Source organism: Cervus elaphus, chromosome X (genome assembly GCF_910594005.1).
Source record: "Cervus elaphus chromosome X, mCerEla1.1, whole genome shotgun sequence".
Lineage (NCBI taxonomy): Eukaryota > Metazoa > Chordata > Mammalia > Artiodactyla > Cervidae > Cervus > Cervus elaphus.
In genome coordinates this window covers 117065804-117288976 of record NC_057848.1, presented here as the reverse complement: position 1 = coordinate 117288976, position 223173 = coordinate 117065804, and the positions used below count along the sequence as shown (strand labels likewise).

General features: G+C 39.5%; 3 protein-coding genes, 3 non-coding genes and 2 pseudogenes across 10 annotated transcripts; 1 reads left to right on the top strand and 7 right to left on the bottom strand.

The window, feature by feature from the left end:
• The first annotated feature begins 11889 nt into the window (after positions 1 to 11889).
• On the top strand, positions 11890 to 12448 carry LOC122689884 (ubiquitin-40S ribosomal protein S27a). The gene has a single exon (XM_043896681.1). The coding sequence runs from the start codon at positions 11931 to 11933 to the stop codon at positions 12399 to 12401; it is 471 nt and encodes a 156-aa protein (XP_043752616.1). The 5' UTR covers positions 11890 to 11930; the 3' UTR covers positions 12402 to 12448.
• A 9029-nt stretch (positions 12449 to 21477) lies between these two features.
• TRNAE-UUC lies at positions 21478 to 21550 on the bottom strand. The gene has a single exon. It is a non-coding gene; the product is annotated as a tRNA-Glu (tRNA).
• Positions 21551 to 32559: 11009 nt separating this feature from the next.
• RGN (regucalcin) lies at positions 32560 to 48353 on the bottom strand. 4 transcript variants are annotated; one of them, XM_043897140.1, is made up of 8 exons: positions 48202 to 48353; positions 46614 to 46636; positions 46216 to 46393; positions 43302 to 43484; positions 36120 to 36335; positions 34408 to 34539; positions 33894 to 34048; positions 32560 to 32979 (listed from the first exon to the last, which is right to left on the bottom strand). In XM_043897140.1, exons 3-8 carry the CDS (start codon positions 46382 to 46384, stop codon positions 32929 to 32931), a joined length of 906 nt encoding a protein of 301 aa, XP_043753075.1. In that variant the 5' UTR covers positions 46385 to 46393; positions 46614 to 46636; positions 48202 to 48353; the 3' UTR covers positions 32560 to 32928. The 4 variants fall into 4 exon arrangements, with proteins under 4 accessions (XP_043753075.1, XP_043753074.1, XP_043753073.1 ...); XM_043897139.1 differs by having other exon boundaries at positions 46216 to 46396; positions 48202 to 48352; XM_043897138.1 differs by lacking the exon at positions 46614 to 46636 and having other exon boundaries at positions 48202 to 48352.
• Positions 48354 to 53550: 5197 nt separating this feature from the next.
• On the bottom strand, positions 53551 to 54498 carry LOC122690138 (annotated as a pseudogene).
• Positions 54499 to 75618: 21120 nt separating this feature from the next.
• Positions 75619 to 215373, bottom strand: JADE3 (jade family PHD finger 3). 2 transcript variants are annotated; one of them, XM_043896152.1, is made up of 11 exons: positions 215284 to 215373; positions 143504 to 143560; positions 142660 to 142739; positions 124752 to 124909; positions 108358 to 108548; positions 104954 to 105165; positions 100083 to 100250; positions 97714 to 97830; positions 84770 to 85240; positions 82916 to 83033; positions 75619 to 78690 (listed from the first exon to the last, which is right to left on the bottom strand). In XM_043896152.1, the coding sequence occupies exons 2-11, from the start codon at positions 143547 to 143549 to the stop codon at positions 77780 to 77782; spliced, it is 2472 nt and encodes an 823-aa protein (XP_043752087.1). In that variant the 5' UTR covers positions 143550 to 143560; positions 215284 to 215373; the 3' UTR covers positions 75619 to 77779. The 2 variants fall into 2 exon arrangements, with proteins under 2 accessions (XP_043752087.1, XP_043752085.1); XM_043896150.1 differs by lacking the exon at positions 215284 to 215373 and adding an exon at positions 214822 to 214962.
• Positions 125402 to 125508, bottom strand: LOC122690964. The gene has a single exon (XR_006340216.1). It is a non-coding gene; the product is annotated as a U6 spliceosomal RNA (small nuclear RNA).
• Positions 153159 to 153230, bottom strand: TRNAD-GUC. The gene has a single exon. It is a non-coding gene; the product is annotated as a tRNA-Asp (tRNA).
• Positions 215374 to 218670: 3297 nt separating the features above from the next.
• On the bottom strand, positions 218671 to 221254 carry LOC122690453 (annotated as a pseudogene).
• Positions 221255 to 223173: the final 1919 nt, after the last annotated feature.

Here is a 223173-nt window from a genome sequence, read left to right as displayed (position 1 = left end):
TTCTTTCTTTCCATGTTTGGTACTTGAGTCTTCTATGTGGCTTTTCTCTCCAGCAGAATAGCCTGGGTTTTTGGTACGGTGGCTCAGGCCTCTGCATCAAGGTGTAGCACATGGGAAGAAATGGATAGCAGCCATCTTTAGAAAAAAAACTACCACACTGGGACTGCATATGTTGGAAGAAGGGCCAGGGTGACCAGGGATTGAGGGTGGTGGCTCAGAGCTGGGCTTTTCTATTGCTGAGGATGAGTGTTTGTCTCACTCTCTACCTTCTTCTCTGTTTTTCTCAGTGCTGGAGTTTTCACCTCTGCCTTGTGTCTTGGTGAATCTGGATGCCTCTCTCTTCCCCTGTGTCCCAGTCTGAGTGGTCTCTGACTCAGGATGCACTTCTCTCTTGTCTGTGCATGTGTGTCTATTTCTCTCCCTGCCCCCTTATCTGTCTCTGTCTTTCTCTGTCTCTCTTTTGAGCAGGAAGTCTCTCCCCACCGCCTTTCCCCCAAACATTCTTTTTTTCTGGGAGTAGGCCATCTGCTTGCATCAGGGACTCATTCTCAGACTCTCTCTGTCTCTGGATCTGGAAGATGGAGTTGGACACTTGCTCTGTCTCTTTATTTCTTTCTGGGAAATATCTCCTAAGATCCCTGTTAACTCGGCATCTGGTCTCCCCTTCATGCTCCTGGTATCTCTGCCCTCTTCTCCGTGGCCCCCTTCCACAGCTCCAGCTTGCAGATTCCCACATCATGCACTCATTGCTCCCATCTCTGTGAGTGTCCCTGCCTGGGACATCGGAAAGTGCAAGAGCCCCTAGTCACTGGCTATTGGAAGAACATCTGGCCTAATGAGCCCTCCACTACAGGTGATGCGTATCCCTAACTTTTGAGTCGGGAGGAGTCTTAGTTCACTTGTATGTGGATAAGGTGAGAGCAATGTCCATTTGAACCTTCCTGGAACTGAGCAGTGTCATTCCCTGAGTGTTCCCCTGTGGGGCCAGTCTCCCAACTTGAGGGCAGCTCCAGAGCAGACAGTACTAGTGTGTAAAGGGAGCACTCCCACTACTGGACATATACTCTGAGAAAACCACAGTTCAAAAAGACGTATGTATCCCAATGTTCATAGCAGCATTATTTACAATAGCCTAGACATGGAAGCAACTTAGATGTCCATTGACAGATGAATGAATAAAGATAATATCTCACTCACACACACACACACACACACACAATGGAATATTATTCAGCCATAAAAAGGAACAAATTTAAGTCAGTTGTAGTGAGGTGGATGAACCTAGAGCCTGTTATACAGAATGAAGTAAATCAGAAAGAGAAAAACAAATACCATATATTAACACATATATATGGAATCTAGAAAAATGGTACTGATGAACCTATTTGCAGGGAAGGAATGGAGATGCAGAAGTACAGGAAGGTCTTATGGACACAGTAGGGGAAGGAGAGGGTAGGACAAATTGAGAAAGTGACATTGACATATATACACGATCAAGTATAAAATAGATAACTAGTGGGAAGCTGCTATATAACACATGGAGCCCAGTCTGGCACCCTGTGATGACCTAAAGGGGTGAGATGGGAGATATATATATATATATATACATACACACACACACACACACACTTATGACTGATCCTTACTGGTGTATGGCAGAAACCAACACACGATTGTAAAGCAAAGATCCTCCAGTTAAAAATAATAAAAAGAGAATGTGAAACAAATGCCAAAAGCTCCCTTCAGGTCCAATCTTCCACCCCAAGGGTAATCACTTTCTGGACTTCTAACAACTTTTGATCTTAACGATGTTTGCACGATGGGTCCACGTTGTTATGGAACTTGTAGTTTGCCCATGTTCACTGCTGTATTCTCTTCCATTGCTATGAGTAGATCACACTTCATCTATTATGTTATTGATGGGCATTTGGGTAATTTTCTATTTGAGGCTATTAAGAATAATTCTTCTGTGAACATTCTTGTGTATATCTTCTGATGGATATATGCAGTCATTTCTCTTGGGCATATACCCAAGAATGCAGTTGTTCAATCATGGGAGTAGACATATGATCAACTGTGTAAATCATGCCAGTTCTCCAATCTATGCTTCCCCAGTGGTGAATGCCACGTCCTTAACATCACATGGCACTCCCCACCTGTTTCATCGTAGCCATGCTGATTACTGACTGACCTTTTATGGACCACATTGGGATGAAGGGCTGGGAGTTGAATGCCTACTGTGTGCCAAGCCCTGACAGGGCACCAGGAATGACAGATACCAGGATCCCTGTCCTCGGGAATTTCACAGGGTTGGGGTGGAGGCCAGTGTGAGTAGTCAGAGACTTAAAGTCAATGTTTTCATCCTGCTGTTTGGCCCCAAGGATATGTGAACCTTGGTATTTGGGGTCCAGCTTTGCTCCAGCAACATAACAGGTAACAAGCACCTTCATCCTTCAATCTAGGGGAGCATTTATTATGGGCAAGGCCCAGTGAACAGGATGGTCACTATTGTGACACTATTGTGTCTGTGGCAGACACTGTCAGTTCCCTGCTCATAACCCTGTGACCTCACTGCTTCAGCGTGTGCTGGCCAACTGGCAACTGCCTGGGTTTGCATCTCTCGGCTAGAGGGCTTCCTCTCAAACTGCAGAAGGCTGTTCTGCCTCTGGGTCTGGCAGGTTGGAAGGGGCCAGGAAATGAAGACCTCCTGGCGGCAACCCTCAGCCAGTGACTGACAAGAGCTGGCAGATAAATACCTGTTCCCCCTTGCCCCTCAGATGGGACATGCCTGAGGTCTATGTTCTCCATCAGTCCTTAGAACTCCACAGTGGGAACAAGCCCCAGTGCTAAGTCGCTTAGTAACACTCTTCATTGACTGCCCTTCCTTTGTCTCACTTCCTTACTCCCCACTGCCCAACAGGTGCTTCCTGACTTCAATCTTTGTCTCAGGGTCAGCTTCCAGAGGGACACAAACGAAGACAGTCTCTGTCCTCATGGACTTTACCTCAAGGTCGTGGGTAAGACTGAAGTAAACAAGCATGGAAACCAACAGAGGAGATAAATTCCACCAGAAGGCCAGTGTGGCTGGAATATTGTGCTTACTAGAGTCACTGGAATCTTCCTGCAGAAGAATAGTTACAGATGGAAAAAAAAATAGTTACAGATGAGATTATAGAGGTGGTGACAGTCTATCCTCTGTCATCCCTCCAATATTTTGGCCACCTGATGCGAAGAACTGACTCATTAGAAAAGACCCTGATGCTAGGAAAGATTGAAGGTAGGAGGAGAATGGGACGACAGAGGATAAGATATATATGTATATGTATATGGCTGGGAAAGATTGAAGACAAAAGAAGTTGGCAGCAGAGGATGAGGTGGTTAGATGGCATTACCAACTCAATGGAAATGAGTTTGAGGTAACTCCAGGAGATAGTGAAGGACAGGGAAGCCTGGCATGCTGCAGGCCATGGGGCCGCAAAGAGTCAGATGCAACTTAGTGATTGAACAACAATGTGTATATAATTGAATCACTTTATACTTGAAACATTGCAAGTCAACTATATCACAATTAAAAAGATAAATAATTTTAAAATAAAGGCAGTAAGGGGGATTAGGAGTACAGGATGGGAGAAGATTGTATTTGAACAGAGTAGTCTGCTTAGGCCTTGTTGAAAGATGATTTTTTTTTGAGGAAAAAAAATTATGAAGAAAGACTACAGATGCAAGAACATTTCTGGCAGATGGAACAACCAGTACAGTTCCTGAAGCAAGAATGTGCTCGAGATGTTCAAGGAGCAGCCTGAGGTTAAGGAGATATCTGGGGCAAAGCTATTATTGCTGAAATATGACACAGATAAGAATGTGTGGATCTAATCATCACTGTAAAGATTAACCCGAAAATGAGTCATCCCAGTGAAAATAATTTCAGAAAGTGAAAATGGCCAAAATTGGCTTTGGGTTAACTTCATCACTGTATGGCATTGAATGAGGAATTACATTGGCTGAAAATTCACTCCAGGGCAAACCTTCTCAATAGAAATTCATCCAAATTGGTGTAATTCTGATTTTAAACGTTAATATTTGTAAACAGAGCCAATATATCTGCAGTAAATAGCATGGGAGTTCGAAGGGTGAATCCAGGGCCAGCCAGGGTCCAGGCAAGGCAGCCTGAAATCAGCCATTATTGGAAGGGTTCAATCACTCACTTATTCATTCCACAAAGGAAGGGTTCATTCATTCATTACACAAATATTTGCCAAGTGCCTACTGTGTGACAGGGGACACAGCAACAAATAAAACAGGTGAAAATTCTTGCCCTCTTGCAGCTGACTTCTAGTGCAGGAGACATATTAAATGTAAAGAACAAATAATAATTTGTGATAATAATTGCTAGATAAATCAATGAACTGTATAATATAGTGATAAATGTTGACAAAAATTACTCAAGAAAGGACATAGTGAGGGAGTGTGTGTGTGTGTGTGTAAATTTTAGCTAGAATGGCCATGGAAAAGGCCTCACTGAGAGGACATTTAAGAAAGACCTAAGGAAAGTGTCTATTTGAAGAAAGAACTTTGAAACTAGAGCCATGATTGCAAGACAGTCGTAGGGGTTAAGGGTATGGATTCTGAGTCAGACGGGGTTCAAATCACCAGCCCTCTCCATATCCAGTGTGTGACCTTCTATTCCCATCTTCCTCCTCTATCAACTGGGGCTAACAACATTAATTACCTATGTGTGTGTAAAGTGGTAAAGAATCTGCCTACCAATGCAGGGGACGCAGGTTCCATCCCTGGATCAGGAAGACCCACTGGAGGAGGAAATGGCAACCCACTCCAGTATTCTTGTTTGAAAAATTCCATGGATAGAGTAACCTGGCAGACTATAGTCCATGGAGTTGCAAAGTCAGACACAACTGAGCAACTGAACAACTGAGCACACAAGGATCTTGAGAGGATTAATCTGAGAATACTTACAACACTGCCTGCCACAGATTGGGTGTTTGTAAATGTTGGTTGAGTGAATGAATCCTCATTAACGTTAACGTAGTGGCCATGGACATGCCCTATAAAATGAACTTGTGGTAGTCATGGTTTTGGGGATGTTCAGGTCGTGGAGTTGGTATGGACGGTGGTTTGGAACCGTGACAGTCAATACTGAGAGGTTTAGGGTCTGGTATTGAAAGCTGTGGTTCCAGGAGGCAAGGTTTGAAAAATTACTTAAGCCAGTCTGTTTAGTTACTTTAAGTAGTAGCTATTGGAAAAGCTGCATGATTCTTGGAGTCAATTGTCTCAAAGGTATAGAGGGTCTGGCGAACTCTACCAGGGTCGGAATGAGGATCTGGGGTCTCAGCTGAAGTTTAGGAAGAGAGCAACCATCAGTGAATGCCACGAGGTGTCAATACCTCTGAGGGCCCTGCAATGCTCTGGCCTTATCTTTTTATTCTTTTTCCAACTCCTTCACCTCCTTCAATTCTATGCTAAATATCAGCTTCTCAAAGAGGACTCCCCTTATTTAAAAGAATAATCCCCCCTTACTATTCATTCTGGGTTTTTTTTTAGTTCTTTTTCCCCTTCACAGCACACACAAACTGCGTTATGTGTGTTGTCCTTGTAATTGAGGTCATGTTACCAGTAATTAAACAAAAATAAACTAGATTGTTATTTTAATGAGGGAGAGAGAGAGAAAAGGAGAGAGAAAGGAGGAGGAGAAAGAAGAGAGAGGAAGGGGGAATGAATTTTCAAAAACCCTAAACCCATCAAGGTAAGGTAGGAATGGTGCTTTGGGTCCAAATCATACTGGACTCTGAATGTCACACCAATGCTTGGCGCACGCACGTATGTGTGTGTGTGTGTGTGTGTGTTTCAACAAATTCCATCTAAGTGAAAAACATCCTCTGCACAGTTTCCAAACTCTGCTTCTGCCAAGATTCTAAGACATAACGACCTCTGGGCCACTATCTTTTCTCACCTGGAATCCACTTTCTCCAGATAATTTTTCAGAAAATTCCACTCGCCCTACAAACCTGGCCTCTTTGGGGGGAAGAGCTCACTTTGAAAAAAAAAGCTCAGAGGGGTCATTTGGGATCTGACCTTGAAAAAAACTTTTGATTAATGAAATTTACTATTTTTAATTTAAAGTCTATTTTGTCTGATAATGTAACTACACTTGTCTTTTTTTTTAGCAATCATTTGCTTGAAATACATTTTTCTATCCCTTTGCTTCCAGTCTATATGTATCTTTAAGACTAAAATGAGTCTCTTAACAGGCAGCATATGGTTGGGACTTGTATTTTTTATCTGTTTTACCTACGTGCTTTGATTAGAGCATTTACTCTATTTACATTTAAGGTAATTGTTGATAGGTAAGGATTTACTATGAGTTTGAGCAAACTCTGGGAGATAGTGATGGACAGGGAAGCCTGGCATGCTGCAGTCCATCAGGTCGCCAAGTTGGACATGACTTAGCAACTGAACAACAAGGATTTACTATTGCCATTTTGCCCATTATTCTCTGGCTGTCTTGTAAGTCCTTGTTCCTTATTTCTTATCCTGCTGTCTTTGTGTGTGTGTGTTTTTCTGTGTGTGTGTGTTTGTGTGTGTGTGTGTGTGTGTGTGTGTGTGTGTGAGATGTCTTTCCGTATCAGTATGTTTGGACTTTTTTTCATGTTCTTTTGTGCAATTACTGCAGGTTTTCCCCTTATGGTTACCATGAGGCTCAATTAAAGTATATTAAAATTATAATACCCTATTTTAAGGTGATAACTTCAATAAAATTTTACACTTTTCCTTGCAATTCAGGTTTTTGATGTTACAGTTTATATATATATTTATATTGTGTAATCAATAAGAGTATTGTAGTTATGGTTATTTTTACTACGTTTGTTTTCCAGCTCAAGTTGTAAGTGAATTATGCACTGCCATTTCCATATTACAGAATCTTAAGAAAACACAATTACAGAAAGTTTAAATATATTTTGAAAAAATCAGACATGCACACACGCAGGTAAAATTTCCCAAGCAGTCTGAAGGAAAGCCAATACCTAAGCACCAGGTGAGAACACCAAAGCAGCTCAGCAGCTCGCTGAGTTAATCTTTGAAAGTGTTCTGGACCCACCCCCAGGTTTTTGTTTTTCCAGAATGTGGCTGCGCGGAGACTCTGTCCCTCTGAGCTCTTTCAGTCTGGGAAGCCAACACTGCCCCCAAAGTATCCCTTCCCTGGTCGAGACGGGGCTCCAAACTGGACATCTTAAAACGACCAGCAGAAGGAAGCTGGGATGGACGCAGAGCCTGTTTGTGCGCCCGTGTCTTCGTGTCAATAGATGTCTGGAAAGAGGCAGAGCCAATCGTGACAGATCTGTGCGCTAGTGACAGCCCTTGGGATAATCAGCTGTTCATCACAGCAGCTTTGCCTCCTTTGGCGGGGTGGGTTCTCCATTTGAAAGGGCAGCAGGCGGCCAATCAAAAGCTCTGGCTCCTGGGGGCTCTGGGTGTGCTGAGCCAGAAGGTGGAAGACTGATTCAGCAGCCACCCTGTCTGTGAGTACAGGGTCTCGACCCACTCCTCTTCTGCGAGCAGGGGGCGGGAGAGGGACTTGATTGATAGCCTTCTAACCAGTGAGAATGCCTGATTCACGGGGCATGTGTCTATTGGCAGTAGAGGGTAGGGTCTTGCTTTGACTGACACATTTATCATCCAGTAAGCATGTCTGCTTGAGTTGGGGGGCGGGACGGCTGGTGGCAGAAAAGGCAGGGTCTTGTCCTTGACTGACCCTTGTTTTGTTTAATGTGGAAACTGAGATCTCACAAGTAGCCCCCGCCCTTTTCTGTTTTTAAAAAGGCTATGATACTTTACAAAGTTGGAAAATTACAGCTTTAGAGCAATTTAGCTTTCTCATGCTGGACAGAAACAGCAGCCTCACTGAACCTGTGAAAAACAGCAGCGCCTAGGAAAGCTGATCTTAGGGGTGGAGACTGGAACTGGAAGTGGTTCTCAGAAGCAGCTGAACAGCAGTTGGCATAGAGTTGGGACTTGATTTGAATTTTAGGGCTTGAGAGACTGTGATGGAGGAGCGGTCTAATACAGGGTCTCTGGTGAGAGTAATGGGGGTTTCTGAGGACAGTGGCAGGAAGTCTGTAATGGATGGTGAATGGTTGAAGTCAGTCTGGGTGACCCGTGTTGACGCTGATAGTTCAGGTTTGTTCTTTGATGAGACCAACTGGAATCAAGCAATGGATGGAGGCTGCACTGTCCAGATCACTGATGCTGCACCCTGGACATGGCAACATATCCACCACCAGAGACTGGGTACAAAGTAAAAATCTCTGTGTTGCTAATGCAGACTACAGTCTGACAGTGGAGCACCCAACGATGCTTCCTGCTATCAGCAGATATCTGATATTGTTGAACATTGTGTGTTGTGTTTACTCAATTGTGTCTGACTCTTTGTGACCCCATGGACTGTAGCCTGCCAGGCTCCTCTGTCCTTGGCGATTCTCCAGGCAAGAATACTGGAGTAGGTAGCCATGCCCTCCTCCAGGGGATCTTCCCAACCCAGGGACTGAATCCAGGTCTCCTGCATTGCAGGCAGATTCTTTACCATCTGAGCCACCAGGGAAGCCCTGAACATTGAACAGCCTCCTAAGAAATGGACTGAAGGATTTCAGATGCTAACTCTCTCACCTCTTCCTAGTCCACACACTTAAGTAAGTCAATTTGCTCATTGAATGTGACTGTCACCTGAAAGTGATCATTGCCTATTGGGTACCTTCTGGGTAATGGTTAAGGCAACAGGGGTGACAACTCAGCCCAAAATGGGTCTAGGGGATTTGAACTTCATTCTGGTTCAGTCACCTGGATTTTCTTGTTGAATGGACATGGTTGTAGATCATAAGCATGATGACCACTTAATTGGAGACACTGTTCACTGAATTCCCTTCCAGTGGCCCACAGGGGCCAAGATAGATGACATTTAAATAATCTCTGTAAATTTTACAAAAATGCCTTTTATCCTCTTGCATCTGACCCAGCATCTGGATGAAAGGTCTGTGTGCAAACAGGAGATGATTGAATAAAAGTGAAGTCATAGGCGCTAGGATGGGGCACACCAATTTCATGGCTATGGAAGGAATGCACTTGGGGAAGGAAAATTTTAGACCCTGAGAGGTGTGAGATGGGAGCCAGTTAGTATTCTTTGTCTCCTACATTGAGCACTACAACCTGGCAAAGCAATCGAATGGTTTCCCAGAGTCAGGCAGACAGCTGGCAATCTGACCTGCTACCAGCTTTGTCATCCCTTCTTTGGGATGGCAAAAACAGAAAATCTCACTTGAATATGGCTGGTCTTAAACTATTCTGCTGTGCCAGAGGCCATCAATGTCACCTCCTGAACACAGACTCCCTCATCACTGTACAAACACAGGGGCCAGCGTGACTTTGTTTAGATCGGACTGATACAAATTCATCTTCTCCTGATACCTGAGAGGTCTTGGATTATGCCACATTTAGCGATTGATGTTACCAAGCGTGGGACTTAACCAAATCCATGTTGTGGTGTTCCCAATCAGATCTAACAACAAATTCTGAACTGAGTTGAACCATGTCCCTTTGGGTTATGTGTTTGTATATGGAGGAAAGACGGGGGTGCAGATCACCTCTCCACTGGGATTGGGGTTTGATTTTGGACTCTGTCATTACTGCCAGTGACACCAAACATGCAAAAGTCAGTCTAAACTCCTTTGTGTGGGTTGCAGTGTAATAGCCTGGCTTTAGACTACTTCATGGTTGTCGAAGAGTGGGCTCTGACCACTTACTACCTTAGCCATTTCTCAGGGCTATGTTGACAGTGAGGAATCTTGAGGGATGAGGTAATGTCTCCCTCTGGGACAAAGAGCTGGCTGGATTCCCAAGTTCAGCTTTTCATGGCTGTGATGTAAACCCACTGTGTGTGCTACATCCACCAGGGTCACTCTGTGTCACCTCTGTGGGACTTAGAGGACATGGGGGGCTGATATGATGTGAGTGCCGCACCCACGGTGAGTAGTAAACTTCCTTTGTCTCTACCTCAGAAATCTCATGTCTTCTGTCAGCATCTCTAAAATTTGCTATCCTATAAGAGAGTAAAGTCTCAGACCCTTTACAGAAGAATCTTGACCCTGACTGGGTCAGTCCCTCCAGGACTGAGGGATGGTTCTGTATATTCTGATAGTCCCTGTGATTTGGCTATTGGCAGTTTTGGAAAGTCAGTAATCAGCTGCCGGAGGTGTCAGGAATGCGATTCCAAAATTTTGAGTCCTGAGGTAATTAGTGATTGGAGACCTGCAGGGCTGCTGGCATGTGACTGTCAATCACTGGGAGGAGGGCTGTGCTGATAGAGTTTATGAGGCGGGGGCAGTGACGAGTAACACTCTGATGGGGGTTTGTTGTCTCCTTTGTTGGATTCTTTGAGGGTCAGTGTTTGGGGCTGTATCATGGGTGTTTGGGGATTTTGGAGGATCCTGTGGGAAATAGAGCTGTCTTCAGAAAGATATGGAATCTTCAGGGAGATATTGGATAGAATTTTTCTTAGATAATAGTTACCCTTTAGATTAAGACCCACCTGCATTTGGTACTTAGCTCTTTAAAGTGGAAGAAAGTGAAAGTGAAAGCCGCTCAGTCATGTCCGACTCTTTGCAACCCCATGGACTATACAATCCATGGAAGTCTCCAGGCCAGAATACTGGAGTGTGTAGCCTTTCCCTTCCCCAGGGGATCTTCCCAACCCAGGGATCAAACCCAGGTCTCCTGCATTGTAGGTGGATTCTTTACCAGCTGAGCCACAAGGGAAGTCCACTTAGCTCTTAACCACTTACCAACTGTGTAGAAAAATCATCCAGCCCTCTCGCTTCTGTATAGGAAAAATAAAATCCTACTCTCTCCCTTCCCTCTCCGTCCCTTACTAACACTTGACTTCTGGCACGCTGGTCACCAAATGTGAGCAGGTTTTTCCCACATCAAGCAAAATTCTCTGCAACACCAGCTGGTATCCTACAATTTAACTCAATTCTAACACTACCTGGAGAGTGCATCAGATCCAAGAGGCTACGGGCTCAATCCCACAAAATTTTCCCACACACCACTACAGATGCCAATTACAAGTAGTAGGTCCCTAGGTTACCCACAAATTCTGTCTGATTTGGTTGCAAATTGGAGGTTCCCATGACGCCCTCTTCAAGTTAGATTAGTTTGCTAGAGCAGCTCACAGAACTCAAGGAAATACTTATGTTTACCAGTTTATTAAAGGACATGATAAAGGATACAGATGACCAGTCAGATAAACACATACATAGTGTGAGATCTGGGAGGGTACCAAGTGCAGGAGCTTCTGTCCCTGTGGTGTTGGGGTACATCACCCTGTTATGTGGATGGTCCACCCACCCTGAAGCTCTTGGACTCCACACCATTGGGATTTTATGGAGGCTTCCTCACGTAGGCATGATCAATTATTAACTTCATTTCCAGCCCTCTCCCCTTTCTGGAGGATGGGGAGGCGGGTCTGAAAATTTCAAGCTTCTAACTATATAGTGTGGTCTTTCTGGTGACCAACCCCCATCCAGGAGCCATCCAGACCCACTTCAGTGGAATAAAAGATGCTGCTGGTGCTCTTATCACATAGGAAATTACAAGAGTTTTAAGAGCTCTGTGCCAGGAACCGGGGGCAGAGACCAACTTATTTATTTTCTGTTATCTCACACCAACATAGTTTTACCTTGGTCAAATTCCTTATTCCTTCTGAGCCTCAGTTTCCTGATCTGTAAAATGGAGACACTATGTAGTACAAATAGTATGTAAAATGTATAATATCTTAGATTATTGTGGAAAATGCTCAGCATGTCCATAGTATAAGACTATACACAGCTTTCGGATCCGCCATCTGCGGTGGAACCGCCGCCAAGATGCAGATTTTCGTGAAGACCCTGACGGGGAAGACCATCACTCTCGAGGTCGAACCCTCGGATACAATAGAAAATGTAAAGGCCAAGATCCAAGATAAGGAAGGAATTCCTCCTGACCAGCAAAGACTGATCTTTGCTGGCAAGCAACTGGAAGATGGACGTACTTTGTCTGACTACAACATTCAAAAGGAGTCCACTCTTCATCTAGTGTTGAGACTTCGTGGTGGTGCTAAGAAAAGGAAGAAGAAGTCTTACACCACTCCCAAGAAGAACAAGCATAAGAGAAAGAAGGTTAAATTGGCTGTTCTGAAATACTATAAGGTGGATGAGAATGGCAAAATCAGTCGCCTTCGCCGGGAGTGTCCCTCAGATGAATGTGGTGCTGGAGTTTTTATGGCCAGTCACTTTGACAGACATTACTGTGGCAAATGTTGTCTGACCTATTGTTTCAACAAACCAGAAGACAAGTAATTGTATATTGGTTAATAAAGATATGAGCTAACATTTAAAAAAAAAAAGACTATACACAATTTGGGGGAATAAGGACAGTAATACACTGGGGTAACTCCTATGGATTCAGGACTTGCAGGATGGAGGGACAGTGTGGATAGGGAGTGACTTACTTTACACTGTAAGATACATTTATTTTTGTTTTAAATTTTAGCAGTTACTTTTTAGACATCTATTAATTATTACATGTTATTTTCTTGTTTAACTTGATAGTATATTAAAAATTTTCTGATATTGATCCGTGGGTTTATTTTAAATATATTTTATTATAGCATAGTTGATTTACAATGTTCTGCTAATTTCTGCTGTACTGCAAACTGATTCAGTTTTATATATATATACATTTTTTCATATTCTTTTCCATTGTTATTTATCATGCATATAGTTCCCTGTGCTCTACAATAGGGCCTTGTTTATTCATTCTATGTATATTAATTTGCATCTGCTAACTGTAAACTCTCAATCCACACCTCCCTTACTTCCCCTTGGCAACCACAAGTCTATTCTCTATGTCTCTTGAGTCTGTTTCTGCTTTGTATATAAGTTCATTTGTGTCATATTTTAGATTTCACATATAACTGGTATCATATGGTATTTGTCTTTGTCTGATTTGCTTCACTTAGTATGATAATCTCTAAGTCCATCCATGTTGCTGCAAAAGGCATCATTTCATTCTTGGCTGAATAGTATCCATTGTATATATAAATTTATATATATATGTGTGTGTGTGTGTGTGTAAGAGTCCCTGAAATCTACCCTTTTATTAATAGCAAATTTCTAGTATATAATACTCTATTATTAACTATAATCATGCAGTACATTAGATCTCTAGAACCTATCCTACAAAACTGCAACTTTCTCCACTTTGACCAGCATCTTCCTATTTCCCCAACCTCATGACCATGGTTAACCACTGTATTTTTCTTTTTTCAAGATTGTTTTTGACAATTCAAATTTTAGAATTGTTTTTTCTATTTCTGTGAAAAATGTCATTGAAATTTTGATAGGGATTGTATTGAATCTGAATCTGTATAGCACAATATTGATTCTTCCAGTCGATGAACACAGGATAGCTTTCCATTTATTTGTGGCTTCTTTAGTTTATTTCATCAATGTTTTATACTTTTCAGTGTACAACTCTTTTACCTCCTTGGTTAAACTTATTTCTAAGTATTCTATTCTTTTTGTTGCTATCATAGATGAGATTGTTTCCTTGATATCCTTTTCAAATAGATCATTGTTGGTGTAAAGAAACACTACTGGTGTTTTTTGTTTGTTTTTCCATGCCGAGAGGCATGTGGGATCCTAGTTCCCTGACCAGGGATTGAACCTAGGCCCCCTGCATTGGGAGCTCAGAGTCTTAGCCACTGGACCACCAGGGAAGTCTTCCTCTTTCATTTCTGACTTTATTTTAGTCTTCTCTTTTCCCTAGTCAGTCTAGTTAAGGGTTTGTTGGTATTCCACCCCCACAAAGGCACTTAGTTTTTTTTTAATTTTTCTACTGTTTTTCTATTCTCTATTTGATATATCTCTACTCTGATCTTTATTATTGTCTTCCTTCTGCTAACTTTGAGTTTAGTTTCTTTTTTCCCTAGTTTCTTGAGATATAAAGTTAGGTCACTTAGTTGAGATCTTGTTTTTAATGTAGGCATTTATACCATAAACGTCCCTCTTAGTCTGATGTTGAGTCCCTCTACTGAATTTTTCAATTCAGTTATTGTATTCTTTAGCCCTATAACTTCTGTCTGGTATTTTAAACAATATTTTCTCTTTATTGAAATTCCTACTTTGTTCATGCATTCCTCTCCTGACCTCAGTGAGAATCTTTATGACTGTTATTTTGAATTCCCTGCCAGGGGAGTCACTTATCTTCATTTCATTAAGGGGCAGTTCCTGGAGATATATCTTCCTCTTTTGTTTGGAACTAATACATCTCTGTTTCTTCATTTTCCTTGACTCCCTCTGTTGACTTCTGTGCATTAGATAAAGCAGCTGCTTCTCGCACTCTTAACAGATTTGCCTTGTATAGAGATGAACCTCACCCAACTACCCAGCCAAAGATTCAGAGTGCCTCTCAAGCCTTTGTGCTTGTCCAAACCACCATCTTTGTTCTTAGTGGGGCCCCAGAAGAATAGGGTGTACCTAGTCCTTTCAGTGCTGCAGAAGTAAGGCAGATCCTCACATGCCTGTTCAGTCTCCTGAAAGACTACTACTTGCCTGCCCTTTCAGCTCCCAGTGGCAAGCTAATTTGTTTGTTTGGTTTCTTGTCTGTTTGCTGCACTGAGTCTTGTTTGCTGTGTGTGGGCTCTAGCGTGCAGGCTCAGTAATTGTGGCACATGGGCTTAGTTCCCCCATGGCATGTGAAATCTTCCCCAACCAGGAATCAAACCTGTGTCCCCTGCAATCGCAGGTGGATTCTTAACCACTGGACCACCAGGGAAGTTCAAGCAGGTTAATTTGAAGCTTGACATTATATTTACTACTGTGGGCAAGAATCCTTTAGAAGAAATGGAGTAACCCTCATAGTCAGCGAAAGAGTCTGAAATGCAGTACTTGGATGCAATCTCAAAAATGACAGAATGATCTCTGTTTGTTTCCAAGGCAAACCATTCAATATAAGTCTATGCCCCAACCAGTAAAGCTGAAGAAGCTGAATTTGAACGGTTCTATGAAGACCTACAAGACCTTCTAGAACTAACACCCAAAACAGATGTCTTTTTCATTATAAGGGACTGAAATGCAAGAGTAGGAAGTCAAGAGTTACCTGGAGTAACAGGCAAATTTGACCTTGGAGTACAAAACGAAGCAGGGCAAAGGCTAACAGAGTTTTGTCAAGAGAATGCACTGGTCATAGCAAACACTCTCTTCCAACAACACAAGAGAAGACTCTACACATGGACATCAACAGATAGTCAATACTGAAATCAGATTGATTATATTCTTTGCAGCCACAGATGCAGTCAGCAAAAACAAAACCAGGAGCTGACTATGGCTCAGATCATGAACTCCTTATTGCCAAATTCAGACTTAAATTGAAGAAAGTAGGGAAAACCACTAGACCATTCAGGTATGACCTAAATGAAATCCATTACGATTATACAGTGGAAGTGACAAATAGATTCAAGGGATTAGATCTGATAGACAGAGTGCCTGAAGAACTATGTATGGAGGTTCATGGCATTGGACAGGAGGCAGTGATCAAACCATCCTCAAGAAAAAGAAATGCAAAAAGACAAACTGGTTGTCTGAGAAGGCCTTACAAAGGTTGTCTGAGGAGGCTGAGAAAAGAAGAGAAGTGAAAGGCAAAGGAGAAAAGGAAAGATATGCCCATTTGAATGCAGAGTTCCAAAGAATAGCACGGAGAGATAAGAAAGCCTTCCTCTGTGATTAATGCAAAAAATAGAGGAAAGCAATAGAATGGGAAAGACTAGAGATCTCTTCAAGAAAATTAGAGATACCAAGGGAACATTTCATGCAAAGATGGGCACAAAAAGGACAGAAGTGGTATGGACCTAATAGAAGCAGAAGAGATTAAGAAGAAGTGGCAAGAATACACAGAAGAGCTATACAAAACAGATCTTAATGACCCACATAACCACGATGGTGTGATCACTCACCTAGAGCCAGACATCCTGGAATGCAAAGTCAAGTGGGCCTTAGGAAGCATCACTACGAACAAAGCTAGTGGAGATGATGAAATTCCAGTTGAGCTATTTCAAATCTTAAAGGATGATGCTGTGAAAGTGCTGCACTCAATATGCCAGCAAACTTGGAAAACTCAGCAGTGGCCACGGGACTAGAAAAGGTCAGTTTTCATTCCAATCCCCAAAAAGGGCAATGTCAAAGAATGTTCAAACTACCGCACAATTGCGCTCATCTCACATACTAGCCAAGTAATGCTCAAAATTCTCCAGGCCAGGCTTCAACAGTATGTGAAACGTAGACTTCCAGATGTTTAAGCTGGAATTAGAAAAGGCAGAGGAACCAGAGATCAAATTGCCAACGTCTGTTGGCTCATAGAAAAAGCAAGAGAGTTCCTGAAAAGCATTTACTTCTGTTTTATTGACTACACCAAAGCCTTTGACTGTGCGCATCACAACAAACTGTGGAAAATTCTTCACGAGATAGGAACCCCAGACCTCCTTACCTGCCTCCTGAGAAATTTGTGTGCAGGTCAAAAAGCAACAGTTAGAAAAAGAATGGGGAAAATGGACTGGTTCCAAATTGGGAAAGGAGTATCAAGGCTGTATGTTGTCACTCTGCTTATTTAACTTATATGCAGAGTTCATCATGCGAAATGCTGGGCTGGATGAAGCATAAGCTGGAATCAAGATTGCCAGGAGAAATATCAATAACCTCAGATGTGCAGATGATACCACCCTTATGACAGAAAGCAAGAAAGAACTAAAGAGCCTCTTGATGAAGTGAGAGAGGTGAGTGAAAAAGTTGGCTTAAAACTCAACATTCAGAAAACTAAGATCATGGCATCTGGTTCCATCACTTCATGGCAAATAGATGCGGAAACAATGGAAACAGTGAGAGACTATTTTTGGGGGGCTGCAAAATCAGTGCAGATGGTGACTGCAGCAATGAGAGTAAAAGACACTTGCACCTTGGAAGAAAAGCTATGACCAACCTAGACAGCATATTAAAGTAGAGACATTACTTTGCCAACAAAGGTCCATCTAGTGAAAGTTATGGTTTTTCCAGTGGTCATGTATGGATGTGAGAGTTGGACTATAAAGAAAGCTGAGGACCGAAGAATTGATGCTTTTGAACTGTGGTGTTGGAGAAGACTCTTGAGAGTCCCTTGGACTGCAAGGAGATCCAACCAGTCCATCCTTAAGGAAATCAGTCCTGAATATTCACTGGAAGGACTGATGCTGAAGCTGAAATTCCAATATTTTGGCCACCTGATGCCAAGGACTGACTCATTGGAAAAGACCCTGATGCTGGGAAAGATTGAAGGCAGGAGGAGAAGGGGATGACAGAAGATGACATGGTTGGATGACATCACCAACTCAATGGACATGAGTTTGAGCAAACTCCAGGAGTTGGTGATGGACAGGGAAGTCTAATGTGCTGCAGTCCATGAGGTTGTAGAGTTGGACATGACTGAGCGACTGAACTGAACTGAACTGATCTTTGGGCAGCAGGTGGGAAAGTCAGGTCATTAGATTTGCAGTCTATCCCCTTTCAGAGAGGAACTACAATCTGGGTGTTTTTGCCTTTTTCTCTGTACTGAACCAGGGGGAGTAGCCATCAGTAGTAGTTGTGCACCCATTTAAAAAGAATTCTTTGTCTTCTGTGGTCATGGGAGACTTACAAATACTGAGTCCTGTTTGCTCTCAAAACTAGATTTAACCCTCAATTTTGAAGCTTTTTTTTTTTTTGCCAGGTTTAGAATTCTAGACTATCTTTTTTTTTTTTTTTTCCCCAATTCATTACTTTAAAGATGTAGCTCCAGTGGGTCATTTTTATATTTTCCATGTCTCTCATTGAGTTTTTGAACTTGCAGAATACCATTATAGTAACTTTTAATGTCTTTCTCTGCTAATTTTAATATCTGTGTCAAATCTGGGTTGGTTTTGATTGATTATTGTTTTTATATTTTCCTGCCTTTTCTGATAAGCTTTTATTGGATGTCAGATACTGTGAGTTTCATCTTGTTGGGTGCTGGATACTTTTGTATCACTATAAATGTTCTTGAACTTTGTTTTGGAATGTAGTTAAGTTTCTTAGAAATATTTCTATCCTTTCTAGCCTTGCCCTTAGGATTTGTTAGATGGGGGCCTAACCAATGCTCAGTCTAGGATTGATTATTCTCCTGAGACAGTTATTCTGAGGCAAGACCTTTCTGAGGACTTTACCCAATGTTTGATGAATTAGGTGTTTTTCCCAGTATGACTGGTGGGAGTAGGACCTATTCTTGTTCCTGTGTGAGTCCCAGGCACTGTTCCGTCTAATCATTTCAGATGGTTCTTTCTGTGGCCTCAGGTGTTCTTTTCACATGCATGCACTGATTAGTACTCTTCTGAATACTCAGGGGTATTCTCTTCAGTTCTCCAGGGTTCTCTGTATTAGTCAGCATTCACCCAGAGAAACAGAACCAGCAGGAATATTCTAAAACAATAGGAAACAGTCTAGGATAATGTTTGACCACACCTCTGGATACTGTGACCTACTCAAGTGGACACATAAAAAATTAACTGTCACATTTTCTGTACATTTTTTTCACTCTTTGGTACTTTGTTCTTTCATCTCTAGTTGATTCAATCTCCCAGGAGACTCAGCTCCAAATCCTAAACTCAGGTAGTCAGTTGGGCTCTGCCTCACTTCCTCCACCCTGTGCCATGGCGTGAACACTTTTTCAAGGTAATCTGGGGGAATGCTAAGTACTCACCTCATTTGTTTCCCATCTCTCAGTCCTTGGTTGCTTGCTGTTCAGTGCTTAAAACCTGCTGCTTCAGGAATTCCCTGGGGACACAGTGGATAAGAATCCACCTGCCAATTCAGGGGGCATGGATTCGATCCCTGGTCTGGAAAGATTCCACATGCTGTGGAGCAACTAAGCCCATGCACCACAACTGTTGAGCCTGTGCTCTAGGACTCGAGAGCCACAACTTATGAGCCTCTGTGCCACAATTACTGAAGTCCACACACTCTAGAACCAGCTAGTCACAACTACTGACCCTGTGTGTGGCTCCTGAAGCCTGTGTGCCTAGAGCCTGTGCTCAGCAATGAAAGAAGCCACCACAGTGGAGAAGCCCATGCACCACAACTAGAGCATATCCCCCTCTCTCTGAAACTAGAGAAAACCTGCATGCAGCAATGAAGACCCAGTTCAGTTCAGTTCAGTTGCTCAGTCATGTCTAACTCTTTGCGACCCCATGGACTGCAGCATGCCAGGCTTCCCTGTCCATCACCAACTCCCAGAGTTTGCTCAAACTCATGTCCATCGAGCTGGTGATGCCATACAACCATCTCATCCTCTGTCGTCCCCTTCTCCTCCTGCCTTCAATCTTTCCCAGCATCAGGGTCTTTTCCAGTGAGTCAGTCCTTGGCATCGGGTGGCCAAAATATTGGAGTTTCACCTTCAGCATCAGTCATTCCAGTGAATATTCAGGACTGATTTCCTTAAGGATGGACTGGTTGGATCTCCTTGCAGTCCAAGGGACTCTCAAGAGTCTTCTCAAACACCACAGTTCAAAAGCATCAATTCTTTGGCCCTCAGCTTTCTTTATAGTCCAACTCTCACATCCATACATGACTACTGGAAAAACATTATCTTTGACTAGATGGACTTTTGTCGGCAAAATAATGTCTCTGCTTTTTAATATGCTGTCTAGGTTGGTCATAGCTTTTCTTCCAAGGTGCAAGTGTCTTTTAATCTCATTGCTGCAGTCACCATCTGCACTGATTTTGCAGCCCCCCAAAATAAAGTCTCTGTTTCCATTGTTTCCCCATCTATTTGCCATGAAGTGATGGGGCCAGATGCCATGATCTTAGTTTTTTGACTGTTGAATTTTAAGCCAACTTTTTCACTCTCTTCTCTCACTTTCATCAAGAGGCTCTTTAGTTCTTCTTCGCTTTCTGTCATAAGGGTGGTGTCATCTGCATATCTGAGGTTATTGATATTTCTCCTGGCAATCTTGATTCCAGCTTGTGCTTCATCCAGCCTGGCATTTTGCATGATGTACCCTGCATATAAGTTAAATAAGCAGGGTGACAGTATACAGCCTTGATACTCCTTTCCCAATTTGGAACCAGTCCATTTTTCCCAGTCTTTTTCTAACTGTTGCTTTTTGACCTGCATTCAGATTTCTCAAGAGGCAGGTCAGGTGGTCTGGTATTCCCATCTCGTGAAGAATTTTCCACAGTTTGTTGTGACCCACACAGTCAAAGGCTTTGATGTAATCAATAAAACAGAAGTAGATGTTTTTCTAGCATTCTCTTGCTTTTTCTATGAGCCAACAGATGTTGGCAATTTGATCTCTGGTTCCTCTGCCTTTTCTAAATCCAGCTTGAACATCTGGAAATTCATGGTTCACGTCCTTTTGAAGCCTGGCCTGGAGAATTTTGAGCGTTACTTGGCTAGTGTGTGAGATGAGTGCAATTGTGCAGTAGTTTGAACATTCCTTGGCATTGCCCTTTTTGGGGATTGGAATGAAAACTGACCTTTTCCAGTCCTGTGGCCCAGCATAGCCAAAAATAAATAAATAAATAAGCAATGAATATAGCAGTGTGTACATGTCAAAGAAGCCCCCTATTGTTTCATTCATTCTGTCAGGTTCCTTTGATTGTTTCGTGTGGGAGTACAAATCTGGTCCCTGTCTATATTTGATGGAAGTGGAACCAGAATCATACATTATTCTCCGATATAACTGCTCAATATGACTTAGAAGAAATCTAGACAAAACCAAATAATTTACTTTCAGATAACTTGGGCCCTTCAAAAAAGTCTTAATTGGGTTTCAATATATCTAAGTGAAAGTAAGTACTTACATGAAAACAAGCTCAGGGACTTCCCTGGTGGTCCAGTGGTTAAGAATCCTCCTTCCAATGCATGGGACTTGAGTTCAGTCCCTGGTTAGAGAACTAAGATCCCACATGCTGTGGGGCAACTAAACCCTTGTGCCACAGCCACTGAGGCTGCACTCTAAAGCCTACTTGTCACAACTAGAGAGAAGCCCAGGAACCGCAACCAAGAGCCCCCAGCAAAGACCCTATGTGCCCCGACCAAGACTCAACACAGCCAAACAAATAAATAAATAAATATTTTAAAGAAGATCAGCCTCTAAAAAAAGAAAAGAAAGAAAGAAAGCTCAGAATCTGCATTCTTGTTCAAAGTAACTTCTCAATACCAGTTAGAATGAAATCTAATGAAACTAGCAGTTTATATGTAAATAGTTTAAAATCACATATTTCCTGTAAATAAACTCTTTACAGTGAGTTAAAGTAAATCTAAGTGAAACTAAGGGCTTCATTTTATTTTATTATTTACTTATGGCCATGCCACCTGGCTTGTCGTATCTAGTTCCCTGACCAGGGATTGAACCTGGGCCCTCAGCAGTGAAAGTGCAGAGTCCTAACCACTGGACCTCCAGGGAACTCCCAAGAGCTTTATTTCAAAACATATTCAGAATCAGAAATTTTTCTTAAAAGTACTATTTTTATGGATAGATTAAATGAAGATGAAACTAAGCTGTATATGTTTAAATAAGCACAGAATCACACATAAATCTAAAAAAATTATGCATGTAGTGACTTAGTGCAACTTAAATGGAATTAAGCAATATAAATGAAAACAAGCTTAGAATCACACATTCTTATTAGAAGTAAATCCCCAGTGCAAACTAGGGCAAACTTAGACCAAAAGAAGCAGTATGTTTTAAAACAAGCTCAGAATCTCACTTTCTTTGCCAAGGAAACCAATTCTTGAAAGTTAGAGTAAATTTAGATTAATCTAAGTAGTATAAGAGCTTCCCTTGTAGCTCAGTCAGTAAAGAATCTGCCTGCAGTGCAGGAGACCCAGGTTCAAATCCTGGGTTGGGAAGATCCCCTGGAGAAGGAAATGGCAATCCACTCCAGTATCCTTGCCTGGAAAATCTCATGGAAAGTGGAGCCTGGTGGGCTGCAGTTCATGGGGTTGCAAAGAGTTGGGCACGACTGAGCGACTAATACTTACTAAGTAGTATAAGTAAAAATGTGCCCAGAATCACACATTCTTCTCCAAAGTAGCTACTTACTGTGATTTAGAGTAAACTTCGATGAAACTTAGCAGTATTTGTGAGGACAATGTCAGTGAAAACAACATTAAAATAATACATTTTTCTTAAAAGTAACTTCTTACGACTAATTAGAGACAATCTTTTTATTATTAACAGTATATGTAAAAACAATATCAGAATAACATATTTTCTTACAAAATAAGCATAGGATCAGGTTTAGAGATAATGTTAGTATCAACGTTATGGCTAGGTTTAGGATCAGGGTAAGGTACAGGATCAGGGAAACAGTTAATTTCATGATTAGTGTCAGGTTCATGGTCAGAGTTAGAGTGAGTGTCAGTTTCAGAATCACTATCAGAATGAATCAAGCTCATTGTCAGGGTCAGAATTAGGGTTTAGTATTAACTTCAGGGTCAAGATTAGAGTTAGATGTAAAGTTACATCAGGTTCTCAGTAAGGGTTAGTGTTCTGGTTAGGTTTCAGTCAGGGTCAGGTTCATGATTAGGGAGAGGGTTAGGGTAAAAATCAAGTTTAGGATTAGGTTAAGGGTTAGTTAGAGTCAGGGTCATGATCAGGTAATGTTTAGGATCTAGTTTATGGTTAGTTTTAGGGCTTATAGTCAAGTTTAAAACTAGGTTTTGTTGTTGTTCAGTTGCTCAGTTGTGTCCGACTCTTTGAGATCCCATGGACTCTAGTCCACCAGGCTTCCCTGTCCTTCACCATCTCCTAAAGCTTGCTCAAACTCACGTCCATTGAGACAGTGATGCCATCCAACCATCTTGCCCTCTGTCATCATCTTCTCCTCCTGCCCTCAATCTTTCCCAGCATCAGGGCCTTTTCTAATGAGTCAGCTCTTTGGTTACCCAGCATCAGGTAACCAAAGCACTGGAGCTTCAGCTTTGGCATCAGTCCTTCCAATGACTAGTCAGGATTGATTTCTTTAGGATTGACTGGTTTGATCTCCTTGCAGTCCAAGGGATGCTCAAGAGTCTTCTCCAACACCACAGTTCAAAAGCATCAATTCTTTGGCGCTCAACCTTCTTTATGGTCCAAATCTCACATCCATAGGTGACTACTGGGAAAACCATAGCTTTGACTTTAAGCTTATGATTAATGTGAAGGTAGAGTTCGTGGTCTGAATCAGTGTTTGGGAGTAAGTTTAGGTTGAGGTCAATATTTAATTGTTCAATTTCGGGGTCAGGATTAGGTATGGCTGAGAAAGAGGGCCAAGAAACTCCTTACTTGAAGTTTTTAGATAGCTGGCTACAACTGGGATTGGGCAAGCACATCTCAGGGGAGGGGGCTAGAGCCTGGGTCCCACTAGGTTGAATTTCTGGGTCTAGGGGTCTTGGAGAGAGGAGAGTCACTCTGGAAGCTTGGGATCACCTGAAATTCTAGATTTGCTCCTCAAAGTCCTTAGACAAGCCACCTTGGTCCCTGGAGCTCCTCCGATATTTCACCACTCTCTGATCTACCTTGAATGACGTGCCTCCTCAGCCATTCCACTGCTGTCACTATTTGGAAGTGAATGGGTTAAGAGGTGAGCCAGCTGAATTGAGGGAAGGAGAAGGTGCCCTATTTTGTGCTTCAGATCATCCCTGGTCTCCTGATGGTCTACAATAAAGCTTTCCATACCCTTCTTGGAGTGCTGGGAGTCTCCTTACCCCAGCCTGGTTGCTCTCTGAACTCTCTTGAGAAATGGAGGTAGAACAGGACCAAGCAGAGATCAGACAACTAGAGGACTGCAGTGAAGCCTGGGGCAGAAGGCTGGCTGAGGCTTCAGATCCACCATGCTTGCAGGAGATCTCCAATGAAAAGGCCTTTGCAGATTGAGCTTGAGTCCAGGTATTCATAAACAACTTTATGGAGTTGCTTTCCCCAGCAACTGACCTGCAGCATGGGTTGGATCTTGATTAAAGATCCAAAGACTTCAAGAACTGAGCTAATGCTGTACCTCTTCCCTGGTCCCAGACTCACCACTGGGGAGTACACACATGAGGCAGACCTGAATAACACTGAAAAGCTTGTGAACACTGAGCTGACACTGGAACTACACTTGCAGAAGATAGGATGGAACCTGTGGACCGAGCTTAACCATGTAGATTGTTAAAACAAATGTATCAACATTCTTCTGGCTTCCCTGGTGGCTCAATGGTAAAAATTCTGCCTGTCAATGCAGGAGATGCAGGTTTGATTCCTGGGTTGGGAAGATACTCTGGAGAAGGAAATGGCAACCCAATCCAGTCTTCTTGCCTGGGAAATCCCATGACAGAGGAGCCTGGTAGGCTACAGTCCATGGTGTCACAAAGTGTTGGACACAACTTAGTGACTAAAACAACAACAGCAGTCAACAGTCTTTATAGGATTTAAACAAGACCTAGAGTCTTATAATGTAATATTCAAAATGTCCAGGATACAATCCAAAATTACTCAGCATATAAAGAACAATGAAATATTTGATTCAAGTGGGGAATGACAATCAACAGGTTCCTAGAATGAGATAATGCAGATGTTGGAATTATCTGCCAAGCACTTTATAAAAATGATTGATTGAGCAATTATGAAAATTCTCAAAACAAATATGAAAATGGAAAGCATTGGAATATAAAAAAGACATAAAATTAACCACTTTCATTTGTTTCTATGCATTTTTTAATTTCTTCTGTTATTTATTGGTTATTCAGAAGCATGTTGTTTAGCCTCCATATGTTTGTACCTATGGGATTCAGTAAAAGCAGTGCTAAGAGGAAGGTTCATAGCAATACAAGTTTACCTCAAGAAACAAGAGAAAAATCAAATAAATAATCTAACTTTACACCTGAAGCAACTAGGAAAAGAAGAAATAAAGAACCCGAGGGTTAATAGAAGGAAAGATATCACAAAAATTAGGGCAGAAATAAATTAAAAAGAAACAAAGGAAACTATAGCAAAAATCAACAAAACTAAAAGCTGGTTCTCTGAGAAGATAAATATAATAGACAAACCATTAGCCAGATTCATTGAGAAAAAAAGGGAGAATCGAATCAACAAAATTAGAAATGAAAATGGAGAAATCACAACAGACAACACAGAAATACAAAGGATCATAAGAGACTACTATCAGCAACTACATGCCAATAAAATGGACAACTTGGAAGAAATGGACAAATTCTTAGAAAAGTATAACTTTCAAAACTGAACCAGGAAGAAATAGAAAATCTTAACAGATCCATCAAAAGCACGGAAATCAAAACTGTAATCAGAAATCTTCCGACAAAAAAAGCCTAGGACCAGACGGTTTCACAGCTGAATTCTACCAAAAATTTAGAGAAGAGCTAACACCATCCTACTCAAACCCATCCAGAAAATTGCAGAAGAAGGTAAACTTCCAAATTCATTCTATGAGGCCACCATCACCCTAATACCAAAACCAGACAAAGATGCCACACACAAAAAAACTACAGGCCAATATCATTGATGATCATAGATGCAAAAATCTTCAACAAAATTCTAGCAAACAGAATCCAACAACATATTAAAAAGGTCATACATCATGACCAAGTGTGCTTTATCCCAGGGATGCAAAGATTCTTCAATATTTGCAAATCAATCAATGTGATACACCACATTAACAAATTGAAAGATAAAAACCATATGATTTTCTCAATAGATGCAGAGAAAGCCTTTGAAAAAATTCAATATCCATTTATGATAAAAAAAAAATCCTCCAGAAAGCAGGCATAAAAGGAACCCTTAATATAATTAAAGCCATATATGATAAACCCACAATAAACATTATCCTCAATGGTGAAAAATGGAAAGCATTTCCCCTAAAGTCAGGAACAAGACAAGGGTGCCCACTCTCACCACTACTATTCAACATAGTTTTCAGAGTTTTAGCCACAGCAATCAGAAGAAAAAGAAATAAAAGGAATCCATATTGGAAAAGAAGTAAAACTCTCACTGTTTGCAGATGACATGATCCTCTACATAGAAAACCCTAAGGACACCACCAGAAAATTGCTAGAGCTAATCCATGAATATAGTAAAGTTGCGGGATATAAAATTAATACACAGAAATGCCTTGCCTTCTTATACACTAACAATGAGAAAACAGTAAGATAAATTAAGGAAACAAGTCCTTTCACCATTGTGATGAAAAGAATAAAATACTTAGGAATAAATCTACCTAAAGAAACAAAAAAAACTATATCTAGAAAACTATAAAACACTGATGACAGAAATCAAAGATGACACAAATAGATGGAGAAATATACCATATCCATAGTTCAGAAGAATCAATACAGTGAAAATGAGTATATTACCCAAAGCAATCTATAGATTCAATGCAATCCCTATCAAGCTACCAATGGCATTTTTCAGAGAACTGAACAAATAATTTCACAATTTGTATGGCAATACAGAATACCTCGAATAGCCAAAGCAATCTTGAGAAAGAAGAATGGAACTCGAGGAATCAACCTGCCTGACTTCAGACTACACTACAAAGCTACAGTCGTCAAGACTGTATGGTACATGCACAAAAACAGACATATACACCACTGGAACAAGATAGAAAGCCCAGAGATAAATCCACGCATCTGTGGACACCTTATCTTTGACAAAAGAGGCAAGAATATACAATGGAGAAAAGACAATCTCTTTAACAAGTGGTGCTGGGAAAACTGGTCAACCACTTGTAAAAGAATGAAACTAGAACACTTTCTAATACCATACACAAAAATAAACTCAAAATGGATTAAAGATCTAAATGTAAGACCAGAAACTATAAAACTTATAGAAGAAAACATAGGCAAAACACTCTGACATAAATTACAGCAGGATCCTCATGACCCACCTCCAGTAATGGAAATAAAAGCAAAAATAAACAAATGGGACCTAATTAATCTTAAAAGCTTTTGCACAACGAAGGAAACTATAAACAAGGTGAAAAGACAGCCTTCAGAATTTGAGAAAATAATAGCAAATGAAGCAACTGACAAAGAATTAATCTTAAAAATATATAAGCAGCTCCTGCAGCTCAATTCCAAAAAAATAAATGACCCAATCAAAAAATGGGCCAAAGAGCTAAAAAGACATTGCTTCAAAGAAGACATACAGATGGCTAACAAACACATGAAAAGATGCTCAACATCACTCGTTATCAGAGAAATGCAAATCAAAACCACAGTGAGGTACCACCTCACGCCTGTCAGAATGGATATCAAAAAGTCTACAAGCAATAAATGCTGGAGAGGGTGTGGAGAAAAGGGAACCCTCTTACACTGTTGGTGGGAATGCAAACTAATACAGTCACTATGGGGAACAGTGTGGAGATTCCTTAAAAAACTGGAAATAGAACTGCCATACCACCCAGCAACCCCACTGCTGGGCATACACAGTGAGGAAACCAGAATTGAAAGAGACACGTGTACCCCAGTGTTCATCACAGCACTGTTTACAATAGCTAGGACATGGAAGCAACCTAGATGTCCTTCAGCAGATGAATGGATAAGAAAGCTGTGGTACATATTACCCAATGGAATATTACTCAACTATTAGAAAGAATGCATTTGAATCAGTTCTAATGAGGTGGATGAAACTGGAGCCTATTATATAGAGTGAAATAAGTCAGAATGAAAAACACCAATACAGTATATTAATACATATATACGAAATTTAGAAAGATGGTAATGATGACCCTGTATGTGAGACAGCAAAAGAGACACAGATATAAAGAACAGATTTTTGGACTCTGTGGGAGAAGGTGAGGGTGGGATGATCTGAGAGAATAGCATTGAAACATGTATATTACCATATGTGAAACAGATCACCAGTCCAAGTTTGATGCTGGAAATAGGGCACTAAAAGCTGGTGCAGTGGGAGAACCCTGAGGGATGGAACGGGGAGGGAGGTGGGAGTGGGGTTCAGGATGGTGGACACATGTACACCCATGGCTGGTTCATGTCAATGTATGGCAAAAACCACCACAATATTGTAAAGTAATTAGCCTCCAATTAAAAGAAATAAGTTAATTTTAAAACTTAACCAAATGGATATTTTAGAACTGAAAAATAAAACAATAGCAAGAACAAAAAAATCACTGGATGGACTCAACAGCAGAATAGAGATAACAGGGGGGAAAAGCTAGTTAATTTGAAGCTAGATCAGTAAAAACTATCCAACCTGAACAAGAAAGAAAAAATATTGAAAAAATTAACTGAACTTTGGGAACTTGTGGTAAAACAACAAAAAGTCTAATATTCAGGTAACTGAAATCCCAGAAAGAGGAATATGAGGCAGATAAAAAATATTTTAAGAAACAATGGATCCCCCAAACTTCTCAAGTTAGGTAAAAGACATAAACCTACAGATTTAAGATGCTGAGCAAACCTTAAACAGGATAAACCCAAAGAATTCATCTTCAGACACATTATAATCAAATTGCTCAAAACTAGAGACAGAAGGAATAATATTGAAATCAGTGAGAGAAAAATGACTCTTTGCCTGTAGTGGAACAATGATTTCAACAACTGCAGATTTCTCATCAGAAACCATGAAAACCAGAAGGAGATGGCACATTTTTAAACTGCTAGAAGGCTGAAAGAAAAGAATTATCAACCATGGAGTCCATATCTAGTGCAAATGGCCTTCAGCAGTGAGGGTGAAATAAAGACATTCTCCTACAAAGAAAAATTAAGAGAATTCATAGCCAGCATATCTACTGTAAAAGAATTGCTAAAGGAAGTTCTTCAGACAATAAAAATAATACAGGAAGGAAACTTGGAATATCAGAAATGAAGAACAACAAAAATGATAAGTATCTTGGCAAATATAGCATTCTTCTCTTGAGGTCTTTCAAACATGCTTGAGAGTTCCCTGGTAGCCCAGTGGTTAGGATTCTGGGCTTTCACCACTGTGGCCTGAGTTCAGTTCTTGATTGGGGAACTGTGATCTCACAAGCCACACGGCATGGCCAAAATAAAAGAATAGAATATGCTTGATAGTTGAAAGCAAAAAATTTAACACTGATGATATAAATATGGTATGTAGATATAGTATGTATACAGATATAGTATACAATACACTTATAACATGAAGGAAGAAGGGTAAAGGGACGTCTATGGTGGTAAAGTTTATACATTCCTATTAAAGTGACAAAACATTGATTCTAAATAGATAATGAAGAATTAACTATGTATTTTATAATCCCCAAAGCAGTCATAAAATTAACGTAAATAGATATAGTCAAAATAATGATAGACACAAGAATAAGTTCAAATAACCCAAAAGAAGGCAGGGAGGAGCAAACAGAGGAACATTAAACAGGAAAAAAGAGAGAGAGAAAGCACATAATAAAATGACAGACTAAATTCAAACATATCAGAAACTATACCAAGTGTAGATAGTTTAAATACATCAATTAAAATATGAGATTATTAGAAGATTTTAAAAAATGACTCAACTTACACCTGAAACTAACACAATATTGTAAATCAATTATTCTTCATTTTTTAAAATAATTATATACTATCTAGGAGAAACTCATTTCAAATATGATATAGGTACTTGAAAAATAAAAGTTTGGAAAAAGATATACCATGCAAATATGAACCAAAAGAAACTGACAAAGTAGACTTTGGAGCCAAGAAAATTACCAGGGATAAAGAAAGACCTTACATATTGAAGAAGAGTCAATTCACCAAGAAGACATACAATTCTAAAGGTATATGCACCTAACAACAGAGTTCCAAAATACACAAGCCCAAATCTGTCAGAACTGAATAGAAAAACAAATCCAAAATCATAGTTGGAGATTTCAACACTCCTTTCACATTAACAGAATTAGAAGATAGAAGCTCAGGAAGGATGTAAAACTGAAAAACACCATCAACTGAATCTAACTGACATCTGTAGAACACTCCACTCACAACAACAGAATATACATTTTCCTCAATGCACATATAATACTTAGCAAGATAGCAATACTTACCTAGGTCCCAAATCAAACTTCAATGAATTTCAAGACCTGAAATTATAAAATGTATGCTCTCTGACCATAATGAAATTAAACCTGACATCACTGCCAAAAAGATAATAATAAAACTCTCCAATCATTTGGAAATTAAGCAGCACTCTTTAAAGAAAGTCTCCAAGGAAATTAGAAAATATTTGAACTTAATATTTGAGCTTAACAAAATGGAAATACAACATTTGTGGGCTGCAGAAAAAGCAGTGCTGAGGGAAAAATTATAGCATTAAATGCTTATTTTAGAAAAGAAGAAATGTCTCAAGTTCATAATCTAAAATTCCAATTTAAGAAGCTAGAAAAAGAAATAAACATATACAGAAATAAACATAAATAGAAATAAAGCAGAAAGAATAAAAAAATGAAGACAGTATAAACCAATGAAATAAAAAATTGGTTCTTTTAAAAGATTAATACATGAATAAACGTCTGGAAAGACAAAGAATAAAGAGAAGACACAAATAATCAGTACCAGAGGAAAAGGGGGATGTTATTACAAACCTGATAGACATTATTAAAAAATATGGAAACACCATGAACAACACACAAAAATTTGACAATTTATATGAAAATGAACAGTTCCTTGAAAGTCAGAAACTAGCAAACCTCACCAAGGTTAAATAGATAACCTGAGTAGCCTTATAATTACTTAGGAAAGTTTGAAAAACCTTCTGAAAAAGAAATCTCCAGGTCCAAATGGATTCACTGGTGCATTTTGCTAAGTATTTATAGAATAAATCGCCATAGATAAACACCATCTTTTCCAGAGAATAGAAGAGGAGGGACTACTTTCTAACTTATTTTCTGTGGCTAGTATTATCTTGATATCAACACCAGACAAAGACAGTAGAAATAAAGAAAACTAGAGACAAATATTCCTGATGAACACAGATGCAAAAATCCTCAACAAAATTTTAGAAGGTTGAATTCAGTAATACATAAAAAGATTAATACACCACCATCCAGGGCAGGGTTTATCCCAGGAATAAAAATCTATCATAGCAATGTCTAAAAAAGAAAAGCCACATGATCATATCAACAAATGCAGAAAAAATTGATAAAAATCCACCCATAATAATAATAATAACTCTCAGCAAACTAAGCTAGTACAGAAATTCCTCAACCTGAGAAAGGCCATCTACAAAAATTACTACAGCTAACATCATATTAAATGAACAAAGATTCCATGCTTTTTTCCTAAGATTGGGAATAAGGCAATGATATCCACCCTTACTATTCTTATTCAAAATAATACCAGCAGCTGTAGTCAGTGCAATAAGGCAAGACAAAGAAGTTAATGTACATATTATAAAGGACAAAATAAGACTGCCTACTCACAGAAGACATGATTATATATTCAAAGAACCTCAGAAAACCTATAGAGATACTCAAGGAACTAATAAAGAACTAATAAGTGAGTTTAGTAAAGTCATCAGATGCAGGGTCTACCTAGAAACACCAATCATAATTCCATAAGTGAGCAATGAACAACTGGAAACAGAAAATTTAAATAATAATGATACTTATGATAGCTCCAGAAAATGAAATACTTGGATATAAATCTAACAAAACATGTGTAAGATTTGTATGCTGTAAACTACAAAATGCTGATGAAAGAAGTCAGACAAGATTAAATAATTGGAAAGACATGCCATGTTCATGGATTGGAAGAATCAAAATAGTAAAAATGCCATTTCTCTTCAAATTGTTCTACAGATTTAAAGCAATTTCAATTAAAATTGCTCCAGGATTTTTCTGTAGATATAGTCAAGCTGATTCTAAAATTTATATAGAAGGCCAAAGGAACTAAAAGAGCTAAAGCAATTTTGAAAAAAAAAGGAAGTTGAGAGATCACAGTATTCAATTTTAAGGCTAATTTATAGTGACAGAAATCAGATCAGTGGTTTCCTGGGGCTGGGGGCAGGCATACAGAAGGACCAAAGGAAAGACACAAAGGGACACAGGGAAGCTCTTGGGGTAGTGGATAGATTCATTATCTTACTTGAGGTGTTGGTTCCATGAATATATATATATATATATATATATATAAAATACACACACACACACATGTCAAACTTATCGAACTGTACACTTTAAATATGTAATATGTGTAGGTCAATTATAACTCACTAAAGCTAATTTTTTTTAAAGTGTTCTTTCCAAAGTGATACATTACTTTTACATCTACATCTAGGTGGCAGTTGGAACCATGCATTTTGCCAAAATGTTTGATTCTTATCCTCTAGCAATGTTTTAGTTTGTAAAATAACATATAGGAAGAGTAATATGAAGATAGGCTGGCTTTGCAGCATTTAAAACATTTTTTGCAGCATTTTTATATGATTATGATGAAAATAAAAAGGAACATAATCACAATAAGTCATTGCCAGACTACTATTTATTAGTGTTTTGAAGCTTTAGGTATAGTAAGTATGGAATGCAGAGTAAAGAACAGATACAGTCTCTTCCCTCTCCCCCAACTTTACCAGCAATTTGCAAAGAATCAGGAGGCTTCGTTGATAGTTAAACACATCTATATTTCTATAGTACCTTTGCAGAAGGCCTTATATTAGGTTATCAAGACCACCTGTCACCCCTTGTTAGAAATACTCTACCTTTTAAAAATTGTAAATAAAAATTTAATCCTGTTAATGTCATTGCTTCATGTTTTTGGTAACTAGATGGAAATTTCAGCTCCAGAATTTTCTAATTGTCTTCTACGTCTCCTCCACTAGGAAGAGGATGTCACTCATCCTGTGTAAGGATAGGGAGGGATTCCTTTGACTCCTAGGCCAGTTATCTGTTAAAAAAAGAAAAGAGAGAAACTCTGATACAAGGTAATTCACAAGTATTTTCCAAAAGCATTTTTATGATTCATGATAGTATATTTAGCCAACTATTATCCTTGTTTTATTTCCTATAATAAAAAAGAATTATTTGATTAAGTATTTTTGGTCCAACTAATTATTCACATGAGAGTAATTCAACTAGCAACCATTTACAACTAGGATTGAAAACTGAATTTATTACTATCTTCTTCCCATCTGTTTAGCAAGGGATTTCTACATTTCTTTTCAACTCAAGAGGTCTATAATTTTTACCAGTGTTTATTTCACTGCCAAAAAGTTAAGAACCTGAAAATATTCTTGTAACATCAAAGCAATCAACTAATCTTATCAGCGTGTTTTAAACACTGATTTTCCAAGCCTATTCTACTGGTTTATAGAATTTAGACAACACTACTGAAGCAAAAAATATTTTAAAGTACTGTCCAAAGTAAGCTAAACACATTGTCCTGGACTTCAGATAACTTAAGGTATGTGGTGGTGGTGATTTAGTCTCTAAGTTGTGTCCGATTCTGTTGACCCCATGGACTGTAGCCCGCCAGACTCCTCTGTCCGTGGGATTTCCTAGGCAAGAATACTGGAATAGGTTGCCATTTCCTTCTCCAGGGGATCTTCCCGACTCAGGGATCTAACAGGAATCTTGAACCCACGTCTCTTGCATTTCAGGCAGATTCTTTACCACTGAGCCACCAGAAAAGCCTAACTTAAGGTCTAGAAAATCTAAATAAAATGATTTTAAGTCTAGCACGATGAGCTTAAAATGCCAAGTAGAATTGTGTTTGGAAAGTATGAAAAAGCACTAATCACTGAGTTACTTAACTGAAGATCTCCCACCTCACCCTGAAAATATAAGAGATAGCCAGATCACCTTGAAAATTCCACCAGCCTCAGGTTGCTGCAGAAGACCCTTGGAGTCCAACCCATCCCGGGCACAGGTCACGTACATTTCAGAGTAATCCTTCCCTCCAAAGCAGCATGAGGTTGTTTTATCAACAGGCAACTTCACAGTTTGGAGTCTTTTCCCTAGATCACCAAATATTTCATTCAAAGTCTAGCTCTAGTAAATCTCCAACTACACAACCTTTTGGGACCCCTTGTGGAGCAATAGGAAAGTTCAAAGAAGATTTGAAGGTCAATTCTCCCAGGAGTTTCAGCTACCTTCCTTGACAATTTCTTTTGAGAAAAAAGATTTACCTTTACAGGTAAAGGAGTTCTGAACATAACATTTTGGGCTTTATCTTTGGCCTTTATTTCCAAAATCATCCAACTGAGACCTTTGAATATATTTCTCTATAACTTCATTAGTAAGGAAGCTTCTCTGGCCCCTAGTGTCTGGTGTTTTCTAGACATGGTGGGAATTTATCATTTTGCTGTGGGCCTACCTGTCTCAGGATCCAAACGGATCACTCTTCCTCCATTGTAACAGGCCACCCAGAGCTTCCCCTCAACATCAATACACATTCCATCTGGGATTTGTTCTTCTTTCTCCAGCTTGTAAACACTTCTGCGGTTGGCTATGGTGAAAAAGAAAACAAACCAAAACAACACCAAACCATACTCACACGTGTACACACACACACACACACACAAAACCACAGGTCACTCACTAGTGAGCATCAAACAATGAGCAATCAAGTTGATTATAAATACTGATTACTTCTGCTTATCCAGGGTCTGACAAGTGGGTGCCCCAGGCAGGATGATTCAGGAGGATTTCTAACTGTAAAAAAGTTTAGAAACATGAGTGGGCACCCCTCAATGAAGGATTTTTTACTGCAGGATTTGGGGTGGATTTGCTCCCTTCAGTCTGCATACAGACACAGATCTCTTAAGCTTTCAGAGGAGGAGAGAAAAAGGAAAACAGAATTCTTAATAAAATACCAAAAGACCTTTTTGAGGCTGACCTGAACTGAAGCCCTGCTCGTCCACCTCAGATACACTTCAGTCTATGGTTAAACCTTTGCCGTTTTACTTCCAAAATTGCCTGCTTTGTGGAATTTCCTGGCGGTCCAGTGGTTAGGACTCCATGCTCTCACTGCCAAGGGCCTGGGTCTGATTTGTGAATAGTTCTTGCACAAAAACTGGCAAGATGTATAGGATTTGTTTCTGCCCGATTAAATGCTCCAAAATCACCTTATTGAAACTAAATATTAGAAGGGTTCGTTTCTGAAAAGAGGGGGTATTTTGAAACCAGGTGGCTGGCCTTAAAGAAAACCATAATATATAAAATAAAACAAACATCAAAATTCATAGGAACTTTACACTATACAATCCAAGTCATTACAGTAATCAGATTGAGGTATAATGGAAGGAATGTTGAAACCATGTGTAAGTAAAATGGGTAAAAACAGTCATGAAATAGGGCACTACATATTTCAAAGCAAAACATTTATGCTGGAAATTTTCTGATTAAATCTGCATGAGACTCTTAGGATATTTTTCAAGTCATTTTTATGATTGGTTTTGCTCTTGTGGTCTGGCACCTTTCATGAAAGTTTCAAGCATGCCCTTTTAAATTCCTCCCTATAATTCCTTCCCTCCCAGCTTCCAACTATGGCTCATTTAGAGCCCAGTGGTAGAGTTGAACAATCTGTAACTACCTTTTTTATTTTTCCATTTTGAATGGTTGTTAATTTGTCTTTGAGTATTTGCCTTTAGTTAACTAAAGTACAAATAAGAAATATCAACCTCAAACTCTGATTTTCTGTTCTTTTGTCCCATTCGGCTGTATATTATTTGACTTTAAACACTGGCCGGCAGAACAGGATCCGTTTTACAGTGAGCCTCTTTCTAGTGATGGTTGCAAGAAAGAAGATTGAGGACCGAGCCATCTTATGCTAACTGTGGCCATACTGAGTTGAGAGCTAAAGCCATGAGAACCATGGCTGAGACCCAGGGATTGAACCCAGGTCTCCTGCTGACAGCCATGGCTTGACTGGCAGCATAGTCAAGTCTGTGTAATCATTACTATATTGGAATTATAACATTGGGCAGTTCTCTGAAAAGTAAGGACCTTTTCAAATGGATTAAGGGAGCAGCAGCAGTCATATGCATATGAAAAAGATACCATGAAAAATAATGAAAAGGCACATACAGATCTTTCCCGTCTGCAGGTCATAGTCAAAGGCATCCACGGAGTAGGACAGGCTATCTATGTAATAGAAGATTTTGTGGTCCAGAGACCAATCCAAACCATTGGAGATGTCCACCTGGTCAAAGTACTTTTCCACATGGTGATCGGGAAAGAGGGAGTACAAGGACCCTTGGCGGCGCTCCAAAACTGCCGGAGCTGTTTCCTCAGCCATGGTACCTACAAAACCCAAAGAGCATGGAGCTCAGCCACACAGCATCCTGCCTGTGCACAGTGTCATCTTCTCTCACCAGGGCTCCTTCCCCATGATGAAATCAAGGAAATGATACAGTCCCAATCTGGGTCCTATGCTTTTTTTTTTTTTTAATGGCAACTACCTTGCTTGCCATGCTAATTAAAACTACCTGGAGAGGTTCTAGTTCAAGACATCTGCACCAACTTCATTTTCTCCCACTGAGCAAACTCTAGTGTTAGTTGCTCAGTCATGTCCGACTCTTTGCGAACCCACGGACTGTAGCCCACCAGGCTCCTCCATCCATGGGATCTTCCAGGCAAGAATACTGGAGTGGGTTTCCATTTCCTCCTCTAGGGAATCTTCCCAACCCAGAGTCGAACCTGGGTCTCCTGCACTGTGGACAGACTCTTTACCATCTGAGCCACCAGGAAAGCCTTAAGCAAATTCTAAGACCTGGACAAAACACAAAGCGTAGCTTTTTGAGAACTCTGTGATGTGAGTCGGCTTAGAGAAGAACACAGAATTTGAAGTAGCACCTAACCAGTGGCGACTTCTCAAGTTCTCCATTTTATCCTCCAGTGAGCGACTAAACACAGCACAGCACATGTCCCAGCCTGAACCCAACCCAGCCTGAAATGTGGAAGTGAGCACTGTGGTGCAGGCAGAACGAGGTCCAAGAGAAACCTCCGAATCTGGCACAAGGAGCAGAAAACACCCCTGCGGCTCAGAGAGAGAGTGGAAGAAATCCCCTGCTTATATTCCACTCCCTTTTTTCCATTTTCTCATGCACCAGCCCCCAGGCAATTTTGCAGCTAGGGTAGCAAAGGCAGAGAGCCGTCAGCAACAGGAAACTACAGGAATCAAAGGTGCCATTCCTCTCCATTTAGTGAAGCTTCAGGGACAAAAGGGAAGCTCAAATGCTGTTGCTTTCATGTTCTCCTCTCTCTCTGCCTGCCACTTGGCCCTGGAGGCAGAATAATCATAGAAGTGGGTGGTTTCTGGCTGGAGGAATGAAAAGGAGAGCTCCAGGAAGCTGGAAAGTACTAGAAGCTAGTGAAGAGGGATGATGCTCAGGAATGCAATCTCATAAAGTTGTTTGTGATCTGCTTGTCCATGCATGTATCTGATTCTAATTAGCATACTAAAAGACTTGGAGAATGGAGCTAATGGATAGAACTCTAATTCTCAGACTGACCACTGAGTGGCACACTTAATGCCACCTAATAGAAAGCAGATTGGAACTGGTGGGTGCATGTGTGCTCAGTCACTTCAGTTGTGTCTGACTCATTGCAATCCTATGGACTGTAGCCCGCCAGGCTCCTCTGTCCATGGGATTCTCCAGGCAAGAATACCAGAGTGGGTTGCCATGCTTTCCTCCAAGGGGTTTGATTGATTTTCTCCTCCAAGGAATTGATGCTTTTGAACTGTGGTGCTGGAGAAGACTCTTGAGAGTCCCTTGGACTGCAGGGAGATCAAACCAGTCCATCCTAAAGGAAATCAGTCCTGAATATTCATTGGAAGGGCTGATGCTGAAGCTGAAACTCCAATACTTTGGCCACCTGATGTGAAGAATTGATTCATTGGAAAAGACCCTGATGCTGGGAAAGATTGAAGGCAGGAGGAGAAGGGGATGACAGAGGACAAGGTGGTTGGATGGCATGACTGACTCAATGGACATGAGTTTGAGCAAGCTCCGGGAGATGATGAAGGACAGGGAAGCCTGGAGTGCTGCAGTCCATGGGGTTGCAAAGAGTTGGACACAACTGAGTGACTGAACTATGAACTACCTCCAAGGGATCTTCCGAACCCAGGGATCAAACCCATGTCTCTTATGTCTCCTGCATTGGCAGGAGGGTTCTTTACCACTTGTGCCAACCTGGGAAGCCCTTTGAGAAGCTGAGTAAACCTCAACAAGATCAGTCCAAAGAAACTTATACTTAGATGCATCATAATCAAATTTCCAAAAACTTAGGTTAAATAGAAATCCTTAAGATTAATAAAAGAAAAAATGACATACTATATATAGGAGAATAATGATTTCAATGACTGTTGATTTTTCATGAGAAACTGGAGGTCAGAAGGAAGTGATTCATATTTAATTTGTCAACCTAGGTAGGATTCTATATCAAGTGAAAATACCCTTGAAGAATAGAGGAGAAATAAAGACATTCTCATGTGAAGTAAAACTAAGAGAACTCATAGCCAGCAGACTTGCTCTAAAAGAATCACTAAAGGAAGTTCTTCAGATAGAAAGGAAATATTGAAAGAAAAAATACCAAAAAGAATATCAGAAATGAAGAAAGAGCTATAGAAATAGTAAATGTATGAGTAAATATAATATAAAGCAAAAATTACATTTTCTGATGGGATTTTTAATTTATGTATATAAAGACAACTATAACATAAATGGGTGATTATCAACTGAAGTGGTAAAATATTGGTTCTAGATAGACTGAAAAATTAACTATATATTTGCAACCCCTTCGGGAGCCCTTAAAAAATTACAGAGAAAGATATGATGAAAATCACAATAAATAAATTGAATTCTATAAAATACTCAAATAACCCAAAAGAAGGCAGGAAAAGGGAAACAGAATAACAAAGAAATACAGCAGGAAAGAAGAGAAAATAATAAAATGGTAGCTCTAAGTCAAAGCATGTGCTTGTGTACTTAGTCGCTCAGCCGTGTCTGACTCTTTTGTGACCCCATGGACTGTAGCCTGGCAGGCTCCTCTGTCCATGGGATTCTCCAGGCAAGAATACTGGAGTGGGTTGCCATTTCCAACTCCAGGGGATTTCCCCACCCAGGGATCAAACCTGCATCTCTTGCATCTCCAGCATCGGCAGGTGGGTTCTTTACCACTAGTGACACTTGGGAAGCCCAAGATATATACTATGCAAATATTAATTTCAAAAACTGCAGAGGCTATGTTAATATCAGATAAGATATACTTAGAGCAAACGAAGTTACCAGGGATAAATAGGAGTACTATATATTGTAAAAATGGTCACTTTACTAAGCCGACATAATAATCCTAAATGTTCACGTGCTTAACAACAGAGCTTTAAAATACACAAAAGAAAAGCCAGAACTGAAGGGAGAAACAGACAAATCCATAAATCTGGCTGGAGATGTCAGCATCCCTTTCTCAATAATAGATCCATATAGATAGAAAATCAGCAAAGAAATAGAAGAACTGAACACCATCATCCAACTGGACCTAAGTGACATTTATAGAGAACACTCCATTAACTCAAGTGCCCATGGACAATTCACTTAGATTTGAGTGTGATCTCAGGGGACAGAGTAGAATTTCACATAATGTAGAAATTGGAAAGCTCATTTATTGTGACATACTCCATCTGAAAGAAGAGTGACTTAGAGCAAAATGGACTGGAACTGGGAAGCCTGAATAGGAAGCTGGACAGGGTAGATCCTTCCTCCCTATTTTCTTGCTATAAGACGGTTGGGCTTGTTTCATTACTATTCCACTGTGCCCCCTCCCCAACTCATCTCTTTCCCCCACTACCTGCCTCACAGAAAGAAATGTCTGGGACATGAAAGTGAATCCCCCACTGCTTGGAAAGGGCTTTTCTTTAGTGAGGAAGAACAACCTGGAGCCCTGGTTTATGCATCACTGTCTAGTAGTGAGCCCCGACAGGTGAGAACATGGGTGTTGGGAAACCTTCAGGGTACTACCCACCACTAAGAGACCCCATCCAGATTATCAGACAATCTCACCCTTTTCTGGGCCAGGGACAGCTCTCAACACCTGCCGAAAGCTATGAAAACTCTGTAGTAAAAGTTTCTCTGATGTTACTGACAGATGCACATGACCAGTGTATATACTCACACTGATGCCTACAAATTTATGGGGTCTCCAGAGGGCAAAGGTTAAGAACTGGGCACTGGGGACTTCAGGCTAAGAAATCAGGCCTCTGAGGACATTATAATTTTGTCTCACCAAGTGCCACAGAGCTGTACACTTCTAGCCAAGAGGGAGAGAGAAAATCAATTTCAACAGGAGGCAGGGTATCTGATCATATTTCTTCATCCCACAGAAATTACTGGCAGAAGGGCTTCCAGTGGATTCTCAGCTTTAATCTTTCAACCTGTCTTGGACTAAATCTGTGGTTGTATAAAGTCCAGGTGGATGGGAAACTATTCACACCACCTGCTCAGATCTTACCTACCTTCAATGTTGAAAGTGAATGGAGCCAGGATAGCATGGCTGATGATGTGAGGGGCTGAGTGGGGAGTGGAAACAGCAGGCATTTGGCCAATTAGCCAATTAGCAATTAGCCAATCAACTTTGGCTAATTATTGGGCTTCCCTAGTAGCTTAGACATAAAGAATCTGCCTGCAATGCAGGAGACCTGGGTTCAATCCCTAGGTTGGGAAGATCTCCTGGAAGAGGAAATAGCTACCCACTCTAGTATTCTTTCCTGGAGAATCCCATGGATGGAGGAGCCTAGTGGGCTACAGTTCATGGGTTCGCAAGGAGTCGGACACAATTGAGCACCTAACACTTGGCTAACTATAGGGTTGTTATGCTGGGATGAAAATGAGAACTAAATATGAAATGCATTATTAATTTCAACATAGACTTAAAATTCATTTTAAGCTGTGTATAAGTCATTCTGCAGCCATCCTCTTAAAGATGGCTTCAAGCAAAAATCATCAAATAATGTAAAACCTAAGGGAGAAATTTTGATGAGGACCAGGATATTTGCTTGGACTTAAAGTGTCTGCTCATGTTGTAGCCAGTCTCTAGGATGGCCCTTAATGATCCCTGCCTCCAAGTATTCACACCCTTGTCTAGTCCCCTCCATAATTATGTGGCCAATGGTACCTGGCAGAAGTGATGCTATGTTATTTATATATGAGATTGCTTATAATAGGACTGTAGCTTCCATCTTGGGTGTTTTCTCTCTTTCTCTCTCTCCCTCCCTCCCTCCCTCTCATCACCGGATCTAGGGAAGCCAGGTCCTGGGCATTCCTATGGAGATGCCCATGTAGTAAGAAGCTGAAACCTCTTGCCAACTGCCATGTGAGTGAGCTTTGAAGCAGATCCTCCAGACCCCTTCAGAGACTCTAGCCTCCTCCAAGGCTACAGCCCCAAACAACAACTTGACTGCAATTTCATGACATAGCCTTGAACCATTCAGCTAAGCCAGACTCAGGTTTTGACCTTCAGAAGATAATAGATGTTTGTTATTTTAATTACTAAATTTCAGGGTAATTTGTTACACAGTAATATATCACTAACAAACCCCACAAGCTGCTTATAATTCTCAATTAAACATAGTAACTATGCAGTAGAGAAATCTAATACCTCAACTGGGTGATCAAAACTAATATCACTGATGGGGGACAGATGGTACCCAGATGGGAACCCTGAGAAGGACAGAACTGTGCAATGATTCTAGCCATGAATGTATATATAGCATCAATCTAATCACAAGGAAGTATTAAACAAATGCAACAATACGAGGAATGTTCTATCAAAAAGAGGAGAGTTGGGTAGGACTGTAGTCTTCAAAAATGGCAATGTCATAAAAAACAAAGAAAGGCTATGTTCTGTTCTAGATGAAAAAAGATGATAGAGAAATGACAACTAAATGCAGTACATAATCCTAGACTGGATTCTGTACTAGAAGGAAAAATACTACTATTAAAAACATTTTTATATAAAATGTTTATATAAACTATATAAATAGATTATATATTTAAATATATAAAATATATAAATTTAATGATATAGTATACATTTTATATAATATATTATATATTTAATAATAAAACTATATTATATTTAAATAATATATATGTAAAAAGGCTGGTGAATTGACAGAACTGGAATGTAGGCAGTGCATCAGATAAAATTGTTGTATAATGTTAAACTTCTTTTTTTTAAAACTTCTTTGAATTGATTACTGTATTGTGGTTATGTAAGAATATGTCATTTTTTCTTGGGAAATTCACAGGGAAGTATTTTAGCAGTAAAGATACATGATATATACAACTTACTTTCAAATGATCCTGGAGAAAAATGTTTATATGTACTAAGAACAGACAGAACAAAATGCTGATAATAGGTGAGTCTAGGTAAAGGCTATGGGAGAAGGCAATGGCACCCCACTGCAGTACTCTTGCCTGGAAAATCCCATGTACGGAGGAGCCTGGTAGGCTGCAGTCCACGGGGTTGCTAAGAGTCGGAGACAACCAAGCGACTTCACTTTCACTTTTCACTTGCATGCATTGGAGAAGGAAATGGCAACCCACTCCAGCGGTCTTGCCTTGAGAATCCCAGGGAAGGGGGAGCCTGGTGGGCTGCTGCCTATGGGGTCGCACACAGTCGGACCCGACTGAAGTGACTTAGCTGCAGCAGCAGCAGGTAAAGGCTATACGGGTGTTGTTTGTACTGTTCTTACTTTTTTTCCCTATAAGTTTGAAATTATTTCCAATTTAAAAAGCAATCACAATATAACCTTGTCTTAAAACTTATTTAAACTACAAAAATACCATACAAATTTTAGTCTGCCTCAGGCAGCAATTGAAAGGAGTATCTATGAAGTTTTTCTCATGGGATTTTTTTTTTTTGGATACAAGTGACTGAAGTAATAAGAAAAGAAAAACCCAAGACCCATTATGGATACTTCTTTTACCACTGCAGCTGTGAGACTTTTATAAGTCATATTCTTCTGTTTTTTTTTTAAATCACTCAGTCGTCTGACTCTTTGCTACCCCATGGACTGTAACCCACCAGTCTCTTTTGTCCCAGGCAAGAATACTGGAGTGGGTTGCCACGCCCTCCTCCAGGAGATCTTCTCAACCCAGGGATCGAACCTTCATCTCTTGCATCTCCTGCTTTGGCGAGGGTTTTTTACTACTGAGCCACCTGGGAAGCTCCAAATCTCAGTAAGCAGGTGCTAAAAATAAACCATACCGGCAAAGTATCTCCCAGCGGGATCCACCTTCCCGTCATTGAATCGATTGTTTTTCTTCTCTTTATCTACTGTGGCCAAGACAACTGTTGACTGATCTTCCCAGTTCAAAGCACAGAACTTTGTTCCAACTGTGGCAACATAGCCTCCCAACTGGCGAAGGGCCACAGAGCTGACAGGGGCATCTGCAGAGGCAAAAGCAGCAGTCAGAAGGTAGCCAGCAGTCACACTGCAGCCATCACGCTACCCAGAAAATCTAGGTGTGTGCAGCTCTTTGACAACAGGAGTGCTCCCTCCTTTCTGTTGAACAGTGCAGGCTACATAACAGAGTATATTCATTGAGCTTGAACTCTGTGTGCTGTTCTGGGCAACAGGGATGGAAAGATGGATGAAACCCAGCTAGTGGGCGAAGCAGAGAAGTCAAACCACAGCAGTCACCATACACTGGGGCAGGCACCAAAGCAAGTTCAGAGGAGAGGTTTCTAAGGATGTGTGTGTGTGTGTGTGTGTGTGTGTGTGTGTGTGTATGTGTGTACCAGGACAGTTGACACAGAAGAAGTGATACTCAATTTGTCTGATCTTCAGGAAATTCAGAGACAAAAATTGTGTTTTGTTCTAGCAACAGGGTTTTGTGCCATCTCTCTCTCCAAAAAAGGGCTTGTCTTGTTTTTCTTTTTAATTAGGACTTATCTTTTTTTTAAGGGACATATTTTGTATACTTTTAATTGAAAAAATTTTTTTCAAATCCTTTTTGGTAATATGCATAGTGAAAAAGAAAAGAAAAGTAGATGCAGTGATTTAAAAGTCACATTGTCCTTATAGTACTCTATTTTGTATATTTAAATTTTAGGTTTCCTGGGTTTAATATTTTTCCATTGAAAAATTTTTTAAGTGGATAGATTGACTACTGTGGTGACTGCTCAAGGGAAACAAATTGACAGAATTTATGGTATAAACATTTCACAAGCAGCTATTCTGTACAAGACAATGCTTGGGAGCAGCTGGGTGTTTGGGAACGGCTCTTAGCTAAAAGCCCGGCAAAGAAGTGGATTCCAGCCGTGAATTGTCCCAGGGAATGTGTGTGCGTGTGCTCAGTGATGTTTGACTCTTTGTGACCCCATGGACTGTAGCCTGCCAGGCTCCTCTGTGCACGGGATTCTCCAGGAAAGAATACTGGACTGGTTTGCCATTTCCTCCGCCAGGGGATCTTCCCAACCCAGGGATCGAACCTGTGCCTCTTACATCTTCTGCATTGGCAGGCGGATTCTTTACCACCTGGTGGCGCTAGCTGATTCTTTACCATCTGGTGGTGCTAGCGGATTCTTTACCACCTGGTGGCGCTAGTGGTAAAGAATCTGCCTGCTAAAGCAGGAGATGCAAGAGACTCGGGTTTGGTCCGTATGTTGGGAAGATCCCCTGGAAGAGGAAATGGCAAGTCACTCCAGTATTCTTGCCTGGAGAATCCCATGGTCAGAGGAACCAGGCGGGCTACAGTCCATGGGGTCACCAAGAGTCGGGCACGACTGAGCACTCGCACACACATTCCACCTGGGAACACTCCCAGGGAATGTGCAGAACACAATTAGGAGTGTCACATCCTCATCAGGGATCCCAACCTGTGGCCTGTGCTGTATTCTGTGCTTAGTCGCTCAGTCTGCTCCGTCCCAACCCAGGAATCGAACCGGGGTCTCCCGCATTGCAGGCAGATTCTTTTATCAGTTGAGCTACCCGGTTAGCTTTTCAGCCCTTTGGAGGGTTTGGGTTTTTGTCTTTGTTTTGCAGATTAGGGGTAGGAATATATCCCTGGGCTTCTCTGATAGCTCAGTTGTTAAAAAACAACCCGCCTGCAATGCAGGAGACCTTGGTTCAATTCGTGGGTCGGGAAGATCCGCTGGAGAAGGGATAGGCTACCCACTCCAGGATTCTTGGGCTTCCCTGTGGCTCAGTTGGTAAAGAATCCACCTGTAATGCAGGAGACCTGGGTTTGATCCCTGGGTTGGGGAGATCCCTGGAGAAGGGAAAGGCTACCCTCTCAAATATTCTGGCCTGGAGAATTCATGGGTTTGCAAAGAGTCAGATAGGACTGAGTGACTTTCACAATTCACGTATATCCCTAATATGTGCACCCTAGGAAAGGGAGACTAGAGAAGGTCGTGGGTCCCTCCTCCCACTCTGATCATAGCAGGTCATAGTCATTTTTGCCTTTAGCCACAGTCATGTCCCTGAGTGTATTAAAAGCTGTTCCCTCTCATTAAAAAGAAAAAGTCCCCAGTTCTGAATTGAGAGAGTGTCCTAAGGTCACAGGACCCTGGTATCTCTTTCCCACCAGCACAATAAGGAAAAGAAACTTCTTTATCACTACTGAAGCCCATACCCTTGGGCCATAGAAGGTGATAAATCCCTCCTTGGGAAATCACAGGGCCATTAACAGGCACTTGAAACTCTCTTGTGAATCCCATTTAGAACAACAAACAGAAAGTCCCGGTTTATGCTTTCTAAGTCCAAAAGCTCTTCTTTGCACATTCAAAGAGAGGATAAATCTGTTGTTTATTTGTTTGCAAACTAAGGCTTTGGACTGACCCAAGGTAGATAACCTTTGCTGTGCCACAAACTGGGTCTCCAACTTTTAATGCAGGTGTCTGAAGGTATTAAGGAAAGATCCTACTTTCTTGGCCTGGTGACTCACTATCCCAAACAAGATAGGGAATGTGGCACAGCACCCGCAGGGGAAGAAGAAAGTATTGACTATCCAGATTTTACTCTTGGGTCAAAGTGGGGGATCCAAAAAGGAAGAAAATACAATAGTTTTAAAGCATAAGCTTTAACAATCAAGTCCCGGAGGAAAACCAGGTGACCGCCCCTCCCCAGGGAAGAAATGGCTGTCTTGGCAGATCCAGGACCATCCTTCATCCTTACCCACGGTCACTCGCTGCACTTGCTTGCTGAGAGAATCCCACCGGCAAACCTTTTTGGCAGGAATATCTACGAAGAGCAGAGAGTTGGACGCCTCCTCCCATACTGGAGACTCACCGCAGTGGCAGTTCTCCCGCAAAACACACTCAATCTTAATGGAAGACATTGTCATGGGGGAGACCTACTGAAGGCAACAGAGATATGTCATCGCATAGAGCAAATTCAGCAAAACACCTGACTTAAGACCCTGGTAAGATCCCGATAGAGGCTGTTTTTAAAATCGGAGCTGGAAAGGCTGGACACACTTTCTCCAGGTAAGAACAAAATACGCAATGCGGCAGGAGGAGATGCATAAAAAAGAAAAAAGAAGCCATAACACAGGACATCTTCAATCAACTTACCAGTGTTTTTTTCTTCAAGGTTTCTGTAAAAAAAGAAAACAAAAACAACACTCCAACATCCACACCTTGGCTCTAGCTGACCCCCAGAGAGAGCTGGCTGGTTGGACAAGGCAAGGCTGCTTTTATGCCAGCACCCAAGCCTCCAAAGCTGGTCAGGGGGCGGACAGTTCCCTCATTGGGCGTCTGCAGGTCACCTTCTTCTCTGCCCTTCAGATCCGCCCATGGTGTTGATTGCCTTCTCTCACTGCCCAAAGGCCAATCTTCCTTCTCTGCATTTTTAGAAATGCGCTAAATACACTAAATTAGAACTAACATCCATTTTCTTTTTTAAAATTGAAGTATAGTTGACTTACAATGTTGTGTTAATTACTGCTGTACATAAAAGTGATTCAGTTATACATATATATGTACATTCTTTTTTTAATATATTATTTTCCATTATGGTTAATCTTAGGATATTGAATACAGTTCTCTGTGCTGTACAGTAGGGCCTTGTCTATCTATTCTATATATAAAAACTTACATCTGCTAACCCCAATGTCCCACTTCATCCCTCCCCCAAACCCTCGGTAACCACCAGTCTTTTCTCTATAACATTCATTTTCAAATTCAGACACCGGGAAAGGGGGAGAAAAGGACCTCTCTAGGGTACCCTTGTAGGAAATGACAGGTCCTCAGCTATTCCTTGCTACCTAGGAAGGCACCCTGCCAGTTTGGCAAGGATTCTTGAACTCCACAGGCAGGAACATTCTATGCTGGGACTTTTAGGCCAGAGGCTGTGACTGGTGAACTGGTAGAAGAAAAAGAAAAATTACCAGAAAAGAAAAAAATCCTTACTTAAGCAACTCATGTGGGAGAGGAAAGACAGACAAATTTCCAGAGACTTCTCTCTTTCCCAAACTCTGTTCTAATGATAATCAAAATTGCCTGCATCTTTATCCTTTTTCCTGACAGCTATCTGATTTGAAGTCAGTGGTTCCACACACAGATGGGCAAATTAATGACAGGGGAGAAAAAAGAAAAGTAATCTTTGGTTTAATATTTCCTTCGATAAACAGTTTTTTTTTTTTAAAAAAAGAAATATACAGCTCAAATCATCCTCACATACAGCCTGCCAGCACTGTAGCATCTCACTGGTTGTTCAAAATTGGCAGAGGTTCCAAAGGCCTTCCTGCTATCAATTTGAGATAAGGCCCAAGATCAGACGCGGGAATTTTGCAATTGCAACTTTGAGCCCCACGCTCCGTGACGCAAGCTGGGTGAAGGTTCTGCCAATGACCCCTTTCCGCGCGGGCTTCGGAGAGCAGGGCGTGAGAGGAGGCCATGGCCGTGAATGGGTGGCCCGCCCGGCGGGGACACGACGTCATATGGCCGCGTCCTCGCGTGACCGCGGGACGCTGAAGGTCGTGCCTGCCTAGTCCCCAGCCCCCGTTGGCCCCATGGGGCGCGCGCGGGGCGCGGGTCCCCGGGGTGGCAGAGGCGATCGGTCTTCTTCCGGCCGCGCGGGTTTGTGGGTGGGGGTGGCTGTCGCCAGATGGCCCCGCTCCAGGGAGGGGACCGGGAGGCCGGCCCGACTCGGAGAACTCACCAGGCTGATGACTAGCAGGAGGCTGGAGGTCAGGTGGACAGCCGCCCGGACGGAGCTGCGGGTGGGGGTGGGGATCGGCTCCCTCCACGCCGTCCTCTACTCTTCCGCTGCAAGAATCTGGCAGAGCCACCCGGGGCAGGGAGGTGGGGCAGAGGCTTGGGGCCCAGTGAACCCAAGCTTTGGAGTTTGGACGGATAGCTAAAGGTTATCTGACTTAACAGAGAAAAGTTATTGAAATGCCTCGATGAGAGATTGGGTCGAGGGTCTGATTAAACACAAACAGGTTCAAAAGGAAAGTTCAAAGCGGTTAAACAAATCTTCAGTTTTCCTAGGGGAAAAGAGTTGGCAGGCTGGAGGCCAACTCTTGCAAAACGTTTTTTTTTTTTTTTTTTTTTTTTTTTTTTATGGTTGAGGAAGAGGAGAGGCTTTAGTTGATGTGAAGTGAAATAAGCCAGACAGAGAAAGACAGATACTGTGGGATCTCACTTATAGATGGAATCTAAAAAATACAACAAACTAGAAACGAAGCAGACTTAGATATAGAGAACAAGCTAGTGGTTATCAGTGAGGAGAGGGAAGGGGAATGGGGTAAGAGACAGGGGTAGGGGATAAAGAGGCATAAACTATTATACTATATATATGTATAATATACTATGTATAAAATAAATAAGATACAAAAATATTGTACAGCACAGAATATAGCCAATATTTTATAATAGCTATAAGTGGAATATAACCTTTTAAAAATTGTGAATCATTGTGCTGTACACCTCTCCAGATGTTGAGGTTCTCTTGTGTCTTCTTCCTATCCAGCGTCTTCCTCTAACTCCTCACTGCTGATGACTCCCCCAAATATATCTCAGCTCAGATGCCTCCCCTAAACTACAGTCCTGTATCTCAAACCCTCTACTTAACAGCACCATTGAGCTGTCCAAAATCAAGCCCTTCCTCTGCACAAACTTCCTGGGAACTCTCTCTTGGTGACTGGGACCATGGTCCAATCAATGGTCTGTCTAAGAAACTCGGACACCTCACTAGACCTTGCTTGTTCCCTACCTCAAGTCCAGTTAGTCACCAGGTCATAAATATTGTCCCTTCCGTGTCCTTCTAATTATGTTGGCACTGCCCTAGTTCATTCAGGCCTTCCCCACTTTTTGCCCAAATTGTTATCTTCTTGGAGATCCCGTCTCACACCTTTGGATCTGCTGCCAAGATGGCCTGCTAGACTGTGAGTCCAGTAGGGTATGGGAGCATCTTATTCACTCTCACCTCCCCAGTTCCCACCACAGTGCTGACACATAGAACTTTTCAACTACATGCTTTTATTTTTTTTGGTAAGGAAGGGGTAACTGTATTTTGACAAGTTGCAGTCTTACAAAATAGTTGCCGAAATAATATAAGGAATTCATGACTATCCTTCACCTAGATTCCCCAAATATTAACAGTTTACCACATTTGTTTTATGCTTCTCTCATTTACATATATATATATTTTTATTTTTTTTTCTGAGAAGTTTTCTAAACAGTTTGAGAGTTAGTTATGGACATGATTTTCCTTTACCTAAATGTGATGCACATTTCCAGAAGACAAAGACATTCTCTTATATAACCGCAGTACAACTATCAAGATCAGGTGATTTTTTCTGGGGGGAGGGGAGGATTGCCACATGGATCCTGGGAATCTTGACCAGGGATTGAATTTGAGCCCTCAGCAGCAGTGACAATGCAGAGTCCTAACCACTGGAACACCAGGGAATTCCCAAGATCAGGCAATTAACATGGACATAGTATTATTTAGCTGAGTTACACCAGTTGTCCCGCTGACATCCTCTCTAGCAAAAGAAAAAAAGTATTTCATTCCCAAATCCAGTCCAGGGCAAAGCATGGTGTTTAGTCATGTTTAGTTTCCTTGAACCTGGAACAGCTCCTCAGCCTTATTTTGTTTCATGACATTGATATTTTTGGAGTTCAAAATGTAGAATATTCCTTAATTTGTGATCATTTAATTTTTCCTCAAGGTTAATTCAATTTATGCCTTTTTTGCAATACAACAAAAGTGATGCTGTATCCATCTTAACATCTGGAGGTAAATGATTTTTTTAACTTTGATCACAGTATGTGGTTATTGAATCTTCATAAAATACAATCTGATCCTACCACCCTTCAGTGGACCTAAAAGCATATAAGGCCCAGAAGACTTGTTGGTAGTCCCTTCTTCACCTCAGTCATGGTCTAGTTATATACTCTCTCTGCTTCTTGCCTTTGAACTTACTACTCTCTCTGACTAAAACATTATTTTCCTCCCACTAAATCCAACCCCTGCCTCTGTACTGGGCTAACTTCTACCTAAGGTTCACCCTAGTTTCCCCTCTCCCAGGAAGCCTTCAATGACACCCCTGGCTTTGACATATCACTTGTACAGCATCCTGTCTTTATGTTTCATTATGATATTCATCACACTGACTGAGAACTGTTTCTTTGTCTCTCCTGCTACATCATGAGCTCTTAGGGGGTAAGTCCTGGATCTTTTATTATGATGTAAGTCCTTTTATTCATTAATTTGTTCATCCAGCCATGCAAATCTGAGTTCATTGATTCCTTGTCATGAGGGAGAACATACACACCACGGGATGTCTCAATAAGAAGGTGTTAGATTCTTTTATGGGATGCGGCCTCATATAAGGCGATTTGTGGGGGAGATTCCAAGGATTGGAGGTTGTTAGAAAGTGAGAATGATTCTATGATTGGGTATATTAATTCTTATCTAGAAAGGTGAGGCAAAGGGAGTGATTAACAAAGAAGCAGCACCCATTTATAGGAGCTAGGAGAGGGTGATGTTTAGTCATTTTGGGAATTTGGACAATGTTTATTAGTCTAGTTTTTGTCTTGATCCATTAGTCACAGAGTAGCCTTGTCTGATGTTGGGAATCTGTGAAACTGGGCATGTTCAACAGGAGAGCACCAAGGCTTTGCTGTGAGTGCCAGGCCAGCTCCTGAATGTCAGGGGCTGCATGTCTTTCTTGCTCCTCCCTTTCATCCAAGGGCAGATGAGGTCAGGCCACAGGACATGAATCTATGTATTCTAATCATCACTGTTACTGAGATTTTGCTGATCTGGAGGTAACACTGAGAAAGCTGTCTGCAGAAGGACTTGGGCAAGTCTCTCTTTCTCCTTTTATTTCAGGATGAGGTGCTGAATCTTGTGATGTGACAAGGGCTGCTCAGTGGCATTTAAGACTCTGGACAGGCTCTGCCCCAAAGCACCACAGGCAGTTACCAGAAACAAAATGATGATCATTCATCCTTGTAATAGACCCTGACATAGGAGCCTAGGTGACCTAACCCAGGCCATGGAAACATGTGCTATGGTTCAGCTGGTCTCTTGTAGACAGCCTGATGCCTTTTTCTTTTAGTCTCATCAGAAATTGTTCTATTGACCTGTAGTATTTATGTAAGCACATCAAGAGGTGTTTGCTAAAGGAGAACCCTTTCCTCTGCTAGCCAAGGAAATAAAGGGCTATAAGACTGCTAGTGACAATCTGGCTAATTAATTTAGACATTTTTGGGGTGGGGTGGGGTGGAGGAGTCTTCTGGAGTAGAAGTTGTGTCATTTATGGCATCTGTTAAGATCAGAGACAGGTTTGGGGCCACCTTTTCACCACTGTGGGAACCGCAGCTCACAGAGAATGCGTGAAGAGTCAGTTACCTTTCTGGGAGCTGTCCAGATTCTGCTGTTTCCCTCTACTTTTCATGAGAATTTGATCCATTGGAAGAGAGGTTTTAAGAAGTTTTAAATATCTGAAAATCTCTAACAATTACCTCAAACATATTGGATAAGTTAGTGTGTGGCGGGTGGGCATAAGTCTGATGTCCACATAAGAAATGGTATCCTAATGGAGCACAGACCTTTTTGGAAGTATAAGTATCATTTTGCATGAGCTAATTACATGTCCCTTAAAATGGGCAGATAATGTGAGTGGAAGTAAACAGTTCCCCAAAGAATGTCTCTGAAAAGAACAAGTATTTGTACCAGGGACTTCCCTGGTGGTCCAATGGTTAGAACTCCGTGCTTCCACTGCAGGGGGACTGGGTTTGATCCCTGGTTGGGGAACTAAGGTCCTGCAAGCCCTGTGGCAAGGTTAAAAAAAAGGGAAGCCTGGTGTGCTACAGTCCATGGGGTCACAAAGAGTTGGACATGACTGAGCAACTGAACAACAAGCCTCAGTAGAAGTGTTTTGTTGATGTGAGGTCCGTTTTTTTTTTTAGTGGCCTTGATTCTTATTTTTCTTTATCTAGAATTCTACAGATTCTAAAATTTATCAATTGATGCATCTTTTAAATAAACAACACCAGTCTTGCCCATTGATCAATTAAAATTGACTTTCTCAGTTCTTAGTTCACAAGTTTATTATGAAAAAACACTGCAGTGCTCTTGTGCAGTAACATCATTTTATAGGAGGGAGGAAAAAAAAAACTCTGTTCAAAACAACTCACCAGGTTCTGACAGTAACAAAGAACAATTTGAGGCCAAGATTTTAGAAATGAAGATAAATCAAGCGCAGACAAATCATATGATTAAATTAAATGGTATCCCTAAAAATAAACAAAATGATTTCAAAACTCACAAGTGGAGGGGAGGCTTTGGTACTTATTTTTAAAAATGTTCATTAAGCTCCAATGATTGCTGCTATTCCTATCTACAGTCATAATGACTAAAGCTATAGCTAAATGGAAGTTAAATTGTGTTCACAAGGTGTTAATGTTTACATCTTACTATCTGCAGTTTCTCAGAGAAAGCAAAGTAACTACAAACAGCCATAGGCCAGAAACTGGTTTCTTGACCAACAATGTCGCTTCAGCATGGAATGAATTGGTTCATTCTAAAGTGGTCATGGCTGTTGATGACAAGTTCAGTTCAGCTTCTCAGTCGTGTCCAACTCTTTGTGACCCCATGGGCTGCAACACACAAGGCTTCCCTGTCCTTCATCTCCTGGAGCTTGCTCAAAACTTATGTCCATTGAATCAGTGATACCATCCAACCATCTCTTCCTCTGTTGTCCCTTTCTTCTCCTGCCTTCAATCTTTCCCAGCATCATGGCCTTTTCCAATGAATTGGTTCTTCGCATCAGGTGGCCAAAGTATTGGAGCTTCAGCTTTAGCATCAGTCCTTCAGCTGAGTCCTTCATCAGTCCTTCCAAGAGGCTTTGTATTTTTATATGGCACATCTTTTTGGTCCATGTGAAAACAAGTTTTTTTGAGTGTTAACTGTTCTCTGACACTTGTGGAGTTGCTCTTCCCATATCCATTATATGGCATGGGAAGAGCAAAACTGTACAAGTTTAAAATTTCATTACAGGAAGCAGTCTAGGGTACCATGAGTAACATGTGGCTCACTTCTGCAAGGTGCTGGGAGTATCTTCAAACTGAAAGAAAGAGTATTTTAGAATATCAAGTTCCATGATTGCAGCTTGGTTACCACAAGGATAACAACAGTTTGGAGCACTGAAAATCATTACTTCATTTGGGTCATGGTACCAGTTATATTCCTCCATCACCAGCTGATGAGCTCTAGACACCAACGTGAGGCCATTTACATGATTAAATGTCTCAGAAATATCTTGCCCCAAGGTGTAACCAGCTCCTTGAGGAGATATAACCCAACCTCCACCGTTCATCTGGATCTGACCACAGCAAGTCATACACTGGACCCTAATGGAGAACTTCTTGTAGACGATCAAGTGCTCTGATGTAATCCAGTGTTATCTATGGCTGCTGAGTGGCCACCATGTAGACAGATCTGCCCATTCAGTAATAGGAAGTGATATTCTATCCAGTGATAGGAAGATAGTCAAAAAGATCTGTAAAATATTTCTAAACATTTGCATTTCTGTAGTTTGTTAAACACTCATCATAGAAACCATGTACTTGTGTGATCTGTCTGCTTTCATGATTACCCTGAAGAAAGGTGATACATTCAGAATAATGAACCTTAAGAGCTACAAGCAGAGTAACTGTTTTCACTGAATGATATCCTCTGTCAAAATAATCGCCTATAAACAAGTAATTTGTATCTGGTGATGTGCCACCAATTCTAAACAATTCCATGAGATCGTGAAATTTCCCATGCACATCTCTACTGACAGTGACTAGACATCAAACGACTTGCACACTGGATTCTTTTGTCAGGATTTCTTTAGCCTTCTCGCAGAGGCTCTTGACCTGGGACTCGGACAGCTGCTTGCACTTGTTCAGCTGCTCGATCCACGGTCAACTCTTTGGTGAGCACCTTCTCGTCCATGATGCCACCCGCCCGAACTGCGCTCCTTCCGCACTGCCACCCGCACACGGGCCACAAGCACACGCTGTCGCGGGTTCCCGGGGTACTTGTGCAGGTACTGGCAGTTGCTCGGCACTAGCACTGGCCCTCTAGCTCGCCCTTCTGTGCTTGGCCACCAGCTGTTGTCCTCCTCCACTTGCTCTAGCCCCAGAGCTCTGCTCTCTGTAACGGCGGCTGCGGGTGTGGTGACGTCACGCGCAGCGTCAGGAGGTGGTGGGATGCGGAGGAGTAGAAGGACCAGAACCGGAGCTGCAGAACTGGAGGTCAGTTATTATATGATCAAAGTTTGGGATTAATGATGTAAGGGAAACTTAAGAACCAGACAAGTGTGTTAGTGCCTCAGTCGTGTCCGACTCTTTGTGACCCCATGGACTGTAGCCCACCAGGCTCCTCTGTCCATGGGATTCTCCAGGCAAGAATACTGGAGTGGGTAGCCATTTCCTTCTCCAGGGGATCTTCCCAACCCAGGGATCAAACCCAGGTCTCCTGCATTGCAGGCAAATTTTTTACTGTCTGAGCCACCAGGGAATCCCAGAAGAACCAGAATGGGCCTTAATAGGAAATGTATCTTCTCAAGTGTTTAAAAGAAAAATGATTAAATTTTTGTCAGCAAACAGTTAAGTTCAGAGTGGTAGTTGTGGTTTGAGAAAGACCTGTCAGGACATTTTATTTTTTAAGTGGCAGAAGGTCATATAGGGTCAAAAGTCACAGGATGAAGGTAAGGGAGAACATATTGAGAAGACTTACTGGGGAGTGTAAAGTACAATAACAGGCATGATGAGTGGTAAAGGGAAAGAAACAGGCCACTGAAGAATGAGATTAACCTTGGGCAGAAGCTGTCCACTTCTGCAGTCAGCAGTTCCTGGAGGGATCCTAAGAATAGTGTTAAATTGTGCCAATGGAATGGCCATCCAGTATTCAGGATGAAGTCATATGTGTCTTTTAAGTCGGAAAACATAAACGTCAGTACTTTGGAGTTTGGTTGGGTCAGTTGCTAACAGTACCTGAAAATCTCTTTTCCACTGAGGCTCAAGGGCAGTTTTTCTCTAATGCCTCTTCAGGCAGCCAAGCCTTCAGGCTTGGGATCATGCAGAGGCTGCTTAGGTGGGTGTTTTGGAAAACAAAACAAAAACAAACAAACAAAAAAAACAGCTGTACTTGTTGGTGATAAAACTGGAGGTATGAGTCCCCTGCTGTAATTAGTGACATCAGCATGTCATAGAGTAGAGTCTAAGATGGAGAGTACTTTCCAAATCCATGGGGCAACCCATTATTTACTCAGAAGGAGGTAACTTGTGGGTCCTAGAGGAGACAGATCTTACTGCTGTTAAGGATAATGGCAAGACTTTAGGCCATGGACATTCAAGAAGTTTCCGAGAGCTTTAAATTTTTTGGTTTTGAAATCTCATTAGTTCTCTTCACTTTTCCTGAATTTATGGAAGATAAGGACAGTGCCATTCCGGGAGATAAGAATAAAAAATTGTGTTCAATGACCAGGGTTTTGTATCTGTTTCTTACATAGAAACTGTCCAGATAGCCAAGGATTATTTATTAATTAACTTAACCTTTTAACTAAGGCCTTAAAGGTAGTCAGGATGTGGAAATTTCAGTTTTAGCTAATATGTTAAATTTTTGTGATTTGTAGCAACTTAAGAATTTCATAAAATTAAACTCTTTAAAAAGACATTTGTTAAGATGGCGGAGGAGTAGGACGGGGAGACCACTTTCTCTCCTACAAATTCATCAAAAGAATAACTGAACGCAGAGCAAACTTCGCAAAACAACTTCTGATCGCTAGTTGAGGTCATCAGGCGCCCAGAAAAGCAGCCCATTGTCTTCGAAAGGAGGTAGGACAAAATATAAAAGATAAAAAGTGAGACAAAAGAGCTAAGGACGGAGATCCGTCCGGGAAGGGAGTCTTAGGCGGCATTGCTTGGGGTAGGGTCCGGGCCTGAGTGCCCTGAGGACAATTGGAGGGAGCTTCTGTGAGTTGCCAACTTGAGCTGTGGGAGACCAAAAGAGAGAGAGAAAATTAACCGGCCCGAACACACTGCCGGCCGTTCGCAGAACAAAGAGACCGAGAAAGTCCAGAGAAGAGCTCGCAGGCTGCGGACCGTCCCAGCCCCGCCTGAGGCAGGAGTCAGGGGGGAGGGGAAGGTCGCGGAGAGACACAGGGCGCAGGCACCTGACCGGCGCGGGTGGGGACTGGGGCTGGGGACGCGGAGGGCAGAAGGCGCACGCACCCGACTGGCGCCAGAGGAAACTGAAACTGGGACCGTGGAAGGGAGTGGGCGCGCCACACCTGGGGAGAGTGCGCCCACCAAGCCCCTGGCGGCCTGGACCGCTCTGACGGGGAGGGCACAGAGAGCAGGCGCAGCTTTTCGTTCCGCGCTTTTGTGGAACACCCGAGGGCTGGAACCTCGCGCAACGCGGGGCGCGCTCCATATAGAACAGCCGGGAGCCTGAGCAGCGCAGACGGAGAAAGCAGCATCAGCCCCTCCCGGCAGCGCCAGCCCCTCCCCGCAGGGCCAGCCCCTCCCCGCAGCGTCAGCCCCGCCCCGCAGCGCCAGCCCCGCCCCGCAGCGCCAGCCCCTCCCCGCAGCGCCAGCCCCTCCCCGCAGCGTCAGCCCCGCCCCGCAGCGCCAGCCCCTCCCCGCAGCGCCAGCCCGTCCCCACAGCGCCAGCCCCTCCCCGCAGCGCCAGCCCCTCCCTGCAGCGCCAGCCCCTCCCCGCAGAGCGACGGAACTAGCTACCTGAATAAGAGTCCACCTCCGCCCGCCTGTGTCAGGGCGCAAATGAGGCTCTGAAGAGACCGGCAAACAGAAGCCAAATAAACAAAGGGAACCGCTTCAGAAGGGACTGGTGCAACAGATTAAAATCCCTCTAGGAAACACCGACTACACCGGAAGGGGCCTGTAGATATCGAGAAGTGTAAGCTGGAACGAGGAGCTATCTGAAACTGAGCCGAACCCACACTGACCGCAACAGCTCCAGAGGAACTCCTAGATATAATTTTACTTTTTTCTTTTTTTTTCTTTTCATTTTTTTAATTTTTTCTCTTTTATTTTCCTTTAAAATTCCCTATTACTCCCTCATTACTCTTTAACTTTCATTTCCATAGATTTTTATGATTTTTTTAATTAGGGAAAAAAAATTTTCTTTCTTTTCTTTCTTTTTCTTTTTTTTTCTTTTTTCTTCTTTTTTTTTCTTTCCCTTTTCTCTTCTATTTTCTATTTTTCTTTTTCTCTTATTTCTTTTAAAGTCCTCTAGTACTCCTCTACTACTCCTTAATTTTCATTTTCAATACACTATAACCTTACAAAAAAGAAAAAGAAGAGAAGCCCTATTTTTAAACCAAAGATTATTCTCTCCCAATCTTGACTCTCTGTTTTCTACCTCAGAACACCTCTATTTCCTCCTCTCCCCTTCTCTTCCCAATCCAATTCTGTGAATCTTTGTAGGTGACTGGGCTACGGGGAACACTCTGGGAACAGACAGCTGCGTAGATCTGTCTCTCTCCTCTTGAGTCCCCCTTTTTCTCCTCCTGCTCATCTCTATCTCCCTCCTCTCTCTCCTCTTCTTCATGTAACTCTGTGAACCTCTCTGGGTGTCCCTAACAGGGGAGAATCTTTTCGCCATTAACCTAGAAGTTTTCTTATCAGTGCTGTATAGCTGGAGAAGTCCTGAGACTACAGGAATAATAAAACTGAAATCCAGAGGCAGGAGACTTAAGCCCAAAACCTGAGAACACCAGAAAACTCCTGACTACATGGAACTTTAAGTAATAAGTGACCGTCCAAAAGCCTCCATACCTACACTGAAACCAACCACTACCCAAGAGCCAATAAGTTTTAGAGCAAGACATACCACGCAAATTCTCCAGCAACGCAGGAACATAGCCCTGAACATCAACATACAGGCCGCCCAAGGTCACACCTAACACATAGACCCATCTCAAAACTCATTACTGGGCACTCCATTGCTCTCCAAAGAGAAGAAATCAAGTTCCACGCACCAGAACACTGACACAAGCTTCCCTAACCAGGAAACCTTGACAAGCCAATCGTCTAACCCCACCCACTGGGTAAATCCTCCACAATAAAAAGGAACCACAGACCTCCAGAATACAGAAAGCCCACTCCAGACACAGCAATCTAAACAAGATGAAAAGGCAAAGAAATACCCAACAGGTAAAGGAACATGAAAAATGCCCACCAAGTCAAACAAAAGAGGAGGAGATAGGGAATCTACCTGAAAAAGAATTTAGAATAATGATAATAAAAATGATCCAAAATCTTGAAAACAAAATGGAGTTACAGATAAATAGCCCGGAGACAAAGATTGAAAAGATACAAGAACTGTTTAATAAAGACCTAGAAGAAATAAAAAAGACTCAATTAAAAATGAATAATGCAATGAATGAGATCAAAAACACTTTGGAGGGAACCGAGAGTAGAATAACGGAGGCAGAAGATAGGATAAGTGAGGTAGAAGATAAAATGGTGGAAATAAATGAAGCAGAGAGGAAAAAAGAAAAAAGGATCAAAAGAAATGAGGACAACATCAGGGACCTCTGGGACAATGTGAAACGCCCCAACATTCGAATCATAGGAGTTCCAGAAGAAGAAGAGAAAAAGAAAGGCCATGAGAAAATACTCGAGGAGATAATAGCTGAAAACTTCCCTAAAATGGGGAAGGAAATAGCCACCCAAGTCCAAGAAACCCAGAGAGTCCCAAACAGGATAAACCCAAGGCGAAACACCCCAAGACACATATTAATCAAATTAACAAAGATCAAACACAAAGAACAAATATTAAAAGCAGCAAGGGAGAAACAACAAATAACACACAAAGGGATTCCCATAAGGATAACAGCTGATCTATCAATAGAAACCCTCCAGGCCAGAAGGGAATGGCAGGACGTACTGAAAGTAATGAAAGAGAATAACCTACAACCTAGATTACTGTATCCAGCAAGGATCTCATTCAGATATGAAGGAGAATTCAAAAGCTTTACAGATAAGCAAAAGCTGAGAGAATTCAGCACCACCAAACCAGCTCTTCAACAAATGCTAAAGGATCTTCTCTAGACAGGAAATGCAGAAAGGTTGTATAAACGTGAACCCAAAACAACAAAGTAAATGGCAACGGGACCACACATATCAATAATTACCCTAAATGTAAATGGGTTGAATGCCCCAACCAAAAGACAAAGATTGGCTGAATGGATACAAAAACAAGACCCCTATATATGCTGTCTACAAGAGACCCACCTCAAAACAAGAGACACATACAGACTAAAAGTGAAGGGCTGGAAAAAAATATTTCATGCAAACGGAGACCAAAAGAAAGCAGGAGTCGCAATACTCATATCAGATAAAATAGACTTTAAAATAAAGGATGTGAAAAGAGACAAAGAAGGACACTACATAATGATCAAAGGATCAATCCAAGAAGAAGATATAACAGTTATAAATATATATGCACCCAACATAGGAGCACCGCAATATGTACGGCAAACACTAACGAGTATGAAAGAGGAAATTAATAGTAACACAATAATAGTGGGAGACTTTAATACCCCACTCACAACTATGGATAGATCAACTAAACAGAAAATTAACAAGGAAACACAAACCTTAAATGACACAATGGACCAGCTAGACCTAATTGATATCTATAGGACATTTCACCCCAAAACAATCAACTTCACCTTTTTCTCAAGTGCACACGGAACCTTCTCCAGAATAGATCACATCCTGGGCCATAAATCTGGTCTTGGAAAATTCAAAAAAATTGAAATCATTCCAGTCATCTTTTCTGACCACAGTGCAGTAAGATTAGATCTCAATTACAGGAAAAAAATTGTTAAAAATTCAAACATATGGAGGCTAAATAATACGCTTCTGAATAACCAACAAATCATAGAAGAAATCAAAAAAGAAATCAAAATATGTATAGAAATGAATGAAAATGAAAACACAACAACCCAAAACCTATGGGACACTGTAAAAGCAGTGCTAAGGGGAAGGTTCATAGCATTACAGGCTTACATCAAGAAACAAGAAAAAAACCAAATAAATAACCTAACTCTACACCTAAAGCGATTAGAGAAGGAAGAAATGAAGAACCCCAGGGTTAGCAGAAGGAAAGAAATCTTAAATATCAGGGCAGAAATAAATGCAAAAGAAACTAAAGAGACCATAGCAAAAATCAACAAAGCTAAAAGCTGGTTTTTTGAAAAAATAAACAAAATTGACAAACCATTAGCAAGACTCATTAAGAAACAAAGAGAGAAGAACCAAATTAACAAAATTAGAAATGAAAATGGAGAGATAACAACAGACAACACTGAAATACAAAGGATCATAAGAGACTACTACCAGCAGCTCTATGCCAATAAAATGGACAACTTGGATGAAATGGACAAATTCTTAGAAAAGTATAACTTTCCAAAACTGAACCAGGAAGAAATAGAAGATCTTAACAGACCCATCACAAGCAAGGAAATCGAAACTGTAATCAGAAATCTTCCAGCAAACAAAAGCCCAGGACCAGATGGCTTCACAGCTGAATTCTACCAAAAATTTAGAGAAGAGCTAACACCTATCTTACTCAAACTCTTCCAGAAAATTGTAGATGAAGGTAAGCTTCCAAACTCATTCTATGAGGCCACCATCACCCTAATTCCAAAACCAGACAAAGATGCCACAAAAAAAGAAAACTACAGGCCAATATCACTGATGAACATAGATGCAAAAATCCTTAACAAAATTCTAGCAAACAGAATCCAACAACATATTAAAAAAATCATACACCATGACCAAGTGGGCTTTATCCCAGGAATGCAAGGATTCTTTAATATCCACAAATCAATCAATGTAATACACCACATTAACAAATTGAAAGATAAAAACCATATGATTATCTCAATAGATGCAGAGAAAGCCTTTGACAAAATTCAACACTCATTTATGATTAAAACTCTCCAAAAAGCAGGAATAGAAGGAACATACCTCAACATAATAAAAGCTATATATGACAAACCCACAGCAAGCATCACCCTCAATGGTGAAAAATTGAAAGCATTTCCCCTGAAATCAGGAACAAGACAAGGGTGCCCACTCTCACCACTACTATTCAACATAGTTTTGGAAGTTTTGGCCACAGCAATCAGAGCAGAAAAAGAAGTAAAATGAATCCAGATAGGAAAAGAAGAAGTGAAACTCTCACTGTTTGCAGATGACATGATCCTCTACATAGAAAACCCTAAAGACTCTACCAGAAAATTACTAGAGCTAATCAATGAATATAGTAAAGATGCAGGATATAAAATTAACACACAGAAATCCCTTGCATTCCTATATACTAACAATGAAAATACAGAAATAGAAATTAAGGAAACAATACCATTCACCATTGCAACAAAAAGAATAAAATACTTAGGAGTATATCTACCTAAAGAAACAAAAGACCTATACATAGAAAACTATAAAACACTGATGAAAGAAATCAAAGAGGACACAAACAGATGGAGAAACATACCGTGTTCATGGATTGGAAGAATCAATATTGTCAAAATGGCTATTCTACCGAAAGCAATCTATAGATTCAATGCAATCCCTATCAAGCTACCAACGGTATTTTTCACAGAACTAGACCAAAGAATTTCACAATTTGTATGGAAATACAAAAAACCTCGAATAGCCAAAGTAATCTTGAGAAAGAAGAATGGAACTGGAGGAATCAACCTGCCTGACTTCAGACTCTACTACAAAGCCACAGTCATCAAGACAGTATGGTACTGGCACAAAGACAGAAATATAGACCAATGGAACAGAATAGAAAGCCCAGAGATAAATCCACGAACCTATGGACACCTTATCTTTGACAAAGGAGGCAAGGATATACAATGGAAAAAAGACAACCTCTTTAACAAGTGGTGCTGGGAAAGCTGGTCAACCACTTGTAAAAGAATGAAGCTAGAACACTTTCTAACACCATACACAAAAATAAACTCAAAATGGATTAAAGATCTAAATGTAAGACCAGAAACTATAAAACTCCTAGAGGAGAACATAGGCAAAACACTCTCCGACATAAATCACAGCAAGATCCTCTATGACCCACCTCCCAGAATATTGGAAATAAAAGCAAAACTAAACAAATGGGATCTAATGAAACTTAAAAGCTTTTGCACTACAAAGGAAACTATAAGTAAGGTGAAAAGACAGCCCTCAGATTGGGAGAAAATAATAGCAAATGAAGAAACAGACAAAGGATTAATCTCAGAAATATACAAGCAACTCCTGCAGCTCAATTCCAGAAAAATAAATGACCCAATCAAAAAATGGGCCAAAGAACTAAACAGACATTTCTCCAAAGAAGACATACAGATGGCTAACAAACACATGAAAAGATGCTCAACATCACTCATTATTAGAGAAATGCAAATCAAAACCACAATGAGGTACCATTACACGCCAGTCAGGATGGCTGCTATCCAAAAGTCTACAAGCAATAAATGCTGGAGAGGGTGTGGAGAAAAGGGAACCCTCTTACACTGTTGGTGGGAATGCAAACTAGTACAGCCACTATGGAAAACAGTGTGGAGATTTCTTAAAAAACTGGAAATAGAACTGCCATGTGACCCAGCAATCCCACTTCTGGGCATACACACTGAGGAAACCAGATCTGAAAGAGACACGTGCACCCCAATGTTCATCGCAGCACTGTTTATAATAGCCAGGACATGGAAGCAACCTAGATGCCCATCAGCAGATGAATGGATAAGGAAGCTGTGGTACATATACACCATGGAATATTACTCAGCCGTTAAAAAGAATTCATTTGAATCAGTCCTAATGAGATGGATGAAACTGGAGCCCCTTATACAGAGTGAAGTAAGCCAGAAAGATAAAGAACATTACAGCATACTAACACATATATATGGAATTTAGAAAGATGGTAACGATAACCCTATATGCAAAACAGAAAAAGACACACAGAAATACAGAACAGACTTTTGAACTCTGTGGGAGAATGTGAGGGTGGGATATTTCAAAAGAACAGCATGTATACTATCTATGGTGAAACAGATCACCAGCCCAGGTGGGACACATGAGACAAGTGCTCAGGCCTGGTGCACTGGGAAGACCCAGAGGAATCGGGTGGAGAGGGAGGTGGGAGGGGGGATCGGGATGGGGAATACGTGTAAATCTATGGCTGATTCATATCAATGTATGACAAAACCCACTGAAATGTTGTGAAGTAATTAGCCTCCAACTAAAAAAAATAAAAATAAAAATAAAAAGACATTTGTTATTGTCATTTAATTGTTTGTATATATATTTTCTCATAAAATTATGGAGACAATGGTAACTTAGTTAACTCATAAAACCAGTGTAAGAAATTTAGAAAGTTTAAATAATTTAACCCTGGTTTTGTACAAACCAAAATATTGTGGTAACATTATTTTTAAATGGTAAACTAATTTATAAAGACTCTAGTTGTATAAAAAACTCTCCTTCATCTTGGAATTAAGTTCTTTTCTCATAATTAGAATAACAAAGGCTATTATGTAAGTACACTTTTCAGTGTTGACAAAAAGAAGCATCATTAATAACAGTTTCTTTTCTTGTTTTTAGACATTTTGATGGCTTAATTTGGACTGAAAAAGTGTACATACACATAACAACTGAATGGTTTTTGATCAGTTAATCTTTAAAAGTTTCCTAAAGAGGTAAAACAGAGAAAGAGGGACAAAAAAAATTAAGGAGGACCCAGCTTCAGACAAGGTTTCCCAGGTGGTGCATTGGTAAAGAATCCGCCTGTCAGTGCAGGAGACGCAAGAGATTCAAGTACAATCCCTGGGTCAGGAAGATCCTCTGCAGTAGGAAATGGCAACCCACTCCAGTATTCTTACCCTGAAAATTCCATGGACAGAGGAGACTGGTGGGCTACAGCCCCTGGGGTTGCAAAGTGTTGGACACGACTGAGTGACAGCACACACAGCTTCAGACACATGTGAAATTTTACTTTTTAAAAGCTATTTATGTTGCTTTTTGAAGGAGAAGGAAGAATGTATTGATACAGAAACCACATTTTTTTTTTTATGATTTTGTTTTTTTTCCCAATTATTTTTATTAGTTGGAGGCTAACTACTTTACAATATTGTAGTGGTTTTTGCCATACATTGACATGAATCAGCCATGGATTTACTTGTGTTCCCCATCCTGAACCCCCCTCCCACCTCCCTCCCCATCCCATCCCTCTGGGTCATCCCAGTGTACCAGCAGAAACCACATTTTGACAAACACAAGAAAGAGAAAGAGATAAATAGATATTGAGGTTACAGCTGGTTGGACAATAACTCAGGCCACTGACAATTTTACCAATCTAAATAAATCTAAAGCTACCATTCATTAATCCTTGAAGTATAGAAACAAAGTTAGTATAGTCTCTTATGTTAAAAATATTCTCTTTTTAAACAATTTCCTCATGAGAGTTTCTTCCCTTTTTGTTCTAACGTACTTTTTTTTTTTTTTTTTTTTTTGGCCATGCCACAAAGCTTGTGGGATCTTAGTTCCCTGACCAGGGATTGGACCTGGGGCCCTCTTAAGTGAACAGTCTTGTTCATGTCAAAAATTCCCCAATGTGGCCATGGTAATTTCAAATTGACCCTAGAGAAATTATGCCAGGTAGAGAGCATGCTAGTAGGAAAATACGAAGGAGCGGGTGTGTAGTATGGAAGAGTTGCAGTTTTAGACTCAGAAGACCCCCATGAGAACTTCATGAGCCGTCAGGTCAGTGCTTGTGCAATCTTGTGTCTTTAGAACCTGGCTGAAGCCCAGCCATTACCCATCAGAAGCTAAATAAAACTTCCTGATTCCAGGCCAATGAAACAAATTTCTTAGGGGCACAGAGACATAATTTAAGAAGTCTTTTTTTTTTTAAAGAAGTCTTTCTAAGGTTTTATTTTAATAGCTTTATTGATGTATAAGAGACATACAATAAACTGACATATACAAAGAGTATAATTTGGTTAGTTTCAACATATGCCTGAAGCCATTACCACCATCAAGATAATGAATATATACATCACTCTGCAGTTTCTCCTTGTCCCTTTATTATCTCTCTGTCCTGCCTCTCTGTGCTCCTAACTCCCAGGCTACCACTGATCCACTGTTACTCTAGATCAGCTTTCATTTTCTAGGTTTATATATATATATATGGAATTATACAGTATGTTTTCTGTTTTGTCTGGCTTCTTTTACTCAGTATAATTATTTTGAGGATCAAAATATCCACCCTGCTGTGTGTGTAGTTCATTTCATTTTGTTACTAAGAGGTATTTCATTGTATGTAAATACTACAATTGTTTATCCATTTAAGTGTTGATGGACATTTGTGTTGTTTCTAGTTTGGGCAATCATAAACAAAGCTACTATGAACATTTGTGTACTAATTTTTATATGAACATTTGCTTTCATTTCTCTTGAGTAAATATTTACGAGCAGAATGGCTGAATCTTATGGTAGGTGTATGTTTAACTTTGTAAGAAGCTTCCAAACTGTTTTCCAAAGTGGCTGTGCCATTTTACATTCCCTTCTCCCATTGTATGAGCGTTTTAGTTCACGGGATATGGTGAGTCTTTTCAATTTTAGCCATTCTATTAGATGTGTAATGGTATCTCATTGTGGTTTTAATTTTCATTTCCCTAATGACTAATGAGGTTGAGCATCTTATCATGTGAGCATTTGCCATTTATTGTCTTCACTAAAGTGCCTGTTGAGATGGCTTGCTCATTTTTTAAAATTTATTTTTAGTTGAGGGATAATTGCTTTACAATATTGTGTTAGTTTCTGCCATACATCAACATGAATCAGCCATAGGTATACATATATCCCCGCCCTCTTGAACCTCCCTCCAACATACCACCCTATTGCACCCCTTTAGGTTGTCACTGAGCACTGGGTTTGAGTTCCCTACATCATATAGCAAATTTCTGTTTGTTTTTTAAATTTTTTGTAAGTCTTTATTGAATTTGTTACAGTATTGTTTCTGTTGTTTTCTATGTTCTGGTTTTATGGCCACAAGGCATGTGGGGTTTAGCTCTCTGACCAGTGATCAAACACACACACCCTGCATTGGAAAGGCAAAATCTTAACCACTGGACTGCCAGGGAAGTCCCCTTGCTCATTTTTTAATTAGGTTATTTTCTTTTCCTTTTTTGGCTGTTCCAGGTCTTCATTGCTTTGTGAGGGCATTCTCTAATTGTGGCAAGTGGGCGCTACTCTTCATTGCAGTGCACAGGTTTCACATTGTGGTGGCTTCTCTTGTTGTGGAGCACAAGCTCTAGGAGCTTGGGCTTCAGTAGTTGTAGCATGTGGTCTCAGTAGTTGCAGTGGAGGAGCATAGTTGTTCTGTGGCATGTGGAATCTTCTCAGACCAGGGATCAAACCTGTGTCCCCTGCATTGGCAGGAGGATTCTTACCCACTGCACCACCAGGGAAGTCCACAGTTAGGTTATTTTCTTGTTATTAAGTTGTAAGGATTCTTGACACATTCTAGATACCACTCCTTTATCATATAAATGATTTGCAAACCTTTTTTTCCCCAGTCTGACTTCATTTTTCATCCTTATAACAGTGTTTTTCAAAAAGTAGTTTTAATTTTGATGAAGTGTAATATAAGTATGTTCTTTTAAGGAAAGCACTTTTGGTGTCATATCTAAGACATTTTTACCTAACCAAGATCCTAAAGGTTTTCTTCTTTATTTTTGTCTAGAAGTTTTATAATTTTAGATCTGGCTGCTTGGCTCATTCTGAAATTAATTTTATGTATGGTGTGAGGTATTCATAAGAGCTGTTTTACTTTTTATATATGGATATCTAATTTTTCCAGCACGATTTTTTTCTGTATGTGTGGCTGTACTGGGTCTTCATTGCTGCACTTGGGATTTTTCCAATTGTGGCGGCAAGGGCTACTATCTAGTTGTGACACTCAGACTCCAGAGTGTCTAGCACACTTTTGGAGAAGAGGATTGTTGAAGACACTCCTCTTTTCACTAAATTGCTCCACATCTTTGTTGAAAATCAATTGCCCACATATATGAGTCTACTTATAAATTTATTCTGTTTCACTGAGCTATATGTCTATTTTACCCCAATCCCACATTGTTTTGATTTGTTGTTGTTCAGTTGCTCAGTCATGTCTGACTCTTTGCAACCCCATGGACTGCAGCACGCCAGGCTTCCCTGTCCTTCACCATATTGTAGCTTTATAATTAAGACTTGAAATCAGGTTGTGTCAGTCCTCTAACTTCATTCTTTTTGTTCTAAGTAGTTTTGCCTATCCTAGGTCACTCGCAATTTCATGTAAATTTTAAAACGAGTTTATCAATTCTCCCCTCCCTCCAAAATCCTGGTGTTTTAAAATTTTATTTATTTTAAATGGAGGATAGTTACTTTACAAAATTGTAGTGGTTTTTGCCATACATCGACATGAATCAACCATGGGTGCACATGTGTCCCCCCATCCTGAACCCCTTCCCACCTCCCTCCTCACCCCATCCCTCTGGGTTGTCCCAGAGCACCAGTTTTGAGTGCCCTGCTTCATGCATAGAACTTACACTCGTTATCTATTTTACATATGGTAATATATATGTTTCAGTGCTATTCTCTCAAACCATACCACCCTTGCCTTCTCCCACATAGTCCAAAAGTCTCTTCTTTACATCTGTGTGTCTTTTGCTGCATTGCATATATGACTGTTGTTACTGTCTTTCTAAATTCCATATATATGTGTTAATATACTATATTGGTGTTTCTCTTTTTGACTTACTTCACTCTGTATAATAGGCTCCAGTTTCATCCACCTCATTAGAACTGACTCAAATGCGTTCATTTTTATAGCTGAGTAATGTTCCATTGTGTATATATACCACAACTTCCTTATCCTTTCATCTGCCGATGGATATCTAGGTTGCTTCCATGTCCTAGCTATTGTAAACAGTGCTGCAATGAACATTGGGGTACATATGTCTCTTTCAATTCTGGTTTCCTTGGAGTGTATGCCTAGCAGTGGGATTGCTGGGCCGTATGGCAGTTCTATTTCCAGTTTTTAAGGAATCTTCATATTGGTCTCCATAGTGGCTGTACTAGTTTGCATTCCCACCAACAGTGTAAGAAGATTCCCTTTTCTCCACACCCTTTCCAGCATTTATTGTTTGTGGACTTTTTAATGGCAGCCATTCTGACTGGTGTGAGATGATACCTCATTGTGGTTTTGATTTGCATTTCTCTAATAATGAGTGATTTTGAGCATCTTTTGCATGTGTTTATTAGCCATCTGTATGTCTTCTTTGGAGAGATGTCTGTTTAGTATTTTGGCCAACTTTTTGATTAAGTTGTTCATTTTTCTGGAATTGAGCTGCAGGAACTGCTTGTGTATTTTTGAGATTAATTGTCAGTTGTTTCATTTGCTGTTATTTTCTCCCATTCTGAAGGCTGTCTGTTCACCTTGCTTTTATAGTTTCCTTCATTGTGCAAAAGCTTTTAAGTTTAATTAGGTCCCATTTGTTTATTTTTGTTTTTATTTCCATTTCTCTGGGAGGTGGGTCATGAGGATCTTGCTGTGATTTGTCAGAGAGTGTTCTGCCTATGTTTTCCTCCAAGAGTTTTATAGTTTCTGGTCTTACATTTAGATCTTTAATCCATTTTGAGTTTATTTTTGTGTGTGGTGTTAGAAAGTGTTCTAGTTTCATTCTTTTCCATGTGGTTGACCAGTTTTCCCAGCACCACTTGTTAAAGAGATTGTCTTTTCTCCATTGTATATTCTTGCCTCCTTTGTCAAAGATATAAGTTGTGTTAGTTTCTGCTGTACAACAACGTGAATCTGTTGTATGTATACACATATCCCCTCCCTCTTGAGCCTCCTTCCCACCCTCCCATTCCACCCATCTAGGTCATGACAGAGCACCGAGCTGAGTTCCCTGTACTATACAGCAGCTTCCCACTAGCTATCTATTTTACACATGGTAGTGTTTTTATATCAATTCATCCCCCTTTTCATCCCCCACTGTGTCCACAATCTGTTCACTATGTCTGTGCCTCTATTCCTGCCCTGCAAATAGGTTCATTGGTACCATTTTTTCATGTGTGTGTGTGTGTGTTCAGTTGCTCAGTCATGTCTGACTCTTTGCGACCCCATGTACTGTACCCACCAGGCTCCTCTGTCCATAGAATTTTCCAGGTAAGAATACTAGAGTGGATTGCCATTTCCTCCTCCAGGGGATATTCCTGACCCAGGGATTGAACCCACGTCTAGATTCTATACATGTGCTGTGCTGTGCTTAATCTCTCAGTCATGTCTGACTCTTTCTGACCCCATGGACTGTAGCCTGGCTCCTCTGTCCATGGTGATTCTCCAGGCAAGAGTACTGGAGTGGGTTGCCGTGTCCTCCTCCAGAGGATCTTCCCAACCCAGGAATCAAACTGGGGTCTCCTGAACTGCAGGCATATTCTTTACCAGCTGAGTTACCAGGGAAGTCCAGATCCATACATATGTGTTAATATATGATATTTGTTTTTCTCTTTCATAAATGGTATTATTTTTAAAATTTCAACTTCTGATTATTCATTGTTAATATAGAATAGATTTTTGTATATTGACCTTTTATCCTGCAGCCTTGCTAGACTCACTTACTAGTTTTGGTAGCTTTTTTGTGTGTGTGTGTGAATTCCATCTGATTTTCTACATAGAAAATCATGTCATCTGAGAATAAAGTAACAGTTCTTCCTTTATAATAAGGATGCCTTTTATTTCTTTTTCTTGCCTTAATTCACTGACTAGAAATTCCAGTATAGTGTTGAATTCTTACTGTCTGTAGTGAGTATAGATACTCTTGTCTTATTCCTGATCATAGAGGTTAAACATAAAGTCTTTCACTATTAAATATGATGTTAGCTGTAGGTTTTTCATACATGTCCTTTATCAGGTCCAGAAAGTTCCCTTCTTTCCTTAGTTTGCTAAGCATTATCAGGAGTGAATATTGAAGTTTGTCAAATGCTTTTTATGTATCTTTGTGATACAGAAATTATGTTATTTTTTGAATGTTGACTCAATCTTGCACTTCTGAAATAAATCTCACTCGGCCATTGTTTGCTTGACATTGACTGAAGTGTTTGTGTGCCCCCAAATTCATTTGTTGAAGCCTTAGCCCACAATGATTTGGTATTTGGAGGTGAAGTCTTTGGGAGAAAACTAAGTTTAGATTAGGCCAGAAGGGTGGGAGCCTCATGAGGGGATTAGTGCCCTTATAAGAGAAAGAGATTTCTTTCTCCATGAGTAGGCGCCAAGGAAAGGCCATGTGAGCACACAGTGAGAAAGCAGTTGTCTACAAGCCAGGAAATGGGCCCTCACCAGACATGAATCTGATGGCAACTTGATCATAAACTTTTCAGCTTCCAGACTGTGAGAAATAAATTCCTGTTTAAGCCACCCAGTCTATAGTCTATAGGTTATTTTGTTATAGTAGCCCAAGTGGACCAAGATAGTCATGATATGTTATCCTTTCGACATATTGTCGGAATTCAATTTGCTAATGTTTTAAGAACTTTTTTGCATCTACTTTAAATAAAGGATGTTGACCTGCATTATTTTGTTTTGTGTTGTTTTGGCCATGCCACACTATTTGTGGGATCTTAGCTCCCTGGCCAGTGATTGAACCGGGGACCATGGCAGTAAGAGTGCTGAGTCCTAACTACTGGACTGCCAGGGAACTCCTGATCTGTAGTTTTCTTATGTCTTTGTTTTCTGTATTAGGTTACTGCTGGCTCATAGAATGAGTTGAGAACTATTCTCTTGTATTAATTTTTTTTTTGAAGAGTTGTGTAGAATTGATATTATTTGTTCCTTAAATGTTTGTTAGAATTTACCAGTAAAGTCTTTTGGGCCTGGAGTTTTCCTCATAAGCAACTTTTTAACTGCAAATTCAATTTACTTAATAATAAAGGGCTTTTTAGGTTATCTATTTCTTCTTGAATATGCTTTAGTAGTTTGTGTCTTTTGTCTTTGTTGCTGAGTTTACTGGCATCAGGTTGTTCATAATACTCCTTTATTAGTCTTTTAATATCTGTAGAATCTGTATCAATGTCATTTCTCTCAATTCTAATATTGATAATTTGCCTTTTATTTTTTTCTCATCAGTTTCACTAGAGGTTTATCACTTTATCTTGTCAAAGATTGAGCTTTTGATTTCAATAATTTTCTCTATTCATTTTCTTTCCTATTTCACCGATTTCAGCTCTGATCTTTATTATTTCGTCTACTTTGGATTTAAGTTCCTCTTCTTTTTAGAATTTCTTAAGGTGGAAGGTGAGGTCACTGGTTTGAGATGCTCCTTTTCTAATATAGGCATTTGGTACTATATATAGAACTTCTCCAAGGCATTGCTTTAGCACCATCCAACAAATTGTATGTTTTCTTTTTCATTCAGTTCAAAATATTTTCTAATTTCCTTTTTCAGTTCTTCTTTGACTCATGTGTTATTCAGAGGTGTGTTTAGTTTCCAATACTTAGATTTTCCAGAGATGTTTCCATTATTGATTTTTAACTTTATTCCACTGTGGTCAGAGAAAACATACTTTGTTTTTGAATCCTTTTAAATTTATTAAGACTTGTTTAATGGCCCAGAAGATGGTCCATCTTGGTGAATGTTCCACTTGCATTTGAAAAAAAAAATGTATATTTTCCTACTGTGGGGTGGAGTGGTGTCAATTAAACCTAGGTAGTTGATAGTTTTGTTCAAATCTTTTGTATCCTGTTTTTGTGTACTTATTCTATTAATTAGACATAAACTGTAATTGCAGGTTTGTCCACTTTTTCCTGAAGTTCGAATCACTTTTCCTTAATGTATTCTGAAGTTGTTATTAGGTGCATAAATATTTAACGTTTTTATGTCCTCTTGATGAATTTGCCCTCATGTGATACTAATATAACCACTCCAGCTTTCTATTGGTTAGTGTGAACATGGTATCCTTTTCCATCTTCTTACTTTCAACTTATTCATGTCTTTATACTTAAAAGTGTTTCTTGTGGGCGGTATAGAGTTGCATTCTTTAATCCTCAAACTCTGCTCAGGTCCCTGGGACCTTCAAGAACTCTCTTAATTCTCTAGGTTACCCATTTCCTTATAGGAGGCTGTGATAATTAGAGCATTGTTCCTCATAATAAGAGCCCCACCTGCCTTCTATCACCTCCCCCCCCCCCCGAGGAATAGCAGTGAATTGTTTCCACTTCCCCAGGACAATTTTTCAGACAACATGGACATCCAAACCTATGGCAAGTCCTTAGGCAGTGCCAGATCCAGCCACACTGGATCAAGCAGACCCATGGAAGATTACCCAAGGCTACTTAAGAAGTACCAAAGGCTACCTTGGAAAAAGCAAGTGTGGGGGAGAAGGAAATAGAAAACTAATTTCTAAGAGGAAGGATTTTACTGACTGGGAAAAAAACACATGCATTTTTTACATTTCCAGAAAGTGTTTCAACTAAGATTGAAAAAACAAGACCAACCTAGAGTGGTCAGCTGCAGGCCAGGCGGGCCTTTTGGTGAGGAGGAATGTGCTCCTGAAGGATAAGAAGCACTTGCTCTCTGCCTGGTGTATTAGTTTCCTATTTCTGTTGTTAATAAATTACCACAAATTTAGCAGTTTAAAACAGCACAAATTTATTCTCTTATAGTTCTGGAAGTCAGAAGTCTAAAATCATGGTGTAGACAGGGCTGGGTGCCTTTTGGAGACTTCAGGGGAGAATTTATTTCCTTTCCTTCTTCAGTTTGTAGAGGTCACCTGCATTCCTTGGCTCATGGCCCTTCTTAGCATCACTCTAACCTCTTGCTTCCATTATCACACTCCTCCTTCTACTAATGCTAATCCACTTTGCCTCCCTCTTAAAAGTACCCTTATAATTATACTGGTTGGGTTCACCTGGACAACCAAGGATAATTTCCACATCTCAGGTCCTTAACCTTAATCACAGCAGCAAAATCCTTTCCGGCTTCCTAGGTAGCACTAGTGGTAAAGAACCTGCCTGCCAATGCAGGAGACTTGTAAGAGATGTGGGTTCGATCCCCGGGTCAGGAAGATCGCCTGTAAGAGGGCATGGCAACCCACTCCAGTATTCTTGCCTGAAGAATCCCACGGACAGAGGAGCCTGGTGAGCTATAGTCCATAGAGTTGCAAAGAGTCAGACACGACTGAAGTGACTTAGCATGCATGCGGAGTACTTTTTATCATGCAGGGTAACACATTCACAGATTCCAGGGATTAGAAGGTGGACATCTTTAGGGGGCCATTATTTAGCCAATTACAGGTTAGACTAGCTATGGAGAAGTCAAGTTCACCAGGTCATAGCTCTGCCACAAGGCCTGTCAAGTCCAGATTTGTGTGAATTATCTTGTTCTTTGAATGTGAGCCTCTGAACTGTTTGCCTTTGTGTTAGATGAGTAGTCCAATCATCTGTCCATATGGCAAGAATCGAGTGGTACAGAATTCATGAAGTTAACCCCCTCTCAGGTTGCTTTTTTCAAGGAGAAGCTGAGTAGAAACTTGCTATAGTAAGTACAGCTTAATCAGCCCAACTCCATGTTTTTAGTTAGTATATAAACCTGACAGTCGGTTAAAATAAAATGAAACTGAGAAGGTAGGGTGGGAAGAATAGTTAGGGGAAGAGAAATTAATGCTTGGGGGTTTCCAGGACTTGAGGTTGGAATGCTCACACCCAAACTCACTTGAACAAGATGAAAAATGATGGATGTTCTGTTTATTAAGATAATGTATTCAGGAAGTATCAAGGCAAAGAACTTATCAGTGACTGGACAAGGCAGAAGGTACAGGTCTGGGGTGTGACCACCCCCTTCATATTGGCTCACTTCAAGAATAACTATCCTCATGGTAGGTCGTGCAATTCGTTCCAATCCATGAAGTAAAATTAATTGAATTCACAGACGCCTCCCTCAACAGTGGTGAACTGAGTATTACAGAGCTCCATGTGTAGGAGGGACAGTCTCAGGGTAGGCCTTTATTAAAAGTTATTTAAAAAAACCGATATGTAATTGATGCTTTTCATAAAACTTGAAAAATGTGAATTAAGGTTGTCAAAATCTAAAGAATATTTGTTATAAATAAGACACATTTTTGAAAATATTGCATGAAAATTATTCAGTGGTGAATTAGGTTTTAATCCTATCATGTATTTTTCTTCCATTCTTAAGGGTCAGCAAGCATACTGAGGACTGTAAAGTCCTGGAGGGGAAAAGCCCCAGGACTGTATATCCTCTAGTTTATTCTGTGAATTTGAGTTTCTTCAATGTAATAAACAAAGGTTCATCTCTTATTAGAAATACAGGCATCAGCATAAACCCAAAGCTTTTGTTGGCTAAAGGAGTGGTATTCGTAGTTTTGGTACTGCAACATTTTACCTAGTTTACTGAATCAAAAGAGTTATCTATGAATGTGGTGCTGGGGAGAATGCAGGGGGAGAGGGGGAGAAGGAGGGGAAATGAGAAGGGGGAGAGAAACTATAAAAGATAGTTATCTTTTAACTATCTTCACTAATGATTTACCCAGTGACCTTTACCAAATACATTTTGCAAATATAATGAAAATGTTTATAATGCCCTCAAAAATCCCCAGGACACTACATAACCTTTATTACATTAATATACTCACATGACTCCAAATAGAATGAATATTGTAAAGAATGTATATTTAAAAGTGAGGCTTGATCTAAGCCCTCTGAGCTTTGTGACTTTAGATAGGATCCATTTCCCTAGTGATTTCTGTTAATCCTATGGTTCCATCTTATCAGCCCAATGAAATTGTGATTTCCAGGTAGAGTCCAATTCCCACAAATCATAAATTTGTGCTTCTAAACACTCAATTGCTCCTTCTTCTTCCTTTCCCCTTACCATCTGTTTTTTTAATGAATAAGATTTTTTTAATATAAAAGGCACATATGTAAGTTTTTCTAAAACTCAGATGCCCAAATAAAAAATTACCACACTGACAGCAGTTAGCAGTTTTCATAATTTAATGAAAAAGTATTGGTAAAAAGGTGACATTTGAAAAAAGACAGTTTGTCTTTGAAAACTGGACTATATAAGACAAAATGAAAAAGATTTAACAAGAAGGTTAAGAGGTAATACTTCAAACAACAGCAAAATGTAGCAAATACATTTTGGGGCAGTTGAAATGTATACAGCTGAAGGCTCCTTCATTTACTTAGGAAAATTCTGTAAAAATATTACAACTATATTTCCCTGACTGAAATTATTTTTGTCAATACTATCCCAATGGCATTACATATATGGAATTTGGCTGAAGCACTTTTTTCAATGTTTGCTTTTCTTCCCACTCACTCAGAATTGAAAGGCATGAAAGGACACAGGTTACTGTACTGGCCTTTAACAGAGGAGTTTATAACATAGCTCCACTAGAATGTCATTACCATGAAGGTGTCAAATTATTATCTAACCCAGGAAATGCAAAGAAAAGGTACAGAAATCTAGTGCATAAATTGGAGAAATTCTCTTCCTCATTTGGATAATCCATAGCCTTTTCCTTTGTATTCAAACGAAATACAGGACACTGATCACACATGCTATGGCATGTTCACACATGCACACAGGCACAAAATAAACATTTTGAAGGTATAGCCAAAGGAGAGGCAAAATACAGAAGTTTCCAGAAAAGGAGGAAGAAATAAAACCAAAGAAGGCTATAGAAACAAAAGTGGGAAAGAGGAAAACTACTGAGTTTCCCATATTTATGGAGAGAAGAAGGGCCCCTGCCTTTACTGCAGCTGGGATGTTTCACCAGGAAGCAACTTTACAAATCTAAAATGGCCTCATTGTCTGAAAAGTCTCACTACGTGTTCCCAAAATAGAAGAGAACATTAATTTAAGGCTAAGAAAAGTGAGCAGAGAATTATATATAGTTGGCTTCACATTTTAAAAACTGTAACATTTTCCTCTTCTTTAAATGGGAAGCAGGTATGTTTTATCCTCCACAAACGTAGCTATTCTCTTCCTCCCCAGAATTAATCAAGGCTGATAGTTTGGGAACAGAGTACGAGCAACTTCTGAAAAACAGCTCCAGCCTTTTTGTTTTGGAAATTGCCTTGGATTCATAGTTGGTACAAAGCTAAATTATATCCATGTGTTAAAACACATGCTTTCAAATTCTGTTTGACAATAAAAATCTGTTTCAAAATTAAAGCAGATAAGAATATTTAACCTCTTTGCACTTTATTATCTTTTAATTATACCTCAATAAAAATTTTATAAACATTAAAGCAGGTATACAAAAACTGTCAGCCAAACTTACTTAAGTCAAACTTATTTGAAAACAGTTAACACAAAAACCCTGACCTGATACAAATCCCTCAGAAATGTTCTCACTTTGGGAAAGGCTCTGGGATCCTTCACAAGCGCCTAAACTGAGAGAATCAGAGCATTTTCCTTGGAAGTAGTACTTTTGTAAACACTATCCACAAGTTAGCCTTTTATGCTTGTTAGCTGGGTGAAATAGTTACGAGTGCGTCCCCAACAAGCAAGTCTAGGAACAGGCACTGAACACTTATAAGCATTAGGTGTATTGACTTGTTAAGTTAAGATACTGTGAAAGGAACTCAACCTTGTGCAGAGCAAAGGAAGAGGGTAGTGAGTTTGACAGTATCTGAAATATTGGTCCCTGATCTCCCCCTGAAGAGTGTTTCCAGGTACCAGTGGAGTTAGAAACTTCCTACAGACACCAGGTCTGGGAGTCACATGCTGTAGCTTCGAAAGATAAGTAGTTTTAGTGTCTGATAATCATGGTCTCTTGCAAATCCATTAACAGTGCATGAACTCTTAATATGTATGTGTATCAATGTGTTCATATAATTGGAATGCTGCCCCAAAGTATTTACTGAGCAAATTACTCTGGTCCCAGCTGTTCTCACTAGCCTCTGGCAAAAAAAACACAACCACCCAAACTTTTGGACAATATGTAATCCCTATAATGTGCTTGTAAAAACTAGACTTGACACCAGTTCAAAAACTGCAAGCCAATTTAGAGTGGAAAAATTTAATCCATTTTACAATTCCTTCCAACATATACTAGAGTCATTTTGGTGTATGAGTTTTCCCCAATATATGAGGCAAAGGCAAAGATGGAGGTTTTCTTGGGACTTCTAATCACCTCTGCATTGAACTGTGGGAAAGAGGATATGTCTTGCTTTTACCATGGCAATCCCGTTTGGAATCATGGGGAGGACCTTCCCTGTCTGAACTCTCTCTCTTTACCCTGACTTTTTCTTCATTCCCATCACTTTCTGCTTCTGAATCACTCAGCTCCACATCTGGGCAATACCCATCATTCTCCTGATATGGAGCTCTCCCTGCAGACCGCCTGACAAGCTGCTTGCCCCAAAGCTGCTCTTTGGGGTTAATATTCTTGGTTGCCTTCACATAGCACTGGAGGTTCTCTGTGGTCTTCACCCACTTACTGGTGACCTCCCTAAAGGACCTGCTGAGGTGCTCCACAGTAGATTTTCGAAGGCTGCCCTGACTACCCAAGTGGGAGCTGAGCATGGGCTCCTGGTCAGAGAACATCTCACCTGAGCTGTCTTTTTGGGTGACATCCCCAGACCAGGTGCCCTCTAGGCCATTGGATTTGGCAAACTTGGGATTAGGTTGATTTTTCCCATTCCCAATGGAAGACTGTCCATGCAGGGCAGCCTGAAGGACAAGAGGCTTTCCCAGAGACTGCCCATGATAGAACTCAGGAGATGGCAGTTTGCAAGCAGGACTGGGATCCTCTGCTTCACTTCTATCATCGCTGGGACTGGTCGGTAAACAGTCAGTCTGGCTCTCTTGTGGATGCTTTGGGTATGACTTCATTCTCATTTCCAGTGAATCTTGAGCCACTTGCATGCTCCTCATATCACAAACAGGGGAGCTGTCATCAGGAGAGAGAGGTCCATGATCAGGTTCTGTGGAGCTGTTACTGCCATCTTCTGTGGCTGATTTGGGCATTTTTAACTTTAAGGTAATTCTTGGTGGTGGGTAAAACAATGAATTTTCTAGTGCATTTGTCACAGGAAGTCCTGAGATTAAAAAAAGAAAGATTCATTTTAACAACCAATCTAAATAACAGCATCTGTTTTCATGCAAATAGAAATAACAAGAAAGTGGGGGCAGCAATACTCATAATTAGACAAAGTACACTTTAAAACAAAGTCTATAACAAAGACAAAGAAAGGTATTAAATAATGATAAAGGGAGGAATACAAGAGGAAGGTATTATACTTGTTACCACATATACCCAAGTAGAGGAACAACAAATATAAACAGCAAATACTAACAGAGGTGAAAGAGAAATTGACAATAATACAGTAATAGTAGGAGACTTTAACACCCCACTTACATTAATGGACAGATCACCCAGAAGAGCATTAACAGGTAATGGTGATCTTAAATGACAATAGACAAGTTGGACTTAATAGATATCTATAGGATATTACATCCCAAAACAGCAGAATATACATTCTTTTCAAGTGCACATGGGATGTTTTCCAGGATATATCATATGTGAAGCCATAAAACAAGTCTTGGATTATAAGAATTAACATTGTTAAAATGGCCATACATTTTTTACAGAACTACAATAAATAACCCTAAAATTCATATGGAACCACAAAAGACCCTGAACTGCCAAAGCAATCTTGAAATAAAAGAACAAAGCTGGAGGTATCATGTGCCCAGACCTCAGATTATACTATAAAGCTACAGTAATCAAAACAGCATGGTACTGGTGCAAAAACAGCCACATAGATTGATGGAACAGACTAGAGAGCTCAGAAATAAACACACACACCTGTGGTCAGTTACACTTGCCTACAACAAAGGAGGCAAGAATATAAAATGGAGAAAAGATGGTCTCTTTAACAAGTGGTGCTGGGAAAACTGGACAGCTTCATGTAAAACAGTGAGATTAGAACATTTCCTCACACCATTTATGAAAATAAACTCAAAATGGACTGAAGACCTAAAATGTTATACCTGAAACCATAAAATTCCTAGAAGAAAATAGAACACTTTTTGACATAAATCACAGCAGTTTTTTTTTTTTTATCTGTCTCCTAAGACCAAAGAAATAAAAGCAAAAATAAACAAATGGGACCCAATTAAACCTAAAAGCTTTTGCATGCAAAGGAAACCACTGACAAAATGAAAAGACAACCTACAGAATGGGAGAAAACTTTTGCAAATGGTACAACCAATGATGGGTTAATATCCAAAATACATAAAAACAGTTCATACAACTTGATATTATAAAAATAAGCAACCCAATTAAAAAATGGGCAGAAGACCTGAACATTTTTTGGAAGACATATAGATGGCCAACAGGCACATGTAAAGTTGCTCAACACTGATAACTATTAGAGAAATGCAAATCAAAGCCAGAATGAGATATCACCTCACACCTGTCAAAATGGCTATCATCAAAAAGTTTGCAAATAATAAATGTTGGAGAGGATGTGGAGAAAAAGGAACACTTGTACACTGTTGGTGGGAGTGTAAATTGCTGCAGCCACTATGGAAAACAGTAGGGAGGTTCCTCAAAAAGCTAAAATTAGAACTACCATAGGACCCAGCAATTCCACTTCTGGGTATATACCTGGAAAAAAACAAAAACACTATTTTGAAAAGGTATGTGCACCCTAATTTTCACAGCAGCACTATTTATAATAGCCAACATATGGAAGCAACTGAAGTGCCCATGAACAGAAGAATGGATGAAGAAGAGGTGATACACACACACACACACACACAATAGAATATTACTCAACCATAAAAAGAATGAAATTCTACCATGTGCAGCAACATGGATTAACCTAGAGAATATGCTAAGTGAAATAAGTCAGCAGCAAAAGACAAATACTTTATGACATCACTTATATGTAGAATCTAAAAAATAATAAAAAATAATACAAATGAATATATATGCAGAACAAATAGACTCACAGATATAGAAAACAAGCAAGTGGTTAGCAAAGGAGAGAGGGAAAGGGGGAGGGAAAAATTAGGGTATGGGATTGAGAGATACAAACTAGTATGTATAAAATAAACAACAAGGATGTATTGTCTAGCACAGGGAATTATAGCCATTATCTTGTAGTAACTTTTAATGGAGTACAATCTGCAAAAATACTGAATTACTATGCTGTACACCTGAAACTAATATAATTTTGTAAAGCAACTATATTTCAAAAAAAAAAACAAATAAAGGCATACATTTTTACAGCAGAGTTCACATCCCCACTCTTCCAAATACTGAGCAAGTACCTGTGTTTGATATGTGCATATAGCAGCTGAAGTTAGCTGAACTAGAGGGAGGGTGGGGATTGCTACAGAAAACTTAGCACTGCCACTTTTTGCTGTGTGACTCCCAACCTCTTCACCTCTGCTCTCCTAGTCTGTAAAAATAATCACAAAGACTAGTGCGATGCCTCATATATCCTTTCTGCTCCCTCTATTTCTGAAAAGAATGTCACTAGTAATGGTTTAGAATAGGGTCTTCCTATTTGTGTGTCTGTACATGTGCATGAGTGGGTACCGCATAGCATTCAGAACTTGCCTTAAACACAGTCAGGCTTCCCTGGTGGCTCAGGTGATAAAGAATCTGCCTGCAATGTGCTAGACCCAGGTTCGATCCCTGGGTCAGGAAGATCCCCTGGAGAAGGGAATGGCAACCCACTCTGGTATTACTGCCTGGGAAATCCCACGGATGGAGGAGCCTGGCAGGCTACATGCAGTCCATTGGGTCACAAAGAGTCAGACGCAACTGAGCAACCAACACTTTCCCTTTCTTTCACTTTGAACATAGACATTTCAGATCACACCCTCCAGTCTTCCTAAAGTAAGTAAAATACAAACTTACAAGAATGTAGTACAGGTTTTTGTGGTTCCCATATATTTTATGTCCTTAACTTAAAATAATTTCTTCACGATGAATGACCACCATGGAAGTGTGGGGCAGGTTTTGTAGTGGCAAGGCCTCCAGAAAAGAATCATATTTCTGCCAATCATGATATTTCTGCTGTTATGGGCTTGGCCTTGGGAGTACTGGCAATCAATTACCTGGTTATATCAACCCTATAATCATATTTAGGACAAGTCTTCCTCTCTCTATTATTCTGAGTGTTCTGAAATCAAAAGGGCACTTTTGTATCAAACAATTTATTTTTGTATAAGGACTTGACCTTTGCCCATTACCTTCTCACTGTAGCTTCACAAAGATGACATACAGAGAAGACAACTATTAGGTGCCCCAATGGACATCTGTTCCCTAAGGGTCCAAACTGAACACTCAGTCCCCACTTCTACCAGGGCCTGCCATCTGTTGCTGCCACAAGCAGTTATAGGGTTGGGTCCCACTAATCAGAAGCCACATGGTCTAGGGACCAATCTCCTTGGCACCATGGAGGCTCTTTCTGCTGTCCTTTGGTTCTCCTTGTCTTGTCTATCATGGTACTCTTATGGCTGAGCAGCCCTGCTGTCTCCTCCTCCACCATTATGCCATGGCCTGTGATCCTCACAACTTTCCATAAGACTTTGACACCTACCTGACACCTTATTTCTGGGTTGTCTCTCTTGCTCTATAGCTGGCCCTTGGCAGAAGCTGGATTCTGCACACATTGCCCAGTAACCCCTAGTTGCCTAGGCTCTGCCACTGACCTCTATGTTAAATGAGGCACAGGGAGGTTACAAATATCTCTGAATATGACTGTCATCATTCCAGCCAAGCTCCTATGCTTAGAGTACTGTAATTATGCTCACTTGTTTCTCTCACCAAGTGGGCAGAGTTCTCTTAAGGAAGGAATTCTGTCTTGCTTGCTGCTGTCTTCTAGCTCAGCTCTTAGTTCATAGGAGGTGCTCAGCAAACATCAGTGAATAAGTGAAAAGATAAGAACCCAGATCTCCTACTAAATTCTGGCTTAGGATTTGTCATTAATGTAACAGATTGTTAGGATGAGTAACCCTGGAATTAAATGTTTTCTGGAAACTAGGATTAGATCGTATCCTACTGATTTCTAAATGAATCCAATAATTTTAGAATCATTTCATGGCTCCAACTAACAGCCTCTAATATCTGTCTGGGACGTAAGTTATCTGTCCTAGACCTGCAACTCCACCAACCCTACCTTTGGATTTCTTGCCTCATGAGTCAACAGTGAAATGGGCCATGTTGCATCATGGTTAGACTAGAACAAATGAATTTAAAAGATTTTTAAGTGAAACAATTGATATAAAATTTGTACAGCTTACCTGCAGCAATTTCCTCATTAGCAAGCTTGACTTGCAAACCAAAGATCTGTTCTTGTAATTTGTTGTATGACAGTTTCAGCTTTTCTCGTCTGCTTATCATGTAGCACAGGTTTCGGACCTGTAAGCCCAACCCCCAACAAATAAGAGAGTTTTGTCATGTTACACAAACCTGACAACTGAACATTGTTTAGCTAAAATTAAGACAACTTAATTTTAAGTCACATGGGGTGGGGGGCTGAGGAGAGAAGACAGAACCTAAAAGCTGCATAAAGAGAGCCACTACATTGGTATTCACATGGCATGGTCAATGGTGGGATCATGGTTCCCGTATCAATCAGCAGCACAAGCAAAATCTCCAAAGATACCTTCTCAAGTCTACTCTCCCTGTGGTGTCATGGGCTTGATATTTATCTGTGCAGCCAGGCTGGGAGAACTGAATGATGACTTAACAGTTTAGCTTTCCCTTTAGATCCCTGAGTAAATGGTGGCAATGCTGGATCCAGAATTCTAATGAGTGCTGGACCAGCAGGATAAAAGTCTGCTGGGAAGACTGGAAGTAGCTTTTTTTTGCTCACACTTTCAGCTCAGCCAAGTTTCCATAGTCACAAGGGTGAAATCCTCACTCTCTCATGTTCTCCCCTCTGGACAAGTTACTCAAACTTTCTGTGTCCCAGTTTATTCATCTGAAAATAGGGATAACTGTACCTTCTTCATATGCATGTCAGGATTATGAATTAATATTTACAAAATGCTTAGAAGAGTGGTACCACATAGTAAGTGCTATATTATGTGTGAGTTAAATTTTAAAAAGTGAGTAAAATCAACCCTGCATATTCACTGGAAGAACTGAAGCTGAAGCTCCTGATGTGAAGAGCCAACTCCTGGAAAAGACCCTGATGCTGGGAAAGATTGAGGGCAAAAGGAGAAGGGGATGGCAGAGGACAAGATGTTCGGATGGTATCACTGACTCAAAGGACATGAGTTTGAGCAAACTCTGGGAGATGGTGAAGGACTGGGAAGCCTGGTGTGCTGCAGTCCATGGGGTCGCAAAGAGTCGGACATGACTGAATGACTGAACAACAAAAAATCTATTAGTTCCTCTCCAAATTCTGGTAGCAGAGAAAAAAACAAGCCACCATTACACTTGATTATAAGATTCTCTAGGGTAAACATAGGACCTAACTTATCTTTAAATCCCTACAGTACCTAATTTAGTGTGAATGTGTGTGTGTGTGTATGTATCTCATGAGTTACACTGAATTATCTGGCGCAGAGACTCTCAACCAGGATTAATTTTTCACCCCTAGAGGGCATCTGGTAATTTGAGAACATTTTTGGTTATCACAACTGGGCATGTGGGGGGTTTGCTACTAGCATCTAGGAGGTAGAGGCCAGGGATGCTGCTAAACATTTTACAGTGTCCCTCACAACAAAGAACCATCCAGTCCCAAATGTCAATAGTGCCAAGTTTAAGAAACTCTGATCTGGCACTTTCCTAAGCAAAAATCATTCTTTCTTCAGCCTGCAGTCTTATAAGTGTGTCAGTAAAATATAGCTGAGCCAACTTAGGTTCAACAGTGGAAAAAAAGTAAACCAAATGAAAAATTTATTTCATATTTAAGGTTCATAAAGCATCTAAGTGAGGATAGACTCTTCTATTCTCTGATGTGTCTAGCAGAATTTCAACTAAGCCCAACATTTGGGGCCACAATGAAATCAGAAGATAAGTAAGGGCACAGACGCTTGTACTACAAATATAAATGGGTTGTGTTTTTTTTTTTAAAATCTGGAAGTGTGGCCTCCATTCTTATGCAGACCAAGACCTATACCCTAGGTCATAGCTGGTCACCTTACCCTCTCTAGGTCTTGCCGTAGGTGCATAAACATTCTCATGCGAGTGTGAATACTCTCTTCCCTTGGCTGTACCAGGACATTTTCTTCTTCCTCTTTTGGAGGAAATAATGGCTTATTGAAGTTACTCTTCCGCTTCAGCTTCCAGTAGTTATAGATGAAGTCCACAATTAGCATGGGCAGCCCCAGCTCTGTGGCTACATCTTCCACATTGACCATGGAATAGAACTCCTCCTCCAGCTCCCGAAGCTTCTGTGCCCGCAGGCTGGTCTTCTCACTCTTGGCCTGGCTCTGCTCTGAAGCCCTGTGTAGGGGGTACTCAGACTCCCTGAGCTTTTGCCTGCTTTGGCTGTGCTTGAGGCAGTATGACTTGAACTTTACTTCATCCCCCTTATCTAGGATGGTCTTCATTTCTAGGCTGTGCTCAAAGGCACAGGTGACATGGAAGGCAGTGATGCAAGTTTTTATTGAACACTGTGGAGAGAAAAGATGTGTTAAGGTAGCAGGGCTGTGTGGGGAAAGAGGAAGCTCTATAAGCCTGGGCCTAAATTGAGAGCTCATAGGAAGCAAAGGAAAGACAGGGAGAAAGTTGGTCTTAAACTGACTATGACGGACACCTTTCAAGTAAGCCCGGAAATCTGCTCTTTTACAAAACAATAAAAACAGAGGCAAAACAATTTTTTTTCAAACTCTTCTTTAAATTTTAGCTCAAGCATTAAGTTTTTCTGAGAATTCTTCTTTGGCCCCTATATAAAGAGTCATGCGGTATCTTTTCTGTGACCCCAATATCACCTTATTATATGCTTCTATAATGGTCCTTTTAAACTATACTTAGAGCATAATAAATGTAAAATTCCTGGCCATGACTCTTAAAGACAGAAGCTATGTCATTCATCTTTGCATTGTCATCAACTGTTGAACTAGCAAGTGCTCAAGAAATGCTTCTGAACAAATGAAAGAAAAATAGAATCAATATTACTGCCAGAACAGCTACTGGTTCTAAAAAAGTCACAGGAACTCCAATATTCAAGTAACCTAACTTCTTGAAATTGGTCTTATAGAGCTGTGCTGTCCAACATGGTAGCTAAGGTAGCCAAGTGGTTATCTTAAATTACATATAAAATAAAATTAAAATTACATACAATTAAAAATTCAATTCCTTAGTCACACTAGCCACATTTCAACCATACTGGACAGCACAAATTTCCATCACATCATAGAAAGTTCTACTGAACAGTATGGTTACAGACAATCTGGAATTAAGTTTACAATATTCTTCCATTCATAGATGTAACACATTTCTTAGGCATCACTATGGGGCATGCACTGAGGATTCACAGGGAGGCAAAGAGAACCTAGCCCATGACTGCTAGACTCTTGTGCTGCAGTTAGTTTCAATTACGATTTGTTATGGCTATGTTACAGTTTTCCTTCCAAAGATTTAACATGCACATGTGTTTATATTTTTATGCAAATAAAAGAAGGATAGCAATGGAGGATTTGTTTCAAAAGATATAGTGGGAATTCCCATGATTAAAGCCAAGTCTCAAATCTTTTGGAAGCATGCATCTGGAGGGCAGACTGCTCAATTATCTGTATGTTGGGTTTTTGATAACAAAACATAGAGAATGACCTTGGATACGAATAAAGACTAAAAAAATGCAAAACCTGGCAGGCCTCCTTAAAGACTGAGAAATTCAACACTTAAGAGAATACTGTCAACACATGAAAATATATTCAACATCACTCATTATTAGAGAAATGCAAACCAAAATAATAGTGAGTTATCACCTCATGCTGGTCAGAATGGCCATCATCAAAAAAATTTACAAACTATAAATGCTGGAGAGGATGCAGAGAAAAGGGAACTCTCTTGCACTGCTGATGAGAATGTAAATTGATAAAACCACTAAGGAGAACAGTATGGAGATTTCTTTAAAAACTAGGGATAAAGTTACCATATAACTCAGTAACATATAACTCAGTAATCCCATTACTGGGCATATACCCTGAAAAACTGTATCCCCAATATTCATTGCAGCACTATTTATAATAGCTAGGACATGGAAGCAACCTAGATGACCATCAACAGATGAATGGATAAAGAAGTTGTGGTACATATATACAATGGAATATCAGCCATAAAAATGAACGAATTTGAGTCAGTTGAAATAAGGTGGATGAACCTATAGCCTGTTATACAGAGTGAAGTCAGTCAGAAAGAGAAAAACAAATATTGTGTGTTAATGCATATATATGGAATCTAGAAAAATGATTCCATACTGATGAATCTATCTGCAGGGAAGGACACAGACATATAGGACTGTCTTGTGGTAACAGTGAGGGAAGGAGAAGGTGCGAGGAATTGAGAGAGTAGCACTGACATATATACACTACCATGTGTAAAATAGATAGTTAATAAAAAGCTGCTATATAACACAGGAAGCCCAGCCCAGCACTCTGTGACGACCTAGAGGGGTAGGATGGGGGGGTCTGGGAGGGAGGCTCAAGAGTGAAGGGATATATATATATATGTGTGTGTGTGTGTGTATATATGTGTGTGTATACACACATACACTTATGGTTGATTTGTGTTGTTGTATAGCAGAAACCAACACAACATAGTAAAGCAATTATCCTCCAATTAAAAAAAAAAAGAATACTGGCAACCACCGAAGCTTTAATGGGAGCAGATTCCACTTAATCTAATTTCACAGGATAAAGAATTCCAGGGATGGACAACAATTCAGAGATCATCTTATACAACCTCACACATGTTATTACTTGTGAAAAGTAGTGAAAGTGTTAGTTGCTTAGTCGTGTCTGACTCTTTGCAACCCCATGCTCTGTAGCCCACTGGGCTCCTCTGTCCATGGAATTCTCCAGGCAAGAATATTGGAGTGTGTTGCCATTTCCTTCTCCAGGGGATATTTCCGACTAAGGGATTGAACCTGCGTCTCCTGCATTGCAGGTGAATTCTTTATTGTCTGAGCAACCAGGGAAGCCCATTAGTAGTTGTACTTCCTGTAAAGTACCTGATTTTCTACCTAAACTGCCCCCTACCCTCAACTCCTACTTTTCAGTTAAGTGGTACTCTAGCCACTTACTGCATTCCTAAAACAGCCCACCCCAACTTAGCTCAACTGGGAGAGTTTGTTCTGTTACATTGAAATTTGTATCCTTAAAAATTTTATGATTTGAAAAGTCTCATGAAAACAAGGATGATGAAAAGCCCAAACTATAGTTTTATTTGGATTCCTTCTGTTATCCCTTGACTAAGAAACTAGCTGGCCGTTTAAAAAACAAGTAGCAAAAGGCATTCCATAGGAAAAGGTTAAAAATGTTGGGCATAGTGCTCTTCTGCTGTTTAATAGACAAAAATATGGGAAGAGAAAGCAAAAGGAATGTTTTCTGTTCAGGAGATGAGCGTGTGACATAAAACTACTACTAATGGGAAGCTAAAAACAGATCATCTCTCTTAGATCAAATTTATAAAATGTAGAGACATAAATATAAATTACTCAAAATAAAAGACAATAACATGAACAAGAATTGGGTACTTAGATGAAAAATGAAATGTCCCTAGGAAACTGCCATAAAATCCATCTAGTTTCAAAAAAGGTCATATTCTAGGTCATACTCAAAGTTGGAAGTCCACAATATGTATCTCGGTGATAAAGGAGAAATGCTAACCAATCAAATAACTTTTTACTTTTTCCCCAAAATATATATTTGGCACATTCTATTAAACAAAATGCTTTTGTATATATCTCATTTCTACTGTAATCACTTAAGGTGACAGGGGTGGTGGTATTTTAATGCCCATTTAAAAAGAACAGCTTTACTGAGATATAATTTACATACCACAAAACTCATCAATTTTAAGTATACATTTCAATGTTTTTAATATATTTCCAGAGTTGTACAACCATCACCACTCTGTAATTCCAGTACATTTTCATCATCCCCAAAAGAAATCTCATTTCTATTTGCCACTCCCTGTTCCCAATCCCAGCCCTGAGCAACCACTAGTCTACTTTGTGTCTCTATAGAAATGCCTAGCCTGGGCATTTCATGTGAGTGGAATCATAGGTGGCAGTTTATATCTGGTTTCTTTCTTAGCATGTTTTCAATGTTGCAGCAGGTATTAGAATTTCATCCTTTTTAAAATATGGTCAAATAATATTCCATTATATTGGATATACCACATTTGTTTATCCATTCTTCAGTTGATGGACATTTAGACTATTTTTACCTTTTAGCTATTATGAAATAATGCTGCTATGAAGATTTGTGTCCAGTTTTTGTGTGGATGTATGTTTTCACTTCTCTTTGGTAATGTGCAATAAAGGATTAACTTTGCCAAAGAAAACTTTGGCCCTTTGCCTCTAGCTCCTGAGAGGTAACCTCTTAACCTTCAGAATGTCCTGTCTGATAAGAGTGTCTTTATTTACCTGGAGGCCTTGGGCCATGTCAGAGTCTCTGCTAACAATGTGATTTATGGTGGAAGCTCTGAGTTATGTGGTATCAGCCTGACCTTTGGAGGGACTGGAGAGACTAGAGACTAAGTCCAGCTATGCAGGTGGTCAGTCATGTCTACGTGACCAACTCCTAATAAAATCTCTGAACACCAAGGCTTGGGTGGTTTTGCTGGTTGGCAATACTCTGTGTGTATTATCATACACCAATCTGAGAAAAATAAGCACTGTCCACAAGATTCCACTTAGGAAACTGGAAGCTCTGTGCCTGGTCTCTTCTGGACCCTGCCCTATGTACCTCTTCCTTTTGCTGATTTTAATCTGTATTCTTTCACTGTAATAAACTATGACCATGAGTATAAATGTTTTTGAGTTCTGTGAGTACTTCTAATGAATTATTGAATTTGAGGGTGGTCTTGGGGACCTCTAACTTGTAGGTATATATACTTAGAAGTGGAATTACCAAGACATACAGTAACTCTATGTCTAACTTTTTGAAGAATCGCCAAACTGTTTTCCACAGTAGTTATGCATTTTACATTCCCATCAGCAACACATGAGTTCTAATTTCTCCACCTTCTTGCCAATAATTGTTATTGTCTGCTTTTTTTTATTATTACCACCCTAATGAGTATGAAGTAATATCTCACTGTGGTTTACTTTTAAAGGGGTTAAAAAGAAATAATTTTCTACTTATTTTTCAGAAATTATAGAAGAGAAATGAGTTTTTGAAATACTTTCATTAGAGGGAAAATGCTATCCTTACATGTTCACATTTGTAAGGGGAGTTGGAGTTTCTTGTGGGATGAGAATTGAATCAGATAGGGTGGTTAGAATAAAAATCTTTGAAAAAGAACACCAGAGACTGATTTAGGAATTAAATTGTTTCTTGCCTCTTTAAATAAATATTTTATTACTCGCCCTAAAAGAAAACAGTGTGTACTCCTCAAAAGCAGATAACATCTGCGCTGAACACCATGGGCCTGGTGCATTTGTCCTCAGCAATTCTTATCCTGCTGCAGGGCAGTGTCCATTTGGTTACCCTTAATACCCAATGATCTGTGAACAGACAAATGGGTGATATCAGAGCAATTTTCTCAAAGTCTGGTCACTGACACCATGTCATAAATGGTTCAAAGTCAGCCTACAAAACTTATTTAGCTGTTATGTACTTAAACTCTAGCACCAACAGTGGCCACCAGTCCTTCTGATCTCTTATCCCTAAGGGTCTGCAAGGTCTGATGGGTGATATCACTTGAGTGTTACTTAACTTTCCTCATGTTTGTATCTGGTCTCCCTTAATAGACTATACATGCCTGAAGGCAAGGACCAGAAATATCTTAGTACAGGAACAATCTGTATTCACAAATAAAATTTGGAATAGATGAAAAAAATATTAAGATGCTTTCCCTCTTATTTTTTTGGTGCCCTTTAATCTTAATATTTAATTTCCTTCTCTACCAGTACCACCTTTAATAGTCACTGAGTAGACATACTTGCATTTCCCCACTTGTCAAAGATTTTCACTTGTTTTTAAAAAGTTCACTTCCCTCATAGTCAAAAGCTATTTACTATTAGCCTAACAGTAAACTCCTGGTTGCCCACCAATTTATTCTGACTTCAATATACACGCATGTAACTCCAGACATGCCCACATTCCTCTACTGTCAAAAGGGGCACCTACACCAGCACCAAATGTTTAATGATTCTATTCAGTTTGGCTGGATGAATGCCAGGACTTTACATCAACAAAGTCAGATTGATGCCAGGAAATAATATTAGTATGAACAATAATAACAAGTACAACTACTAGTACCACACATATTTACTGAGTATTCAGTATCTGTTAGGCACTGTGTTAAGTTCTTCACCACCTCCTTAAGTAGGTACTATTTTATCATCTCCATTTATAGATGTGGAAACTGAGGAACAGATCTGGTAGGTAACTTCTTCAAGACTACATAACAAACAAGAGATGGAATCAGGATTTGGACCCCGGGAATCTGGCTTCAAATATCATATTTTTAACAACTGTTCTTTCTTTGTTTTTTCCTCAGGGAAGGCCTAAAACATCTAGATTTAGGCTGAATGGGGCTTGAAGATAAGATACATAAGGACCCTAAAGGAATTCTGGAAAGGTGGCAGATGGACTGTATGTCCATGGTCTAGGCAAAATTCGGAGCTGTCTGGGGCATCTGTTTCGAACCCAGTCTTTAGGATCTGTCCCAGAAATCCAGAAATTTTCATCCTCAGAAGAAATGTTCTAGCTCCCAGATATAGAGGCTGTAGATAGTGGCTAGTCTAGATCCCAAAACCACCAGTGTGAGATTCTATCCTTGCCAAATGAATGTTTCCAAATCCAAAGAAGGGGAGAGATGTGGGTATTCCCTACTGCTGGAAGGTAGGAAGAATAAATACAATTCACAGGTAAGAAATCTCCATAGAGAGTTTATAAAGCAGAGTACTTGAAATGTGTGTGACTAATCACAAATACCCTTAAATAAACCTCTGAAAAACAATGATGCTAATAAAACTTGACCCCCACCCATATTCTGCTTATACTAACAGAGTGGGCTTTGTTTTCCATAGCTGACATCTAGTTTTACTGTGGGGAAAGGGACCAAAACCCCTTTTCCCTTTTAAGCCACCATTAAGTTAATTCCAAACTGGTAAGTAATTTAGAATCTTGTTTCCTGTATGGGAATCAAAAGCAGTAAACAAATACAGTATATTGGTATAAGCAGAACATAGGTGGAGAAAAACACAACCACACTTCACAAGGTCACCTGAATTTCACTCTCCCTCACCTGGGGGGAAGATCTTTAATGCAGCCTGGCACTTAAACTGCACTTTCCCAAACCAAAACACTATTTCACACCTCTTCTCTCCCCAGATTGGAGACTTCACCCACATCCTAACTCTCAGCTGATGATTCTGTTTCCTGCCTCACTGAGGAAATTATAACAATCAAAAGAGCACTATGCAGATTCCCGGCAGCATACCTACTTAATACTGTGCCTATACACTCTGCGTTTGAGTCTGTTACCCGGGAAGAACAATCTGTGCTCTTACCTGAAGCCACCCCTCTCTTACCTACAGAAAAGCCTCTATCCAACAGTTTTTCCTCTCCACTGGGTCACTCTCTTTGCATGCATACTGTTATGTTCTATATGTTAACAAGCAAACATACAGTAGTTTTTCAGTATCCACGGGGAACTGGTTCTAGACTTCCTGTGGGTACCAAAATCCACGGATGCGTAATCCCTTATATATTGATAAAATGGCGTAGTATTTACATGTAACCTATGCACATCCTCCCATACTTTAAATCATTATAAAACTAGTACAATGCAAATGCTATGTAATAGTTGTCTGTGCAAGGCAAATTCAAATTTCCTTTTTGTAACTTCCTGGAATTTTTTCTGAATATTTTCAGTTTGCCATTGGTTGAACCTGTGGATGTGGAACCTGTGGAAACAGAGGGCTGACTGTATATACTTGTTATTTCTTCCATCTTAAAGAGTGAACTTCTTTTCCCCACTTTTCCAGACTTCCTACTCTATTTCTTTGCCCTGACCTTTGGCAATGTAGCTTTTGCCATCACCACTCCAGCTAAATTGCTCATCCAGATTACTAATAATCACATTGCTAAATTCAGGGATCAATGTGTAGTCCTCATCTTACTTCAGCAGTATTTTTACATCACTGATCATTTCCTTCTCCTGGAAATGCTTTCTTTCCTTGGTTTCTAGGCTACTACACTGTCTTGGTTTCCTCCTGTCTCCCTGATGACTTCTTAGTCTCCTCTGCTCTCTCTCCTTATTCCCCTGACTACTGGAATGCTTCAAGGTCTAGTGCTTGGTACTGTTCTCCTCTCTATCTACACACACTCACTCAGTGATCTTACCCAGTTCACGCTAAAGATATCTACACAATGACTCCCAAATTTATGTCTTCAGTCCAAAACTTCCTCACAAACTCCCACAGACAACCATCAGTTTGATATTTCCACTCGGCTATCTGATAGACATCTCAAACTTAAATATCTAAAACTGAACTCATGTTGATCTTTCCCTCCACATCTCTTCTAACTGGAGAGTATTCCATTCAGTTTATGGAAACTTTACCCTTCTCCCTGTTTGGGCCAAAATCTGGAAGCATCCCCAACTCCTATCTTTCTCGCTCACCTCGCATCCTATTCATAGCTAATCCTGTTGGCTCTATTTTCAACATTCATCCAGAACCAATCACTTTTCACCACCTCCACAGGGCTATCACTCCAGACAAAGCCACCCCAGCCATCTCTCAAGGATTACTATAAAAGCTTCCGAATTGCTTTTCTTGTTCCTAACCTTCCCTCCTCGCAGTCTACTCCAAATAAGCAGCCAGAGTGCCTATTTTTGTTTCTAACATTTTACTATGGAAAAATCTACATAACAGCATAAAGAACACTCATTATATACTCATTATCCAGCTTCGATAATTAATGTATAACCTGTCTTGTTTCATTTTTAACCTCTGTAGTACCCTGCCCTCCAGACTGTTTTGAAGCAAATCTTAGACATCATTCCATAGTGATCTGTTAAAAATATAAATCAAATATGTCACTCATCTGCTCAAAACCTGCCAAGGCTCCCCCTTTAAATGCTGAGCAAAAACAAAAGATCTTTTCTTTTTTTTAATCTTTTGGCAGCACTGTGTGGCATGTGGCATCTTAGTTCTCTCAAAAAGGGACCAAACCCATGCCCTTTGCCTTGGAAGCTTGGAGTCTTAACCACTGGACAGCCAGGAAAGTCCTCAAATAAAAGACCTTATAAGGGCCCTGGGAACCCTTCACCATGGGTTTGCACACCATGGCCCACAGACTAAATGCAGCCGACTGCCTGTTGTAATGTGGCCCAAGAAATATGAATAGGAGCTAAAGATGGTTTTTATGTTTTTAAATAGTGGAAAACAATCAAAAGAATAAGAATATTTTATGATTTAAAGTGACTTTTAAATTTTAGAGTCCATAAATAAAGTTTTATTGGTATACAGCCATCCTCATTTGCTTAAGTACTGTCTATGGCTGCCTTTGTGTTATAAAGACAGAGATGACTAATTGTGACACAGAGTATATGGCCTGAAAAGCTTAAATATTTACTATCTGGCCCTATACAGAAAAAAGTTGCCAACCCTTGCCCTAACCAATCAGATCCCTGTGTAATCTCTCTGATCTTCTCTTCCCACACACTCCATTACAGTCTCACGGGCCTCTTTCCTATCACTCAGACAGGCCAAACACACTCCTGTCTCGGGGCCTTTGCACTGGCTGATCCCTCTGCTGGGAACATTTTTACCCCAAATATATGCAGTGTCTTCTCTCACCTTCAAGTCTTTGCTCAAATGTCACAACTATGGTGAGTCTTACTCTGACCATTTTATTTAAACTTGCAGTGTATGCTCCCTACCCAACAATCCCCATCTTCTTTCTATACTTCATATTTTGGCACATTTTTCCTTTCCATAGCACATACTGTCTTATAATGTGCTATTTAATATGTATTGCTTATCACTGATTTCTCTCAAATCAAAATGTAAGTACCCTGGTGCAAAGTTCTTTTTTGGTCCATTGATAAATCCAAAGTGCCTAGAACAATGCCTGGCACACAATTAGGCACTCAAATATTTGTTGAATACGTGAAATTCCTAATAATCAAAATTTTAAGAGACTTTTGTGACTACCACAGCAGCATACATCTCTACTTCACTGATCCATGTATCAACACAATGATAATTGAAGCATGGCAGGTACCTCACAGAAGAAATTCTCCACCTGATACTGACCACAGCGAGGTAACAAGAAAGTCAACACTGTTTACACCAAAGAGTTGCTGAAATCTCTTACCCAAGCCACTGCTGCCAGTTGTTGGCACAGCTAAGAATGTATGATAACTGTAATGGAGAGGCTGGCAAATAGTTACCTAACAATCAAAGGACATTACTGAAAGTATACATTCAGTGGATCCTAAACCAAGGAAGAAGAAAAGTTGAGCTATGCATCCTATGTAGCTGGTATTTCTCCAGTGGCTTTGGATGCTGACCAGCATCTGGGAGACAGTTGAGGTGGTATAGCAAAGGTCCAAATAAGACATTAGACAGAAAGAAATACATGGGGTGTGGAGTCTGGGATCAAGGCATGACAAGATAATGATGGCTGAATTCCCAAGGAGGGTCATTATATGGAAAATGGAGACAGTCTCACACACACACACACAAATTTCTAGTTTGGGCCATTCAGAGAAGTCCACCAGAACAAAGCAACTGGAGTGATGAAAAGTGTTATTGAATCTTCTCACTGCTTAACACTACTTTCTGGAAACACCAGAGTCAGAATTTTGAAGCCAGATTATCGCTTGCTTAGAACTTAATGCTGGTTCATGAAACTACATGCAACAGAGGAACTGGATGGGGAATGTTGAAACAAGTAAAAATGATGGATGTATTTTCTTTTATTACCTCAACAAGAAAGCTGAGAATTAGCTATTATATATCTGTATTTTAACAACCATATTTTAAGCCACTACTTTCATTTAGTAAATTCATAGTATACTAAGCAGAGATATTACAAAAGTAAAGGTAGTATATAGATGCATTACAAATTATCTGTTATAAAAAGGTGTTGGATCTGTTAAGATTGAGAAAAACTAAGACTTCATTGGAACTTCATTAAATCTCTAATTTACTCAGTAAAAAAAAATTAAGTCTTAATTTGGAAATACCTTTACAAAATGCAGAATCTAAACTCAAATGAAAAACCCACTCCAGAATGTTTTTTTCCATCCATCTATTCACTCATCATTCACCTATCAATCTAATATTTATTGTCAATCTGCCATGTCAGGGGTTTGGAGGATCTAAGGATGAAACAGTTCGAGCTTGCAGCCTCCTAGGGAAGCTAAGGCTTGTAGGTAAGTAACTACAATAGAGGGCAGAATGTGGTAATATGGTGCATTTTTTCTCTCATCACAGTCATGCTGCCAATTACTAACTGCTGTAAAAAATCACCCTTTAAAGCAGTAAATATGGGGGAAAATGCAGGGAGAACAATAAGGACAGTAAGTAAATTAATGGATGTAAATCCAATGTGCTATTATAAAATGACTATATGGTAATTATGAAAACATGGAAAATATTTTTTTTACTGGGGAGAATGCATATTACATTTAATCTATGATACAATTAAATACAGTTATAGTTATTCAATAGGCTGACACTGGGCAGGCATTCTCCTTTGTGCTAGGGAAACAATGATGCATAACCATGGCCCTCAAGAAGCTCACATGTGGGGAGCAATCAGGAGGGAACTTAGGAAAGCCTAAAAAGGCAATGTGTTAATGCAGTAGACCCCATGGGAATAGTTTTCCTTAAACAATTTCCTCCTTATACTTGCTAAAGTGCTATAGTTAAATAAAATCAGCGAAAAAAAATTTTTTTTAAAAAGCAAGACAAAGTATGCAGTCCTGTCAAATGTAAAAATGAGTTTAAAAACTAAAAGGGCTTTTGGGGTCCAGGTTTAAAGCAAGACATCTACAAGATGAATCAGATAGCAAGAAACCTCATGAAACACCTAGAGACACTGTCCCTAAGCTATGACATCATATGGCCCCCTTTCTGTGAAGAAGGTGAACATGCAAACCTAACTGGAACCAGCCTGTAGCTCCGATGCAAGTGGCCTGGGGAGTGGAAGGTCAGCCCTTACTCCCTTCTTGCCAGGAAAGCCACCTTACTACATTTGGAATAAAAGGTGAGATGACATTCTGGAAAACTAGATTATGAAGGATCAATATTTCTGCCTTTTCTGGGTGTAACTGGCCTCTCCCAGCCCATTCTCCACCTCCCCCCCAAATGCTGCTTTTGGGTGTGCCAGCTACAACTTCTACTTCAAGAAGCTAAATTTCTATGCCTCAGATGTCTCAGAAAACTCTACTTGCACTATCATATGCAACAATTGTGCCTTTGAGAATGACTTTCAAGTCTATCAAACCAGAATTTATCCATTTAGATACATCTTTCCTATCAAGTGAGTTGCACTTAGTCCAACAACAGAATTATCTGTCAAACTGCCCTGGAACTCAAGTCGTCCATCCTCCATGGGTGAGCCACACAAGAACACGGGCCTGGTTGTTTAGAAGTTATGGCTTGTTTCCACCCAGGATCATCTAGCTTCAGAACTCACCTAATTCATCAGATCTGACAGCAAAGGATGGGAATTAACCACCACTATGGCTACTAAGAAGAATAAGCTGAAGGGTCCAGAGGCAACATCAAAAAAACAGTTCCAGAAATGGTCTGCATAAGTAGCAGAGCTCCAGAAGTGAGTGGAAGGTGGCTTCCTGAGTACCTTTCAGTTAGCAGGATGCTCTCACTGGGAGGGTGAGTTTGGCTAATTTGGTGTTAACCCACTCCACCACTTCTCATTGGACTTACCTGAATACAAGCACCTGTCTTCAACTTGCACAAGCTGCAGACTAAGGCCCACCGACTGGGCGGAATGTGGGAGATCTTTGTGATTGGTTCCATTCTCTCAGGACAAGCAATGCTGACCTACAAATAAAACACCACCATAAGGCAGAAGGCACCAAGGCATTCCAGAAGTACCTTTCACAAACCCTGAGTGGTATTACTCGCAGCTCAGAACATTGAAACAATGAGGTAAGCCATGTCTCTTAAGGTTATTATGGAACTAAGAATAAATGAAACCTGTCTCTAGCCACTGCTCAGGCCTTCAATCATTTCCAGTAATATATACAATTCATATATAGGAGGAGAGGGCAGAAGTAGAGACTAAGCATGGTTACCTTAATGAATCAAAGATATCTACACTTTACTTAGGAACCAAAGAAAGCTACTGAGGAAAGGAATTAAGATTCACAAAATCTAGCATCTCTTACATGTTTGAGATGGTGCCACACGCCTTGTTTTTTTCATTTAACCAATGAACGATGAAAAACAGAGGCAGTGACATAATATTATTGGAAAGTAGTAGCAATCTGCAGCACATAAGTAGAAAAGATGAGGATGCTAACATTTTAAAGCCAATCTTTAAAATCATGTAACTACTACCAGCTTAGTCCATTCCCCCAGCCAAAGTAGCTTGCTTGCTTTATTTATTTTTCATTTTTTTGGGCCATGCCACATGTACAGGATCTTAGTTTCCTGATCAGGGATTGAACCATGCCTCCTGCAGTAGAAGCAGAGTCCTAACGATGTACTCAAAGTAGCTTTAAAGTGAAACGAGTCTTTGAGAGAGTGCTGAAAGAAATGCTTTTTAAAAAAAGATGGAAATTTGTGTGTGTGTGTGTGTGTGTGTGTGTGTGTGTGTATGAAAATAAGGGGTCAAGCAACTTCTGATAAGAAGTGTTTTCTTTTTTCTTTAAAAATATATAATGTGTTTTTAAGAAACAACTTTAAAAAGTGAAGGACCATTGAACAAGGACAGTTAAACAAGTACAAGTTCCACCCACATCAAGAAAGCAACAGTAGCAAGATCAGGGACATCTTGAACAGGCCCAAAGGTACTAGAAATCAGGTACTAGAAACCTTAAGAGAAGGTCAATGGTGAGAAAGCTTCTTTTAAAAAAAACTCTTCCTGAGTCATATTCCAGACTTCTAACATTTTTTTTTCAGACTTTTAATATTTTGAAAGAATCTGCTTTATTAGCTAGGGAATTTGCTACTGGAAATTACTGATTCTCCGGCTAGAAACCTCAGAATTCATTTCACACGTCTATTAGCTGGATGTTCTTAGTAAGAAAAATAAAACCACTACTCAAATTAAAAAAAAAAATTGACTTCTGTATCCATAAGAGGGCTTCCCAGGTGGCGTAGTAGTAAAGAATCCGCCTGCCAGTGCAGGTTCGGTCTCTAGGTCAGGAAGTAGTAGCCATTTCCTGGAGTAGGAAATGGCAACCAGCTCCAGTATTCTTGCCTGGGAAATCCCATGGACAGAGGAGCCTGGCGGGCTACAGTCCATGGGGTCGAAAAAAGTCAGACTCAGCACACATATCCATAAGAATACTGTAGTATGTACCTAGGATTTTCAGTTCAGAAGTTGCAGCTTGCAGGCTCTAGAGGATGCGGGTTCAGTAGTTGTGGTGCATGGGCCTAGTTGCCCGTGCATGTGGAATCTTCCTGGACCAGGGATTGAACCCATGTCCTCTGATTGAACCCAAGGCAGGCAGACTCTTAATCACTGGATCATCAGGGAAATCCAACATATGGTACTTTTAAGGTAGGTTTTGCCTTAAAAAAATCTGCTGCTTATCCCCTTTTCTCTCATCCAAATTTATCCAATACCACTGGCAAAAGTGAAACATGAAAGTGTTAGTCACTCAGTTGTGTCTGACTCTTGGTGACCCCATGGACTATAGCCTGCCAGGCTCCTATGTTCATGAAATTCTCCAAGCAAGAATACTGGAGTGGGTAGCCATTCTCTTTCGCCACGGGATCTTTCTGACCCAGGGAATCAAACCCCAGTCTTGTGCATTGCAGGCATATTCTTTACCACCTGAGGCACCAGGGAATGGCCCTGGTGGTATTTAAGGTAGGTTTTACCTTTAAAAAAATCTGCTGCTCATACCCTCTTCTCTCATCTAAATTTATCCAATACCACTGGTAGTACCACCTATAAATTAATTAGCATGGGCTCACATGCATCCAAGAAGGATGTGACAGAGGTCAAGGAGAACCATCATCAACTCAGAATCATGGGCAGGCAAGAAGCATCTCTATGAAGCCTCAGTCAGTTTGAATGTTGTGGGAGAACAAATGGCTCACAGACCTGGATGAATTCTTACCTCTGGAATCCATAGGGCACAGCTGACATGAGCCCATTTAGTCCCTGTTTTGGTGGTCTTCATGGCTCCACCTTTCTTTGGACATAACAGACATTGTGGATGAATGCCCAGGACACAGGAGCGACACAGCCAGCTGCCTTCTGGGACCTTGAGGATGCCGTAGCAGGCCTGGAGGCATGGGAAGGAGAGCGAGGAATGGTTAGCATCTACTTACTGGGTCAATGTCTGCTCTGGTACACAGTCACAGAGTACCCTCCACTTTTAGGAGAAAAGGTCAAACAAGCCCATATCCAGGATTTAGTAATTTTAAAACACTCAAAATAAAAAAGCAACTTCTAGCATCTGTTCTAAGATAAGCATGTCTCTCTATGAGAATTTACTTTAAGGGCAACAGAGTAAGACTAGAAGGATATACACGCAAAGGTTAGCTCAACTGTCATGAGTTTTGTGATTGCATATTTTTTTCTTTTTTGCCTCCATTTTCTAAAGCTTTCTCAATGCTTATGTATTATAATTAGTCAGTCATATACTTACTGAACAATGTCTGTATGTCATGCACTGTTGTGATCAAGGAAAAAGTGTTAGGAAATAAGTAGAGTGACACTTCTGAAGAGCAAATGAGCTAATATTAAAGAGCCTGATAGTGCCTGGTGCATAAAAAAGCACTCTCAACAAACTGTACCAATTACTTGCTTCGGCTGAAGAAAAAGGGACTTAATGGATCCTAAACTGAACACAATATTAGACTAATCACAATACTCCATAATGAGTTCGTGAAGCCACTTCAAATTCCTTACAGAATAATGATGGATAAATAAATAAATAAACTACTATGGGGGAGGGAGATTAGACTGGGTAATATTTTAGACTTCCTTTTCACTACCTCTAATCTCACCCATCCTTCCCCCTTACTGCTCAATCCTCATCATTAGAGACTATAGCTGAGGGCCACTTGGCTCCCCAGATGACCTAGCATACCTTTACCAATGACTGATTCACCACTGCAGATTCAAAGTCTGTGCCTGCCCCAGCGAGTTCACCCACAGCTCAGATTCAAGTTCCAACAGTCATTATCATGTTAGCCCCCAACTAGCCTAGCCCCCTTTCCAAACTCTCTCCATCCATATCACCACCATACTTTGCATCTTCCAGATCCAAATTCCTGGATCTCTATTATCCACTTTCCTTCATCTATTGTCCCCTGGGCTTGCTAATACTCCCTTCAGAGTGGTCACTAGACTCTGACCTTCTTCTCCATCTCCACCACAGCTACTCCATCCAAGTCCTTATTCAGATCATGCCTGGACTGATTTATTTCTAAATTCTCTTCTTTTTCCTTCATACCTTCAATCCTTCTTCTGTTTGGCTGCTATAGTCTTCATACCAATGCACAGCAATAAAGCCTCTAAAATCTCCTTCTGCTCCCACCCCCAACTCCATCTAAAACCAGGGGGTTGGCAAACTACTTAAGGCCCATTTCATAAGGCCAACAAGCTAAGTAAGAATGGTTTCCATATTCTTAAAGGAATGTTAAAAAAATAATAATATGTAACAGGGACTATACATGGTCTTTAAAGTATTTACTATCTGGCCCTTCAATGAAAAAGCCCGCTGTTCTTCACCTCAATTCTCAGATCACTATAACCCCTGTGTCTGCTCCACTTCCTGACTCCCAACCCCCACTCAACATGTTTTCCCTCATCAGGTACTTGGTCAATATCATGTATTCTTCTCTACTTTAACTGTTACGTTTCATCTCCTCAGTGATACTGTAAGGTCACTGGGGTAGGTTCTTTATCATCAATTTATCTGGATGGCTCTCTATGCCGAGCTTGAGTAGGTGGTTTGGTACAACAAATACATTTCACTTAAGAACTGAAGCTGGATTCTAACTATGCTGCTCTCACAATAGCAGGACATCATTTTATAAGGTCCCTAACCTTCAAAGCTTTTTCCTTTTCTGAAATTCAGAAAGTCTGCAAACAAATGAAAGCAAGCTTCCTCCCTAAAATAGAGCCTTTTTCAAACCAGCAAAAGAAAAACCAGTAGCTGGTTCTAGGAATACCCTTTATTACAGGGCCATTTTATTGGGTAGAAAATCATTTACTGAGCTCTTATGTAGATTTATTCCTAGTCATAAGATCACAGAAGCTTGTAATTCACTGTAGTGGCTCTCAACTTTTCCTAGACCACAAAATGATGAAGGCTGGACTCTTAAAACTGCCCACATGCACGAACATATGTTTCACATATTACTTCAGGGGGTTAATGAATTTAGTGCCAAACATTATATATATGACAGGTATAAAAACTACGAGCATGTACCTTCAGGTAAATTAATTTAGGCCTCAGTTTGAGTGTTCAATATTTGGGCTAAGAAGTAGAAAATGGAACACATTAAGGGACTTGGAATGGTCCCAATTTTCACACTTTTTAATGAAAAAAATTTAAGTTCTTTTTAAAATCCAAAATCTACTGATGTAAAATAAAACTCTTCTAAAGCACTGACCATAAGTGTATTGTAGTCACAAAGAAACAAATATTGATATAATATGGTGGCAGTAAAGAAGAAAAATTATATTTAATAAAAACAATTGTCAACATGTCCCCAATTCTATTAAGTAAACCAAATCTTCCAAATCACTTAAAGTCACTTTTCAGTCAACAGAGGGAGCTCTAACCTAAGTATCTCTTTAGAATTCAAGTGAACATACTCACTTCAGAAGAATTCTCTTATACGAAACTTTGTGTGGCACCAACATTCAGCTTTAATACATACCAGCTTATATTCTGCAAGGCCTGGTCACGTGTTATTGTCATTTCTTTCTACGTGAGGAAAGGGACCATTTATAGTCATTACTGGGTATGTTTTCAAAGCAAAATACCTTTAAGGAGAATTATTATGCTGCATTTTGTTAGCCAAAGAACCTGGAAATAATTTATTAATATTTTGTCCTAACTGTGAAGGAAAAATACACAAAATGTATACAGATGATCTTGGTACTATTACCTTCAAATCTACTAAAGATCCACAATCATTTATCTGAAAACTCTAGGGTAAGAAACATCAGGAAATTTAGAACTGTGCATATCTCAGGAAAGTAATACAGTATATACATGGCATATTATATAACCCCCTAATGCGACCAGGGCAGTACCATATAATCAAATACAATACATTAATAGTTCTCTAATAAAATATGAGTATTTTCACAAAATGCACTAAAGACTACAAAAAGCCTCACACCAGGTAAGTCCTGCATCTTCCTTCAAATCATTTGGTGCCAAACTTATAGTTTTCACCGCTTTAAAATTCTGGAAATGCAGAGAAGGGGCTGTGGACCTGTGCTGTCAGATATTTATATATTTAAGTTCATACTTAATTGATAAAGATTTTCTCTGTCACTAAAGGTGGGACATAAATGCTAGTAACTGGTAGAGTGAAGATAAATTTTCAAAATTCACTCCAAAAGGATGCAAGTAAAAGGAAGAAAGAGACCCAACTGATTACAGAATAATTCTGAATACCTTTTAATACAAAGGGTTAGGTTAGGTGGCCCAGAGAATTAAAGTCTTAAATCCTGGTTTCTCTCTCCTGTATTATTTAGTCATTTTAGTAATTTTGTAGCCAGAATGACATTTCTGAATTACAAATCATATCCTTCAGGTTTGACAGGACAAAACTGAAGCTCCTTAGTTTATCAGGGAAGGCCTTTCACATGTTCCATGTATCCCTCTCTAGTCTCACTCTCCATGCCTTCCCTACTTGACCCCATCACTCTCCACAGTTCTGAACTGCTCAGAGTTGCCTCCGACATACTTTGCCTACCCTTACTACCCCACCTGAACATGTCCTCCTCTCTGCCTGAACACATGCTGCTGGTTTTTTTCTGGCATTTCCCTTTAGCTGTTAAGATTCAGCTTGGGTTCCACCTCCTGGAAGTTATCCCCAACCTCTATCCGTCCCATGCACTTCTACAGCAGCATGGACTTCTATCTACAAAAATGCTTGGCATACTATGCTCAGTGGGCAGTTTCCTCATAGAGCCTACACCAGACTCTGATTTCCCTGGGGGCAAAGACCATGTCTGCCTCTTCATCACTGTGTCTTCAGCATGCAGCAGAGTCCTGGTACGTGGATGGTGTTGCATACCTATTTGCTAGATAAATTAATGAAATGAATGAAACACACATGTTCAAAAGGGTGAACAATTACTTAGGGTAAGGGACTTCAAGAAAGGACTTGAACTAGATCTTGAAAGATACGTAAAGTTTTGTTAGCCAGAAGTGGGAGAAGGCTGTAGGTTGGGTAAAGTCACTTCATCTCTCTTGGTGCTATCTGTAAAATTAAGGAGTGGGTCAGTTTTTTACAATCCTAAAATTCTACTGTTTAAAAGTAGAGTGGACCAAGTTTCCTGGGAGTGGTATATTTGGGAGATGGAGGAGAGCTTTGGGTGCCAGGATGAGAAGTTCGCACTTCCAGATACAGGAAGTGTAAACTTACCAAGGTTACTGACCATGGGTGTAACCTGATGATATAAAAGGGACTCCAAGGCAGAGAAGAGACTCCCAGGCAGGTAGCAAGGAGACTCCCCAGGGGACTGTAAAAGTATTGAACAAGGTGATCTCAATGGCTTGGGCATGATGATACACAATAAAGACCTGGGTTTAGCCCCCTGGATTAAAGTTAATAAGTCAACTTGGGGATGATAAGAAGTATTATTTCTAAAGGAATTACTGGAGAACAGCCAGGCCAAGTTGTTATTTTCACCCTTAAATGCAAGTTGCAACCCAGATATGGGTGCTGGAGATCATCACTGAGCTTCAGAAAGGCTGACCGTGGGGAGGTGGCGGTCTCCACTCTCACTAACCTGATGCACACAGATGTTACACTTATCACAGAATACCATATCATTCCCTTCTTCACTGTCTGGAGACCGGCACACATCACAGATCACATCTTCATCATACTCTATGCCTAGCCCTTCCTCTGTCTCAATAGCATGGTTCATATTTTCATGGCAATGGCGTTCCAGGACTTCTACTGTCTTTTCCATAAGATTCTCATCAACTGGCCCATAACCTGCACAGAAATACAAACAATCAATCAACCCATCAGTCAGCTGTCATTCCCAAATCACCTACTGTGAGCCCGGTGCAAGGGTGTGGGGATTCTAAAGGATAAAATCATCTCTTCCCTGATTTTAAAACCAGATTTTAAAGAATCTTTTACTAGAGCTGTTCTAAAATTAGTGTTTGACACATGAAAGGAGAAATACATTTCACCATATTCCTTATAAGCTGTATACACTGACCCTTTCAATTTTCTGTCCAAATCCTAGCCAGTCTCCTCCTAAAATTTGTTTTCTCTCTTTTTTTTTTTGGCTGCACCACGCAACTTGCAGGATCTCAGTTCCCCAACCAGGGACTGAACTTGGGCAATGTCAGTAAAAGCCTGGAATCCTAACCACTAGACCACCAGGGAACTCCCCTGAATTTGTTTTCTCTTAATCCCACTGAGGGAGGACTTTCACTGAACTTTGTAATTTTGAACACTTTAGTTTATAGTATAATAATTAGAATCATATAACTATTTGGATATAAATAACATGCAATGCAATGCAATGAATTGCATTCTCAGCAAACTAGTTCCAATGAGCACATTTAATGGAAATTTTCATACAAAAAGGTACCAAGTCATAAAACAAAATTCTAGGTACTGTATATATGACTATACATATGAAATACTTGTTTTTCAAACCTGATTTTTAGAAAATCCAATAATATTTTTAATGACAAACTATAATATAAAATAAACTTATTAGCATTCACAAATCTAATTGGAAATTCTGAAATGCCTTTTTTTGCCTCTTGATTCCTTTTCCTTCTATACTTTTAATTTTTCTCAGTCTTCTATACATAATAACCCAACTAAAAGATTCATAAGATGGCTATTGGTAACAACTAACATTTTTCATTTTAGGGGGACTGATGATTTTGTGAGAGCACACATGTATTTACCCTAACAGCCTATAAACTTCAGGAATAATTCTCAAAATGATCCAAAACAAATTTACCCAAATATTTCACTTAATTTGTAATATAAGACCCTAAGGAACTTTAGAATTTCACATAAACTACCTTTTCAATGCTGTAGCTACTTATGAAACCAAAAACTACTCAGGTAGTATGTTTAATTTTTCCAGACAAGACAAATTGCACATTTTTTCCCATGAAGTGAAGGACTATAGTGTCTGGTTAAAAAAACACTTGGATTCAAATTCCCACTTGACCTCATATTGGTTACATAAGCTTTGCAGTCCATGGGGTCACAAAGAGTCGGACATGACTGAGTGACTGAACTGAACTGAAGCTTTGACAAGTTATTTGCCCTCTTTAGGACTTAGCTTCCTTATCTATAAAAATAAGGATAATAATACCAAACTCTTGATCTCTTATGAGGCAGAGATGAGATCATGTTCGTACATTGCTTAGTACAGTGCAAAGTATAGTATAGTATACAGTAAGCTCTCAATTTTTAGAATTCCTTAATCTGAATAAAAAACATGCTGAAGTTAATATTATTTTTAAAACTTTAAGTTCTTAAAACCTTACTACAATATCACTCTAAAGGAAGGCTTGAGATAAAGTTATCCTCTTTTAAAAACTCATCCAAGCCTAAATGCAATGTGATATCATGGATGGGATCCTCCAACAGAAAAAGGTCATTAGTGGAAAAACTGGTGAAAATCCAATGAAATCTAGAATTTAGGTAATAGCACTGTACCTGCACTGGTTTCTTAGCTCTGACAAATGTACCATAGTAAAGTGAGATGCTAACCTGAAGGGAAACAAACTGCATGAGGGGTATGTATACTGTATTAAATCTGCAGCTTTTCTTCAGACTTAAAACTGTTTCAAAAATCTTTTTAAGAAAACTCACCCAAAGAGAATTAATGTGAGATACCAAAGGGACTTTGTTATAAGGCAGTGTCATGTTGAAGGCAGCACTGTAATGTCTTCAGTGTATATGAATGCTATATGGTTCATAAATACAATCGCACATTGAGCCATCGATCCATTTGATTATACCCTCATACCCTCATTTCCCCTTTCTGTCAGTTTTTTATTTCCTTTTCTTTGGGGTTCTCACCCTAAATTTTTTTTGACTCCCCTCTTTCCTCTTAGAAGGTAGAACAAGAGAAGACACTAAACAAAAAGTTTTAAAAAGCAAGAAGTAAGTATTGGTTACTGGCAGAATAACTATCATGCCAAACTGAATTTAATATAATTTTAATTTTTCATTCACATGCATTCAGATACCAACCTCAAAAGAAAGAAAAAAAGAGGGAAGAAAAGGAAAACCACTGATCCCTGTACTAACAAGGAACAAATGTGATTCAAACAAAAGCAAATGTATCCTTCACTGTATCTCATACAGAGAGTTAAGAACCACCCAGTTTCACAGGACCGCTTGGACCTAAACACTGTTTAGATGGAAGACTGGTCAAAAACAACTGTGTGTAAGTGTAAGGTGAGCTTCCTTTCAGCCCAGAATTTCCAAACATTGCTGGTATGGTACTGTATGGCATACATTTACTTTAAAATTACTACTATGTTTACTTCCAAGTTTTTTTGTTTGCTTGTTTTTGCTTCATTTTATTCTATTTTTTGAGAGTTGCATGACAACTTTAGAACTCACTGGAGGTAGCTAAGAACTGCTTTGGGGATGTTTTGCCTTAGGCCTGCCATTCTTCTTCCAGGCAGCAAAATTCTAAGTCCTTCATTAAGGCATCCTTGGTCATATCAACCTGTCAGTTGCAGTGGTGCTGCCCAATGCTAAAGTTGGAGCTTCTTGCCATTAGGTGGCAATGTTAGAGGTGCCACTACCCTTGGCCCTGCTCACTGATCACAGTACTTTCCAGGGCTGAGTGAAGAACCAGGCTCAGAATCCTTCTCAACCAGAAGTCCAATCAGCCAGGACCATTCTCATACTCAGAACTGGGAAACAGCCTCATGAAACCTACATGCTATCCCTGATCCGTGATATTTACCATAAACAAGGAAAGAAAAGGTCAGATTTAAATACCACTGCTCTACTTCAATATGTTTATGCACTTCAGGAAATGCCTCATTAAGATTCAAGAGGAAAATAAATGAAGAGCCCGGAAAAGAAAGGAAGCCACAGAATGAAAGCAAGTTAAATGGTCTTGACAACTTAAAAAAAATAACAAATCCAGTCAAGGAACAAGTTTCATGCGAGAAAACAACTTACCCATTGCAGTGAGGTCTTCATTGAGTTCCTGGAGCCAGAAGATGTCCATGTCGTCTAGGTCATAGCGGCACACAGATGCCGCCAGCTCCATGATGTTGATGTAGCCAGGCTCTGAGGTCTCTGGGTTGGAGCACTGGATGTATTTCCGGGGCCGGACAAATAGGACCTCCTTTTTCTTGTCGGCCATAACCCTAGAAAAACAAAAAAAGACACTGATAACAATCAACAAATGACAGATTCCATGCACTGACTGGATGGCTCAATAGCACTCAGGCCATACAGTGGAGCTAAATGTTCTCCCTCCCCACCCTGGGGAAATCCCCTGCTCTGCCAACTGAAATGCATGATAAGACCCCTTTCTAGAAGGCAAATGGTTCTACAAATCCAGTTTTGTCATTTGCTGTGAATACTCTGACTTTTAATGAAATGCTTCATTTACCCTGTGGCTCCTAAGTCCCTACTACCACTCATTCTAATAAAATGTTGTTGCATTGTGAGTTCTTGGTGCAATGGCCACCACATTTATTTAGAAGGGGAAGTAGCAGAAGGAGTGATACCTGTACAAAAGCACAGCCAGATTCCACACCAAAGGTAAGTTTTAGCTAAACTCATGATTTTCTATCATAGAGGCCATACTGGATGGTAGTAAAGAGTATAGGCTATAGACTCACACAATCTGTTTTTTACTTCCACTCATTTGCATGGTGGTCTTGGGCAATGACTTAATTTCTATAAAGTCCAGTTTTCTTAGCTAAAATATAAGGATGATAATCATAAATTATAACAGTATCAAACTTATACAGTTATTATGATGATTATATGAAATAAAATAATCAAGTGCTTAGCACAGTGTACAGTAAAAACTGGATGATTAATAATGCCATTGTTACTTTTATATCTCCTATTTTCACTATTTTTACAGATGAGTTAAAGCCAAGAAGCTAAAGATTTATACAAACATAAGGCATTTCTCAACCATAAATGATAGTGACTGTAAGTCTGGGCCAGGATAAGACAATGGGATGAAAGATTCCCATTCTTCCATCAAATTATCTAGCAGGCCTAAGTCAACCCATATTTCCCCTAACCTCTCCTGACACTTAAGATCCTAAGGCAAGGAAACCAAATAAGGAAAGAAACAGAAATTCTCACACCAATGACTGACTCCATAATCAATGTTTTAGATGCTACATGAAGTATCAGAACACATAACCAAGAGGGAATCTGAATAATTATTCCCTGAAAATTTTAAAGAACAGGGTAAGCCATCTAAAAAATAAAGAAATAGATATACAAAGAGCAGGGTAAGCCATCTAAAAAAGAGAGAAAGAAATATATATACATATATAAAATAGTGAAAACTGTTTCTCTGGAAGGCTTCTGGAGCCAGTTTCCCTACTTTAGAGTTACTATGTATGTAGAATGATTCATAAACATAAGTGTATTCATATGCATACACATAACTATATTAGGTTGGTGCAAAGGTAACTGTGCTTTTGCATTGTTGAATTTTGCCATTTGATATTAGAATACATCCTTAAATAAACATGGCTATGTTGCACATCATTTTAATGCACATTTCTTGCTTTATGTTTTTTGCTAATGACTTATTACTTGCTGTTTATTTATATTTATTTTAAACTACAGAAATGATGTTAGACAAAAAGTAAATTCGAACAATTTTTTTATTCAAGTTCAAAATGAGTTGTAAAGCAGGGGAGATAACTCACAACATCAACAATGCATTTGGCTCAGCAACTGCTGACGAACATACAGTGCAGTGGTGGTTCAAGAAGTTTTGCAAAGGAGACAAGACCGTTGAAGATGAGAAGGAGACAAGACCGTTGAAGACGAGGAGTGTAGTGGCTGGCCATCGGAAGTAACAACCACCAATTGAGAGCATCATTGAAACTGGTCCTCTTACAACTATATGAGAAGTTGCTGAAGAACTCAGTATCGACCATTCTACGGTCGTTCAACATTTGAAGCAAATTGGAAAGGTTAAAAAACTCATTAAGTGTGTGCCTCATGAGCTTAGTGAAAAAAAAAAATGGTCGTTTTGAGGTGTCATCTTCTTTTATTCTACACAACAACAACAAACCATTTCTTGATCAGATTGTGATGTGTGATGAAAAGTGGATTTTATATGACAGCCAGCGATGACCAGCTCAGTGGCTGGACTGAGAAGAAGTGCCAAAGCACTTCCCAAAGCCAAACTTGCACCAAAAAAAGATCACGGTCAGTGTTTGGTGGTCTGCTGCTGGTCTGATTGACTACAGCTTTCTGAATCCCAGCAAAACTATTACATCTGAAAAATATGCTTAGCAAGGTGATGAGATCACCGAAAATTGCAACACCTGCAGCTGGTATTGATCAATAGAAAGGGCCCAATTCTTCTCCATGACAATGTCAGCCCAACTGCACATCACACCACCAATGCTTCAAAAGTTGAACAAATTGGGCTATCAAGTTTTGCCTCATCTGCCTGATTCTCCTGACCTCTTGCCAACCGACTACCACTTCTTAAAGCATCTTGACAACTTTTCTCAGGGAAAACACTTCCACAACCAGCAGAAGGCAGAAAATGCTTTCCAAGAGCTCATCGAATCCTGAAGCATGGAGTTTTGCACTACAGGAATAAACAAACTTATTTCTCGTTAGCAAAAATGTGTTGATTGTAATGGTTCCTATTTTGATTACTAAAGATGTGTTTGAGCCTAGTTATAATGATTTAAAATTCATGGTCTGAAAATGCATTCACTTTTGTACCAACCTAATATGCAGAGGTACAGTCCACTCTGTAAATATAGAGTGAATATTTCCTAAGCATTCTTCTAGAAACTTATGATTCCAAATAATGCATGTTGAATAAAATAACTACATGCATTCACATATTTTAATTTTTAAAAAACCATACGGAGCTTTTAAAGCCAAAGGCAATAAAATATTTGAGGAAGAAGTAGAACTCTAAAATAATTAATGGAAGCTAAAAATTTGGGAAATGCTATCAGAGGCCTGCTTCCCACTGAAATGAACCCAACTAAAAAGGCCAAGACATGCGTATGAATTCTCCACAGTCTATGAGATTAAATATGCTGTGCTGTTTGGTGCATGTTTTATGAGGTAATTATAGAATATTTATTTTTTTCAAGATTCATCTTTTTCTAAAAGGAAGAATATTTTGCTTATCTATTCATCTTAATTGCCTCAAATTCCCTGTGGAACAAGGTAGACCTAGAGATGTTCTTGATTTAAACTAATACATTTATTAAGCTTCTGGAAGAAAATAAAAAGGAATATCTTTATGACCTTGGGACAGACAAAGATATTTTAAGTAAGACATAAAGTCATTAACCATAAAGGAAGAGACTGGAAATACTGTTTATCAACAGTGTATAATAAACTTTTACAAATCAATTAGAAAATGACAGATAAGTCAGTTAAAAACTGGGCAAAAAAATCTGAATATACACTTCACAAATAAGGCTATCCAGATGGCAAAAATCTCAAAAGTTTCTCAACTTCATCAGTTAATACAGCAATGCAGACTGAAATCATAATCACCATTACCTACCAGAATGGCTAAACTTGAAAAGATCGACCAAAAATTGAAGATACTAAGTGCTTGTAAGGAAATGGAGCAAACAGACCACCGCTGCTGGGAATGTGAACTAGTACGATCATTGTGGCAAACTGTCTGGCAGCAGATATTATGGCTGAACATATGTATACCCTATGACCAGCAAACCCACTCCTATGAATATACTTTAAAAAGTACACATACATATATATATATATACACACACACTAAAAGATGAACAAAAATGTCCATATTAGCATTTTTCATAATAGCTGAAAACTGAGAGCAAACCAAATATCTATCAAAAGCAGAATGCATAAATAAAGTGTGGTATATTCATAAAATGCAATATTACACAGAAGTGAAACTTAATGAAATGCTACATGCAACAGCATGGATGAATCTCACAACCATAATGATGAACAAAATAATCCAGTCTCAGTATGAAGGTTAAAAACTGTCAAAACTGCCACCTATGGTGAATGAAGTCAGTGGGGAGGAGGAGGAGGGCTTCTTGGGTGTTGATAATGCTCTATTTCTTGATCTGGGTGGAGGTTAAACAAGGGTATCATGAAAACTGAGTTATACGGTTATGCATTAGTTATCTTTCCGGGTGTGTATTTCAATGCAAAATTTATAACACGATGATGATATTATCTCATTCATCTTTTCATATGTCTGAATCTAAGGACTAAGCCTATGACAATAAAAAAAAAATATAGGCTCAAACAGTAATGACAAAGGATACCCACAAGGAGAAATTCTTATGATAGAGGGAAGGTCTATGACAATAAATGAAAAAATACTACTTTGGGTTTTGTAAAATGCAGTTTTAAGATCTTCAAGTACACATTATATTGCTATAGCTGGTGGAAATCCCAGGATCATCCCTTGGTAATTTTCTTCTCTGGCCACTATACACTAGGTAGAGGGGCATTCTCTGAATGGTCATCAGATCATTGAACAAAATAGCAAAGGCACACAAGCCTAGAGGTATGAGCAAGTCTGTTAGGGTGATGTAGTAAGTGCAGTTTTAAATTTGGATGTTTGAATGTAAATGAATGTGTAATAACTTCCTGGATGACCAATTTTGGTGAAAGGACCCACAACCACACCTACTTAGCCTCATAGAAAGAAGGCCTCTCCACCTGCTCCTCAGAGTAGGTCAGCTAACCTCTGGCCCATGTGAACACTGCTGTGACACTAAGGAGGCATTAAAAGGAAGCTGGAACCACTCTAAGCTGACCTATAGCCTCTTCCAGTGTTTTATGCACACTGAGTCCTCAGTGAGTCTTCAGTTGATCTAAATATTTAACAGGGAGAGACTATTATTAGAGAGACTTCATTTCCTAACGAGTGGATCAGAATCATTTGTGAATAGCACAAAAATTGCACAAATTCCATAACATCATGGACTTTTAAAGGCTTGAGTAAATGTCTTAAAAGCTAACTAAATAGAAGCCCCTTATAATAATATCCCTAGGAATAGTTTCCCAAGATGCCCCTTGTTAATTTTGCCACTCTTGCTTCTCTGCAAGACTCCATGTCTCATCTATGAAACAAAGGACAATTATAACCTCTATGACAGATGGTATTTTAAAAATTCCACATGCTCTTCTACAATGTGACTCTGCCCCTCCCCCATCAAGTGGCGAAGTCTATTTCCCCTCCTCTTGAATCAGGGAGGGCATGTGACTCTTTTCACCAATGAAATACAGCAGACGTGATGCTATCAGAATTGCAAGGCTGCATCATAAAAGGGAAAACAGCTTTCACCCTCTTTGCTGGAACACATACATATGGACCCCTGTGCCTAAGGCCTGTAGAGTCTGCCTACACAGAGGTTGTCATGCTATGAGGAAACCAAATCAAACAGAGAGGCCACATGCAATATTTACATCATCCCAGCCCAGGGAGCAGACATGTTAGTGAAAAAACCTTTAGATGATTCCAGCCCCCAGCCGCTGAGTCACCCCAAACTTCAAGTCTTCCTCATTGAGGCCCTCGGCATCATAGAGCAGAGACTAACCATCCCAACTGTGCCCTGTCTGAATTTCTGACCCACAGAACCAGTAACTATAAAAACATGGTTGCCTGACAATAAGTTGTGGAGCAACAGTAACTGAAAAAACAATTTATACAGCAATAGTAACTGGAAAAACCACCAAAAGACTGCTTTAAACTTTAAATAAGATAGATGTGTATATAAAAGTGCTCTTTATTAATTCTCATAACTGAAAGCAAAATGGTAGACTGCTGCTACCTAAAACGGAAAGGAAAAAGAGCTGAAGAGTGGGGCAAGGAGAGTAGTGGGAGGTGAGAGAAGCATGATGGTGAAATACAGCAGTGGAGTGGGAGGCAGGCTTGTGCTCCCATATATCACTAGGGGCCACTCTTCCTTTGACTTATATATATGAAATCTGATATATCTTGAAAGTAGAACCAAGGATCTCCTTTGATATTGAATACAGGGTATGAGGCAATGAAGAATCTAAGATGATTCTATGAATTTTGGTCTGAAAGACTGAACAGGGAGAATGAATCTGCTATCAGTCAAATGTATAAAATTACAGGTGGAACTAGTCTGGGAAGAATATCAGTAATTCAGTTTGGGACACTTTAAGTCTGAGATGTCTATTGGACATCCAAGTGGAAATGCTGCATTGGTGTTTTTATCTATTTGAGTCTAGAGTTTAGTGAAGAAAGTACTGCTGTCTGTAACCTAGTTAATCAAACATTTATATTCCAAGGAGAAATAGGGGCCTCTCTGGATATCTAATCATCCTCTCTTTCAGTATCACTAATGACTCAGAAGTATATTTGTTAAGTGAAAAAAGCAAGTTACAGAATGTTCCCATGTACATACATATGTACATGTTGTCAGAGAAGACAATGGCAACCCACTCCAGTACTCTTGCCTGGAAAATCCCATGGATGGAGGAGCCTGGTAGGCTGCAGTCCATGGGGTCACGAAGAGTTGGACACAACTGAGGGACTTCACTTTCACTTTTCACTTTCATGCACTGGAGAAGGAAATGGCACCCCACTCCAGTGTTCTTGCCTGGAGAATCCCAGGGATGGCGGAGACTAGTGAGCTGCCACCTCTGGGGTCGCACAGAGTCGGACACGACTGAAGCAACTTAGCAGCAGCACATACATGTTGTATAAGCACACATATACAGTTCATATTTGTGTCCTGATGTTTTTGTTTTTACAGTAAGTCAATTTATAATTCATCTAAGGCTTCCCAGGTGGTGCTAGTGGTGAAGAATCTGCCTGCCAATGAAGGAGCCACAAGTGATGAGGGTTTCATCCCTGGGTTGGGAAGATCCCCTGGAGGAGGAAATGGCATCCAACTCCAGTAATCTTGCCTGGAAAATTCCAAGAGCAGAGGAGCCTGGTAGCTACAGTCCATGGGGCCACAAACAGTCAGACATGACTGAGCGAGTGAGCATGGGCACACAAGCACACACATACAACATTAACCATTTATGTGTAATATAACTTATAATGCATGCTTCCTTTCAAACAAACATGAAGCATTGTTTTCCCTCCATTGGACCCTTACTGTGAAAGAAACTAATTTAAATAAACAAATGAAAACAAAACAAAAGCTTATCACTGATGAGCATCAAAATCATCCAGTCTACCTAAAAAACATGCAATGGTGTTACTATCATTTTTATTTGTTGACCTTAACTTCAAAAAATTCCTGTGGTAATGAACAGGCTTATCTAAACAGCTGAAACTTGCAGTGCAAGATGACTCTGTTTCATAATTCTCTGCAGCCCTCACCTCAATCACCACATATACATACTACACTACCCTAAAGGACAAGAGAATTGCAGAAACGACAATAGAACAGAGAGGAAAACCTTACCTGAAAGTCAGAACAAAAATTCTAAAAGGATTTGCTCCACCTAATCTGCTCTATCTTTTTCCATCCCTTTTCAGTTACTACAGCAATGAATAAGAGTAATTCTAGGACCCAAGAAACATGTCAATTCATATACATCCAAAATTTCTTCTGTAAGTCCATTAGAAAACACAATTCTGAAGTATTTTGACAATATTGTGACTTAGATAATAAATAAAAAGCATGTTTAGTTTTATTAGTATTTAAGTTTCTCTAGCTGATTGACTTATTCTGGCTGTAGGCAATAAGACAAGTAACTCAAATACAAACATTACAAACATTACTATTGTGATGGAATGAAGAAAGTCACAAATCCTTTGATAGTCCTGTCAAGAGGTGGGATCTATTTCCCTCCTCTTCAGTCTGAGACTGCTCTAATAAAACATGGTAGAAGTAGTACTGTGTCATTTTCTGAGCCTAGGCCTTGAGAATGGCACCTTCTACTTCTTATCTCTAAGAATACTCACTCTTGGAGCCCAGAGCTGCCATGTAAGAAGTCAGGCTATTCTGATCATGTGGACAGGTCCTAATACTAAATGGGAATCTGGGCAGTACACATCACAGCATCAACTACAGGGTTACAATGGTGAATAAAATCAGTAAGTTTCCTGTGCTCATGTAGCTTTGAGTTTGTAATGCCACTGGCCAAAGTGTAAGAGAGAAATGCTAATATGTTAGCCAAACCTAGATGGCACATAGCAAGGCTGCATTCCCCAGTACCCTTTGCAGTTAGGTGGGCCATATGAATGAGTTCTGGTTAATGGCATATGTGCGGATCATCTACTTCAAAGTCTAGACCCCCTCCAAATCTACCTGCATCACCCTCCATGTTGTCTTTTCTTTTCCTGCAAACTGAATTTAAAAGTTTGGGGGTGGAAAAGAGTGGGAAAAGACCTAGCAGATAGAGGAGCCACTCCAAAAAAGAGCCTGAGTCTCTGAATGACTATGAGGGGCAGATATGATTCACATCTCAAATCCACACTGGATGGAGACATGTGCAAAAAATAAAACCTTCATTGTGTTGAGATGCTGAGATTCTTGGAGATGTTTGTTATAGCATTTGGCCTATCATGACTAATACGTACATAATGGTAAAAAGTTTTTTCCCAGTATTTTCATGTTTGTTTCCACTTAAGTAACTACTGCATTACATTAGATTCATTCTTATATTTCTCTAACACATTTATATTTTGGGATAGTCTCTCTAGAGATATCCATCAGTAGAAAATAACCAACCAACAAGGTTTAAATTTTACTAAAACTAACATGGAGGGGTCAACTCAAAATAATATATTAAAAGATTTTAATTTTTACATTCTGATACTTTTTATATGTTATTGTGAACTGCTGCAACATTCTTTATTAAAAGCATTTAGCACAAAATCAAGGAATGTCCTCATGCTTTTAAAGCACACAGATTAATTTTTTAAGTTTGGGAGGCAGGAAGAATTTTTACAATTAAATAATTATTAGTGAACATTTCTTTTTATTTTTTTTAAATGTAACAATATTAATGTAATAATGTTTGGTCAAAACTAAAATCACTATTCCAAAGATGAATCTAGCACTGATTCTTGAGGTGCAGGTTTTGAGTTTTATGTGCATAAACCACCCTGTGAATATTTCTTTGTATATGAAAGTAATACATAATTGTTGAAATTATTAGTTTTAAATTTAAAAGCAATCATAGCAAGGGTTTGTTATAGAACATTTACATTTGTTTAGATTTGGCAGTTGTGTCAGAAGAAAATACTTCTATTTATTTTGAGAATAAAGCTACATCTTTTAATTTCAAAAACTAAGTATTCTCTCAATAGTATAAATGACCACACTGTTACCAGGCACCTCCTTAACTGCTAGGAAATTTGTAATCTATGAAAAAAACAACAAAAACATACAAAAAGAAACACTAACATAAAAAGTTATAAAATTAACCAATAAAAAGGAACATATCTGATATTGTCCTATATAGTGGGAAAAAGTAGCATCTTTGGACAGAGTGAAACATACAGTAGATAAATTAGCATCTCAGTTCAAAATAGGAAAAACTAAAAAAATCAGTTTGGTAGATTTGTGAAAGGGAATTTTAAAAAATGGAACTGGCATTTCTTGGTTATTCAAGAACCATGCTTTCTTTCTTGGCAGCCTGGTGAAACCAAGGTGGTTGAGGTTGGGGTACAGTGTCCATCTTTCAAAAAGGAAGCTGCTCAACAAGTGGTGCCGGGACACTTGGATATCCACATGCCAAAGGATGAAGTCAGACCTTTAACACCTCACACCATACACAAAAATCAACTGAAACAGATCAAAGACCCAAATATAAGAGCTAAAGCTACAGAATTTTGAGAAGAATTCTAGGTATAAAACTTCATCTTGGTTTAGGTAATGATTTCTTAGATATGACACCAAAAGGACAAGCAACCATAAGAAAAAAAAATAGTACACTGAACTTCATCAAAATTAAAAACTTCTGTGCCTCAAAGGACACCACCAATGAAGTGAAAAGACAACCCAGAGAATGGGAGAAATTATTCACAAATCATGTATCTGGTAAAAAACCTATATCTAGACTATGTAAAGAACTTTTACCATTTTAACAATAAAAAGACAAATAACACACTTTTCTAATGGGCAAAAGATGTGAATAATTTCCCCAAAGAAGAGATATACATAGGAGGTATGCATGGATGCATCAAGTAAAAATGGAACATTCTACAACTGCTGGTCAGAGGACATTGTCACCCTTTTCACTAAAAGGCTAGATTTTCAGCAGCCAAAGGCAGCCATTCCAAAGTGAATATGACAGAACATAAAGAGATGAACTGACATGTTTCACTTTACAGTTTGAACAGTAATGTTTCACAGGAAAGGGAAAAAAAAACATTGTATTTGCTAACCACATAAAAGCTTCTTCTCTTTGTAAAAGTACAAAAGCTCTTTTCCAAGAATATACAACTGGCTGATAAGCACATAAAGAAAAGATGTTAGGACTTCTCTAGCGCTCCAGGAATCTACCTTCTAATGCAGGGGATGTGGGTTCAATCCCTAGTCTGGGAACTAAGATCCCACATGCCCAGGGGTAACTACTGAGCCTGTATCACAGAACTAGAGAGACCAGGTGCCACAACCAAGACCCAACATAGCCAAAAATAAACAAATAAATAAATAATAAAAAAGAAAAGATGCTCAACATCATTAGCCAACAAGCAAATGCAAAATCACAATGAGATGTACTTCAGACCCACTAGGATGGACATAATTTAAAAAATAGAAGTGTTGGTTAGGATATGGAGAAAATGGAATCCTCATAAAATGCTGGTAGGAATGTATGGTTGACCCTTGAACAAGACAGGAGTAAGGGGTACTGACACCTCACACAGTCAAAAATTCACATATAATTTACAGTTGGCCTTCCATATCTGTGGTTCTGGATCTGTGGATTCAAACAACTGCAGGCTGCATGTTACTATAGTATTTACTATTGAAAAAAATCCACATATAAGTGGACCTGCACAGTTCAAGCTCATGTTATTCAAGGGTCAACTATAAATAATATCTTTTGGTTGTTTACTAATTTTCTTTCCTACCCATCCACTTTCCTCTTTGCTTCCTTCATCCTATTCTCTTTACAATGATAAATGTATACTGAAAACCTACTATTAGGCAGTAAGGGTTCTGCTCTTAAGTAGCTTATAGTCACATTTGTTGTCTTTCTTCCTTTTCTCTTCTAATCACATACTGCTGTGCTGTCATGTGCCCACTACCACATTTTCTTACCATCTACACACTCCTCTATTTGTGATGATTGCATATATTTATAATTATATATATGGATATTTTTATTAACATTATTGAGGTATAAATGACATATCAAGCTACATATATTTAAAATGTACAAATTAATAAGTTCTGACACACATATAAATTTGTGCAACCAGAACTACAACCAAGATAATAAATATAACCATCACCTCTAAAAGTTCTCTTGTATCCTCTTGCTCCACTGGCCACTTCCAAAAAACCCAATGATCTGCTGTCACTAAAGCAGGTAGTCCTTACTTTGCACAGTGGTACTGTACTGTAAAAATGACTTCAAACTGAGACTGTGAAAAGCAATCTTAATAATCACTGGGAAATTATGATTTTTCAGTGACCTTTAAAATTTTTGTCAAAACATTTTACTCCCTTATTGTTGGCTATACTATATAGGGAAATAAAAAATATTAAAACCAATATGCATTTAATACCCTATCATTTGAAACACTGAGAATTTAAACTCTTTTATCTCTTTGTAAAACTTATCAAGAGTACAGTGCTTAACTCTTAATTAACAAAACTTATGAAACAGAATAAGCAACTCTTCTATGTCCTGCAAAGTTGTCATACTACTGTATGAACTTGGATTAGTTTCCAACATTTTGTCCTTTGTGCTTTCACTGCTGTAAAATTTTTTGAGAGTTCCTTTAATGTGCAGTTTCATTCTGGCATCATTTTATCTGGAACATCTTCATTCTTTTCATCACAATCACTTTCTTCATGTCTGTATGTTTGCCTTCATTAAGCTCCTCTAGCTGCATATCTAGAATCTCTCAAACTGCAATAGTGCATCCACATTCCCATGTTCAACTATTTATTCTATAACTACATTGAGTTTAATTCAAATTTCTCTTTCAGTATTATCAGTTTTTATTTCTTTAAATGTTTGGTAGAATTTCCCAGTGAAACCATCTGGGCCTGGAAGTATTTTTATGGAGAGGTTTTAATTACAAATTCAATTTCATTAATAGTTATGGGGTTATTCAACTGATTATTTCACATTGAGTAAGTTGTGGTAATTTGTTTGGATAACCCCCAGGAAGGCAGGAAAAACAAAAGAGAAAAAAAAACAAAACAGAGAACACTCAAATACACACACAATAAAATAAAACAGCAGACTTAAGCCCTAACATATCATTAATTACATTAAATGTAAATGGTCTAAACACATTAAATCAGAGGTTGGCAGAATGGATTAAAAAACATGATTCAAATATATGCTATCAAAAACACTTAAGATACAAGCATATAAATAAGTCAAAAGTAAAATAAAGGAGAAAGATATAAATACAAACATTACTCAAAAGAAAGCAAGAGTGACAACATTAATATCAGATTAAGTAGCTTTCATAGCAGAGGAAATTACCAGAGATGGGGAGGAATATTATATAATAAAGAAAGGATAAATGTACCAATAAAACATAGCAATCATAAATGTATGAGCACCAAACAACAGTGCTGCAAAATATTTGAAACAAAAACTGATTGGGATGAAAGGAGAAAAAATAACTTCCCAGTTATGGCTGGAGACTTCAACCTTTGTGATAGAACAGACAGAAAATCATCCAGGAGATAGAAGAACTCAACACTATCAACTAACAGGATTGAACTGACATTTATAGAATACTCCACCCAACAGCAGCAGCACAGGCATTATTTTCAAGCACCCATGGAACATATACCATGATAGACCATATCCTGGGCCATAAAATAAAACTCAACAAATTTAAACAAATTAGTATTATACAGAGTGTTCTCTAATATAATGGAATCAAAACTAGAAATCAGTAATAGAAAGGTAAGAACATACTCAAATAAAGTAAAAACCACACTTTTAAATAAAAGAAGTCTCAAGGGGAAAAAAGTGAAAAAAAAAAAAGTCTCAAAGGAAAAAATACACTAAAGTGAATGAAAATGAAAATATAACACATCAAAATTTTTGTGACATAGCTAAAGCAGTGATGAGAGGGAAACTTATAACATTAAATGCTCATATTGGAAAGAGGAAATGTCTCAAATCAATAAGCTATGCTCCCAATCCAAGAAACTAGAAGAGCAAAATAAATCCAAAGCAAGTAAAATAATTGAAGTAGTAGAGATAAGAGCAGAAATAAATTAAAAACAGAAAAGATAACGAAACCAAAGTCCAAATTCAGATTTACATCCTACAATTTATCATGTCAAGGGTCTGCTATAATACCTAGCTTCAGTGAAGCATTTACCACTGGTTTATTGTGATTATCATGGCCACTCCTGAAGGAAGAATGTTATTTATGCATGGCTGCAGCACCAAACAGACAGTGTGGCATATGAATGACAATGCAGCTTCATGTGATGTTGTGGAACATTTGAGATACAGAACATTGCCTAAGATTCTGAGCCATACTGCCCCAGCACTTTGCACGAGCCGCTATATAGCTTTGCGGTAGAAAAACCTAAAGAATCTACAGCATGTGTTGTAGTTTGGAGAAAGATAGCAGCACAAAGAAGCTATACCATGGAGAGTACTTTGTGTGGCTGTGATCAGGGAACACATAAGGGTTTACAGATTGGTACTTGAGAATTGGAAGAGATGGGAGCAAAATTTTGTGTTGGCCTATCATGTTTGAAAAGACTGATATCCTCATTGGAATATAATCTGCCTTCCAGTCTGCTTGACTTTGAAAATGACTTGATTGAATGGAGCTGCAGAGTAACTAGCCCCACCCCCCGCCACTTATGTTTTGGATGAAGATGAACCTTGATTCCTTGAAGAAACAGATTACAGTATAGACAGTAATGATGAGTTAGATACCGAATTGACTGAAAATGCAAGAGACTATGAACCTTCTGTCCAAGAAGTAGTACTGTCTGACTCTGAATCAGGAACTCTTTGATTTAGAGGGTTGAGCTCTTTGCCATCTCTTGTTAATTGCAAAGAAGAAATGAAATATCTTGGTTTTTATTACACAGCAAGTTTGAGAGCAATGAGTTTAAAGAGAGCTGACTCAGATAAACAGAAAGCAACTTGGGCCTGTTTGGTTTCAAGACAATGAACATGTTTATTAATTCATGATAAAAAGATGGCTTTGTGAAATGGTCAATAAAAATGACCAACCTATAGCAAGTAAAAAAAGGAGATAAAAATGGCCAATATAAAAAAAAAAAAAAAATGGCCAATATCAGATATGAAAGAGGGGGGATATACTACTGTTTCTTTTGCTTTAAGTGTGTTCATAATGGCTCACTGAAGCATTTTTATGATGGCTCCTTTTAAATCTTTGTTAGACAATTCTACTGTCTCTGTCACATCGGTACTGGCAGCTACTGATTATCTTTGATCAAGTTGAGATCTTTTTAGTTCTTGATATAAGTGATTTTTTTCCACTGGAACCTGGACACTGGGTATTATGCTATAAGACTCTATTTCTTCTTTAAACCTTTTATTTTTACTGGCTTCCTCTGACACTGCTCTGGCTGGAGATCTGGTTGGGGAGGATATCATCTCATCACTGTTAGGTGATTGTAGAAGTCCTGGTTCACCATTTGGCCTATGTTGACATTCAGGGGCAGGAATTCTTTGTTACTACTGGGGGAGGCTGAGAATGCTGGCTTCTCACCAGGCCTCCACTGATACCTCCCTTGCTGGGATTGGTAAGATAACCTTACTACTGCTCCTTATATGGTCTTCACTGATACCACGTGGCAGGGGGAGAAGGTGTCCTCATCACCTCTAAGGAGTGGTGAAAGTCTCTGATACTACCACAGATGGGAAAGAAAGGGATGCATGATTACTACTGGTTTAAGGTGGTAGTCTAGGCTCCTCACTGTTACTGCAACAGTATATGAAAATACTGACAGTAAAGACATGAAAATGTCATGAAAATGTTCATTCATGATACTGTAGTGATTTCTAAGAGGATGGTGGCAATGACGATGAGCTAGTGAGGCTAAGTATGTATGTTGGGCAAGACTGAAGTTTTTCTTAACAGAGAATAGACAGTCTCTCTGTGGGTGGGACAACCCGGGCTTGCGTTTTTAGAAGTGATTTGACAGCATTTCTGGAACATGACTAAGACCTAAGAACCTGCTGCTGCTAAGTCGCTTCAGTCGTGCCCGACTCTGTGTGACCCCATAGACAGCAGCCCATCAGGTTCCTCTGTCCCCGGGATTCTCCAGGCAAGAATACTTGAGTGGGTTGCCATTTCCTTCTCCAAGAACCTGATGCTAGGGGCCAAAAATTCAAGAATGTGGTCTCTGCTCTTTAAGATCGTTAAGAACCTAATATGTACTAGAAATAGATAGCTGTACAATGAGATGTACAATTTCTCATAGTAACCAGGAGGTCCCACCAGCCCTTTTATCTGATGCTATTCCTTCCTTCCCTCACTCATTCATTTAAACTTATATCAAGCATTTTATTTCATGCTGGCCTTCATGCAAAACACTCCGAACACAAAGACCAGTAAGAAAAAATGGCTTCAAAAACTAGTCATTACTCTTGAAGAGCTAAATTTACTATGTCCTCTTGGCAAAAAATACTCTCCTACTTAAACTTCTTCTCAAGTCTTTGCAAAGGAAGGCTGTGTGCTTATGGTCAACCCATTATTCCAGTTATCCCCTTTCATTTGGGTTTATGCATTTTACAAACTCTGTATGTTTTGGCCCTCTGTTTACAGATGCTATCACTATGAGGCCCCTATTAAAATGAAGCAACTTCTCATGGCGTTATATATTAATAGGGTTATTATGGGGTTATGTAATTAGTGCTCTGTTTCTCTTCAAAGGCTAATAAATGCTACTGATTGTTGAGTCAGACTGGGAAATCTTGGTCTCCAAAACCTTATCATAATTTCAGACTGGACTTCCAACAGTTTTATCCTGTGAATAGGTACATATTATATCCCTAAATAAAGAGTCTGACTGACTACTGACCTATCTTAGTTTGGTATAATCTGCCATTGGTCTGAGTGAGTTGCTGAACATGTATGTGACTTAGCATTATAAATGTATAGTTAGCCACTCAAAGTCTCCCCTCAAGCAGCTCACAGACGACTGTAAGAGCATTCATCCCCTAAATCAAAGATACAACCATGAAAATACCTGACGGAAGGCTGTGGAAGAGTGTCTGGATTGGCTGGTACTTGGACTCCCTTCTCCCATTCTTCCTTCCATGTATCCGTGAAGAGGTAATAGCTGTCAGGGTTAATATGGTGAGAGTCTGGAATCTTCATGGCACTGATAAGGTCCTTCCGGAATACCTGGTAAGACATTGCACACACCTTGAGAAGACCATCACTATGGAATTAACACCATTTAATGTTCTCCTTTTAAAAAGACCATCCCCACCCACTCAGCACTCCAACAAGAAAGACATCTCTAACTTCCTAAATGGTCAGATCAACTTCTATTTGGAAAGGGTCTGAAGAATTGACAGGAAAGTCAGCCTGTTCTGGATTTAATAAAGAGTAAAGGGGTTCTTCCTGAATTTTCTTGGGCTCCTTGAATTTAAATCAACAGTACAGGATACTCTTAAAAAGTCTATGTAAATAAAAATCCTTAACTCTCTCAAATTAATCAAAAAGTATCCTATGATAACTTATAATCATTTAGCTATCAACTTATTTTAAAATTATTTATATAGACATAATTTTAGTATTACAGAGAAGTTACAAAAATAATACAGAGATCCCATATATCCTTATATTTCCCTCTAATGTTAACATCTTTTTTTTTTTCTTTTTTTTTTTAAAAATAATATGGAACGCTTCACGAATTTGCGTGTCATCCTTGCGCAGGGGCCATGCTAATCTTCTCTGTATCGTTCCAATTTCAGTATATGTGCTGCCGAAGCGAGCACTAATGTTAACATCTTGTATAACCAGAGTACAATTACCTAAACCAGGAAATTAACATTCATCTACAACTAATTTTCCCCCTAATGTCTGTTTCAGAATTCAATCCAGAATCACACTTTGCAGTAGTTGTCATGTCTCCTTTGTATCCTCCAATTTGTGATAGTTTCTCCTTTTCTTTCCAGACCTTGACACTTCTGAAGAATATCGGTCACATACTTTATATAACGTCCGTACAATCTGGGTTTGTCTGATGTTTTCTCATGATTAGACTGAGGTTATTCATTTTTGAGCAAAAACGCCACAGAAAGGATGTTAAGACCCTCTTATCCCATTATATAAGGAATGTATGATGCCAATGTCATCATAGTGGTAATGTTAAACTTGATCAGTTGGTTAAGATACTGTGTCTTGCTGGTTTTCTCAGCTCTTAGGTTACTATATTTTCCTTTCTACTTAATAAATATCTTAGAGGAGGTACTCTGAGATTATAAAAAAACACCCTGTTTCTCCTCAAACTGTCATGGACTAATTTTAGCATTGACAGATTTTTTTCCCTGCAAAAGTTATTACTTTTGTTATGGTATTCTAATGGTGATTTGTTATCTTCCTGAGTTCTACCAGCTCTACATTTATGAATTGGAATTCCTCTGTAAAAAAAAAAAAAAAAAGACCTGCCCCTTCTCCCTAATTTATTTGTTCATTCATTTAATTATTTATTTATATCATTAGAGCCTCATGTGGTGGTTTGTTGTTTTAGTTGCTAAGTTGTGTTTGACTCTTGTGACCCCACGGACTGTAGCCTGCCAGGCTTCTCTGTCCATGGGAGTCTCCAGGCAAGATGGAGTGGGTTGCCATGCCCTCTTCCAGGGGATCTTCCCAACCCAGGGATCAAACCCAGGTCTCCTGCATTGCAGGCAGATTCTTTTACTGACTGAGCTATGAGGGAAGCCCCCAGAGCCTCATGGATCTATTTTATTCTTTGGGTTATAATTCAGTATTACTCTTAATTATTTTGATGCTCAAACTGTTCTACCTTTGGTCACTGGGAGCTCTTTCAGGCTGGCTTGCACCTATGTACTTTTGACACACCCCACTCTTTTTTTGAGTACTTTTTAAACTTCCTACATTACAATGTGCCCTAGGCATCTTCCACTTGATTATAAAGCTATTGATTTTATATGTTAACGTCATATCCTGCCACCTTGCTGAATTCTTTTTTTTCTGGTGATTTTTTTATTTGATTTATCCAATAAATGGAGAACATTCTGTGAATTTAACACTATTGGGTTGCTTTCTCTGACCTCTCAAGTTCAAGACATTTTAAAAAATTAATTTATTTAATTGGAGGCTAATTATTTTATAATATTGTAGTGGTTTTTGCCATACATTGACACGAACCAGCCATGGGTGTACATGTGTCCCCCATCCTGAACCCCCCTCCCATCTCCCTCCCCATCCCATCCCTCAGGGTTGTCCCAGGGCACTGGCTTTGAGTGCCTTGTTTCATGCATCGAACTTGGACTGGTGATCTATTTCACATGTGGTAATATACATGTTTCAATGCTATTCTCTCAAATCATCCCACCCTCACCTTCTCCCACAGAGTCCAAAAGTCTGTTCTTTGTATCTGTGTCTCTTTTGCTGTCTCGCATATAGGGTCATCATTACCATGAAAGTTGAAGTGTAGAGTATGATACAATAAAGCAATTAATTCTCAGTTGGTGTAGTCTGTTTAAACTGACATTTCACAAAGTACAGGACTAACTAAATGATCATATAATCAAACGATGTCATTTAAATGAATAAGGACTCATTCCATTTGCTACTTTGCAGGGACAACTCTGCAAATGCCTATTGGTTTCATTTAGGGAAGATTTAGAATTAATAATATGACCTGAAAAGGAAACCAACGTTGAACATGCTGGTGATGAGGTGGTAACAAAATGACCTTCCTATGAAGAATCCCAGCCAATTAATTGGGTAGTGTGTGGGGAGAAAGCTAAGTCTATAGGAAACAAAAATGGGAGGTTTATTACATAATGCTTTGTATAAGGAAGTAAGAGAGGATCACAGACATATCTATTAACATATTTTGCACAGAGCTCAGTGTTCTGGGTGGCCAGTGGGAGAAACTGAATCACCCACTGATCATTTTGTGATCATTTCATCAACTGAATCATTTTGCTGAACACTCTGAACCATCTCTATAAATTACCAGAGTGCCTTTAATGAGACGGTGGCAATTTACAATTGTGCTCAACTACTGCCTCTATGAAACAGGGTTCTGTGGGAAATCCTACCTTAGCTCTGGAAAGACTACTATAACCAAGTATTTTTCAACCTCCTAAAATATTTCACTATTTTCCATATGATATATTTCTCAAAATAAATCAACTAACTGCAAAGTCATGCTTTGGGTTTAGTAACAATCACATAGCATATACCATATCTTCATACCTGATATAACTGCTTATGAAAATCTGTTCTGTAGCATTTTCTAAGTAGCCTAGAGACATGGAAGTGGGCTGAATGGTGCCCCCCCAACTCCAAAAACATGTCCACATCCTAATTTCTGGAACCTGTCAATGTTACCTTACTTTAGAAATGAGTTCTTTGCAGATAAAAATAATTTAAGGATTCTGAGATGAAAGGATCATCCTGGAAAATCCAGGTGGGCCTTAAACCCAGTAACAAGTGTCTTTATAAGAGAAAGGCAGAGGCAAATTTGAGACAGAAGAGAAGGGAGTACAACCATGGAGGTAGAGACTGGAATGATTCATTAATCCACAAGTCAATGAGTGCTGACAGCTATCAGAACCTGGAAGAGCAAAGAACAGAATTTCCCTAAAGTTTCTGGAGGGAGCAATCTGGTCAATTTTGGACTTCTGGCCTTTAGAATTGTGAGAAAATAAATTCCTGTTGTTTTAAGCCATCCAGTTTGTGGTACTTTGTTACAGCAGCCCTAGGAACCTAATACACACATTTACCAAACAGAAGAGAAACTTGAAGACTCTAGACAAAGAGAAAAAGCAGAGGCCAATGAAATTTGGCTCTTGTCCATTGCTTCAGAAATAGCAAACCTCCAGGGAACAGGAACTCTGTGAAGTCTGGGGAACCTGGGACTGCAGAAACACCAATCAATTCATACCTATTTTTCTTAAGCATATGAAAGTTAAATCCAATGAGTACTATAATCTTCTCTTCCACCTTTGGAAAAAAAGACTTACATGGTAAACTCGATTTCAATTTTACAAGCTAGCCAGATTAAATAGCATCAGATCCAAGGTTTCCAGAGAAGCATTTTTACTCAAGGCAGAGTGCAAGAGTCTGCCTTATCTTGCTGTAGAAGTCAAACATTTCAAGTATGAGGCAGAACATAAAATGCTGAAGAGGGGATAGGAATGCAAGTTCAGTACTCAGGAAGATATCTGCAAAGTGATACAAAATATATTTACCAGACTGGTCTCATGAATTTGCTTCTGGTAAGAAAAGGTATTTTTCAAGGTTTTTAAAATAAACATGGGCAAACAAAATAGTTATAGTGTATCCTGATAGAGGTATCAGTTTTATACACATATAGTAGTACACACATACATTCATATTTGTATATATTTTCATAAAGAAACAATAAAAAGATAAGCCAAGAACTTACAAAGAAAACCATTTAACGCTGAGAAAAGGGGAGAAAATAGGGACAAGAGAGACAAAAGCTGGCTCTCTCTGTATGTATTTTGTTTCATAGTTTGATATTTGAACCAAACAAATGTTTCAAATGGTTAAAAATAAATTAAAAATCTTTATAAAGAAAGGAATATGGGTCTAAGGACAGACTGCTAGGATTGGTCTACTAATTTTACCACTTACTAGTTTGGGGAAGTTGTCTAAATTGTCTATGTCTCAGTTTACTTATCTGTAAAACAAGAATAAGAACACTTAACCTCACTGGGGTAGTTGTAGGGATTAAATACGTGAATTTATGTAAAGATCTTTAGCATGGTATTGGGCTCATGGTAATTGTTAAATAAACTCCAGCTGCAGTTATTTTACTATCATCAACATAGTCTCAGATTTAGTTCTAAAAGCAGAAAGTTCTCTTTTCCAGTCCATAAATTAATTGTTGATAGGTAAAAGGAGACGTGAGTTCATGGCTCAACTAAAACGTGGATGGTCTGACTTCCAAAGACAGTGTTCCCAAGCAAGAGCCCCATCGAGAACTTTAACCAACATTCTATAGGTCACGAGGTAATGCAGAAACTTCACAAAATGAAACATGGCTATTTGCTGCTAAATTAAAGATTGTGAATGAGGGATCTGGATGTTGACACTGACCTAGGTAATGAAGTTTAGAAGTTTTACAAGTTCTTAATTGTTTTCCTACTTTATATGCACTGGTAGTTTCCCCAAAAGTTCCTGAAACAAAAAGACTTTGTACTTACCAGATATCTGCTCATTTATGGTCAAAGAGGGAATTCACAGCCTAACATACAGCCCAGAAGCTATGCCAAGTCCAACAGTGCATGCCCATCCTGGCCTCTCAGATGCTTGCAGAAACAAAGGAGGCCTCACTATGAATTCAATTAGAATATCAATGCTTAACCTGCCAGAGCCACAAAATGAAAATGCCCTTCATGGACAGCTCTGGCTTTTACTGTTCTCATTAACATCTCTCAGTGGGCAGTTTCTTAAAGCACAGCTAGTCTAAACATTTCTGTGACATTTTTTAGAGGAAAAGCCAAAACATTTACTTCCTACATGACACAAAGGGGAACACTGTCTGGTCCATGTATAACGAAGCAGAGAGATTAATCAGTTTTGATTCATAGTCACTAAATCTAAAACTATACATAACTGATGACAAACAGATGTCACCCCAAAAGCATTTTTAAAAAAAGCTGCAAACACAGTAACTATATCTAATCAAAAGGAATAAACTGTTAGTGATTTTCTTAGAATTATAAATCTTAAGGCAAAAAGAGACTTTTTAGGTTATCTAAAAAGAATAAACCATTCAAAGCAGAGAAAGCCTAGCAAAGAATTTCTATAAACAAAAATAGCCAATGTTGTCAAGACATTATGTCCCACAGTGGTTTTTCCAGTGAAGTGAAACTTATTTCTCAGTTTAAAGCTTTAAAAATCATGGACATAACTTTCAGATAGTTTAAAATAATTCTTTGGTTTCTTATAAAGAGTAAATAGGACATTTCTGATGGCTATGGGCTGACAGCAACTGAAACACTGATTCCCAAAAAGCAATGTACTTTTAGGCTGCTTAGGTAGGTTTGATAATTCTCCTTACCCTGTATCACACAGAGGTTTTACCATGATACTGATATATCCTGGTAATGGAGGAGTGGGAGCAACTGAGTCTGACTTAAAGATCTGAGCAATTTTTGCATAAGAGATGACAACTGAAGTTTGCTTTGAAAGCTTTTCTCCCATTCCTCAATGTCCCTTTTTGTACAATAAGTGTGCATTTGCAAGCTTAGTACTTTTTATCTGCTGTGGGTCAGAAAACCAAATAATCAAGTTTGTTAGAGATACAGGTAAAATGATATGAATAGGCTCTATTTAAGAGTATGCAGTGTATTCTGCTGACTTGAAAAATATGAGCTTTCACCCTGCTGCTATGAAAGTCTCAGATATAACAAATGAGACTCTAGGCCTAGAGGAGACATGCAGTCAATCTTTTAAGATAGATTGATATGTTTTATAGACCAGTTAGACTAATATTAGGTGAAAATATCCAGGCTTTGAGAAAAAAATGAAAGACTTTTTAATATATTCAAATTGGTCACCTAGTATTATGAACTTTTTCTACAGCAATTAGCTTTTTAAAAACCTCTTCAAGAATAGGGGCCCACTTGAGAATCAGAAGGCTACTAGCTCAGAAAAAAAATATACATAAAAACATATTCTTAAAAGTCTGCATACAATTTTCAGAAGGTACCAAAGCCCCTGAACATATGTGGAATTCACACACCCCTAGGAAATGCTTCTCTAGAGGATAAATCAGGGGGAGGCACACACAGGAATCTCAGCAAAGCACTAAACATCAAAGAAAATATTTGTCTATCTGTGTAGCCAATTAAGCCTCAGAGAAAAAGATCATTTATACTGCATTTCAATGATTAACTCCCAGTTTTAAAAAAACACATGAGGTTTCATCTTGGACCTGTAGAGAGTCAGAAAAAAGAAATTCTCATTCTTACAAGAAGAAAAAGGCAGGAGAGGCAGCAAATTAACAATTTTTTGTGAAATCACTAGAGAAATGAGTCACAGGACAAATGGTCAGACTCAAAGAGAGACAAGCATGCCTGCAGGGAGACATAGGACAGAAGCATTTACTTACTTGGGGCAGAGGTCACAGTAGGAACATTAAATTAGAAATTCTGATGAATCTCTGGGGGCCAAGTGGGGACTACTATGAGAATATGAAGTTTCTGGGGGCTGTACTCATAGGGAGTTCCCACCTTCTTGTAAGCTTTTTCTCTTGAAACCTAGGAGGGCTCTCACAGGGAAGTTAGGGAGAGAGCCTGGAGAAAAAGCTCCCCCAGGGGTACTGTCTGGGTTGCTGGTGTTCAGTGTCCTGGCTCCCTTATTGAACAAAAGGCTTCATCTACAGAGGAAGGATTTCAAGTAAGGGCACTGAAATAATTTGACTAGTGCTATGGGAAGGGAGACGCACCCAGCCTCAGCTTCCCTGTGTTACTCAAGGGAGAAACAAGCCTTTATCTCAAGAGAGAGAATCTCAAGGACACAGACTGAGAATACCAGAGGATACCTGCTACAGGCAGACAGGATAATAGTGGGCAGGGGCAAAATGCTCTATCCCTGAAGGTCATTCCCCAACTTTGCTCCCAAACACAGGACTACTACACACTCCCAAGATTGAGATGTAATCAGAAGAATAGAGACCATTATCCCTCCTAAATATCCTAAATATTTAATACCCTTACCACCACACTAACGCCTCCAATGATAACAGTAGCTATACTAGAAGAGCTGCAGAAGACAAAATCTCTGAGGACAAGCATAAAGGAAAAGGTCAAGAGAGGAGACAAAAACAAGGTCACCAGAGGAATTCCAAGTCTCTGGTACCCATAGTAAGAACTATTTCAAACACCCTTGTATGCTGCTGGTGGGAATATAAACTGATGAAGCCCCTTTGGAAGACAGTCTGGCATTCTCTCAAGTGGTTAAACAGTTACCACAGGACTCAGAAATCCTACACCTAGGTGTTTTTGAAAACATATGTCCACCTAAAAACATGTATATGAATGCTCACAGCTTCATTACTCATAATATTCCAAAAATGGAGACGACCCAATTTTCTATCAACTAAAGAACTGATTTTAAAATGTGATATATGCATATAATGGAATATCATTTGGTCATAAAATGGAAATGAAGTACTGATACATGCTACAACATGGATAAATCTTGAAAATGTTATGTAAAGTGAAAGAAGCCAGTCACAAAAGGCCATATATTGTATGATTCCATTTATATGGAATGTCCAGAATCGGCAAAACCATAGAAACAGAAATTAGATTAGTGGTTGCCAGTGGCTGGGAGTGGGGTCTGGGGAGTTAACTGCTAATGGACAGGGTGTTTCTTTCTGAGGTGATGAAAATGTTCTAAATTTAGACTGTGGTAACGGTTACCCACACAACTCTGTGAATATACTAAAACCCACTGAATTATACATTTTAAGTAGATGAATTGTATGCTATAAGAATATTCAAAAAAGATGATAAAAATGTTTTATAAAAAGAACAATCCCTGTGGCACTAATGACATCATCTGAGAGGTTTTGACATCCACTCTCACCTAGCAATAACAAGGCTCTCCTCCTCCTCCTCAATGTGATATCAGTAAAGACTGGGTAGGGAGCCTAGACTGTCGCCACTATCCATCAGTAATGCAGTACCTGTTACCACACCACTCCCTGGTGGAGTGGCAACAAAATGCGGATTTCCACCCCTGCCAAGTAGTAATGAGTTACCCTTCCCCATTCCCAGAGAAAGAACAGAACTACCTTCCTAGAAAGATAACAGAACTACCTTCCTAGAAAGATAACAGAACTAGGATGAAGAGTGTAAGGAAATCTGCAACTGGTGGTAAAAAGTCAGCATGTCTCTTCCCCACTGGTCTGGTTATTATGGAGGCCTGCCAAAACAGATTTAAATAAGACTTAGTGTCTGGGCTTCCTTGGTGGATCACTGGTAAAGAAACAACCTGCCAATGCCAGAGACGTGGGTTTGATTCTTGATCCGGGAGGATCCCACATGCTTCAAAGCAACTAAGCCAGTGCACCACAACTATCGAGCCTGTGCTCTAGAGCCCAGGAGCCACAACTACTGAGCCCATGTGCTGCAACTATTGAAGCCCACTTGCCCATGTTCTGCAGTAAGAGAAGTCACTGAAATGAGAAGCCCATGCATTGCAACTAAAGAGTAGCCCCTGCTCTCCACAACTAGAAAAAAGCCTGTGCAACAATGAAGATCCAGCATGGCCAAAAATGAAATGAACAAAAAAATAAAATTTAAAAAAGACCTGGTGTCTGTTAACATAATAACCCCCCACCCCCGCCCCACGAAAACCTAGCCCAGGATGCAACAGAAAATTTCCAAGAATACTAAGAACCAGGAATGAGAAGAGACTAATAAATAGACACTGACACCGAGATGACACAAATGTTTAAATTATCTGACAAGGATTTTAAAGCAGCCATCACAAAAGTGCTTCAACAAGAAATTACAAACATGTTTGGAAAAATGAAAGTTTCAGCAAAAAAATAAGAGGCTATAAAGAAAAACCAAATGGAAACTTTGAAATGAAATAATAAAATAATCATGAACTCCTTATTTCCAAATTCAGACTTAAAACTGAAGAAAGTAGGGAAAATCACTAGACCATTCAGGTATGACCTAAATCAAATCCCTTACAGTGGAAGTAACAAATAGATTCAAGGGATTAGATCTGATACAGAGAGGGCCTGAAGAACTTTGGACAGAGGTTTGTGACATGGTACAGGAGGCAGTGATCAAGACCATCCCTAAGAAAAAGAAATGCAAAAAGGAAAAATGGTTGTCTGAGGAGGCCTTACAAATAGCTGAGAAAAGAAGAGAAGCAAAAGGCAAAGGAGAAAAGGAAAGATAAAAGCATCTGAATGCAGAGTTCCAAAGAAGAGCACGGAGAGACAAGAAAGCCTTCCTCAGTGATCAATGCAAAGAAATAGAGGAAAACAATAGAATGGGAAAGATCAGTGATCTCTTCAAGAAAATTAGAGATACCAAGGGAACATTTCATGCAAAGATGGGCACAATAAAGGACAGAAATGGTATGGACCTAACAGAAGCAGAAGAGATTAAGAGGTGGCAAGAATACACAGAAGAACTATATACAACAGATTTTAATGACCCAGATAATCACAATGGTGTGATCACTGACCTAGAGCCAGACATCCTGGAATGTGAAGTCAAGTGGGCCTTAGAAAGCATCACTACGAACAAAGCTAGTGGAGTTGATGGAATTACAGTTATGCTATTTCAAATCCTAAAAGATGATGCCCTGAAAGTGCTGCACTCAATATGCCAGCAAATTTGGAAAACTCAGCTGTGGCCACAGGACTGGAAAAGGTCAGTTTTCATTCCAATCCCCAAAAAAAGGCAATGCCAAGGAATGTTCAAACTATTGCACAATTATAGTCATCGCACACGCTAGCAAAGTAATGCTGAAAGTTCTCTAAGCCAGGCTTTAACAGTCCATGAACCGTGAACTTCCAGATGTTCAAGCTGGATTTAGAAAAGGCAGAGGAACCAGAGATCAAATTGCTAACATCCACTGGATCATCAAAAAAGCAAGAGAGTTCCAGAAAAACATCTATTTATGCTGTATTGACTATGCCAAAGCCTATGACTGTGTGGATCACAACAAACTCTGGAAAATTCTTAAAGAAAAGGGAATACCAGACTACCTGACCTGCCTCCTGAGAAATCTGTATGCAGGTCAAGAAGCAACAGTTAGAACTGGACATGGAACAACAGACTGGTTCCAAATCAGGAAAGGAGTACGTCAAGGCTGTATATCGTCTCCCTGCTTATTTAACATATATGCAGAGTACATCATGAGAAATGCCAGGTTGGATGAAGCACAAGCTGGAATCAAGATTGCCAGGAAAAATATCAATAACCTCAGATAACGCAGATGACACCACCCTTATGGCAGAAAGCAAAGAACTAAGAGCATCTTGATGAAAGTGAAAGAGGAGAGTGAAAAAGTTGGCTTAAAATTCAACATTCAGAAAACTAAGATCATGGCATCTGGATCCATCACTTCATGGCAAATAGATGGGGAAACAACGGAAACTGTGACAGACTTTATTTTACTTGGCTCCAAAATCACTGCAGATGGTGACTGCAGCCATGAAATTAAAAGACACTTGCTCCTTGGAAGAAAAGCTATGACCAACCTAGACAGCATATTAAAAAGCAGAGACAGTACTTTGCCAACAAAGGTCCATCTAGTCAAAGCTATAGTTTTTTCCAGTGGTCATGTATGGATGTGAGAGTTGGACTGTAAAGTAAGCTGAGCAGAGAAGAATTGATGCTTTTGAACTGTGGTGTTGAAGAAGGCTCTTGAGAGTCCCTTGGACTGCAAGGAGATCCAACCAGTCCGTCCTAAAGGAAATCAGTCCTAAATACTCATTGGAAGGACTGATGCTGAAGCTGAAACTTCAATATTTTGGCCACCTGATGCAAAGAGCTGACTCATTGAAAAAGACCCTGATACTGGGAAAGATTGAAGGCCGGAGAAGGGGACAGCAGAGGATGAGATGGCTAGATGGCATCACTGATGCAATGGACATGAGTTTAAGTAGGCTCCGGGAGTCGGTGATGGACAGGGAAGCCTGGCATGCTGCAGTCCACGGGGTCGCAGAGAGTCGGACACAACTGAGCAACTGAACTGAACATAATAGTTAACATAAATACATACTATAGGCTCAATAGAATAACGGAATTAATAGAATAAAGAATCGGGACAGGAACACCATGCTGGGAGTGGGCGGCATGGGGCCTGAGGGCTGGGGTGCAGGCATGGCTGTGGGGCTCAGGCAGCCGCTCCCTGGCCCTCCTATGCATGGCCCATGGGTTCCACACTGCAAACTGGCAGCCCTCGGCCAGGCAGGGGCCAAGCGGGCATCCACTGAGCCTGTTGGCAGCCATGATTGTGAACTTGGTGCCCCGCCCTCTGCAGCCCTACCTGTGCCTCATGCAGTTAGACAAGCCCCTAGGAACCCGGCTGCTCTGTTTATCATGTACTTGGAGCACTGGTCTGGCAGCAAACCCAAGTTGTCTCCCAGACTGGTACATGTTATCTCTCCCTGGCATTGGAGCTGTTCTGATGTGTGAAGCAGGCTGTACTATTAATGACATGTGGGCCCAGGACTATGATAAAAAGGTTACAAGAACAGCAAGTTGCCCAATAGCTGCAGGAGATATTTCAACTTTTTGATCCTTTGTTTTTCTTGGCGAACAGCTGACCTTGGCCCTGGGCATTCTTCTGTGTCTGAATTACTACAGCTCTTGGAGCAGCATCCCTACTTCTTGTCATCACCTACCCGCTAAAGAAAGGAATTACATACGGGCCTCAGTTAGCCTTGGGATTGACATTTAATTGGGGAGCATTACTTGGGTGGTCTGCTATCAAGGGCTCCTGTGATCCATCTGTTTGCCTTCCTCTTTATTTTCTGGAATTATGTGGACTCTAATATACAATACTATCTATGCCCATCAGAATAAGAGATGACGCTTTGATCGGGCTTAAGTCCACGGCACTGCAGTTCTGTGAAGACACCAAGAAGTGGCTCAGTGGTTTCAGTGTGGCCTGCTGGGGGCGCTGAGCCTGGTGGGAGTGAAGAGCGGCCAGACTGCACCCTACTACACTGCTCTGGCTGCTACAGGAGCCCATGTGGCTCACCAGATTTATACTCTGGACATCCACAGACCTGAGGACTGTTGGGAAAAGTTCACCTCCAACCAAACAACAGGACTAATAATTTTTTTAGGGACTGTCCTTAGGAATTTGTGGAAAGCAAAGGAGACCAATGAAACAAAGAAAAATATAGAAAACAGAATAGAAAATTAGCAAATTAAGTTTATTTAAGGATTTCTAAAACAAACTTTTACAAAACACTCTCAGGTCTTGTTACCACATTATTAGATTTGAGTAAGTCTTTCAGTATGTTAATGAATTACAGACCAGTAAATGAAGTTTTAGAGCATTGTGGCCTAGATTTTAGTTCAAGTATGTACATGTCAGATTCTTCTCCTGTCACAGACAACAGGGACTTTGCAGAATTTGCAGTGACCTGGAGTATTTAAGTTAATGCTTTCTTCCTGTTGTGATTCTTACCTAGAGTTATAGGAATTATACGATTTTTAGCACTTTAGCAAAAAACCCTTATATACATCTCATCTGAATGAATGTCTCTTTAGGAAAATGGACTCTCTTTTTCGGGGAAAAATAAAAAGCTGCTACAGAAAGTTGGGGCTTACTGTTCTTTGCATTGACCTTTATTTACTGCCAAAAGCTGAAATTCAGGAAACCATTCAGGTTTTTATATTTTAGGAGAAATTTAAGTAAGTAAATAAAACTTTTTTACCTACCAAAAAAAAAAAAAAAAGAATCAGGGAACAAGAGAACTTAATCTAACCAACAGAAAGAATATACACTGGAAAAAATGAGTCTCAAGGATCTGTGGGAAAATAACAAAATATCTAACATTCAAGCAACTGAAGTCTCAAAAGAAGAAGAGAAAAAAAGGTGAAGCTGAAAAACAGCTGAAGAAATAATGGTTGAAAATTTCACAAACTTGGCAGAAGATATAAACTTAGATTATACAATCTAACTTAGAATCAAATTTCAAACAGGATAAATCCAAAGAAATCTATGCCCAGGTATGCAGTTGTAAAGTTTTCTTTGGAAAACTAAAGATGAAGAAAAATCTTAAAGGCAACTGGAAAAGAAATGACTAATTACCTACAGGAGAGCAACCATTTGAATGAGAACAGATTTCTCTCATTAGAAACCATGGAGGCAAGAAGAACTAGCACATTTTTCAAGTGCTGAAAAAAGTTTTGTCAAACCAGAATTCTATATCATGTGAAAATATCCTTCGGGCAAAACCAAGACATTCTTGAATGAATGAAAACTAGAATTTATCACTAGCAGATTTCCCCTAAAAGAATAGCTAAATGGAGTTCTTCATAGAGAAAGGAAACAAAAGGAATAAGTTGGAATATCAGGAAGAAAGAAAGAACAAGAGAATAAAAATATGGGTAAATAAAATAGACTACTCCTTTCCTCTTGAATTTTATAATAATACTTTATGGTTGAAGCAAATATTCTAACATTGTCTAATGTAGTTCTCAATGTATGTAGAGAAAATATTTAAATAATTATATGATAAAAGTGGGGGGTGGATAAACAAACCTAAATGGTGGTAGCCTTCCTTTACTTCACTCAAAATAGTATATATAAAATGTAGAGAACAGTAGACTGAGAACTCATTTTGGAAGATGGTCCTCTCTTTAAAAGATTGCTTCTCAAGAGCAACCACTAAAAATCTACACAAAGATATATGTGTCTCTAAATCTTAAAGCCACCACAGAAAAAATCAATATGGGGGAAATTCCCTGATGGTCCAGTGGTTGGGACTCTTTGCTTTCACTGCTGAGAGCTCAGGTTCAATCCCTGGTTGGGGAACTAAGATCCTGTAAGCTGCATGCCACAGTCAAAAAAAGAAAAAAAATCAACATGGAATTTTAAAAAATATTCAAGTAATCCACAAGACAGAAAATAAAAGAGGAAAAAAAAAACCCAGAGAAAATAAATAGAAGAACAGTAAAATGGCAGACTTAAACGAAATCATAATAAAAATTACATTAACTATAAGTGTTTTAAATATACCAATACAGAGATAGAGATTTAAAGAGTAGAGTAAAAAATGACTCAACTATATAAGAAACTCATTTCAAATAAAAACCATATGTGCAAATTAAAAGTAAAAGGATGGAAAAATATACCATATACCATGTAAACATGAATCAAAAGAAAGCCAGAAACAGTATTAGATAGTACAGACTTCAGGAAAAATAAAATTACCAAAGACAAAGAGTGACATTACATGATAAATTCACCAAAAAGGTACAGTAATCCTAAATATGTATGCAGTTAACAATAGAACTTAAAAATACACAAAGCAAATCTGAAAGAAATGAAAAGAGAAAGAGGCAAACCCACGATTACAGCTGGAGACTGCTACAGCCCTCTCTAAACAACTGATAATACTACTAGGCAGAAAATCAGCCAGGATACAGAAGAGTACCATCAACCAATAGGACCCAACAGCAGCATAATACACATTGTTTTCAAGTGTCCCTGAAATATTCACCAAGATAAACCATATCTTGTGCCAGAAAACAAACTTTGACACCTGTAAAAGAACTAAAACCATACAGATTATGTTCTGTGACAAAAGTGAACTCAAACTAGAAATCAGTAACAGAAAGATAGTAAGAAAAGTCTCCAAATGCTCGAAAACTAAACAACACTTTTCTAAATAATACACATGTCAAAGAGGAAGTTTCAAGGAAAATAAAAATACTGAAATGGATGAAAATGAAAATAAACATACCAAAATTAACGCGGTGAAGCTAAGCAATATTTAAAGGGAAATTTACAGCACTAAAATTCTTATATTAGAAAAAAGGAAACCTTTCAAAGCCTAAGCATTAACCTCAAGAGTCTAGAAAAAAGTACAGAATAAAACTAAAGCAAAAAGGAAGAAAATAAAAAATAAGAGCAGAAATCAATAGATATTGAAAAGAGAAAAATAAGAGATAATTTCACTGATTACAGACTAACTTTGGCAACACAATATATTATGTAGTATTAGATTGTAACCCAAAGTATAAAATAAATACACATGAGTTCATACAGATATAAATTAGTTATTAAATAAAATTTTTAAATGATGGAAGCATCTAAGAATATTTTTATAATTGCTTACTTTTGGGAAATAATCAGATGATCTAATATAAAGCTCTAGCACATAAAATTTCAATAAATGGAACCTATGAGAGGTAGATGTGATAATATTCATGTTATAACAACAAAACAAATTACCTCAGAGAGATGAAATAAACCAGCAAAACATGGAATCAATCTCTTCTAATGCCAACGCTGGTTTTGCTATACAATATCAGGCTCTTTCTTTTGTAACAGAATGGGGCATATAAATGAAAAAAAATCTGCTTCCAGTAGCCCAGGTCTTCTATCTTTTGCAAAAGAATGATATTCTAACTTTGAGGCAGCAGGCCTTGCGACCCAAGCTCTTGAGTCACTTTATGTTCTAGGACTGGTTGTCCTAAATGGGAAAGTAGCAAGGTTTCTTTCTCATCAATTCTGCAGTCAAAGCCTCCTCTGGATAGGTGGGAAATTTGTTTTGCTCCTGTTTATGTGTATTTTATTTCCTAAGTTTTTCTGTATGACACAGACACATACAAATACACACTGATAGTCTACTGTGCCCAGAAAGATCCCTGGCAAAAGACAGAAAAGTGACCTCTGAGAAAGGGAGAAATGCTCTCTCTGACACCCGAAAGCAATGCCTCCCCCCACCACACTTGCATGAGGTCAAATGGAACCTGGCCTTGTTTCTAGTCAATAGAAAATGGCAAACATGATGGGACATCATTCTCATGATTATGTTATATAAGCCTCAGTCAGACTGGAGTCAAAGACTCTCCCCTTACTGGATTTCAAAGTAGGCTACTGTGTTTTGAGAGGACAGATGGAGAAGGCCACATGGCAAAGAACTACAAGCAACCTAGGAGTGGAGGATGGTCCTCTACCAAAAGCCAACAACAACAACAAACAGGAACCTCTCAGTACTCCAGCCAGAAGATGAATTCTGCCAGCAACTTGAATGAACTTGGAAACAAATTCTTCCCTAGTCAAACTTCCAGATGAGAACATAGCCCAGGCAGCACACTGACTGCAGCCTTGAAAGACCTTGAACAGAGAGAACCTAGTCACGCTGTAACCAGACTCCTGACCCACAGAAACTGATAATAAACGTGCTGCTTTAAGCCACTAACTTTGTGATAACATATAATGCTGCAATAGTTAACTAATACATTCTCTTTTCCTTTGCAGCCAAGGAAGACTACTTATAGTAGAAGTGAAGATAGGTAAGATCAGTTTCTTATCATTTAATTATCACAGAGGAAAGTCTGTAAGATCCACTAAACTATTTTCAAATCCAAGTGCAACTCTGGCACTTTGCTACCCTTGAGGCAGAAGACGACCAGTCTCACAAGGACTGGGCCAGTTTTCCTGGCTTGGTGGTAGTGCCCTGAAGGCTGTGAACATTTACCATAGCCCCAAAGACGTCCAACCCAGTCTTTTCCTTCTCTATCAATGACTTCTTCATCTACCCTTTCTGCATTGCCTCCCACTTACCAACTTAGCTCTTTCCCACAATAGGCCAGATCACTGGCTCTTTTGGTCCATCCCAATTCTCTGGCTTACTCTGACTTCTTGGCTAGGGAAGGATTTATATTCTAAATCCAGGCACTTAGGTGTTATTACCAAAATGAAAGCAGAGTGTAGACCACTGTTTTCCCAAAGGAAAAATAAAATGGAATCTTTCTTGAAAAAAAAGTAGATAGACTTGTTTTCATCAGAAATACAAGCCTATCCACTGGAACATAGTTTACTCCTCACATCTCTAAGATCTGGGTATTGTAGATATGTAGGAAGAAGGTAGCTAGCCCAGGCTGGATGCATGAGACAAGTGCTCGGGCCTGGTGCACTGGGAAGACCCAGAGGAATCGGGTGGAGAGGGAGGTGGGAGGGGGGATCGGGATGGGGAATACTTGTAAATCCATGGCTGATTCATGTCAATGTATGACAAAAACCACTACAATACTGTAAAGTAATTAGCCTCCAACTTATAAAAATAAATGAAAAAAAAACATAAAAATGAAAACAAAAGGAAAAAAGAGAAAGAGAATGTTATTGAACAGTAATTTATATAAAAATTTATGCAGTAAATGTAAAAAAATAATAATATCTGATCTCACCTCGGCAGGCTTCTTGCGTTCATTTGGCATTTTTGACTTGCTCCTATACATTGGGCCAAAAGTAGAGGAAGTGGAAGGATCTGTAAAAGATAATTAGAAAAAATACTGAGACTTATTACCTGCTATTATAACTAAATGTCATCCAAGAGTATGTGAAATATATGATGGAGAAGAGCACAGTGACCTCATATTACTGAAGAAAATAGTTAAATTGCAACCACCAAAGCCTCATAAAGGAGTTTAATGACACTTATAGGTAACATCCCAGGGTGCAAAAGCTTCAACAATGCTAATACAGAGGAGATTCAATTTGGTATAATCATATTTCATTATAATTTAGAACAAGACAATTTATGTTCCATCTAGAGAAAAAGTATCTGCAAAAGCAACTGAAAAAACTAAAAATGTGGAGCAAGTAATCTGCCTATCCTTCAGCATTTTCCAAATGCTACTGTTAATAAAGTTGTTGTCTTTTACGAATTATGACTCATCCAAACACTTAGTACCTCAGCTAAAATAAAACTGTAGGGCCTACAATTTATGCTCTCACACTTTTCTTTCTAGAAAAGCACTGTTTCATTGGTAGATGTGGCTTTTGTTGCCCGGGTAAATAAAAAGTGCAAAAAAAAAATGCTATATGCCACACAAAACCAATTCTCTCATCTAACTTAGCTATGTCTAATGGAATTTAAACAAGTAAGAAAAATGGTACCTCAAGTTTTCCTTCTTAGAAACATTATTTTTTAACCCATTGAAAGAAGCATGAAATAGCTTGTTCTCAAGTCAAAGAAACTCTCAAGGATTATAGATACAGAGTTACCAGCTGTTGGCTGGTTCTACTCACTGTCCTCTGAACTGTCACTGCTGCTGATATTTCTATGGCGCTTCATCCTGGAGCATCCTGGGAAAGAGAAGGCAACATTGAATAAATACTCAACACACACATCCATCCCATAGGGCAGTCAACACTGTTCAAGAAGCAGCAGCAGGTGAATTACACAAATCAAATTATTTTTGTTAAGAATATTCTCAAATGATCTAGAGTGGTAGGAGAAGAATTCTACCAAATTCTCCCTAATACAGAGTGTGTCAAAGACTGGGCGAGGCCACATACTAGCTTTAGGAGGAAATCTAAGCTGCAGAGGATGAATGATATAGGACTGGCAAGGGCCTCAAATGTGGCCACATGACCACTATCCACCCAAACAAAGAGGGGCAGTCACAGGGTCATTATCAGTCAGGGATTCCCAATAAGAGATGAGCAAGAAAGAAAAAGCAGTTACAAAGGTAGAGCTGTCAATGGCCAAGGTTGAAAGGCATGAGACAAAGCTGGCTGAAGAAAGAAGTGAGGCACGTCCCATCTTTGAAAGCACAGTTCAGTTCAGTTGCTCAGTCATGCCCGACTCTTTGTGACCCCAAGGACTGCAGCATGCCAGGCCTCCCTGTCCATCACCAACTGCCACAGTTTACGCAAACTCTTGTCCATTGAGTCGGTGACGCCATTCAACCATCTCATACTCTGCCGTCCCCTTCTCCTCCTGCCTTCAATCTTTCCCAGCATTTGGGCCTTTTCAAATGAGTTAGTTCTTTGCATCAGGTGGCCAAAGTACTGAAGCTACAGCTTCAGCATCAGTCCTTCCAATGAATATTTAGGACTGATCTCCTTTACGATGGACTGGTTGGATCTCCTTGCAGTCCAAGGGACTCTCAAGAGTCTTCTCCAACACCACAGTTCAAAAGCATCAATTCTTCTCTGCTCAGCTTTCTTCATAGTCCAACTCTCACATCCATACATGATGACTGGAAGAAAACTATAGCTTTGACTAGATGGACCTTTGCTGGCAAAGTACTGTCTCTGCTTTTTAATATGCTGTCTAGGTTGGTCATAGCTTTTCTTTGGTCATAGCTTTGGTTGGTCATAGCTTTCAAGGAGAAAGCATCTTTTACTTTCATGGCTGCAGTCACCATCTGCAGTGATTTTGGAGCCAAGTAAAATAAAGTCTGTCACAGTTTCCGTTGTTTCCCCATCTATTTGCCATGAAGTGATGGATCCAGATGCCATGATCTTAGTTTTCTGAATGTTGAATTTTAAGCCAACTTTTTCACTCTCCTCTTTCACTTTCATCAAGAGGCTCTTTAGTTCTTCTTCGCTTTCTGCCATAAGGTGGTGTCACCTGCATATCTGAGGTTACTGATATTTCTCCTGACAACCTGATTCCAGCTTGTGCTTCATCCAGCCCAGTGTTTCTCATGATGTACTCTGCATATAAAATAAACAAACAGGGTGACAATATACAGCCTTAACGTACTCCTTTTCCGACTTAGAACCAGTCTGCTGTTCCATGTCCAGTTCCAACTGTTGTTTCCTGACCTGCATACAGATTTCTCAGGAGGGAGGTCAGGTGGTCTGGTATTCCCATCTCTTTAAGAATTTTCCAGAGTTTTTTGTGATCCACACAGTCAAAGGCTTTGGCATTATCAATAAAGCAGAAGTAGATGTCTTTCTGGAAAATGATCCAATGGATGTTGGCAATTTGATCTCTGGTTCCTCTGCCTTTTCTAAATCCAGCTTGAACATCTGAAAGTTTTCAATTCACGTACTATTGAAGCCTGGCTTGGAGAATTTTGAGCATCACTTTGCTAGCATGCAAGATGAGTGCAACTGTGCAGTAGTTTGAGCATTCTTTGGCATTGCCTTTCTTTGGGATTGGAATGAAAACTGACCTTTTCCAGTCCTGTGGCCACTGCTGAGTTTTCCAAATTTGCTGGCTTATTGAGTGCAGCACTTTCCCCTTGTAGCTCAGTAGGTAAAGAATCTGCCTGCATTGCAGGAGACCCAGGTTCAATCCCTGGGTTGGGAAGATCCCCTGGAGAAGGAAATGGTGACTCACTCCAGTACCCTTGCCTGGAAGATCTCATGGACAGAGGAGCCTGGTGGGCTGCAGATGGGGTTGCAAAGAGTCGGGCATGACTGAGCAACTAACACTTACTTCCACAGCATCATCTTTTAGGATTTGAAACAGCTGCACTGGAATTCCATCACCTTCGCTAGCTTTGTTCATAGTGATGCATCCTAAGGCCCATTTGACTTCGCATTCCAGAATGTCTGGGTCTAGGTGAGGTGATCACACCGTCCTGATTATCTGGATCGTGAAGATCTTTTTTATATAGTTCTGTGTATTCTTGCCACCTCTTCTTAATATCTTCTGCTTCCGTTAGGTTCATACCATTTCTGTCCTTTATTGTGCCCATCTTTGCATGAAACATTCCCTTGGCATCTCTAATTTTCTTGAAGAGATCTCTAGTCTTTCCCATTCTATTGTTTTCCTCTATTTCTTTGCATTAATCACTGAGGAAGGCTATCTTATCTCTCCTTGCTATTCTTTTGATCTCTGCATTCAAATGGGTATATATTTCCTTTTCTCCTTTGCCTTTTGCTTCTTTTCTCAGCTATTTGTAAGGTCTCCTCAGACAACCATTTTGCCTTTTTAAAATAACAGGGAAGCAACACAGCCCCGCCCATTAACATAAAATTGGATTAAAGATTTACTGAGCCTGGCACCACCCATCAGAACAAGACCCAGTTTCCCCCTCAGTCAGTCTCTCCCATCAGGAAGCTTCCATAAGCCTCTTATCCTTCTCCATCAGAGGGTACAGACTGAAAGCCACAATCACAGAAAACTAACCAATCTGATCACATGGACCACAGCCTTGTCTAACTCAATGAAACTATGAGCCATGCCATGTAGGGCCACCCAAGACCGACGGGTCATGGTAGAGAGTTCTGACAAAACGTGGTCCACTGGAGAAGGGAATGGCAAACCACTTCAGTATTCTTGCCTTGAGAACCCCATGAACAGTATGAAAAGGCAAAAAGATAGGACACTGAAAGATGAACTCCCCAGGTCGGTACGTGCCCAATATGCTACTGGAGATCAGTGGAGAAATAACTCCAGAAACAATGAAGAGACAAAGCCAAAGCAAAACCAACACCCAGTTGTGGATGTGACTGGTGATAGAAGCAAGGTCTGATACTGTAAAGACCAATATTGCATAGGAACCTGGAATGTCAGGTCCATGAATCAATGCAAATTCCAAGTGGTCAAACAGGAGATGGCAAGAGTGAACGGCGACATTTTAGGAATCAACGAACTAAAATGGACTGGAGTGGGTGAATTTAACTCAGATGACTATTATATCTACTACCATGGGCAAGACTCCCTTAGAAGAAATGGAGTAGTTATCATGGTCAACAAAAGAGTCTGAAATGCAGTACTTGGATGCAATCTCAAAAACGACAGAATGATCTGTTTGTTTCCAAGGCAAACCATTCAATATCACAGTAATCCAAGTCTATGCCCCGACCAGTAATACTAAAGAAGCTGAGGTTGAAAGGTTCTATGAAGACCTACAAGACCTTCTAGAACTAACACCCAGAAAAGATGTCCTTTTCATTATAGGGGACTGGAATGCAAAAGTAGGAAGTCAAGAAATACCTGGAGTAACAGGCAAGTTACTTGGGCTTGGAGTACAGAATGAAGCAGGGCAAAGGCTAATAGAGTTTTGCCAAGAGAACACACTGGTCATAGCAAACACCCTCTTCCAACAACCCAAGAGACAACTTTACATATGGACATCACCAGATGGTCAATACAGAAATCAGATTGATTATATTCTTTGCAGCCAAAGATGGAGAAGCTCTATATAGTCAGCAAAAACAAGACCAGGAGCTGACTGTGGCTCAGATCATGAACTCCTTATTGCCAAATTCAGACTTAAGTTGAAGAAAATAGGGAAAACCATTAGACCATTCAGGTATGACCTAAAACAAATCCCTTATGATTATACAGTGGAAGTGACAAATAGATTCAAGGGATTAGATCTGATAAGAGTGCCTGAAGAACTATGGACGGAGGTCCGTGACATTGTACAGGAGGCAGTGATCAAGACCATCCCCAAGAAAAAGAAGTGCAAAAAGGAAAAATGGTTGAAAGCACAACCCATTGCTTTTCTGCCTGACCTTTTACCCACTTTTGCACTCTCTCCCTGACAAACTTTCTCCCAACTTACAAAACAACTAGCCTAACTTAAAGTCACATCTATCGAAAGGAATGCTGAAAAAAAATGAAACTGTTAATTGCTCAGTCGTGTTCAACTCTTTGTAACCCCATGGACTGTAGCCTGCCAGGCTCCTCTGTCCATGGGATTCTCCAGGCAAGAATACTGGATTGGGTTGCCATTTCCTTTTCCAGAGGATCTTCCCAACCCAGGGATCAAACCCAGGTATCCTGCATTGCAGGTAGATTCTTTACTTTCTGAGCCACCGGGGAAGCCCAGACAAATGAAACCCAGTATTTCAGTGCCGAGGAATGTTACAGAAAGCTCCTATATTGGGAAAACCAATGTCTTTAAATAAAATTTCCAGTGGTTTAAGCATCCTTGTGTGTGTGTGTGTGTGTGTGTGTGTGTGTGTGTGTGTGTGTGTGTGTGAGAGAGAGAGAGAGAGAGAGAGAGAGAGAGAGACTACACACACTTTCAGGCAAATGGGGAGAGTAAATAGACTTCTGTAAAATAATGCAGCCAGTCACTAAAAGAGTAAATAAGCAAATAATAAAGAGCCCTGGGGGCGGGTGGCAGGGTGCTGGTACTGAAATGTTATATTATCTAAAACATCCAGTTTTCAGCAAAAAATTATGAGACATGCATGGGGACTGAATTCACACCCTAGTAGTGAAAGTGCCAAGTCCTAACCCCTGGACCACCAGGGAATTCCCAAATATGGTACTTTCTAAATTAATACAGTAACAATCCTTTTTTGTTATAGATGGAGACCAAAAAATCTTGTATTATCAATAAAGAGCCTAGGAAACAGATTAACACCAATAACACCAGTCCTGGAAACTGGGTTGCTTATAACTTAAAGAAAACAAAGCAAGCAAATTTGGGGGTCTGGGCTGTTAAAGTCCACTGGTCTATTTCAGTGATCACTGCTGTTTTAATTACTATAGATAAAAATGACAAAGAACAGTAAATAACAGCAGAATAATTCCATGACGGTAAACCTTTAGATCTGTCTTTATTACTTTTAGTCAAGTTTATAGAACAACAGCAGTTCTATAAATATCATTACCACCATTTTACAGATGAGGAAATTGGGGCTCAAAGTCAAAGTGTTAGTCACTCAGTCATGTCTGACTCTTTGCAACCCCATGGATGGAGGCCCACCAGGTTCCTCTGTCCATGGAATTTCCCAGGTAAGAATACTGGAGGGGGTTGCCATTCCCTTCTCCAAGGGATCTTCCTGATCCAGGGATTCTCCAGCATTGAAGGCAGATAGATTCTTTACTGCCTGAGCCACCAGAAATGTTTAAATAACATGTTTGGAGCTACATGGCCACCAGAGGGCAGAGCACAGCAGGCAGGTATATGGAGAATGGACACTCCAAGTTGACCCTGAGACCCGAGGCAGGCTAGGGAGTTAACAGCAGGAATGCTGCCCCTTCTAAGCCCAAGCTTCCTGAGCATGGCCTTCGAGGTTCACAGCATTCCAGCTTCAATTTGTCAGATCTCATCAGCTGCTGCTCCCCTACCCCCTGCACATGCTATGCCCCATGTGATTCCATGAATGTATCATCTTGTTTCATACTTGCCAGCCTTTGGACAGGGCTCTTCCCTCTGCCTACAGTACCCTGCCTATTTACCTGGACCATCCCATTTTCTCTCAACCTGGCCTGACTCATTTGTTGGATCTCCTCAGTGAGGTTCTCTCTATACTCTATTATACAAGTAAAACGCTCTTCATTTGCACTGTAAATATTCTTTACATGGTCAGCCCTGCCACAAGACCACAACCATCTTCAAAGCAGTAACTATGTAAAATTCATCTTTTACCCCCAGGTCTCAGCACAGTGTCCTGCACAATGTAAACTTGAGAAAGAGTAAATGATGCCCCACCCAGATCTCCTTTGCTAGCTAGCAAACCCATCTCCCAGCTACTGCCTGTTGGCTGCTAATGGCTCACAGCTGTCCCCTTCCCCAAGGGCTGGAGTCTTGCCAGGGAGATTATACTCAGTTTCCCTCCCAGGGGCAGCCAGCAGCCAATAATTGCTCTACACCTGCCCTTAACCATAACTGGCTAAGGCTAGACTTTCCTAAGACCATATCTTCACTTTAGCTACTCCCACTTCCCTACCTTCTTGTCCTTGCTCCCTTATAAGTTTCTCCTGAGAGCACTCCCTCAACAAATCATGTACATTCAAATACAGTCTCAGTTTCTGCTTCCGGCCATCCCTAAAACAACATGTGAAACTTCACTTGGAGGCACACTTTAAAAAGTATCTTAGAATAAAATTTCTTGCTAAGCAAAACCATAAGTAAGTACAGTGCAAAGCACCTCACTGTCTTACATCTGTATACGTTATTCAGTTGTTTATATTCTAGTCTTCTATTCAGGGTGCAGACTTTACAAAGGCATTATTTTCTTCCTTACCTCCCACAATGAGTATTCCTTTGTTTTGGCAGAAATGAAATATGTACCAGCCCTCACCTTGCACCCTTGAGAACAGTAATTTGAAGGCAGTTTTCAGATCTTATTCCTACTATAATCTCACTCAAGATGATTAACAGGATTCTGATTTATCTTAAGTGCTGTAAGCCACGCAAAATACAATTGTATAAAGTAAATGCATTCCTTGGGTGAAACTCCTTCTTAAAGGAGCACTGTCGGAAGTCAACCCAACTAGGATTATTTGGGGCCGAGAATCTAAGTCTGTGGTTTGGTGGCTACTTGATTCCCCATTAATGTTCCACAGAAGAGCAGGGGGCAGGAAAAGTGATTAACTCAAACATAGCCCTTTCCTTTCCTTCTATATGCCCACCAGACATACTTATGAAATGCGTGGTCAGTGCAAAGAGCCACAATTGAGTGCCATCTGTGGGGCTATGCAGCAGCTTAAAAATAATCTGAGGCTCCGCTTTAAACATATCCACACCCTTTGATCCAGGAATTCTACTTCCAACATCTATGTCTGAAAAATAATCCAAAACACAGAAAATGATTTATGAACAAAATGTTCATTAAAGCTCCCTAATAAAAATAAATGGAAAAAAAAATAAATAAATGGAATCTAGCTATCAAACAAAAGAGGAATAAAGTATATTAATATTATGGTATTTCATTCAATTATTTAAACATGATATATAGAAAATGTGTATGTTAAAACATTAAGTGGAAAAAACAGTATAAAATTAGTTTTATAGCAAGATTTTATCTATGAAATAAAATATATAGAAAATAATGAAGGCCATAAACCAATTTACTGACATTAGTTGCATCAATAACACTGAAGTTTTCTGAGTGACAAACATTCTTTCCAATTTTTTCCATTCTCTACATTTTTTACAGTACACACAGGACATTTATAACTAGAAAAAACTTCTAAGATTTCAAGGTATTTGTTCCCCATGTCACTCACAAATGATGCAGCTGACCTGAAAAATTGAAACTATGAAAGTGATTGTCACTGTTGTTCAAGATGGACATCAAGCAGAGCAGAAAAGCACAATATAATCAATTGGATATAGAAACCTCCATATTTATAAAGTTAGTCCCCAAAGTACCAAACCTTACAGTTCAGAAAAGACAAAGACAAATATCTAAAGCAGTGGTTTCCAACGGAAGGCAATTTTGTTCCCTGGGGACAATGTGGCAATATCTAGAAACATCTTTGGTTGTCGCAACTGGCAAGGGGCGTTGCTACTGACATTTAGGGGATAAACACCAAGGGGGCTGCTACATATCCTGCAATACACATATTTATCTGGTCCAAAATGTCAATACTGCCTAGGCTGAGAAATCTTGCTCTACAAGAATGAAACAGATGGATAAGTATCAAGAAGAGTGTGGAAATTGTTGACTTTATTCACCCAATCACAAAGTTAAAGTAACAAAGGGGCACTCCCTGTAACCTAAAGGCAATTTTATCAAAAAGAAAGCAGGACTTTGAGCAATGCTTAGGGAACTTAGAGAACTCATCAACTCAAGAAGTGGAACAGAATGAAAATGTAAACAGGTTCAAGAAGGACTGAGATAAAAATCAGGGAAGATAAATTCATGATGGTATTTGGAAGTAATCCGTAAGTAAAAAGAGCATCTGAAAGTACAGCTCCCTTAGACTTTCAGGAATACCCTTCAGAGCCATTAATGGAGAGAGACGTTTGAGTTAGGCCACTAGTCAGACCAGAGTAGAACACTTCTTTCATCCTTAAGGATCAATTCCTGCCCATGTGGGCAAAGAACCTCCCAAACTATTCCTTAAACAGAAGTCATAAATATTATAAATGTATTTCTTAAGTAGTCCAGTAACTAAAACCATAAATACTGAACAGAGTAAACAAAAAATAATCAGAAGAAAAAGAACATATCCTACATATTTTACTGCTTCTCTTTTGTCTTTAAAAAAGATACCAGAAGTTGAAGTAGGTGAACTTTTCTGTACTTTCTAAAAATAAGCCTGCCTTCATCTCAGTCATCTTAAAGCTTGTTTTTAAAAATTAAAAGACACATCGTGTGACTCATGAGCCCCCTGTGATCAGATAAGTAGTCTGGAGGTCAACTCTTTTCCAAAGCTCTCAAAAACCATTAAAGAAAAAGAAGAAAATACAATTTACCTAGATAGGTGCCTGCCACTCAGTAAAGTACTTCTATGTCAACCACAGTTATCCCTGTTGCCAGGAAACAGGCTTACCCTCTTTAATGTTAATAGACATGTTAACAAATTTCAAACCTTCTGGGTAGAAATCATCTTGCATGGGAAGGCCACATTGGGAAGGGAGTTTAAATCAAGGTCCAGCAAACTTTTTTTTTTTTAAAGAACCAGATAGCAAATATGTTTGGCTTTGTAGGCCACATGGTCTCTGTGGCAATTACTCAAATCTGCTATTGTAGTATGAAAGCAACCACAGACAGTACATAAACAAATGATCGTGGCTCTGTTCGAATAAAACTTTATCATACTAAAATTCAAATTTCACATAATTTTCACATATAATGAAATACCATTCATTTTTTCAAATTCACTGAACATTTCACTAAACATATAACTAAAAATGTTAAAAGCCATTCTTAGCTCCCAGGCCATACAGAAACAAGTGGCAGGCTAGATTTCGCTCACAGGTCACACCTTGTCAACCTCTGATCTAAACTACAAGAAACCTTTCTTTTAATGATAGAATATTTAAAATTTGAAGCATACAACTGAATTATCACTATCCTAACAACACTCCCTCCTTCCCAATCTCTCAGTCCACTGGTTAATATAGACCTCACTGGAAGGTTTTTAGCTTGGGTGGCCTATTCTAATGGTCCTAGACCCTTTCTAAATTAAAATGTTTTGTGTCTTTTAAGCAAAAAAGGCCTCAGTTCTAGTAACTTTTAAAAAATTAGTAGTACATTTTCTTTCTTTTCTTTTGACCACATCTCATGGCTTGCAAGATCTTAGTTCCCTGGCCAGGGACTGAACCTGGGTCATGGTAGTGACAGTGCAGAGTCCTAACCACTGGACCACCAGGGAATTCCCCACATTTTCTTTTTAATTTATAACATATATTCAACAATTTCAACTACCCAGATAAATAAGTAGGTTTGGCATCTTAAGAATAAAGAGATATATGTACAAAACATAAATCCTTTTAAGATTAAATACCATTTGCAAATAAGACCTTTTAAGAATTAAGTAAATCAACAACAGCTTTTACTATGAAATACATAATTCTTTCTCTAGACAGAAACTCAAAACAACTTTAAAAAATAATGATTTCCATTATGTCTTATCTCCTGCTGTGGGTTGCTTCCACATTTAAATTTAGTCACGTGTACCCCTAATACATTTACAATAACATCTACCTGATTGAAAATGATCATCAGAATTTATTAGGAGGAAAAATACCTTTATCCCAGATTTTAGAAAGAATACCAGGTCTCACATGTAAGGTCAAACAAATAAACAACCCCAAACTTACTGAGCAAGAGCAAATCCACTGCACATCAACCGTTAGTACTGTATTAATAGAGGGCAGGCACTGCACTGGCCACCAGAATGGAAAAACCAAGTCTTTTGGCTCCCTCAGAGACAGGTCACAAGACCAGGTGCGCTAGACACACTGTTACTATGGCTTGGGTGATCACAGCCTAAAGCTAGTGACCAATGATGTATGACAAACCAATCAGAGGGGGGTTTTGGGGTTAATCCCAAATCAATCAAGGTGGTGTGGGTGTGAAGTGGAGGGGGGTTACAGTTAAACGTTCACCTCTGATCAGAGATATACTAAAGGCCAAAGAGTAGTCAGACAGGGAAGTTAACATACAAGGGAAAGGATCAGCACTGACTTTGAGGACAACAAAAAGTGAGAAAATGAAACGGCTACAAATTTTTCTCAGGAGAAATGAAAAGTGGCTGGGCCATAGATGCCAACACAGGTTAAACCCTGAGAAAATTATCTGGCCTCCCCAGCAGAGATTCTCAATCCCTATTAAACATTTTCTGGGATTAAAAATCATCTGGGGAGATTGTAAAAATTCCACCGCCCAAACTGCACCCATTACCAATTTTCAAAGAGCCAACTTTTGGATTCATTGTTGTTCTCTGTTGTTTTTGTTTTCAATTATATTAACTATTCTTTATTATTTCCTTCCTCCAGCTTACTCTCGGTTTATTTTGCTCTTCTTTTTTCTATTTTCTCAAGGTGGAAGCTTATTCATTTGTGACTTTTCATCTACTCCTCATATAAGCACTTAGTGCTATGAATTTCCCACTCAGCATTGATTTTGTTACAAGCTACAAGTTTTTATATGCGGCATTTTCATTTTCACTCAGGTCAATGCATTTTATTTCCCTTGGAGACTTCCTCCTCGACCCATGGATTAATAAGTGTGTTGTTTAGTTTCCAAGTGTTTGAAGACTTTCCTGTAGTCTGTTTTTCATTTCTAGTGTGATTCCATTATGGTCAGATAATATACTCTGTATGATTTTAATTCTTTCATATTTGTTGGTTTTTTTTTTTTCATGACCTGGGATATAGCCTATCTTGGTGAATATTACATGTGCACTTGAAAAGTAAGTATATAATACTGCTGAAGTTCCCAACTATAACTGTGGATTTATATCTATTAATATTTCTCGTCTAGAGTTTTGCTTCATGTACTTTGAACTTCTGTTGTTTGGTGCATACACATTTAAGATTGTCCTGTCTTCTGGGTGGATTGACCCTCTGAATCATTATGTGGTGCACCTTTTGTTTTTTGTAATTTTTTTTGCTCTGATGTCTAATTTATCTGATATTAGTATAGCCACCCCAGCTTTCTTTTGATTGGCATGTCCATGGTATGTCTTTTTTCACCCATTTACTTTTAAACTACCTGTATTTTTGTATTTAGTTCGAATAGTGTGAAATGTGTCTACTCCATTTTGCTTGGAACAGGAAATTTGTTCTCTACATTATTTCTGCAATTCCTGTCTAAATTTAGACATATTATCTCAAAATCTCTTATTTCAAAATAAAAAATGTGACTGTTAAAAATGTAAGTATACAATTAAAGGGGCATTTTATTCATGTCCCTAATATGATGGGAGAGTATTAAGAAAGCAAAATCAACCTGAGAGATTTTCACTTACTGCACTCTCTTAGAACAAGGAAACAAAGAAAACAGGTAAAACTTATAGGCCTAGAAGTAACTGGGAGGCTGATCCCCTATCTGAGGGCCATAAGAAGGAAAGTCAGTTGGTAACAAGGATGCATCTATTTTTCCTTAAAAGATAAATAGCCACCACATCTGGTGCTCATTCTTGGATCAGGGGAGTTGTTTTTTCCCCCAATACTTGCATTTTCCAGTTTCTCTGTATGGATTTGTTGTTTTACTACATACTAGCATTTTCAAACGGTTAACAGAATTTAAAGTGTTCAACTTGAGAAGGAATAAAACTCTAAGTAATTAGTTATACCACTTGTTAGTTCTGTAAAAGAAGTGAGTGAGAAAGCTGGAAAGTACTGACTAAAATGTGGCTTTCTGAGAATTAGTTGAGTTCAGTAATTTATGCTGTTCATGCTTCAGTACCCCAGGAAGCCAGATTTGGATACAGATAAGTAGTCATTTGAAACTAACAGCAAAATTTACCCCTGAACTGTTTTAAACACGACCCAAAAGAACCACTAAAAAGATCTAAGACGAGGACTAGAGAGCATAGATGGAAACTATCTGCTCTTGGCCCTTAAAAAAAAAAAAACAAAAAACCTCTATGTAAACTAAAAGCATTCATATAGGAATCCGAATCACAGAAAGAGAAAAGGAAACAGGTTTTTCTTCTCTATCCATCTCAGTGCAATTTTAATTATTATAAGTAACAGTGTTTTACGAAAACGATGGACAAATAAAAAAACTCTCAAAAATCTGAAATAAAGGCTTTGCTGTTGTGTGTAGAAAATGACTACTTTGTCAAAAATACCTGTGAACTCAGACCATGACTGACTGTCATAGTGATGAAACTTTCCTGGACACTGAGCCTCAATATTTTCTTATCTGAGAATCTGCACTTTAATTTCATCCTTCAAGATCAAAGGTATGTAAGTTAACTTGGTCCATTGATTTGATCAATCTATGGAGAGCTGCCAGGCAACACAAGTCCACAGAATAACTCATCAGTTTATAATGCTTAAAACAACTTTGGGCAAAGTGTCGAGAATTGAAAAGAGACTAAAACACCCAAAGACACTCACCAACCAATATATCTTTCTACACATCTAAATCTAACCTCTATTTGACCACGCCAGTGATAGGGAGCAACTATCTAACAAGGCAATCCATTTCATTTTTAGACAGCTCTAAACAAAGAATAATTTTCTATGAATAGAATAAAAAGTCTGCCTTTATACTAAGACTTGTTTCTGTTAACAGATTCCAATCTCTCCCTACCTTTATTCCCAAATTATCTCTTGCCTTACATCATTTTTCTCTGTGTGCTGTGCTCAGTTGCTCAGTTGTGTCTGACTGTTTCCGACCACATAGACTGTAGCCCGCCAGGCTCCTCTATGGGTGTTCTTCAGGCAAGAACACTGGAGTGGGTTACCATGCCCTCCTCCTGGGGATCTTACCAACCCAAGGATCAAACCCAAGTCTCCCGCATTGCAGGCGGATTCTTTACCGTCTGAGCCACCAAGGAAGCCCAAGAATACTGGAGTGGGTAGCCTATCCCTTCTCCAAGGGAACTTCCCAACCCAGGAATTGAACTGCGTCTCCTGCATTGCAGGTGGATTCTTTACAAGCATTCTTTACCCAGGAAGCACTCATTTTTCTCTATTTAATACCTAATCTCTTTCCCTTCTTTTGGAAACTTCTCAAAATGTAGTCTATGGTCTGTCTTCCCTTCCTTGCTCTCAGTCACTCCTCAATTGGCTTCTATAGAGTTCTTGGAAAAGTCACCAGTTTGTGCAGTCTCAACCCCCATCTCTTAAGTATCTGTATGTTGCATTTGACATATGATCGTTCAGTCCCTCCCTCCCACTTTCCCTCTTGAAACAGATTCCTTGGTTTCCAAAGGCTTTTTTCTGGGTTCCCTGTATTGCTCCCTCATATCCTTTTCTTCCTCTAACCATCTTATAAGTGGTGGTGTCTCCCCAAAGTGCCCTACTACACTAAATCCATGTTATGGCTCCCAGAATAGAAAGAGGCATAGGAGGACAGAGGAAGGAAAGGAAAAGATAAAAAAAAAATTGACCACCACCATCCTCCTATCCACAACCCCCACCAACCAGACACATCAACCTGAAAGATGATCAACACCAACACCATTATCTTTTCTCTACTGGTTTTCTCCTTTCTAGTGGTTTCAGTTGGCACCCTCCATGTAGCTACAAAATCTAGAAAAAATTCCTTAACTCTTCCTCTCTCTCATCCTAGAACATCCTCAATCAAACCCTGCTAAGCTAACCTCTGAAATAATATTCTAAATTAATATTCCTATCCCATTTTAGCCTTCATTTTCCTAGCTTGGAACTTAACCATCTCCTGAAACTGCAACAGCAGCTTCCTAACTTGTCTTGGGGCTCCTGATCTTGTTGTCCTCAATTCACCCTCTACCCAAATGCCAGAGACTTACCTGAAACACAAATTGGACCATGTCCCCTCATTGTTGAAACTTTAATGGCTTCCCTTCGCTCCTAGATCTTTATTAATGTCCTCATCAAGGCCAACAAGATCCTCCAAAGTTGAGCTACACCTACTTCTGCAGCTTTATCCCTCAACACACTATGCTCCAGTTTTATGCTCAAACAATGCTGAACCTCTGTAGTTTCCACACTCACGTTGCACAGAAAGAGAAAAGGAAACAGATTTTTCTCCTCTATCCATCTCAGTGCAATTTTAATTATTATAAGGAATATAATAAAATCATACCAGTTATCTACTGCTATGTAACCATTATAAAACACAGTGGCATAAAGAACCATCATTTTATCATCTTACAAATTCTGTTGCTGTATAAAATCATACTATTCCTTCTGCCTGGAAGGCTCTCTTCTAACTTCCTCACTTTGCAAACACTCATTCTCATAAGGCTTAGCAAACATGTCACCTCTTCTAAAAAGCCTCCCTTGTCTGACTCACCCCCTTGACAAGTGCCGCCAAAGCAGTATGCTCTCAGAGTGGGCTGTGTACAGCACCATCACTTACATAAGCTATTTTGTAGTCACCGATACATGTTTAAAAATCTCCAACTAGAATATGAGTTCCTACCAAGTATGGCTAGATTTCTTAAGAAATTTATAGCGGAAGTTACTGTTTCTTTAGCTCTTTTAAAATAAACTTTAAAATCACTCTAAAATGATTCTCATTGGGAGTAAATGTATTTGCTGGTGGCTACTTTGGACAACTGTTCTCACTTTGAAGTTTTAGTCTGTAAGCTAACTTTGGAGAAAGTTCATTTCCCTCCTTCTTCATTGACCTTTCCATTGAGAGTGGCTTCCTCCCAGCATTCTCAGTCCCATCCCACCAATAGGGATAAAAGTACAGCTGCAGACAGTAAACTTTACACACACACACACACACACGGACACACACACACACACACACACACACACCAGAGTTTCTCTCTGCTTGTCTGTCTGCCATTACAAACGTAAGTAACATCTTTTCCCGTCTCTGTTCATGAGCAACCCTTGACTTTGCACAGCCAGGGATCATTTCCTCCAATCACGGAGTGTTTTGATTTTCCATTATCTACAGAAAAACAATTCCCAGCCATCTCTACCTTCTTCTGGATCTAGAGTCCAGTAGTTCAGTAACTAGAAGCTCATGACTAATAATCTTCACTTACTATTTGATATATTTCTGGTCCAGAGATTTGTCTTTTCTTCATCACAGATTGTGTCTTTATAATTTTTTTATTTTATCTATTATCACTTTATTTAGACAGGAGAAATGAGTGTGAAGCATGAAAGCAGAGCCATCTTGATGAAAGCCCTTAGGTTTAAATGTTACAAGTACAACATAATCTTTTAGAGCAGGGGCCAGTAGACTCTGGCCTGTAGGCCATATCTATCTAGCTCACTGCTGATTTTTGGTATAGCCCATGAGGTAAGAATGGCCCTTACATTTTTTAATTGTTGAAAAAAAGAAGACTATTGTATGACATGAAAAATTCTTATTTCAGTGTTCATGAAACAAGTTTTACTGGAATACAGCCATGGCCATTCACTTCTTCTGTTCCAGTTATCTACTGCTATGTAACCATTATAAAACACAGTGGCATAAAGAACCATCATTTTATCATCTTACAAATTCTGTGAATCAGGAATTCAGGTGACACACAGCAGGGATGCTGCTTTTCTACTCTATGATGTCTGGGACCACAGCTGGAAAGACTCAAAGCAGCTGGAATGATCTAGAGGATTCTTCACTCAGCTAGCCCCTTTGACAGAGATGACTGGGCTTAGCAGAGACTACCTCTGAAGTGTCTACACAAGGCCTCTGCAGCATAGTTGCCTCAGGGTAAACAGACTTCTTACATGGCAGCTCAGAAGTCCCAGCATAAATGTTCTAATGCACAAAGCAGAAGCTACATGCTTTTTATAACTAGCCTCAGAATCACATACTCTATCACACTGGTTGAAGCATTCACAAGCCCACCCAGATTTAACTGGAAGGAGACGTAGGCTCTACCTCCTGATGAGAGTAATGTCAAAGAATCTGTGGCTACATTTTTAAATTTCCATTTATGCTTGTCACATCACTTAGTAGCAAGGATCCAGAGTTAAAGGAATTCCCTGGTGGCTCAGATGGTAAAAAGTCTGCCTGCAATGCGGGAGACCTGGATTCAATCCCTGGGTCGGGAAGATCCCATGGAGAAGGAAATGGCAACCCACTCCAGTATTCTTGCCTGGAAAATCCCATGGATGGAGGAGCTTTGATTTAAAATGTGAGGCACATTCAGAGCATCCAAGTACCCCCCAGAAGCCAACTTCACAAAAGGACTATAATCACAGCCCTGACTTGTAAAAAACTTAATACTTTCTTATTTGTTTCTGATCAGTCTTTAATCCTGTGAATACAAATGATGTGAATATACAGAACACATGAGTTTTTAAATGTTACAGAAGTAACTGAAGCCTTTAAGAAGAGTAATCTGCATTTGTCTGATAGCACAAATGGTCTCAATTCTCCACCTTCTTCTTTATCTATGTTCTTTCAAGGTGATTTTGAAGCTCCCTCCCATTCCTTGAATCTGGACTGGCTTTGTGACTCGTCTAGGCCAGCAAAATGCAGCAGAGGTGATGCTATGCCAATTCTAAGCCTCAAGAGGCCTTGCTGCTTCTATTCAGTCTTAGAAACCTGCCCAGCTATTATGAAAACAAGCCTGGGTAGACTGCTGTAGGTTGAGAGATGTATAGCCCAATACTCTTACCCTCTTACCATTGTCCCAGTTGATAGTCACAGCCAACCTGAGAAGCAGAGCTCCCTGCTGACCTATAGTTGACCACAGGCATAAAGGAGACCGGCTAATAACAGAACTGGTCAGCTGAACCCAGCCCAAATGGCCAACTCACAGAATAAATAATTATTACTACTTTGAGCCACTAACTTTTTTTTTTTTAATTAGTTGGAGGCTAATTACTTCACATCATTTCAGTGGGTTTTGTCATACATTGATATGAATCAGCCATAGATTTACACGTATTCCCCATCCCGATCCCCCCTCCCACCTCCCTCTCCACCCGATTCCTCTGGGTCTTCCCAGTGCACCAGGCCGGAGCACTTGTCTCATGCATCCCACCTGGGCTGGTGATCTGTTTCACCATAGATAGTATACATGCTGTTCTTTTGAAATATCCCACCCTCACCTTCTCCCACAGAGTTCAAAAGTCTGTTCTGTATTTCTGTGTGTCTTTTTCTGTTTTGCATATAGGGTTATCGTTACCATCTTTCTAAATTCCATATATATGTGTTAGTATGCTGTAATGTTCTTTATCTTTCTGGCTTACTTCACTCTGTATAATGGGCTCCAGCTTCATCCATCTCATTAGGACTGATTCAAATGAATTCTTTTTAATGGCTGAGTAATATTCCATAGTGTATATGTACCACAGCTTCCTTATACATTCATCTGCTGATGGGCATCTAGGTTGCTTCCATGTCCTGGCTATTATAAACAGTGCTGCGATGAACATTGGGGTGCACGTGTCTCTTTCAGATCTGGTTTCCTCAGTGTGTATGCCCAGAAGTGGGATTGCTGGGTCATATGGCAGTTCTATTTCCAGTTTTTTAAGAAATCTCCACACTGTTTTCCATAGCAAGCCACTAACTTTTGAAGTGGCAAGGTATACAGCACGAGTTAACTGACAGAATTTAGAAGTCAGTTTTTAATGATTAAATATAGAATGGAAATTTCATTACATACCACAACCCTACTATACTGACACTTTAGACAGTAAATACTTCTCCAAAGCAGGCACTACTGCTGGGCTCCACTAGAGAAGAGTACTCTAGAGGGGTACTCTAGCTAATGCCAAGATCACAGAGGGAGTCAACCATCTGACCCCAAAGAAGAAATTTGTAATAATGGCCCCACAAATAGCAAATGTCACTCTATATGTAAGTCTCTTATCCTACCTGATGCCAAGGCAGGTACCTCTTCAGACCAGAGGCAGTGGTATCTACAATAAGTACTTAAGTAGTTAACATGGCCCACACCCCTAATATCTCACCTGAAGAGAACTCAGCATTGCCATTAGAACCCCTATTCTTTTTTATTTATAATCCCCATCCTCTATCTGCACACTGTTACCCTTCAGGGTACTCCAATAAAGACACGGCAGATACTAACTCAAAAGGTTAATTATACAGATGTATGTAACTACGAAGTAATTAAAAACCCAAATATACAACAATTCACACATTCAATTATAGGCTGACTTCCAAAAGACCCTCTGAAGCAAACACAATTCTTCAAAACACTTAGGACATTTTTTATTTGAATTTGCTTTCTATCCCTTTGGTGTATCATATTTCTTTGAATAAGGTCAATGGAAGCAATTTTTCTTCCTTTGAGAGTGAATTTCACTTTTGGAAACAATCAAATATTATTCAAAATCTATTCAAATGGACATGCAATGGAGGTATGTAAAACCAGTAACAAGCTGGGAAAATGAATTGCAAGACTGATTTACAATTCCAATTCTACTGTCATTAGCAGCAGTTAAAAACTCTAAAAGCACAAAACCTTCAATGGCTCCCTACTGCTCACAGCACAAATTTCAGACTCCCAGGCTTAGTATCCAAGGTACTCCACAATGTGGCCGTGGGTCACCTTTCCAGTGTTATTTTCCTTGCACAGTCTCTTCTCTAGGGAAGATGCACCACTCATTGCTCCCCACTCACATGTCCTGGTGCTTTCCTGCACACATGCATCTGTTCACACTCCTTCCCTGGACCACCTTCTATGTCCATGTCATCTGCCTCTGTATCTGATATAGTGCCCAACCTTGTAAATGGGAGAGGGGAGGAGAGGTTGACATGTATGGAAAGAATAACATGGAAACTTACATTACTATATGTAAAATAGATAGCCAATGGGAATTTGCTGTATGGCTCAGGAAACTCAAACAGGGGTTCTATATCAACCTAGAGGGGTGGGATGGGGAGGGAGATGGGAGGGAGGTTCAAAAGGGAGAGGATATATGTATACCTATGGCTGATTCATGTTGAGGTTTGACAGAAAACAAAATTCTGTAAAGCAATTATCCTTCAATAAAAAATAAACTTGAAAAAACTCAAATAAACACTTATTGAATGAATGAAGTGAATAATCAATTCCACATGTGACTTATCAAATGACTCCAAAGGTAATTCCGAAAAGGAGAGCCCCAAAAACATTATGAACGAGGGAGTGTCTCCAACATGCATTTTGAGAACAAAGTTATGAAATGTCAGAATAACAACTGATTTATAGTTAGGCCTAATGACTGCCTAAGAAAGCCTAGCGAATCAGGTACTGAGCCAGAAATGAACTAAAAATTCCAGGCTACCCCAGTCTATTTAGACCACTGATCACAATGCCATTGTATTTAAGACAGCAGGCCTTGGGGCTCTGGATTTCTTTGGGATTCTCTCTCAAGAATATCCAAGTTAAAAACAAACATTATCTTTGGAAGTGAGATTTATGGATCACATGGTAGCTGTTATTCTTAATTTTTGAAGAATCTGCATACTGTTTTTCATAGTAGCTGCACAATTTTACATTCCCACCAATAGTGTGGGAGTAAAGAGTTCTAATTTCTCTACATCTTCATCAACACTTAGCTTTTTTATATATAATAGCTATCCTAATAGGTGTGAGGTGATATTGTGGTTTTGATTTGCATTTCTCTGATGATCAGTGATGTTGAGCACCTTTACACACACACACACACACACACACACACACACACACACACACACATACCTGTTAGCCACATATATCCAAAATAACTGAAGTCAGAATCTCAAAGAGATATTGGCTCTCCCATATTCAATGCAGCATTATTCACAGTAGTCAAGATAGAGAAAAAATCCAAATGTCCATTTGACAGATGAATGGATAAGAAAATGTGGTATATACACACAATGGAATGTTACTTGGCCTTTAAAAAAGAATGGAATCCTTTCATTTATGACAACATGAATGAACCTGGAGGACATTATGCTAAGTGAAATAAGCCAGGAAAAATACTGTATGATTTCATTTATATGAGGTATCTAAAATAGTCAAACTCACAGAATCAGACAGTAGAATGATGGTTGCCAAGGACTGTGAGAAAGGGAAAATGGGGAATTATTGTTCTATCAGTGTAAAATTTCAAAACTGCAAGATGAATTCAGTTTCAGAGATCTACTAGGGTAAATCTCATGTTAAGTGTTCATGAATTATCACAAAAAAGAGGCATAGCACAAAAAAGAGGCATAAGGAAACTTCTGAAGGTTATGGATATGTCTATTACCTTGATTATAGTGATGGTTTTACAGGTATATGCAGAGTCTAAACTCATCAAATTGTATACAATGGAATGTGTGGTTTTTATATATCAGTTGTACTTCAATAGAACTGCTAAAAACACATTTGATAAGTGATGATTATGTCATAAAGTATTATAAATGACTTTGTAAGAATTTATGATTTCCTTCCCCCTCTGATGAAGTTATGCCCAATAAAATAAGCTGAGAATATTTTCAAAGCATTTGTGTGGTGAAATTAGTTTAGACATATCAAGTTAAATCATATAAAATTGCCACTGTTGAAGGTAAAAATGTTTGAGTATAAGCAATTTCATATCATTCAATCTAATACTGCAGGATTTTGCTCACGAACAACAACAAAAAAAGAAAAGGCCCTATCCTTTGCTTCTCCTTCCTTTGTCTCCAAAGCTCTCACACTGTGAAAAACCTTAATTTCTATGAACTTTTGAGGACTTATAATAAACAAAGAAAGAATGCAAGAAGCCTCACCTATACATATATTATTTCTTAGTTCAAAACACCTAGTTTCCTTTAGGAGTTGTATTCCAGTCACCAGACTCAAGGTAATTGGCCTGTGAGTCCCCAGTGGGGTGTTAGGTCTCTCCACCTACATCTCAAATTTCTAGGTCAGATCTGAGCATCCTCTTCCCATGTTCTATTTACACACTGCAAATAGGCCATCACACCCAGGATTCCTAAATGTTGTTTAACGTAAGATGAGGTTGTCAACAAAAAGGTGTCTAATCATTATTATCAGCATGGGCTTGGGGGTGGGGGGGAGATGATTTTATTCTCATTTTTGCTGCTCTTCCTGCCCCAGCATTGCAGCCAGCTGGCTAGACTATTGTTTATGGATCTCCTGTCAGTCAGAGCAGGAGAAGAAGCCTCACAGACAGGATTTCTAGCCTTGCATCTGTGGCTGGAATGCTGAGGCAGTTTTCCTCCATCTTCCTGGACAGCAGCAACAAGACCCTGTGAGGAGGCGCAGGTGCTGCGACTAACTGGCACATTCCCAAGCCACAGTCAACACCACGTGCTCAGAACAGAGGCTCAATTTTAATCCTTCTGAGACACTATTTCAGGAATCAGCCAATACATGGGACATGTAATCAATGTGATGCTTTTGTGTACTATTGTGGGTCTTGAACTTATGAATTTCCTGCATAGAAATTTACCCAAGACAAATATCAATGCAATCTCTTTTTAATGGTAAATGTTATTTCATGAGAAACAGTGAATACATAATTTCAGCTTCAATGGTCAGAAGATCCTGTGCTTTCAAGTTTACTGATAGAAATGCAAAACAGGGACAGCAGAACTCCATCATCCCACCTCTGTTCCCTCAGTACAGGATGTTTTATTCTTTCAAAGGTTTTTGAAGAAAGTAAGATCTTTCATCTAGTGTTTTAAATAACCAACTTTCTCTATTTCCCCAAGAAGATTATCGCATGGTCTAATTAAGTTTCCCCCAGGAAACATCAGCCCTGACATGCAAAGAAAGATAAAACAATGGTGGCAGATTGTAGAAATAGGAATATTTTTTACCAACTGAAAAACTATAAAACTCAAAAGTGCCAAAATTACTCCTAAGCTATTAGCACGAAGTGATGTGAAATATTAGCAATTTACAGGAGGGAGTAAAAGTTCAATATTTACTTATTATTTTCCCCATGTTCTGAATTTAGAACCCCACATTCCTACTTTGACAGTTGACAGCATCCCAACCACCTAAAAAGAAGTTCAGACAGTATAAATGATGTTTGCTTTTGCATAATCTGTCTCAGAAGTAAACCAGAGAAGGAACAGCGTTTCACATGTTCACTCTTAGAGAGTTCATCAAAGAACTCAATAAAGATTTGATGAAGGAACTTGGGCTGGAATTCAGGAAATCTAGCTGTTACATCAAATTTTTAGTCCATTATAACACTACTTTTATGACACTGGCTTTGTAATAAGTTTTATTCTGGTAAAGCAAACTCTCCTTACAATTCTCCTGACAATTCTTGGGCATTTGTTCTTCCCCAAATGTATATCTGATCATGACTCCTTAGTGTAAAACCTTTCCATTGACCCCCAGTCACAGGTTCCCTTGCAGGCCTCCACAGGCCTAAAGTTCAGTAGAGTGGAAAGTACAAGTTTAGGACCAACAAAAGGAGAGTAGAGTCAGTGCCACCACCAGAGAGCCTCTTTCTCTGCCCTAGTTCCTCACCAGACTCATTGACTCCTTCGAAAATAAGTGTTGAAAAATGCTTAACTATGGTTTTGTAGGGGTGCTGTGTCAGGAGTTCCCAAGACCACCCCAAGTTCTGTGATGCACTAGGAAGATTCACAGAGCTCAGCATATAACCACTCATCACCTATGATTTATTACAGTGAAGAGATACAAAGCAAAATCAGTGGAGGGGAAAGACATATGGACTGAAACACAGGGAGACCAGGCACAAACTTTCAAGAGTCCTCTCCCAGTGTAGTCATACAGGATACATTTAATTTCCCTAGCAACAAGCTGTGACAACACACATGAAATGTTGTCCACTAAGGAAGCTCATTAGGGACTCAGTGCCCATAATTTTGATTGGCGGTTGACCACATAGGCACCCTCTGATTGGCAAATATAAAAATTCTAGACCTCAAGAAGGAAAGCAGGTGTTCAGCAGAAACCACATTGTTTGTATAAACAGTTCAGGCACACTGGGCCACCCTTCTCAGTTCTGGGAATGGTACTGGTGCGAATCCCCCTGAAGATCAAGTTCCAGATGCCAGCAAAGGGACCTTTCTAAGTCAGGCCTGTTATGACAACACTTTTTCACAAAAGTGCCAATCATTAGCCTGGGTTGGCATCAACATGTCCTGTCCAGGAGTAGATGGGGTATAAAACCATGAGAGTCTTCTGAGCAGTATGAATGGAGGAACACCTACCCTTTCCCACTGGCAGGAAGGACAGATTCCTGGGAGAGGCAATGCCTGAGCCAGGTCTAGACACGTGACAGATACTGTGGTGTGCCTAGATTTAAGTCCCAACCATGTGGGTAATCCTGGCTAGTTAATTATCTAGACTCAGCTGAAGGAAGTGAGTTACCCACATGAACTAGAGCTATTTGTATGGTTTCCAAACCTCTTGCCAAGCCCCGACGCCTTGTGAGAAGTGGCACCAACCTACTTCTCCAGCCCCACATGTGCCTCTCTGCCCCTCAGTCTCTATGATCCAAACATCCTGCCCTTCTTTCAGTGCCTGGAATGTTCTCCTTTCCACCTCCAAAGCCCTTTACATACTACCTTCCTCTACCAATTGCTTGCCATCAATCTTCCTACCTACTTCACACAGCTAACTCCTACTCATGTCAGATTTCAATCCATGAAGCACTTCCTCAGGGTCGCCTTCCCTTACCTGCCCCAGAGTAGGTCAGAACCCCTGTCATTTGCTTTCCAGCACCAGTAACTCCTCCTTTATTAGTGTGAGCAGATTAAAGTCCATTTTAAAAAACACTTATACACTTCAAGAAGGCAGAGATGGAGCTTCCCTGGTGGCCCAGTGGCTTGATCCCTGGTCAGGGAATTAGATCCTACATGCCACCAAAGTTCACCTACCACAACTAAAGATCCTGCCTGCCACAGCTAAGACCCAGCACAACCAAATAAATCAGAAAATATCTTTTGAAAAAATGAAGGCAGAGACTTTGTCTATGTTGTTCACTATAATAACCCCTGAGCCTAATATGACATCTATCACATAGTGGGCACTCAGCAAATGTACGAAAATGAAAGAGGAATGAATGAGGGCTCACTCTCAGTTCATGCAGTCTGGGTAAGAGCAATCTCTGCCTTGCTTCCCAACACATACATATCTCTTGGGTCTAAAGCACATGAACCAGGCTAGATCAACAAGTCATTCAAGGGTTTTGACAAAAGTATTGGAAAAGAAGTAATGCATCTTCTGCAGAGAGCCTGCCTGAGAGTGAGTGAAACTAGAGGAAAGCAAAGGTGAGAGAAGGAGGATCAGGGATGTGATGAGTGAGAGAATGCAGCCATTCCTAAAGGCAGCCAGCCATCCATGGGGTTATTCATAAACCAGTAAACTTTCTTTTCCTTTGTTAGGCTAATCTGAATTGGGATGCTGACACATGTAACTAAGAAACCTAATATAAAAATAGGAACAAGAATTAGACATGCAGTTGGTCCCAAAGAACAAGAGAAAGACCATCAACAAGCCTAACGTCAGCTACTGGCCGAGGGAATCCTTTTAGTTCCTGAACCATGAAAAGGTTTGGTTCTGGTGCTGGAAGAAAGACACTGGCTGGGGAAGAGAGCACAGGCATTCCGGCTGCTCATAATCCTAAAAACCTCCCTGTTCCTCTCCCCAGGGATAAAAAACTATTTGCAGCTATGACAGCAGAATCACTTCCTTTCATCTATGAAAACTCACAGAAACCAGACCTCTGAACAGACTGGAGAGAGGCAAAAATCTCCCTTATTTTCAAAGGGTATAATTATTACTAATAAAAAACTTGAATCTCACTCCAAATTAAATTCTATACCAGATTAATAAAGCACTAGTTGGATAAGTACTTGAAAAAGAAAAAATAATCACTAACACCCAGCACAGACTCTCTAAAATCATGACACACCCAATTTACCCCAGACTTCTTTCTGTTTCAGTCACTCAATTCATTTATTGGGATAATTCTTTTTAGGTAGAGTATATGTGGTGCAGCTGACAAAGGCCATCAGAATTTTCCAGTTGATAAGATGGAGAATCCTGAAGACAGGCAAACCTGAAAAGTGTCTCATGGTGGGACACAGAGCTATGCCCTTGGCCCTGGTTGATCCAAACTTTGATCAGTAATGTAGATGAACCTAGGATTACTGACGTAGGAGGGGTAACATCAGAGCAAAGGGGAAAAGTCAAAAGCTAATACAATAAACAAAAACTGGATGAAACTGAACTAGAACATATGTAAAGCCACTGAAAGTTTTAAAACTCTTAAATACAGGATATATTCTAAATACAGGATGATAGATGTTCAGTTTTCTATGTCAGCAAATACCCCGGGGTGATGCAGCTACTCAACTTGGGCTAGATTCAAAAATATATCATCTACCTCAGTTGGACAACAACAGGACAAGCAAGTTCCAGTCTGAGTATCACGAAGAAACAAACAACAAAAGTGAATCCAGAGAGGGGAACCAAGATTAGGAAAAAGGTTTGGGAATCATGTCACACAAATGACAGTTGAAAAGGTGACAATGTAAATTGATATAGCCACTTTAGATAGCAAAGAGAAAATCCTGTAAAACTGAAAATATCCATACCCTGTGACCCAGCTACTCCTATTTCTAGATGATATATTCTGGAGAAACTCTCACAAATTTATACAATTACCAATACAAAATTGTTTATAACAGCAAAATTCAGTGAGTCTTTAGGCTTCTTCTGTCAATAGGAGAACGGCTAGATAGAATAAGGCCTATTCAAACTGCGAAGTATCCTTTGCAGCTGCTAAAAACAGTGATGTAGGTGTAATTATAAATCAGGATGGGATAAGTTTGCCAAATTAATGAAAGGAACCTAAAATCTCAGTGGCTTAATACAAGCAAGTCTATTTATTCCTTACACTACATGTTTAAAAAGTGAATTGGCAGGAAAATCCAAGACTTTCTCAGACCCAGGCTGACAGGGAGACCCCATCTCTATTTGCCAGGGGAATGAAATATGGTAATCTCATACTGGTTCTTAAAACTTCCATTTGGAAATGCACCCGTTACTTTTACTGACATTTTGCTGATGAAAGAAAGTCACACAGCCACATCATCTAATTTCAAAAGAGGCAGGACTACCGACCATATGCCCAGATGGCAGACAGCCAAATATTTTATGTTTTGTATATATAATGACTAATACAATACACAGTATGGGAAGATTAATACAAAACATATGAAAAGATCTAAGACATTTGCTGTATGGACAAAATATATAGACACATCCATAATAACACTATTTGTGTAAATTAAAACAAGTCTATATGTTGTTTTTATATATATATATATATATATATATATATATATATGTATGCATGAAACTGAGAGGGAGGATGAAGACACTAGAAGGGGTGATCAAAGGGGAAATAACCATTTCTGTAATGCTTCAATTCTTTTACTTAAGAAAAATATGATAAAATCGTGAAGTGAAGTCAAAGTTGCTCAGTCGTGTCCGACTCTTTGCAACCCCATGGATTATACAGTCCATGGAATTTTCCAGGCCAGAATAATGGAGTGGGTAGCCTTCTCCAGGGGATCTTCCCAACCCACATCTCCCGCATTGTGGGTGGATTCTTTACCAGCTGAATCACCAGGGAAACCCAAGAATACTGGAGTGGGTAGCCTATCCCTTCTCCAGCGGATCTTCCCAACCCAGGAATCAAACTGGGGTCTCCTGCATTGCAGGCAGATTCTTTACCAACTGAGCTATCAGGGAAGCCCAATAAAATCTTAATTGTTGATAATTTTGGTTGGTTCATTATATTATTCTTTAAATTTTCCATTGCGTTAAAAATCCTTGGCATAAGCTGTTGAAAGAATCACTAACTTTTTTAGCCTGGGGTCACAGATGGGAGAAAGGGAAAGTAGGAAAATAGATGGCTTTAACTATGTTGGGTGAAGGAGATTTGATTTGTGCAGTAATGGAGAAGCTAGGAATAATGGTGAGAAACCCTAGAAGGCAGATATTGGCTTGGGAATAAAAAAATGACCTATCATGGAAAGATAAGCGAACAGCATCAAAAATGTATGGAGGAAAAATATATATATTCTTTGGGGAGGAAAGTGGTAAAGAGTCAAACAACTCCACAACAGAATATTGTGGAGAGGATTCTTGCACTTGGAAGGCACCTCGATTTGATGATCCCCAAAGCACTTCTAGTTTTCAGGTTCCATCAAGGTTAGGTAAGAATCTCACAGTTTAGAGCTCACAGACTCTGGAAAATTCAAGTTATACCAAGACAACCTTCAAAAAATAATGCAACAATCCAAAATCAATATAGCCTTTAATGGTTTTACCTGGGAATATTTCACAATCAATGAGGAATAATTCACTTAATTGGGCCTGAAAATTATTACATGTCTGGGAGGGCAGGGGATGTTCAGGAACTATACTGGCCTTAAATAAAGCTCACTTTAATTCTCATGCCTTGGTTGACTTTATGTACATAATTAACTATTGCCTATTTAATCACTGTTTCTGCGACTTACTGTTTTTCTAGTACCAAAGTCAAATTGCTCCGATAGCGAAAGAGATCTCCACAGAAACATGCCACTGAAATGAGCATTACTGTGTAACATGAAAGAGTCAGAATAATGAGTGTGTTTTCTTTTTAACTAGTTGCTTTGGCTACTACCAAAAGAAAAAAAATAAAAATCTTAGCAGTGAAAAAGAGTTATCATTGACCTGAAAAAATAAAAATTTAATCAGTGGAAAAGAGTATCATTGACCTGTCCTTGTGTAAGGAGGGCCAGTCTGGCATAAAAACAGTGGATCAGAACTCAGGCAGCTCCCTGCTGCTGCCCTGTTCTCAGACAAGAAGATAATGAATTTCAGTGGGAGTAAATGAGACAACATGCCGTATCTGATGATTTTCTTTCCAAAAGGTACCAGATCTTTTGTGTACCTACAAGTTTTATCTACACATAGTTAATATACATAGTTAATACAGGCCCTGAAGATTATGAGTTGAGCAGTCTTTGCATGCCTGGAACCTGATGGATCTGAAGAGACATCTGGGAAGCCCACTGTGGTTTTTAAGGAATGTTATGTTTCCACCATAAAAATATTGAAAGTGTGCTGCAACATAAAAACTTGTGCTTTGCCCATGTGTTTTTGCCCTTTTAGGATTTCCTTCCTGCAGTAATTCTGTACTACCATAACACACAATAGGAAATGCTTGCATAAAAGTAACTTATTTAATAGTTTCTTCCTATTAAATCTCACAATTAACAGCAAAACAAAATAGCTCAGAAGGCTCTGATTTATTCCCAAGTTAATGAGGTTAGTGTGGCTTGAGCACTACCTTCTTTTTGGACCATTATTTCTGGCTGTGTTGGAGCTCCACCTGACCTAGACCCACTCTCATCAGAAATACTGTATGAGAGGAAAAGCCTTAATATGCTGAAAGAGCAGCTGGCTAGACGACCACAATGCCTTGCAGGGATTCAGATCTGGCCCTAATCTATAAGCGAAAGCTGCTTACTTATTCTCCATCTTCCCAGCCTAGCTTCTCCACCCTTCAAGTGCAAGCACTTACATCCCAAAAGCAGTATATTTATCCTTGGAAGACAGGGTCTGGTGATAAAATGGAAGAATGTAATGTTCGGAATAAGAGAGTGTGGGGAAACTAGAGACAAATGGGGGAGGGAGTAGGAGGAGAAAGGAGTTGATGAATGAAGTCCTGAGGGGCAAAGGTTACTGAAAAACAGCAGGTCAGAAGTAAGAGAATGTGACAAAGAGGCAAGGCCAAGGAAAACAAGGAGGTCAATGATATGCTACATGAGGACAAAGAACTGTGCTTCCGGATGAGATTACCATATATGCCTTGCAGAAAAGTGGCTTTTTCAGGAGGTGATGGTTCTGCCAATAGTGCAGCTTCTCTGCTTACACTTAGAAACTTTGTCCATTTAACTACACCAAACACTGCATGTTTGAAACTATTATTTCAGAGAGATAAATACTTTGGGGAGTTGAGGAAGCCAAGTGAAAACATCATTTAAAATATCAGTTAAGACTTTTGGTTGCAAGTAAGATGGAATCACCATATTCATATTTTTGTCCACTGAAAGCAACTATAAAATCTGCACAGAATGCTTGGGCAGCTGTTACAGAATTCCTTAAAGTATATTATCAGCAGGTGAATCAGGAAAGAGTATCAGAGTGCCCAGTACAACTGAACTTCACTCCTTTTTTCCCTCCAGTATACCCTGGCCTGAAAACATACCAAAACCTGAAAGTGAGCACTATGTTTAGAACACATATTCTGGCTCAAGGAGCTGTTTTTGGAAAAGGGAACTTTTAAAACTCAGAGAGACTGGGGGGAAATCCCCTGGGGTTTTCTCTCCTTTTCCTCCTTTCTCTCGTGTCCAGAAAATCTCATGGTGGAGGTTGTGCCAATAGCAACAAAATTGACTGGCATAGTGAGACTGTAGGAGTTAAAACTCTTGAGGGAAAGAACGTTCCATTCCATTTGGTGGAGCTTATAGCTTAGCTCCAAAAGGGCAAAACCAAGTCCCACTGTTTTTTCTTACTTTCTTTCTGTCTGCCTGTCCCTTATGCCCTGGGGGCAGTACATTGTGAAAGCGGGTGGTTCCTGACTATAGAGGACTGAAAAGGAAACCTCTAAAAAACCAGAAAGTACCATGGTAAGGTAATAATGAATAGGGAAGACCTCAGGAAAGCTAACCCATAAAGCTGCTTATGAACAACTGTGATCACCACCCCATCTGTGTATGTGTGGATTTGATCCTAATTAATGTGTCAAAGACTTTGAGAACTCAGCTAAGAGACACTCAGGTCTCAGACTGACCAGTGAGCATCACACATGGGACAGATCTAAATAGCACTGCAAAGGCACTGAATACTGAACTCATATTGGAACTACAGCCCATTACAGAAAGTGAGCTGAAAATTGCAGTCTGAACCTGCTGCTGCTGCTGCTAAGTCACTTCAGTCATGTCCGACTCTGTGCAACCCCATAGACAGCAGCCCACCAGGCTCCCCAGTCCCTGCGATTCTCCAGGCAAGAATACTGGAGTGGGTTGCCATTTCCTTCTCCAATGCATGAAAGTGAAAAGTGAAAGTGAAGTTGCTCAGTCGTGTCCGACTCTTAGCGACCCCATGGACTGCAGCCTACCAGGCTCCTCCATCCATGGGATTTTCCAGGCAAGAGTACTGGAGTGGGGTGCCATTGCCTTCTCCGTAGTCTGAACCTAACCAGGTCAACTGACGGGTAAACAAACAATCAACATTCTCCATTAGACTGAAACAAGATCCAGAGTCTAATAATATTCAGAATGTCCAGGATAAAACCCCCAAAAACAAAAATGCCAACTAACATGGGAAAAGACAATCAACAGATGCCAACAGTGAGATGGCCCAAACGCTGAAATTATCTAACAAGTAGGTAAAAGCAGCTATTATAAAAATGCTCAAATGAGCAATCACCAAACTTGAACACTCATGAAATAAAGGTAAACAGAAAGTTATTGGCAAAGTACAGAGAAGATATAAAGGATAACCAAATTAAAACTTTAGAATTGGAAAATAAAATAATTGAAATAAAAAACTGACTGGAAGAATGCAATAGCAGAATGCAAGAGGCAGTGCAACTGAAAACAGACTAACCAGTCAATTTAAATAACAAAGAAAAAAGACTGTTGGGGGGAGAATCAAAGTGTCAGAGACCTGTAGTATAGCAATAAACGATCTAACATTTGTGTTACTGGAATCCAATACAGAGAAGAAAGAGAGTGTGTTGTCGAAAAATATCTGAAGAAAAAAATGGCTGAAAACTTGCCAACAAGCTGAGAGAATATCAAACATAATAAATACAAAGAAATCTACACCCAGACACATCATAATTAAACTGCTGAAAACTAAAGACAAAGAACAGAAGAAACAGAGAATTCACACTAACAGAGAGTTCAACATCCCACTTTTGCTAACAGAACAACTAGATAAGGCAACAGAACTGGAAAGAAAATCAAGCAAGAATATAGAAAACTTACACAACACTACCACAAAATTGACCTAGTTGGCACTTACAAAACACACCTCTCATTTACAAAATACACATGCTTTTCAAGTGAATATGGAACATTCTCCGGGGATTGGTGGGTCTATAACTTGGTTCAGCCACCTTGGAAAACAGTTGGGCAGTTTCTTTAAGAAGTTAAGCATAGCCATCTGCATGTCTGCTTTGGAGAAATGTCTGTTACACACCAGTCAGGATGGCTGCTATCCAAAACTCTACAATCAATAAATGCTGGAGAGGGTGTGGAGAAAAGGGAACCCTCTTACACTGTTGGTGGGAATGCAAACTAGTACAGCCACTATGGAGAACAGTGTGGAGATTCCTTAAAAAACTGGAAATAGAACTGCCATGTGACCCAGCAATCCCACTCCTGGGCATACACACCAAGGAAACTAGATCTGAAAGAGACACGTGCACCCCAATGTTCATCGCAGCACTGTTTATAATTGCCAGGACATGGAAGCAACCTAGATGCCCATCAGCAGACGAATGGATAAGGAAGCTATGGTACATATACACAATGGAATATTACTCAGCCATTAAAAAGAATTCATTTGAATCAGTTCTAATGAGATGGATAAAACTGGAGCCCATTATACAGAGTGAAGTAAGCCAGAAAGATAAAGACCAATACAGTATGCTAACACATATATATGGAATTTAAAAAGATGGTAACGATAACCCAATATGCAAAACAGAAAAAGAGACACAGATGTACAGAACAGACTTTTAGACTCTGTGGGAGAAGGCGAGGGTGGGATGTTCTGAGAGAACAGCATTGAAACAAGTATACTATCAAGGGTGAAACAGACCACCAGCCCAGGTTGGATGCATGAGACAAGTGCTCAGGGCTGGTGCACTGGGAAGATCCAGAGGGATGGGGAACACATGTAAATCCATGGTTGATTCACGTCAATGTATGGCAAAAACCACTACAATACTGTAAAGTAATTAGCCTCCAACTAATAAAAATAAATGAAAAAAAAAAGAAGTTAAGCATAAATTTACCACACAACCCAGCAATTCTACTCCTAGGAATCTGCTCAAGAGAAATGAAAACATATGCCCACATGAGGACATGGACATAAATGTTCACAGGAGCATTACTCATGAGAATCCCAAACTGGAAACACCCAAAATGTCCATCCACAGAGAATAATCATAATGTGGTATATCCATATAATGTAATACCATCCAACAATAAAAAGGAATGAATTACTGATACATAGCATATTCACAGATGAATCTCAAAAGCATTGTGACACATGAAAGAAGCCAGACACAAAAGAGCATATAGTGTATGAACCTATTTATACAAAATGCCCACAAAAGGCAAACCTGTAGAGACAGAAAGTAGGTTAGTGGTTGCTTAGGGCTTTCCCTGGTGGCCCAGGGGTAAAGAACCCGCCTGCCAATGCAGGAGATGCAGGTTCAATCTCTGGTTGGGAAGATTTCCTAGAGAAGGAAATGGCAACCCACTTCAGTATTCTTGCCTGGGGGGGCCTGGTGCATTACAGTCCATGGGATTTCAAAAGAGTTGGACATGACTTAGCAACTAAACAAGAACAACAACAAGGGCTCAGGGGAGGGAAACTGAGTGGTGGGTAAATGGGCACAAAGAATTGTATTGGAGTGATGGAAATATCCTAAAATTGAATTATGTAGATAGTTACATAACTTGGTAAATTTATCAAAAAGCATTAAATTGTACGTTTAAAATATGTGAATTTTGTTGTATGAAAATTATACCTCAATATAGTCATTTTAAGACTATTATATAAAAGAAATTATTCAGTATATAAACTTTTGAAATTGACTTTTTCCACTCAGCCTAATGCTCCTGAGATCCATCCAAGCTGTTCCATGTATCAATAGTTCATTCTTTTTATTCCATTACCTGGATATACCAGTTTAACTATTCACCTACTGAAGGACATTTGGATTGTTTTCAGTTTTTGGTTACTGCAAATAAAGCTGCTATGAACATTCCTGTATAAATGTATAAAAAGGATACTCTTCAGTCAGCTCAGTTACTCAGTCGTGTCCAACTCTGCGACTCCACGGACTGCAGCATGCCAGGCTTCCCTGTCCATCACCAATTCCCGGAGCTTACTCAAATTCACATCCATCCAGTCGGTGAAGCCATCCAACCATCTCATCCTCTGTTATCCCCTTCCCCTCCTCCCTTTAATCTTTCCCAGCATCAGGGTCTTTTCCAATGAGTCAGTTCTTTGCATCAGGTGGCCAAAGTATTGGAGCTTCAGTTTCAGCATCAATCCTTCCAATGAAGATTCAGGATTGATTTCCTTTAGGATCGACTGGTTTGACCACCTTACAGTCCAAGGGACTCTCAAGAGTCTTCTCCAACACCACAGTTCAAAAGCATCAATTCTCTCAAGAATGTGAAAAGACTCTCTCAGATTAGAATAGACTCATATCCAGGCTACATAATGAACTCCAATAAAGTAATAAGACAAATAACTCAAAAGAAAAATGACAACAGTCTTGAATAGGCTTTTCACAAGAGACTATCAAATGACAATAAATTATGAAAAGATTTTCAACAGTATTAGGCATCAGGGAAATACAAATCAAAACCACAGTAAGACCTTAAAAAAGAAGGCTGAGTGCCAAAGAATTGATTATTTTGAATGGTGGTGAAGAAAACTCTTGAGAGTCCCTTGAACTGCAAGAAGGTCAAACTAGTCAATCCTAAAGGAAATCAACCCTTAATATTCATTGGAAGGACTGAAGTTCCAATTCTTTGGCCACCTGATGCCAAGAGTCGACTCACTGGAAAAGACCCTGATGATGGGAAAGATTGAAGGCAGAAGGAGAAGGGGGCGGCAGAGGATGAGGTAGTTAGATAGCATCACCAACTCAATGGACATGAGTCTGACCAAACTCCAGGAGACTGTGAAGGATCAGCAAAGCCTGGTGTGCTGAAGTCCATGGAGTCACAAAGGGTCGAATACGACTTAGCGGCTGAACAAACAGCAACAAAAGACTTAAAAAAAACCCAAAAAAACCCAAAACGTCCATCAATAGGAGAACAGATAAACAAATTTTGGTACATTCATACAATGAAAACAGGATATATTACTGATACATACAACATCATGGATATAATCTCAAAAACATTATATTGAACAAAATATTAATAAGCCAAATGTGAGCTTACATGCTGTATGATTTTATTTACATAAAGTTCAATAATAGGCAAAACTAATCTATGGTGACAGAAATTGGCATCATGGCTGCTGGCTGGAGAGGGTCAAATGAAAAGGTTCTTTCTGGGTGGCAGAAAATCATCTATACCTTGACTGGGGTGTGAGTTACATGAGTATATATATTTGTTAAGAATCAAACTTTACACTTACAATCTTTGCAGTTTATCGTATGTAAATTATATCTCAATTAAAAAAGAAACAGTATATGTATGGCTGAGTCCCTTCGCTGTTCATCTGAAACTATCACAACATTGTTAATCAGCTATATCCCAATACAAAGTAAAAAGTTTAAAAATAAAATAAAAAATGGATTCATTTGAAGTATATTAAAAAAAGTAATAAAGCCACAATGAGATACCGCTACTGTCCATTAGAATGGCTACAATTCAAAAAATTAATAATACAAGTGTTATCGAAGATGTGAACAAATGGTACCTTTTGTATGCTGCTGGCAAGAGTGGAAATTAGTATAAATGCTTTGAAAAGCTGTCTGACAACTTCTACTAAAGCTTATCATAAGCACATCCTATGACTTCAACTCTTAAGTTATATATCCAACAGAAATGCACACATCTGTTCCTCAAAAGACGTTTGAGAATGTTCAGATGAGACATGTTCATCACAGTATAGATTTTTAAAAACCATATATTATATATATATATATATTTTTTTCCATCTATACAAAGTGAAAAGATGGCATTAATCTATATTGATGGAATTCAAGATAGTGCTAACTTGGTAACCTTCAGGGTAGAGGGAAGGGATAAGTCAGTCAGGAAGAGGCCCTCTGAGGTGCTGGTGATGTTCTTTTTCTTGACCTGGGCACTGGTTAAATGGATGTGTTCACTTTGAGATTATGACAGAGTTGTGCACTTATGACCTATTCACTTTCTCTTCAGGTACATTCTACTTTCACTTATATTTTAGACTGTTGCTTATGCTATATGAACGTATAATTAAGGCTTTCTCTCTTTGCTCCCTACGGCCCCACTACTCCGTTTGCCCCCTTTATCCTTCTTTAGCATGTAAACTTCCCTTCCTTTGAATTCTTGTCTGCCTATCAATAACACTTGGTACTTAACCTGAATCTTCATTGGCAGTGACTAGGAACACGTAAAGTCAAAACTGCAGTGAGTAAAGTGAGCCCACAAAATAACTGCAGGGAGAACACAGGCATCCTTTAAACAGGCAGAATTTCATGAATCAGCATCAAAGAAGTCAGCCCTTGTGTATCCACAGAGAGGAAACCATCCTTTAAATAGTAGGATTAGTTTATTTGCCCACATAATTCTAGGACAAAGCTGCAGACCCAAGAGTGACATTCTTTTACATGTTACTTCCTGTATAGGGAATTTTCCCAAAGGCGATTTCACATACTTTAGCAATTATCAGAGTTGAAAAATATTATAAAGGAGGCAAAAAGGCTGTCTGGAATTGATTCTTAACCCACAATGTAAAATTTGGACTTAAGGAATCTTAATTTTAAAAACTCCCACAGGCTAACTTAACTTCCACAGTCCCTAATTTCAAAGAATGTTATTTGTTAATTTACCCACAATCTAAATTTACATACAAGATCCCACAGGCCTGACACCGTGCTCAATACTGCAGATACAGGGACAGATAAAACTGCAAGGCCTGTAATTTCAAGGAGCTCAGGGCTCTGGTGGAGTGATAAGGAGAGGAAAACAAATTACCAGGGTGATAGGGTTTCTAACAGAAAAAGAGGGGAAGGCTCTGAATTTCCTAGGAGCATGCAAGGATAGTGACTAAATCTACCCAGAGACAGCATGGAGATTCACTGTTGGAAGTGACCCATTATCAAGATGTGGACCAACCAAACAGCATGGGATCTCTCAGCATGAGACATCTCAAGAACCTAGAATTGCAAAATGCAGGTGTTTACTCTGATAAATGACTAGTAAAACCCACATTTGGATGTGATTGAACACCTATGGGGGCAAACCCTCATACTACCTATACAGGTGACCAAAAAGCTCAACACCTAAAATTCCCAACAAATTAATTTGGGAGTGGCCTGGATGCAAAAGAAAAAAGAGTTTGACTTCATTAGAGGGAAGCAGGACTGAAATATGACTGACTAGGAGCAAAAATAAAATTACATTTTATGTTCTACTTAGGATGGAAAAAGACAGAATAAAAAGTAGATCAGGACAGCAAACAGGAAAGTCACACAGTCAGAAGTTCCCATCAAAGCATGGCTCAGAGAAGACAGGGCTCATGTCCAAGTACCCACCCCTCTGGGCTGAAGAACTGGAACACCAGTTTCAGAAAAGGACTGAGAAAAGCTCTCATGCTGATAACATCAAATATGAGAATCACTGAAGTCCCTGGTCCAAGTCCACACTTACGTGTAAAAATCTTGTGAAGATGGTTTGGCTTCCCACACAACCTGCCCAAAGAGACAGATAGTATCAGTGGTATGCTGATAAATGTTTAACAGGCTCTCCAGGGGGGGTGGGGGAAAGCTCTGATTTGTAGTTCACTGATTTCTAAAATGTAGACACTCTCATCATGGTCAATTTCAAGCTATTAAGATGATGTTACTCATCATGGAGTTTGAAAGTGATGTACACAACTGGCTCTTGCAATCTGGTGTGAGGCGACTACCATACCAACATACAATCAGTTAAATTTCCACTATATGTCAATAAATTGGCATCTTGGCTTATAAAGATCAGATCTCAAGAGCTAAGTGACCTTAAGTCAATCCCTAAGTAGGGGTCCATCCTTATTGGAGTTCAGAGTCCACCAAGTGGAAGGCCAGCCCCGGACCAAGGTAAATTCTCCAAGGTGAAGAGCATAACACACATGATGGCATGGAAAGGCACATCATGCTGAAAACAAAATAAAATTAACAAGCTAACAGAAAAAGAAAGAAGTAATTCTGCATAGACTAGAATATTCACTCTTCATATTATAGAGTGGTATAAGAGATGGATGAGCAATGAATTTGGGGAGCCAAGCTAGGGACAGAATATAAAGAGGGGGGTTGAGGTATCATACTTATGGGGGTACCCTTTGCTGTGGTAAATACTTCATACACTTTAATTCTTTTAATCATACCTGTCACATGAGATTATCCATTTATACAAAAGAGCCTCAGTGAAGGGTTAGGGACCTGAGGTTTTTACCCATAGACTGATTCCCAAAACCATATCTCCCCATTAGTTCATGCTACTTCTATGGGAAGGCTGGGTGATGATGTAAGAATGCCCCTTCCTAATCCTGCCCCACTGCCTCTTAAGTTCTCTACATTTACCTGAACTCCTAAAAGGGAGACTGAAATTTTTCTCTCAGGCCCAGATAGGAAATTCTAAGATATACTTTTGGAATCCATCTCAACAGTTGTTAGAAATACTTCCTTCTTTTCCTAAACCCATCATATCAATAAAGTTCCTATATTATTTTTAGCACTCATATTATAATTGGCCACTACCAAATTTTGTTTAAAATGTCCCCAAGTACTGAAGTAGTACCCTCAACCTTCTCTTTTGCAGAGTCAATAATCATAACGCTTACCAGCTACTCTAAAGTCTTGCTTTCCAGCTCTTTATTATTCTCCATGTTTTCCCAAGCCAGATACTCTTCTAAAAGGCATGACCACTGGTGAACACCATAAGGAGGTTACCCCGTAGTTCCTGTATTTTGTATTACCATATATTCATCAATTATTAGAAAAACCATGGGAATTCTCAAAAAGGGAGTTAAGAATGATTAAGCTAGTTAAAGAACTTCTAAAAAATTTTATTAAATCCTTACTAATAAATACAAACATCATTTAGGAAGAGGGAAACAAATATTATAAAACTTACTTTTATACAAAGACACCATTAGGGTGAATATAGGAATTAGAAATGTGAAAAATATCAAACGTAAATTAACAGTCCTTTAAAGACTATGATTCCTCCCTTTCCCTACCATCTATCCTAAGCATCTACTGTACACATATTTTGCATAGAAGAAGACTGACTTTAGTTGATATTGACTTATGAAGACATGTAAGATACCCCACGAACACTTTGCTGGAGACTGAAAGTCCAGCAGGAGCCAGCAGAACCAAGAAGCATGCAATTTGGGTACAAACAGAGCCACAGGACGCCAAGGCCTGAGGATATCAAGATTACACAATATTAAATGTGTTTTCAGGGGGTGAGGAGCTGAATTTTTTTTTTATTGGACTGCCAATCTCCTTGAACACAAGAAAATAAAAACTCAGAAATGTTCTAAATTTTCTTCCTCTGCTCCATTTTACCTCGTCAGTCTCTACCAGTCATTTAAAATTCAGCACAGTCATCACCTCTGTTGGAAGCCTTACCTAATCTCCCCTCCCACTACCAAGCTTTAAAATGCCCATGCTAAACTTTACCATAATATTCATCCCCTGTGATTTGATCATTTGTACATGTCTCCCAGTGGACTCTAAATTCCAGGAAGGTGGAGTGTGTCATGTCTTATCTTTATGTTTCTAGTACATAACCCAGTATTTAGCATCCCACAGATACTCAGTGAGCATTTTTAGATGGATCTGCTTAATATCATTTGTTCAAGGTCACAGAATTGCTGTATGGCAAAGGAAGGCCTATGTCCCAAGACATTTGGCTCCTCATCTAGTGAGCTTTTCATTATAATATATATTTAAGAGTAACTCATGAAGAAGTTAGACACAAATCTAGAAAATACATTCTACAGATAAGACATTTTATTGGTCTCTGAATGACCGGCAAATATAAATGGTCCAAATAAGCCAATTAGAAGACAGAGAGAGACTGGCAAAGTGGGTTAAAAAACATGATCTATCTATATGTTGTCTGCCACAACTCACTTCAAATATAAGGATATAAGTAGGTTGAAAGTGAAAAAAAATGGAGGATATAAAATATAAATATTACACAAAAGAAAGCAGACGTGGCTATATTAATATCAATAAAAAGAAAATCTCCACAGATGGAGAAGAACATTAAATAATGATAGAAGGGTCAATCTACTAAGACGTAGCAATCCTAAATGTGTATGCTCTAAAAAAAACAGAACTGCAAAATATGTTAAACAAAAACTGATTGACTTGAAAGGAGAAACATAAATTCAGTCACAGTTGGAGATTTCAACATTTTTCTCTCAACAATTGACAGAACCAGTAGACAGAAAATCAGCAAGGATATACTGACAGAAGAACTCAACAAACACAGTCAGCCAACAGGACTTAACTCACATCTGTAGAACACTGCATCCAAAACAATAGATTACATTCTTTTCAAGCACCCACGGTTAATACACCAAGATAGATCATATCTTGGGCCATGAAACAAGCTTAAACAAATTTAATACGATTGATATCATGTGGAGTGCATTTGTGACTACAATGGAATCAAATCAGAAATCAATAGCAGAAGGACAACAGGAAAATCTCAGTAAATAACATAATTCTAAATAAGCCATGGGTCAAGGAGGAAATATCAAGGGACATTTAAAAAAAAGTTACACTTAACTGAATAAAAATGAAAATAGAACATATCAAAATTTGTGCAGCACAGCTAAAGTGGTGTTAGAAGGGAAGTTTATAGCACTAAATACATTAGGAAAGAAGAGTCTCAAGTCAATAATCAAAGCACCTGCCTCAGGAAACTAGAAAAAAAGAGGATAACAATTCTTGGAATAGGATACAAAAGTAGATGAAGATTTGGGAAGAATGACAGTCAACTTCTATGAAACAGCAACACTGGATAGGTAGGTCAATGACTCAGGCCTGAAATGGGCACCAGGTGGTACATGGCAGAATGTTTGGGCAGGGAGAAGGCCAAACTAATGCTAACATCTCAGATGAATGCAAGAGATGGCCTAGTTTAGGTAAAAACAGAAATTAAGCTCTGGGCTTCCTATAGTAGCTGTCCAGTTTTAAAATTTCTTCAAGGATATGTACCACAGGGCGTATATTATCAGTACCTACACATAGACTTACAGAGGGGCCTAACTTGAGTAGAAGATGATTAACACACCAGTGGATTCTCGCCTGTCAGGTGTGCAGTCTGTCTTACTAAGAATCTAGTTTCTTGAGGGTCCAAGAATTCCTTAGTAAAGAAGGGGTTCCCAAGGAAGATGGTAGCTCATCAACTGGATCTAGAGGCAATACCCCAAGGTATGAGAGAGGAATGACTCAGAAAATGGGAGGGAAGTGTGTTATGTAAAAGGTTTATGTGTTACAGGTTTATGTAAAAGCTTAGCTTTCAAGGACTTGGTTCAGAATCCAGTAAGAGATGGACTTACCACAGAAATCTAAACAAGCTGACACGCAGCCCCCACAGTCCCAGAAACTCCAATTACAGCAGGAGGATGAGAGTCAAGAGTCATAGCACAGACACCAGTACCCTTAACTGGGTACTGTATGACTGGGTCACCCACAAGGACAGAATTAGGCATGTCAGTGGTGTTTGCAGCACTGGAGGCTGTACAAACACAGGAGAACTTATAGTGGCTGAAAACACTAGAAGCCCATCAAGGACCCTGCCCCAGAGGTCACCAAAGGTGCTAAGAGGAAAGAGGAGAGGAGGGAGATAACACTTGGAGCTCTAGAATACCTATTCAGGAAAATACCAGATACCTCCAGGGTAAACTTGGAGAAGGAAATGGCAACCCACTCCAGTACTCTTGCCTGGAAAATCCCATGGACAGAGGAGCCTAGTAGGCTACAGTCCATGGGATCGCAGAGTCGGACACGACTGAGCAACTTTACTTCACTCAACAGGGTAAACTGGGTATGTTTGAAGAGTTCCCTGGAAGCTGTAGAACTATAACAGAGATAGCAAAAGTCTAAGGGACTGTTATTCAAACCCTGCTTTCACCTCCAGAATGGTGTGGCCAAGGACATTCAGAACAGCTATATTTCATGATAGTAATACATCCAAGAGTGGATATATAATTATGGAACACATATACATAGAAAATACATATGCATGCATAGTACAGAGAGATTTGTTTTCCTGTCACCTAAAAGGTAAGCTTCCAAATCAAGATAACATTCTTACCCTAAAAATTAATGTGTACTGTGCATTTAAAATTGACTGTTGCTAGGAACTCTATGATGGGCAACCCACCTGAGATGTTTAAATTTTAATGGGCAACAGAAGTTCACTCAGACTTTAAAAAGTCCTTAAATGCGTGCATAATTCAGATGTGGTTCATTTGGTCCTTGAGATGGAGGGTAGAGGTTACAGCAGAAACAGGCCATGGACATCTCACTGGACTTCCGATGCCAGCTGGCAAGGCAGGTCAGTAAGCCCAGAGGAAAGGCCCACCTATAGGGGTTGGGTTGAGTGGCAATGATTCCTGGTCTGAGCTGGGCTTTCCTCTTCATCTAAAAGTGATCAACCATTTCCTCTCATTAGTCCTAAAGAAAAAGACTCACAAAAGCCCAAACAGAGAAGCAGGAAAACAAAATTTCAATAATGACCTTTATCTCGTCCAGTTAAGAAAACCTCCCAAAGTCCCCCGCACTTGGGCCTCAAATACCTCCAACTGACAATCATCTTCAACCAGGTAGAAACAATTCTGGCTTTCCTTCTAATCAATTTCTCCTGATTTGAAAGGCTAATTTTACTTTTTTGCCCTTTATTTATTTAATTTCTCCCTCAGTTTTACTGAGGTATAATTGACAAATAAAATTATAATATATTTAAAGTATATGATGTGATGATTTGATTTGATATACCTATACATTGTGAAAGGATTCCCACCACCAAGTTAACACTTCACAGTTACCTTTTTATCTTTTTGTGGTGAGAACATTTAAGATCTACTCTCTTGTTGTTTAGTCACTAAGTGGCCTTCAACTCTTTTGCGACTCCATGGATTGTAGCCCTCCAGGCTCCTCTGTCAATGGGATTTCCCAGGCAAGGATACTTGAGTGGGTTGCCATTTCCTCCTCCAGGGGATCGTCCCGACCCAGGGATTGAACCAGTGTCTTTTACATCTCCTGAACTGCAGGCTAATTCTTTACCACTGAGAACATAGTAGCTAGCATTCTCTTAACAACTTTCGAGTATAAAATAGAGTATTGATAACTATAGTGACCACGCTGTACATTACATCCCCAGAACTTATTCATCTTATAACTGAAAATGTGTACCCTTTTATCAACCTCTCCCCATCTCCCCCACCTCTTAGTCCCTGGCAACCACCAGTCTAATCTGTTTCTATGAGTTTGACCCCCTGCCTTTTTAATTCCACATGTAAGTAATACCATGCAGTATTTGTCTTTCTCTGTCTGGCTTATTTCGCTGAGCATAATACCTTCCAGGTTTGTTCATGGTGCGCAAATGGCAAGATTTCCTGAAGGGCTACTTTTAAAAGAACAGAATATTGCAGAACTGAAAATATTTAATACATGTTAATAGACTAGTACTGCAATCGGTTAATAACTTATCTTCTACTTTTCTTATACCTAAGACACGTATTCAAAGAGCAAAGTTTGAATTCCAGCTACCCTTTTCACACAGTTCAGATCAATGACATCCTAACTCAATTCATTGGACATTGTTCTAAATAAGAAGTTAGCAAACTTTTTCTATGACGGACCTGACAGTATATATTTTTGGCTTTGCAGGCTACTCAGCCTCTGTCTTAACTATTCAACTCTGCCATTACAGTATAAGAGAAACCGCAGACATTTATTTATGTAAATAAATGAACATGGCTTTGTTCCAATAAAACTTCACTTACAGACACTGAAATCTGAATTTCATATAATTGTCACATGTCATCAAATATTCTTCTTTTGATTTTTTCAACCGCTTAAAAACAGAAAAACCCATTCTTAGCTTATGGGTTATACAAAAACAGGTAGTGGGCCAGATTTAGCTGGCACACTAGTGTACCAGTCTTTGCTCAAACCAAGACTTGATGCCTCCCTGAAGGAATTTAAAATTTCAGACCTAAAATAAAATAAAATTTCAGACCTTCCCTGATTTTTTTTTAAAGTAGACATTTCAAACCAGCATCTCATCATAAACTTATGTTAAAATTTCAGCTTTGGAGGAGGGATAAATTCTGTAAGTGCATAAGAACATATTATAGTAACGTAAGCAGAACTTGAACACTAAATTAGAGACCTGCAAACTTACTAGGTGTGTGAAAGTACAAAACTCATTCCCTCTGAAGCTCAATTCTTTCCATTCTAGTCCATTTGCAATAATCTTCCACATCACTGAAAGGGAGTAGGAGTTACAACTATAATTCACTAATGTTAAATTCTATCTGGGATATACAGAAAAAATTCTTTTCTACTGTGTCAAGGTCCCTATGAAGCAAATATACTTTCATAAGAAGTATTCTGTCATTATTATTCCAACCTATTCTGGATCCACAGCCTGCTCATAGGACGACTTTGAATAGCCTGAGCAGTGAAAAATCCCAAACAGAATAAACCCAAAGAAACCTGTTTTCAGACATATCCAAATCACACTGCTGAACACAAAAACAAAGAAAAAAATCTTGAAAGCAGCTGGAGGAAAAACACATTATCTTATCAGGGTATAAAAATTTGAATTACAGTGGATTTCTTTTACCAGAAACCATGGAAGTCAGAAGGAAATGACACAACATGTTTGAAGTGTGGAGAAAAAAGAACTGTCAACATACAATTCTATATCTAGCAAAAATATCCTTCAGGAATGAGAATTTATAGCAGCAATCTACTCTAAAAGAATTGTTAGAGGAAGCTCTTCAGTCAGTTGGGAAATTACAACAGAAAGAAATTTAGCACATTAGGAATGAAGAAATGGCAATATAAATAGTAAAATTTGGGTAGATATAACAGACCGTTCTTCTCTTGAATTATTTAAAATGTGTTTGGCAGCTGATAGCAAAAATAATAAGAATGTGTGAAGGGATTTTCAAATGTGTAGATGCAATATGTAAGACAAATATAAAGGGGAGAGGATAAAGGAACCTACAGGGTGTAAGGTTTCTGCATTCCTCTTGAAGTGGTAAAGTATAGATTCTAAGTAGACTGTGCAAAGCTGTATATTATGATCCCTAGAGCAACCACAAAAGATATGCCAAGCGATAAACTAAAAAATCACAGTAGATGAATTAAAATAGAGCACTAAAAATGTTCAAATAACCCCAAAGGCAGGAACGTAGAAGAGAGGAAATAATAATAAAGGTAACACAAATAAATAATAAAATGGTAGGTTTAAACCAAGCATATCAATAACATTAAGTGTAACAGTCTAAACATACAATTAGAAGACAGACTGTCAGAACAAATTAAAAAAAAAACACAACCTCACTACACAGATTATAAGAAGATAATTTTAAATATAATGATATGGGTAGATGACAGGTAAAAGATGAAAAAAGATATGATGCAAATGCTAATCAAAAGAAAGAATTCAGAGGAAAGAAAATTACAGGGGTAAAGGTACAATACTCTCAAGTTCTACCATTACCATTAATGTAAGTAATGTTTGAATTTTTACCTAATAAATGTCTGCATAAAAGTGCTTTTTTAATTTGTCTGTTAAAACTAGTTTTCTGCAGATTGTTTCACTGAATGCAGTGTCAAATTATGAAAATTAAAGTGCAGTAATGTTTGAAGACTTTAAGTGATGGTGTATCTTGTTTCTAATATGGGAAATGCCTCTGTTTTTGCTTTATGAGAGAGTTGATATGTCTGTGTTTAAAATGCTCTTTGGTACAATTGGTGTAAAACAGATTCTGTAAAAGAAGAGTGCAGAAACTAGCCATGCAGATTTATTGGTGTATGTGATGAAACCTACAGCTTTTGGGGGGTGATGCAATGCTCCTGCTGGTTTACTCTAAAGTGGCTATTTTATGGAGTTTGGCAAGGACAAACTTTTTAAATTGGATTTTCCTTGGCAATGTGAAGGATGTCTTAATCCTTTATCATGATCATATACAGAAAAACAATGAAAGTTGATAGGGCCCACATTTTTGGACTTAATCTAATATTCAATTTATGTAATTGCTGCTTCTGAAAGGTGAAAGAAGGAATGCCACATTTTAAAGAGAATTGAATAAACCTGTTGCAAGAGGGTTTTACAAATGAAACATCCTGGCTAACCTAAATTAAAATGCTTTGGCCTTCATGGTACCACCAAAATTCACATAAAAGGTGGGAGTTCCTGGTTTAGTCACAAAACTGGGATCTGTAGAATACTGAACTTCATGCAAAATAATCATGCTATTTACACTGGTTACTGAAACGGATGGAAACTGCACACTAGGTAAATGAGAAGGGAGTTAATTAGCCCTAAGATTTGTAAACTAGTGATGCTGCTGCTAAGTCGCTTCAGTCGTGTCTGACTCTGTGCGACCCACCAGCCCATGGCAGCCCACCAGGCTCCTCTGTCCCTGGGATTCTTCAGGCAAGAATACTGCAGTGGGTTGCCATTGCCTTCTCCCTAGTGATGCTACGATTGGGAAATTGGTGTTCATCAAATACCTTTCAAGTGCGGGAGGACAGAAAAAGCTTGGACCAAAACTTTAATGTTTTATCCGCAGTATTACTTGGTGACCATTATGAAATCTCTAAGCCACCTTAGGGGGGAAATAGGGTTGGTTTTATTTAAAAATAACATTGCAAAGTCTAATCAGTGTTATTATGGGTCAAGTCACTTTATCCATTCCCATAAGGCTACTGAGAAAAGTCATGTAGTTGGTGTCAACACAATTTTATGTGTTGCCTACAGCTATCTTTCTCATCCCTGCTCAGACTATCCTCAAGAGTCTCATCATTCCACAAACTTGCCAGGCCACCAGTTGTGGCTGGGCATACCACCATATTCTGCTTGCATCATGTCTTCCCATTAGACTAGGCTTCTGTTTCCCAGGCTGTATTTGGGTATATAGGAAATATGGAAGAGGAACTGCCCCAGTTCTTTCCAATTCTTGATTTACTATCTTAACAGATAGTTTAATTTTGAAATCTAATTGCTGGTTTTCTTGAACCAATTTTTATCATATTTTATTCAAGGGGCTTTTAAACAACCCATTTAACTGACTGCCAGAAAACATGTAGCAGGCTCACAAAAACTTCTGAGACCCAAGTTCCTCCCCACTCAAAAAAAAAAAAAAAAAAAAACAACTTAAACCATACAATTTTGTGTGTAGTGGCTGTTCAACTATATCTAATAATAGAATAAATGTATATTAAACTAAAGGATAAAGTGGGATACAAAGGGAGTATAATAATGCTAAAAGGGTTATTTAATTCACCTCAAAGACTTAACAATCCTACATGTGTAAACACCTAACAACAGTGCTTCAAAATAGGTGAAGCAAAAACTCTTAGATCTAAAAGCAGAAAAATCCACAATTATAGTTGGATGTTTCAATATTCCTCTCTAATTAATATACAGAACTAGTAGACAGAAAATCAGAAGAATATGTAAGAACTGAACACCATTATCAACCAAGAGGAATTAGCCAATATGTATAGAACACTCTATCCAACAATAGCAGAATATATATTCTTTCAACAAGAGATACCACATCCTGGGTCACAAAACAAACCTCAAATATAAAAGAATTGAAATCATAAAGAATATGTTCCCTGACTATAAAGGAAATAAAATAGAAATCAACAACAGAGAGATAAGAGGAAAAGCTCAAAATACTTGGCTATTGGATAGCATGCACCTAAATAATTCATTAATCAAAGATAAACTTTTAAGGGAAATTAGAAAATATTTTTAATTAAAGAAAAATGAAAATATAACATAACTCAATTTGTTGACTTGGAAACTCATAGCAATAAATAATCATTTAGATAAAAAAAAAAAGCTCTCATATAAATACAGTTGACCCTTGAACAATGCAGTGGCTAGGGATGGCACATCTAACTTATTGTCAGCCCTCCCTATCCATAACGTCGGTTCCTCTGTATTGGCAGTTCCACATCTGTGGATTTAACCAATTATGTAGTACTGTAGTATTTACTACTGAAAAAAAAATGCACATATAAGTGGGCCTATGCAGTTCAAATCCTTATTGTTCAAGGGTCAACTATAATCTACACTTCCACCTTAGGAAACTATAAAAAAAAATCAAAATAAACTCAAAGCAAGCAGAAAAAGGAAATAATCAAGATAAAGCAGAAATCAATGAAGCTGAAAACAGAAAAACAACAGAGAAAGATAAATGAAAACAAAAGCTGGTACTTTCAAAAGAGCAATAAAATTGATAAACCTCTAGTTTATCTGAGAAAGAAAAAACAGAACAAATTACCCAGTATGCAGAACAAAAGAGATTATCACTATAGACCCCACAGACATAAAATGATAATAAGGGGATACTATGATGAATACCTCTATGCATGTAAGTTAGCCAACTTAAATGAAATACACTGCTCAAAAATCCACAAACTACTAAAACTCATTGAAGATGAAATAGGTAACCTGAATAATGCTCCATCTATTAAGGAAATTAAATTCATAGCTAAAAATCTTTTTAGAAAGAAACGCCCAGGCCCAGATAGTTTTGCTGGCAAATCTGAACTAACATTTAAAGAAAAGATAACACCAATTTTATAAGATCTCTTCTAGAAAACAGGAGAGGATAGAATTTCTCCCAACTCACTTTATAAAGCCCTGATACTAAACCCAGACAAACATAATACGAAAAAGAAAACTATAGACCAATATTCCTCAGGAAAATACCCTCAACAAAATATTACCAAATCTAACAGCAAAAAAACAAACAAACAAACAAACAAAAAAAACAAAAAACTAACACCTTGCTTCCCAGGTGGCACTAGTGTTAAAGAATCTGCCTGTGAATGCAGGAGCTGCAAAGAGATGCAGGTCGATCCCTGGGTTGGGAAGATCCCCTGGAAGAAGAAATGGCAACCCACTACAGTATTTTTGCCTGAAAAATTCCATGGACAGAGGAGCCTGGTGGGCTATACTCCATGGGGTCACAAAGAGTTGGACACAACTGAGCAACTGAACACACATATACAACCAAATGGGGTTTCTCCCAGGAATGCAAGGCAGGTTCAATATTTGAAAGTCGATCAGTGTAATCAACATATTGAGTCTAAGAAAGAAAAACCAAATGATCCTATCAGTTGATGAGGACAAAAGCATCTGACAAAATTCAAAATGCATTTGTAATAGAAACTCTTAGCATACTAGGAAAAGAAGGGAACTTCCTCAACTTGATAAAGAACTTAAAGGTGAAACAAGAAAAAGATGTGCTCTTTCATCACTCCTATTAAAGCTCATACTAGAAGTCTTGGCCTGTGCAATAAGACAAAAAATATATAAAAGGTATACAGATTGAAAGAAAATGAAAGTATCCCTACTCCTAAACAACATAATTGCTTGCTTAGAATATATCAGAGAATTTACTTTTTTAAGTCCTATAACTAACAGCTTAGCAAGGAAGCAGAATATAAGGTCAATACAGAAATCAATCATATTTCTATATGGTGGCAATAAACTAGAAACTGAATCTTTAAAAAATATATCATTTACAACAGCTTCAAAGAAATGAAACATTCAGGTGTAAATCTAACAAAACATGAGCATGACTTCCCTGGCATCCAACGGTTAAGACTCTACATTTCCAATGCAGGGGGTGTGGGTTTGATCCCTGATCAGGGAACTAAGATCCCACATGCTGCATAGTGCAGCCAAACAAAACAAAACAGAACAACAAACCCCCTGAAACTTTCAAAACACAACAGTAAGAAAACTACTAAATTTAAAAATGAGCAGAAATACTTGAACAAATATTCTTTTCAACAAATCCTTGAGTAAAATACTACTCTCTGATGGACTCGAAAAAGGTCATGAATTTTAATTTAGTTTGGCTAAATTGTAAGGGTAAGAGCAACACTACTTCCAGCTCCCTACATCCCAAGGCAAAAGCTGGCCCAAAATGATTATTTTCAAAAGCATTTTATTGTGAACTATTACAGAATTTTGTTTTAATAAAACAAAACAGGGAAAAAGTAGGTTGAAAAAATTTCTTCTACTCCTGTTCCATAGCCTCAACCCACTTCATCCCCTCCTCTCTGGTGTTTTAGAATTTTGATTCAGACTTCCTTTGCAGAGGATTCCCTACACTGCATGGAAACTTGGCACTTTGGTCTTTGTAAGAAAGGGCACATTTGGATTATTTGTGAGTTTGAGTATTTATTGGAAGATATTTGTTTCATACCTCTTTCAATAAAGTTGTCAAGCTGATTTCAGAATATTTATAAATACCAGTTTGTTTGTGAACCATGTTTTAACCCACCCTTCCTGTTTCTCAGGATGTTTCAAATCTGTATGCATTTAATATTCAATGGTGTTGCAGATCATTAAATTGTTTTAAAGTGAAAAAGATTCATTCTTTTGCTTGACTCCATTTTAAATCTTTTGGGTGACGACAGAGCAGACTGCAACCCTATATTTGGGTTCTAGTCTCTATTTTCATCCTGGACAAGTGAAAATCAATGATTGATACTGAGCACTAACTGAGCCTGCTTAGGGAAGCGGGTGAGGGCAGTCAGGGCTGAATAGTGCCTAGTACCTGGAACTCACTGAGCATTTGCTGAATTTGTTAATTTGATTATGCTATTCAGTGGTGTGAAAAAGAAAGTGTTAAAATAAAACCTGTTAGGGAAAAGGAGGCTCTATCACAACAAGCTGCAGTATATTTTGCCAAAGCTATTAGATTTTTCAGGCAGCTGCTAGTTTATCAATTTTTAGTGCCCCAATATAGTTATTTTATGGCCATTACTAGCAAAAGCAGATTATAGGATTAGTGTTTAACAGAAAAGAAGGACCCAGTGTGAGTCTGTTTGCTCTGGATCTCTAAAACAAAGGTTCTTAATGCCATCCTCTTGGTTTATAGATAGAGAACAGTAACATAATAGGAAAGAACATCAGTTTCGAATTTTGTGGGAGTAGTTCCAGGAAGTCTTTCTGCAGTTTTCTTGAGCACTTGCAGAGGTATTTAGTTTTTGTTGTTTTTTTTTTTCCTGAGAAGACCTCTTTAGGTACCAGCATGATCAAAAATGTATCTCAAGGTGCTCACACAGCATTAAAACCAGCAATCAGTAGTAGATTTCAGTGACTTTGTATAGGATGGGGCATGGTCCACAGACAACATCATAGGATGTTTGGAGTGTCAAAATGTTATTTTCAAAATTAAAAACATGACTCACATACAAATACAGAATGAACATGTCAAAGATTAATTTATTAGTGAGGGACCCAGAATTATGCAAGGCTGATTCAAAGAATGTTTGAGACTCAGTATATATAGATACTGAAAGTAAAAATACTAAAATAAGATAGCTAAATTAGATAGAAAGGTGGTTAATGCACTATAGGACAGTTAATCCATAGCCTTTGGGATTATTTCTTCTACCGAACAGAATTTTTTTTTCATCTCTACCAGACAAAAATCTCTAAGTTAACATGTCTCTTCAAAAGGTCTAGATCCTAATCATTAGTGAATAATAAGCCAAGCAAAGATGTAATTCCCTAGAGAACTAAATAATCCCAGGGTGGGCCTCTCAGACAATGCTCCAGGATGACAATGAAAGGACATTTGATGATTCTTTTGTATTACTTTTAAGTTTTAAAATAATCTCCATTAACAGAGGGTTAATAGTTTTATACATGAGTCTAAATCTTTGGAAATAAAATTAAGGTTCTAGGCAGCTCACCTTTAGAATAGTGTGGTAGCACTTCTGTATTTTACTTTACACCTGCATTCTAAAATAATAATTTATTTACCTTTCAAACCAATCACAGGATCTTAGAAGTCATCTGAGATCCAGGCATCTCCTAGGACAGGAATGCTTTCTTTCACAGTCTTGACAGGTAATCATGAAGCATTTGTGTACAGGAAGGAAACTAACATTACTGAGTGCCTATTATGTACAAGTTTATTTTCTCACAGTAATACATTACCTATACATTTAGCCACTTTCATCAAATAAATAGATCTCTTCAGCATAATTGCTTTGAATTATACCTTAATTGAAAAATTTACACACAGTATAATTTACCCTTTTTAATATACAGTTCAAGTTTTGACAAATACCTATGGTTGCAATTACCACCAGAAACAAAATACAAAACAGTTCCAAGCATAATTTCCTCTTAAATGTCAATTAATCAACAAGTATTTATTGACTACTGATGTGTCCAGTAGTTACTGGTTAGTCTTTGGGGATAGCAGGAGAGTATAAAAAAAGCAGAAGTTAGAGATATGATGTCTGTCTCCAAAGAACTTCCACAGTCTAAATCACAGGGCACAGTTGCACACATAGGAACCAAGAATAAATAAGCAATCTACTAGGTGATAATCTACATGACATGTGGGTTCTGGTATTGAGACTACTACCATGTGACCCTGAATAAGCCATTTGTTATTATTATTTCTTATCTGAGACCTTCTTTCCTCATTCATAACTAGAAGGGGTTGTCCTAGACAATCTCTTCGGTCTCTCCTAACTATAAGCACATGTGAATCAGGTAGTGAGGGTTCAGAGTGATGATGGAAGGCTGGGAAGTTGAGAACAGCTTTATGGCACTGAGGCAATCCACGGGTTGGCCCCTCAGAGTTAGTGAATGGGGTAAGTAGTGAGGGATGCGGGGTAGAGCTGAGAGATACAACCTGTCACAGGGGTGTGAAGGGAGCAAGTGAATGGATGTTGGTCCAGTGGAGCAAAAAAGAACTACATGGTGTCATTCTGGAAGACAGTATTGAGCTCAAGCTTTGAATTGTTTGAGAGCCAGGGAGAGACATGAGGACTGGGAAGTTTGGTTGCTTACTGATTAAAGAGAGGCAAGACACCATGATGACAGTGATCCACAATCTCTTACTGAAAACCTATCATAGACATGCTCTCTAGAAGCCAGGAATACAGCAGAACAAAATTTGCCCTTTCAGTTATTTCTTGCTGCATGAAACAATTCACCCCGAAACTTAGTGGCTTAAAATAACAACCATTTTATTTGCTCATAATTCTCTGTGTCAGCAATTTGGGCAAGAATCAGCTGAGTGGTTCTTCTGCTAGTCCTTCCTAGAGTCCCTTACGAGGTTAGTCATCTGGCAATATGATTAGGGCTGAATAAAGATGGCCTCACTCACATGTCTAATGGTTGGCTGTTGACTGGCCTTTCCACACCATCTCTCTTCCTTCATCAGACTAGTTGGGATTTCTTCACATGGCTGCTTCAGAGTTCCCAGGGAAAAGAGGAAAGCTACACAACTTCTTGAGATCTAGGCTCAGAAGTCACCCAGAGTTACTCATGCTGCATATATTGGCCAAAGCAAGTTACAAGAACAGCCCAGATTCAAGGAGTAGAGATTCCACCTCCTGATGGGAGGAGCTGGAAAGTCACACTGTAAAGTGGTATATATACAGAGATTTAAGATTGGGTGGGCACTATCCCATTTGGGAATATAAGTGTTGAGCACATAGTCCTTGGGCCTTGAGAGATGGTAGGAACCACTGAGGTGAAAAAAACATGAGCTTCTGAGTGGATCCTGAGAAACATGCAGATAGAATAAACACGGAGGAATGCGCAGAACTTTAGGCAGAGTCAGTACAGATGGAGTGGCAGGATGACTCATGGTATGTTTAGACTCTAGTGAATGTACACTTGGGTACAATGGGTAGAGGAGAGGATTTGAGACATTAAGTGGTAAGGATGATGGGAAAGGTTATACTTGGCTGTGGAGGACTTTAACTGCTAGGCTCTCAGGAGTACATACATACCTACTATGCAGTGAGCAGTGAGGGGTGCATGGTGGCCTAGTGGCACAAGTGGGTATACGGAAGAGGCCTTTAGAACCTGCATCTTTATGAACAGTCATTTGGAAGGAAGTTGAGTTGGACCTGGAGTGGTACAGAGATCATGGCAAGAAATCACCCTAGAGATGGCTTCCCTAAAGACAAGTGCTTACATGGATTCTGCTCAAGGGGTTAAAGGGCATAATTGGAGTTTTTACAGGTAGGCTTATTTAGAAGTATAAAAAATGTTTATTCTGGATTTAATTGGTTATCCTCAGTTAGTCAGTTCAGTTGCTCAGTCATGTCCGACTCTTTACAACCCCATGGACTGCAGCATGCCAGGCCTCCCTGTCCATCACCAACTCCCGGAGTTTACCCAAACTCATGTCCATTGAGTTGGTGATGCCACCAAACCATCTCATCCTCTGTCATCCCCTTCTCCTCCCACCTTCAATCTTTCTTTCCCAGCATCAGGGTCTTTTCCAATGAGTCAGCTCTTTGCATACAAAGTATTGGAGTTTCAGCTTTAACATCAGTCCTTCCAATGAATATTCAGGGCTGATTTCCTTTAGGATGGACTGGTTGGATCTCCTTGCTGTCCACGGGTCTCTCAAGAGTCTTCTCAAACACCACAGTTCAAAAGCATCAATTCTTCAGCGCTCAGCTTTCTTTATAGTCCAACTCTCACATCCATACATGACTACTGGAAAAACCACAGCCTTGACTAGATGGACATTTGTTGGCAAAGTAATGTCTCTGATTTTTAATATGCTGTCTAGGTTGGTCATAAGTTTCCTTCCAAGGAGTAAGTGTCTTAATTTCATGGCTGCATTCACCTTCTGCAGTGATTTTGGAGCCCCCAAAAATAAAGCGGCCACTGCTTCCACTTTTTCTCCATCTATTTGCCATGAATTGATGGGACTGAATGCTATGATTTTGTTTTCTGTATGTTGATTTTTAAGCCAACTTTTTCACTCTCCTCTTTCACTTTCATTAAGAGGCTCTTTAGGGTGGTATCATCTGGATATCTGAGGTTATTGATATTTCTCCCGGCAATCCTGATTCCAGCTTGCGCTTCATCCAGCCCAGCATTTCTCATGATGTACTCTGCATATAAGGTTATCCTAGAGCTAAATTTAGACTCATCACACACACACACACATATCCCTCTCTCTTGTGTAAGATGCAAGTTTCATGTGTGACAAGTAGGATACAACTGTTTACAGTCAAAGTTTTGTCTATATTTGAAAAGAAAAAATCCTAGTGCTCCTTAATATTATAAGTGGGCAAGGGGTCGTGGATAAGGCTGGAAACCATGATGGAGCTAGGTGAAAGCTGCCTGCAGTTTTGACTGTAATCTACACTGTGAAGCCATGCTCTGCCCAGGCAGACTATATAGCTACACTTTTCACATTGGGAGCATAGGAAAATACCAGTTTTCTTTTGACAGTCTGCAAAATGTGTATTTCTTTCCCCAAAATTACTGCTTTCCACGGGACTTATGTGGCCATTAGAATATGCTATGTGTAATTTTTTAACACAAAATGAGAAGTGATATTTGGTTTGTTAATTAAACAGCAGGCAGAAAATAACCAACAAGGACCTACTGTATAGCACAGAGAACTATATTAAATATTTTGTAATAATTTATAAGGGAAAATAATCTGAAAAAGAATATGTGTGTGTGTGTGTGTCTGTTAGTCACTCAGTTGTGTCTGACTCTTTGTGACCCCGTGGACTGTAGCCCATCAGGCTCCTCTGTCCATGGAATTCTCCAGGCAAGAATACTGCAGGGGGTTGTCATTCCCTTCTCCAGGGGATCTTCCCAACTCAGGGATCCAACCCGGGTCTCCTGCATTGCAGGCAGATTCTGAGCCACCAGGGACTGAACCCACGTCTCTTATGTCTTCTGCATTGGTAGGCGGTTTCTTTACCATTAGTGCCACTTATATACATACATATATATGTATCTGAATAACTCTGCTGTACACCTAAAACTAACACTGGCTGATTCATGTCAATGTATGGCAAAAACCACTACAATATTGTAAAGTAATTAGCCTCCAACTAATAAAAATAACTGGGGGGAAAAAACACAACATTGTAAATCAACTATACTTCAATAGAAAATAAAAACATCAGCAGGCAACAATTCTGTTTCAGGTATTTCTGAGAGAGAAAATGTAGAGAATTTGAAGGCTTCCTAGCACCATGGGAGTGGCAGTCTAGTTGTAACCTTCAGGTCATGTGTATATGAAATAAGTCACAGAGTAAGGAAGCATGGCATTAGGTGCCAAAGTGAATATAAAAGACAGGACTTAAAATGAGACAATATGGTGTAGAGGATTACATCCAAATGAGCGGCCTTTGGGGAAGTGGGGAATCTCTTGCTAAGCTAGAATTTCCAAGAATCTGGAATTGGCCCAGGGAGGACTGACTGGCAGGGCGAAGAGGACAGGATGATCCAGTTGTGAGAAAAGGCTCCAGGTAAACTGGATTGCTGGAGTGTTGGTGGTATTGGTAGAAGGGAGGCAGTGAGGAAACAATTCAGAAATAATTTCCCAAACTGTTCCACCTAGTTGCTCTGAAATTCCAGGTGAAGAACAGTCCTCAGTTGATGGATTGTATCATGTGAAAACATTACAAACAACCCAACTAACAGACAGGAAAAGAAAGGATATTTAGGTTCCTTTTTGCATATACAGGGCTTCATCTACTATCTGGTAGGTGAATGGGTGAATACATCACAGGATAGGAAAAAGTTCTTCAAGGGAAAACACATCTCCTCTGCCCTTGGTGCTTGCTCAGACTGAGCCAGACCACAGTATACAGCAGTTATGCAAGAGAGGGACCTCCACTGCATTTTCCAATGACATAGTGTTCTAGGGAGAGAACTGAGTGGGCATGCTGAGTTTTTGCCAATTCTCTCCTCAATGTGCTCTTCAAAACTGGGGAGACTTCCTTTTAAAAGATGTGTTTTATTTTGGGATCTGAGAAATCATAAATGGTTCATATCATGGAGGTTCCAAGAAACCATGCCTCATTAGTGTCCTTAACAGTTAGCTTTTTTAAAAAGTATAAAAATAACATTTAGTGATTATCCAAATTATTTCATGGGGAAGATACTCAGGTTTATATATTTGAGGAGTGTCTGGACATGGGCATGGTATAGAGCAAGCACTCAAAGAGTTGATTCTGAACTACCTGATTCTGAGCTTTTTGCAGCTTCTTTATAAAATATATCAATACACTAAATTTTTGGTGAACTGATTCTTTAACATTGGGAGGACAAGGAAAACCATTAACAGTGGGCATCTGGGTTGTCCAAAAGTGAGTCCAAGCTTCAGATTATTATATAGGACTCCCATACATCTATATGTTCCTAAACTTTTTCACCACTAAGGACAACTTTTAAGATTTCACTCATAGACAACATGCTTTGAAGACATGCCTACCAAACATGCCACCCCTATGGATTATTTAATTTCTCCATTTTAACTAACTAAAGGTAAATGTTTCTGACAAGTAAAGGTTCTATTAAACATGAGATGATGATAATAATGTATTTGTTTGCCAGACATTGATCAACATTTTATTCTTAATATGCCATTAATTCCACACAATAATCCCGTGCATGCTAAATCACGTCAGTTTTGTCCGACTCTGTGACCCCATGGACTGTAGCCTGTCAGGCTTCTCTGTCCATGGGATTCTCTCAACAAGAATACTGGAGTGGGTTGCCATATCCTCCTCCAGGGGATCTTCCCAACCCAGGGATCGAACCAGTGTCTCTTGTGTCTCCTGCATTGGCAGGTGTGTTCTTTACCACCAGTGCTACCTGGGAAGCCGATACTAACTTCATTTTACAAACAAGGAAACTGGGGAGTTCCCCATCAGCCCAGTTGTTAAGACTCCACCTTCCAATGCAGAGGGTGTGAGTTCGATCCCTGGTCGAGGAACTAAGATCCCACAAGCCATGTGGTGTGGCCAGAAAAAACAAAACAAAACTCAATTAAAACTATAAAGAAACTGTGGCACAATGAGGTTAAACCCACTTGAGGTTGCATAGCTAGAAAAAGGCAAAAGCAAGATTTAAACAACTTGGCTCTTTGCTATTCTATCCATTCTAGCATTCAGACTTTAGCTAACTAGTTTTACCATGAATGGCAGTGTAATCTCACCCTCAGGTATTCACCCTAGAAAAAAATGCAAATTTATGTGCACACAAACACTTGCATGTGAACTTTTATAGCAGCTCTACTTATAATCACCCAGAACTGGAAACAACCAAAATGTGGTACATTCATATAATAGAAGATTACTCAATAATAAAAAGGAACAAGCCATTTGAAACACACAACTTGGATGACTCTCAAAAGCATTATGCTGAGTAAAAAAAAAAGACTCAAAGATTACATACAGTCTGACTCCATTTATGTGACATCAGAGTGATAAAACTAGCGTATGATAGAGCACAGATCAGTAGCTGCCAGGAGTTGGGGTGGGAACAGAATGTGACTGAAATAGGTAGCACAAAGGAATTTCCTGAAGTGATGGAATTGTTTTGTACCTTGATTTTGGCAGTGGTTACACTGATCTATATACATGTGTCAAAATCCACACAACTATACACATCCCCCCAAAAGTCATATATGCCATATGATAAAGAAAAAGGCAACAGGTCATCATCTTTTTGGTCAGTACTAATTTCTGTATTTCTCATTTATTCACAATAACCTTCTACAGTTCAACCTATCACCAACACTAGTTTTCAGGTTTAAAAATTAGAAGAGTTAAATTATAATGTGAAGCAAAGAACCATGATTAGGCCACACATCCAATCAGAATGATGACAGTTACCTCTAATAAACATTCCTTAAAAGTTAAATGAATTTGGGTGTTTATTTCCTTAAAAATAAAAGTATTTCACAGGACTTCCCTGAAGGAAGTCCAAGTTAAGATTCTGTGCTCCCACTGCAGGGGGCATGGGTTCAATCCCTGGTTGGGGAACTAAGATCCCACATGCTATGTGGTGCGGACAAAAAATATTAAAAGTATTTCAGTAAACTTATTAGATGTTATATTTCATATAGCAATTTGCAGACTAAAACAAAAGTATGTAATCAAAATTAACTCTGGGAAGGAGAACATGATGGAATGAGAGTGTCATAAGGATGTCATGGACAACCACGGCTCTTTCTACCACTTTTCAGTTTTTACTAGAATGCATTCATGCATCACTAGTATAATTAAATACAAAAATAAAAAAAAATTAAAAAATCCTTCTCAATTAAAATGGACATGATTCCCAAGTTGCAATATACTTCCATCCATGGGGCTTCCATTGCCTTCAGGCACCCCTTGGTTACTCTATTTACCAGGTTAGGTTTGTATTCTACTTAACACTTAGTGCCTCACTCATAACACAGTGGGCATTCAAATATTAGCTGAACTGAAATGCACCTGGAAATGTGGAGAATAAAAATGACAAACACATGGTCACCAACAAACCCTATAATCTAGAAAGGCTAAATCATGCTCTAATCTTGAATGAAGCAAATTATTATTGAGTGCTAACAACATAGTCAATAATTACAAAGGCACACACAGAATTTTGGAAGAGAGCAAGACAAACATTTAACATACTGCCAGTGGTATAGAGGTTTTTGAAGTCTAAAATAGGCAGAAACCAAACCAGAATCAATTATTCCTGGCTCCCTAACCATACAACTATAAAATTCAAGGGTATACTATGGAAAACAGTGTGGAGATTCCTTAAAAAACTGGAAATAGAACTGCCATATGACCCAGCAATCCCACTTCTGGGCATACACACTGAGGAAACCAGATCTGAAAGAGACAGGTGCACCCCAATGTTCATCGCAGCACTGTTTATAATAGCCAGGACATGGAAGCAACCTAGATGCCCATCAGCAGATGAATGGATAAGGAAGCTGTGGTACATATACACCATGGAATTTTACTCAGCCGTCAAAAAGAATTCATTTGAACCAGTCCTAATGAGATGGATGAAACTGGAGCCCCTTATACAGAGTGAAGTAAGCCAGAAAGATAAAGAACATTACAGCATACTAACACATATATATGGAATTTAGAAAGATGGTAACGATAACCCTATATGCAAAACAGAAAAAGAGACACAGAAATACAGAACAGACTTTTGAACTCGGTGGGAGAAGGTGAGGGTGGGATGTTTCAAAAGAACAGCATGTATACTATCTATGGTGAAACAGATCACCAGCCCAGGTGGGATGCATGAGACAAGTGCTTCGGCCTGGTGCACTGGGAAGACCCAGAGGAATCGGGTGGAGAGGGAGATGGGAGGGGGGATCGGGATGGGGAATAAGTGTAAATCTATGGCTGATTCATATCAATGTATGACAAAACCCACTGAAATGTTGTGAAGTAATTAGCCTCCAACTAATAAAAAAATTAAAAAAAAAATTCAAGGGTATGAGAAAAATAAAAATAAGGGGAAAAAACTAACCTGCACTAAGTTCTATGGGCTGCACACTAGACATTTATGTAGAGTAAAACTTACTTTGAGGACTTAAGTGTCAGTTTGGTCATGTAAAGTATTGGGAGGTCATCATTTCCACCTTTACAACAAGAAAGAAGCTAGATCCACTGAAAATCAATGACTCCTCTTGATATGTCCAATGGCCCTATCAGAGAAATGAAGTCACAGGGCAAACCACCATCCTACTATCTGAAGAGATTGGTGCCTGCAGGATCTGAACGTGTAAGCTGGTGGGAAGATTAAACTAGATATTCTGACAAATTACTGGAGACCAGAGTATGGAAACATCATGATAGTATGAAGTTCCTGGGCTCCACATTGTGGGGGTGGGATTTCCCATCCTCAAGTTTTACCAAAAGGAATCCCACAAGGTTCCTACAGGGAGGATTAGGAAAAATGTCAAAGCTTCCACCAAGGTGCTGGTTGGCTGAGGAAAACTGCACTCACTGTGAAATCCACTCAGATCCCTTTCCTTTATCACACAGAACAAAAGGCTTAATGTGCAGGGGCTTGAGGGGTGGACTTAAGATCTCTGGCTTGAGGATACTGGTGGATACTCAGTGCAGCTGGGAGAAGGAACAGAGGTAAAAGAAAAGGAAGCTCCACCCCTGGAAGAGGGGCAGGGAATCTTGTGAAAGACACACTCAAGACACACTAAAGGCAGTTCCAGCACCTGCCTGAGAGTTAATCAAATCATCAGAGAACTCCTCCTCCCACACCAACCAACAACTGGCAAACCAGCTACTGGGTTAGCAATGGCGGAATATAACTGGGAGGGCTATACGAAATAGCTCTTGGGAAACAGCACAAAGGAAAAACCCAAAGCTAAGCAGAAGTCAAAAAGAAGGTATCATTAGAAGAATCAGAAATCTCTGGTGCCCATAGCAAAAACAAACATGGAACACAGGCCAACTCCTGACTAGATTAATTTAAATCCCCACACTAAAAGCCTAGCAGAAGGAAACTTGTGTTCTCCTGCCCATGTTCAGTTTTCAGCTTATTTATGAGGTATAATAAAACACAGGAAGATATTTCAAATGCCAAAACAATCATCAGATCCAGACTCAGTATGACACAGAAGTTGGGGCTATCAGAAATGAAATATAAAAGAATTATGATTATCATGCTAAAGACTAACGGAAAAGGTAGACAATATGCAAGAGCAGATGGGTAATTTCACCAAAGAGGTGTTAACTGTGATAAAGAATCAAATGGAAATGCTCAATAAAAAAACAGTAAAAACACACCATGCTCAACAGCAGAACTGACACAGACAAAGAAAGAATAAGTGAACATAAAGATCAAGTTTACTGATCAGGTCAATAAAAATAAAAACGAAAAGAAACAAAAGAGAAAAAAATAGAACACAGCATTCAAGAACTGGGGGGCAATATCAAACAGAATAACATACTTGTAATTGGAACCCCAGAAGGAAGAAAAAAAAGAGAACTGGGCACAATAATTATTTGAAGAAATAATGGCCGAGAACTTTCAAAATTAGTGACAGACAACAAACCACAGATACAAGAAGCTCAGAGAATATCAAGCAGCATAAATATGAAAAAAGAAAGCCACACCTAAGTAAATACAAAGTGACTGAAGGGAACCAGAGGCAAAAAGGCAAATTACTATGGAGGAACAAGATAAGAATTACAGCAGACTTATCAGAAACCATACAAGCAAGGCAACAGTGGAGAGAAGAAAAAAGTGTCAACATTCCATGAAAATTTCACATTCCATGAAAATGTCCTTCAAAAGTGAGGGAAAAAGAGACATTCTCAAACAGAAACAAAATATTTACTGACAGTATATCTGGCATAAAAGTTAATGTTAAAGGAAAATTCTTCAGGCAGAAAAATTATGAATGAGGTAGGAACTTGGATTAGCATAAAGAAATGAAAAGCACTGGGAAAGGAATAAATGAATGGAGAATATATTTTCTTTTCAAAATGTTTCAAAAATGAGGGACTTCCCTGGTGGTCCAGTGGCTCAGACTCCACACTGCCAACACAGGGGGCCTGGGTTTGATCCCTGGTCAGGGAACTAGATCCCACATGCTGCAACTAAAGAATTCACACACTGCAATGAAGATCAAAGACTGTGCGTGCAGCAACCAAGACCTGGTACAACCAAATAAATTTTTAAAAATGTTATTAAAAAATGTTTGAAAAGCCAATTTCCCAGATACCAGCCAAAGGTCAATCTTTCAAGCAGGCCTTCTAAAGATAGCAGCCTTAGGCCTGCTATATTAAATCTTTTCAGTGTGTGTGCATACTAAGTCTCTTCAGTCATGTCCAACTCTTTGTGACCCCAAGGACTATAGCCTGCCAGGCTCCTCTGTCCATGTGATTCTCCAGACAAGAACACTGGAGTGGGTTGCCATGCCTTCCTCCTGGGGATCTTCCCGACCTAGGGACTGAACCCACATCTCTTCCATCTCTGCATTGGCAGGTGGGTTCTTTACCACTAGTACCACCTGGGAAGTCCTTTTCAGCACAAGAGGGTTAAAAAAAAAACCCTGAAGCTAACATCATACTTAATAGTGAGAGATGAAATGCTTTCCAAGATTGGATCAAATTAAGGTTGTCCTCTCTCACCACTACAATTCTGATAAAGAAGAAAAAATAACAGTATTCATATTACCTGATTTCAAGAATCCTATGAAGCTATTGTAGTCAAGACAGTGTGGTAATGGCAAAATGATAGACATACAGATCAATTCATCAGAATAGAGATCTCAGAAACAGACCCACAGAAGCACTGTCATATTTTTGACAGAAGTACAAAAGCAATTCAATGGAGAAACACAGTCGTTTCAACAAATGGTTCTGGAACTACTGGACATCCATACACAGGAAGATGAGCTTTGACATACACTCATTTTCATGGCTGGTGGGAATGCAAAATGATAAAGAACCATTTTGGAAGATAGTCTGGCAGCTTCTTATAAAAACTCTGCAATCCCACTCCTAGGTATTTACCCAAGTGAACTGAAAACTTATGTCCACACAACATGTTTATTCAGATTTACTCATAACTGCCTGGAAGCAACGAAATTGTGTCCTCAAACAGGTGAATGAACAAATTGTGGTACATCCATACAATGGAATGCAATTCAATGATAAAAAGGAAAAAGTATTATTAGATGAATCAAGTAAAAGAAGATCAAAAAAGGCTACATATTGCATCTATTCCATTCATATGACATTCTGGAAAAGGTAGGGCTATAGTTAAAAATTCAGAAGTATGCTATTCTGAGGCATTTCTAGGAAACAAAACTGGCTGGATATATTTTTTAACAAGGATAGTTCTGACCAGGTCAATGGAAGTTCATATCACCATAACCATATACCACTTCTTTTTAGATAAACGTCCTTAATTTTTAAAATAGGGTAATATATTCACATGGCTTAAAATTCCAAAAGTATACATAAAAGTTTATGCAATGAAGTCTCCTTCCCTCCCTCTACCCCGGCCATGTGTGCCCCAAAGCTCAGTGTCTTGAATATCCTTCCAGAAATGTTATGCTTATATAAGCAAAAATGCATGTATTACTGCCCCACTATTATACACAAATGGTAGTATACAATATACAGTGCTCTATTTCTTGCTTTATTTTTCATTTTGTACATCTTGAAGATCATGCAATATCAATGTAATATTCTACTGTATAAATCAAGCCTTGATTGATCCTTAGGCTATAACCACTCTTTTGCTATTATAAGCAATACTCCAAGTTATATGCAAGTATTTGTTGAATTCATTTCTACAAGTGTTTGCAGGGTCAAATGATATGTGCATTTATAATTTTGATGGCTATTTCCAAGTCACTGACTTTTAAAATATCAGGGATTTTTAATTTTTATCCTAAGAGGGAAAAAAAGAAACTGAGATTCTATCACCAGGCAATTTTCTGGAGCTCTAAGATGTACAAAACACAGTCTTCTACTCAGTTTTCCCCATGTGCTTACTAGGATCCAGTTGAATTTTCATGTAATATATTTCAGGCCACAAACTGGTTGCAAAGCCTATTTCAGGTATGTAAAAGGTGTTACTTCTAAAATCGTCACAAGCAAAGGCCAAAGGCTGATGCCCCAAATTACTAATCACTGGCCACTAACTCTATAGTACAACAGTGGATTCTTTTTTTTTTTTTTTTACAACGGTGGATTCTTCACTGCAACCACACAGAGATTTTAAAATTTTGACCAAATAAAACATACCTAACAGAATTCTCTGTCCTTACTATAATGCCCAAATAAGGATTTCTTCTCTTAGGTAAAACTGTAACTCACATAAAGGTTATGAAGAAAGGCTGCAAATGTTTCTCTCATCTTTCAGGTAGTGATGGATTCCCAATTAACTATCTTTTTGTGTGACCTCAAAACCTAGTGCAGTCTAGCACATTACAGTTTTTGTGCTAAAGCCTGAACTGGAGGTTGAGGAAACCCAGGGGCTCCTTTGACAATAGCCATATAAGATCAGTGAGCAACCAAGCCACTCATGAGAATATATCTTGAGCCACACTGTCACCCTTTGGCTTCCTTCCACAAAAACCATCACTCAGCTTCAAACTCGATAAAAGAGAGATGGCACAATCATATTATTTAGTCTCAAGAATACACCACATTGTGACTTCCCTCGTGGTTCAGTGGTTAAGATTCTGTGCTTCTAATGCCAGGGGCACAGGTATGATCCCTGGTTGGGGAACTAAGATCCCACAATGTTGTGTGGTGTGGCAAAAAAAAAATACACTACATTTATAAGTAAGTGTTTAAAATGATTTATCAAAGGAAAAGAGATTATATTCATTAATAATTATTATGCATTACTGCAGTAATGGTCCTCAATTTTCTCACATCTCCTTGTGTCCACGCCTTGAAGGGTCCCCTCCCACAATGACTCTGGGCTTGGCCAAGGAACTTCTGTGGTTTGACTGATGGGACAATATCAAATGTGACACAGACAGACACTTGAGAAGTGCTTTTGCTTTGGTGCTTGCTCTCATCTGCTACTCTTTGTGCCTTTGAGACTATGATGTTAACAAGTCCAAACTAGCCAGCTGGATGAGGGACCACTTGGAGTGAGGATGAGCCATCCCAGCTTAGGGCTTCCTAGACCAACCAGCCTGGCAACTACCAGATGTATGAGCAAGGCCATCCTAAATCATGCAATTGCCAGCTAACCACCCTCCCTCCCCTTCTCCAAAAAAAGTTAACTGACACAGGCTACTCCAAAGTAAATATGTCTATGGTCCAATACATATGGAAAGGGGAAGAGAACACTGATCTTCCCCCATGAAGTTTACTCTGCACATAATAGTTCCAAACAGAAAAACCTGCAGTAGCTGGATGAGAGTAAATATATAAGTATCGAAAAAATTCCTGAGTCCTCCATGATTCTCACAAATTCGCTGTCTGCCATCACAGATGGCACACACTAACACACACACACAACACAAAAAATTTCCATTTAGTCAATGAAGCATCTTTATCATGATATATTTAAACCAAAGCCTTATAGTCAACAGTTCCACTTCTAACACGAACTCAGGTTTCCAGGAATTACTTTTTCTTTCAATTCTACTTGTTTCCCCATTTGACAGGGCTTGGTAAAAGCTGAAAGAGCACCCTCAATGCAGCAGCCTAAAAAGCATCAGGTAATACGAGCCCAATTAAACCTCCTTCTAGAAGCATTCCACAGGACCAGCTTCTTCCAGCATCACAGCAACTCTTTTTAGCCATGTTAATGGTGGGCAGTAAAAACTGTTTAAGATCTACACATTTGGGCCAGAAACATTGCCTCTATTGGATCACTAAGTGAGACACTAAAAGGGAAATGACTCTCTTAAGCCACTTTTGTTTAGGCCTCAGGAGATGACTTTCTGGATTCACACACACACACACACACATACACGACTCTCTTAAGCCACTTTTGTAGGCCTCAGGAGATGACTTTCTGGATTCACACACACACACACACATACACACACAGACACACGACTCTCTTAAGCCACTTTTGTAGGCCTCAGGAGATGACTTTCTGGATTCACACACACACACACACACACACGACTCTCTTGAGCCACTTTTGTTTAGGCCTCAGGAGATGACTTTCTGGATTCACACACACACACACACACACAGAGAAACACCTTCTAGCAGCCTCCTACAGCCCTTGGAGTAAAACACAAGCTCCTTAACAAGGTCCCCTAAGACTCTGTCAATCTTCCCCAGCCTATCTCATCTCTTTCCCCAGGTCCAAGCCAAACCTCTTTGGATTCTTTCCACCTCTCTCCCACCTCAGTGCCCTTACAACACCTGCTGTTCCCTCTGCCTGGCAATCCCTTTTCTCTTTAACCCTGCTTTTTCCTGCTAAGTCTTCAGGATCCAAGGCACCATGCTGGTCTCCATCTCCCTCTCTGAAGCATTCTACCTCTTACTTGCTGTTTGACCTTAGGCAAGTTACCTTTGCTTCACCTCTTTGAGCCTTATATCTCAGAAGACACCCTGTGATAAGCACTTAGCACAATGCTTAGCACACAAGAAATGGTTAACAAATCATCACTGCTGTTATTGCTATTATCTCATAGTAATCTTCATTGCAATTTAGTACAATTAGTAATTAGATATTTATTTGTAGAAAAATAGAAACACCTCCTTGGATTTCACCTTAATACCTAATCCCTTTCATGCTATTACCCCCATAATGCAATTCTGGAAGGGAAGATGAATGTTTATAGAGCAATTATTACCTCAAAACTGTGTTTTGGCAGAGGAAGAAACTGAGGCACAGTGAAGTTAAGTAACTGGTCAAAATCAAGTGATGGATTAAAATCCAAGTTGGCATGACCCTACAGCCTGTGCTGTATATGACACCAAAGGTTTCTTTAACTCATGAACATGAGTTAAAGAGCAGCAAGCTAAGAAAGAAGAGCAGCAAGCATCAGAAAAAATGAATCTTCACATTTACATACTTCCCAAACGACTCCCAGGTATTTAACTCTTCAAATCCTTAACCAGCCTGATGTTCCAATCAGCCATGTAAATTCCTTCAGCAGAATACTCTTCCCCTTGATTGAGATGGTAGATTTCCTTACCTTTCCACTGGATGTTGAGCTTTCAAGGGGATGAATATCTTTCACCTCTTATACCCCTAGCAAACAGGTTTGCTAAATAAATTAAAATGTTGGAGAATATATAATAAGTACAAAGTTGGGGAGTGGTGGAATGAATTTTCATTAAAATATTCAAGTTTGGCACAGCTAAAAACAAACTAGACAAAATGACAACAAAAAGGGAGTTTATCTTAACCACTCTTACAACTGATAATGATTTCTATATCTAGCACCAGAGATTTCACGTTAGTTACAAATATGTATTTTACAACTTTAGGTAGACCACTCACCAATATTCTGCTATACCCAGCAGCTGCAGTCGAGCCACCCTCATGAGCAGATGCCTTTGACAAATATCTCAATGGTTACTTTCAAATGGGTCATAAAAAAAAACAGAGCAAATGATAAAGCAAATGGGAACGAACTGTTAGTAAATGGTAAGTTTGAGTAAAAGGAATACAGGAGTTCTTTGTACTATTTTTGCAACTTTTCTGTAATTATAATATTATATCAAGATAAAAAGTTCTATTATATCAAAAAATGTTCTGAAATTTTGAAATAAAAGATTTTTCCCAGGAGATTGAACACACAAGGTACTGGTCATGCTGGTACCATATTACCTTGTCACCTGTTCCAAAAAACACACTTTTAGAGTTGTGTTTCCTGGCCTATCAGTCAATATCAAAGGACAAAAAACCCCATGGGCAACAGGGCTCAGCCACTGCTTCTGGGTTGGGACACAGATTAAATTATTTATTGCTTGAAGAGTACTAATGAACGCACAGGTATCTCCTATTGGACAAAGCTCCAGTCCTATTTCCCACACCAGGCACCCTACTTTCTTCGGTCAGCTACCCTCTGAGTCCTTACTTTCCTTTCCCCAAGCTCAGTTATGGGGCCAGGCAGATTCTCCTCAGGACACCTTCTTGCTCACTGTTCCACCCACACAAGAGAAGCACAGAGACAGATCTGATGGTAAGAGCTTTGCTGCTATTGTCTATGGAGAGACTTACAGGGAGGAAGAAAAAATAACCCTGGGGGAGTCACAAAGATTCCAGAAAACAGAAAACTCAAAGCAGTAGTTACTTGGTCTGTAACGACCACTTGCTAGCACCCTTTTATTCATTCATCACTTCTACCTACTCGTCCTAGACCTTCCCCACTCCCCAAACCAGAATGCTTCAGCTTTCCTAGCCACTGTAAGTGGGACAACAGGTAGAAATTTGTAATTCATTCAAGTGTCCCCATATTAGCCATTTCAGAAGAGTGCCACATGGGTGTCACCCAACACTCAACCCTCACCTATAAGGTGAGACAAATAAAGGTCATAGTAAGTTATCCTCTGATGAGATTTTCTTAATGTAAACCAGCATATGATCTCTACCTTCCTCAGCTCCTGTTTTGTGTTAAGCTCTATGAGAAGGTAGATGCATTATGTCCCACACAATGTTCAACCTCTGTATCCCTGATCAAGGCTTATTAGAGCCCTCTGTTTTGCCATGTCTTCAAAAACACCCAATGCCTTCTGCCTCTTGCCTCCCCCCAATATTTGCTTAGTTTCAGCCATACCTCAAAGTAGTATGCAGAAAGAAGAAATGGCTTTGTGTAGCTTAGGGGAGAAATGGGTTATTAAGAGTTGGTGGAACACAAAGGAGAAAAAAGACAAGCATTACCAAAGGAGATCATATTCAACCTATAACCTTCAACATCCTTTGTTCTTAAATATTTTAACTTTCACTAACCCATACAACTCAACTATGAGAGCCATGCACCATCATCTGTCCTGCTCCTGGGAACCTTCTCTACAGGCCAAAAGGTGGGTCACAGGTGCCCCTCAGGCTGCTTCCAAGTCACTCCTGGCGGCCAGCTGATCACAAACACTTCAGGAAGGACAAAGGACACTTCAGGGGAGGCCCTTCTTCACTCTCCCCTACCTGTGACCAAGATTCACCTACTCACAGCAACATGACTCAGAAAAGTGGGAGAACGCAAGTGTAGGTTCTAGAACCAGACAAGGACCCCTGAATATTTCAGAAATGACTCGACGAAGAATGCAAGAAACTCTGTCAAGGCACCAAGACTAGGTTACAAGCACTTCTCTAGCAAACAAAACTGTAGAGAAGAGCATAGTTGAAGAAAAGGTGTCAATGATGGTAGCTAACACTGAGAAGATCTCATGTAATTCTTTCACCCTTGGAGAGAGTTTTTACCCTCTTATAGTTCAAGTATTTAAATTCAGAGCTCACTTTAGATGAAAAAGAAAATGACGTGTTATAAAGGTAGATAGAATGCCTGCCTGCTAAGTCAAGTAGGACTCTGCGACCCTATGGATTATAGCCCGCCAGGCTCCTCTTGTCCATGGGATTCTCCAGGCAAGAATACTGGAATGGGTTGCCGTGCCCTCCTCCAGGGGATCTTCCCGACCCAGGGATCAAACCCAAGTCTCCTGCATTAGCAGGTGGGATCCTTACTCCTAGGCTAAACAGAAGAGGGGGAAAAAAAAACTACATCTATTTTCACTTATCCACGTGATGCTATAAAAGCATGAGAACTACACTATTCAAAGGGTACGGAGGCCTAGGATCCACATTCCCATTGTTTACAGATGTTATGAAAGTAGTAAATAAAAATGCAATGCTTTGTTCAGGCCGACTCCTTTCTCACCCCCACCCCCACCCCCCAGGCTGACAAGAAATGGCTGCAGGGAAGGTATTTAAGAGAACTACTCTGGGAAAGTGGATTCTGGGTTGCTTAAACTAAGCCAAGATATTGTGCAACCAGTCTTTACCTAAATTATTTTCCATTACTTTGCCAGTTTAGAGAGAAGCAGACAGTTATCTTTATCAGAGAATGAGGTCGCCTTTCCCTCCAGGCCACTGGAATCACCATCAACACGGTTTTGATTTCTTACACAATCAGGCGCGCGGGGGGTGGGGTGGGGGGCGAGGAGACCCGCGGGTGGGGGGGGGGGGGCGGACACGGAGCGTCTCATCCTCAGTTTCACAGATCAACGGATCTCACATCGAAAACAACCCCATGAACATCTGAGAGCATGGATTTCCTTGCATCTCAGAAAGTCAGAGAAGCGGCCAAACAAGTTTCTTGCCAAATACTTAGGAGCTGCATATGTCCCAGGGCTACACAATAATACCAACTTTTAAACATGCCTTCACATACCACCATTATGGTCCCACACTCGAGGTCCCTCCCCCGCTTTCCCCCCTCACAAATAATAAACGCAGGTTGGTTACCGCGTGCAATTTAAAGCCGGACTTCACCGAAGCAGTAGCTCCGAAAAGCGAGAGGAAAAGATTGGAGGCAGACTTTTTTGTTTTTTAATCGATATCCCCACGAAGTGGGGAATAAAACCAACTCAATCGCTGGAGAAAAGTTAACTTTGCCGTGCCCAGCGGTGGGAAATTTTTCCCTTAAGATTCGGAAAGCCCTCCCGTTTTTCCCACCCCCGCCCCCCGGACCGCCCGGCACTCGCCGGTTGCGGCGGCCCAGGACCGGCAGCTCTGAAACAATAACGCGAGGGGGAGGGAAAGTTCGTCAGCCCGCGGGACGCCGGGGCTCACCAACGGCGGGACCACGCCGCCGCCCGCACCGCCCGGCCCCCAGTCTCTGGGTCTCGGTTCTTCCCGCCCCTCAACAGCGAAACAGTCAGGGTGCGCCCCCGCTCCCTGGAGCATCCGGCCCCAGGCAGCCCGCAGAGCGGGTCCTCCCGCCGCGGGTCGGACCCCGGGAGCCCCGAGAGCAGGCAGTGAACCGGGAGGGAGGGGGCGCCAGGAGGGGGCACCGGAGGAAACGGCCCCAACAGTTATGGCGCTCAATTTCTGCCCGAGTGTAGCCGCAGCCGAACACGGCCGGCCGCCCCCACCACCCACGCCCCCGGGCCGGCCACCCAGCGCTGCCCGGAGCCAGCCGAGGAGCCACTGGGCACTTTACCTCAGCCCACACACGCTCTCGGCCCCAAGGCTCTGGGGACGCCGGAGGCCACCGCCGTGTGGAGCCGGACGGACCCGGAGCGCGGCGAGGTTGGTCTGGGACGTTGCGCTCTGTGGCGCCCGTTTCCACCCCCTGAGGCCGCCACTCCCGCTACCCACCCGACGCGACGCCCCCCAAACCCGCTCGCCCCGCGTCCAGCGTCAGCGGCGCCTACCTTGGCGCAGCGCGACCGCTGCTCCTTCCCGGCTCCACACTAGGGCCCGGCAACGTGCCGGGCGAGTCCTGTAGAGGTGGTAACCGCCCCCTGAACCGCTCGCTTTCTTCTCTCCCCTCCCTCGCACCTGCCCCCTAATCTCCTCCCTTACCCCCCGCCCTCCGCCCCGCCGCCGGATCCGCCGGGGCCGCCCCCCGCGCCTCAGCTCCCGCCCTCGGCCCTCGCCCGCCCGCCCGGCCCGTCAGGCCTCAGCGCTGGGCAGGCGGTTGGGCGGCGGCGGCAGCGAAGGAGGCGGCAGCGGCAGCGGCTGAAGCGGCGCGGAACACTATTGTATTCCTGACACTGTGCGCTCCCACGCTCCGCCTCTTCCCCTTCCTTCCTTCTCCACCGTCTCCCCAACCTCCGCGTTCCACTCCAACCGCCCCCCCACCCGCAGCCAACCGCCGGCCGCGCTCGCCCTACCCGTCTCTGGCTCCCTGCTGTCCGACCGCCCTGACCGCCGCGCGCTCTTCTGGCGGGCCAGGCGCAGTTTGCCACCGCCGCGCGCCTTGAGGCTCCGCCCACTTAGTGCTCCCGCACGCGCCGCGCGGGGCTCCAGGTGGGTTCCTCTCAGCTCCTGCTGGGTGCGCTGCAGCCTGGAGGCGCCTCACCACCTCTGAGGGCTGGAGACGCCGACGACGGGGAGGTGCCTGGGTTGTGTTGAAATACTACCTAAGCTTTTCATGGCCCCTTTCAACTCTGAAGTTCTATAAGTGGACCCTCCTGTATGCAACTCGTTGTCGGTCACTATTGATTTAAGCCGTTTGCGCTTGAATTACACCTATAATAATATTCAAGCTGAAGTGGCTATTCACAGAATAAATTTATTCAGTTGCAGGCACAAGTGGTTTATGAGATGTGGCTTTTTGATGAGTCAGCTTGGTTAGGGAACAGCCCCCAGTTATTCAGTCAAACACTAACGAAGGTGTTGCTGTGAAGGTATTTTCGTGTAATTAAAGCTCCTGATCAGTTGACATAAAGTGAGGGAGATTATCCTGGATAATCTCGATGGGCCTGGTCATTCTTTTCGACTGCGTGCCCTATAGATTTTGGACTTGCTTAGCCGGCCCCACATTTGTAAGCCAATGTCTTCTAATCAATGAATGAATAAAAGTGTGACTGTGTGTGAGTCTTTGTGTGACTATCTCTGGTGGAAAACTGACTCATACAGATGTTTAAGCAGCAAACTCTTTACCATGAACTCATAATTGTCATTTTCATTCACATTTCTAGGCTAAACAAAAATGTGGGCTCTTTTTGTATTTTGTCTGTTTGCAATATTAAAGATGTAGTTCTATTTCGTAATGTGCAAATATGTGAATTCTAAAATATTTGTGGTCCTTCAGACTTACCTCATTTACTTATTATCCTCCTTTTATTTACCTCAATATTGCTGGACTGTGCTGTGCTTAGTCGCTCAGTCGTGCCCGACTTTTTGCGACCCCATGGACCCCATGGACCCCCACCAAGCTCCTTTGTCCATGGGGATTCTCCAGGCAGGAATACTGGAGTGGTTTGCCATGCCCTCCTCCCAGGATCTTCCCAACTCATGGATGGAACCCAGGTCTCCTGCATTGTTGGCAGATTCTTTACCAGCTGAGCTGCCAGGGAAGCCCTACATCAATATTATACTTAACTTATTTTGAAATAATTATAGATTCACAGGATCTGTAAAAAAGAAAAAAAGTATTACAGAACAGTTTCAAGTACTCTTCACCCGATTTTCCCCAATGGTAATATCTTACATAACCAAGATATTGACATTGGTACAAGCCACAGTCCTTACTCAGATTTCACCAGTTTTAAATGCACTCATTTCTGTGTTTGTGTGTATAGAACTGTGCAATTTTATCACATGTGAATGGAATCATACCTTTTGAAACTGACTTTTCCTCTTCACTCAGCATCATTTCCTTGTGATTCATCCAAGTAGTTGTACATATCAATAGATCATTCCTTTTTATTGCTGACTGGTAGTATTGCTATGGATGTACTACAGTTTAACTATTCACCCGTGCATGGGTATTAGGATTGTTTTCAATTTTTGTGTATAAGAATAAAACTTTGATGAATATTCATGTAGAGTTTCTTGTGTAAACATTAACTTCTCTGTGACAAATGCCCAGAAGTGCAATTGCTGGGTTGGATGGTATATTTAGTGTTATAAGAAACTGCCAAAAATTTCCAGACTGTCTATACCATTTTACATTCCCACCAGCAATGTAGAGATCCAGTTTCTCTACATCTTTGCCTGCATTTGATATTGTGACTATGTTTTTATTTTCATCGTTCTAATAGATGTGTCGTGATACCTCTTTGTTTTAAATTGCATTTCCCCAATAGCTGATATTGTTAAACATCTTTTTATATGCTTATTTGCCATTTGTATATCCTCTTTAGTGAAATGTCTGCTCATGTATTTTGCCCATAACATTAATTTTTTTTTTTTTTGGCTCTGCTGGGTCTTTGTTGCTATGCAGTCTTTCCTCTAGTGGTGGCAAGCAGGGGCTTCTCATTGCCGCGACTTCTCTTGTTGTGGAGCACAGGCTCCAGGGCAGGCAGACTTCAGGAGTTGTGACACGTGGGCTCAGTAGTTGTGGCTCCTAGGCTCTAGAGCACAGGCTCAATAGTTGTGGCACAGGGGCTTAGTTGCTCCCTGGCATGTGGGATCTTCCTGGACCAGGGATTGAACCCGTGTTTCCTGCATTGGCAAGCGAATTCCTCACTACTGAGCCATCAGGGAAGCCCTACCCATTACATTTTGAGAATTCCTTATATACTCTAGATACAAGTTCTCTGTCAGATAAGTGATCTGCAAATATTTTTCCCAGTCTGTAACTGGTCTTTTCATCCTCTTAAGAGATTTTGAAGGTCAAAAATTTTAATTTTGATGAAGTCCAACTTTTCAATGTTTGCATTTATATATCATGTATTGCTGTCATGTCTGAGAAAAATTTCACCTAGCCCTAGGTCCCACAAAATTTTCTCTTGTATTTCCTTGTAAAAGTATTATAGTTTTATATTTTACATATAAGGCCATGATTCATTTGAATTAATTTTTGTATAAAATGTGAACTTGAGGTCGAGGTTCATATTTTTGCCTATGAATGTCTGATGGCTGAAACAGTTTGTTAAAATAACTATTTTTTTCCTCCATTGAATTGCTTTTGCACCTGTGTCAAAATCAATTGGGCATATTGTATTTGGCTGTTTGGGGGCTATTTCTAGGTTCACCATTCTGTTTTACTCTTATACCTGTCTATCCCTCTGTGAATACCAAACAGTCTTTCTTAAAATTTATTTTTAATTGGAAGATAATCACTTTACAATGTTGAATTGGTTTCTGCTGTACAACACCAGTCTTGATTACTGTAGGTATATATTTCTTTATTCTTCTTCAAAATTGTTTTAACCATTCAAGGTTTTTGCCTTGCTATATAAATTTTGGAATGAGCCTGTCTCTATCTACAAGAAACTTGCTGGGATTTTGATAGGAATTGTGTTGAAACTATAGATCAATTTGGGGTGAATTGAAATCTATACTATACTGAGTCTTCTAACCCATAAACACAATATATATATCTCCATTTATTTAGATATTCTTTGATTTCTTTCATCACGTTTTGGAAACTTCAGCATGCAGTTCGTGTACATGTTTTGTTAAGTGTATACCATATTTCATTTTCTTTGGAGTGACTGTAAATAATATTGTGTTTAGAATTTCAGCTTCTTTATTAATTATTAATATATAGAAATGCAGTTAATTTGGGGTGCTGATCTTGTATTCTTTTTTTTTTTTTTTTTTTTTTTGCAGCAAAGAGCTCAGCTTTTTATTGAATGTGTTACTAAAAAGGTTTAGTCAAAAAGACCAAAGCCCATGTCATCATTAGACTCTTCAGATTCTTCTTTCCTTGCTTTTACTTTCTTCTTAGCTGAGGCAGCAGTGGTGGAGGGGACAGGACCTCCTGCGGGATCAGCACCAGCTGCTGGGGCAAGTCCTCCAGCCCCCACATTGCAGATGAGGCTCCCGATGTTGACATTGGCCAAAGCCTTTCCAAACAAGCCTGATCAGAAAGGTTCAACATTTACACCGGCTGCTTTAATGAGGGCATTGATCTTACACTCTGTGTCCTGCAGGATGAGGGCTGAGTAGATGCAGGCGAGCTACGAGAAGGAGGCTATGGTGCTGGTGAGTGCCAGGTGAGGGCTGCTGGGCACGCTGCTAGTCGCCTGGATGAAGTGAGGGTCTCACCCCAATGGGGCCTTAGCTTCCTTGGAAGGACCGTGTACCTTAGCGGCAACTGAGGAAAGCCTTTGACTTTCTTGAATCCACTTATTAATTAGTCTCAGCAGTTTTTTGGGTAGATTCTTTGGGATTTTCTGCATAGACAATCATGTTGTCCATGAGTATGGACAGTTTTATTTCTTCCTTTCCAATCAGTATGCCTTTTATTTCCTTTTCTTGCCTTATTGTGCAGATGAGAACTTTCAGAGTGGCCTGAGCAGACATCCTTCCCTTGTTCCCTATATTAGGGGAGAACATTCCATCTTTCACCATTAAGAAAACTGTTAGTTGCTGTGTGTTTGTTTTTGTAGATGCTTTTTTTGTCAAGTTGAGCAGGTACCCTTCTATTCCTAATTTGCTGAGAGTTTTTATCATGAATGAATGGTGAATTTTGTCAGATGCTTTTTCTACATTACTTGATATGAACATATGATTTTTCTTCTATAGCCTGTGGATATCATAGTTTATATTGATTGAATATTGATTTTTTAACTAATCTTGCATAACTGGAATAAACCCTACCTGGTGATGGTATAATTATTTTTATACCTTTCTGGAGTCTATATCACTAATAATTTGTTGCAGATTTCTGTGTCAAAGTCCCTAAAAGAAGTCTGGAGAGTTTTTTTCATAGTGTGTTTGTCTGGTTTTTGTATTAGGTGAATACTGGCCTCATAATATGAGTTGAGAAGTTGTGCAGAAAAGAGTTAACATAGCAGGCCCTTGGTGGGCCTCTGGGAACTGGGATTTCAGGAGGATTTCCACCATCCCCAGAACTGATAAGAGTGACTCACTATGCCTAAACTGTTTGTACAAATGTGATTTATGCTGGGACTAAAATTCAAGTCTCCTGATTTCCAAGCTGTGTGGAAGAGTTAACATAGCAAGCTGACTGTTATCCTTTGAAAGGCCTGTTTGCAGAGTTGGTTCTTTGATGGCATCTGGAAACTTGGATTTGGGGTGAGTTCCTCCCATTCCAAGGACTGATAAGAGTATCCCACTCTGCCTAAACTGTACAAACAGTATGGTTTATGTTGATCATCTGCTTTCCTTCTGGGAGTCTGGAATTTTGGTGAGTGCTAAGCAGCGAGTGCCTATATGATCAACTCTCAATAAATGCCCTAGGAACTAAGTTTCTAATGAGCTTCCCTGAGAGACAGCATTTCACATGTGTTGTCACAACTCTGCTGGAGGATGTAAGTACATCCTGTGTGACTCCACTGGAAGAGGACTCTTAGAACCTTGTACCTGGTTTTCTCTGGATTTTGCCTGTGTGCCTTTTTCCTTTGAAGATTTTGTTCTGTTCTCTTTCACTGTAATAAATAATAGCCTTGAGTCTGACTGTATGCTGAGATCCTAGTGAATCATTGTGCATGAGCACAGGGATGGTCTTGGAAACCCCTTACACAGAAATGCTCCCTTCTCTTTGATATTCTGGAAAAGACTATGAAAAATTGGTGTTAATTCTTTAAATGTTTGGTAGAATTTTCCAATGAAACCATGTGAACCTGGAACTTTTCTTCCCAAGACCTTTTAAATTACAAATCTAATTTCTTTAATAGTTATTGGACCATTCAGATTATAAATTTCATATTTTCTGAGTTGTGATAGTTTGTGTTTTTCAAGGAATCAGTCCATTTTATCTAAGCTGTTGAATTTATACACATAGGGTTTTTCATAGTATTCCTTTTTTAAAAAAATATTTATTTATTTTTACACCACATGGCATTCAGGATCTTAGTTTCCTGACCAGGGATTGAACCCATGTCCCCTGCAGTTGAAGTTCAGAGTCCTAGTTACTGGACTACCAGGGAATTCCCCATAGTATTCCTTTTTTAAAAAAAAAAACACACATGCATCATCTCACATATTTACTCTCCCTTTCTTTTTCTTTGGTGAGAACATTTAAGTTCTACCTTCTTAGCAATTTCAGTTATACAATATAGCATTATCAACTATACTCATGATGTTATACATTAGATTCTCAGACCTTCTTCATTTTATAGCTGAAAGTTTGTATTTTTTTTTTTTTTTTTTTTGCCCACGTGGCATGTGGGATCTTAGTTCCCAGACCAAGGATCAAACCTGTGCCCCCTGTTGTAGAGGCATGGAGTCCTAACCACTGGACCACCCGAGAATTCCCTGGAAGTTTGTACCATTAAACCAACATCTCTCGGTTTTCTCTACCCCATCAGTCCCTGGCAACCACTATTCTATTCTCTATTTCTATCAGTTTAACTTTTTAAAAAAAATTTTACATGTGATACCATGCAGTATTTGTCTTTCTCTGACTTATTTCACTTAACATAATGCCCTCCAGATTCACCAATGCTGTCACAAATAATAGGATTTCCTTCTCTTTTTTTAAGGCTGAATGATATTCTTGAATATATGGTGTATAAATAAATGAATATATATATATATACATATATCATATTTACTTGATCCATTACTTGATCTGTTGACACATACTTAGGTTGCCTCCATACCTTGGTTCTTGTGACTATTGCTGCCTTGAACATGGGAGTGCAGATATCTCACAAGATCCTGATTTCCATTCCTTTGGATATATTCCCAGAAATGGAATTGCTGGATCATATGGTAGCTCTTTTTTTTGCAGGGGGGTGTTGCTAATGTCAAAGAAATACAATAATTTGCAAGTTTCTTTTCCAAATAGTGACATTTTGGGGGTGTTCTCTGGTGGCCTAGTGGTTAGGATTCTGGGCTTTCACTGCTGTGGCCTGGGTTCAATCCCTGTTTAGGGAACTGAGATCTCACAAACCACACAATTGTAGCCAAAAAAAAGGAGAGACAGAGGAAAAAAAAGCAAATAGTGACATTTTTAAATCAATATTTTGGACACGGATTGACTGTATGTTTGCTATAGGCAAACATTTCCATACCATCTTTCTTCCAAAGACTTTGGGTACTGGGTTGAGAACTTTATTCTCCTTTCAATTGGCTGCAGGATCTGTGGAAAGATTTCTCTGGCTCATTTGTGATATTAGTGACTTATGTCTTCTCTCTTTTTTATCGTAGTCAATTAGCTCTATAGGTTTGTAAATTTTATTGACCTTTTCAGAGAAACAGCTTTTTGTTTGATTTCCTCTATTGTTTTCCTGTTTTCAAATTTCATTGATTTCTGTTCTTATCTTTGTTATTTCCTTCCTTCTGCTTGCTCACTTTGGGTTCATTTTCTTTTGTCCGTCTTTTTCTCGTCTCCTGTGATGGGAGCTTATATGATTGATTTGAGACCTTTCTTCTTTTCTAATGTAAGCATTTAGTTCTAAATTCCCATGCCAGCACTATTTTAGCTACATTCCACAAATTTTGATATGTTGTATTTTCAGTTTTATTCAGTTCAGTATATTTTTTAAAATTTCCCTCGAGATTTCCTTTCGACCTATGGATTAATGAAAAATGTGTTATTTAGTTTCCTAGTATTTGGGGATTTTCCTGTTGACTTTGTTATTGATTTCTAATTTGATTCCATTATGGTCTGAGAACATACCCCGTATGATATCAGTTCTTTTACATTTTGTTGAAGTTTGTTTTATGACTCAGAATATGAGCTATCTTGGTGAATGGTATTTGAAAAGAATGTGAGTTATGATGTTTTTGGGTGGAGTGTCCTATAAATTAGATCCTGTTGTTTTATGATGTTGTTGAGCTGTATAATCTTGCTGATTTTGTGTCTAGTAGTTCTATTGCTGAGAATGAGTATTAAGTTTCCAACTATAGTTATAGATTTGTCTGTTTCTCCTTCCAGTTCTATTAGAGTTTACTTCATGTGTTTTGAAGCCCTGTTGTTTGGTGCATACACATTTAGGATTGCTATGTCTTCGTGATGAATTGACTCTTTTATCACTATGTAATATTCCTCTTTGTCCCTGTAATTTTGTTTGCTCTGAAGTCTACTTTATCTTATATTAATATAGCCACTCCTAGTTTTATAAATTAATGTTTGAATAGTATATCCTTTTCTATCATTTTGCTTTCTACCTACCCATGTTATATTTGAAGTGAGT

Excerpts from the sequence above, each read along its gene's own strand:
- LOC122689884 (XM_043896681.1), top strand. The coding sequence starts at position 11,931 with ATGCAGATTTTCGTGAAGACCCTGACGGGGAAGACCATCACTCTCGAG.
- RGN (XM_043897140.1), bottom strand. The coding sequence starts at position 46,384 with ATGACAATGTCTTCCATTAAGATTGAGTGTGTTTTGCGGGAGAACTGC. Across the intron at positions 36,336-43,301 it reads CGCTGGGAGATACTTTGCCG|GTACCATGGCTGAGGAAACA; the intron begins GTATGGTTTATT and ends TGGGTTTTGTAG. Across the intron at positions 32,980-33,893 it reads AGGCTGGTGGAATTTTCAAG|ATAACTGGCCTAGGAGTCAA; the intron begins GTGATCTGGCTA and ends TTTTTTTAACAG.
- JADE3 (XM_043896152.1), bottom strand. The coding sequence starts at position 143,549 with ATGAAGCGCCATAGAAATATCAGCAGCAGTGACAGTTCAGAGGACA. Across the intron at positions 124,910-142,659 it reads AACGCAAGAAGCCTGCCGAG|GTATTCCGGAAGGACCTTAT; the intron begins GTGAGATCAGAT and ends ATGTCTTACCAG. Across the intron at positions 85,241-97,713 it reads AGACAGGTGCTTGTATTCAG|TGTTCAATAAAAACTTGCAT; the intron begins GTAAGTCCAATG and ends TTCTCTCCACAG.